Genomic DNA, 288,358 nt, shown 5'->3' with positions numbered 1-288,358 from the left:
AACCAAACAGCTGATTATTGATTACAGGAGAAAGAAGCTGGGGGCAAGAGAAAATCTGCAGATGCTGGAAATCTGAGCAACACACACAAAATACTGGAGGAACCCAGCAGGCCAGGCAACATCTATGGAAAAAAAGTACAGTTGACGTTTTGGGCCGAAACCCTTCAGAAGGACTGAAGGTCCATGATCCAATCCTCATTAAGGGATCAAAGGAGGAGAGGGTCAGCAGCTTTAAGTTCCTTATCAGATGATTTGTCCTGGGTACCAGCATTTTAACTGCTATCAGAAAGAAGGCATTACAGAGCCTCTACTTTCTTAGAAGTTTGCATAGCTTCAGCATGTCACCAAAAACTTTGACAAACTTCAACAATTGCACAGTGGAGGGTACTCTAGCTGGTTGTATTAAGGCCTGGTATGGAAACATCAATGCCCAGGATTAGAAAAGTCTACAGAAGGTGGTTGATACAGCTCAGTCCATCACAGGCCAAGTCCTCTGCATTAAAGAACATATTTAGACCATAAGACAAAGGAACAAAGTCAGCCATTCGACCCATCGAGTCTGCTCCGCTATTTCATCATGAGCTGATCCAATCTCTCCTTTAGTCCCATTCCTCTGCTTTCTCACCATAACCTTTGATGCCCTGACTACTCAGATACCTATCAATCTCTGCCTTAAATACACCCAATGACTTGACCTCCACTGCCACCCATGGCAACAAATTCCACAGATTCACCACCCTCTGGCTAAATTTTTTTTTTTCACATCTCTGTTCTGAATGGGCATCCTGCAATCCTCAAGTCATGTCCTCTCATACTAGACTCCCCCACCATGGGAAACAACTTTGCCACATCCACTCTATCTATGCCTTTTAACATTTAAAATGTTTCTATGAGGTCCCCCCTCATTCTTCTAAACTCCAAGGAGTACAGTCCAAGAGCAGTCAAACGTTCCTGATATGTTAACCCTCTTATTCCCAGAAGCATTCTAGTGTATCTTCTCTGAACCCTCTCCAATGTCAGCACATCCTTTCTTAAATAAGGAGCCCAAAACTGCACACAGTATTCCAAGTGAGGTATTACCAGTGCCTTACAGAGCCTCAACATCACATCCCTGCTCCTATACTCTATTCCTTTAGATATGAATGCCAACATTGCATTCGCCTTCTTCACCACCGACTCAACCTGGAGGTTAACCTTAAGGGTATCCTGCATGAGGACTCCCAAGTCCCGTTGCATCTCAGCTTTGAATTCTCTCCCCATTTAAATAATAGTCTGCCCGTTTATTTCTTCTACCAATGTGCATGATGGTACACTTTTCGATATTGTAATTCATTTGCCACTTCTTTGCCCATTCCCCCAATCTATCCAAGTCTCTCTGCAGACTCTCTGTTTCCTCAGCACTACCGGCCCCCCCACCTATCTTTGTATCATCAGCAAACTTAGCCACAAAGACATCTATTCCACAATCCAAATTATTGATATACAATGTAAAAAGAAGCAGCCCCAACACAGACCCCTGTGGAACACCACTGATAACCGGCAGCCAACCAGAATGGGATCCCTTTATTCCCATTCTCTGTTTCCTGCCAATTAACCAACTCTCTATCCATGTATGTAACTTGCCCGTAATTCCATGGGCTCTTATCTTGTTTAGCAGTCTCATGTGCGGCACCTTGTCAAAGGCCTTCTGAAAATCCAAATACACATCATCACTGCATCGCCCTTGTCTAGCCTACTTGTAATTTCCTCAAAAAATTGCACTAGGTTTGTCAGGCAGGATTTTCCTTTAAGGAAACCATGCTGAGTTCTGCCTGTCTTGTCATATGCTTCCAGGTATTCCGTAACCTCATCCTTGACAATTGAATCCAACAACTTCCCAACCACCGAAGTCAAGCTAATAGGTCTATAATTTCCTTTTTGCTTCCTTGCCCCCTTCTTAAATACCAGAGTGACATTTGCAATCTTCCAGTCCTCCAGAACCAGGCCAGAATCTATTGACTTTTGAAAGATCATTGCTAATGCCTCCGCAATCTCCACCGCTACTTCCTTCAGAACACAAGAGTGTCCAGATTTATCTACCCTTAGACTATTCAGCTTCTTGAGTACTTTCTCTGTCGTAACTGTGACTGCGCATATTTCTCTTCCCCGACACACTTGAATGTCCTGTATATTGTTGATGTCTTCCTCAGTGAAGACTGATGCAAAATACTCGTTCAGTTCCTCCGCCATCTCCTTATCCCTCATTACAATTTCTCCAGCATCATTTTCTATTGGTCCTGTATCTACTCTCACCTGTCTTTTATTCTTTATATACTTGAAAAAGCTTTTAGTATCCTCTTTGATATTATTTGCTAGCTTCCTTTCATAGTTCATCTTTTCCCTCTTAATGACCTTCTTTGTTTCCTTTTGTAAGCTTTTCAAAACTTCCCAATCTTCTGTCTTCCCACTAATTTTTGCTTCCTTGTATGCCCTTTGCTTTGTTTTTACTTTGGCTTTGACTTCTCTTGTTAGCCAAAGTTACATCCTTTTTCCATTTGAAAATTTCTCCTTCTTTGGAAAATATCTGTCTTGCACCTTCCTCACTTCTCACATAAACTCCAGCCACTGCTGCTTTGCTGTCCTTCCCGCTAGTGTTCCTTTCCAGTCAACTTTGGCCAGTTCCTCTCTCATGCCACTGTAATTTCCTTTACTCCACTGAAATACTGACACATCGGATTTCGGCTTCTCTTTCTCAAATTTCACAGTGAACTCAATGATGTTGTGATCACTGCCTCCTAAGGGTTCCTTCACTTCCATCTCTCTAATCACCTCTGGTTCATTACACAATACCCAATCCAGTACAGCCGATCCCCTAGTGGGCTCAACAACAAGCTGATCTAAAAAGCCATCTCGTAGACATTCTACAAATTCTCTCTCTTGAGATCCAGTGCCGACCTGATTTTTCCAATCCACTCGCATGTTAAAATCCCCTACAATGATCGTAACACTGCCCTACTGGCAAGCCTTTTCTATTTCCTGTTGTAATTTGTAGTCCACATCACTGCAGCTGTTTGGAGGGCTGTAGATAACTGCCATCAGGGTCCTTTTACCCCTGCGATTTCTTAGCTCAACTCATAAAGATTCTGTACCTTCCAATCCTATGTCAACTCTTTCTAATGATTTAATATCATTTCTTAACATTACAGACACACCACCCCCTCTACCTACCTGCTTAACCTTCTGATACATCGTGTATCCTTGGACGTTCAGCTCCCAGAGACATGCATCCTTTAGCCACGTGTCAGTGATGGCCACAATATCATACCTGCCAATCTGTAGCTGTACAACAAGATCATCCACCTTATTCCTTATGCTGCGTGCATTTAAGTGTAACACCTTAAGTCCAGTATTTGATACTTTTTGCATTGATTGCGCTGCAACTCATCCCAATGGCTGCAAATTTGCCACATCACTTGCCTGTCCTTTCTGACATCTTTACTGCTCACTACCTTAGATCTATTTCTGTTTTCCCTCTCCTCTGCTCCATCATTCCGGTTCCCATCCCCCTGCCAAATTAGATTAAACCCTCCCTAACAGCTCTATTAAACCTTCCTGCCAGGATATTGGTCCCTCAGGATTCAAGTGTAACCTGTCCTTTTTGTACAGGTCACACCTGCCCCAAAAGAGGTCCCAATGATCCAGAAACTTGAATCCCTGCCCCCTGCTCCAATCCCTCAGTCATGCATTTATCCTCCACCTCATTCCATTCCTACTCACTGTCGCGTGGCACAGGCAGTAATCCCGAGATCACTACTTTTGCAGTACTTCTTCTCAACTGCCTTCCTAACTGTCTATATTCTCCTTTCCGGACCTCTTCCCTTTTCCTACCTATGTCATTGGTACCTCTATGTACCCTGACCTCTGGCTCCTCACCGTCCCACTTCAGGATATCTTGGACGCGATCAGAAACATCCCGGACCCTGGCACCAGGGAGGCAAACTATCATCCGGGTCTCCTGATCGTCCTATAAGATAATTCTATAAGATTTATAGGATTTAATCCTATAAATCTCCATTTGTATGGAGGCTGCCACATGAAAGCAGCATCCATCATCAACCCCTCCATCGAGGCCGTGCCCACTTCTCACTACTACCATCAGGAAGGAGATACAGAAGCCTTAGATCCCACACCACCAGGTACAGAAACAGTTACTACCCAACAATCATCAGGTTCCTGAACCAGTGTTGTGAACCATCATCACAGCTCTGAACTGATTCTACAACCTACGGACTCACTTTCTCATGTTCTGAGTATTTTATGTATTAACACAATTTGTCTTGCACATTGGTTGTTTCACAGTCTTTGTTTATGTATGAATCTAATAAATTCTATAATATTTATTTATTTGTATACGCCTGCAAGAAAATGAATGGTAATATATACGTACTCTGATAATAAAATTTTATTTTGACTTTGAAAGTAACACTGCTGGACTTGAATAAACTTGACTGTCAATGTCATCAAAACAAAGGAACTGATCATTGACCAGGAAGTGGAGTACATATTTTATCAATGGTGCTGAGGTGGAGATGGTTGAAAGCTTCAAGTTCTTAGGTGTAAATACCACAAACGGATTGTCCTGATCCAGCCATGTAGTTCCTATGGCCAGGAAAGCACACCAGAACCTCTATTTGCTCAGACTCCTAATGATACTGGGCATATCCCGGAGGACCTCACCAAATTTTCATAGAGGGACTGTTAAAAACATCCTATCTAGGTGTTTCACAGGTTGGTATGGAAATGGCTCTGCCCAAGACCACAAAAAAATTGCAAGAAGTTGTGATTACAGATCAGTTCATCAAGGAAACCAGCTTTCCCCCCATGGACTCTGTCTACCCTTCTTGTTGTCTCAGGAAAGCAGCCAACAAAATCAAGGAACCTTCCTGCCTCTGTCATTCTCCCTTCCATCAGGCGGAAGATACAAAAGCTTAAGACCATATAACATCAATCTCAAGAGCAGGTTTGTTCTGGTATTATTGGACTCTTGAATAGATCTTTTACAGTGCCTATAAAAAGTATTCACCCCCCCCCCCCCGAAGTTTCCATGTTTTCTTATTTTATTTGGCGTATTGCTCATTTGGTTCCACTGCTTAAAAAGGGTTCTAAGAGTAAACCTAGCAATTATAGGCCTGTCAGTTTGATGGCAGTGGTGGGTAAATTAATGGAAAGTATTCTCAGAGACGGTATATATAATTATCTGGATAGATAGGGTCTGATTAGGCACAGTCAACATGGATTTGTGCGTGGAAGGTCATGATTGACAAAACTTATTGAATTTTTGAAGAGGTTACGAGGAAAGTTGATGAGGGTAAAGCAGTGGATATTGTCTATATGGACTTCAGTAAGGCCTTTGACAAGGTTCCTCATGGAAAGTTGGTTAGGAAGGTTCAATCATTAGGTATTAATATTGAAGTAGTAAAATGGATTCAACAGTGGCTGGATGGGGAGATGCCAGAGAGTAGTGGTGGATAACCGCTTGTCAGGTTGGAGGCCGGTGACTAGTGGTGTGCCTCAGGGATCTGTACTGGGTCCAATATTGTTTGTCATATACATTAATGATCTGGATGATGGGGTGGTAAATTGGATTAGTAAGTATGCAGATGATATTAAGGTAGGTGGCATTGTGGATAATGAAGTAGGTGTTCAAAGCTTGCAGAGAGATAGATTTAGGCCAGTTAGAAGAGTGGGCTGAATGATGGCAGATGGAGTTTAATGCTGATAAGTGTGAGGTGCTATATTTTGGTAGGAATAATCCAAATAGGATATACATGGTAAATGGTAGGGCAATGAAGAATGCAGTAGAACAGAGTGATCTAGGAATAATGGTACATAGTTCCCGGAAGGTGGAATCTCATGTGGACAGGGTGGTGAAGAAAGCTTTTGGTATGCTGGCCTTTATAAATCAGAGCATTGAGTATAGGAGTTGGGATGTAATGTTAAAATTGTACAAGGCATTGGTAAGGCCAAATTTGTAGTATTGTGTACAGTTCTGGTCACCAAATTATAGGAAAAATGGCAACAAAATAAAGAGAGTACAGAGAAGATTTACTAGAATGTTACCTGGGTTTCAGAACCTAAGTTGCAGGGAAAGGTTGAACAAGTTAGATCTTTATTCTTTGGAGCATAGGTTGAGGGGGGACTTGCTAGAGGTATTTAAAATTATGAGGGGGATAGATAGAGTTGACGTGGATAGGCTTTTTCCATTGAGAGTAGGGGAGATTCAAACAAGAGGACATGAGTTGAGAGTTAGGGGGCAAAAGTTTAAGGGTAACATGAGGGGGAATTTCTTTACTCGGAGAGTTGTAGCTGTGTGGAATGAGCTTCCAGTAGAAGTGGTAGAGGCAGGTTCGGTATTGTCATTTAAAGTAAATTGGATAGGTATATGGACAGGAAAGGAATGGAAGGTTATGGGCTGAGTGCGGGTCAGTGGGACTAGGTGAGAGTAAGCATTCGGCATGGACTGGAGGGGCCAAGATGGTCTGTTTCCATGCTGTAATTGTTATTTGGTTATATTGTTATAACATTGACCAACAGTGGATTTAATTTGGCTTTTTTTTACACTGATCAACAGAAAAAGACTCTTTTGTGTCAATTTGAAAGCAGATCTCCACAAAGTGATCTAAATTAATTACACATATAAAACACAAAATAATTCACCCCCTTCTAGTTAGTATTTAGTAGATGCACCTTTTGCAACAATTACAGCCTTGAGTTTGTGTGGCTAGGTCTCTATCAGTTGCACACTGCAACTTTCCCCATTCTTCTTCACAAAACTGCTCAAGCTCGTTCAGATTGCATGAGGATCAGGAGTGAACAGCTGTTTTCAAGTCCAGTCACAAATTCACAATTGGATTGAAGTCAGAACTCTGACTTGTCCACTCCAGGACACTAACTTTTTGTTTTTAAGCCATTTGTGTGTAGCTTTGGCTTTATGCTTGCTGTTATTGTCGTGGTGGAAAACAAATCTTCTCCCAGATTGAAGTTCTCTTGCAGACTGTACTAGGTTTTCCTCCAGGAATTCCCTGCATTCTTTGCATTCATTTTACCCTCTACCTACACAAGTCTTCCATGGCCTGCTGCAGTGAAGCATCCCCACAGCATGATGCAGGCACCACCATGCTTCATGGTAGGGATGGTGTGATTTTCATGATGTGCATAACTTTTAATCTGATTGCCAAAAAGCTTAATTTTAGTTTCATCAGACCATAGAAGCTTCTTCCACCTGACTGCAGAGTCACCCAAATGCCTTCTGGCAAACTCTAAGCAAAATTTTATGTGACTTTTTTTTCAACAGTTGCTTCTCTTTCCCACTCTCCCATAAAGCTGCAACTGGTGTAGTACCCGGGCAACAATTGTTGTATGCACAGTCTCTCTCATCTCAGCCATTGAAGCTTGCAACTCCTCCATTGTTGTCATAGATCTCCTAATAGCCTTCCTCACTGGTCCCCTTCTTGCACTGTCGGTCAGTTATTGAGAACAGCTTGTTCTAGGCAGATTTACAGCTGTGCCATATTCTTTCCATTCCTTGATGATTGACTTAACTGCACTAACATTTTCCTGTATTCATCTCCTGACTTGTGCTTTTCAATAATCTTTTTGTTCTTTTATCTTCATGGTGTAGTTTTTGCCAGGGTACTGACTCATCAGCAGTTGGATCTTCCAGATAACTGGTGTATTTTTACTACAACTAATTGAAACACCTTGGCTGCACACAGGTTTCCAAAAACAGATCTCCATTTAATTAATTATGTGACTTCTAAAATCTTTTGGCTGCACCAGTGATGATTTGGTGTGACGTATTAAAGGGGGTGGGGGGCGTAAGTACTAATGCAATCAATTATTTTGTTTTTTATAATTGCAATTATTTTAGATCACTTTGTAGAGATGTTTTCACTTTGACACAAAAGAGTCGTTTTCTGTTAAACACTTTCAAAAAAGCCAAATTAATTCCACTGTGATTCAATGTTGTAAAACAATAAAACTTGAAAGCTTCTAGGGGATGGGTGGGGTATTTTTTATAGGCACTGTATATGTTATAGAGTACCTGATCTCTCAACCTACCTCAGTGTGGCCCATACACTTTGTCAGCAGTTCTGTGCCTTCCCGTATGTTGTTATGTTTCATTTTTGCACTTCTTGATGTACTTGAGTCTCAAATATCTGTATGGTTTGCAAACAAAAGCCTTTCACAGTATTTTGGTTCATGTGACAATAAGCGTTGTTACGTTGCCAAATGGTTTATTATTGTCACACATACTGAAACATAGTGAAAATGCCAGTCTGAAGGCATTGGACCAAGCTTAGCCAGAGAGCAAAGAGAAAATTATCTGTCCAGACAGTAGTAAATCTATGGAATAGATAAGTGCCGTCACTGTCTGGACTGGAGAGGGGGAGCTGATTGCATGAGCAATTTAAGTGTGAGCTTGGGAATAATTTATAGAAGGACACGAACAAAATTGTACAACATGTTATTTCTTAGACAGCTTGACAAGCCTGTTTTTTTGCCAACAACCCTTTACAATCCTCTGTATTCCAGAGAGGCAAATACAGATTCTGTGCACTTGGAAATGGTCAATAATTCATCTTCAGTCCACCAGTTTTCATTGTTTGTAACATATCCATAGTTGAATATCTGCTTGAAGTAGAATAACACTGCTCAATTAAATAGAAATGAAGATTATATATTTTCTATTCTTATATCATATAGTTAATAAAACATTATATATACATATATACTCAATGGACACTTTATTAGGTACACCTTTACACCTGCTCATTAATACAAATATCTAATCAGACAATCATGTGGCAGCAACTCAATGTATAACAGCATGCAGACATGGTGAAGAGGTTCAGTTGTTCTTCAGACTAAACATCAGAATAGGGAAGAAATGCGATCTAAGTGACTTAGACCATGGAATGATTGCTGATGCTAGACAGGGTGGTTTGAGTACCTCAGAAACTGCTGATCTCCTGTGGTTTTCATGCATACTAGTTTTGAGAGTCAACAGAGAATGGTGCAAGAAGCCAGAAAGAAAATCCAGTGAGTAGAAGTCTGTGGAGAAAAAGAACGCTTTGAAAATGAGAGAGGTCGGAGGAGACTAGCCAGACTGATTCAAGCTGACAAGAAGGCAATAGTAACTCAAGTAACCATGTGTTAGAACAGTGGTTTGCTGAAGTGCATCTCTGAATGCACAGCATGTTGAACCTTGAAATGGATGGGCTAGAGCAGTGGAAGACCACAAACGCACACTTTGTAGACAGTACAGTATATAAAATTACAGACTAGATATATGCGCACAGTCTTCATATAATACTGAGGGGAAAATATCCCAAGTTTTGAAGGCAGCTATTCAACATTTGTATTCCAATGGAACTCCCATTTTATTTCCTGCACATTTTCCTCAAGTAGAGCTTTATTAAGACCTTGAAGGAAAAATGGAAAGGATTGGCTAGTGAATTGACAATAGACTTCATGGAAATGGCAGAAACTGGATGAGTGTAATTATGATTCTTTCTGTTCACATTAGAACCAATAGAGAGAAAGAAAACTGTTTACAGGGAATTGTGCAGAGTTTAGTTGATGCTGCAAACATTGATTGGCACCATTCTGGTTGTAGCTTCTGGTACCAGGAAGATGCTGACTGGTATCTGGTGGGAGTGGGAGAGGGTGTGGGAGAGGGAGCGGGAGAGGGTGAGGGAGAGTGTGTGGGAGAGGGAGCAGGATTAACATAGATCCATCAGACATGGAAAAAGTGATGATGATGATGATGATGTTTATCTATTTGGACAGCAGATGGGGCTACTGCCTTACATGTGCATGTTGAATGTTCACTTACAACAGTAGTTTGAATGTATAAACTATCGTGCAAATATACCCTGACGCTGAAACACTGGAAGGAAATTTCTTTGCTTAGTGCACATACAAATCTGTAAAGTAATTAAAGTAGGGAACAAATGTCCTAGCATTTTTACTCTTGTATTTGGGTAGCATCTTTAACACAGTAAAATTGGAATTAGTATTTATTTATTATTGCCACATGTCAGGAAGAAATCTATACTGTTCATACAGATCAAGTTATTCTACGGTAGAGTCATGGAGCACTACAGCATAGAAACAGGCCTTTCCGCCCACCTCAAAACTCAAAGTTCAAGTAAGTTCATTATCAAAGTGTATATATGCCACCGTATACTACCCAGAGATTTGTTTTCTTGCAGGCATTCACAGTAGAACAATGAAATACAATGGTGTCACAAATCCCCTGACAAGTTGGAAGGACCAGCAGAAATGGAACACACCTGGAGTCTGGTTTACTGTAAATTAAGACTATATTTATTACTTCTATGAATTCATATCATTAAAACCGGATAATACAGTACAGGTTATAAACTATATATGTATATGTATATATCCATAAATGTGTGTGTGTGTGGATACAACGATAATAGTCCTGGAGGTAGATATCAGTCTTACGGTGTCAGGTAAGTTTAAGCAGTTTAGTTCACATTGTGTTGTGTTGAGTTGAACTGATGGAGAGAGATTGAGTTAATTGAGTTGATGTTTACGTTGGCAGCTTTAGTTGTTCTTGCTTCCAAAGTCATTAGAGTCACTTTGTGTGAACCCTACACAGACACAGACGGACAGAGCCCCTTCTAGGGAACGGTCTACTAACCCATAGCACGGGTTCACCACCAGCAGACCTCCACAGGCAAGCTCTTACCAACACTGGTAATCACGGGTCGAAATTAATCGGTCCGTGGCCTCCACCCTCGTGGTGGTCTTAAACTCCACCAGTGGTTTCTTGGGTAGCTTTTGCACTTCTCCCGTGTCATGTCTCCTCTGCCATTATCAGACCAACAGCCTCAACTTTTTATATTCCATCTGGAATTCCAACCGTGGGTTAGCTCAACCGCTCTGAGCTGTTACCATGGCGACTTCCCAGATCGTGTCTCAGCTGGCGCCGTACTCTCTCTCTCAAGGTTACAATTAAAAGTGTTATCAAAACCGTCAGAGTCCTCTCTCTCTTTTAATTGCCTCCTTGTTCATTAGACTGCTGAATTTTCTAGCAGTTTCTCACCTGCATGACAATGGAATCAATGAAAAGCTACACATAAAGACTAACAAAAAAAATACAAAAGAAGCCAAAATGTGCATATAGGGGAAAAAACAAATAAAAAATAAAGAGAGAGCACTGAGAACAAGAGTTGCAGAGTCCTTGAAGTGAGTATGTAGGTTATGGAATCAATTCAATGTAGAGCTGAGTGAAGTTATCCATGCTGGTTCAGGAGCTCGATGGTTGAAGAGTACTAACTGTTCCTGAACCTGGTGGTGTGAGACCTAAGGCTCTAGTAGCTCGTTCACAATGGCAGTACTGAGAAGAGAACATGGCTTGGATGGTGGATGCTGCTTTCTTCTGGCAGCTTTCATTAGGTTCAATGATGGGATGATGGGGGAGTGCCTTTTCAGTGATTGACTGGGCTGTATCCACCACTTTTTTTGTAGGATTTTCTGTTCTTGGGCAAAGGTTTTTCCATGATGCAGCCAGTCAGGATACTCTCCACTGTGCGTCCATAGAAGTCTGTCAAACTTTTAGACAACATGCCAAATCTTCGCAACATTCTAAGAAAGTAATGACATTTATGTGTTGGTCCTAGAACAGATCCTGAGAAATGATAACATCAAGGAACTTAAAGTTAATGAGCTGTCTACCTCCAATCCACTAATGAGGACTGACTCATGGACCTCTGGTTTCGTCCACCAGTAGTCAATAATCAGTTCTTTAGTTTTGTTGTCCTGGTACCATTCAACCAGATCTTCAATCTTCCTCCATTTTCAGATTTTTCACTACAGTTGATTCAGACAAACAACCACGGTGTCATCAGCAAATGTAAATGTGTCACTGGAGCTGTAGTTAGTCTCACAGTCATAAGTGTAAAGTGAGTAGAGCATGGGCTAAGCACACAGCCTTATGTGCACCAGTGCTGATAGTGATCGTGAAGATTTTGTTAATCCATACTGACTGGGCCCTGAAGTGAGGAAATTGAAGATCCAGTTGCACAGGGAGGTATTGAGGCCTAGGTCTTGGAGCTTGTTGACCAGATTTGATAGGATGATAGTTTGAATGCTGATTTGTAGTCAATGAAGAGCATCCTAACATATGCATCTTTGTGTTCCAGAACAATGTGAAGAGCCTAATCCCACTGACCTGCACCTGGACCATAGCCCTCAATACTCTGCCCATTCATGTGTTTATCCAAGATTCTTACAATCAAACCCACATGCTCAGGAAAATCAATGGTGCCTAACAGCGACTCCTTTGCTTGCATCTTCACAAACAGCTCTATTTCTATCTCTAATATCTCTAATTTTCCTTTTCAGGGTTCATTTGAAGACTTTGACCTGGAGTTACATGCTGACTGCGGATCTTTGCGGGAATGGAACCCGCTCTCGGGGTTTCACGACCGGCCATTATTCGGCACGCCAAAGAGCTTCACTCACCCTCAGTGGTCCAAGATTTCGTGGCTCTGGATATGGAGGGATTGGAGGTCAGTGACCAGGCAGGAGTGGGAGTCGAAAGATCCAAGGCTGTGTGCCTGGAGACCCAAGATCTTTGGGCACAGAGCTTAGAAAAAGCGACGCAACGGACTTTTAACATAGTAAACCAATGAGTTGTTTGTTATGTGTTTCTGCTTGCTGTGAAATGGAGTCATCTCTTCCTCCCTTATTGGGGAAAGAGAGAGCTTGTGGTCTGTTGAATTACCAGGTGAACAAGTAGTCCTTGGAGTACTGCAAGTCTGTGTCTTTGCTGTTGCTTTGCTGTGGGTGCCGATGCTTTTTTTATGCTGGTGGGGGGGATTTCGTTGCTAGCTGCCGCTTACGCATGGGAGGGAGGGGAGATGGGGGGGACTTTGGGGTTCTAACATTTAACTGTCATTCATTCTTTGGGGGCACTTCTCTGTTTTTTGCAGAAGGCTGTGAAGAAAAAGCATTTCAGGATGTACATTGTATACATTTCTCTGACATTAAATGTACTTTTGAAACCTGCTCCACTTCCACTGGCAGCTCATTCCACACTCACACCACTTCTGAGTGAAGATCCCCCTCAGGTTCCTTTTAAATATTAGACCTTTCACCCTTAATCTGTAACTTTTAGGTCCAGTTTCACCCAACCTCAGTGGAAAAAAAAACTGCTTACATTTATCCCAAACATACCTCAATCTAATTTGTATAGCTCTATCAATAAAGTCCTAACCAACTTAACTTTCCCTATAACTCAGATCCACAAATCCCAGCAATAGCCTTGCAAATTTTCTTTGCACTCATATTGATCATCCTTCCTGGTGACCAGGTAACCAGAATTACATGCGATATTCCAAATTAGGCCTTACCAATGTCTTGTACAGCTTCAACATAACAGCAGAACTTCTGTACTCAGTACTCTGATTTGTGAAGGCCAGTGTGCTAAAAGCTCTTGTTACAACCCCATCTACCTGTGATCCCCCTTTCAGGGAATTATGGATCTGTATTCATGGAGGTAGTACAAGGTAAAACAATAATAATGTACATTATAGTGTAAAAGCTACAGGAAAAGTAGAATTCAGGTAAACAATGAAGTGCAAGATCATAATGAGATAGATCGTGAAGTCAAGAATCCATCTTACCATACTAAAGAACAATTTAATAGCTTTATAATAGCTGGGTAGAAGCTGTCCTTGAGTCTGGAAGTATATGCTTTCAGGCTTTTGTATCTTCAGCTCAAAGGCAGGGTTGAAGAGAGAAATGCTCTCTCTGGCTCTCCACTTGGCCTTGGATCATCTGGACAATGGAAATACAAATACTTTATTGTCACCAAACAATTGGTACTAGAGCATACAATCATCACAGTGATATTTGCTTCTGCGCTTCACGCTCCCTGAAGTACAAAAGAAAATGGTGGGCAGAGGGATCCTAAAGCCCCTCCGCTTCAATCTGACCAGCAGCCCAGCTCTTTTCCCCCGCTTCCTCGGTAATTTGTGCATCTTTCCAGATTTCCATCGATGCAGTGTGTTGTTGGCAGCTCTTTGAGGTTGGTAGATGCGTCCCACGGGGATCGATCAGCGGGTCGCGTTGTCATGGACTCCAGGTCAGGCTGAGTGCCACTTCCAACTGTCGGGGGCCTGGGCTGTCGATCGGGTCAGGCTCTGAAGCCGACACTTTTCATCCCGGAGGGCCGGGCTGCCGGCTGAAACAAGTCCGTGAACTGTGTCACGGTTGCGGAGGCCTCCGCTCCAGCCGAGCCCCGGGCTCAATTTCCGAGGTCGGCGGCGGAGGCCTCACTTCCGGCAGATGCGGATAGCCACCAACGAGGCTCTACGGTGGTCACTCCAGGGAAGCGTCTGGGGTATCTTGAGGTCTCCGACATCACTTCTGTGTGCTCGTTTGCTTCAGAGAGGTGCTGGTCGAAATGGGCCATGTCTCCAGGCGCTCCAACACGGTAGCAGGCCACGGGTCTCCAGGAACGTGGTGGATCTCGGACCAGGCCTCGACGATCGGGTCCAGGTATGGCCTGGAGTTGAAGCAATTCTGGCGCATCGATGATCTCCAGCTGGGTCAGTAACTTCGCCAGGGTGTTGTTGATCTTGCTAGAAGTAGCAAATTGGAGGTTTAGAAATATCTACATCAGTCTGCCGTTTATTAACTATAGCTCAGCGTTCAACACAATTATACCCCCAGTTCTAATCAATAGGATCCAAAACCTGGGCCCTTGCATCTCCCTCTGCAGCTGGATCATGGACTTCCTTACCGGGACACCACGGAAATAACATCTCATCCTCACTGCCAATTAACACTGGCTCACCTCAAGGATGTATGCTTAGCCCATTGCTTTACTCTCTCCACACCCACAATTGTGAGGCTATGCACAGGTCAAATGACATCTATAAATTTGTTGATGACACAACTATTGTTGGCAGAATTTCAAATGGTGACAAGGAGGCACACAGGAGTGAGATAGATCAGCTGGTTGAGTAATGTTGCAGCAAGATCTTGCACCCAACGTCAGTAAGACCAAGGAATTAATTATATACTTCAGAAAGGGGAGGTCAGGGAAACTAACACCAGTCCTCATCAAGGGATCAGAAGTGGAAAGGGTGAGCAGTTTCAAGTTCCTGGAGGTCAACACCTCTGAGGATCTATCTTGTGGTCAACATATCGATGTATTAACAAAGAAGGCATGTCAGTAGTTTTAGTTCGTTAAGAGATTGAGGACATTTGGTATGTCACCAAAGACACTCAAAAGTTTCTAGATGTACTGTGAAGGACATTCCAACGGGCTGCATCACCATCTGGTATGAAGCAGCCACTGCATAGGAGAAGAAAAAGCTGTAGAGGTTGGTTAGTTAGGTTGTCGTGGGCACTGGTCTCCCCATCATCCAGGATACCTTCAGAAAGAAATGTCTCAAAAAGGTGACACCCATAATTAAAGACCCCATCACCCAAGACATGCCCTCTCCTTTTTGTTACTACCAAGGAGGATTCAAAGGTTCAAAGATTCATTTATTGTTGAAGTATACAACTCTGAGATTCTTATTCTCCAGAGGTACAGAAGCCTGAAGTCACATACTTGTCATTTCAGGAACAGCTTCTTCCCCCCTGCCTTTCAGATTTCTGAATGCTCAACAAGCACTTGAACACTACCTCAGTATTTTTTCTATCTTTTTGCATTGCTTATTTTTAAAAATACTTTTTATTGAAATTTATAGTTTTTATCTATTGCTGCTGCAAAACAAGAAATTTCACTAACAAAGTCCAAGTCTGCTAAATCTTTTCCTATAATTCAGGCCTTCGAGTCCTGACATATTATCAGAAGGAGCCACAAGAGACTGCAGGTGTTGGAATCCATACAACATGCAAAGAGTTGGATAAACACAGCACGTTATGCAGCACCCTGGAGAGAAATGAACAATCAATGTTTCAGGCTGAGACCCTTCATCAGGATTGAAAAGGAAGTGGGCGGATGCCAGAATAAAAGAATAGGGATAGAGGGAGGAGCAGGAGATGACAGTGATAGGTGAGAGCAAGAGGCAGGAAGGTGGTGGGGGGGATGCAGAATAGAAGGGGTAATAATGTCAGAAACTGTTGAGATGATAGGTGGAAGAGGCAAAGGGCCTGCAGAAGAAGGAAACTGATAGGAGAGAACAGCTGACCATGGAATAAACAGAAGGAGGTGGGGAACTAGAGAGAAGTGATGGGCAGGCTCTGAGGTCAGGGGAAGGGAAGGGGTGAAAAGTTAACCAGAAGTTTCTTCCGTCGGAGGAACATCTCTCTGGAATTTTCTACACAAGTGCTCTGTCATTGCACCATGGTAACGTAGTGGTTACTGAGATGCTATTACAGCTTGAGGAGTTGGAGTTTAAAGTTCAAGTCCGAAGTCTGCTGTAAGAAAGTTTGCACATTCTTTCCATGAAGCATGTGGGTTTCCTCCGGGTGCTCCAGTTTCCTCCCACAGTCCAAAGATGTACCGGCTGGCAGGCTAATCGGTCATAGTAAATTGCCCTGTGATTAGGCTAGGTAGGTTGATTTATCAAAGGGCCTGTTTCACGCTATATCTCTAAATAAACTGAGATTTCTGTGCTCAAGGAAGGGATAGGTGTTGGGAAATGAATGTTATAAACAACTGGCTATGATGAAGAAATAAGGTTAAGATACAATATCTTATTCCTTATTCCCTTCAGCAGTGTCTGTTAATTCTATGCATTTATGAGTCAGATTGCCAGGATGGGTAACATCAAAAGGATAGATTTATGAAGGAAAAGATTGAATTATATTTTCTGTTGGATCCCCTGGAAAGTCACCATTGTTTATTGCAGGCAGTGCAACTGTTCAGGCAGTCCTAGCTTACGACAGGGCTCCTTTCCCGAGAACTGTTCATGATGCAGACTGTTTGCAAGGCGGGTCTGAACAAGTGCGTGGGCAAGGGCCACAGAAGCAACAACAGTGATGAGAGAGCAAGCAGGTGTGGGAAGTGTGGCTACCAGCTGGGCTCACTAACCCAGTGAGTGAGTGAGTCTTCTCAGAACTTTTGGCTCTGATCTTCTCCCCAGCATCTGTGGCTCGGAACGGGGTGGGGGGGGGGGTTGCTTGTCGTGGAGAGAGAAGCCATGGGGGAAACGCCCCATCCCACCCAAGAAAACATGCCTGCAGCCCTGCAGCAGCCAGCAAATCCATCCCCATTGTTCTGCCTCTCCAAAAGTTTTGCTTGTACATACTGAGTGCCCACGTGTCAGGTGTTTGTATCCTGACACAGACCTGCATCCCTTTCTGCTGGCTGGTTTTCTGTGAATATGTGCAATGTTTTAGCTATAATGCATTAATTGATAATTAGTTTATTTATCAAGGTAGAGTGGAAAAATGTTCCGAAGAGACCTTGTAATATAGAAAGACATAGCAAAACAGGCTGTAGATGCTTTCAAAGCACTGATTTGAACAGGTTTTCCCAGCCACAATCTTGCTCTAACCTGTAATATAAAGGTGTTTCCTTATCCATCAATCACAATATAACTAATTTGTGTTATGTAAGAGCCTAACTGTTTAAAAAACAATCAATATATAGAGAATGAATCAGTAGAGAACAAATTCTCTTCCTCCAGCTCACACAATTATAAACTCATAAAAACAGTATCCTCAAGTTTGCAATTGCTAAATTCCCCAACCAGCCTGAAACATCCAATCAAGGGTGAATGAGCAGAGCTTGCTTTGCATTACTTCCGCTGTCAGTGATGGAAATGTTAATTATACCACAGATGGTAATTATTTCCCTTCTCAATTACATTTAAAGTTCTACATGAGCAGAATCGAATCATTTTCCAAGTAAAGTTTCTATTCACCCATGTAATTTCAAAATATCATCTGCTATTATTTAAGCATCTGCTTGGCTAATGCATTATCGGAAGAGCTAATTGTGTATCCTCAGCAATCTTGTGATGAACTCTCATAGCAGGTTCAAGAGGATTAATTTTCAATTTATATTCAATAATGGGAGTTCTAGCCTCCTTCCTTCACTCAAGCCTTACTTAAGTGCAGAGCGGATCATAGTGAGATGTGGGCTAAGGGTGGACATTTTGCATGACAACTTTTAAGAATATTCTCAAGGGAAAGGCTCTATTGTGTCTTTTTAAAGAAAGTGAATGCTGCTAGCAATGATAAAATTTATTACCGGATGAAGGGTCCAGATAAAGGGCCTAGATCCAAAATGCTGTCTTTTCATTTCTCTGCACAGATGCTGCCTGACCTGTTGAATTCCTGCAGCATTTTGTGATTATTCCGTTGGATTTCCAGCATCTGCAGAATCTCTCACATTTATCGCCCATCCCACCTTACCACAAAGAGTAGGTTATCTGCCAAATGTGTAATTAGTTCTGGTTTCACCAAGAGGCCAGACTACGGTTAGATCGCCAATTCCCTTCAATGAAGTAAAGGCAGAAAAGGCTGAAGGAACTCAGCAATTCAGAGTTAGTGATTCAGGTCCTAGATCCTTCCTCCAGCTGATTTATCTACCTACTGAGTATTTTTTAAAAATTTCCAACATCTAGCATCTGCATTTTTGTTCTTTGCTTGAATTCCTTTCCATGAAGGATGATGGTGAATCAGACAGGTTTTATGGCAGGCAGCTCAAAAGGCTCACACAGACAGGATGTAGGGAGAACATTTCCATTAATAGGAGAGTCTAGGATCTGAGGGCATAACCTCAGAATAAAATAATTCCCCTTTCAAACCAGGATATTTCAGGCTAAGATTAGACTCCATTGCGACGAAGGATGAGGAAGCCAAATTATTGGATTAATTAAGGCAGAGGTCGATAGATTCTTGATTGGTAAGGGGCGTTAAGGGTTACAGGGAGAAGGCAAAAGAATGAAGATGAGGTTAAAAAACAAAATCAACATGAATGAATGACTAGGTAATTCTGCTCCTATATCTCATGTTTCATGTTCACAGTTACCAATGGTAGCTTTATTCTTGATTTAATTATTAAAATAAATAAAATCATTCTGGTGCACATCTCTGGACATATGAGCACAGTAGCAAAAGTTCAGTTACTACATTTCAATAGGTCAATAGTTACACTTAAAGTCAGAGAGATGTATACAATATACATCCTGAAATCCTTTCTCTGCATAGGCATCCACATAAATAGCATGACCCAAAGAATGAATGAGTTAAAACTTTAGAACCTCAAAGCCCACCCCTCAAAATTCCCTTCCCACACACAAGTGACCATATAACAATTACAGCATAGAAACAGGCCATCTCGGCCCTTCTAGTCCGTGCCAAACACTTACTCTCACCTAGTCCCACTGACCTGCACTCAACCCATAACCCTCCATTCCTTTCCTGTCCATATACCTATCCAATTTATTTTTTAATGACAAAATTGAACCTGCCTTTGCCACTTCTACTGGAAGCTCATTCCACACAGCTACCACTCTCTGAGTAAAAAAGCTCCCCCTCGTGTTACCCCTAAACTTTTGCTCCTTAACTCTCAACTCATGTCCTCTCGTTTGAATCTCCCCTACTCTCAAACAATTATCCACCACTACTCTCTGGCATCTCCCATCCAGCCAGATAACATCCACTGCTTTACCCTCGTCAACTTTCCTAGTAATGTCTTCAAAAAATTCAATAAGATTTGTCAAACATGACCTTCCATGCACAAATCCATGTTGACTGCTCCTAATCAGACCCTGTCTATCCAGATAATTATATATACCATCTCTAAGAATACTTTCCATTAATTTACCCACCACTGACGGCAAACTGACAGGCCTATAATTGCTAATTTTCCTCTTAAAACCCTTTTTGAACAATGGAACCAGTTGAGCAATACGCCAATCCTTCAGCACCATCCCTGTTTCTAATGACATTTGAAATATTTCTGTCAGAGCCCCTGCTATTTCTACACTAAATTCCCTCAATGTCCTAGGGAATATCCTGTCAGGATCTGGAGACTTAACCCACTTTTATATTCTTTAAAAGCTCTAGTACTTCCTCTTCTTCAATCATCTTAGTTTCCATAACTACCCTTCTTGTTTCCCTTACCTTACACAATTCAATATCCTTCTCCTTAGTGAATACTGATGAAAAGAAATTGTTCAAAATCTCCCCCATCTCTTTTGGCTCCACACATAGCTGTCCACTCTGATTCTCTAAGGGACCAATTTTATGCCTCACTATCCCTTTGCTATTAATATAACTGTAGAAACCCTTTGGATTTATTTTCATCTTACTTGCCAAAACAGCCTCATATCTTCTTTTAGCTTTTCTAATTTCTTTCTTAAGATTCTTTTTACATTCTTTATATTCCTCGAGCTCCTCATTTACTCCATGCTGCCTATATTTATTGTAGAGCTCTCTCTTTTTCCGAACCAAGTTTCCAATATCCCTTGAAAACCATGGCTCTCTCAAACTTTTAACCTTTCCTTTCAACCTAACAGGAATATAAAGATTCTGTACCCTCAAAATCTCACCTTTAAATGACCTCCATTTCTCTATTACATCCTTTCCATAAAACATATTGTCCCAGTCCACTCCTTCTAAATCCTTTCTTATCTCCTCAAAGTTAGCCTTTCTCCAATTGAAAATCTCAACCCTGGGTCCAGTCCTATCCTTCTCCATAATTATATTGAAACTAATGGTATTGTGATCACTGGACCTGAAGTGCTCCCCAACACATACCTCCATCACCTGACCTACCTCATTCCCTAACAGGAGATCCAACACTGCCCCTTCTCTAGTTGCTGCAAAAAACTATCCTGCATACATTTTACAAACTCAGAACCATCCAGCCTTTTTACAAAATGGGCTTCCCAGTCTACGTGTGGAAAATTAAAATCTCCCTCAATCACAACTTTGTGCTTACTACAAATATCTGCTATCTCCTTACAAATTTTCTCCTCCAATTCTCGCTCCCCATTAGGTGGTCTATAATACACCCCTATAAGTGTTACTACACCTTTCCCATTCCTCAATTCCACCCAAATAGTCTCCCTAGATGAGCCCTCTAATGTATCCTGCCAAAGCACCGATGTAATATTTTCTCGGACAAGCAATGTAACACCTCCCCCCTCTTGCCCCTCTAATTCTATCACACCTGAAACAACAAAATCCAGGAATATTTAGTTGTCAATCACACCCTTCCTGCAACCATGTTTGACTAATAGCTACAACATCATATGTCCAGATATCAATCCATGCTCTAAGCTCATCCACCTTTCTTACAATGCTCCTAGCATTAAAATAGATGCATTTAAGAAATTCTCCACCTCTTCCTCTCTGTTTATCCCTAACGGTGCGAACAACTTTATTATACTTTTCTTCCTTCTCCCCTACATCTTTGGTCTGAGTGCTTCCCTTCTCTATCACCTGCCTATCCTCCCTCACACACTGTCTACCAGCTTTCTCTAATTGTGAACTAACCTCCTCTCCCCTAGTCTCTTCAAATTGATTCCCACCCCCCAACCATTCTAGTTTAAAATCTCCCCAGTAGCCTTAGCAAATCTCCCCGCCAGGATATTGGTCCCCTTAGGATTCAAGTGTAACCAGTCCTTTTTGTACAGGTCACACCTGCCCCAAAAGAGGTCCCAATGATCCAGAAACTTGAATCCCTGCCCCCTGCTCCAATCCCTCAGTCATGCATTTATCCTCCACCTCATTCCATTCCTACTCTCACTGTCGCGTGGCACAGGCAGTAATCCCGAGATTACTACCTTTGCGGTCCTTCTTCTCAACTGCCCTCCTAACTCACTATATTCTCCTTTCAGGACCTCTTCCCTTTTCCTACCTATGTCATTGGTACCTCTATGTACCATGACCTCTGGCTCCTCACCCTCCCACTTCAGGATATCTTGGACGTGATCAGAAACATCCCGGACCCTGGCACCAGGGAGGCAAACTACCATCCGGGTCTCCTGACAGCATCCACAGAATCACCTTTCTGACTCCCTAACTATCGAGTCCCCTATTACTACTGCCTTCTTCTTCCTTTCCCTACCCTTCTGAGCTACAGGGCTGGACTCTGTGCCGGAAGCAAGGCCACTGTTGCTTCCCCCAGGTAGGCTGTTCCCCCCAACAGTACTCAAACAGGAGTACTTATTGTCAAGGGGTACAGCCACTGGGGTACTCCCCAGTACTTGACTCTTCCCCTTCCCCCTCCTAACCGTGACCTACCTGTCTGTCTCCCGTGGCCCCTGTGTGACGACCTTCCTGTAACTCCTCTCTATCAACTCCTCGCTCTCTCTGACCAGACGAAGGTCATTGAGCTGCATCTCCAGTTCCCTAACACGGTCCCTTATGAGCTCCAGCTCGGCACACCTGGTGCAGTTGTGGACATCCGGGAGGCTAGGAGACTCCAGGACCTCCCACATCCGACACCGAGAACAACAAGCTGCCCTCACACTCACACTTCCCCCCCTTCCTCAAATCACAGGAAAAACTGAAACCTAAACCTATCTTCCCTCGCCCGTTTCTGCCCAAGCCCGTTGAGCCAAAGCCCTTAAGAGTACACTCTGTTCCCGGCTCACTCCGCTGCCCGCTGTATAAGGCTGTGCCCTTTTTAAATCTTCCCCACTTCACTGCACGACGTCACATGCCTGCGCAGTCCCGCCTCTCTTAACTCCGATGAGAATTTGAAAAAATCAAAATGGCTCGCGCTGCACTCCCATTCTAATCCTCCGACTTCCTTCTCCAAATGAAACCCGATTCAGGATTTCTGCCCTTTTTAAATCTTCCCTGCTTCACTGCCCGAAGTCACACGCCTGAGCAGTCCTTCCTCTCTTAATTCCAATGAGAAAAAGAAAAAAATCAAAAAGGCTCCCGCTGCACTCACACTCTGTTCTGCTGACTTCCTTCTCCAAAGTAGTAGCAAGGCAATGACTCCCCTCACCCCCAAAAAAGCATCAGCACCCTCCACCGAGCACTCAAGCGTGCAGCAAAACCTTAATAAGGACACAGACTTGCAGCATCCCAAAAAGCACTCATCCACCCAGTAAGTCAAAATACCACAAGCCCTCTCTCTTTCTAATAAGGGAAAAAGAGGTGTGCCAGTTTCACAGTGAGAGGGGAGACATAACAAACAACTCGCTGATATACGAAGTTAAAAGTCTGCTGCATCGCTTCTTCAAAGCTCTGTGCCCAGAGAGTCAGCGCCAAAGAGGCACAGCGGTCTGGACGCACAACCCCCAGCAGCTAACCCGCTGCTCCGTGTTCTCCCGTGACACTTCAGTCAGGGGTACCGGCCGAGAATCAGCACGCCTCCAGAGCCTCAAAATCCCAGAACCCTGAAGGCGTGCTCATCTTCCAGGCTGCAAAAAAGCGGCCAGTCGTGAGGCCCTGAGAGGGGATCCCATTCCTGCAAAGAACTGAAGTCAGTGTAACTCCAGGTCAGGGTCTTCAAAAGAACCTCCGCACACCCTGAAAAGTTAAAAAGAAGAGGTATCAAAGATAGAAATAGAGCTGTTTCTGAAGATTTAGTGGTGTCCTGACTTCACCCCACCTCATGACCATTTCTCAGAAGAAGGACTGATTGATAGTATAGCCTCATCAACATGCTTCTCCAGTTAACTTTGAATTTTTCTCAGGCACCAAAGTTCCAATGAGATAAGAAGCCTTTCAGAGTCTGTCCATTGGTTTGGTGATTGAATAATCTGCTTGATCTATATTGAACTAGATGGTATCAGAGAGATCTCCAGTTCAATTTCTGCTTCAATTCTACAGATTTTAGTTGAGGCATTGGTTGGGGATATTACAAATTACTTTTAATTATGAAGGGCTGGTGTCACAGTTTGCTGGCAGGACTGAACGCAGATGCAAAAGAACAGTAGACTCTGTCATGGTGATTGCCAACACACATCAAATGATTCTCCACAGCACTGAACAAGAGTTTGGTTTAAATAACCATAGAATGTGAGAAACCCCTTCTACTCACAATTAACTTGACAAGATTAAACAGAAGGCACAAAGGATTAATGACTCTAGTTAAGACAACAATGAGTAAATACAGGTGTTTGAGAAACCTGGTAGCCCAATGCTCCATGACAGGCCATGGAGGGCTGCAGGACCTATCATAGCCTGATGAAGGAGAAAGAGGAGTAATTAAGATAGGTAAATATCCCTCTTCAAATTATTGACCACTTCATCTGTTTCTGCAAGGAGTATGATCAAAATGTGGCTGATGTTTGAATTAGTAGAGTTTCTTTCAGTATGTTTTAGTGAGAATTGTAAAATGGAAATGATTGAAACATTGCCCCGGTCTCTGAACAAGTATGAGCCTCTCAAGGGGCACAGAAATTATTATCAATACAATCTTTATAAATACTTAAGTGCTGTATTCTTAAATGCCTTCTTACCCTTTTTAAATCTTTTGTTTTAAAGGCACATATTTATTATCTATAGTTTCCTTGCCTCTTACTTCTTATGTAAGGCAATATCATTTACCCTAAACTCTCCTTACATTACATTATGTTTAGCTATTGGGAGAGTTCTTAAGCATTGGCCTTAAAGTATAATTCATATGGATAGGATACCATTATTTTAACTAGTGCTTCCATTATGAGCGTAAATGCAATAAAAATCATTGAGGCATTTCACCTGAAATTGTGATTGAGTGAATATATATCTATCTATCATGGATTTAAGTAGATCAGTGGAGAAAAAAATGGTGCAAGAAAATCTACCTGTTCCCTTCTTTCTAACTGGGACAATGGAATAATGTTGGAGTTAATTTTATTCACATCCCAAGGGAAGCCATTAGATTGGGTGGAGCTCTGAAAGTACAACAGCTCTGGGTTCAATGAAGAGTAAAGTTTGACTCTTATGTAAGAAACAAACATTGCACCTGATGCCATCAATTTCCTATGAGACAGTTTGAGCTGAAATTAGATGCAAATGCAATTGCATGGTTGTTAACTTAATGGACCAGAATCTATATTCCTGGAATATTGATCAAGTGATGTGAGTTTGAGGAAATTTATGCTTAATTACCTAAGAGATCAAAGTCAAAGTCAAAGTTTGAGTACATTGTCATATGCAAAAATGCAATGAAAAACTTACTTGCTGAATCACAGGCACAAAGCATCACATAAACAACAGACAAACACAAATTAATACAAGTTGCACACTTTGTACTCAAGAAAACACAATTAGAACAAAAAAAAAGGTACATTTTAGTGCAAATGTAGTACCCTTGAAAAGAGGAGACAAATGAAAACAAATGCTGTAATGTTCATGCATTGGTCACTTTATGGTGAATCACAATAAATTACAGTAGATCCAGTTAACAGTAGAACAATAAGCAATGAGATTTGCATTAAATCCAGTTCAATCCTTTTCCTGTTTTTACTGTTATTCATTTAGCATTCAGGCCTTTTTTCAGTTTAACTATCATTTCTATTATTCCATGGGAACAAATCACTTTAATTCTAAATTGTGAAAAATATAATACAAACAATTCCAATAAACTACCATCTTCCGTTATCAGCAATACAATTACACCGTGTGCTTATGGCACAGTCTCCATGCAGCTTTAACGCTTCAAGCATACAGGTCATGTGGGTGAAAATAGTACTTTTTTCATGGTTTCAAATAAACATATAACTCAAAGAATTATACAAGACTTTGAAAAATACCTAACAGTGTTTTTCAGGGAACATGAATGTGCCAATTATTTTCTGTATTTCCTTCCCTACCTAAAAAGGTTGTCATGTTCATGTATCGGTTAATGTATGGTAAATAAATGCAACGTGTACTGTGCCACCTCAGGCATTCTGGCAGACATCAGCAATCAATCGCGTGCTGAAGTTTGAATGCAAGCTTTTACAAGTCAATGGTAGATTCAATGCTCAATACTACAAAAGAATACCTTGCGCACAGATTCTCTGAATTTTCAACTAAACAGATTTGCATGTTTTCAAAGTAATATCCCTTTTTTCTCTACATGAAATAAAATTCACACTAAATAATATATTTTAACTCTTTAAAAATAATATTTGAACAATTACAGTACCTATAACCAAATTGAACAGATTTCAACCTTGCCACACAAAGTAGTCATACTTTGCTGAACTGTAGTGATGAGGGTTTCAAACAAAACCTTGGCCCGAAGCGTCGACAGTGCTTCTCCCTATAGATGCTGCCTGGCCTGCTGTGTTCCACCAGCATTTTGTGTGTGTTGTTGTTTGAATTTCCAGCATCTGCAGATTTCCTCGTGTTTGATGAGGGTTTAGCTGGTTGGTTGAAGAACCAAATGGTTGAAGGGAAGCAGCTGTTCTTGAACCTGGTGGTGTGGGACTTTAGACTTCCTTACCTCTTGTTCCATCGTAGCTGTGATGTTGGAATGGTTCATGGAATGGTTCATCAAAGTGATTGTTTTTGTGAAGGTCACAAAATCCTTTAATTGGTAATTGTTTTATGTTGTCACATGTATCATGATACATGTTTACAATATATATTAATGATTTAGACAAGGGAATTAAATGCAGCATCTCCAAGTTTGCGGATGACACAAAGCTTGGCGGCGGTGTTAGCTGTGAGGAGGATGCTAAGAGGATGCAGGGTGACTTGGATAGGTTAGGTGAGTGGGCAAATTCATGGCAGATGCAATTTAATGTGGATAAATGTGAGGTTATCCACTTTGGTTGCAAGAACAGGAAAACAGATTATTATCTGAATGGTGGCCGATTAGGGAAAGGGGAGATGCAACGAGACCTGGGTGTCATTGTACACCTGTCATCGAAGGTGGGCATGCAGGTACAGCAGGCGGTGATAAAGGCAAATGGTATGTTGGCATTCATAGAAAAGGGATTTGAGTACAGGAGCAAGGAGGTTCTACTGCAGTTGTACAAGGCCTTGGTGAGACCGTATCTAGAATATTGTGTGCAGTTTTGTTCCCCTAATCTGAGGAAAGACATTCTTGCCATAGAGAGTGTACAGAGAAGGTTCACCAGATTGATTCCTGGGATGGCAGGACTTTCATATGAAGAAAGACTGGATCAACTAGGCTTATACTCACTGGAATTTAGAAGATTAAGAGGGGGATCTTACTGAAACGTATAAAATTCTAAAGGGATTGGACAGGCTAGATGCAGGAAGATTGTTTCCAATGTTGGGGAAGTCCAGAACGAGGGGTCACAGTTTAAGGATAATGGGGAAGCCTTTTAGGACCCAGATGAGGAAAAACTTCACACAGAGAGTGGTGAATCTGTGGAATTCTCTGCCACAGGAAACAGTTGAGGACGGTTCTTTGGCTATATTTAAGAGGAAGTTAGATATGGCCCTTGTGGCTAAAGGGATCAGGTGGTACGGAGAGAAAGCAGGTACGGGGTTCTGAGTTGGATGATCAGCCATGATCATACTGAATGGCAGTGCAGGCTCGAAGGGCCGAATGGCCTACTCCTGCACCTATTTTCTATGTTTCTATGATACATGAAAATCTATTGTTTGCCTGCCATCCAGACAGAAACTTCCACACATAAGTATAACAAAGTGGTACAGAAAGGAAAATAAATGCAGAATATAGTGTTACAGTTACAAAAAAGTGCCTTTATGCAGACAGGTAAAGTGTAAGAGCCATGACGAGGTAGAGTGACAGATCAAGAGTTTATCTTTTGCATAACAGAAATTCACCTGAGAGACTTAACAGTGAGATCGAAGCTGTTTTTGGGCTTGGTGGTTTGTGCTTTCAAAGTTATGTACCTTCTGTCGAGGGCAGGATGACTGGGGTGGGGGGGGAGGGTGTCAGTGATTACACTGGCTGCTTTCCCAAGGCAGTAGGAAGTGTAGACAGGAGGGGAGGTTAGTTTGTGTGATAGACTGGGCTGCATTCACAGATCTCTGCACTACCTTTTGGTGTTGGTCAGAGCAACTGTCATTCTAAACTGTGATGCATCAGCCTTTTCCTGGTTCAGCTGATTTGTGGCTCCTGTTCCACCAGTGTGGATGACTCTTAGCTACAAGAATTTGGCAAGCTACACCGTTTAGATGCCAACTCTGGGTAGACATTAATCCTGACCTTGTTATTGATACCAACAATCCATGATTAAACAGAAGAACTCTAAGACCTACAGATGCATTCAGATTCAGAATTAGATTCAGATTTAAGTTTATTTATCACCTGTACATTGAAGCATACAGTGAAATCCATCTTTTTTGTTAACAACCGAAGGATGTTCTGGGGGCAGCCCAGAAGTGTCGCCACACTTTCAGGTGCTAACATAGCATGCCCACAGTGCTCCACAGAACAGTAAAAGTACAACAAGCAACAAGACAATAGCAACAAAACACGCCTGTTCCTCCATTTCACCCACTTTTCCACCTACGCACACTTTCCTGCAACCACAGGACAGACTGTCTTAGGCCTCCAGCCTCCAGTGGACTCATGGATTTGCAAACATTGGGCTTCAACCTCCCCAGTGGACTTGGAGCAGATGCAACGTTCCGGTTATTGGGTCTCACTTCCAGACTTCCGATTGTCCTCCAGGCTTCAATCTGCGTGGTGACATTAAAAGCATCCAGGTTCCCTGAATATTGAGGAAGTCACTTGGATTAGGGATGCAGAAGGAATTGGGGAAGTTAAAGTCTCAACACCACACAGAGAGCATTGGGAAGCCAGAGTGAAACCTAGATCCCTTGTGGTGTGAAGAGACTGCACTGCAAGACCCATTCTTTCAAGTTGTTGATTAACAGCTGGATGGTTCAAGAAGTGTCCTGCAAGATGTGTGGTGCATTTCCCAGGAGTGAATTGCTCTCTGACCACTCTGGACATGCAAGATTAATGTATTTCTCATGCATTACTCCCCTGATGTGCCTTGTTTGTTTTCAAACACAATATACTGAAAATTGACCAATGTGAATATTTGAACTGAATTGACTTTATTACTTACATCCTTCACGTACATGAGGAGTAAAAATCTTTGCGTTATATCTCTGTCTAAATGTGTAATCTGCAATTTATAATAAATGTACAACAGGATAGTCAATATAACATAGAAATACAGTTGCCTCAGCATGAATCAGTCAGTCTGATGGCCTGATGGAAGAAGCTGTCCCAGAGCCTGTTGGTCCTGGCTTTTATGCTGCAGTACCATTTCAAAGATAGTCACAGCTAGAATAGTTTGTGGTTGGGGTGACTCAGGTCCCCAGTGATCATTCAGGGCATTTTTACACACCTGTTTTTGTAAACGTCCTGAATAGTGGGAAGTTCACATCTACAGATGTGCTGGGCTGTCCGTACCACTCTCTGCAGAGTCCAGAGACTGAGGGAAGTACGGTTCTCATACCAAGCAGTGATGCAGCTAGTCATGATGCTCTCAATTGTGACCCTATAGAAAGTTCTTAGAATTTTGGGGCCCATACCAACCTTCAGACTTGGTCCGAAGTTGCAGACAAGGTATAAGCCCAAGGATGCCAGGAACTCATTGAGATGGTCATGTTCTCTGGTTTCAGTAAATTGTGGGTCCTAACTTGGCTACAGTTGATGAGTTACTATAATGTTGATGAACACATTACGTAATTTGAAGGAAGTGCAGACAACTGCAGGCAAAGTATAGGAAGTACAGGCTGACTGAAAACGATGGTGGGCCCCCTTTTTATTGCTTGGATGTGCACAAAGTGGGGAAGGTTGGGGCAACAAATAGGTACTTTCCTCCTACTCCCCCACCGCAATAATCGTCCAAAGATGTAGTTCATACACAAGGTGGGCACTTATGTACAGTATATTTTATCATGTAACGTCAAGGACCTACCATTAGCAGCAGCAACATTACATGCATGTACGAGGAAATCTGTAGATGCTGGAAATTCAAACAACACACACAAAATGCTGGTGGAACACAGCAGGCCAGGCAGCATCTATAAGGAGAAGCACTGTCGACGTCTCGAGCCGAGACCCTTCGTCAGGACTAACTGAAAGGAAAGATAGTAAGAGTTTTGAAAGTAGTGGGGGAGGGGGAAATGTGAAATGATAGGAGAAGACTGGAGGGGGTGGGATGAGGCTAAGAGCTGGAAAGGTGATTGGTGAAAGTGATACAGAGCTGGAGAAGGGAAAGGATCATGGGATGGGAGGCCTCAGGAGAAAGAAAGGGGGAGAGGGGGAAGCACCAGAGGGACATAGAGAACAGGCAAACAACTAAATATGTCAGGGATGGGGTAAGAAGGGGAGGAGGGGCATTAACGGAAGTTGGCTAAGTCAATATTCATGCCATCAGGTTGGAGGCTACCCAGCCGGTACATAAGGTGTTGTTCCTCCAACCTGAGTTTGGATTCATTTTGACAGTAGAGGAGGCCATGGATAGACATATCAGAATGGGAATGGGAAGTGGAATTAAAATGTGTGGCCACTGGGAGATACTGTTTTCTCTGGCGGACTGAGCGTAGGTGTTCAGCGAAGTGTTCTCCCAGTCTGCGTCGGGTCTCCCTAATATATAAAAGGCCACACTGGGATCACCGGACGCAGTATACCACACCAGCCGACTCACAGGTAAAGTGTCACCTCACCTGGAAGGACTGTCTGGGGCCCTGAATGGTGGTGAGGGAGGAAGTGTAAGGGGAGGTGTCGCACTTGTTCCGCTTACAAGGATAAGTGCCAGGAGGGAGATCGGTGGGGTGGAATGGGGTCGACAAGTGGACAAGGGAGTTGCGTAGGGAGCGATCCCTGCGGAATGCAGAAAGAGGGGGTTGACTTCATTAACTTTTCCTCCAACTTTCACCCTGCCCTCAAATTTACCTGGTCCATTTCTGACACCTCCCTCCCCTTTCTTGATCTTTCTGTCTCCATCAAGATGGCTTATCTACTGATATCTACTATAAGCCTACAGACTCTCACAGCTACCTGGACTATTCCTCTTCCCACCCTGTCTCTTGCAAAAATACTAACCCCTTCTCACAATTCCTCCGTCTCCACCGCATCTGCTCTCAGGATGAGGCTTTTCATTCCAGGATGAAGGAGATGTCTTCCTTTTTTAAACAAAGGGGCTTCCCTTCTTCCACCATCAACTCTGCTCTCAAATGCATCTCTCCCATTTCCCGCACATCTGCCCTCACCCCATCCGCCCCCCACCCCACTCGGGATTGGGTTCCCCTTGTCATCACCTACCACCCAACCAGCCTCCAGCTCCAACTTATAATTCTCCATAACTTCCGCCATCTCCAACAGGATCCCACTACCGAACACATCTTTCCCTCCCCCCCTTTCTGCTTTCCACAGGGATCGCTCCCTACACGATTCCCTTGTCCACTCATCCCCCCATCCCCTCCCACCGATCTCCCTCCTGGCACTTATCCTTGTAAGCGGAACAAGAGCTACACCTGTCCTTACACTTCCTCCCTCACCACCATTCAGGGCCCCAGTCGGTCCTTCCAGGTGAGGCGACACTTCACCTGTGAGTCGGCTGGTGTGGTATACTGTGTCCGGTGCTCCCGGTGTGGCCTTTTATATATTGATGAGACCCGACACAGAGTGGGAGACCGTTTCACTGAACACCTACGCTCGGTCCGCCAGAAAAAGCAGGATCTCCCAAGGCCACACATTTTAATTCCACGTCCCATTCCCATTCTAATATGTCTATCCATGGCCTCCTCTACTGTCAAAATGAATCCACACCCAGGTTGGAGGAACAACACCTTATATACCGGCTGGGTAGCCTCCAACCTGATGGCATGAACATTGACTTCTCTAACTTCCGTTCATGCCCCTCCCCCCCTTCTTACCCCATCCCTGACATATTTAGTTGTTTGCCTGTTCTCCATCTTCCTCTGGTGCTCCCCACCTCTTCTTTCTCCCGAGGCCTCTTGTCCCATGATCCTTCCCCTTCTCCAGCTCTGTATCACTTTCACCAATCACCTTTCCAGCTCTTAGCTTCATCCCACCCCCTCTGGTCTTCTCCTATCATTTTGCATTTCCCCCTTCCCCCGACTACTTCCAAATCTCTTACTATCTTTCCTTTCAGTTAGTCCTGACGAAGAGTCTCAGCCCGAAACATCAACAGTGCTTCTCCTTATTGATGCTGCCTGGCCTGCTGTGTTCCACCAGCATTTTTCGTGTGTTGTTTTAATTACATGCATGTCTCCACTTTAACATATTGACATAACAATATAGCAATTCAGTTAGGGCACACAATTCTGTAGCAACACACACAAAATGCTAGAGGATCTCAGCATCTGCCTGACCATTCGTAACAATGATGCAGCAGCTCTGGTGCCCGATCTATGGAAACAAATAAAGCAGTCTATGTTTCGTGGCAGGACCCTTCATCAGGATTGTACAATTCTGCATTCTGGATAAACCTTCCGCAAGTTATTGAAGGATAAGAAAACATTGGTATGTGCCCCAAGAAAACTTATATTCCCTTAGATAAGTTCAGATCAAAAGGATGAAAGACATATGAAAAGATCTTGAAAGATATCCTAATAGTGAGTTTTCTTGCAGCCACTTTTTCATTAAGATGGGTCCTTGGCAGAATCAGAGGCAGACATAAATATATTGTTGTCAAAGAGCCACTTAATTATTCAAGGATGATGAGGACTTCTGATATCTTGCAAGTAGCAATTTCTACCCATGTTGAGTAGAGCCACAAATGTCTGTATTATATTCAGTTAATCCAACTAAAGTTTTGAAGTACTTCATCACTTTGAACCAGTCTTGCAGAAGCTTCAGTCTGACTTTGGAGATCAATAATGGGTCCCTGGAAATGCAGGCAGGCCTGCTATCTTCCAGCTGGCATATACCGTTGATTATTAAAATACATGAGATTTCCCTGCCCTGATAATTTGAAGGAACAACAGTAAGCTGGTGTCATTAAACATCCTGAAACACTTCTGACAACTTCCACTGAGCTATGCCTCATGGCTGCATTCAGTCCAACTTCTATTCTTTGCAATTTTTTTTATTTTGTTACTAGTTCCATGAAGTCTAATGCTCAAAAAATACAGTCAGTGTTTGGGAACCTGCTTTAAGGATTGTTTGAGCTTATACTGTTATGAATGTACCACAGCTCTGAGGGGCCGAAGGGTCTGGGGTAGCCCCCCCCCCCCCCCCCCCTTGTGAGAATTACAAGATCACTATTGAGTCTGTTCAGGAGACCCAGGAAATGGGAGAGAGAGACGTGCCCAATACCTCGTTCCACCGCAATGCAAAATAATGTGACATTGACCATTGTCTCCTGGAGACCACGTTTGTGGATTGGGGACTATGCTATGTGCAAGCCCTTGGGCAAAGTGGGCTGGTTGAGAGAGAGATTGCATCATCCCAACCTGATTGACATCTGAGACCCCGTGAGGAAGTATAAAAGAGGGTTTGGGGGAACACCCCCTTCAGACGCACCAGAAGAAACGCTAACGATCCCGTAGCAGCGGGAAGCCATTTGAAGGAAGTCACGTGCGTTTGATTCCATTGCTGGAATCGGTGACTGGAACCACAGAAACCAGCTTTTAGCTAACAACGGGGAAGCCCGCTCCCCTGATTCAACGGATTTGCTTCATAAAAGACCTGGGCAAGTTTCTTTTCTCACCAATCTCTCTCTCTCTCTCCAACAAGTGAAAACCCAGCGGTCCCCCCCCCCCCCAAAAGGCTGAAGCCTGCAGGAACTGAGTGACTTTTATATTTCCATCGGACAATATATTATCCCCTAGACAAACGATCGAGCTGTTTCTTATTGATGGTTATTATTAAACCCGCGCTTTTAGATTGAGTAGTGACGACGTATATTATCTGAATGTTTGTATTAATCTTATTTTTGTGCCCCTTCATAAATAAAGACTTTTAAAAATAGTACCATCAGACTTCAACGGACCTCTCTATCTTTGCTGGTAAGTGATCCAGTTACGGGATTTCGTAACAGTTGGGGTTCTCGTCTCAGGATTTGACACCAAATTGGAGGGCCAGTGAATCGGGCTTGTAGGTCCAAAACTTGGATCTGGTTACGCGAGTAGCCAGACAGGAAACCAGCAAAGATGGACGTGGGTGAATTTATAGAAAACCCGACGCTGGAGGTGGCCTCCAAATAGGTCTTGATAAAATTGGTGAAGGAGTTAAACCTCGCAGGGGTGAGGTTGTCAATGAAAAAGCGGGAGGTGCGAAGGGCCATAACTCAGTATTATATTGGGAAGAATGTGTTTACAGCTGAGGTATTGGAAAATATCCCTGAAAAGGCTCAGTTAGAGTTGGAGAAATTAAGGTGGGAACATGAAATTAAGTTAAAACAGCTGGAAGCAGCTGAGAGGGAGAAGGAAAGAGCTGAGAAGGAGAAGGAGAGGGCTGAGAAGGAGAAGGAGGCAGAGGAAACATGACTTGGAGATGGAGAAGTTAAGGCAAGAGCAACGCAGTCAGGGGTCGGACCGAGAGAAGCGGTTTGATGTCAGTCGGGCGTTGAGGTTAGTACCCCCGATCGAGGAGACGGATGTTGATAGTTATTTCTTGTTTTTTGAAAAGGTGGCAGTGAATCAGAAGTTGCCCAGAGAGCAGTGGGTGGCGTTGTTACAAAGTGTGTTAAGAGGGAAGGCCCAGCGGGCATATGCAGCGTTGCCCACGGAGGGAGAAGGGGAAGAGAAATATGACCAAGTAAAGGCGGCCATTCTCCAGGGTTACGAGCTAGTAGCTGAAGCATATAGACAAAAGTTCAGAAATTTACGAAAAGGGTGGAATCAGACGTATACCGAGTTTGCCTATGAGAACGGTGTGCTCTTGGACCGTTGGTGCACCGCGGAAAAAGTGGACGAGGATTATGGGTGTCTCAGGGAGTTACTTTTGATTGAGGAATTTAAAGGTTGTGTTTTGGAGGACATCCGGATGTATTTGAATGAGAAGTTGAATAAGTCCATTTCAGAATTTGCTAGGTTCGCGGATGAATATGCCCTAACCCACAAGACAAAGTTTTCTTTGAATAAAAGTTCCCAGAGAGACCGTGGGAACGATCAAGAAAGTCCGACGAGTGAGGCAGAGGTCCCACTGGGAGCTAGCGGTAAGGTTGAGGGGGAAAGGCAAGACGGCCAGAGGTTTCTGGGTTTGACCTGTTTTAATTGTGGAAAGGGAGGGCATACTGCATCTCGATGCTTTGCTCCGAGGAAAGAGATAGGAAAAGGGAAAGCAGCAGTCCCTTTCGGGAGTGCCGTGGTAATCAGTAAATCAGAGAGCCCTGGGTAGACAGAGTACGAGAAGGGTCTGAGACTTGTCTGACACATGGAACCGTGTCTTTGAGGAAGGGGGAACCACCAATTCCCGTACGAATCTGGAGAGACACGGGGGCTGACCTGTCGATCAGCAGTAAGGTACTAGAATTTGGTCGAAAAATGGGCATGGTAATGGTAGAGGGGATCAGCAAAAGGATAGAAATGGTGGCCTTCCATGAGGTCTTTATGGATTGTGAGCTGGTGTCTGGACCCGTTGAAATAGGGGTGCCATCAGAGTTCCCGAGAACTGACGCGGACGTCCTTCTTGGTAACGATTTAGCAGGTGGTAAGGTTTGGGCAGCCATGACGCCAACCCGCCGACTAGCGAGTGCGGTGGCCCCGCCCCTAGAGTCCCAGATCTACCCCGCATACGCGGTCACACGCAGCCTGTCGAGAAACACAGCTGAGAACGAGAGCAGTTTAAATCGGGCCAGTTTTGATTTGGCCGAGACATTTTTACCGACCCTGTACCAAAAGGGTTTAGGGGGGGTAAAACGAAGAGTAGTAAAGTGAAAGAGGGTAAGGGAGCGGAGGTAGATATGCCTTTAGCGAGGAGAAAGGTTCTAGAGGCAGAAAATAAAGATGAGGAACCAATAGAGCGGTTAAGAGGTCCAGAGGTGGACATGGATGATCTGTCAGGTTTGGCAGAACTGTTTGAGGAAGTTGAAACTTCTAAAGGTGTTCCCGATAATGAAATGAGGGCAGCCCTAGATGAAAAGGGTGCCCTTACCTCGAAGAAGTCTGCTGGTTTGGCAGATGAGGTTGTTTCAGCCCGTGGGGTTGAGTTTACTCTGGAAGGGAGTTGCCCAGAGAGTACCTGGGAGAAATGGGGGAACTTAGAATTTAAGAAGGGTACGGGTATTGAAAGCCTGGAAGAGGCCAATGTCCCATTTGAGTGTGTCCAAGATGTGGATGCACGTGGTACTGAACCTGGTAATGGAGCTCAGAAGAAGTCTGAGATATTTGATTCAGTGGAACGGGGCGGCCGTCCTTTTGGGTCAGATAGACTTGGTTCAGTGGAAAAAGGGTTAATCTTGGTAACCGTAGGAAGTGAGAGTTCCCGGGTGTTTGTGCTCGAAGGTGTGTCCAAAGTTAATGCAGAATTTAAGAATGGGGAGATGAGGATTATTATTGAAGGAAACAGAAAGTCAGTAGTTCCCAAGTCAAATGAAGAAATTTTAAACCTGGCAGATCGCTTACAGAATGAGTCGGGAGATAGCGGGGGGGGGGGCACTCTATTGTTATGCCAGGATGGGGGTGTGAAGAGGCCGATTTCGAAATGCTACTTGAACAAAGAGTTCGAATTAAAAACCAATAGCCTGAAGGGTCTTGACAAAAGGGCTAGCCACCTGGGTAAAATTAAAGAATTGGGTGGAAATGGTCTAAGTTTGGGACACGGTGTTGATAAAATAACCCCTATGAACGAGGCGGGCAGGAGTTTACCACGCCAAATTACTCAAGTTCCCCACGGAGGGACTCACCAGAAAAGAGGCGACGGTTAATGGGGATGCCATTTTAAACAGCAAAGCAGATTGTACGGGATTGGGCCAAAGCCTGTGAATAATAAAGACAGCCCCTTGGAGACCTGCCAGTTAAGTAAAACAACCGAAACAATTAGTATTCGCATAAACTTTTGTAGATGCACATAAGCTAAGATCACACCTCCTTAGTTTTGTTGCTGAAGGAAAGAAATAAAAATAGGTGGTTATTAAATTGAAGTCTGATGCTACAAGACTTTAGTATGGTACGCGATGTTAAGATATTAAGGAAAGTGACACTGTAATCGTTAGCTGTTTAGATACTGAATTGAATGTATAACTGTATTACTCTGTAAAAAAAAACTTTTGTATTGTGTTAGATTCTAAAACCCTGTAAGACTCTGTACTACTTTGTTTTCACCGCTGGTGAAAACGCTTTGAAGAAAGGGGGTGTTATGAATGTACCACAGCTCTGAGGGGCCGAAGGGGCGGGGGAGCCCCCTCCTTTGTGAGAATTGCAAGATCACTATTGAGTCCGTTCAGGAGACCCAGGAAATGGGAGAGAGAGACGTGCCCAATACCTCGTTCCACCATGATGCAAAATAACGCGACATTGACCACTGTCTCCTGAAGACCACATTTGTGGATTGGGGACTATGCTACGTGCAAGCCCTTGGGCAAAGTGGGATGGTTGAGAGAGAGATTGCATCATCCCAACCTGATTGACATCTGAGACCCCGTGAGGAAGTATAAAAGAGGGTCTGGGGGAACATCCCCTTCAGACGCACCAGAAGAAACGCTAACGATCCCGTAGCAGCGGGAAGCCATTTGAAGGAAGTTACGTGCGTTCGATTCCGCGGCTGGAATCGGTGACTGGAACCACGGAAACCAGCTTTTAGCTAACAACGGGGAAGCCCGCTCCCCTGATTCAACGGATTTGCTTCATAAAAGACCCGGGCAAGTTTCTTTTCTCACCAATCTCTCTCTCTCTCTCCAACAAGTGAAAACCCAGCGATTTTCCCCCCCCCCCCCCCAAAAAGGCTGAAGCCTGCAGGAACTGAGTGACTTTTATATTTCCATTGGACAATATATTATCCCTTAGACAAACGATCGAGTTGTTTCTTATTGATGGTTATTATTAGACCCGCGCTTTTAGATTGAGTAGTGACGACATATATTATCTGAATGTTTGAATTAATCTTATTTTTGTGCCCCTTCATAAATAAAGACTTTTAAAAATAGTACCATTAGACTTCAACGGACCTCTCTATCTTTGCTGGTAAGTGATCCAGTTACGGGATTTCGTAACAATACGTTTTGTAAAGATAGGTTTAATCATGATCTCCATCATCAAATCTCTAAAATAAACATTGCAGCATCTGAGAATGCATTCAGTTTGCTTCATTTTAATTCAAAGTATCAAAAGAATTTTACTTCTTCGAAAGTCTAAGGAAATTTGATTTGTCAGGATACACCAAAACTTGGTATGGCAACTACTCTGCCCAAAACCACATGGAACTGCAGAGGGTTCTGAATGAAACCCAGCCCATCTCACAAACCAACCTCTCCTTTATTGACACTGTCCACACTTCTTGTTGCCTCAGGAATACAGATAACATAATCAAGGTACCCTCCCACCCCAGGCGTTCTCTCTTTCCCCCCCTCCCATTTGGTAGAAGAAAGCTTGAATCTAAAGAAGGCTTCTTTCCCACTATCAGACTTCTGAATGGACCTTTTATATGTTAAAAAAAAAGATATCCTGCACTCTTGATCTCCCAATCTACTTCAAGGTGGCCCTTACACTTTTCTATTTATCTGCTCTGCACTTTCTCTGTATCTACAACACAATGGCCTGAGCTTTTTGTTTCTTTGTATTACCTCAATGTTTGGAATAATCTCTCTAGATGGTATTCTCAACCAAAGCTTTTCAGTGTAGCTTGGTCGATTATGTGACATAGTAGACCAATACCACTATCAAAATAGCCTTCAGTTTATTCTAGTATTACCCTACCTTGTTGTGTGAACACGTTGCATAATTCAACTAAATGAATAATTCAACTGGGCTGGACTTTGCAGAGAACTGCCAAAAGTTCCCAAGGTAATTGTTTACAGCTTGGGGATATACCTAAATCCCAACCTTGTGGTCAATTGTTTTGCCAGCTGTGTTCCATCAAATGATATGATGATTCCCTTGAGTAGTCTGCATGAAAAAATTTATGACAGACTAACACAGGGACAGTTTCCCTTTGTGTTAGAATGGAGTGAAACTGCTGTAAGGACCTTAATTAAGTTTAAATTATTAATATATATTTTTAAGACTTCAACATTTTTTAAAATAATATATTTGTGTTTTGAATGTTACAAGCATTTGGAAACATTTGAAGTTTTTGATCTCTGTTTATGTTATGTGAGGGTTTGGCTGTCAGATGTCTTTGTTGCATTTCTTGTCTGCTCTCCATACGTGATTCCAGTATTTTAATGATTACTGACGTTCAGAGCTTCCCAGAGATCACACCACCATTGAGGGCATTTTTAGGAGGCAGTGCTTCAAGAAGACAGCATCCAACTCCATCTGGGACATAAGAACATAAGAAATAGGAGCGGGAGTAGGCCATCTGGCCTGTCGAGCCTGCTCCTCCATTCAAAAAGATCATGACCGATCTGGCAATGGACTCATCTTCACCTACCTGCCTTTTTCTCATAACCCTTAATTCCCCTACTATGCAAAATCTATCCAACCTTGTCTTAAATATACTTACTAATGTAGCCTGCACTGCTTCATTGGGCAGAGAACTCTCTGCATTTCCTCCTCATTCCCATCCTGATTCTACTCTCCCAAACCTTGAGGCTATGTCCCCTACTTCTAGTCTCACCTACCAGTGGAAACAACTTTCCTGTCTCTATCTTATCTACCCCTAACAGAATTTTATACGTTTCTATAAGCTCTCCTCTCATTCTTCTGAATTCCAATGAATACCGTCCCAAGTGACTCAATCCCTCCTCATATTCTAACCCTATCATCTCTGGAATCAACCTCCAAAGCCTCTGCACTGCCTCCAAAGCCAGTAAATCCTTCTTCAAGTAAGGAGACCAGAACTGCACACAGTACTCCAGGTGCCTCCTTCTCATTACTACCATCAAGAAGGAGGTACAAGATCTGGAAGACTCACACTCAAAGTCTTTAGGAAAAGCTTCTTCTCCTCTGCCATCAGATTTCTAAAGACTCCATGAATCCATGAATACTACCTTGGTATTCATCTTTTGTGCTATTTATTTATCTTGCAACCGATGCTAATTTTTATGCCTTGCACTGTACTGCTGGCAGAAAACAACAGTGATATTAAAGCTGATTCTGATTCAACCTGGCTCAACTCTGGAGGTCAAAACTAGGTGGAGACTGCAAATTCTGAGCAGTTTGAAACCATTGACAGCAGTCTTCACATTTATAAAATCCGACAGTCACAAGTCACATGTACTTATAACTTACGAAATATCAGACTCATGAAAGTTATAGCTCCTTGACTGTCATTACATTGCACTCATGTCTTTTACAACATTAGCTTAGAGGAAACAAAATTACCACTGTGTGGTTTATTACAGGTTGAGGTGTCCGAGTTGGGAGTTCAATTTTGGTGCCTTCTGTAACGAGTTTGTACATTTTCCCCGTGGCCGTGTGAGTTTCCTTTGGATGCTCCAGTTTTTTCACACAGTCAAAAGACGTGTTGGTTTGTAGTTTGGTAGCTCATTGCAAATTGTCCTGTGATTAGGCTAGGGTTAAATAGGCAGGGTGCTGGGCAGTACGGCTGATTGGGCTAGAAGGGCCTATTCGATGCAGTACCTCTAAATAAATAATAAATTATCTCAAAATTTAAGATTTTACATACCTGCAGGTTAACAGTAAGTGAAAATAAGGTTCTTTTCTCTGAAGCAGACTCAGTGCTGAATGCACGCAAGACATAAAGCCATTTATCAGCGCTAGTATTAAACGCAAGATCTGTTAAGGGCTCATTATACTTTTTATTGCTTATTCCCGCTGCAAGGAGAAGCCATTACAAGATTGTCAATATATTATATATCTCTTAATCCTATCCCTGGGTGTTTGGTAAAGGAATCTGACATCATCCTTTCTGGTTGGAACAGAAGTGCAATGCAATCACCAGAAAGCCTGTAATAGGAAACCTTTTAATTTCACTTATGTGATAACTCTCTCCGGATGGCTTATGAAGGAACATGCTTAATCCCTAGTTAGTATTTTTTTCCATCATTTTGTATCAGAGTGTGTCTGATGCTTTCGACTTGAAGCAGAAATAATAATTTCGGCTGGTTGCCAAGGTAATAAGGAACGAATTGGCACTTTGATTGCAATCTAATGTGACTTTATTTGATTGTAAACAGCACCATGAAGTCATATTCGTAAAACAGTACACACTAAAATTGAAGGGTTTTTGCTTCAAGATGAGATAACTAAAAACTTATGTTACTAAGGTTTAGTTGTAACTAATCAAAACAATAAGCAAAATATTTACCCAGACCAACAAACAAAACGCTTGAGGAATTCAGCAGGTCAGGCAGCATCTATGGAGTAGAATAAACAGTCAACATTTTGGGCTGAGACCCCTATTCAGGATTCTTCAGGATTTTGTGTTGCTGTGGATTTCCAGCATGTACAGAATCTTCTGTGTTTAAGATTCAAGATTGTTCAAGATGCAAGATTCAAGATTAGTTAATTTCCAGTACACAGGTGTAAAGCAGAATCAAATAACTGTCATTCTGGATCCAATATACAATGAAAACAATAAGATAAAGAACATGATAAGAAATATATATATATACATTAGATAGCTTACACATACAGAGTGATTGTATGTCCACAAAGTGACACTAGGCATAGGAGTATCTGTACATAAGGTCCACATCCCATTCCCATTCGGATATGTCTTCCACGTTTCATTCCCATTCTGATATGTCTATCCATGGCCTCCTCTACTGTCAAAATGAAACCACACTCAGGTTGGAGGAACAACACCTCATATACTGGTTGGGTAGCCTCCAACCTGATGGCATGAACATTGACTTTTCTAACTTCCGTTAATGCCCCTCCTCCCCTTCTTAACCCATCCCTGAAATATTTAGTTGTTTTTTTCTTTCTCTCTCTCTCTCTCTCTCTCTCTCTCTCTCTCTGTCCATTACCCTGCCTGTTTTTCATCTCCCTCTGGTGCTCCCCCCCCCTTCTTTCTCCCGAGACCTCCCGTCCCATGATCCTTTCTCTTCTCCAGCTCTGTATCACTTTCACTAATCACCTTTCCAGCTCTTAGCCTCATCCCACTCCCTCCGGTCTTCTCCTATCATATTGCATTTCCCCCTCCCCCCCCCCACTACTTTCAAATCTCTTAGTATCTCCTTTTAGTTAGTCCTGATGAAGGGTCTCGGCCTGAAATGTTGACAGTGCTTCTTCTTATAGATGCTGCCTGGCCTGCTGTGTTCCACCAGCATTTTGTGTGTGTTGTCTATACATAAGGTGCCTGACAGGAAATGATAAAGTAGTGGTGGTGGGGCATATGGAGGGGTGGGTTAGTGGGTGGAAGTGATAATCAGCCTTACTGTTTGAGGAAAGTAACTGTTTTTGAGTCTGGTGGTCCTGATGTGGATGCTATGTCGCCTCTTCCCTGATGGGAATGGGACAAGCAGTCCATGAACAGGGTGGGTGAGATTCGTCATGATGTTACTGGCCCTCTTCCAGCACCATTCTGTAATATATTTCCCTTTTGGTGGATAGGCTGGTGCTGGTGATGCATTGGGCAGTTCTGACTACCCATTGCAGAGCCTTTCTGTCTGCCACAGTGCCGTTTCTGTACCATGTGGTGATGCAGCTTGTTAAGATGTTCTCTACTGCATATCTGTGGAATGATGGGAGCATGGATGTTTAAGATATTCACTGAGTCTTTGTTACCTTGTTTTGGGGAACTGGATATTGTTTGAGGAGCAGTATCGTTGCTAAAAGGGTTACACTTCAGTCTGATGTTCCCCAGATGAATTGACATTGGCCTATACTATCACTGGGATGTTAACATTGTCCTTGCTTGCCCCCCTTGAATGTGATGTGAAGGACCATAATTCTGTGAGCAGGCTAGTGTTTATTTCCACCCAGTCAACATCACATGCACTCAGTGGCCTCTTTACCAGGTGCAGAAGCTGAGCCTGTATGGTGTTCTGCTGATGTAGCCCATCCACTTGAAGGATTGATGTGTTGTGCACTCAGAGATGCTCTTCTGCACACCACTGTCATTTGTGCTTAATCTGAGGTACTGTCGCTTGCTGTCAGTTTGAACCTGTCTGGACATTCCCCACTGACCTCTCTGATTAAGAAAGTGTTTTCATCAACAGAATTGCTGCTCACTGGATTTTTTTTTTGTCTTTCCCACCACTCTCTGTAAACTCCAGAAACAGTTGTGTGTGAAAATCCCAGGAGATCAGCAATTTCTGAGATACTCAAACCACCCTGTCAGGAATCAACAATCATTCCATAGTCAAAGTCAGTTAGATCACATTTTTCCCCCCATTCTGATGTTTGATCAGAGCAAAACGGAACTTTTTGACCATGTTTGCATATTTGTATGCATTGAAATAAAGCCACATGATTGGCTGATTAGATAATCAGATTAACGAGCCTAATTAGATTCTCATGTACCTGATAAAGTGAAAATAGAATATGTATTTCCAACATTACAGCAATATCTACATTATTTTAAAGACCTCTAAACTGCTTTGTAATACCTCAGTAGATGTACCAATCGTACATTCCTTTATTTCACTTATAGGAAAACATCTCTCAATGAGGGTTACCATGAAGCACTAGCAAGCAATCATTGGTACATAGAACAGTTTCCCCATACCAGGACAAACTAAGGCTAGGAAACTGCAGCTCATTAGCCTGAGATCAATAACCAACTAATTAATATAACTATCCCAAAGGGTGGGCTTGAATGTACAGTAAGATAGCATTGCTTTTAATATGCTATTTTCTTTCTGTCTCTATCATGATGCGCTATTGATATAACAGAAGGAAAACAAGCCTGTTTTTTGAGGCAAGAGGTACTGTTAAGAATTCCACACATGGAGAGTTTCTCAATTTGACTGGATATGTCTGAAGTGAGGTTCCTGAAGGAGTAGGAGGTGGTGAGAGTGGCCAAAGCAATTCTCCCTCTCTAGTCTCCCTGGTCTAAGAGGTAAAAGAGCATCAAACTGTCTGATTTCTTCCTGCTTTTAAGGTGTGGAAGCAGAGGTGGCAACTTTGATGGGATGTACGAGGGGTGATTGATAAGTTCGTGGCCTAAGGTCGAAGGAGTCAATTTTAGAAAACCTAGCACATTTATTTTCCAACATAGTCCCCTCCTACATTTACACACGTAGTCCAGCGGCCGTGGAGCATAAGGATCTTGGACCTACAGAAAGTGTCCACAGCAGGGGTGATTGATAAGTTTGTGGCCTAAGGTAGAAGGAGATCAGTTATACAGCTCTCGTTACATGAACATGCAGGTCAGCTCTTTGAGTGATTATGCAGAAAGTTTGAAGTTAATAAATCATCTCCTTCTACCTTAGGCCACAAACTTATCATTCTCCCCTCATAATCCTTTTTGCTTCATTACATGATCTCTTCTTTGCAGCTAATATAGTTCTCTGGAAGTCTAATCAAAGTCAAGTTGATGTCAAAGCTGAGTTTATTGTCAAACGCACAAGTACGGGTACAGAGAGATGCAAAGAAGAACTTGATTACAGTAGAATCACAGACACACAGCATCAGATACACAAAGTGCCCATCCTGACTCCTTTTGTGCCAATCAAAATGTTTTTACTGTTTAACCCACACAAAATGCTGGAGGAACTCAGCAGGACAGGTAGCGTCAATGAAGAGGACTAAAAATTCAAAGTTTCGCACCCAGACCTTTCATGAGGACTTCATCATTAATTTTGATGAAAGGTCTCGGCCCAAAAATTCAACTCTTTATTCCTCTCCATGGATACTGCCAGAGCTGTTGATTTCCTTGAGCATTTTGTGTGTTTTACTCTGGATTTCTGGCATTTGTAGAATTTCTTGTGTTTGTGACTAGGGTTGTGCCAGTTGGTTCAGGAGCCAGTTGTTTGAAGGGAAGTGGTAGTTTTAGAACCTGTTGTATTTAGTTTAACTAATTATCTTTAATGTGCATTAAAAATAATCAGTTAATGTGTCAAAAGAAACCTTTTGCAACCTGATTATTTTAAGTGATTATTTTTAATATGTGTTTAAAGATAAGGCTATGAATTTAAAAAAGAAGAGTAAATCTGCAGATGCTGGAAATTGAAGCAACACACACAAAATGCTGGAGGAACTCAGCAGGCCAGGCAGCACCTGTGGAAAAGAGTACAGTTGCCACTTCAGGCTGAGACCCTTCAGCAGGACTGGAGGAAAAAAGATGAGGAGTCAGAGTTAGCAGGTGGGGGAGGGGAGGAAGAAATACAAGGTGATAGGTGAAACTGGGAGGGGCTGAGGTGCGTTAAAGAGCTAGGGAGTTGATTGGTGAAAATAATACAGAGCTGGAGAGGGGGGAAGTATGAAAATCGGGAGGAGTACCAGACGGAGGTGATGGGCAGGTAAGGAGATAAGGTGAGAAAGGGAAAGGGGGATGAAAGGGGGTGGGGGGCATTACCGGATGTCTGAAAAATCAATGTTCATGCCGTCAGGTTGGCGGTTGCCCAGATGGAATACAAGGTGTTGCTCCTCCAACCTGAGAGTAGCTTCATCACGATACTAGAGGAGGCCATGTTGGAATGGGAATGGGAAGTGGAATTAAAATGGGTGGCCACTGGGAGATCCTGCTTTTTCTGGTGGACGAAGCGAAGGTGCTCGGTGAGGTAGTCAGCCAATCTACACCAGATCTCACTGATTTACAGGAGGCAATACCAGGAGCACCGGATATAGTCGATGGTGCCAACAGACTTCACAGGTGGAGTGCCACCTCAGCTGAAAGGAATGTTTGAGAGGAATGTCTGAAAGGAATGGTGGTGAGAGAGAAGTTGTAGGGGTAGGTGAAGCACCTGTTCTGCTTACAAGGATAAGTGCCGGGGGGAGATCAGTGGGGAGAGACAAATGGACAAGGAAGCCATGTAGGGATCAATCCCTGCAGAAAGCAGAAAGTGTGGTGGTGTGGGCGACGGTAGGGGGGAAGGAAAGATGTGCTTGTTGGTTCGTTCCTGTTGGAGATGGCAGAAGTTACGGAGAATTATGTGCTGGACGCTGAGGCTATGATTTTACTTCCGAACCACTCTCAACAACACGATGGATGTAAATGTTTCTTTCCTTAATGCTCTAAATCCTGAACTTTTGGCCAAAGTTGAAAAGGAAGCAGCTCATACCTTTGCTGGAGATGAGATAAAGATTTTAGAGATCTAACTAAATTTGATCATCTAATGATACAACAGCATGACTTGAATGTGATGTTCAGAGGCCAGGGATAGTATCACACTTCAGTCTTCAGTGTTTACAACTTATACAACTTGATGCTGAATCCAATTGTAAGTTGTCTATACTTTGCATATGAACTCAACTGTGCTTTGCATGACAGTAATATTCAAGCTCAGACAAATGTGGGGCAGGAATATACAAAAGAACAGAACTGATTAATGCCATAAAAATCTGGCAGCATAACAAGCACAGCACTTTTGATGAGCAGCGTGTGGTACATCAATTAAAATCCAGTGCAATATTGCAAAAATCCACCGAGGACGATGCTGTGCCTTTATGAAATGTTTCTGAGAGGTTTTGGTTTTGATTGACAAACCTCAAGAACGATCTAGAATAATATTTAAAAGGTTGCAGGATGGAATAAGAGGACATTAGGAAATAACCAGGAGGAGCAAATTGAGCTGGTTAAGCAGCACAATCTAGCTTGTTTAACAGAAAGACTTGAAATTGCTTTTATGTCTCTTTCAATATGTCCCAAAGTGCATGAGAGTCATTGATATATTTTTGAAGTACCTTCACTGATTGGTTGATTAGCTTTATTTGTCCCATGTATATCAGCAGTGAAATAGGTCATTTGAGTCAAATTAAATCGGCAAAGATTTTGCTGGGCCTCTCTTCGAGCACCAACATAGCATGCTCAAATCTCACTAACCCTAACCCTTTTGTTTTTAGAAACAGGAGCACCCAAAGGAAATTGATGAGGTCACAGAGAGAATATACAAACTCCTTACAGAATTGAACCCTGATCTTACAGATGATTGCTGTAAGGTGTTAAACTAACCACTATGATACTGTGATGATGCCCTTGTTGTAAATTATTGTAATCTAGAAAGGATCACAAACAACATTTGGGAATGCCCAGCTGAACTATGATAATGAAATAATTTTGTCTGTGAAGTAAATCTGAGATTGAGACGGAATACCCGACATTATTTCCCTGCTCCAAGTTGATTGAGTGGAATCTATTGCATCTATCTCAGATAGTTTAACTTTTCATTTAAAACCTTATACTTCATACTGTGCAATACTGCCTCAGTACTGCAGCAGTTGAGAACTTGCTCTTAACTCTTTGGAGTGGAACTTGCACTCAAAAGGTCATCGAGTCTACAGCACAAGAACAGGCCCTTTGGCCCATCCAGTCCATGCCGACTTGGATCTTCTACCTAATCCAACCTAGCCTACATCACCCTCTCATCTGTGTACCTATCCAAACTGTTGCAGTTGTACCAATTCCACTAACAAGACAGGTACCCAAAGAAAAACTTAAGGACTTTCATTTGCTAAAAATAAAAAGCAGCTTGTCATAAATTACAGAGGGGAAAAATGATAGAGGGAAGAAAGAAAGGTAACGGAGAATTGAAATCAATTAGATTTATTATCTCTAACTTGTCAGATTCAGAATCAGGTTTAATATCACTGGCATATCTTGTGAAATTTGTTGTCATTGCAGTAGCAGGACCAAGCAATACATGGTAATAGAGAGAAGAACTGTGAATTATAGCAAATATATATATAAAATTGATAAATTAAGAAAGTAGCACAAGAATAAAAATAAAAAAGAAGTGAGTTGGTGTTCAAGTATTCAATAACCATTCAGAAATTGGATGGCAGAGGGGATAAAGCTGTTCTTGAATTGAGTGTGTGCTTTCAGGCTCCTGTACCTCTTTCCTGATGGTAGCAATGAGAACAGAGCATGTCCTGGGTGCTGGGAGTCCTTAATGATGGATGCCGCCTTTTTGAAGCATCACTCTTTGAAGGTGTCCTGGATACTATGGAGGTATGATGGAGCAGTCTTTGTTTACGGCTCTTTATAGCTTATTTTGATCCTGTGGAGTAGCACCCCCACCCCTGTACCAAATAGTGATTCAGCCAGTTAAAGTGCTCCATAGATATTTGTGAGCTTCTTTGGTGACATACCAAACCTCCTCAAACCCCTAATGAAATATAGCCACTGTTGTGCCTTCTTTGTAACTGCATTGATATGCTGCATCCAGGATAGATTCTCAACAATATTAACACCTAGAAATTTGAAATTGCTCACTCTTTCCATTTATGATCCCCCTTTGAAGTCTGGTGTGTGTTCCCTTGTCTTAGCCTTTCTGAAGTCCACAATCAGTTCTTCGGTCTTACTGACACAGACAGACAGACAGACATACTTTATTGATCCCAAGGGAAACTGGGTTTCGTCACAGTTGCACCAACCAAGAATAGTGTAGAAATATAGCAAAATAAAAACCATAAATAATTAAATAATAATAAGTAAATTATATGTCGCTCCTGTACGCCCTCTCATCACTATCTGAAATAGTTGTGACATCAGCATATTTATAGATGGAATTTGATGCTTGACTTGTGTTGTGATATTTGTTGTCTGCAGCAGTGCAAAGATATAAAATTACTATAAATTGCAAAATATCTAAATAGTGCAAAGAAAAGGAATAACAATGTGCTGTTCATAGGTTCATCAACCTTTCAGGATTCTGATGGTGGAGGGGTAGAAACTGTTCCTGACTTGTTGAGTGTGAGTCTTCAAGCTCCTGTACCTCCTCCTTGAAGGCAGTAACAAGAAGAGAGTAGGTCCCAGATGGTCAGGAATAGGATGGGTAACTTTAGCACCAGCACATCTAGAAAAAATGCTCAAGGAATGATAAATGTTTGGAATAATCTACTAAGATAAGCAATGGAAGCAAACTATTTGGATGATTCAAAGTGCAATTCAAGGGCATGATCCGAGAGTCAATTCAGTAGAAGAACGAGCTGAATCTTCTTTAATCATATCTAACATTACTGCTGTTAAATAAACTGCCACTTTAAACTGTGCTGATGAAAGGTCATGAGGCTGAAACATTAATTCTGTTTTACTCTGCACAGCGGCCTGATCTGTTGAGCGTTTCCAGCTGTTTAATTTCTGCTTTTCACCCTGGGAATGAGGAGCACTAAGGGATGATGCTCTCTGTTTGTTTTTGCTGCCAAGCAGAAACACCAAATATTAAAAGTTATGTGAAGCTACACTCAATGGCCACTTTATTAGGTACAGGGCACAAAGTGGCCACTGAGTGTATACTTATGGTCTTCTACTGCTGTAGTCCATCCTCTTCGAGTTTCAATGTATTGTGCAGTCAGAGAAGCTCTTCCACATACCACTGTTGTAACGTGTGGTTATTTGAGTTACTGTCAAACCAGTCTGGCCATTCTCCGCTGACCTCTCTCATTAACAAGGTATTTTCACCCACAGAACTGCCACTCAATGGATTTTTTTGTTTGTTTTTCGCACCATTCCCTGTAAACTCTAGAGGCTGCTGTGCGTGAAAATTCCACATGATCAGCAGTCTCTGAGCTATTCAAACTACCCTGTCTGGCACCAACAATTATTCCACTTAGATCAAGAGGCTTGACCTAAGTCAAATCTCTTAGATCACACCTCTTCGCCATTCCGGTGTTTGGTCTGAACAATGATGGAACCTCTTGACCACGTCTGCCTGCTTTTATGCATTGAGTTTCTGTCATGTGTACATATTTGCATTAACAAGCAGGTGTATAGGAGTACCTAATAAAGCGGCCACTAGTTGGACAAGTTAAACTGAAGGTGATTTTGTCTTTCTGTTCCCGGATGAGTTCTGAATCATTGCTCCAGAGATATGAGTTTGAATCCCACTTTAGCAACTGGGGAATTAAATTGAAGAAATTAAATGATTCTAGTTTTTTTAAAAAGTTGTATCAATAAAGGTTAAACAGCCATACTTTGTCAAAGTCCCATTTGGTTCATTGCTACTTCACTGTGGAAGAATCTGCTGTCCTTACTTAGTTTGGTTATTTGTGACTCCAGGCCCTATAATGGGGTAGAATTTTAACTGCTGGTCACTTCCGGTACAGTTAGAGATGGATAATAAGTGCTGACACCAGCAGTAACATCCTAGGAAGAGGTTTGAAACAGAGTAGCAGAGTACCATAGTGGTTAGCGTAACACTATTAGAGTTCAATTTTCAAACACTATTAGAGGACCAGCAGTCCGAGTTCAATTCCCATCTACTGTAAGGAGTCTTACTTCTGCCTGAAACCGCGTATCTTTCCTTTGGGTGTCCCAGATTCCTACCACATCCCAAAGCCGTATGCGTCAGTAAGTTAATTGGTCACATAAGTGTACTTGAGTGGCGTGGGATCATTGGGCTAGGAGGGCTTGCTACCACGCTAAACATGAATGCCTACATGTGATGTGACAAGCATGTGGAAGGGCCTATGTCATAACAGAGACGCACATCAAGTGCCGTCGGCAGCTCATTGGTGAAAGAGGTCCTTTGGTCTGCCCAAAACCCTGCTGGTCTGCCAGAACATCGAGGCTTCCATGGAGGATTGCTGCCGACTGACACATCCAAAGTTGCAGGAAGACGTGCTGAGGGACGCACTGAAGCTTGGTACAGTCACTGCAAATGCTCGGTGAGGAAAGACCACAGTAAAGGGCTCTTCCACTACAAGAGACAGAGGAGCTGGATTCGGAGAGGAAGACCCTCGATTAATATAGTAGTGTACCATCCAAGGAGGGGCACATGAGTGGCAACAGTCCTATTGGTTTTAAGAAATTGACAGTACCGTACAAAAGGTTTAGGCACATATATATAGTGATGCTGCCTAAGACTTTTGCACTGTTCTGTATATTGGTTAAAATAGGAATGTGGTTGAGAAACAGAAATAAGACTATTTTGCTTTGTTTTAGCTCAGTAGTATTAAGTGTTAACTGGAAAGGCATAATATGTAAAACTACGCAAAAGTCTGAGACACGCTAGCTATACATGGGTGCCTAAGAATTTTGCTAGCTATACATGGGTGTATACATAGCTATACATGCTAGCTATACATGGGTGCCTAAGAATGAAAAGGCATTGCATGGTTTATTATTGTGAATGAAGTTTATTTTAATAATTGTGGAATTTACACTGAAGAATATGTCTCAGGCACAGAAGAGTTAATTGAAAATGGTATAGAGCGAAATGGTTAATGTAGCTTAGAAAGGAACTGACATACTTGCTGTAGAGAAATTATTTAACCTGATCGGTTCTTTAATGCTTAAAGTGCACTGAGATAGACAAACACAGTTGGATTTACAACTGAGTCCTAAAGAAAACTTGGGCCACACAGTGACGCTGTTTGTAAAAGTTTCTCCTCTCAGTTCTAGGGACAGAGGTTCAATGCCGCCTTCTGGCTCAGTGTGGAGTATTATGTTCTCTCTTTAACTGCATGGGTTTCCTCTGGGTGCTCTGATGGTGGGTTCATTGGCCATTGTAAATTGTAATTAGTGTACAGGTGAATGGTACAATCAGGGTGAAGGTGATGGGAGCGTGTGCAGAATAAAATAAGATGAGCGCAGCTGGGACCGGTGTAGAGTTGGTGAGCAAAGTCACCACTTCTGTGCTTTCTGACTCCACAACTCTAATGTCATTGCAAAAATGGTCCATGCAATGAAGGCAATTATAAAGAAACACTAGGGGAATTTATGTCCACACAGAAGGAAATACTCAACCTGTGACTCATGAGACCAAATTATGAGTGCGTGTGATTTGTGTGGGTGGATATTTTGATTAAAGCACTGGCAAATGGTTTGGTGGATAACTTCACTGACCTCAATGCTAAACAATTCCACAACCTATGGACTCACATTCAAGGGTTCCACAACTCATGTTCTCACTACTATTTATTTTCATTTTCTAATTGTACAGTTAGTCTTCTTATGCACAGTTTGCCCATCTTCTTTTGTGTGTAGATTTTAATTGATTTTATTGTGTTTCTTTGTATCTACTGAGACTATCCACAAGCAAATGAGACTCAGGTTAGTATATGGTGACGTATACATATTTTGATAATAAATTTACTTTGAACTTTGGCTTTGGGTTGTTGCTGCTCAGTGCAATGAATAATCAATCAGTATTTCCTCAAACAGATCAAGTGTATGTTTGAGAATACCTTTCATGACAGCATCCATGTATAATAGTGTAAGGTCCATTGTTTTTGCTGTACTCATACTAGGTTTTAGAATCATATAGTCATACATATAACCAGAACAGGACAGGCCCTTTGACACTACTAGTCCATGCTGACTAGGTTGCCAGTGTGGACTCATCTCATTCGCCTGCATTTGGCCCATATCTCTCTAAACTAGAGGTTCACTAACTTTTTAATGCCATGGACGCCTACCATTAACTATGGGGTCCTTGGACCCCAGGTTGGAGACGACTGCTCTAAACCATTCACACTTGAGAAATATGTGGTCAGGATGCTGGAGCAAGGATCCAATCGCAGACACAGTACTGTGCACACAGTGATATTAATTCAGTAACAAATCCCAAGGTGCAAACAAAGTTGGTGTCAAAGTTCAGGCAGAGATCAAAACATCCAGAGAAATCCAAAAACCAGAACTGGGAAACAGGCAGAGTCAATATTCAGACTGACAGAATACAGACACAAATGCTGGAAAGGCTCAGGAAAATTCACTGACACAATCTGGCAACAAACAGATGAAAACACAGGACTGAAATACACTGAGCAATAAACAGAGAAGCAGATGATAAGTGGAGCCCAAGTGGGGTTGTTCCTTCTTCCAGTCAATAAAAGCCGATATCTCGCCTTCACGTCTCAGAGTGAGTTATTGATGGTGCATCAGGGGTCCGACAGGTGGCAGCAATACAGGTAATAATGAGAAGCAGATGAGAGACGGAGTACTCAGTGATACAGGGGCCGGAGTAGAGCAGGAGCAGGGACAGGAGCACATGGCAATACAAAACCACAGACTGACAGCTAGGGGGAAACAAACAAAAAGACAGAGTTCAACAGGAGGTACTAACATATGCATTCAGACACAATGGCCTCTTGGGGGCCAAGCAAAAGTATTTTTAGTGTTACGTATTCAGGCAACAATAAATATATGAGTTCGGCAAGGGTTTCTTATAACAAACAACACGTTTATTAAACATAGAAAACAAACCCCCCAAAAGTAAACAAACACTAACGCAACCAGAAACAGCTGCAGTGCGGCAGCCCAAACAGTTCTTAAAGCGATATTTCAAAAACAGTTCTTAAAGTGAATTTACAAAAACAGTTATTTAAAGTGTTATTGCCAAAAGTTCGATATGCTCACAGTCCATTTAAAAGGAGAGACTTTATAAGACGATTTAAATTCTCTTTCACGTCACTTGGCTTCGATCCCCGATGTCGAACTTCCCATGAAGAATTCACGAAACAGAACGGCTTAAAGGCACTGACCTTTCCTTCTTCACTACCTTCAATCCTTCCTGGTTAAACCCAGGGATTAACACGAAGATAGTCAACAAAATCCTTCCAAATAAGGATCAAACAAAGGTCGCCCCCCGTTTCACCGTAGAAAGCAATTCTCCTCGATCTTTAACTTCTGAACTTCGATCTTCACTCTCCACTAATTTTGAACTAGCAGAATCATAAAGAACCTGCTGGCAATGACCTCTTAAACTTTAGGCATTAAATAAAACTTCATCTTTCAACTAAACTGCGTCATCACTTAAAACACACAGAACTATTAAGTCAACTTGGCAAATCCAGCCACAAACTGCCCCTCCTCACAGGGTGGGGTCTACCTTTTATAACCTGTAAAAAAAAACCTGTCACATGATCTCTACTGGTGGGAAAATGACGTCATTCCACCATCACAAGACCATCACCTCAAGTCCAGTATAACTTCAACCCCAGTCACGTGACAAGGGCACCACTGTCATGTGTCATGAGTACGTAACATTAGAAACATAGTTGTGCTGAACATGTCCCTACCTTAGAAATTACGAGGCTTACCTATAGCGCTCTATTTTTCTAAGCTCCATGTACCTATCTACAAGTCTCTTAAAAGATCCTATCGTATCCATCTCCACCATTGTTGCCAGCAGTCCATTCCACACACTCACACTCTCTGAGTAAAAAACTTACCCCTGACATCTCCTCTGTACCTACTCCCCAGCACCTTAAAACTGTGTCCTCTTGTGGCAACCATTTCAGCCCTGGGAAAAAGCCTCTGATTATCCACATGATCACTGCCTCTCATCATCTTATCCACCTCTCATCCTCTATCGCTCCAAGGAGAAAAGGCTGAGTTCACTCAACCTATTCTAATTAGGCATGCACCCCAATCCAGGCAACATCCTTGTAAATCTCCTGTGCACCCTTTCTATGGCTTCCACATCCTTCCTGTAGTGAGGCAACCAGAACTGAGCACAGTACTCCAAGTGGGGTCTGACCAGAGTCCTATATAGCTGCAACATTACCTCTCAGCTCCTAAATTCAATTCCACGATTGATGAAGACCAATACACCGTATGCCTTCTTAACCACAGAGTCAACCTGCGCAGCTGCTTTGAGCATCCTATGGACTTGGACCCCAAGATCCCTCTGATCCTCCATACTACCAAGAGTCTTACGATTAATACTATATTCTGCCATCATATTTGAACTACCAAAATGAACCACTTCACACTTACCTGGGTTGAACTCAATCTGCCACTTCTCAGCTCAGTTCTGCATTCCTATTTTTAATATTATTTATTTATTAAATTTTAGAAATTACAAAGAATAAATGTGGTAATAAAATAGTAAGAAAAATAATATTGACTCTCCCTCCTCCCCTTAACCCTCCCCCCCTTAACCCTTATCTAAAGAAAAAAAAGGAAAGAAGAGAAGGATTGCCTGGATATCGGAGGATCCCCACATGCTCCATGGAGTTCAAAATAATTTTGATATTTATTTTTACTTTCCCCAATTATTATAATTTTATCTTCAAAGGACCTATGTATTTAATCCTATTTTTTGTAAGTATGGGAACCAAATTTTCAAAAATATATCATATTCATTTCTTAGATTATACGTAATGTTTTCAAGTGGAATACAACTATGTATTTCATTATTCCAACGATCCATAGTTAAATATAAATCAGATTTCCAAGTAACTGTGATAACTTTTTTGGCTACTGCCAATGCAGTTTTTATGAATTTTTTCTGATACTTATTCAATTTAAGTTTCGTTATTGTCCCTTCAATATCTCCTAATAAAAATAATAATGGACTATGTGGAGTTGTACTCCAATAATTTGTTCCAATAAAAGTCTTAAATTTATCCAAAATGGCTGAATTTTAAACCAAGACCAAGCAGAATGTAAAATAGTACCAATTTCCTGATTACATTGAAAACATTGGTCAGACATATTTGAATTTAATCTATTTATTTTCTGTGGTGTTATATATAATTGATGTAAAAAAATTATATTGTATTAATCTAAGTCGAACATTTATTGTATTTCTCATACTATCAGAACATAACCTTGACCAGTTTTTTCCATCAATTTTAACATTCAAATCAGATTCCCATTTTTGTTTTGATTTATGAATCAAGTTCTGCATCCTATCAGAGTCCCACTGTAACCTCTGACTGCCCTCCATACTATCCACGACACCTCCAACCTTTGTGTCATCAGTAAACTTACTAACCCTTCCTTCCACTTCCTCATCCAGGTCATTTATAAAAATCATTGAAGAGTAAAGGTCCCAGAACATATCCCTAAGGCATTCCACTGGTGACCGACCTCCATGCAGAATATGACCCGTCTACAACCACTCTTTGCCTTCTGTGGGCAAACCAGTTCTGGATCCACAAAGCAATGTCCCCTTGGATCCCATGCCTTATTACTTTCTCAGTAAGCCTTGCTGGTATCTTATCAAATGCCTTGCTGAAATCCATACACACTGCATCTATTGCTCTTCCTTCATCAATGTAAAGACAATCCATCCATGGCGTCCACTTTTTCTGCAGCCGCGATACTATCTTTGATCAACAGTGCTATGCTCCCACCTCTTTTGCCTCCCTCCCTGTCTAAAACTCAGCCCTTGAAGTAACCATTCCTGTCCCTGAGCCATTCAAGTCTCTGTAATGGCCACCATATCATATCTCCAAGTATTGATCCATGCTCTAAACTCAACTGCTATGTTCACAACACTCCCTCTCTATCACCTGCCTATTCTCCCTCACATACTGTCTACAAGCTTTCTCTGTTTGTGTGCCAACCTCCTCCCTGCCTTATAAATATCTTTTTTATGATCACAGAACAATGCTGGATGTTGAGAACTTCAGGTACTGTAGGTAAACCCCATCAGCAAGCTACTCGTTAGTGGCGGAGCTGGAGGAGCTGACTTCATGTGGACTGTGTTACTGGCTGCTATGGGAAGGTATCATAGTTGGTGTGTGAAGGCAGTGGGCAGTCTAACTGCGAATGATGTTCCTCTTGTGATCACAAGACCTTGTTGGACATTGATAATGTCAAACACTGAAAGACCTTTTCCCTTGTTTATTGGTGAGCCAGAGGGGTGTGGCCCCAGATGAAGCAAGGACAAGGCATGCTGCTGTAAGACACATGTGGTTGTTGCTGTTAAATAAAAGTTCTATTTCTTCCTGAATATGGTTCTTTGTTAGAATCCCACAGTGTACATTAATATAAAGAACACAACAGTGACAAGCCAGATTGTGTGCGTACACCCGTATGTTCATCTGTGGACTGCTGAGAAGTGCTTAACACCCATTACACCCATGCACCATCAGTTTACAGAACATGTCTCTCAGATATTTGGGCGATTTATTTTTGGGTTACTGCATGCTTAATTGCCATCATATATGTGCTTTGTGTTGTGTATGGCTGTTAGTATTTTGTACCTTGGCCCTGGAAGAATGCTGTTTCATTTGGCTGTATTCATGGGTATTCATGTATGGTTGGATGATAATTAAACTTGAACTTGAACTTGAACAAATTTACTTGCTGGTGTGAGACTGTACTGGGGCATTGAAAGCAACAGTGAATTCTCAGCATTGAGGTCTGTACATTTTGAGGGGTGACTCCTGAACTATGGAAATTCAAAGTTGTTGCTCTCCACACCTGTGGCACATCGGGTGGCAAGCTTCCTGATTCTTTAGTATTTGTGTTTTATGAAGCGAAGTTGCTAGCTCGATGCTCAACCTAGCACGGATGGAGAGCATACAAGAAGACACCTGGATTCGAATCCAGGACTGCTCACCTCAAAGTCCGGTGTTGATGCCACTACACCACTGGCCAGCTAATGGAAGTTCAAAGTTCAGTAGAACAGAGTGATCTAGGAATAATGGTGCATAGTTCCCTGAAGGTGGAATCTCATGTGGGCAGGGTGGTGAAGAAAGCTTTTGGTATGCTGGCCTTTATAAATCAGAGCATTGAGTATAGGAGTTGGGATGTAATGTTAAAATTGCATAAGGCATCGGTGAGGCCAAATTTGGAGTATTGTGTACAGTTCTGGTCACCGAATTATAGGAAAGATGTCAACAAAATAGAGAAAGTACAGAGGAGATTTACTAGAATGTTACCTGGGTTTCAGCACCTAAGTTACAAAGAAAGGTTGAACAAGTTAGGTCTTTATTCTTTGGAGTGTAGAAGGTTGAGGGGGGACTTGATAGAGGTATTTAAAATTATGAGGGAGATAGATAGAATTGATGTGGATAGGCCTTTTCCATTGAGAACAGGGGAGATTCAAACAAGAGGACATGAGTTGAGAGTTAAGGGGCGAAAGTTTAGGGGTAACACGAGGGGGAATTTCTTTACTCAGAGAGTGGTAGCTGTGTGGAATGAGCTTCCGGTAGAAGTGGTAGAAGCAGGTTAGATTTTGTCATTAGAAAAAAAATTGGATAGGTATATGGACAGGAAAGGAATGGAGGGTTATGGGCTGAGTGCAGGTAGGTGAGAGAAGCGTTTGGCACGGACTAGAAGGGCCGAGATGGCCTGTTTCCATGCTGTAATTGTTATATAGTTATTTGTTATATGTTATATGGTTGTATGGTAAATTTATCATCAAAGTATATCTACAATATGTTACCATATACTACTTTGAGGTTCATTTTCTTACTGGCGTTTACAGGAGTTAAATGAAATACAACAGAATTTATGAAAACTATACAAAAGTAAAGTCTGGCAATAACGATGTGCAAAATCAGACAAATTGTGTAAATAATAAAAAAAAACAAGAACTTAAGTCCATAACACAATAAGTCATAGGAGCTGAATTAGGCCAATTGGCCCATCGAGCCTGCTCTGCCATTTCATCATGGCTGATCTATTTTCCCTCTCAGCCCCAATCTTCTGCCTTCTCCCTGACTAATCAAGAACCTATCAACCTCTGCCTTATATATACTCAACGGCTGGGCGTCCACACTGACTATGGTAACAAATTCCACAGATTGAACACTCTCTGGTTAAAGAAATTGCTCCTCATTTCCATTCTAAAAGGGTAGACCTCTTTTCTGAGGCAGTGTCCTCTGATCTTAGACTCCTCCACCACAGGAAGCATCCTCCTCACATGCATTTTATCAAGGCTTTTCAACATTCAATAGGTTTAAATGAGGTCACCCGCATCCTTCTGAATTTCAGTGAGCCATCAAATACTCTTCAAATGGCAAGGCCTCCAATCCCAGAATCATTTTTGTAAACCTCCTTTGAACCCTCTCCAATGTCAGCACGTCTTTTCTTAGACAAATGGCTCACAATACTCCAAGTGAGGCCCCACCAGTGCATTATAAAGCCTCAAAATTACATCCTTCCTTTATATTCTAGTCCTCTCAAAATGAATGCTAACGTCCCATTGCCTTCCTCACCACTGACTCAACCCGCAAATGAACCTTTAAGAAATCCTAAAGGGAATTTTCTCTCCATTTAGAAAATAGTCTACTGTTTTATTTCTTCCATTCGAGTGCATGGCTATAGACTTCCTGACACTGTATTCCATCTGCCACTTCTTTGCCTATTCTCCTAAATTATCTAAGTCCTTCTGTAGTCTGTCTATTTCCTCAAAGCTACCTGACCTTCCACCTATCTTTGTATTGTGCTCAAACTTGGCCACAAAACTAACAATTCTGTCCTCCACAAAAGGAGAAAATCTGCAGATACTGGAAATCCAAGTAATACACAGAAAATGCTGGAACTCAGCGGGCCAGGCAGCATCTAGACATTGACATACACCCTATCCTTGTTATATGCGGGGGATGCATTCCTCAACGTCAACGCATAATGTGAATAATTATTTAAATGGAGAAAACAGTGATGCGTTCCCGAGGGCTTCTGAAGTATGTTTTATCTGTAATTTATTCACATCTTCATAGCAATATGACACAAAAGCAGTACCACAAGGCACAATCCTATTACATTTCATCAATGCTGCAAGCAACAGACAATTTTGAAAATCCCGGGGGTTTACCAACGGTGAGGGAATGGTGGAAGTCAGAACACTTAGCACAAACGGTGATGGACATGGACCCAAAACAAAATGTAATAAATCATAGAAAGTTAACATACTAGGGTGTACAGTACTCACCAACAGTGGCAGGTGTGTTCGCTCTGGGAGATGAGTGGTTGTTGTGGTGTCGGGCAGCTTTACGTGGATAAGGTGCATGGATGGTTGTGGTCGTCAGGATATCAAGCACAGCAAGGGACAAAGGAAGACTCACAGAACTCTTATAACTGCTGATGTCTCGAAGGGTCTCGGCCTGAAACATCAACAGTGCTTCTCCTTATAGATTACGCCTGGCCTGCTGTGTTCCACCAGCATTTTGTGTGTGTTGTGGTGAGGGTTGTTTGCTTAGCAACATTTTGTTTTTCAGCATAAATTTGCTTGTAAGGAAGAAGGGTTGATGGCAGAGAACAACTGAAATGCTGACTCCGTTTTAAATTTGGGTCCATGTCCATCACCGTTTGTGCTAAGTGTTCTGACTTCCACCATTCCCTCACCGTTGGTAAACCCCCGGGATTTTCAAAATTGTCTGTTGCTTGCAGCATCTGAGAGACAGTTCACTGTTAAAAAAAAACGCCTTGAATGTGGATCACACCTAGGTCCAGTGGTTGAATTAGCAATGTGTTAGGCACCAGGAAACGCACTGTTATGTTAGGATGAATGCTGTCCAAATGTTTAGGATGGGCTGGTGCATTGTCAAGCAACAAAAGAACTTTAAAGGCAAGATTCTGTTCCTGGAAGTAGTGTCCCAGAGCTATGTTACCTTCAGCTGATGCTGCGTTGTTCATAATTTCCAACCTTTTTTCAAGTGTTAAAGTGGTTCTCTGCCGCTCGACTGATGGTCCAGGACATGACATCAGATGCTTAGAAGAAATAGTTAAATATTTCAAGCACAAAATCACTGCACCATAGGTAAAAACAAAAAAAGTTTAAGAGTGCATGATTGCATATCCACACCTTGCCAAAACCAATGTGAGACTGGCGGGAATGAGACTGTGAGGCGCGCGCACTTGACTTGTATTGGCGGGAAAGCAGTGCTCCTCACATAACTGTGAGTTTTGGACGTATATAGGGAGACATCGGTAGAAATAGGTTCCTCGCATAACTGTGTATCTGCATAGTCTGAAGACGCATATAATGAGGACTGGGTGTATAACGTAAAAAGAAATGGTCCCAACACAGAACCCTGTGGAACACCACTAATAACTGGTAGCAACCAAAAAAGGTTCCCCTTATTCCTCTTTTATTCTTTGGCTCTTGCCAATCAGCCACTGCTTTATCCATGCTAGTATTTTTCCTGTAATATCATGGGCTTTTAACTTGTTAAGAAGATTCATGTATAACACCTTGCCAAAGGTCTTCTGAAAATCCAAGTACACAACATGCACCAATTCTCCTTTGTCTGTACTACATTATTTCTTGAAAGAATTTCAACAGATTTGTCAGGCAAAATTTTCCCTTGAGGAAAATATGCTGACTGTCCTATTTTTATCATGTGCTTCTGAGTATCCTAAACCACGTACTTAACAATTAACTCCAATATCTTCCCAACCACTGAGGTCAAACTAACTGGCATATAATTTCCTTTCTTCTGCCTTCTTCCCTTCTTGAAAAGTGGAGTGACATTTGCAATTTTCCATTCCTTCGGAACCATGTCAGAATCAACTGATTCTCGAAAGATCATTACTAATGCCTCCACAATCTCTTCAGCCACTTCCTCGGGTATACATCATCCGGTTCAAGTGTCTTATCTACCTTCAGACCTTTCAGTTACACATGAACCTTCTCCCTAGTAATGGTATATTCACACACTTCTGCCCCCTGACACTCTCGAACTTCTGGCATACTGCTAGTGTTCCGGCATAGTCAGTGAAGAGTGATGCAAAATACTTTCTCAGTTAATCTGCCATTTCTTTCTCCCCAAGTACAACCTCTCCAGCATCACTTTCTAGCAATCCAATATCCACTTTTGCCTCTTTTTTACACTTTATGTATCTGAAGTAAGTTTTGGGATCCTCTTTAGTATTATTGGCTAGCTTACCTTTATGTTCTATCTCTTCCTCCTTAATTACCTTTTTAGTTGCCTTCTGATGTTTTTTAAATGCTTCCTAATCCTCTAATTTAACACTATTTTTTGCTGCATTATATACCCTCTCTTTGGCTTTTATGTTGGCTTTGACTTCTCTTGTTAGCTACGGTTGTATCATCTTGCCTTTAGAATACTTCTTCATCTTTGGTATGTACAGTATATTTCCTATGTCTTCCAAATTGCTTCCAGAAATTCCAGCCTTCATCTCTGTCATCATCTCTGCCAGTGTTCTTTTCCAATCATTTTTTGGCCAACCCTTTTCTCAGGCCTCTGTAATTCTCTTTACTCCACTGTAATACTGATGCCTCTCACTTTAGCTTCACCTTCTCTAATTTCAGGGTGAGTTCTATCATATTAGGATCACTTGGAAGTGTCCAAGTTTTGTCATGATATTTTGTTGTCAAAGGGGACAATTGTTCAGCAGTTAGTCGGGGATCTTTAACTAATAGCAGTTGGGTTAGGGCCCAATTATCTCATCTGCTTTGGTGAATATGTAAATGGTGGGTCCAGTATATGCTTACACAGGGTCCTTCTGCATACTACGATTTAATGATTGGGCAACCACATCTTGGATATGTTGACCACAAAGCTGGTCGGCAAAAAAATATCCATTTGCCAATCATTTAGGAATGCTGGTACAAATGTTTGTAAGTAAAATTATAGATGTCTATTCCATCAATCACCTTTTATGTGTAAATAACTGAGAGCATCTAGCAGCACGAGGCCACTCCGTAGGTTAACAATGACTCATGTTTGCTGGAAGTTAACATGATCAGGAATTCTGATCTCTCCTTGCTCTAGATATGATAACTGAATAGTCTTCCTGATGATTGCATGGACAAGTCTGTACTACTTGTAAATCATATAAACCAAACAGGTAAAGTCCCAGGCCACTGGAACCTCAGGACAAGTATATTATAACAATAATAGCCCAGAGACAGAAGGTATTGTGGTCATGTTCAGGACTTGTGTAATCTGTTCATAAACAATGTTCTGTTTGTGGCTTCAAACTTTATGACAGTCATGAAGCTGAGTTAAAGGAGTTATCCTCAACTGGATAGGTGTAGTAAAAAACTTGCTTGCTGCAAAATCACAAACACAACACTCACAAGAATAAACATAAAGTAAACCTAGCTGATACAAAATAAAGAGAATAGTTAGAACAAAAAATGCCCATTTTGGTGTAAAGTGGTCAAAGTGTTACTAAGCTGAGGTAATAATTAGGATTGTGCAGGTTCATTCAATGATTAAAAGGAAGTACAGTAGCTGTTCTTGAACCTGGTGATAAGGGACTTCATGTTGACAGTGTTGTTAAGAAGGCTTATGGTGTGTTGGCCTTCATCAACTATGGAATTGAGTTCAAGAGCCGTGAGGTAATATTACAGCTATAAAAGACCTTAGTTAGACCCCATTTAGAGTACTGTGTTCAGTTCTGGTCACCTCATTACAGGAAGGATGTGGATACTATAGAGAGAGTGCAAAGGAGATTTATTAGGATGTTGCCTGGATTAGAGAGCATGCCTTATGAGAATAGGTTGGGTGAACTTGACGTTTTCTCCTTTGAGCGAAGGAGGATGAGAGGTGACCTGATATAGCTATATAAGATGATGGATCATGTGGATAGCCAGGGGCTTTTTCCCAGGGATGAAATGGCTAACATGAGGGGGTATAGTTTTAAGGTGCTTGGAAGTAGGTACAAGGGGGATGTCAGAGGTAAGTTTTTCATACAGAGAATGGTTGGTGCGTGGAATGCACTACAAGTGAAAGTGATGGAGGTGGATTTAATAGGGTCTTTTAAGAGACTCTCAGATAGGTACATGGAGCTTAGAAAAATCGAGGGTTATGCAGTAGGGAAATTCTAGGGAGCTTCTGGAGTAGGTTACATGGTCAGCTCCACATTGTGGGCCGAAGAGCCTGTGTTTTCTATATTCAGTATCTCATGCCCAATGGTAATGGCATGAAGATGGCATGGCAAAGGTAATAATGATAGTGATGATTAATGCCACCTTACTGAGGCAACACCTTATGTAGATATGTTTAGAATATCTGTAGAAGTTTCTTAGCGTTTTCATGACATGCTGAACCTCCTTAACTGTCTAAGAATGTCACTGGTCTACCTTCCTTTGTTCTCAATGAAGAGTTAGAGAAACTAACACTTAACAGATTCAGGTTAATTTATTTATTGAAACATGCAATGAAATGCACTGTTTGCATTAACAGCCAACACAACCTAAGGGTTTGCTGAGGGCAGCCTTCAAGTGTCGCCATACATTCTGGTGCCAACATAGCATGCCCACCGTGCTTGGCAGAACAACATAGAACACAACAAAAAAACAAAACAATAGTAAACAAACTCTTTCCTCCCTCTCACCAATCCCCCACCACATGTGAATACACACGCACGCGCGCGCGCACACGCACACGCACACCATTGGCCCTGTCTGGACTCCAGCCTCGAGTGTACATGCAGATTGACTCAGGGCTTTGGCCCTTCGCCCTTGACTTACAGACCTCCGAATGACCTTTGGGCTTCGATCTTTGGTGTTGACCCCAGGACTCACCGATGGCAGCGAATGAGGACCCTGGATGAGGATAGCAGCGGACTAAATTAGACCTGCTTGTAATTAAGGTCAACAACTCTGTTAATGTAACTGTTAATGGTGTATTCTGAAACAGAGTACCCAGTTAAGTTAAATAGCAATCTGTGGTGACCCACTTCCTAGTGCACTCGAACCGGCTCACAAATAGCCAGCACGCAGGCATAAAGGCCAGTCCCAAAAGGGCACCAAGTCTGCTTCACCAACAAAGGGAAAAGCCCACGTGGGACTGTGAATACATGCCCCCTACAGCATCCATGCCCGGGGAGGGCGGGATCAGGGAGGCTTTAAAGCGAGGCCGCGAAGTTTGAATAAAATCTTTTTTAACTGCAGTTTACTGCAGTGTCGTTATTTCAGCACTGCATGTAGCACACCGCTACAATTGGTGACCCCGACGGCCCAAACGATATTTGGGCCAAAGATGACTGACGCTGCATCTGCTCATGCAGTTTCATTGAAACTGCCAAGCTTCTGGACGCTGCGACCTCACCTATGGTTCCAGCAAGCAGAAGCCCAATTCCACGTTCTGCAGATAACCTCGGAGGACACATGTTATTACTACGTGGTGAGCTCCCTCGACCAGGTCACAGCGGCCCAGGTTGAGGAGTTCATACAGTCTCCCCCAGCGGACGGCAAATACACAGAATTCAAAGCCCTGCTCATAAGGACTTTCGGACTCTCACGGTGTGAGCGGGCTGCCCGCTTACTGCAACTGGATGGTTTGGGAGACAGACCTCCATCGGCTTTAATGAATGAGATGTTGTCTCTGGCCGGAGGACACAAGCCCTGCCTCATGTTTGAGCAGGCATTCCTGGAGCAGCTGCCCGAGGACATGTGCCTGCTGCTGTCCGACGCGGATTTCAGCGACCCCCGGAAGGTGGCGGCGCGGGCAGACGTGCTGTGGAAAGCCAAGAAGGTGAGTGGGGCATCGGTCGCACAGCTCCCAGCAGCAAACCAGACCAGGCCCGGCCACAGAGCCTGCTAACCCTAGAGGCAGGGGTGAGGAGACCAATGAACAATGGTACTTCTACCACCAGCGGTGGGGCACAGAAGCCCGCCGCTGTTGCCCGCCCTGCAAGTTCCCGGGAAACGCCAGGGCCAGCCGCCACTGATGGCTACGGCGGCTGGCCATCGGGATAGCCTCCTGTATGTGTGGGACAAGAGGTCGGGACGCCGATTTTTGGTCGACACCGGTGCCGAGATCAGCGTCTTACCTCCAACGAGTTACAACTCCCACAACAGGGCATCCGGTCCCACCCCGAGGGCAGTGAACGGCAGCACAGTAAGGACCTACGGCACCCGTACGGTGCAGCTACAGTTCGGCTCCAGCTGGTTCACGTGGGACTTCACACTGGCTGCCGTAGCCCAACCGCTTCTGGGAGCGGATTTTTTGCGGTCTCACAGCCTAATGGTCGACCTGCCCAGGAAGAGACTGGTCCACGCCGAGACCTTTCAGACGTTCTCCCTGGGTGAAGCTCAGTTGCCAGCCCCACACCTCGACTACGTCACACTGTCCGACAACAACTTCACCAGAGTCCTGGTGGATTTCCCATTGGTTCTGGTACCGCAGTTCATGGCAGCCATGCCCAGACACAGAGTACAGCACCACATCCCGACACAAGGACCACCCCTCCACGCTCGTGCTCGAAGGCTTCCCCCAGACAAGCTCCGACTGGCGAAGAAGGAGTTCAAGAGGATGGAGGAATTGGGGATCAAATGGCAGTCTGACAGCCCATGGGCCTCCCCCCTGCACACGGTGCCCAAAGCGACAGGGGGCTGGAGACCATGCAGCGACTACCACAGGCTGAACGAGGCTACAATACCGGACCGCTACCCTGTGCTGCACACTCAGGACTTTGCAGCAAACCTGCACAGTGCACAGATCTTCTCCAAGGTAGACCTCGTCCAAGGATACCATCAAATCCCGATGCATCTGGACGACGTCCCCAAAACGGCACACATCACCCCGTTCGGCCTTTTCGAGTTCCTCCACATGCCGTTCGGCCTGAAGAATGCCGCACAGACGTTCCAGCGGCTGATGGACGCGGTGGGACACAACCTGGACTTCACTTTCATCTATTTGGACGACATCCTCATAGCCCACAGCAGTCACCAGGAGCATCTGTCCCACCTCTGTCAACTCTACTCCCGAATGAGTGAGTACGGTCTAACAATCAACTCGGCCAAATGCCAGTTCGGGCTCGACACCATCGACTTCCTGGGCCACAGGATTACTACAGACGGGGCAACCCCTCTGCCCGCTAAGGTAGATGCGGTCGGCCATTTCCCCCGACCCACCACAATCAAAGGCCTTCAGGAATTCGTGGATATGGTAAATTTCTACCACCACTTCCTCCCTTCAGCCGCCCGAATCATTCGCCCCCCTGTTCGCCCTGCTGTCGGGTCCGGACAAGGACATTACCTGGGACGAGGAGTCCGCCGCCGCTTTCATTAAAACGAAAGAAGCCTTGGCAAACGCTGCGATGCTAGTGCACCCCAGGATAGACGTCCCTACCACCCTCACAGTGGACGCATCTAACACGGCAGTCAGTGGGGTACTGGAGCAACTCATCAAGGGTCGCTGGCAACCCTTGGCATTTTTCAGCAAACACCTGCGACCACCTGAGCTCAAATGCAGTGCTTTCGACCGAGAACTGTTGGCGCTATACCTGGCAATCCGGCATTTCAGGTACTTCTTAGAAGGTAGGCCCTTCACCGCGTTCACTGACCACAAGCCGCTTACCTTTACGTTCACGAAGGTGTCCAATCCCTGGTCGTCCCGCCAGCAGCGCCATCTATCCTACATCTCTGAATACTCGATGGATGTCCGGCACGTCTTGGGTAAGGACAATGTCATGGCGGACGCGCTCTCTTGCCCTAACATTCATGCCCTTTCCCCAAGGGGTAGACTTTGAGGCGCTGGCAGAGGCGCAGCAGGCAGACGAGGAGATCCCTAGTTACAGAACTGCAGTCTCCGGTTTGCAGCTCCAGGACCTCCCCGTAGGCCCAGGTGAGAAGACCTTACTCTGTGCCGTCGCCACCGGCCAGCCCCGTCCCGTCGTCCCAGCACCCTGGCGGCGGTGCATTTTCGACTCCATTCATAACTTAGTGCACCCCTCCATCAGGACAACTGTCCGGATGGTCTCCAACAGGTTCGTTTGGCACGGACTCCGCAAGCAAGTCAGTGAATGGGCCAAAACGTGCATGCACTGCCAGAGGGCCAAGGTGCAGCGGCACACCAAAGCTCTGCCGCAGCAGTTCCACTCCACCCACTGGAGTTTCGACCACATTCATGTGGATATCGTTGGCCCCCTGCCAGTGTCACGTGGAGCACGGCACCTCCTGACTATCGTGGACCAGTTCACAAGATGGCCAGAGGCGGTCCTGCTCACCGACAACACCTCCGAATCTTGCGCCCGGGCACTGATTGCCACCTGGGTGTCCCGCTTTGGTGTACCGGCCCACATTACCTCCCACAGAGGCGCCTGGTTCACCTCCAGCCTGTGGTCAGCTATGGCCAGCCTTTTGGCGACTCAGCTGCACCACACCACTGCCTACCACCCACAATCAAACGGACTGGTGGAGCGTTTCCACCCTCACCTGAAGTCGGCTCTAATGGCCCGCCTGCGAGGAGCTAACTGGGCGGACGAGCTTCCCTGGGTCCTACTTGGCATCTGTACGGCGCCCATAGATGATCTGCAAACCTTGTTGGCCGGGTTGCTGTTCGGCGCGCCCCTGATCACCCCCGGGGAGTTCATACCAGCCACAAGGGGGCAAGAGGAAGAACCCACAGCAGCCCTGGGCAGACTACGCGAGAGGCTCGGCAACCTGGCCCCCATACCCACTTCACAGCATGGGCAGAACCCGACCTGCGTACCCAAAGACCTGCAGAACTGTAAGTGTGTGTTTGTACGAAGGGGCGGGCATCGGCCACCGCTACAGCGGCCATACGAGGGGCCGTTTATGGTGCTCCAGAACAACGGGTCCACTTTCGTGCTGGACATTGGGGGGAAGGAGGAGGTTTTCACGGTGGACCGACTCAAACCGGCCCATGTGGACGTGGCGCAACCAGTCGAGTTTCCGGCACCGCGGCGCAGAGGCAGACCTCCCAAACAGGGTCTGGCCCAGACTGTGCACATTGGGGGGTGTATTGCCGGTTCTGGGGAGGGGTTATGTGGTGACCCACTTCCTAGCGCACTCGAACCGGCTCACAAACAGCCAGTGCGCCGGCATAAAGGCCAGTCCCAAAAAAGGCGCCAAGTCTGCTTTACCAACAAGGGGAAAAGCCCATGCGGGACTGTGAATACGTGCCCCCTACAGCATCCGTGCGGGGGACAGGACTGAGAGTACGTGCCCCCTACAGCATCCGTGCGGGGGACAGGACTGAGAGTACGTGCCCCCTACAGCATCCGCGCCTGGGGAGGGCAGGATCAGGGAGGCTTTAAAGCGAGGCCGCAAAGTTCGAATAAAATCTTTTTTAACTGCAGTTTACCAACTCCGTGTCGTTATTTCAGCACTGCGTGTAGCACACCACTACAAATCTGGGATTTAACCAGCATGGATAACTTCATTCAACTCATAACCTATGGATTCACTTTCAAGGACTCCACAGCTCATGTTTGCTGTGTTATTTATTTACTTGTTTGTTTATTTATTATTATATTTGCACAGATGATCTTCCTTTACACTTGGTTCTTTATAAGTCTTCTGTGTGTAATTTTCCATTCTCTGTGCTACTGTGAATGCCTGCAAGAAAATGAATCTCAGGGTAGTATACGGTAACATATACTTACTTTGAACTGTGATTTTGTGTTAAGAGGGAACTGAGGTTTGACCCTCCTTCTGTAACGCCCACAGCTGGAATTTACAGACTTACAGCTTGCAAATCCTAACTCGAGAGAGGGCAAATATAAATTCATTGGGGTTTGACATTTCATCCAAGTGACAGAAGCAGGCACAAAGCCTTTAGATGATTCATCTCACCATGGATGCAAGAGCAGGAATATGAAGGAGATAAACCAAATGATTGACGTTAACAAGCAATTGAGCAAAATGCAAATCTTCACTTGACTTTCAGTAATTGATTTGCAATAATTGGATTCCTGCAGAGTACATTTCAAATACAATAGGAAGTGATCTGAGTAAAATTATAAACTGCTCTATTCCCATGTGTCTCTTCATGCTTAATTATCTTAAATGCAATCTATTGAATTCAGGATGGGAAATGCAATTAATAAGATTTGGCATTTGATTGTATTGGCTGAATTAAAATTTAATCTACAATACTTTTTGTAACTAAACCCTTGTGTTCAGTGGAAAAAAAAAGTTATTGATTGGATCCAAAGATTTGTCCATTTAAATTCACTGACTTGATAACGTGATGCAGAACTATGAAGATAAAATTAGGGAAAATTAAATGAACATTTAGCAAAGAGGCACATCTGCCTTCAAAGCTTAGTTAAATGTGACATTACATCTCAGATGTTTGCTAGTAGTCTCAAAATAAACACACAAGTATTAACAGAATTATGTTCCATGTTTTGTTGGTGTGGATGCTCTTAAGTTGTAAAAGGTGAAATAGCTGGGAAAGCTCTGCAGGTCAGGCGGCATCTGTGAGAAGAGAGACACTTAACATTTCAGGTCCAAGACCCTTCATCAGAATTGAAAAATAGATAATCATGTTAGTTTTGGTGGCAGAGAAGATGGAGAAGCCTGTAGGGATTCAGGAGTTATAGAATTCTGTGAATATGCCTAACCACAGCATCCAACGTCAAGGACACTCGCCACCCAGGACATGGTTACCACCATCAGAAAGTAGGTACAGGAGTCTGAATGATTCAGGAACTGCCTCTTCACCTCTGCATCCAGTTTCTGAACAGTCCATGAACCCACAAAGACTACCTTGTTATGTCTTTTACGCTATTTATTTATTTATTTATTGTAGCTTAGTGTGTTTTTTCATGTGTACTGTACTACTGCCACAAAACAACATGTCATACTGTAAGTCAGTGATAATGAACCTGACTCTAATTCAGATTCTGACATTAATTCAAACAAGAGCTGGTCTTCAGTTTTTAATGTAAATTGCAAGCAGTAATCAGTTTGAATTTAAAAGGATAGATTTGTAAATAAGCAGCCCTCTCTACAGAGTACAGGGTCGCTGACGCATAGTGGGAGTCTGGCTTCTGAAGAGATATTGTTTCCAGCATGATGTGACAGTAGGGATATGTTAATTCACCATTATTAAACCAGTTTATTTTGCACCATTGTGACTCAGTTCAAGGAAACTTGAGGACCAGATTAATATTGTTACTTAGTGCAAGAAACATGGTCATGGGTTGGGATATTCGTGTACTCAGAGAGTTAGCCCTCATAACAGGAAATGTGTGTGTCCTGGATCTCTGTCCTCAGAAACTTTTAGTCCATCCTGATGGATTATTTTGTCCCAGCAAGCTGTTTGAATATGCAGAGGTGTTTCCCATTGTAGATATGCAACCCACGGTCAGACTCAAAATATTGTCGTCATCAATACCAATTTAGCCTTTGAGACCAATCTCAAATAATGATGAGCCAGAATGCAGGAAGGAGGTAGTGAGCCTAGTGGAATGGTGTCCTGACAACAACCTTTCCCTCTATGTCAGTGAAATCAAACTCCAGAAGGGGGCAATGCACCTGCTCCTGTTGGTGGTGATGTTAAAAAATTGGCAGTCGACAGTTTCAAGTCACTAGGAGAAAGCAGCACCAATAGCCAGCTCTGGTCCAACCATATAGGTGCCACAGCCAAGAAAATGCACCAGTGCTTCCTTGGGAAGCTAAAGAAATTTGGCAAGTCCTTGTTCAATCTCACCAATTTTTATAGATGCATTATAGAAAATGTCCTATTTGGATGCAGAACTGCTTGGCAGGGCAAGACTGCAAGAAACTGCACAGAGTCCTGGACACAGCTCAACACATCGTGGAAACCAACCTCCCCTCTATGGGCAATCTTTGCATTCTCAAGGCCTTAGTAAAACAGCCAAAGTAATAAAGGACCCCTCCCAACCTGGATTGTTCCTCTTCTTCCCCTCCCAACAGACAGAAGGCTCAAGGAGTCCTCCTACCCCATTGTTATAAGACCATTGAAACAACCTCTTGTATAATAAGTTGGATGCTTAAACTCACAATCTCACAATGGATCTCATTATGACCTTGCAGCTTATTGTCTCCCTGCACTGCACTTTCACCATAACTATAACCCTTATCAGCTTACTGTTAATGTTTTCCCTTGTACTGTCTCAATGTACTGACATGATGAAATGATCTGTATGGCATGCAAAGCAAAGTTCTTCACTGTAGCTTGGTACACGTAACCGTGATAACCTAATGTACCAGCTCGTTATGTAGAAATCATCTGCATTTTTAAGGGTATAAAAACTTGACAAGCTTTGACTTTGGGAGACTCTACTGAGAGGGTCTCCATGAGAATGCTTGATTGTCATGATCAATAAGGACCATTAATATCAACCAGCTTCAGTGTCTCACCAGTGACTCAGTTCATACTCGTAACAGGGTGATGTGTGGAACATGACAAACTACCCTGATAGGGTGAACGAAAAGAGGAGTTAGACTCCTCTGTCTATGTAATATGTTGTTAATGGTTAGCTTGGTCTTTCCCTTCTAAGTGTTTTCTCAGGTATCGATTGAATTTACTGGCATCCTTAAATTAAAGTACTGGTGGACACTTATGCTATAAGCTTCTTTCTATAATGCTAATTACATTGTAAATACATGCTAATATTTATGTATTTATGCACATTTATACCATATCTGTATTTTAACTAACTTTATTTTTATATAATTATTTACTATTGTTGAATGTAACACACACCATATCAAATTCTATTGTGGGATAAAACTGATCATTGATTCTTGATCAGTAGAGACAATTGATTGGTCAGATGGGGCAAAGAGATATGAGGGTCTAATATGTTTTTTCACTCAGCTCCTGTAACGACCAGTCAATGTTAAAAAAATGCCGAACAAGTTTGCCATCCCAGTGCTGGGAGAAAACTGGAATCTTACCAATATCAGGACAATTGAAGGAAAGCTCCTTGAGGGCCTTCCCTCTCAAGTTCCTACGTGATTATTTTCACTGTGATGTTAACTGTTTCTTTTACTGTGAGACAATGGTGTTAAAGAGATGTGCTGAAACAGGCCCTTTAGCCCAAATTTACACTGACTATTAATCACTCATTTATACCAGTCTTGTTGTTTTAAATTCTCTCCACATTCATATCAACTGGTCCAAGTTTCTACCACTCAGTTACTCACTCATGGCATTACAGTCGTAATTCACAAGACTGGAACAGGGTCTTCAGAACACCAAGTGTGTAAAGACCAGCAAGAATCCATTTCTAACTTTAACCATCACTAATTCCAATGTATTCCCCTCACATTCCCACCAACTCCATCCATTTTCTACCACTCACCTACACGCAAGGGGTAATTTAAGAAAATCAGTTAGTCTACCAAACTGCATGCCTTTGGAGTATGAATTTAAAACATTACTCTTACATAGGCACATGGATGATAGAAAAATGGAGGGCTATATGGGAAGAAGATTAGATTGATCTTGGAGTAGGGTCTGTATTGTGTTGTACTGTTCTAACTACAATAAGAGAGTACTTTTTTTGCCAAAACTTATCTGAGAAGGAAATACTTGTGATGACAAGAATACAGCAAAGGTTCACCAGATTAGTTCCTGGAATCTTATTTAGTCATGCTTCATGAAAAGTAAGTATCAAGTGGCTTTGGAGGCGGTGCAGAGGAGGTTCACCAGGTTGATTCCAGAGATGAGGAGGTTAGACAATGAGGAGAGATTGAGTTGCATGGGACTGTACCTGCTGGAATTCAGAAGAATGAGAGGAAATCTTATAGAAACATACAAAATTATGAAAGGGATAGTTATGGTAGAGGCAGGAAAGTTGTTTCCACTGGTAGATGAGGCTGGAACTAGGGGACAGCCTCAAGACTGGGGGAGTAGATTTAGGATGGAGATGAGGAGGAACAGCTTTTCTCAGAGAATGATGAATCTGTGAAATTCTCTGCCCAATTAAGTAGTGGAGGCTACTTTAGTGAATACACTTAAGACAAGGTTGGGTAGATTTTTACATAGTAGGGGAATTGGAGGGTTATGGGGAAAGGGCGGGTAGATGGAGATGAGTCCATAGCCAGATCAGCCATGATCTTATTCAATGGCGGAGAAGGCTCGATGAGCCAGATGGCCTACACCTGCTCCTATTTCTTATGTTCTTATGTAACCCCACACATCTCGAGTCCTCCTCCCACCACACACCACACACCACCCAACCTCTACCAACATCTGCATCTGCTTCCTGACAACCAGCGTTGATAATTACTTCGGCTCTAAAAATTCTTGACTATGCAACCTTTATAAACCCTTAGAGTCATTCAGTAATTGAGTACAGGAAAGGAAAGAGATCTCCTTTCTGGCCACAGATAACAGAATTGTGGCTCAACTGTTTATAATAGATTTATGCAGTTATATAAAAAAACTCAGTTCCCTTTCACATGCTATATTTCACAGGCGCCTGATAGAACAATATCCCAGTTAATCAGGAGTTGCTACTCTGTTCACTTGGGCCAGCCCATTGACTGTCTGGTCACTCCCAAAGGCAGTCCTTTTGAGGACATAGTCACTGCCTTGGTGCTATCTGGCCCTTGGCCTGGTCACCCTAATGCACCATCTTGGACATTCCTACAGGGCATCTCTTCCTCAACGGACATTCCACTGGGATTTGGTGGGATGGGGTGCATTATTTGGAATTGGCTTCAAGTTCATCTCGGTGGTATTTGTCTCTGGGCCAGTTGGTGGTAGGTAGGAGGGAAATTCCTTTGGACAGTAGGTCAACATCCTTTGATGCCTTGCTTATTCAATTGTCTGTCTAAAATGTCCCTTAAACACTGTGCTTGTATCTGATTCCTGCACTATCTCAAGTAGCGCATTCCAGATATCAATCACTCTCAGTACCTAAACTTTCCCCTTAGAACCAGATTGAAACTCTTTCATCTCCTTTTCGACCTTTATCCTTGTGTTTTTCCAAACTTTAGAATGGGGAAGAAAAGATTTTATCTACCCATTCTATGCTGAGGACTTCTTCAAGTGGTTGTACTTCTAGATGGTGGTATCTATCACTGAGGACCTTCACCATCTGGGCCATTACTTCCATCAGGGAGGAAGGACGGGAGCCTGAGGACCCACTCTCAAAATTTTAAGAACAGTTTTATCCTCTCTGGCATCAGATTTCTGAACAGTTCATGAACCCATGAACACTATCTCGTTATTTGTCTTCTACACAATTTATTTGTTTTATAACTTTGAGTAATACTTATATCTTGTGCTGTTTTGTTGCTGCACATTTCATGCTTTTCTCTTTAGACTGAAGGAGGATGGGAAGAAACTTGATGGAGTTGTACAGGATGATAAGAGGCATAAATCGGGTCGTTAGCCAGAGGCCTTTTCCCAGGGTAGAAATGACCAGGGTACCAGGGTATAATTTTAAGGTGAATAGAGGATAATACAAGGGAGATTTCAGAGGTAAATATTTTACACAGAAAGTGGTGAGTGTATGGAATGCCCTGCCAGGGTAAAGGCATTAGGGACATTTAAGAAACTCATAGATAGGCCCAAGGATGATGGAAGAATGGAGAGCTATGTAGAAGGGAAGGGTTAGATTTATCTTAGATAGGTTAAGAGATTGGAGGAACATGAGCTGAAGGGCCTGTACTGTGCGGTAGTTTTCTGTGTTCTATGCCAGTGGTAATAAGTGTAATTCTGATAATTTAATATGCATCTCTCAGCTCACTCCAGCATCTATATTCTCTTTGATTCAGAAGACCTTGAAGTCTCAGAGCTTATGTTGAAATCCACTAATGCTTGTACAAAAGACATGTCATACTGGAGAGGCTCACTAACTTTAAATTACTTGGTGTTATCATCCCAGAGGATCGATCCTTGGTCCAGCACAAAAGTGCCATTACAAAAGAGGCATGGTAGCGTCTCTACTTTCTTAGGAGTTTGTGCAGACTTAGCACATCATCTAAAACTTTGACAAACTTCTATAGACACACAGTGAACAGTATCCCGACTGGTTGCGTTACAACCTCATATGGGAACACCAATGTCTATGAACAGAAAAGCCTAGAAAAAATAATGGATACCACCCACTCCATCAAAGAACATCTCTCCTCACCGTTGAGCGCATCCACGGGGAGCGCTGATATAAGAAAGCAGCATCCACCACCAGAGACCTTGCCACCCAGGCCATGCTCTCTTCTAGCTTCTGCCATCGGAAAGGAGGTGCAGGAACCTTAGGTATCTCACGGCCTGGTTTAGGAACAGTTCCTACCCTCCAACCATCGAGCTCCTGAACCACCTTGGATAACTTCACCAGCTTCAACACTGAACTAATTCTACAACCTTGGACTCACTTTCAAGGAATAGGCATCTCATGTTCTCAATATCTATTTATTCATTTGCTTTTTCAGATTGTCTTCATTTGCACATTGGCGCACATTGTTTCTTCATCTTTGTGTGTAGTATTTTGTGATTCTATTGCTTTTCTTTGTATCTATTGTGAATGCCTACAAGAAAATCAATCTCAGGATTGTATATGGTGATATTTACGTACTCTGATAATAAATTTACTTTGAACAACATCAATGCTAGCCTGCTGAGGGTTGTTATAAGGCGGCTTTAAAATCTGCAGATGGCAAAGATATTTTCATGTAGCACATAAAACTTGCCTGAAGGGGGGCATGTTTCAAGGTGTTTACACTGCACTTGGAATTTGCTTTATCCAAACACACATGTTCATGTGTAAACCTTCATTGTGGACTCTGAGAAGTGAACAACTAAGTTAACACACTCAAAGTAAATTTAGAAAATGTCAGGGATTTCTTGTTGATAAAACATCAAAGTGCTTGCACTCGAGGTAATTAAGTAAAAGTACCTCAAGTAATCTAAATAAACTAAAATTTAATCATCCCTGATATTTACTTTTGGCTTTCCTTTAGCTTGCCCTTTGCTTTAATTAATGTATGAAATGTCTCTGTCCTTCCATTTCCCTGTCTCTGTTTATGATCTCCCTTTCCTTTTATCTATAACTTTCCTCACTCCTACTCTTTCCATCTCCATTTCTCTCTCTTCCACTCCTTCACCCTCCTTTGCCGTCTCCCTTCCATTCCCTCACTCTCCTTCTCCCCCTCCTTCCTCCTCTCCCACTCCATCCCTTTTTCCTTTCTCTCCCCTTCTCTCTCTAAAGCATCCACCTAACAACTTAGAAAAGAATTCAGATGCTCAAAGGAGCTGACCATGTTAACAAAAAAGCCTGAACTGTAAATGTACAACGTGAAATTTCGCCTGTGTCTAGTCAGACTTTAAGATGCACAGATACCCAACAATCTGTCACTTGTATGTTAAAGGTTAACCCTGTCTTAATGTCTGCTCAGCTACAAAGCTAAAACTCAAATCATGAAATACTTATGGTCATTTCAAATCCAACTTAAGCCAAGAATCTACATTTAATGACCACTTTACCTCCAATACCTAATGAATTAGCCACTGAGGATACGTTCGTGGTCTCCTTTACTTCAAGGCTTGATGTGTTGTGCATTCAGGGATGCTCTTCGTCACACTACTTTTATAATGTGTGATTATTTGAGTTATTGTTGCCTTCCTGTCATCCTGAACTAATCTGGCCATTCTCCACTGACCTCTCTCATTAGGAAAACATTTTTATCCACAGAATTACCACTCACTGGATTTTTTTTTTGTTATTTGCACCATTCTCTGTAAACTCCAGAGAACTTTGCATGAAAATCCCAGGAGATCAGCAGTTTCTGAGATCCTGAAATTGCATTGACTGGCACCCACAATCATTCCAATGTCAAAGTCACTTAGATCATATTTCTTCTCCATTCTGTTACTTGAGCTGAACAACAACTGAACCTTTTGACCATGTCTCCATGCATTGAATTGCTGCCACATGATTGGCTGATTAGATATTTTGATTAATGAGCAGGTGTACAGGTATACCTAATAAAATGGCCTCTGAGTGTAAATGCCAAACAGCAGCACAATGCATAAAGAGGACAGAATATACATTAGCATGAACATCAATGATACATGAGTCCAAAATGAACCTCTCTCTATTTCAAGATTGAGAAAGTGAAAAAATTACAGTCCAGGGTAGTTAAGATTTGTCGGTCAATTCAAAAATCTAATGGCAGTGGAGTGGAATCTGTTGTTGGAACTTGAGGGGAAATAGCAGGTATAAAAAGTTGGAGGGGAGAGATGGAACAAAAGCTGGCTGGGGATAGGTGGATCCAGGTGAAAGGGGCGAAGATACGTAGATGAGAGGGAATGCATCAGAAGCTTGGTGGTGACAGGTGGAATTGACTGAAGATGATGGAAAGTGATATGACAGGACAATAGAGCATGGCATATAGTGAGAAAGGGAAGCCAGTGGGAGGAATTTGTGGGTGAAGTGCAGATGGAGAGGGAGAGGGTGGGGGAGGGAAAAGACTGAAGTTGGTGTGAGAGCATCAGTTGGATCTGGAGGAAAGAAGAAAATGAATAATGGGAAAATTGGAAGTTTGAGAACCGGTTACCAAGAGTTTGAGAATTCAATTTTCATGTGGCCGGGTTGCAGACTAACCAAGTGGAATATAAGGTTCATCACCCTTTTACACTGGCTATTTCCCCACTTTCTTTCCAGTTCAGATGATGGGTCTCAACCCGAAACATCAACTGTCCGTAGGTGATGACTGAGCTGCTGAACTCCTCCAACACTTTGTGTGTCATTGCCTGAAAGTGAACCTAGTACAAACAAGAACATGAAAAGGTTCAGTAAAAATGTGATAGAAATTCAGCCTTGGGTGCTTGGGATGAATTTACCTGTACATTGTGGTAGATGTGCTGTGCTCTACTTGTAACTTTGCTTGAAAATAGAATACTGTAAATCCACGTTCAGAGCGAGGACCTGAGGGTGGACATCTACCTGCAGTTCTTCTGTCCTCATTGACTGAGACCTGTGAGCTTCTTCTCAGAGCTTTTTATTCATCGAGTGAGAAATGGTCCAAACCACTCAGACTTCTCATTGGGTAACCCACACACCTACAGAATCAATATTGTGTCCACTGCATTGTTGCCAAGGCAAGAATGGTATTGCCACAATGGTTAAGGTACTGGACTAGTATTCTGGACTCATAATCTAGAGACCAAATAAGGGAGGTGAGGTGGGCAGGTAGGAACAAAAACAAGAGGGGCTCCAGTGGAAGGAATATGAGGGTATGGGCAGATGCAAACAGATCGTTCAACAGAATGGAAACAAGTCCTTTCACTCGTGAGATCCAGTTCCGTGATTAATGCAAATCTTACACCAATTCCATTCTATTTAAACTCCTAGATTCTATCAGTGCCTGCTCAAAATGATTTAACTTGCTGAGTATTACTAGGTGACTGCATGATACCGTACATGTTAGTGTAATGCTTAACAGCTCCAGCAGTTGTGGTTCCATTTTTGCCACTGTCGCTAAGAAGTATGTACATGCTCCCTGTGACGCGTGAGTTTCCTTCAGGTGCTGCGACTTCCTTCCATATTTCAAAGACGTACAGGTTAATCATTTCAAAGACATATGAGCCCCTAGCCCAATCTTGGACACTGTTGGTCATTGACATAAAATGATGCATTTCACTAACACTAATAATGATGTACAAGTTACAAATAAAGCTAATCTTTATAAAGTTAACAAGTAAAAATGACACCTCCTAAGGAATAAATTCCAATGTATAATGGTTGATTTTTACAAACATTCTGTGTCCAGAGTTAATGGATATCATTATGAATTAATGTTGTATGATTTACTGCAACATAATAATGATAAAGTTGGCCAGTAGAATTTTATGGAAACTGCAGTATTTTACAATGATTAAAAATATATGCAGACCCCTGTCAGTTCAGATTGGCAACAATGTCTCCTCTACAACCTTTGTCAGCTCAGCTGACCTACAAGGCTGTGCTTAACCTGCTTTATACGTGTGATTGTGTAGCCAAATACAGCCACAACGCCGTATTTAAGTTTGCTGATGACACCACTGTCGTTGTCTAAATCAAAGGTGCTGACAAATCAGCATTTAGGAGAGAGATCAAAAGCCTCTACTTTAGATCTGGTGCCACAACAACAACCTCTTACTCAATGTCAGCAAGACCAAGGAGCTGGTTATTGACTTGAGGAGGAAGAACCTAGAGGTCCGTGAGCCAGTCCTCCTTGGGGGAAACAGAGGTGGAGCGGGACAGCAACTTTAAATTCCTCAGTGTTATCATTTCAGAGGACATGTTCTGAGCCCAACACACAAGTGCAATTATGAAGAAAGCAGGGCAGTACCTCTACTCCCTAAGAAGTTTGCAAGGATTTGGCATGATTTCCAAAGCTTTGAGAAATTTCTGTAGACGTGTGATGTAAAATATATTGACTGGCTATATCACAACTCGATATGAAAACACCAAAGCCCTTGACCAGAGAATCTCACAGAAAGTAGTGGATGTGGCCAAGTCCAGCATGCATAAAACCCTCCCCACCACTGAGCATATCTACATGGAGCATTGTCACAGAAAAGCAGCATCCATTGTCAGGGATCCCCATCACCCAGGTCATGCTCTCTTCTTGCTGCTGCCATCAGGAAGAAGGTACAAGAACCTGAGGACTCACACCACTAGGGTTCAGGTAGTTACTACACTTCAGCCATCAGGTTCATGACCCTAGAGATAACCTTACTCACCCTCATCACTGAACTGTTCTTACTACCTATAGACTTACTTTCAAGGACTTATGTTCTCAATATTTATTTATTATTATTTATTTTTTCTTCTTTTGTATTTGTACAGTTTGTTGTCTTTTGCACACTTGCTGTCTGTCTGTTGGGTGTGGACTTCCATTGATTTGCTGATTATGCACGCAAGAAAATTAATCTTAGGGCTGTAAATGGTGACATATATAATTAATTGATAATAAATTTACTTTTGAACTGTGAACTTTATTATTTTAAATATAACTAAAAGTTTCCAATTTCTGATCTTGTTTTAGCCAGTTTGCAAACTGTGTAATGTATCCTTAAGGAATTATGACAATGTAATCAAGCTCAAAGTTTAAAATTCAAAGTAGATTTATTTTCTCCTGGGCATTCAGAGAAAATACAAAAAAACACAATTGAATCAATTAAAGATGACATTGGACAGACAACCAATGCACAAAAGACAACAAACTGCAAATATAAAAAGAAAGGGAAGAACAGAAATAATAATAATAATAAGTAACACGTTACAATGGATATGCTGAAAGAGGTCATAAAAAATAACCACAACTGCAAAAGTACTGCAATGAAAATTTACTTGTGTAAAAATTTACTTGCCTTCATCTGTACTGATTAATGCAGATCCACAATTTTCTTAAAGATCCTGAAAAAGTACCTGAATTTTTGACAGAAGGTGAAACATCTTTTACCTAAAGGGGAAATCACAAAAGATCCATCTAAATACAAACTCATGAAAGAAACCATATTTTACTAAAAATACAAGCCTGATCCAGTTTTAGTGTCAGAATCCCATAAAATATATTACCGATCCATTATTACAGATAGGACAATCCATAATAACTGTCCAAATATAATAATATTGAGAACCTGAGCTGAAGAGTCTTTTAAAGTGGGGCTATAAGTTGTGGGAACATTTCGGTGTTGGGGTGAGTGGTGAAGTTATTCCCTTTGGTTCTGGAGCCTGATGGTTGAGGGGTAATAACTGTTCCTGAACGTGGTAGAGTGGGTCCTGAGACTCACACACCTTTTTCCTGATGGCAGCAGTGAGAAGAGAGCATAAACTGGATGATGGGGGTCCTTGATGATGTATGCTGTTTTTCTGCGATAACACTCCTTGCAGATGTGCTTAACAGTGGAAAGAGCTTTACCTGTGATGGACAGGACTGTATATATTACTTTTTGGCCAATTATTAATTACTAATTTAATTGAGTGAAAAGCATCAGGTAATCAATGATTATCTGATCAATCAGTGAAATAACTGTCTTTCCAACAAGATATCCAAAGTGAATTTTCCTTTACAGAATTGATGACAATCCTTACAAGACCAGTGATTGTTTAAAGATCAACTCTGCAGTTCAGTGTCTTTGTTATCACATTTCCGGGCTTTGAAAAATATGCTTATTACAGAAATTCTCACCAATGCCATGGGATTAGAACTTGCTGGATAATGACAGAATGTATCAAGAGAAATGACGCATGTTGGTCACATTTTCTCAGGAGCAGCTAAGAGAATGCACACTATACAATGCTTTCACTGTTACATCAGGCCAACAGTTCTGTTAGAGTTTCTGTAAATGCCTATCCAACTTAATCCACTTGTATAGGATTTCAGAGGATGAACAGAATCCTTTGGGTTACTGTAATGAATAAACCTCGTTCCCTCTGAGGACTTTGCACCGCTGCAGCTGGTTTTGAAACTATGGCAAAAATAAGGCACTTAACTAAAGAGAACAAAGTAAATTTATTTTGGTTCCCTGACAAGGAAATTTGAACAAAAATATCTAAGCTGATATACTAGTGCAGCGTGGAGGGAGTGTAACATTGGATCAGGAGTACATTTAGGTGATATATTAAGCCAAGGCTTTAGGTTGATCTTTTAGAGGCTATATTCAGAGAAGGGGACGGAGGTTGCCCTTGGTGGGATAGTCGATAATTACTCCTTGCCATCAGCAAGGGAAATCAATTACCTTATTATTATCATATACCTGCATATGGATGCATGCTGTGACCCTTCATTGTGATATCAGTATATGTTAAAAGCATCTTATTGGCTGTGAGGAAACAGGAAGCTGGAGATGATAGAAATCTGGAGTGACAAATAAATTGCTGGAGGAACTCAGCAGGTCATGCAGCATCAATGGAGGGAAATAAACAGTCGACTTCTGGGGCCAAGAACCTTCATCAGGGTTAGGAATCGACTTGAGATGTTTCTGGTTTATTCTCTTCCACAGATGCTCCCTGACCTGCCGAGTTCCTCCAGCAACTTGTGTGTGTAGCTTCCGATCTCCAGCATCTGCAAAATGTATTCAGGCTTATTCCCTACAGCCGTCAGATTATTTCATTGGATTTGTTCAACAGACAGAAATCTGCAATTGATGGTTTTGAGGCTAACACCAACTACACATTTAAGAGAGGGTTTAGGCTACATTTATATGATTGGGCTGAAATTAAATATTTTACTTTTGGGCAGGTAGTAGAGATTGGTAATCAGTGATATGACAGAGATCTCAAAAATCGCAATTCCATTGCAATTCACATCTTACCCATGAGACTGGTGAATAGTCTCTTCATCAGAACTCCTGGCTGATTGGTTCCAAACACACAAAGTGTGTGCAAATTTCTTTCCCTTTTTATTTAATTTTTAAAATCAATCTTATTCACAATAATATATACAAAAGGAATAAACACAGTGCACAACTATTTACAATTCTTAGTGCCATTTGGTTCATACATTGGTTAGTGTTAACACATTTATTTATATAATGCTTTCACCACTTGGGTGAACACCCTGGGGTGATACACCCTTCCATTCTTTGAGGGGTTTTCCTACCGGACTCCATTCCTCATATTAGACTGTGCCCCTTCCACACTAAGCTTTGGACCAAGCTTCAGTGCGACCCTCTGCCTGTACTGCAGCCTGGAATGGGCCAGTATTCTGCAATCCCTTATGGATATCTCGCCAAGCAGGAAAGCCAACAAGTTTCAGATAGTGTCTTGCTCTGAGCTGATGATCTTCCAACAGAACGTGATGTCTGTCTTAGAGAGTGTCTCTGAGAACAGCAGCATTCCCTGTAAGGGACTAAGCCTTCTGCTGGCTGACAAGGCTATTCTTTTCCTCGTTGGTCACAGACTATCTGCATTTCACAATTACTTGAGAATTCTCATCACTTCCTGTACAATTCTGATCTGAGACATTTTCTGTGTGCATTTATGTAAATACATTATTCATGCACAATTAGGTGCGTGTACGTTACAGTTACCTGTTTGCATTGAAGGAGTTTCCATGTGTTCAGAAGGCTTTGTGTGTCTCAGAGTTATTATTGTGGCCTCAACACTAATTCATAACAAACCATCAAAAAAGTAAAAAAAAAAGAGGAAGGTCCCCAGTCTCTTTCTGCAGAAGCCCTCCCCTTTTACACTGGGGATCTGGTGTGGAAAGTGTTACAGAATTGGATAACAGATTCTTGAGTCAATTTATGGACTCCCCAGCGGCCTATCACTTCTGTGGCTGGGAGGAATTTGGGTATCGTGCATATATGGAGTGTAAGAGACTGTATGCTCTGATGGGGCTCCTCAAGTTTTGGCTGCATGTCCACCCCACACTCCTTCACTTCAGTAAACCCAGTGCAGGGAGGTGAGTTTTGGTTGATGCAGGGGTGGGAGGGGAGGAATAAGAACATGGAAAATAGTATATAGATCATTGAACGCAGAACATAGAACATTAAGCACAGAATGTAAAGTACAACACAGTATTTCTTTGGCCCACAAAGTTGTGCTGACTGCTTAAGCTACTCCAAGAAGAATCAGACCCTTCTTCCCTATCCCACATATTGTCCTCCATTTTTCTTTCATTCATGTGCCAATCTAACAGACTCTTAAGCGTCCCTAATATATCTGCTTCTCTCCACCCCGGCGGTGTTCCATGCACTTATCACTCTCTGTGTAAAAAAATCTACCTCTGACATCCCGCCCCCTTGCTCTTTTCTCCAATCACCTTAAAATACAGTATGTTCTCTTTTATTAGCCATTGGCCTCCTGTACACTCTATCTCTGCCTCTTATTATCTTATACACCTCTATCAAGTCACCATTCATCCTCCCACACTCCAAAGAGAAAAGCTCTAGCTTGCTCAACCTTTCCTAATAAGATGTATTCTCTAATTTAGGCAGCATTTTGATAAATCTGATTTGGACCCTCCCTCAGGTTTCCGATAATGAGGGGACCAGGCTGAACAATATTCCAAGTGTGGTCTCACTGGAGTTTTATAGATCTGCAGCATTTCCTCACAACTCTTGAACTCAAATCTCCCAATCTTTACTGAGAGGTACTTGGCAATCACCTTGAAGTGAACAAGAGATCTGGAATTATGAATGGTTGAATGTTGCCTATTATGGCATGGTCCTGGCTGCTATATCAGCAGCTCTTTTATCATCCATTCCTCCTCGCCCCTCCTCCACTCCTTCCCCACTCCTAATTTAGTCCTCATCTCCTCACCTTCTCCTCCTCCTCCTCATCTCCTCTCCTGCTTTCCTCCTCTTTCTCATCATCTCATCATCTCCACTCCTTCTCTTCTTCAAACAACCAATTCTCTCTCCTCTTCCTCCTTTCCTCCTCATCCTCCTCATCTCCTCTTCTCTTCCTGATCTTTTTCTCTACTGCTCCTCCATGCCTCCTTCTCTCCTATCCTCCTCTTCCATTTCTTTTCCTCTGCTCCCTCCTCCTCCTCATCATCATTACTTCTTCCTCTCGATCCCCATCTCTTCTTACTGTCCTCCTCCTCCTCACTTCCTCCATACTCCTGAAGACAATTAGAATCATCTTTGTCATCAGTTTCAGTCATCCTGCCATGTTTTTGATCTGTGATTTAGAATTTCCTTCTTTTTCTCCTCCATAAATGTTACATAGTGTTTTGCTATTTACAAAGGGGTAACCTGCATTGAAGGTTGGTTAGTAACTGTTTACCAGGTTGATTCCAGGGATGAAGAGACTGGCTTATTTAGCAACTTGTTCTCCATAGGGTGGATGCTAAATGAATGTTTCCCTCATGGGAAAATCTAGAATTCAGGGGACGTCTTTTAAGAAGAGTTGCCTATTTGGGATGAACTTCTTCACTCAGTACTCTGTGAACCTTTGTCTTAGACTGACATTGGGATTGAATTATTGAATCTGTTCAAGGCTGAAACAGACTTTTAACTATTACAGAGCAGAGAGTGATGAGGAGCAGATGGGAAAGAGGAGATGAGACCAAGGTCAGATGAGCCAAAGTCATTCAGGATGGAAACAGACCAACAAGCCCATATTATCAAAATCAGCTATACTCATCCCACTTTACTCTGACCATATTCCCTTCAACTCCCACCGATTCTATCACTGATCTACAATGTCAGGGCAATTTACAGCAACTAGTTAACCTACCAACCTACAAATTATTGGATATATAATTGGTTGATAGGTTCTGGGTTAGTAAGGGTGTCAAAGGTTACAGTGCAAAGGCAAGAGAATGGGGTTGAGAGGGATAATAAATCAGCCATGAAGGAATGGTGGAGCAGACTCAATGGGCCCAATGGCCTAATTCTACTCTTAGGTCTTATGGTTTAATTGTTCCTGGGTTTTGAAGCACCCAGATGAAACTCACACATTTATAGGAAGAATGTTACTGTACCTGTGTTCAGGATTGAACCCAAGTTGCTGGGGCTGAGTGGCAGTGGCTTCACTAGTTACACCACTGTGTTATCCCTGTGATTGTATTAAATGTCAAGTAGGTTACGGAGTTTCAACAGTCTACTTGTTCTCCCATCTCTGATACATTATGAGTCAGTGGGATCTCCATTTGTAACTCAATGGCCAGTGAATCAAAATTGATCTAATTATCCCACTTGGAAATAAACTTCAGAATTTGGGAAGGAGAAAGCATTGGGCAAGTTATTCAGAGAGGCTGTGTGATGGGAAGCAGAGATCATGGGTATTGGAAATATATGATGATTTTAAACAGCATTTCCTCCCGATCTGAGTGCTAAAAGGTTTAATGAAAGCAGATGTAAGCAGGACTGCCCTGAGACACAGAACAAAAACGTAAGTGAGCTGGTTTTACTCTACCTGAAAGATTATGACATGCCACCTTGCAACTTTAGCACAACACATAAATCACAAAATGCAGAGTGGATTCACTAGACATGTTGCTGGACTGAAGGGTTTAAGGAGAGACAGGATGGGAACAGAGGAGGCTGAAAGTGACCTGGTAAAATTATAAGAATTTAGATAGGATCAGTAATAAAAAATAATTTTTCCCTGGTGGAGTGAAATAAAGATAATAGGACAGAGTTTAAGGTGTCAAAATGGTTGTTGTGATGCATCTAATGTGGTACAGTAGTGGTAGCTTGTTGCTCTCCACCGCTAGCTAGCAGTTTTGTGAAAAGGAGAGCTGAAGGTGTAATCCTCTCCCTGCCAGTATGTAGCCTCTCCAACAGTAAGCCTCAAGTAGCTCTTCCTCACTGCTGACACACAGAAACTTACCTTAACTCCTTTCAGTCTCAGGCTGAACTACAGAGGACAGGAAGTGTTCTGGCCCCTGCACATGGCGTGTGTGTGGACGTGCCCTGATGCTCATGAACCAATCCACAACTAAGGCAGCCGCAGAAGAGATGAAGGCTATGGGACTAAACCCAGACAGCAGATCTGGAGTGGAGCCCCTAATGCGGCTGGACGTCATTGAACATCCTTTCAGCAGCTCTTGCAGCCAAGCTGGTGCCAAACGTATTGGTTCGTAACTTTTTCTTTGGACTACACTGGTGAGCCTGAGAAGGGGATCTCGATGACTGAGCATCTCAGGATCCCCATACCTTCCACCCAGTACTTGTGATGATGATTGTCCTCACCCATTGTCCTTCGAGAAAGATGGATGTCAACAAAGGAGGTTTCGAGAGGAGGAGGTTGGGTGGAGATGTTTTCTCACACGGAAGATGTTTGGAGTCTGGAATGAGTTTCTTGAAAAGATGCTGGAGGCAGATATTGGAAACCGGCTAACCCTAACCACCCCACTAAACACCACTTGAACCTAAGCATCACCCCCGATTGTCAGCCCCCTGCACTTCCATCCAACACACATTCTCACACAAACATAATTCTAAACAAGGCCCCTATCCCAAATGCCCTGACCATGCCCTACCCTACCTACTCCACCTTGCACACTCAGACAAATGACAGTACCTTGGACCCTCTCGCACTCTTACTAAGATAGGTAATAAACAAATAAGTATTTATCCCAAAAAGCAAGCTGGGTTGGTTTAGGTAATGAAGGTGTGGGCCAAATCAAAGTGGCAGCATCCAGTGACACAAAATCTCCAGTAATGAGATCAATAAACATGAGGGATAATTTTCCAACTGCCTGCAGACTCACACCCCCTGAGCTTGCGCAGCCATTCAGTCTCTTGTATCTCCTGACTTGCTGTATAGCTGAGCTTAATCCCAACCAGATTCTGTCGTGTCACAACCTTGCTACTTCTCTTCTTGGATAGCGTTAGAAACAGAAGGCATTACAGAATAAGAAGTCACCTATCTGAGATGAACATGAGGAGGGATATTTTTTCTCAGGTTTATGAATGAATGGAGGTTGCATCACTGAATATGGGTTATGAGGAACAGGTAGGAAAGTAGTGGAAGTTATGATTAGATCAGCTGTTATCTAATGGAGGGTGGCAGGGTGGAGATATGTCTCTACCAAGGGAGATGTAAAGTGTTTCTTCTCTCCGGTAGCCTGCAGGTCACCCTTGGGCAAGGTGAGGCATCTGCTTAGCCCCCTGATTAGGGCCATGTGAAGCCATGGGAGCAGGTGGTGAATGGTCATATGAGCAGCTGGTGCATATCATAGGTCCTGGTTATGCGACCTCTGATGACAGACAATTTCTGAAGAGATTTGATAATGGCTGGGGTCAACCATCTTGTCAAGACACTGTCCTGAAGAAAGCAATGGCAAACCAATGCTGTAGAGATATTTGCCAAGACCAATCACGTTCACGGACAGACCATGACTGCACATGTCATACGATACACACATAATGATGATGATGATGATGATTATCTAATGGAATGGTAAAGTGGGATTAAGGGATTACCATCTGCTCCTGTTTCTAATATTCTCATGCTTTATCATTCAACTGATCTTGGAGACCACTCTCATACATACACTGTACAACTGACTCTGAAATAGGTTACAAGCCAGTTCAAGTGCACAGTTAGGGAAGGGCAATAAATGCTGGCTCCCAATGCTATTCACCATTCCAGATGTCCAGCATGGTCTAGATAGCCTGAATGGCCTGTAGTGTTCAATGGCTCTATATAGTAAATTATTCCAATAACTTCTTGATACAATTAAACCTTGATGATCTGACCTTCTTGGGATTTTGTTAGTTCCACACTGGCAAATTGTCCAAAGTATTGGATATTGCTATTATTAACACACCAGCACAATTTTAGTTCACTTTTTCCCCACATGTTGCAAAGCAGTGTAATTAACTTTCCAGTGATCCAGGTGAATCTAAAGTGGGAACAGAACATGCATATTTAAAGGGAGCAAAGTCCAAGGTGTGTTTCAAGGAAATGCAGGAAACACAACCCTGGTGTGTTAAAAGTAAGTGCAGGAAATAGGGTCTGTGCATGTACAAAGGAAAGTTATGTTTTAAGGAAGGGTAGGAAAGAGGGCTCTGCTCATCTTAAAGGGAAATAGAACCAGGTTATGCTGGGTCAACAGAATTTCCAAAAATTGTGGATGATCATAAACTTAATCAAGAGAAATAAAACACACGACAGCATTGTGAATTAATCAATATGGATCACCTATTTAGTTAGTGACTCAGATAGAGGATCCTTTATGCTATTGCCCAGATTCTAGATTCTCTCACACCCTGTCAAACTCCCTCAGAACTGTATATGGTTCAATAAGATCACCTCACATTCTCTTAAACTCCTTTGACTCAAACTGCTCAAATCTTCCTCAAGTGTCTAACCCTTCATCCCAGGAAGCAATCCAGAGAACCGTCTCTGAACAGCTGACAATACAGATAGAGGAAGATCAAAAGTGCATACAGTACTCTAGCTGTGTTCTCACTGAAGTCTCATACAGTTGTAGCAAAGCTTCCAAATGTTATACTCTGTGCTGCTTGCAAGAATGTCCAATATTTCATTTGCTTTCATAATTACTTTCTGTACCTGCCTGTTAACTTCCCTCTTTCCTCATAAGTATCATAGCATTCCTGAGTCTCTCTCCATTTAAATAATATCCTGCTTTACTCTTCTTTCAGACAAAGTGAACAAACTCACTTCCACTTCCCCCCACTCCATAACACTCCAGCTGCAAATTTTTGGCACGTTTCACTCAACTGTGGATTATTTATGACTTTACTGGAGGGTGTCTGTAGTGACTGGTTTAAAATGATTGCTGTTTGGATTTCTGTGAAGTGTCAAACCACAATGACCACATCCAGGTTTTGGAGGATTCCAGCAGGTGTTGGAGGCTTGTTCCTTGTGGTAAGTTGGGAAGCCCGCTGAGAGTCCATTCCGAAGATCACCCACAAAGGGTCTCCCTGAGTCAGCGGGAGGACTTTACTGACAAACATCATTTCACCATTGCCAACATGAGCACTATACAATCATTCAGATGAGTATTGATGGAAAATCATGTGACATGGAACATACAACACAAGAAGAGGTCCTTTGGCCCTCAACTTTTTTTACTGAACATGATGCCGAATTAAACTAATGCTCTTCTACCTGCTTGTGATCCACGTCCCTCCATTCCCTGCATATCCCTGGAACTACCTAACTGCCCCTGAAACACCACCCAGGCAGCCCAGTCCAGGCACCCTCCAGTCTCACTGGGCTTTACCAGAGATCGGATTTAAAAGTAAGTCAAACGCACGGAACTGAATTAAAAACTCTGTGTTGCTGAACAAGCATTATTGTCACTCCTGCACTGCCCACTCTTTAGTCAGTAATCTCCTAAAATAGAGCTCCTCAATGGGTTACGATGGGTTCCATTGCTGAGAGCAGATAGCAGGTCGGAAATATGGCCACAGAACGAGTTCCTACCCAGAAGAAGATGCTTGCAACCCCTAAGCAGCCACTGAATTCATCTCCTTGTCTCTCGACTGCTTGAGTGTATGTACATAAAGTTCAAAGTTCAAAGTAAATTTATTACCAAAATAGATCTATGTACAAATTACTCAAGGGAAATGGAACTTTTGACAGCATTTTGAATTGAGCAACAAGAGTCACCTGTCTATCTGGTGATTCAGATAGATGTTCCTTTATGCTATGCCCCAATTCTAGATTGGCTTGCATTCTTTCAAGCTCCCTCAGATTTGTGTATGATTGTGATCACCTCACATTCTCTTAAGCTGCTTTGGCTCAAACTGCTCAAAAATTCCTCAGGTATCTATTCCAGGAATCAACCTAATGAATCTTCTCTGAACTGCAGACAATACAAATAGAAGAACAAAACAGCATACAGTACTCTCGCTGTGTTCTCACTGAAGTCTCATACAATTTGTAGCAAATCTTTCAACTTCTAATACTCTATTCTGCTTGCAAAAATGACCAACATTCCAAATGCTGGAGGGAATCACCAGGTCAGGCAGCATCTATGAAAAAGAGTAAACAGTAGATGTTTTGGACCGAGACTCTTCATCAGTCCTAATGAAGGGTCTTGGCCAGAAATGTCAACTGTTAACTCTTTTCCATAGATGCTGCCTGGCTTGGCAAGTTTCTCCAGTAGTTTGTGTGTGCTGCTTTGGATTTCTAGCATCTGAAGATTTTCTTGTGCTTGTCCAACATTCCGTTAGCTTTCATAATTATTTATTATACCCGCCTGTTAAGTTCTGTGTTTCCTTATGAGCACAATAGCGCTTCAGAGTCTCTCTCCCTTTAAACAATATCATTCTTTATTCTTCCTTCCAATAAAATGAATAAACTCGCATTTCCCCCCAGCTCACTCCAGCTGCCAATTTTTGGTTCTTGCTTCACCCAGTTGTGGATTATTTATGACTTTACTGGAAGGACTCTGTAGTGACTGGTTTAAATTGATTGCTGTTTGGATTTCTGTGAAGTGCCAAACCACAATGACCACATCCAGGTTTTGGTGGATTCCAGCAGGTGCTGGAGGCTTGTTCCTTGTGGTAAGTCGGAAGCCCACTGAGAGGAATTCATTCTGCTGATCACTCATGAAAGATTTCCCTGAGTTAGCAGGACTTTACTGACGACCTTCCTTGAACCAGTGCCAACATGGACACTATATAATCATTCAGATGAGTATTGATGGAAGGGCATACAGCATAAAATATTACAGTCTTTTGTCCTATAATTTCTGCACCGAACATGATGGTGAATTAAACTAAATCTCTTCTGCTTATTTGCAATCCATGTCTCTTCATTCCCTGCATATTCCTGGCTCAATCCAACCACTTCTGAAACACCACGATTTATCTGCATCAATTACAACTGCATACAGTTCTGGTCACCCCACTACAGGCAGGAGGATGAGGCTTTGGAGAGGGTGCAGAAGAGGTTTACCAGGAAGCCGCCTGGTTTGGAGAGCATGTGCTGTCATGACAGGGTGGACAAACTTGTTTTCTCTGAAGCGGCGAAGGATGAAGGGAGATCTGATGGAGGTTTATAAGATTATGAGACGCATAAATAGAGTAGATAGGGAGCATCTGTTTCCCAGGGTTGAAATGTCTAATACCAGAGGGCATGCATTGAAGGTGAGAGGGTCTAGGTTTGAGGGGGATTTGAGGGGTAAGGTTTTTACTCAGCGAGTCATGGATGCCTGGAATGCACAGCCTGGTATGGTGGTAGAGGCAAATACATTAGAGGCTTTTAAGAAACGTTTGGATAGGCATATGGATATACAGAAGATGGAGCAATATGAACATTGTGTAGGTGGGAGGGATTAGAGTTTGCATGTTTTTGATTTGCTTTTTAGTGGGTTAGGCACAACATTGTGGGCCAAATGGCCTGTCCCTGGGCTGTACTGTTCTATGTTCTGTGTACCACTGCCCTGGCAGCCTGTTCCAGGAACCCACCCCACCAACCCTGCTCTCACTAGGCTTAACCAGAGATCAGATTGAAAGGTAAATCAAACACATGGAACTGAATTACACACTCTGTGTTTTTGAACAAGCAGTATTGTCACTCCTGCCCTGCCCACTCTTTAGTCAATCATTTCCTAAAATAGAGGTCCTCTTTGGGTTGCAATGGGTTCCATTACTGTGAGCAGTTAGCGGGTCGGAAATGTGGCTACAGAATGAGTTCCTACCCAGCAGAAGATGCTTACAGTGACTATTTTTGTTTCCTTGTCTCATGAGCACTCGATTGTATGTGCATAAAGTTCAAAGTTTGAAGTAAATTTATTTTCAAAGTATATCTATGTACAACTTACTCAGGAGAAATAGCTTTCCTGTGAATTAAGCAACAAAGGTTTTAATTTGGTGACTCAGATAGAGGATCCTTTATGCTATGGCCCAGATTCTAGAATCTCTCACACCCTGTCAAACTCCCTCAGAACTGTATGTGGTTCAATAAGATCACCTCGCATTCTCTTAAACTCCTTTGACTCAAACTGCTCAAATCTTCCTTAAGTGTCTAACCCTTCATCCCAGGAAGCAATCCAGAGAACCGTCTCTGAACAGCTGACAATACATAGAGGAAGATCAAAAGTGCATACAGTACTCTAGCTGTGTTCTCACTGAAGTCTCATACAATTGTAGCAAAGCTTCCAAATGTTATACTCTGTGCTGCTTGCAAGAATGTCCAATATTTCATTTGCTTTCATAATTATTTGTTGTACCTGCCTGTTAATTTCCGTTTCCTGATGAGTATCATAGAGTCCCGAGTCTCTCTGTATCTAAACAATATCCTGCTTTACTCTTCCTTCAGACAAAGTGAACAAACTCTCTTCCGCTTCCCCCCCCCCCCACCCCATAACACTCCAGCTGCAACCTTTTGGCACATGTTTCACTCAACTGTGGATTATTTATGACTTTACTGGAGGGAGTCTGTAGTGACTGGTTTAAAATGATTGCTGTTTGGATTTCTGTGAAGTGCCAAACCACAACGACCACATCCAGGTTTTGGAGGATTCCAGCAGGTGTTGGAGGCTTGTTCCTTGTGGTAAGTTGGGAAGCCCGCTGAGAGTCCATTCCGAAGATCACCCACAAAGGGTCTCCCTGAGTCAGCGGGAGGACTTTACTGACAAACGTCATTTCACCATTGCCAACATGAGCACTATACAATCATTCAGATGAGTATTGATGGAAAGGCAGAGAACATGGAACATGCAGCACAAGAACAGGCCCTTTGGCCAGCAGTTTTTGTGTTGAGCATGATGCTGAATTAAACTAAAGCTTTTCTCTCTGCTTGTGATCCATGTCCCTCAATTCCCTGCATATCCCTGGAACTATCTAAGCCCCTGAAACACCAGCCAGGCAACCTGTTCCAGGCACCCACCATTCTTACTGGGCTTTACCAGAGATCAGATTAAAAAGTAAGTCAAACACTAGGAACTGAATTACAAACTCTGTGTTGCTGAACAAGTAGTGTCATCACTCCTGTCCAGCCAAATCTTTAATCAATGAGCTCCTAAAATAGAGCAGTTAGCAGGTGGGAAATGCGGCCACACTCAAGTTCTTACCCAAAAGAAGATGCTTACAGACCCATAGCACCCATTACATTTGTCCTCTTGTCTCCTAAATGCTCAGTTTTATGTACATAAAGTTCAAATTCAAAGTAAATTTATTACTGAAGTACATCTAGATCACTGTATACAACTCTGAGATTCATTTTCTTGCAGGCGTACTCAATAAATCCAATAACCATAACAGAATTAATGAAAGACCGCACCAACCTGGGCATTCAACCAGAGGGCAAGATGACAACAAGCTCTGCAAATACAAATAGAAAGAAATATTGAGAACATGAGATGAAAAAGGCCTTGAAAGTAAGTCCATAGGTTGTGGGAACATTTCATGGGGAAATTGAAGTTATCCCTTTTGATTCCTGGTGGTTGAGGTAGTAACTGTTCCTGAATCTGGAGCGTAAGCCCTGAGGCTCCTGTATCTTCCTCTTGATGGCAGCAGCGAGAGAGTGGGTGTCACCTGGATGGTAGAGTCTGTGATGATGCTTATCTTGGGCAGGATGTGTACTCTCCCAAACAGCTTTCTCTCAAGAATTGTTGAAACTTCAGTCTCTACAAGACTTTGCGGTTCAGCTCTCCCACTATCCCTGCTTCGTTGAAATGCTCTGCATTTGCAGCACAGATGGAGACCAACTGATCTTCCACTCTGAAATTACTTCCCAAAATCTCTCCTTGCACTTTGCAATATATCTGTTGTTTGGGCCCATTTCTTTTATTCGGCAAGCTTTATTAACTTACAGGTTGTGGACCTCACTGGCACTTACTGCCCACCCCGAGTTACCCCATTTAACTGAGAAGGATGCTAACCACACGGAGCATTCATTCTGGGTGTATTGCAGATTGGTATGTGATACACCAACAAAAACTCACTCTGAGACGTGAAGGCGAGATATCGGCTTTTATTGACTGGAAGAAGGATTAAGCAGTGAGTGACCACCATACTACATCCTGGAGACTGAGAGGCCAGGCTCAGGCCTCAATCACCTTTATACCGGGGTCTGTGGGAGGAGCCACAGGAGCAGTCAGCAGGGGGGGTGTCCAGACAGGTATATGTAGTTCACCACGGTACGGCAATTGCTCTTTCCAAGACCACAGGAAAATGCAGAGAATTGTGGGTGCAGGTCAGCAGATTTTGAAAACTAGCCTCCGCTCCTCTTGCTGCCTCAATAGAGGAGGTAACACAAAATTCCCTTGCAATGCCTGAATGTATTGATGCGATGGAATGATCTGTATGAATAGTAGGCAAAACAAAGTTTCTCACTGCAGCTCAGTACAAGTGACAATAATAATAAGCTATTTTAACCAACATAAAGTAAGAATGGCAACTTCCTTCCTTTTCGACATTATGAATTAGTTTTTATAGCAACCCAATGGTTTTATTATCTCTATCACTAATACTAATTTACCCATAAAACTCTGAATTTATTTAATTTCTGCAATGTAAGTTTCGCAGCTGCCATGGTGTCAAACTCAAGTCTTGGGTCAATGGTTCAATTCTCTGGCAAATAGACCAGTAACCTAACCTCCTTCTCTTTTCTTCTTTAAGATAGAGCATAGTTGTGAGCACGCCCAGTATTTGGGGTGTGGTACTAAGGAAAGCAACATTATTCTACATCAGGGACAGTGAGTTTGTCTCCTCCGTTGCTGTTTACAGTCTTCACCTTTTTGAAGGCATTTCTTAATAAAATCCTTTTTAAACCTATTTGATCCATTGTTTGTATTGATTGAACACCTCTTAATCTTGAAAGTACTTCGCAGCAAAGTGGAAAATACTGAGCAAGATTATTTTAAAAGATTATAACACAGTAGGAGGACATCAGGCCCATTGTGTCTGGCAGTTGATAACCTATCCAAATACACCCATTCTTCCAATACAGGATGCTTAACACAGCAGGTCATGGTCCTTGATGTATCCAGCAAGTACCATTTAACTATGAGAGGGTTCCTGCTTCTACCACATTTTCAGGGAATTGGTTCCTGATTACCTGCTGGACTGAATATAGGACAGTACAGTATTTCTCCAACTTCTGTTAATTACCCTCTCCCCCCTTTTCTCAATTTCTATTCCCCATTCTGGTTATCCTCTCACCCACTTCTCTTCCTCATCTGTCCATCAAATCCCTCTCTTCCTCCTTCCCTTTATTTCAAGGTCCACTGTCCTTACCTATCAGATTCATTCTTCTTCAGCCCTTTATCAGCTTCACCTATCACCTCTTAGCTTCTTATTTGAAACCCCTTCGCCCTTTCCTCCCACTTAGTCTCTCCTATCACCTGCCACCTTGTACTCCACCGCTTGCTTCACCTTATTCTGGCTTCTTCTCCCTTTCTTTCGAGTCCTGATGAAGGATCTCGGCCTGAAACGTTGACTGTTTATTTCCCTCCATAAATGCTGTCTAACCTGCTGAATTCCTCCAGCATTTTGTGTGTGTTACTTAAGTTTTCTAGCATCTGCAGAATTTCTTGTGTTTATAGAATAGCACAGCACAAGAACGGGCCCTTCAGCCCACAATGTTTGTGCTAACTATGGTAGAAATTTAAACAAATCCCATCTACCTGCACTTGATCTATACTCTCCCGTCCTGTTCATGTGCCTTTCCAGGTGCCGCTTAAATGTTCTGTCAAGAATTTTTCCACCTTTCCAATTTAATTCTTCTACCAACTTTTCTAGTGCCTTTGAACAGAGGAGGTCAAGAGTCAATGGCATTGATGGGCCTAGCATTTAGTTTTGGAAGCCTCATCTATGAAATAAAGATATTTTCTGTTTACGCTATCAAGGTCCTTCATAGTTTTATACATTTTGTATCCAATGTTCCAAGGAGAGCAGTTCCACTCTGTTCAATCTTATCACATAATTAAACTTGTCCCGTTTAGCTAACATCCCTGCCAAAAAGGTATTGGAGGTTGTCTAAACTCCAGAATGGGAAGGATTTGAGAAAATGTCTATCAATTCTTCCCCCCTCCCCACCTTTACCTTGATCCACTCATCACCTGCCAGCTCTTACTCCACCATTTCCCTCTACCCTTTTCTAATGATTATCCCCCCTGTTTCTTCCCAGTCCAGTTGACAGGTCTCAAACCAAAACATTTACTGTTCATTTCTCTTCACGTATGCCTACTGACCTGCTGAATTCTACATGCATTTTTTTGTGTTCTTCCAGATTCCAGCACCTGCAATCTGTTCTATCTCCTCAAAGAAAAATGCAATTGATGCTCAGAATACGTTTCTAACTCAAGAAAATATTTATATTAGGGTCCACATTTGTGATGGTGAAAATTTAAAAAAAAAGCTTTATGTGCTGGAAAACTAAAACATTAAGAGAAAATGTTGGAAATACTCAGCAGGTCATTCTGCATCTGCAGGAAGAGAACAGAAGAATGGTCTGGGAGTGTAGTGGTTACTATAACACTGATACAGTGCCAGTGAACTGGGTTCAATTCTGCTGCAGTCTGTCAGGAGTTTGTACGCGTTCCCTGTGACTGTGTGGATTTGCTCCAAGTGCTCCTGTTTCCTCCCACATACCAAAGACATACAGTGTTAGTAGTCATACAATAGATTCAATAGGTACATTTAATGTCAGAGAAATGTATACAATATACACCCTGAAATTCTTTTTCTTTGCAACCATCCACAAAAACTGAGGAGTGCCCCAAAGAATGACTGATAGTTGAATGTTTGAATCCCAAAGCCCCCCCCAACTCCACCCCCCACGCACAAGCAGCAGCAAAGCATGACCCCACCGCCACCAGCAAAAAAGCATCGGCACCCCCACCAAGCACTCAAGTGTGCAGCAAAGCATCAATAAAGACACAAACTTGCAGGAACCCCAAAGACTACTCCTTCACCCGGTAATTCGACATACCACAGGCTCTCTCTCTCTCTCTCTCGCTCTCTAATAAGGGAAACGTGGTGTCCCCGTTTCACAGTGAGCAGGGAGACATAACAAAACAACTCACTGATTTATGGATTTACAATGCTGCGTCTCTTTTTCCGAGCCCTGAGCCCAAAAAACTTAGGTCTCTGGACATAGAGCCAGCAGCCAGCTCACTGATTGCGATCTTCTGTGTACTCCCACGATACATCGGTTGGTGGCGGCAACACCGGCCTTGGATCTGCCCGCCTCCAGAGCCAAAAAAATTTGGCACCCTGGATGCACGCTAGTCTTCCAGGCCGCATCCTTGGGGTATTGAAAAGCAGATGGTCGTGAGGTCCTGAGAGCAGTTCCACTTCTGCAAAAAACCAAAGGCGGCGTGTAACTCCAGGTCAGGGTCTTCAAGAGAACCTTGAAAGGGAAAAAAGAGATGCAATTAGGTGGCACAGGATGATTGAGCCAGAGGGCCTGTTGCCATGCTGTATCTCTAAAAATAAATACATTTTCAGGTTTGAGATCTGTCATCAGAACTGAAAAGCAGACAAAAGAAGCTTGTTAAGGTGCAGTAAGATTGGAGAGGAAGAATGTGTCTGGGAAACAAGGGTGATGAGAGGGAGAAGCTGTAAACAAGGTATCTGGTCAATGATTGAACAGGAGCTGTTACAGGGTGAGGATATAGACAAAAAAATGTGGGACTTATGAAAGGTAGAGATGAAAGACATGCCCAGTATGTCAGGCTGATTGTGATCACCATTCTCAGAAAGAGATAATGAAGGGAATACAGTCTGTCGGGGTCATCTACATTGTGGGTAGAGTTAGGGAACTGAAATGGTAAGAGGATTGTGATGGGAGTTGTATACAGACCTCCAAATGGTAATAAGGATGTGGCCTACAAATTACAACAGGAGATAGAAAATGCATGCCAAAAGGGCAATGTTATAATAGTCATGGAGGACTTCAATATGCAGGTAGTTTGAAAAAACCAGGTTGCTTCTGGATTACAGGAGAGGAATCTCTAGAGTGCCTATGAGAGGGCTTTTTAGAGCAGCTCATGGTTGAGCCCACCAGAGATTGGCGTGCAATAAACCAGAATTGATTAGAGATCGTAAGGTAAAAGAACCCTTAGGGGCAAGTGATCATAATATGAACAAATTCACCCTGAAGTTTGACAAGCAGAAACTAAAGTGCATCAATATTCCAGTGGAATAAAGGGAATTTCAGAGGCATGAGAGAGGAGCTGACTAGAATTAATTGAAAAAGAATACTGGTAGGGATGATGGCAAAGCAGCAACAGCTGGAATTTCTGGAAGTAATTTGTAAGACACAGGATAGATACAACTCAAAGAAGATGAAGTATTCTAAAGGAAAGATGACACAACCATGACTAACAAGTGAAGTTAAATTCAATATAAGAAGCCAAAGAGGACATTAAATAGAGCAAAAATTAGTGGGAAGTTAGAGGATTGGAGAGCATTTAAAAATCAACAGAAGGCAACTATAAATGGAATTAAGAAGGTAAAGTTGGAATATGAAAGTAAGCTAGCCAATAATATTAAAGAGGATACCAAAAGATTCTTCCAATACATAAAGTGTAAAAGAAAAGAGACTGGATATTGGACTCCAAGAGCAAACACGAGGAAATCTGCAGATGCTGGAAATTCAAACAACAAAACACACAAAATGCTGGTAGAACACAGCAGGCCTGGCAGCATCTATAGCGCTTCTCCCTATAGATGCTGCCTGGCCTGCTGTATTCCACCAGCATTTTGTGTGTGTTGTTGTTTGGATATTGGACTGTTGGAAAATGATGCTAGAAAGGTAGTAATGGGGGACAATGAAAGAGTGGATGAATGCAATTAGTATTTTGCATCAGTCTTCACTGTGGAAAATGCTAGCAGTATGGTGGAAGTTCCAGGTATCACGGGCATTAAGTGAGTGAAGTTACCATAACTGGACAGCAGGTTCTTGGGAAACAGAAAGGTTGGAAGGTAAGTAAGTCACCTGGACCAGATGGTTTACACACTAGAGTTCTGAAAGAGGTGGCTGAAGGGATCGTGGAGGCATTAGCAATGATCTTTCAATTATCATTAGATTCTGGAATGGTTCCAGAAGACTGGAAAATTACAAATTATCAAGAAGGGAGAGAGCCAGAAGAAAAGAAACTATAGGCCAGTTAATATGACCTTCGTGGTTGGGAAGATGTAGTTGAGAATTAAGTATGAGGTCTCATGGTATTTGGAAACACATGATAAAATAGGCTGTAGTCAGCATGGCTTTCTGAAGGAAGAATCTTGCCTGACAAATCTGTTGAAATCTTTTGAAATAACAAGCAGGGTAGACAAAGGAGAATTGCTTGATGTGTACTTGGATTTTCGGAAGGTTTTTGATAAAGTGCCACCCATGAGGCTGCTTAACAAGTTATGAGCTCATGGCAGAAGGCAAAATATTGGAATAAAGGGAGTCTTTTCTGGCTGGCTACTGGTGACTAGCAGTGTTCCATGGGGGCTGTGTTCAGATTGGTTCTTTTTGCGTTATGTAACATGTCAATGATTTGGATGATGGAATTGATGGCTTTGGTGCAAAGTTTGCAGACAATATGAAGGTAGGTGGGGGGGGGAAGATTTTCTTGGGGAAGTAGAGAGGTTACAGAAGACTTGGACAGATTAGGAGGACGGGCAAAGGAATGGCAGATGGAATAGAGTGTCGGGAAGGGTTTAGTCATGCACTTGGTAGAAGTGAAAGGGTTGACTATTTTCTAAATGGAGAAGAAGTGCAAGAAACTGAGATGCAAAGGGACTTGGGAATCCTTGTACAGGATTTCCAAAAGGTTAATTTGTAGGTTGAGTCTGCAGTGAGGAAGGCAAATGCAGTCATTTCAAGAGGACTTCAAAATAAAAGCAAGGATGTAATGATGAAACTTTATAAAGTACTGGTGAGGCCTCACTTGGAGTGTTGTGAACAGGCTTGGGCCCTTTATCTTAGAAAGGATGTGCTGAAACTGGAGAGGGTTCAATGAAAGTTCACAAAAGTGATTCCAGGTTTAAATGACTTGGCATCTGAAGAGCGCTTCATGGCTCTGGGCATGTATGCACCGGAATTCAGAACAATGAAGGGGTGACCTCATTGAAACCTATTGAATGGTGAAAGGCCTTGATAGAATGGATGTGGAGAGGATGTTTCCTGTGATGGGAGAGTCTAAGACCAGAGGCCAGAGCCTTGGAACAGAAGGCTGTCCATTTAGAATGGAGATGAGGAGGAACGCCTTGAGCCAGAGAGTGGTGAATCTGTGGAATTCTCTGCCACAGGTAGCTAAGGAGGCCAAGTCTTTATATATATTTAAGGCAGAGATTGACAGATTCTTGATTGGTCAGGGCATGAAGGGATATGAGAAGATGGCACAAGATTGGGGCTGAGAGGAAAATTGGATCAGCCATGATGAAATGGTGGAGCAAACACAATGGGCCAAATGGCCTCATTCAGCTCCTATATGTATGGTGTTATGGCCTTATTTGATACTCCTGCTGCAGCCTCCTCTACATTGCTGTGGCCCAAAGTAGATTTGGGGACTACTTCGTCCAGGACCTTTGCTACCTCTGCTGCAACAGCTGTGATTTCCTGATGGCCACCCATTTTAATTCTACTTTCCATTCCCATTCAGAATGTTGGTACATGGCCTCCTCTACTGCCATGATGAGGCCGTTCTCAGGCTGGAAGAGCAAGACCTCATATTACATGCTTCTAAACTGCCAGTATCAATTTCTCTAACAGGGTAATTTTTCCCCCTATCCCCCTTCTCTCTTTCTCATTCCCCATTCTGGCTCCCCTCTTCCCCCTTCCTTTCTCCTCAACTGTCCATCACCTCCTTCTGGTGCCCCTCCTCCTTGTTTCTCCCCTGATCTTCTCTGCTGTCCTATCAGGTCCTTTTGTCTTCAGTCCTTTACCTTTTCCACCTATCACCTCTCGTTTCAACGCCACCCCCTGCCCCCACATTGCCCCTCACTTGGCTTCATCAATCACCTAGCAGCTTGTGCTCTTTCCCCTGCCCCCACCCACCTTCTTAATCTGGCTTCTTCCCACTTCTTTTCCAAACCTAATGAAGGGACTTGGCTTGAAAAGTCAACTGTTTGTCCCCGTCCATAGATGCTGCCTGACCTGCTAAGTTCCCCCAGCATTGTGTGTGTTTGTTCTAGTCTGGATTTCCAGCATCTTCAGAATCTCTTCTGTTTACCTGTTTACAAAACAGGGAAAGCAAGTGAAGCTCATATCACTGCTGGATGACTGATTTAGGTAGAGAAACAAAGTTACTGTTTCTGAAGTTATTTATTGCTAAATCCAACAGGAAGACCATTACTTTAAGTGTGAATCTCAGAGCCTTTGAAGTAAAATATGTAAATGGATCTAAGGTGATGTTGGATGGGGACAAAAGGGAGAGGGAACATGCTGACAGGATTAATTGCCTGAATCTAAATTCCACAGCTGTTGTGATGGGATTTGAGCTCGCTTCAGGACTGTTAGTGCTTGTTCTGGATTACTCGTCTGATAGTGGCAGCTTTGCAATAACACTGCGCTGCCTGCAGCGGGGTTAAAGCCAGAGCCGCCGGACTCAGAGGGAAGCGAGCTGCACACTGAGCTACAGATGACACAAAGACCCACGAAGGGCATTCTAGCCTGTGCCCTGGACAGCTGCAAACACAGCTGCTGATTTCTACAGAGGTTTTCTTGCCTCAACATCATTTATTTATTTTTATATATTTCTTATTATAACTTATACCATTATTTTAATGTATAGTACTATACTGCCGCTACAAAAGAACAGAACTTGAACTTGGTGGCGTCATCATCGATTTCTCTAACTTCCAGTTATTTCCCCTCTCCCCTCTTTTTCCATTCCCCATTCTGGCTCCCCTCCTCACCTGCCCATCTGCTGCTGCCCTCCTTCCCTTTCTGCCATGGTCCACTCCCCTCTCCAAACAGATTCCTTCTTCACTTTTTCCACCCGTCATCTCCCAGCTTCTCATCAAGTCCTCTCCCACACCCACCCACCTTCCCTCACCTGGCTTCACCTCGCACCTGCCAGATTGTACTCCTTCCCCCATCAACCCCCCCCCCCCAACACCCCTCTGCCCACCACCTTCTTATTCTGGTTTCTTCGCCTTTCCTTACCAGACCAGCCCAAAATGTCAACTCTTTATTCCTCTCCATAGATGCTGCCTGAACTTGCTGAGTTCCTCCTGCTTTTGGAGTGTGTTAAAACATATTTCAGAACATATATCAGTGATAATAAACCTGATTCTGATTCTGATTCTGATTCTAATTCAGGTTCGGATTCAGATTCTGATGGTGAAGCAGTGAAGTACTAGTAGAACAAGAGGTTAAAATGCCAACCAGCAGAACACTCGGGAGAATTTAGGAAATGCCGAGTGAATCCCGTGAGGATTTCTGAATGGACTAGTCAAACTTATCCCTCTTTTACGTCTCTTTAACGAGCCTGATGAAGTTCCAGGGATGTTTGTGACAGACTGAAGAGCATGTCTGTTCAATGTTTTGCTGTCAACAGAAAGTGATCTCCTGTGCAGGGTGTCAAGACTGCTGGGAATGAAGTACGTCTGGGGGAAAGTTTATCGACGGAGTGTTGAGCAGAATCTCGAACAGGTGCAAGAGCCTAATAAAAGCCTAGTCCTCAGGCAGCTGTCAAATTACTCTTAATTGGAGGCAGCTGCAGACTGAATGGGCCAGGGAGATGGACAGGGAAATCGACCCAGGCTGCATGGGATGGGCTGGGAGTTTGCATGCTTGGAAAGGTCCTGCAGGCACGTTGAACTCACTGACAGTCAATAGAAAGATTTATGTTATTTTTATCAATAAAGTCAGGCGAATCTGTGGATCCCTCTGTTGATTGCTATGCAAGTTTTTCAGGCAAAACTAAACACACTACAAGTTGTAGAGCGATCACTCAAGTCAAGTATGATGTTCTTCTGCAGTGGTTTCCAACCTGGGGTCCATGGACCCCTCGGATAATGGCAAGGCTCCATGGCATAAAATAAGGTTGGGAACTCCTGCTCTAAGGGGTTATTCCCTTAATGGAGTATGCCTTTGCGTGACTTTGTTTAACACAGGAGGCTGATGCATGGGTAACCTCCGCATGGTCCTTGACAGATTGGGGTCAGGGTCCAGTAGCATGAATGGAAGATGACTGGTGCAGCCTTCCTCCACAGTCACTGTCATTGTGATGTGCCGTCATCATCTGCCGGCTCCACTGTTGAGGTCTTGGTTGGATCACTGTGTGGAGAACCTACCCCTTAACTTTACCACCATGGGTGATCCTACAAAGAGCTAAACTCCAGACGGCATCACTCTCAGGATCTTAGGAACTCATTAGCCTCTCCATCACACAAGGTGATGATCCTAGGAAAAGATGCAATGTCCAAACTTAGACATGTGGCACCTATCTGAGTTTCCATGGTGTTACTCTATCTTCGTCCCTCACTTCCCATTCTTGCTTTTATTGCCTTTTTTTTAACACACTCTGTTTCTTTGCTTGGAGGCTGTCCACGTAATCTCTGAGGTTTTTCCCGCAAGCCTCCGTAATTCATTATGCAAGAGGGCTCAGTGTTGGTGAGTATATGCAAAATTAGGATATAGATAGCTTGGGAATATGGGCAAAGAAATGGCAGATTTAGTTTAATTTGGCTCAGAGTGAGGAGTTGCACTTTAGGAAATCAAATGTGGAGGGTCAGTATGCAGTTATTTTCATGACCCTTAACATAATTGGTGTACAGAGGGATCTTGGGATCCATAGCTCTCTGAAAGTGGCTGATAGGGCAGTAAGCAAGGCATATAGTATGCTGAGCTGCATTAGTCAAGGTAATACGTCAGGAAGTTATGTTGCAGCTTTATAAAACTCTGATTATGTTGCATCTGGAGTATATGATTCAGTTCTGATCAACCCTTTACAGGAAGGATGTGGAGCTTTCGAGTCTGTGCGGACAAGATTTACCAGGATGCTTCCTGGATTAAAGGTCATGTGATATAAAGAATGGATGGATAAACTTTGGTTATTTCCTCTGGGATGCTGGAGGCTGAGAGGAGACCTGACAGAAGTTTATCAAGTTATGAGAGGCTTAGATATATTCAGCCATTATCTTTCTCCCAGGTCAAAACATGTAATATAAGAGAGCATATGTTTAAGGTGAGGGGGGTTTAGTTCAAAGCAGATGTGCGGGACAGGTTTTTTTTACACAGCGAGTGGTGGATTTCTGGAATGTGCTGCCATGGGTGGTAGTGGAGACAAATCTGATGAAGACACTTACAAGGCTCATAGATAGGCACGTATGCCTAGAGAAAGGAGGAAATGGACATTCTACAGGCATGAAGGGATTTGTTTAGTTCAGTAAGAAATGACTTGTTTAATAAGCGCAACACAACATCGTTGGCCCTAGGGTCTGTCCATGTGCTATACTGTTCTGTGTTCTAAGAAAAGAACTGATAGATTATCAGATGTTGATGCAAGTCAGTTATGCAGAGTTATTGCAGGAAATTGTCAACATTCTATCTTTGTTCTTCCTCCATGGGAGAGGGAACGAGAGGTCGAATGGCCTTCTGTTTTTGGTTCATAAGTTTCTATCTTCACTCTACCCACAGTGTTAGTCATGCCAAAATTACTCACACTTTTACTGGCTGGGTCAGAGGCTGCAATAATGCTTCTGGACTCTGGTAGCTGGGTGTTTGTGTTCTGTTCTAAATACTAGCTGTTCTATTAACGAAGAAGTGCTGTATTGTTGGAGAAAGCAGCAAACTGCCCCTAGCTGGCTTTCTGAAACGGGCAAAGAAAATTCACAACATTATTTAATAGAATGGAGGAGGGGGGGTTTATTTGGGGAGTACCCATTCCATAACCTCATATTTTCCTTTTTCTTGGTGATGTAGGAAGCTATTCAACCCAAGAGAATGTGCCAGCACTCAGCGCTATCTAATCATCGACAGTAGCCCAATAAGCTCCTCTCTCACATTCACATGTCTTCTTCCCCAGATTCTATCACTCACCTACTCACTTGGGCCAATCAAAGGTGGACAATGAATGTGGCCAACGGAGCCAGCACGTATTTGGGAACTGAAGCAATGGAGGCAACATGTGTGATCACAGGGAGAGCATGCAAACTCCAAGCTGACAGCTCAGAACCAGAATCAAAGGCTCTCTGGAATAGATGCTGCATCACAATGGGAGCTTTCCAAACACCTTCTATGTATAAGGTACATATTGACTGCCTTCTTTCCAACTCTCCAGAGTTAACTATACATCAAAGTTAGTTCGTTGACTGGGAAGAACTTCAGAAACACAGTAAAAGATTCAAAAGAGCCTCGGGAGTCTACAGAAGCTGAAATTTGGAGCAAAAAATAACAATCTGCTGAAGGACCTCAGCGGGTCTTGCAGCAACACACAGAAAATGCTGGAGGAACTCCGCAGGCCAGGCAACATTTTTGGAAAAGAGTACAGTCGACCTTTCAGGCTGAGACCCTTCAGCAGGGTCCAAAACTTCTTGCGTGTGTTGCTTGGATTTCCAGCATCTGCAAATTTTCTCTTGTTTGTGATTGGGTCATGCAGCATCTGAAGGCCCAATATTTTGGGTCTTGAACTAGTCTTGGTGCTGGGTTTCAGCCTGAAACATCATTGATGATTCCTTCACCGTGACCCTACCACTACAATGATGCTGGAGTCCCTCCAGCAGGTTCTTATGAAAGAGACGGTAATTGTTTAGAGAAAGAATTTGAGAGACTACAAGGGAATGGGCCCAGTGCACCTTCGCAGGTCTGGCATACAGTGGGTTGAAAGCTTTCAAGAGAGTCATGGTAGCAAGTAAATTGGCAGGTTCATGTCACCTGGAGATATGTTCACATGGTGATTAAATTAATGGAACAGTATTAAGAGGGCTGAACTAATGACTTAGAGAAATTAGTTCAAATCCCACCATAGTAGCTGGAGAATTAAAATTTAGTTAATTAAATTGACGGGTCACAGCAGGAGCCTCCAAAAAACAGCTGAAGGAGCCTTTCTGGTTGCTATTGCACTGAATAACCCAATACCACTATAACTTCAATAGATGAATTAAATAGGTCTCAAAACTATAAATAAGTTGGCATAGGTGATTTTGCAACTGGCACATTACTACATCTACAAGAAGTGCTGCCACATGAAAGCCGCATCCATCATCAAGGACCCCCACCACCCAGGCCACACTCCCTTCTTCTTTTCAGGAGGTAACAGCAGGAAGTACAGAAGCCTTAGATCCCACACCATCAGATTCAGGAACAAATATTATCCTAAAATGATTAGGCTTCTGAAACAACGTGGTTAGCTGCACTCACTTCAACTTCTGAGAATACTCCACAACCAATAGACTCACTTTTAAGGGCTCTACTACTTAAGTTCTCAGTATTACTTACTATTTTAAAAATAGTAAACAATACAAAATGTTAATATTTTTATCTTAAAATATTATTTATATATCATTTTTAATTTATTATTTGCACCATTTGTCCTCATTTCCAAATGGATGCTTGATGTTCTTCATAAATCATAGGGTTTTTCATAAATTGTTGTATTTCTTTATTTTCCTGTAAATGCTTGCACAAAATGGATCACAAGGTAGTATATGGTGATATACATGTACTGAATTTACTTTGAACTCGGAATCATAAAATCCCAACTGTTGCACTAATTTCATTAAATTTGAAGGTCAGCCATTATGGGAGGATTTGAGCTCATTTCTCCCAAGTATTAATTCAGTCTCAATAATATGTAGTTGACAACCTTACTGGTGTTTGGCGTCACGTTCAAGGTCATTCTCTCTTCTCCCCACTCCCATTTCTGATACAAAAGAGTAAAAGCATCCACAATCAGGTTAGCTTATAACCAGCTGTTATAAGACTAGTGAATGGTCCCTTAGTATGATAAAATGGGCTCAGTCTTGCATCTGCCTGCACTGCACTTTCTCTGTAACTCTAACACTACATTCTGCATTCTGTTACTGCTTTCCTTTGTATGACCTCAAGTGCACTGATATGATCTGTATGGATGACATGTAAATTTCATTACTTGGCAGTAATAAATTATTTTAATAAGTTATAGTTCTAAATAGGGATAGCATTCGACTTGAGGAAACCATAAATGGTCTTGTCAACTTGTCAAGAATGCTTGTGCCCAATGACAGAAGTATATCCATCACATCCTATCAGCCAATAGGCTGAACGTGAGAGGAGCATGTGACTCACAGCAAATAATTTATTTCAAAGCAAACAGGGTCAACTTACTCAGTAAATAGCAAAGGAAATGGTAACCACACAACTTCCCTTGTAAGTCGTAACAGCTTAGTGGTGAAGAAGAGTGATGCCAAACCCTTGTATTGAGTATAGAATTAGGGATGTTATGTTGCTGTTGTGTAAGATGTTGGCGAGGCTGCATTTGAAATATTGTGTTTGGTTTTGGTCACCCTGCTTCAGAAAAGATGCCATTAAGCTGGAAAGAGCGCAGAGGAGGTTTCAGAAGTCGTTGTTGGGACCTGAGGGATTGAGTTATGGAGGGAAGTTGAGCAGTTTGGGACTTTTTCACTGGACAGGAGGGGACTGAGGGGTGATCTTATAGAATTAGAATCAGAATCCTGTTTATTATCACTGACTTGTATGGTGAAATCTGTTGTTTTACTGTGGCAGTAGAGTGCAAGATATGAAAATCACTATATGTTTTTGATTGAGATACAGCACAAGTCAGCCCTTCCAGCTCTTTGAACCACGCTGCTCAGCAACCCCAGATTTAACCCTAGCCTAATTATGAGACAATTTACAATAACCAATTCACTTACCAAATGGTACATCATTAGACTGTGGGAGGAAGCTAGAGCACCCAGAGGAATCCCACACGGTCATGGGGAGAACATACAAACTCCTTCCCAGAAGTTTGCAATAAGTGTATAAAAATATATAAATAGTGCAAAGAAAAAGCAAAATAGTGAGGTAGTGTTCATTGGTTCATGGACAATTCAGAAATCTGATGGTGGAGGGGAAGAAGCTGTTTGTAAAACATTGAGGGTTTTTTTCAGCCTCACATCACTCCTCCATGATAGTAGTAATGAGAAGAAAACTTTTCCTGGATGGCAAATATCCACAGTTATTGAGATACTTCTGAAGATGTTCTCAATGGTGGAGAGGTTTGCAGCAATGATGGAGCTGGCTGTGTCTACAACTCTCCATTTCCTCTTTCAGTCTTATGCATTGGATCCTCTATACCAGGCAGGTGATGCAACCAGTTTGAATACTCTCCATGGTACATCTGTTGGAGCCTTTGGTGATCACTAAATCCTCTTTACCTTCTATTGAAATATAGCTGCTGTTGTTTCTTCTTTGTGATTGCACCCATACCCAGGATAGACCTTCTGAGATTTTGATGTCCAGAAACTTGAAGCTGCTCACCCCTTTCACTTCTGCCCTCGATGAGGTCTGGTGTGTGTTCTGCTGACATCCCCTTCCTATAGCCCGCTGTCAGTTCCATGGTCTTACTGACAAAGAGTGTAAGGTTGTTGTGATACCACTCAACCATCTGGTTTCTCTCACTCCCATACACTTTCTTGTCACCAGCTGAGATTCTGTCTACAACAATTGTGTCATCAGTGAATTTATAGATGTATTTGATCTGTTCTGAGCCACATAGTAATGAGAGTAAAGAAAGTAGATCAATGGGCTAAGCACACTTGAGGTATGTAGGTGACAATTGTCAGCGAGGAGAGGTTATTTCCAATCCACACTGGCTATGGTCTCCTGATGAGGAGGTCAAGAGGTGTATAAACTCATGAGGGGCATAGCCATAGCTGGATTGAATGCACAGCCTTTTTTCCAGGGAAAGGGAATCAAGAGGGTATAGGTTAAATGTGAGAGGAGAGAAGTTTGTTTGCAATCTGAAAGTTAACCTTTTCACACAGTGGGTCATCTGTATATAGAATGAGCTGTCAGGGGAAGAGGTTGAGGCAGGTACATTAACAACATTTAAAAAGCACTTGGACAGTTACATGGATAAGAAAGGTTTAAAGCAGGGGTTCCCAGACTGGGGTCCACAGACCCCTCAGTTAATGGTAGGGATCTATAGCATCCCTGGTTTAGAGGGATGTGGGATACATGTGGGCAAATGGCATTAGTTTAGGAGGGCATCTTGGCTGGCATGGACCAGTTGGTCTGAAGGGCCCACTTCTGTGCTGTATGGCTCTATGACTTTAATTTCTCTAGAAGTAAGCAGTGAGTGGAAGCTATTAACATATAAATTACATGCTCTGAATCAGTCTCAGTCACCTATAACTCTGTGCGTTCTAAGCTTGAACGATAAACAAAGTTAGCCAGTCATCTCTGCTCTGACCGACTGTGGTATCATCATTATATAAGGCCTGAAAAAAACTTACTGACAACAAAGCAAAATGAAAGAACTCACACTTGAACTGCACTTATGTGACTCCAGGATGTCTCATGGACCTATCTATTCAAGGAACCACTTTTACAGTTATTCTTTGAATGTAAGAAATGCAAGAGCTAATTTGCATATAGCAATCTCCCATGATTGTAAACGCCAGATCATTTGTTTTAATTCTCAAAATTTGAGGCTCTTCTTCAAAATGTACCTCAGGTAATGTAAATTTAATCCTGATGGAGTTCCTAATTAAAGCTGGTTCTGCCACCCTTTGAGTAGGTGGGTGTGATATTTATGTGCTTTTGTAATATTTTCTCTTGATATGAATTCAGTCCTTTCACCTATAGCTCAGTGGTGGCATTACTTTAAGTTAAGTGCAAAATGCAGTCTTAAATCTCCATGAACTAGTTTTTTAACTCCCACTTACTCTATAGGAAGTCACACTTGAAGAGATCAGTAAATCAGTGGATGAATTTTGTGACAGAGAGTAGTCAATTTTGTTAATTTCTTAACAACTCACATCCTCCCCCATGTGAGAATAGGCTGTCATTGTGATAAGCGTGTTTGAGGTAGGTGAATGTAATTGCTGATAATTAAAAAAATACCATCAATTCTGCAACCGTGCGGGATCAAGTTGCTAAAAACACCCTGGTGTTGTGTGGTTTCAGCTGCGGCTCAATTGGTGTCATCAGACATGTGAAACTCTCCCTGACCATTGTTTGCATGTCAGGAGTATGATGGAGTGCTGTCCTTTTGTCACTCAGGAAACTCAACAGCACCCAGAACAAAGCAAAACGATGCTGAACCATAATTGTAAATATTAAAAATGCCAAATTACCTCTCTACAATTTTGAGTCTGGTGAAAGAATGGGATGCAACAGAGCAAAAGAGAGAGAGAAAGAGAGGATGTGGGGGTAGAGAGAGAGAAAGACAGAGAGAGGGAGAGTGGGAAAGAGTGAAATAAGGAGAGGGGAGTGGGAGAGGGACTGAGTGACAGGGAAAGAAGGAGTGTAGAAAAAGAGTAAGAGACAGGAGAGAGAGTGGTAGTGGGAGTGAGAGAGAAGGAAAAGTAGAGAGAGAAAGAGAAAGGGTGAGACAGGAGAGAGGGAGTGGGAGGGAGATAGAGAGGGTGGGAGAATGAAAGACAGGAGTAGAGGGAGGTAGAGATCAAAGCGGATTAAGAGAAAGGGCTAGTGGGAGTGAGAAAAGGGAAAGAAAGAGAGGGAATGGAGAAACTGAGAGACTGAGGAAGTACGAGAGAGTGAGAAAAAAGATACATAGACACATATGTAGACAGACAGGCACGAGTATGCATATACACATAGAGGGACAGACAGGCATACACTGCACCACACACACACACACACACACACACACACACACACACACACTCACACACACCCCCGGTCCAAATTTCAAGCATGCAGAATGTAGAACTCTAAATGATCAGCCTAACATGTATAGTCAACATCTGAATTTTTCACTGTGTTCCAGTTGGTATGGTTCCTCCCTCTATGCCAGAAAAGTTACCCCTATCAGTAGATTATAGTACTCTAACAACTGGCATCAAACAACTGAAACATTTCTGCTTTCAGCCATCTGTGACTGCAATCTTTCCTTCAAGAGTAAATATCCATTTTAACATTGCTGCCGAGGCTGTTATTAATCAAGAGTGCAATCTCTCCAACTTAATTACATTTTTCTATGATGCATGCAAGCTTTCAGCTACAGCCCCAGAAATATATGTATGTTTAAAAGGCTGCTCAGACTGAACTGCATATTTCTGATCTTCTGTCATCAGATAAAACTGACATTGTTTAATAAGTTCCTAAATGTCTGTCTTAGAAGAGTGCACATGATATTTATTTATTTGTGTTGGCCCTTGTCTCATAATTACCTTAATACTTCACATTTCTCACTATTCATTTCTAGATTATAGTTTTTCTTCCATGAACACAAGGGTACATAAGCTATCCTATGCTTCACCAAGCACCCTGGCTCTTGTTTCACCACCACTCTTCTCTTTATTCTGTCTCCTCTCTCCACCCTCTGTCTCGATAAAGCGTTTCAACATGCAACAGCAGCAGTTTCTCTCCCATTACAGATGCAGCTTGACCTGCTGAGATCTTCCAGCAGATGGTTTGTTGCTGCAGATTCCAGCATCTGCTGCTCGTGTCTCCATTGTACTGATTTAATATAAAGACTCTTCAGGCAAGCTTACTCTAACGTAAGTACCATGGACTCAATCTCACTGTTCCCTCTCTGTGGTTACATCAGAGTAAGCTTGCCTCTCTTTGATCATACTTTTATCAGATTATTAACGATCCCCTCCTTCCTGCTGCTGTCCCCCTTCTTGGCTCCGTCTACTTTGTTTTCTTGTCTGCTTCCATCTGTCATCCACCTGTCACCATCTCCCAACTCCACCCCTCCTCTTCCCCTACCTGGCTTGAGTTGCCAATCGTTCTTCACCCTGAGTTACAGGTACAGACTAGGACTTTATTCTTCAGGGTGTAGGTGACTGACAGGTCATCTTATGGAGGTATATAAAATCCTGAGGGATATAGTTAGGATGAATGTACTCAGTCTTTTTTTGCAGGTTGGGGAATCAAGAACTAGAGGGCCCAGGTTTAAGGTGAGAGGGGAATAGGAACTTGAGGGGCAACATTTTTACATAAAAGGGTGGTATAAATGTGGAATTAGCTGCCAAAGGAAGTGGTTGAGGTAGGCACAATGACAGCTTTTAAAGACTCTTGGACAGGTACATGGATAGGAAAGGTTCAAAGTAAATTTATTATCAACATAAATATATGTCACCATATACAACCTGAGATTCATTTTCTTGTGGGCATACTCAGTATATCTTTAATAGAATAATAACCATAATAGAATCAATGAAAGACCAACTTGGGCATTCAACTACTGTGCAAGGGAAAACAAACTGTGCAAATATAAAAAGAAAGAATTATTATTATTATTATTATTATTATAAATAAGAAAGGAATAAAGAAAGAGTTGACATTTCGAGCTGAGACCCCTCAGCAGAATTGGAAAGAAAGGGGGAAGAAGCAAGAATGAGTCAGAAAAGGGGTTTCAGTCATGGTAACTTGAAGTTATTGGATCATTGTAAAAATATCCAAATGATTTATGTAGAAGATTTAAAGAGATTAAAGATTAGCTTTTATTTGTTATATATACATCGAACCATACAGTGAAAGGTGTTGATTGTGTAAATGACCAAAGATAGGCTGGAGGGAGCCCGCAGGTGTCACAACGCTTCCAGCACCAATATAACATGCCCACTGCTTACTAACCTTTCAGAATGGGGGGGGAAACTGAATCACTGTGGAAAACATGGTCACAGAGAGAACATATAAACTCCTTACAGATAGTGCAGGGACAGAACATGGATCGCTGGTGTTGTAAGGCATTACATTAGTAATTATGCTACCATGTCTGCCTGCCTGGCCTGAGCTTGACACTGCTTTCACCACTGAGTTTGTTTCTTCACTGTCCTAAGAACTAATTCAGCCTGGTGCAATCAGGGATGGACAATAGTGGTCAACGTTGTCGGAGATATTTACATCCCATAAATAAATAACCATATCAGATGCACTCGTGCCAAATTTCAGCAATTAAACATTTTATCAGCCTGAATTATAGTCAAATTCTATTGATACATGGTTCAAAATTGAAACCCTTAGCTTTCTGTCAAGATTACTTGGTCCACCAGCATTGTGTGTGCACCACTTGTTCATGTTTCTATATGCTATATCAGGAGGCCATTCAGCCCATCATCTGGCTTGAAGAGCGTTCCCTTTTGATTTTCTCTTGTCGTCTGTTCTCCACACATTCCCATCAATTCTACCGCCCATCAACGCAGGGGGGTGGGCTGGTGGTGGTGCCAACAGTGGCCAATCAACCTATCAACCTGCATATCTTTGAGATGTGGGTGGAAGCCAGAGCACCCAAGGGAAACCCATGTGGTTACAGGGAGAACATGCACCAGCAGCACTGGAGATCAGGTAACACAGTACCTCAGTCACCAGCACTGCAGGGCCACTCCTTTCTGCACTAACTCTTTCTCACAAAATACCATAATATTTATCAGTCTCAGCCTCTAGTGGACTCAATGACTGAACCTACATATATAGGAACCTTCAAAATATCTCATAAGAACTTTACCTTGCTTTAAAAGGTTCATTAAATTAATTTCTACTCTCCCAATATTTCTTCACCTGGCTCAGTGTCTTGTGTTGGTTTTCCTATATAACTGTTTTGCATGTAATGCTTTGTGAAGTCCTCTATATAAATGCAAATTGCTATTGTTAGTGTTGCAAACGTCTGAGAGATACTTACGCATTGGCATTACCATTCACGGCTAAATCGCAAGATCTGATTGACCATCTATGAAAACGCTCTCCATAGTTTCCATCTGGTGTTAGTAAGGTCAGGCACGACCCTGAACAGTGCAGAAACCAACTCTGACCACAAGGTAAGCTCAGGAGTGTGGACATCTCTTTTGTTCCGAATGTTGTTCAAGAGGACTAGAATACAAAAGCAAGGATGTAATGCTAAGGCTTTATAAAGCATTGGTCAGACCACACTTGGAGTATTGTGAATAGCTTGAGGCTCCTTACATAACAAAGGATGTGCTGGCATTGGAGACGGTTCAGAGGAGATTCACAAGAATAGTCCCAGGAATGAAAGGGTTAACATATGAGGAGTGTTTGATTGCTCAGAGCTTATACTCGCTGGAATTCAGAGGAATGAGGTGAGGAGGGGGGGATCTGATTGAAACCTATCAATTATTGAAAGGCTTACATAGAGTGAATGGAGAGAGAATGTTTCCTATAGTAAGGGAGTCTAGGACCGGAGGACACAGACTTAGAATACAAGGACATCCCTTTAGAACAGAGATGAAGAGGAATTTCTTTAGCCAAAAATGGTGAATCTGTGGAATTCATTGCTAGAGATGTCTGTGGCGGCCCAGTCTTTAGGTATATTTCAAGCGGTAGATCGGTCGTTGATTAGTCAGGGTTTCAAAGGTTACAGGGTGAATGCAAGTGAATGGGGTTGAGTGGAATAATAAATCGGCCATTATGGAATGGCAGAGTAGGTTCAAGGGGCCAAATGGCCTATTTCTGCTCCTATGTCTTAACACAATGATGAGTGAATTGCTAGTGAATTGATAGTTTAAACATCAAATGGTTGTTACCTAGTTTTACTTTTTTGCTTTATGAAGATATAATATACAAAATTTCCTGAAGAGGGTTTTTCCAAAGAGCCTTTACCTAGAAAGCATTAAAACAAAGACATGCAAAGCTAAAAAACACTCAGCAGGTGAAAAGAGAAATAGAGTTAACTTTTGAGAACAAAAACTTTTCCTCAGATATAGGGATGAAAGAAAATAAATTAGTTTTCAGTTATAGGATGGATAGGTCAAAGAGAATTGCTCTGATTGGATGAATTTAAGGTTGCTGTGGAGATCAGTCTTAGGGATCATCTAGTTGATGAGTTAATTGAGGAGTTAATGATAAAGAAATGATCAAAAGCTATGAAATGAGGGCAATTAGAGAGTGAGAATACAAATAAAGGAATGTAAATGTTGAAAATTCAGAACAGTGGGATATGACCAGCATGAAGCTAATGGAGAGAGAGCAAGTGAAAGAAAATCACAGAATATCTTACAGTGGAAAATAGTGGAGAAAGTCAGCAAGTCAGGCGGCATCAATGGAGGGAAATAAACATTTTGGATCATGTCCCTTCATCAGAACTACATTAGCCCTAAATATTGACTATATCTCTCCATAAATGCTGTCTGCTTTGTTGAATTTCTCCAGAATTTTGAGTATTTTGCTTCAGATTTCCAATATCTGCAGAATGTCCTGTATCTCCATATAGAAGACATGGTCAGTTGTGATATAAGCAGAGAAAATGAGTTATTTAAAGTTGTAGAACTGGATATTGAATTCTGAAGATTGCAATTTACCCTAATAGAACCCATGGACTCACTTTCAAGGACTTTACAACTTCCATTATCAGAACTATTTATTTGTTTGTTTGTTTGATTATTATTTGCACAGATTGTCTTCTGTTGCACATTGATTATTTGTCAGTCTTTGTTTATGTGTAGTTTTTCATTGATTCTATTGTATTCATTCAATCTCCTTTTGCTTATCCAGTGTAGAGGATACAATTTAAGCAGTAAATGTGGAGTATTAGGTTGGACTAAAAATCTACGTTAGTATGAAACTTGATTAGCCTCGAGGCTGTAAGTCTCTGTAAGTCCACTGGGGAAGACAAAGGTCCACCGTCTGCAAATCCATGAGCTTGCTGGAGGCCGAAGGCCATCTCTCCTGGGCTTAGAAGATGGTGTATGTGCGTGTGTGTAGGAAGAAACGAGGTTTGTTTTGTTGTTGTTCCTTTGTTGCTTGGTATGTTCTATTTTGTTCTGTGCTGTTCTACTGAACATGGTGGGCATGGTATGTTGGCGACACTAGCTGGTCGTTAGCACAAATGATGCGCTTCGCTGTATGTTTCAAAGTGCATGTGATAAATAAACCTGAATGTGGAATGAGTGCGAGTGAATTGCTGCCTCATTTGGGAGGGCTGTTCTTCCCACACCCCCCCACCCAAAAGCGGGAAGCAAAGAGGGAAAAGGCAGGTGTTGTGCCTCCTGTGGTTACGTGCCTTGGTGCTACAGAGTGGAGAGTGGTTGGCAGGGTTCTTAGTGAAAGGAATACCCCAAGTTCAGAGGGAGTTGGTAAAGTGAATGAGGGGGGAGATAAGGGGGCCAAAGTCACATTGGTAGTTGATAATGAATAGATCCATTCATTATCAGCCAAAGGGAGAGGTCCAAATTGGAATACTGGAACTCCAAAAAGGGTTTACATTCTGGGGTGAAGATTTGAGTGCAAAAATCTGTGCATGGCAATGGAGACACTGGAAGAGCTCAGAGTCATATTGAGCTCGAATTCATGAAGGTGAGGATGATGTGGGGGAGGGGTGCGATGGAGCTAAAACCCTTGCTGAAGACCGAACATTTGAGATCAGAGACCGGAAAAGACAGGGTGTGGTACTATGGGGAGCGAGGTGAAGATTCAGCACTACCAAAGAAGGTATAAGGCGCTCCTTCCCTTTACTAGCCTGCAGGTCACCCTTGGGCAAGGTGTAGCACCTACTTAGCCCCCCCGATCAGGCTCATGTGAAGCCATAGGAGCAGGTTGTGGATGGTCGTATGAACAGCTGGTGCATATCACACATCCTGGTTATGTGACCACTGGCGCCAGGTAGACAATCTCTGAAGAGTATTGATATGGCTGTGGTCGCCCATCTTGTTAGACACTGCCCAGAAGAATGCAATGGCAACCCACTTCTGTAGAAAAATTTAGCAAGAACAGTTATGGAAAGACCATAATTGTTTACATCAAGTGACACAGCACTTAATGAATGACCGAACTGTGGGAAGGGATGAGTTCATGAGGATGTAGATGGGCAAAATGACCAGGAGAGAAAATGGACTGAGTCTAATAACGGCCTGGTTCGAAGCTGTCCTTCAGCTTGGTGATACATGCTTTCAAGCTTTTGTATCTTCTGCCTGATGGGACAGGGGAGAAGAGAGACTGTTGGGGGTGGGTAGGATCATTATACTGGCTGCTTTTCTGAGGCAACAAGAAGTTTAGACAGAGTCCACAGAGGAGAGGCTGCTTAGGTGGGATGTGTGCTGTCACTTAACAATCTAGTAAGCACTGAAAAACAAATTAATAAGGCTAGCTTCATTTTAAAATGAAGTTTAAAATCAGATGTGTTGCTACCACTGAAATATTCACAATGGCAATATTTTGACAGTGAGATTAAGTAGCCCTGCTGTTTTCTTTGTAAGCCACTGAGATGTGTTGTGACCACCCATACATTAGCTGGGTAACCTTGAGTTAAGTCACATCCTATAGAATGGATGGAAGTGTCCGTCCACAAAATTAATATGGCTGAAAAGGATGCTTGCATTGGTGCAGAATTTGTAAGCAAACAGTATAATCTTCTACAGAACAAGAAAATTCAGGAAGCTGCACAGATGTAAGAAATTGGATCAGAAATAGTCCTGAAGGCTCTTAAATCTGCTCCACCATTCAACACGATCGTGTGAAAAATCATCAAGTATACTGCAGATGCTGAAAATCAGAAATAAAATAAGGTAATAAATAAATAAGCTAACAATTAGACAGATAGGGAGACAGATGGCAGTTGGCCAGAAAGAAAAACGTACATCAAAATATACAGCGAAATGTGTCACTTGTGTCAAATCAAATCAATGAGGATTGTGGGAGGAGCAGCCCACAAGAGTCACCAACATATCATGCCAAATGCTTAGTAATCCTAACTCTATGTCTTTGGAAGCAAAGGGAGCACCCTGTGCAAACCCATGTGGTCATGGGAAGAACATATAAACTCCTTACAGACAGCAGTACGAAATCAAACCCTTGTGCTGTAAAGCAATTACGCTAAATTACGTGGCGTTATGTACTAGCCAGGCCACCTAAACCTTTGCAAAGATTGAGTGAGAAGGGTAATATTGATCAATGTGGGCAGAAACGTAATATTGTGTTACTGGCTAGTGGGAGAAACAGTAAATGTTGTGGGTTGCCTTCACAACAGGATGAGACATGGACTAGAAGTAAGGTCATTACTCACAAATTATTTGTGAAATCAACTTGCCTGAAGGTATGTTGCTTCACATTTTTCTGCCAGACGGAATGTATTCAAAAGTACTGGTGCAATTATACACCAGTGGAGGAACTAACCAAAACATTCCAAGTGCTAGCCTTTTATGGATAAAGCAAGCTCTTGGCCAAAAGTGTAGCAAATCAGGTTTTCTATTATAACCAGGTTTGACTTAACCCACAGGCTTCATCATGTTCTAAAGAATGGTGTTGCTTTATTTCAAAGGCCATGATGTGAAGTTGGTTCAGGTGACACAGACAGTTTAGGAATCAGATGTGCGCCTGCAGCTTTACATCTACTGACGTCCAAATGCAGGAATTTGGGAATTGGCATAGGTCCTTTGATCCTGTGAGCTTGTTTTAGCATGGCTGATTCCTATACCCAAAACAGAAATCAAAACCTATATGTGCTAGAAATCAGAATAAGAAACAGAAAATGTTACAAATACACAGCAGATCAGGCAACATCTGTAAAAATTGAAACAGAGATAATACCAGACTGAAGACCAGCCTGGCCATTTTGTTTCTATATATAACTTCCTACACTCAGTGACCACTTTATTAGTGCCTCCTGTACCAGGTGGCTACAGAGTGCATGTTCATGGTCTTCTGCTGTTGTAGTACATCCATTTCAAAGTTCAACATGCTGTCAATTTAGATATGCTCTTCGACACAACATTGTTGTAATGTGTGGTTATTTGAGTTACTGTCGCCTTCCTATCAGCTTGAAACAGCCCGGCCTATCTCCTTTCACCTCTCTAATTCACAAGGCATTTTCGCCCACAGAACTACCTCTCGCTGGGTGTCTTTTTGTTTTTCGCACCATTCTCTGTAAACACTAGAGACTGTTGTGTGTGAAAACCCCAAGAGGTCAGCAGTTTCTGCGACATTCCTGCCTGGCACCAACAATCTTTTCATGGTCAAAGTCACTTAGATCACATCTCTTCCACATTCTGATGCTTGGTCTGAACAACAACAGAACCACTTGACAATGTCTGCACATTTTTATGTGCTGAGTTGCTGCCACATGATTGACTGATTGGATATTTGCATTAACAAACAGCTGTACAGGTGTACTTAATAAAGTGGCCACTGAGTGAATCTCAAGGTATTTGGTTAATGAAAATACATTACTCACAAATTAAAAACTAATAGTTGCCCTAATTTTTTTTCTCCCTCTCAATCTAGCACCAGTGCCATTATTTATTTACACATATACAGTAGAATAATGTATAACTTATGTGAATTTATGTTTCTGTTCATCATCTTGTAGCATACTGTGCTGTTGCTGCAAGAGGCTAATTTTTATGGCATTTCCTGTATACCCTATCTATAACACTAATAAACTTGAACTTAAACAAACAGAGGAGAGTTCCAAATTCCTTCCAATCTCAGTGTTTAGAAGTGTTTCTTGAACTACATTTGTGAAAGGTTGGGCGGACAGTATGGGAATGAAGGAGCCTGTACCAAATGTAGAGTTGAGATTTGAGAGGACGCATGCGACTGACCTGGAAGGATGGGTTAGTTTCTGGCTGGTGTAGAGGCAAGTATTTCACCTCCTATGGTTGCAGAGGAGAGGTTAAGCAATGGTTGGGGAGATTTGACCAAAAGAACGGAGTGACAGATGGAATCATCCTTGTGGAAGGCGAAAAGGGGGAATGGAGAAGATGTGACTGGAGGTGGGATCCAGTTCCAGTTGGGGCAAATAATGAATGGTGATGTGCTGAAAGTGAAGACTAATGCAATGGAAGGTGAGGACAAAGGCAACTCTATATCTGTGCTATATGAGTAAGAGGATTAAGAGCAGAAGTCTGGAAAATAGAGAGGGCTTCATCTACCATAGTGGAGGACAAGCCACAATGAGCCAGCAGAAAGCTTTATCCTGAGAACAGGTGGAATGGAGAATGGAGAAACTGAGTGAAAGGGATGGCATTTTTACAAGAGTAGGTGGGAGGAAGTGTAGTTAAGGCTGCTCTAGGAGCCAGTGGCTTTAGAGTATATGGTGGGTAGGTCACAGTGTGTGCTGGCAATCATGGAACCCTAGTGTGGAGGAAAGACAGATGCCAAAGTAGAAATGACAAACAGAGTTTATACATAGGAATTCCAACAGAATATCAGAGGCTCGTCTGAGTGACACCATGAGGTGAACATTATCCAAACTAGGACCCTGAGGTTATCGCCATGGGACGTCCACTAAAATAGAACAGGTGAACCAGAATCCCAAAGCCTATCAAAATGAACTTAACAAGGTCAAACAATTAAGGGTACCAGTTAAACAACAATTTACCACTTAAGCTGCTCTGGAAAACTCAGAGCCCAACGCTCCCCTGCACCCTGCACAGACCTGGAGAGCTCATTACAGGATAGTTGTCTTCTGAAATAAAGGCAGCGAGAACCAGAGCTCCATTAATTATAACCTGCATTTCTAATAGCCATTGATCAGAAGGCATTCTTGTTCTTGTGTTGCTTTGGCCTGTTGAGTAGCCCAGTGGAGTAGTCATTGGCATAATGCTTTACCATGCCTGCAAGTAGTGACTGGGATTCAATTTCTGCTGCTGTCTGTAAAGAGTTTGCATGTTCTCCCATAACTGTGTGGGTTTCCTCCCACATTCCAAAAAGTTGTGGGCATGCGATGTTAGTGCTTGGAGTACAGCAGCACTTGCAGGCTGCCCTCTACATACCCCTGGACTGTACTGTTCATTGATGCAAACAACGTATTTCATGGTATATTTTCACTGTGGGTGCGCTCTCCCAGGTCAGGGTTTTCGGACCCTTCTTCAGTGAATTGAAACAAGGTTTCTTGGTCAAAATAGTCCAGAATACCCAGGAAGAGATCAGACTCCGAGTCTGGAGAGTCAATGCTGTCAGCATCCAGTCCTGAGACTGTGTTGGTCGTTGATGCAAACGATGCATCTCACTGTATGTTTTGGGTGTTTTGATGTACATGCAACAATTAAAGCTAATGTTTATAATCTCTTCATTTCATCAGCTACCTAGCCAGTAATTGTGTACATTTGCTGCTGAGACATTCGCAGATGATTTGCAGTAGAGTGGACTGAGGTCCACAACTGACCAGGAATAGTGCCACATTGCTTATCCCTTTGTGGCTGCTCTATTTGTCCATCAGTGTGCTGGTTATTCAACCTTTGTTGCCTACCATTGATTTGTAAATAACTTCTTCCCTTTAACTCTCATGAAATATTTTGCTCACTGAAAGCTGAGATTTTGTGTTCCTTGAGTTGTTCTGGTCTTTCCCAACCTAGCAAATGACAATGCCTGTGGGTTGTATGCAAAAATTTCATCTTGCATTTCACATTCGGTCAAATAGATTTGCAAACTCGGCTAGATCAGATGGATACATCACAAACCAATTAATCCACACTGAGCATCAACCACTGATCCAGTTTCAAATTCAGTTTTGTTCACTCCGTATTCCCAGGAAACTTTTTCACTCACCTATACACCAAGTTAATTAACTGTTGGTTCATTTTTAATGAACCACTAGTTCATTAACTAGTGTCTATTTAATCTAATTATTGCGTACCAGTTAATTGGCTCCTAGCCAATTGATGCAAACAACGTATTTCATGGTAGCCAATTAACATGACCAATTAATCAACAAGTCCATTCATCTCTGAGATTGAGGAGGAAACTGGAGCATCCAAATGAAATCCATGAAGTCACAGAGGGAACGTGCAAACTCCTCACAACTAGCACTGGAGATCAGGATTGAGCTCAGGTCATTATGGCAGCAAGCTGTCGTGTACAAATTCATTGAAGTTTGAAGCCTAGATTTATCTTGTTTGAAGGCAGAGATCTTAGGAATTGATTAATGAACTCTTGAGAGTTATTGATTTACTGCTTGCAGTAGAGGAGACTGACAGGTTTAACTGAAGTGCGGAATGACAACCTTCTAATTGCCTCATGCTGCAAGACAACAGCATACATCCTGAGCCAGTAAACCATTGATGAGAAAACCCAGTAAAACTCTGCAGAGAAACAGTAGATCTGAGGTCAGACAACAGTAAAAAGGAACAAGGTGACATCTGGGACAGTTGTCTCCACAACTCCAGGAAATAAAGTATTACATCAAATCAAGTCAAGCCGAATTTATTGTCTTACGTGCAAGAATGGTGAGGTACAGATACAATAGAAAACTTGCTGTAAAGTCACTGACAATGTTCTGAACAAAAAATTATACCTAAATTGTATGTACACTCGTGGACATGTTATTAGGTACAAAACCGTACACCTGCTCATTAATACAAATTTCCAATCAGCCAATCATGTGGCAGCAACTCAATGATAAATACATGCAAGCATGGTCAAGAGGTTCTGTTGTTGTTCATACTAAACATAGAAATTGGGAAGAAATGTGATCCAAGTGACTTTGACCATAGGATGTTTGTTGGTGCCAGATTGGGTGGTTTGAGTATCTCAGAAACTGCAGATCTCCTGGGATTTTCGCACATAATAGTCTCCAGAATTTACAGAGAATGGAGCAAGAAATAGAAAAAATCCTGTGAGTGGCAATTTTGGGGAGTTGAAAATGCCATGTTAACAAGAGAGGTCAGAAGAGAATGGCCAGACTTGTTCAAACTGAGAGGAAGGTGACAGCAACTTATAACCAACAGTGGTGCACATAAGTTACAGCAACAGAAGACCACACTCAATGGCCACTTCACTAGATATAGGAGGCACCTAATTAAGTGGCCACGCATACATACATGCCTGAAAAATTAACATGTGCTCAGTTTTTAAAATTAATACCAAAAATCTCCTGGGAAAGTGGTAAATTTTTGCAAATTCTTCTTACTGCCTTTCTCATTACATCCTCTGCACAATGAAACATTTCATGAGATTTTACAATCTGCCATTCCATCTGATTAAGATGTGATATCTCACTGTGCTCATTTTCAATGCTGTTAATTGTCACACATTTTCATGTTACATTTGTAACTGAGCAAATAAATATGTTGTAATTTGTATTCTGGATGTAAAGGGAATTTTCATTAGCTGCACTTTATAAGAAATGCAGTGAACCTTTAGGTTTGTGTACTTTCCAAGGCGTTGTTAAACCTGTCATTATTCCAGTCCCGGGAGGCATTAAACCCTGCTTGTCTGGTCACAGGAATGCCAGATTGGCTATCAAGAGACTCGAAGAGCGATGGTGTTGTTGAAGGAAGTGCATTCCTAGGCACGCCACACTGGCTACCTGTGAATAGCCAAAGAAATCGTTCAGCACTAACTTAAAGTAGAAAGTATTTTCTTTTACAGAAGGGAATGGATCATGTGTTTGTATAGTCTGCTCTGTGACCTTATTCTGAAACTTTAACAGCAAAGCCTTTTTAAAGTGTTTTTTTATAATGTTGAAACAAACCTGAGTTCTTAGCACTTTTTTTCATCATGAACTTAGACACAAAGATATTCACTATTGCCTGCTTGCTGTTGAGTTGGATTCACCACTCTTTACATAATAACGAACTTCTCCATGCAGCAAAATATGGGCAACATTTGGGTCGTGATCCGAATCATGCCAAACATCTCAAGCAAAAGAAAACTTGATACCATCTCCCTCGCTGTCCAACAGCTTTGTCATCACTAAGCTTCCAGTCCTCCACCCCATCAATCTTTTAGCTCACAAGGGAGCAGAAATCTTACCAGATGGAAATTCTGATGGCAAGGTATCCCGTGGTGAATGATCCCAATTCCTGATATTCCAAAGTCTATCTACCATCTACAAGATTCAACTCAGGAGTGTAAGGGAATGCCTTTAGAATCACCAGGATTGTTCTCTCTGGAGGGTTAGAGGCTGAGGGAGATCTGATAGCCATTTTTAAAAATCAAAATAAACTTTATCCATAATAAAAAAATATAAGAATAAACCATGCATTGCCTTTTCATTCTTTCAACTCATAGTCAATTCTTTCCATTACATTCCTACATATCAATAGCACTGCTGCCACTCATGGGGCACTCTGGGGTGGTGCACTACTACTATAGAGGAGGGGCTCCCTCACCCAACTTGGCCCCTCCCTCTCCAATAGCAGAAGAACCCTATTCTGTGGTGCTTCCCCACCAAGCCAAACATATGGAACACTTTAGGAATTTGCATGTTACCTTTGAACGGAGGTCTATGTATCATTCCAATTTTAGTGTATATGCAGCTGAAGTGATAGAAGATTATAAGATTATGAAATGCGTAGATGGGGTGGACAGTCAGAACCTTGTTCCCAAGGTAGAGACATTATATTTAAGGTGGAAGGGGACAAGTTTAAAGTCTTGCAGGGCAGGGTTTTTTACATGGACGGTGGAAGGTGCTTGGAACACGTAGTGGTGGAAGCTCTAAATTAGTGGCAATTAAGAAGTGTTTAGATAGGTGCATAAATATGCATGGATGGAGACTTGGTGATGTTAAATTATAAGTGAATTCACTGTCTTTGACAGAGGATATTCATTACCTGGCTATTTATATAGACTCACACAGCATAAAAACAGGTCATGCAGCTCAACTGGTCCATGACATCCAAGATGCCCATCCAGGCAAGTCTCATCTGTCAGCTTTTGACCCATGACCTTTTTTTTCAAATGCCTGTCCAAGTGTTTTTTAGAAGTTGTTATTGTACCTGTCTTAACTATATCCTCTGTCAGCATGTTCCATATACTTCCAAAGTTCAACGGTCAAAATGAATTCATTATTAAAGTACTTGCATATACTAACTTGAGATTTATTTTCTTGCAGGTGTTTGCAGGAAATAGGGAAGTACAATAGCATTTTACAAAACAAATCTATGCATGAACAGACAAAGGCTGACAACCAACCTATATGCAAAAGGAGGTGAACTGTGCAGATAAAAATAATACTGAGAGTCCTTGAAAGTGAATTTGCAGGTCACAGAATCAGTTCAAAGTAGTTATTCGTAAAGTTATCCATATTGGTTCAGGCGCTTGATAGTTGTAGGGCAATAACTGTTCCTGAAGCTGGTGTTGTGGGACCTCAAGCTCCTGTACCACCTGCCTGACGGTATTAGTGAGAAGAGAGCATGGCCTGGATAGTGGTGCTGTTTGATGATAGCTGCTACCTTCTTGTGGCAGTGCTTCATGTAAATGCACACAATGTTAGGGAGGGCTTTACCTATGACGGACTGGGATGTATCCACCACTTTCTGTAGCCTTTTCTGATCCTGTGAATTAGTGTTTCCATACCAGGCCATGATGTAACCAGTTAGGATGCTCTTCACTGTACATCTATAGAAGTTTGGCAAAGTTTTTGTGACTTGCTGAATCTTCTGAGGAAGTAGAGGCACTGCTGTGCCTTCTTTATAATGGTGCTTAGGTGTAGGTCCCAAGAGAGATCCTCTGAAATGATAGTGCTAAGGAATTTAAAGCTTCTGACCTTTCCACCCCCGTTCTCCTTATGAGGACTGGCTCACGGACTTCTGGCTTCTGTAGCTTTGACTTTGCAGATTTTGAGTGAGAAGTTTTTGATGTTGGGCCACTAAACCAGCCTCCCTCCTGTATGCGGCCTTGTCACCAACTTTCATTATGCCAACAACAGTGGTGTTGTCAGCAAACTTAAATACACACCGCCCTCTGTGTAAAATAAGTTTGTCTCTCAAGTTCCTATTAAATCTTTGTTATGTATAGATTTTCATAAGTTCTATTGTATTTTTTTATTTTCCAGTAAACAACTGCAAGTAAATGTATCTCAGTTGTAGAGTATGTACTTTGATGATACATTTACTTTGACTTACCCTTCTCACCTTAAACTTGCGTCTTCTGGTTCTAGATTCCCAAATCCAGGGCAAAAGACATTGTCCCTGTTTTATAGAGTGAAATTTACTGGCAACTAATAAGGTTGTATTTGAATGATGCAGAAGTTAGTTTCTAAGACTAAGACTAAGGGTAAGTTGTTGACTTCTGGGATTCATTAAGTGTCTTCTTGCAAGGGAGGGAAGGTTCTTTTGTTTATTCTTCAGATGTGGGTATTGAAGGCATGTTTGGCATTTATTGCCTAGGCTCAAGCTGAGTGGCTGGCAAGGCCTTTTCAATCAGAGAGGAGATTACTGTGGGTTTGGGGTCAGATACAGGCCAGGCAGGATAAATATGTCAGATGTCCCTTTACAAAGGAAGTCAGCATAGCAGATGTTCATCCTTTTGAACAAGTCAGGTACTTTCGTTTATAATCCCAGCTGATTTAATTGATGACGTGAATTGCTCAGTTGCTGTGGTGGGATTTGAACAAGCAACAATAGTCTGTGCTCTTGGATAAACAGGCCGGTTACATCATCACAAACCCTGAATGCTTTGACACCTGCTGATGTGCAGAGAATCTTTCATCAGGAGCACTTCATACGGCTGGCGCACAGCTCCAGTAATCCAGTTTCAATCCTGTCCACGGGAGCAGAGTTTGTACAGAGCTTGTGACTATATTGGTTTCCTCCAGGTGCTCTGGTCTCCTTCCAAAATCCCAAGAACATGCAAGTTCAGATTCAGACTCAGAGTTATTTAACATGCGTACATTGAAACACGTCAATCGAGTTAACAACCACACATTCAAGGCTGTGCTGGGGGTCAGCTACAAGTATCGCCACACATTTCAGCACCAACGTGACATCCACCTTTGGCTTTGCCCTCTAGACTTCGCCAACCTCAAGTTACCGACACCAGGGCTCTGTGATCATGGGTTTGATGGGTTGCTAGGTTAATTGGCAGCTGTAAATTGTGTAGTTGTGTAGTGTAATCAGGAGGAGAGTTGATGGGAATGTGAGAGAGAAAAGATAGAATAGAAATAAGTGGATGGGTGAGGTTGATGGGCATGTTCAGAGAGACATATAGACCTGAGTAACGCAATGACCTCATTATAAGGAAATATAAAAACCAATCCTAAATTATGCTTATGTAGTAACACATTAGACCAGGGGTCAGCAACCTTTACCACTGAAAGAGCCACTTGGACCCGTTTCCCACAGAAAAGAAAACACTGGGAGCCGCAAAACCCGTTTGACATTTAAAATGAAATAACACTGCATACAACGTTTTTTTTGCCTTTATGCTATGTATAAACAAACTATAATGTGTTGCATTTATGAAATTGATGAACTCCTGCAGAGAAAACGAAATTACATTTCTGCATGCAACAAAAACATTTTGAACTCCGAAAAAAAGACGTTGGGTTGAAAGTTACTTTTAAGTAAAATACTCAATGTCTATTTGAGTCCTTCTTGTATTTATGAAAAACGCCGAACTTAAATTTTCCGCCAGCAGCAAACCAAAAATAACATCAGCCAGCTGTCAGCCTGAAAAATAAAAGGACTATTTCACTGAACAATGAAAAAATATGAATATACATAAAATAATAGGCAATTAAAATATTTATCATACTTGGTTAATGGGATTTCTGCTCCTGGACCTCAGCGCACAGCGTCTGCACATCAGGGCTGTATGACGTCACCTTCATCTTTACACAGGATCGCAAGCTGTCATCTGTGAGGCGTGCGCGATGTTTGTTTTTAATAAAGTTCATGTTGGAGAACACCTGCTCACTTACATATGTGGATCCAAAGATCGACAGGACTCAAAGCGCATACTTTTTCATGTTTACATAAATGTCGGGCATAGCATTCCATGTTTCGAACACAAGTTTGTCCGGTTTTGGAAGGTTTTCAATATCACTCCATTTGTGTTTCTGAGCAAGAACGGCCTTCTGACGGGCAACATCTTCAAGGTCTGCTGTCAAGCGTCTAAACTTGGACACCCATATGTCTTTGTCGGCTATGTCGGCCAGTTCCATCTCAAGATCAGGTTGACTCACACCTGCCAATGCAGTCGTATTCAGTAGGGAAGGATCGATGCTTAAGGGAGTGACCGGGAAGGATAATGTGTTTTTTTCCTCTCTGAACTCACAGAAGCGTTTCCCAAACGATGTTTGCATTGCGATGATTGCAGAATGTAAATACTCCGAAATTATCATGTCGTGACCTTGTTTGAACTCTCTCAAATTGGGGAAGTGAGACAAAGTGCCTTTCTGTAAATCTCTGGCAAGCACTGTCAACTTGCGCTCGAATGCCAAAACATCCTCCAACATGTGCAGGGCTGTACGTCCTTTCCCCTGAAGAGCTGTGTTCAGCGTGTTCAGGTGCGCTGTCATGTCTACCATGAAGTGTAGCTTTTCCAGCCACTCTGGCTGTTCCAGCTCAGGAAAGGTGAGCCCTTTGCTGCCCAGGAAAGTTTTCACTTCTTCCAGACACGCGACAAAGCGTTTCAGCACCTTCCGTCTGGACAGCCAGCGATAAAAACACGTTGTAGCGGTGTCAGTAAACTGCAGTCAAAGATAGCTTTATTCGAACTAAACAGCCTTGCTTTTAAGCCTCCCTCAACCCAGCCCCCATGGACGCAGATGCTGCAAAAGACGCGTACTCACAAACCCCCGTAGGCTATCTCCCTTAGCCGGAATGCTGGCTAATTGTGAGCCGTTTCGGATGTGCCAGGAAATGTGTCGCCACACTTAGATTGTACAAGATCACCATAATCTTCAAATTTAGAATTACATTTCAAAAGCTAACAAACTAACATAAAATACATTTTAATTAAATACTGACCAATTATTTCCCAAAGCCACAGGGAGCCGCAGCACAGAGGTGAAAGAGCCACAAATGGCTCGGGAGCCGCAGGTTGCCGACCCCCGCATTAGACAATCCATAAGTAATTACTTGGGCCAGATCTTACTGAGACAAGGCAATTTGCTTACTTTACATGTCCGATTATTTCTCTCACATTCCAACATGTTGCCCCACAAATCTCTGTAAGTTTGGGCTGGTGATGGTGTCATCAGATCTTGGTGAGGAATGGAATCAATAAATGAATGACTAAGAAAAGAACAGACGCTGAATGGAGAAGGAAATAGGGTGAACCTGAATCAGATAGATATATCAAATAAAGTGCATTGTTATTAGAAAAAAAAGCAAAGAGAAACCATTAGATATGTTACATCTTAAAATGTCTAGGAATAATTTTACTATAGGCGAGATTTAAATCTCAAAGTTTTAACTATTCCATCTTTGGGTTTGGGGTGTTCTCAGGCATTAAAGGTGTCCTTTCACAATCTGCACAGAATTATAGGACATTTTGAGACTGGAGTCTGTTAAGTCCATTACACTTATGCCAACCCAGATCTTGGTTCCCCATGTACAGGAAAGATGCAGCTTAACACCTAAATGCCCTGACTGATAAAGATGAGCATTCAAAACACCTTGTTTAGCACCCTTTCTAGTCATTCCCAGGGAATCAGGGTCCATGTATTGCAACACACACAAAATGCTGGTGGCCATGGATAGACATATCAGAATGGGAATGAGACATGGAATTAAAATGTGTGGCCACTGGGAGATCCTGCTTTCTCTGGCGGACATTGTGTAGGTGTTCAGTGAAACGGTCTTCCAGTCTGCATCGGTCTCACCAATATATAAAAGGCCACACCAGGAGCACCAGACGCAGTATACCACACCAGCCAACTCACAGGTGAAGTGTCGCCTCACCTGGAAGGACCGTCTGGGGCCCTGAATGGTGGTGAGGGAGGAAGTGTGGCAGGTGTAGCATTTGTTTCACTTACAAGGATAAATGCCAGGAGAGAGATCAGTGGGAAGGGATGGGGGGTGGGGGACAAATGGACAAGGGAGTTGCGTAGGGAGCTATCCCTCTGGAAAGCAGAAAGGGGGCAGAGGGAAAGATGTGCTTGGTAGTGGGATCCTGTTAAAGGTGGTGGAAGTTACAGAGAATTAGACATTGGACCCGGAGGGTGGTGGGGTGGTAGGTGAGGACGAGGGAAACCCTATCCCAGGTGGGGTGGCGGGCGGATGGGGTGAGAGCAGATGTGCATGAAATGGGAGAGATGCGTTTGAGAGCAGAGTTGGTGGAAGAAGGGAAGCCCCTTTGTTTAAAAAAGGAAGATATCTCCTTCATCCTGGAATGAAAAGCCTCATCCTGAGAGCAGATGCAGCGGAGATGGGGAAATTGTGAGAAGGAGATGGCATTTTTGCAAGAGACAGGGTAGGAAGAGGAATAGTCCAGGTAGCTGTGAGAGTCAGGAGGTTTATAGTAGATATTTTAATTCCATGTCCCATTCCTATTCTGATATGTCTATCCATGGCCTCCTCTACTGTCAAGATGAAGCCACACCCAGGTTGGAGGAACAACATCTTATATACCGTCTGAGTAGCCTCCAACCTGATGGCATGAATGTTGATTTCTCTAACTTCCATTAATGCCCCTCCTCCACTTCTTACCCCATCCCTGATTTATTTATTTCCCCCCTCCCTTTTTGTTCTCTCTGCCACTCTCTCAATCACTCCTTTCCTGTTCTACATCTCCCTCTGGTGTTCTCCTCCCCCTTTCTTTCTCCCTAGGCCTCCCGTCCCATGATCCTTTCCCTTCTCCAGCTCTGTATCACTTTTGCCAATCACCTATCCAGCTCTTAGCTTCGCCCTACCCCCTCCTGTCTTCTCCTATCATTTCAGATTTCCCCCTCCCCCACTATTTTCAAATCTCTTACTATCTTTTCTTTCAGTTAGTCCTGACGAAGGGTCTCAGCCCGAAATGTCGATAGTGCTTCTTCCTACAGATGCTGCCTGGCCTGCTGCATTCCACCAGTATTTTGTGTGTGTTGCTTGAACTTCCAGCATCTGCAGATTTCCTCGTGTTTGAGGGTACATGTATTTCTAGGTCCTCTGATCTGAAACATTCCCCAGAGTCCTGCCATTCACTGTAAGTCGTTACTTCCCAAAATGCAAGATCTCACACTTACCTGGATTGAACTCCCATTTCCCATTCCTTAGTTCACTTACCAAGCTGATTTTCAATAAACCTCTTCACTATCTGTGATAGATGTTGTTCTATAAACCATCATCCTTCCAAAAAACTACTTTCTCTCACCTTAAACTCATGGCCCCTTGTTTATTCTACCCTACCTGGGAAAAAAATTCTGACTCTCTACCTTGTCTATGTCTTGAAACTCACAGAAAAGCTGAGGATGATTTTTTGTTTTATGAGAGGCTAACGACAACTTAGTTGGAATTTCAGGCAATCTCACAATTCTAATCATCACTTTCTGACTTTTTTACACACCCAATGGCAGGCTCTGTGAACAAATCATTAATATGCCATAAAATTGTGCCTCATTTGAAGAAGCACTTGACAGCTTTCGTTGAGATGAGGCACAGGAAGGAAATATTTTCTGACTCCTATAACTGGGAACATAGTTGGAATGTAGGAATGGATCTAAGACTGCTCTTGTTTTACTAAAGAATATTTACACATATACAGTTTAGGGATAATTTCTTTTGTATGCTAGCCTTGCTTGAGCACAACTTGAGCTTACAAAACCCACTGTTGTACAGGAGGAAAACAGGAAGAAATCTGCAGATGCTGGGAATTCAAGCAACACACACAAAATGCTGCCTGACCTGCTATGTTCCACCAGCATTTTGTGTGTGTTGTACAGGAGGGTTTAGATATATATTTAATATCTAACTATATTTAATAACTATGTATTTATATAGTTAGTACACAATGAAGACTTTGAACAATATAAAGTTTTCTGATTCATTCTTTTCGAATCAGCTTTACTTAAGTCTGTCATATGTTGAATTGCGCCAAAGTTGATCAAAGCTAGGAACGCCAATGTAGAATACCTGGTTCATAGATTAAAGGATTTAGGACCAGGAATAAAACCATAAGGCCATAGATATAGGAGCAGAATTCGACTGCCATCTGTGACAATGAATTGCACAGATTTACCACCCTCTGGCTAACAAAATCCCTCCGCAACTGTTCTAAAGGGATGTCCTACTATTCTTAGGCTGTGTCTGCTGGTCTTAGATTCCTCCCTACAGAAAACATTCACTCCACATCCAATCTACCTAGGCCTTTCAATATTCGATAAGTTTCCCCCTAATTTTTCTAAACTCCAGCGAATACAGGCTTACAGCCATCAAACATTACTCATACATTAACCCTTTCATTTCAGGGATCATTGTTGCGAACCTCCTCTGGACTCTGTCCAATGCCAGCATATTCTTTCCTAGATAAGGGGCCAGGCACTGCTTACAATATTTCAGTTTCAGTCTAACCAAAGCCTCAGAAAGTGGATAGAACACTACGTGGCAACTACACTCGGTGGCCACTTTGTTAGATACATCTGAACACCTATTCGTGAGAGAGGTAGATAGATATATGGATACTTTATTGATTCCAAAGGAAATTACAGTGTCACAGTAGCATTATTAGTGCACAGATATAAATGTTGGAAGAGAAGTAGAAAGAATAAAAAATAAGTTTCCTCAAACAGTCTAACAGGAAGTTTCACCACTTTCCCAGAAATTGGTTGACTCATTATAGGGCCTACTGGCCGAGGATAAGAATGACCTCATATAGCGCTCTTTGGAGCAGTGCAGTGGTCTTAGTCTATTACTAAAAGTGCTCTTCTTTTCAGCCAAGGTGGCATGCAGAGGATGAGAAGCATTGTCCAGAAATGCCAAGATTTTCTGTAGGGGCCTTTGTTCTACCAGAACCAGCCTTTCTAATCAGTTTATTGAGCCTGTTGTACTGGTGACAACAGACTGGTAGAACATGTGAAGGAGAGGCCTGCATGTTCCATAGGACCTCAGTCTCCATAGGAAGTAGAAGCAACTCTAGCCCTTCTTGTACACAGCCTTTCTGTTGGCACTCCACTCAAGTCTGTCATCCAGGTGCACCCCCAGATACTTGTCTGTCCTCACCATCAATAGTAACAGGGAGTAATGTAGGCTTAGTCTTCCTAAAGTCCATCACCATCTCCTTTGTCTCACTAATGTTGAGCAGCAGATGATTCAGCTTGCACCATTTGACAAAGTCCTCCAGTAGGGCCCTGTATTCATCCTCCCATCCTCCATTTATACACCCAACTATTGCTGAGTCATCAGAGAATTTCTGCAGAAAACATGACCAGGAGTCACAGCTGAGCCAGGACCAGCCTCTAATCAGATATCTAATCAGCCAATCATGTGGCAGCAACTCAATGCATAAAATCATGCAGAGATGGTCAAGAGGTTAAACTGTTGTTCAGACCAAACATCAGAATGGGGAAGAAATGTATTCTAAGTAACTTTTACCATAGAATAGTTGTTGGTGCCTTACAGGTAGTTTGATGAGCTCAGAAACTGCTGATCTCCTGGGATCTTCATTCAAAACAGAATCTAAAATTTACAGAGAATAGTGTGAGAAATTGAAAACAACCAGTGAGTGGCAGTTCTGTGTGCAAGAATGCCTTGTTAATAAGAGGTTAGAGGAGAACAGTCAGATTCATTTAAGCTGACTAGAAGGGAATAGTAACTCACGTAAACACATGATACAACAATGGTCTGCGGAAGAGCATCTCTGAGTGTACAACACATTCAGGTGGATGGGCTACAGCAACAGATGACCACACTGGGTTCCACATCTGTACCTAATAGAATAGCCACTGAATGTACTGTGTCTCCTTTAGTAATAATGAGGGTGAGCATTTTGGAGCCCAGATATCATTCCTTTTGTCAACTCCAGATTTGGATGAAACATTGGGCACAGGATGTTTGTTGAGACAAAGAAGGGTTATCAATCAGAACACAAGTTTGCATGCCATGATGGAATTACATTGATAATAAATGTAATTAGACCAGTCTCTGCATGCAGACTACCCTTTCAACTTGGACCAAATCAACACCTAAGACTCGCCCACAAATAATTGGCAGGCAAACCACAGGATATATATTACCCAACCCTGCATCAATGCATACCTGAAACAAAAAGAGATTTCCGCTTTTACTTTGGCTCTGCGTTTTACACGCCAGTTCAGAAACTGGACGGAGAGCAGGACTAAGCATGGGAAAGAGGGATAGGGTAAAGCTTGAGTTAAAACTTTGATTTCATTCTCTCTGGAGGGGAGTTGTTGGGAATGTCTGGAGATAGAATGATAAGTTTAGACTGGGAATCCAGGAATTATTGCGTCTGGAGTGAAGAAGGACAGATTTGATAACAGTGTAGTGGACAAGACTAGTTTAGATTGGGTAAATTAATGAATGGTTCAAGGTGCAGAGGACGTAAATATAACATATCAAGCATGTAACAAATCAAATATAACAAAATTGAGTCCACTGTGGAAGTCGAAGGTTGAATATCCATGGATGGATGCATCAACTGTAGACTGGAGGCTGAAGGAGCCAGCCTGTCCTGCTGTAAAGTACTGTGTATGTGCACGGATGGGTAGGTGTGTGGGAGGGAGGATTAGGGCTTGTTTTGCTCTTCTTTCTTTGCCACTTGTTCTACTCTGTTTTGTTGTGCTCTGCGTTATTCTGCTGAGCGTTGTGGGCACGCTATGTTGGCATAGGAATGTGTGGCAACAACTGTGGGCTGTTCCGTGGGTGTGTTAGTTGTTAGCACAAATGATGCATTTCACTGTATGCTTCCATGCACGTGCAATAAGTAAATCTGAATCTGAATGTCAAAAATGTGAGGTAAACCTTATCACTCAGAGAACAGCTATATTTGGGAATTCACTGTCCATATTGGAAATTGAACCTCTCAGTGCTTTTGAAGGGAATTGGACCAGTATGAAAGAAAATATTCTATAGGATTGAAGAGTAAGTGTTGGGAAATGAGACTGACAGTATTGATCTGCTCCAAGTGAGTATAGACTCAGTGAGCTGAATGCCCACCTCTACCATGACTATTTTTACAATTAAAGTTCATTAAAATATTTTCAGTTGAGCTGGAATTAAAATGCATAAAATATAGATCTATAAAAGGCAGCTTTTGTCGTACTAGGTTACATTAGTTTCTATGGTGAATATGCTTCTGCACTGCTGTTGCAGTGTCTGACCCAATGACAGTAAATTGACAGTGAGACATCAGGCTTGTGAATCTTCTGGAAAGGAAGTTGGACGTTATAGCACTCCCTCCAAACTAACGTTCGTGACCTTATCAGTGGTGGTGGTGGTGGTGGTGGTAGCAGTGTTGGTTACACAGTTAAAACAGCTTTGATCAATGTATCGTATCACTTACAGCAGATATTCTCAAAGTATTTACCATAGTGACCATAGGATCACAAGACATAGGCGCAGAACTAAGCCATTCAGCCTGTTGAGTTTGTTCCACCATTCAATCATGACTGATTTATTATCACTCTCAACCTCATACTTTTGCCTTCTTCCCATAACCTTTGACATATTTACTAATCAAAGCCTGTCACCCTCCACTTTAAATATACCTAATGACTTGGCCTCCATATGCATGTGGTAATAAATACCATGGATTCACTATCATCTAGCAAAAGAACTTCCTCCTCATCTCTGTTTTAATGGGATGTTCCTCTATTCTGACGAAGTGCCTTCTTGTTCTAGACTCCCCCACTATAGGAAACATCCTTTCAACACCCACTGTACTTAAGCTTTTCAAAATTTGATAGGTTTCAACGACAAACCCCCTCATTCTTCTAAACCAGAGAATAAATGCCCAGAGCCTTCAAATGCTTGTCATACATTAACCCTTTCATTTCTGGAATCATTCTTGTAAACCTTCTCTGGATCCTTTTCAATACCTGCACATCTTTTCTTTGATAAGGACCAATGCCTTCTAAATCCTCAGCATTACATCCTTGTGTTTATATTATAATCCTTTCAAAATGAATGCTAACACTGCATGTGCTTCCTGACCACCAACTCAACCTGCAAGTTAACCTTTACAAAATCCTGAATGAGGATTCTCAAGTCCCTTTGCACATCTGATTTCTGAATTTTCTTAACACTTAGGTAATAGTCTACACCTTTATTCCTTCTATCAAAGTGCATGACTATACACCTCCCTACACTATATTCCATCTGCCACTGGTTTGCCCATATTTCTAATCTGAACAAGTCCTATTGCAGAGTTCCTGCTTCCTTAATACTTCCTGCCCCCCACCAATCTTTGTATCATCTGTAAATGTGGCAACAAAGACATCAATTCTATCTTCCAAGTGACCATACCTGCAGGTCTCCCAATGTGTACAGTGCACACACTGTTTTAAATAATGTTTTAAGTCTGTCCTCTCCCTGTACTATAACACACCTATCAATTGAACATAGAACAGTATAGCACTTCACCCAGGATGCTGTACCAATCTATATAAACATACTGCTTGATCAATTTAACCCTTCTCTCTTACACAACCTGCACACTCCATTTTTCTGTAATATGTGTGCCTCTCTAAGAGTCTCTTAGATGTCCCTGGTGAATGAGCTGCTCCCAACACCCCCAGCAATGTACTCCTGACACATACCTCTGCATTCTCCCCAAAACCATCTTCCACTCACTTTAAATTGATGTCCTCTGATATTGGCCATTACTGTTGTGGGTAAAAAAACATTGGTTGTCCACTCTGTCTGTGCTGCTTATCATCTTATACACCTCTATCAAGTCACTTCCCATCCTCCTTCTCTGCAAAGGAGAAAGCCCTAGCTTGCTCAACCTATCCTCAGAAGATATGCTCTCCATTCCAGGAAGCATCCTGCTAAATCTCCACTGCACCCTCTCTCAAGCTCCCGCATCCTTCCTATAATGAGGCAAACATTATATGAACACAACACTCCAAGTGAGGTCTAAACAGTGTTTTATAGAGCTGCAACATTACCTCACAGCTCAAACTCAATCTCCTGAATAATGAAGGGCAGCACACCAAAAGCCGTCTTAACCACTCTGTCAACTTGCTTGGCAGTTTTGCTGGATCTATGGACTAGGATCCCAGGATCTCTCTATTCCTCCACACTGCTAAAAATACTGCCATTGATCATGTACTCTATCTTCAATTTCAACCTTCGAAAGTGGATTTATGAATGGAACTCTGTAGGCTGCTTCTCTGCCCGGCTGTGCATCCAGTCTATATGCTGTTGAAAGCTACAACAACCTTCCACACTCTCCACAACACATTCAGCCTTGTGTTATCGGCAAACATCTCCACATCCTCATCCAAAACATTTATAAAAATAACAAAGGGTGGGGCACAAAAATAGATCCCTGCAGAACACCAGTAGTCATGGACCTCCAGGCAGAATACACTTCACCTGAGAAAAGAAGTGGGCCACAGCCCTTGAGCCTGATTCACCATTCAATAGAACTTAAGTTTAGAACATAGAACATAGAACATAGAACATAGAACAGTACAGCACATTACAGGCCCTTTGGCCCACAATGTTGTGCTGACCCTCAAACCCTGCATCCCATATAACCCCCCCACCTTAAATTCCTCCATAAACCTGTCTAGTAGTCTCTTAAACTTCACTAGTGTATCTGCCTCCACCACTGACTCAGGCAGTGCATTCCACGCATCAACCACTCTCTGAATTAAAAACCTTCCTCTAATATCCCCCTTGAACTTCCCTCCCCTTACCTTAAAGCCATGTCCTCTTGTAATGAGCAGTGGTGCCCTGGGGAAGAGGCGCTGGGTGTCCACTCTGTCTATTCCTCTTAATATCTTGTACACCTCTATCATGTCTCCTCTCATCCTCCTTCTCTCCAAAGAGTAAAGCCCTAGTTCTCTTAATCTCTGATCATAATCCATACTCTCCGAACCAGGCAGCATCCTGGTAAATCTCCTCTGTACCCTTTCCAATGCTTCCACATCATTCCTGTACTGAGGCGACCAGAAATGGACGCAGTACTCCAAGTGTGGCCTAACTAGAGTTTTATAGAGCTGCATCATTACATCATGTCTGTTAAACTCTATCCCTCGACTTATGAAAGCTAACACCCCATAAGCTTTCTTAACTACCCTATCTACCTGTGAGGCAACTTTCAGGGATCTGTGGACATGTACCCCAAGATCCCTCTGCTCCTCCACACTACCAAGTATCCTGCCATTTACTTTGTACTCTGCCTTGGAGTTTGTCCTTCCAAAGTGTACCACCTCACACTTCTCCGGGTTGAACTCCATCTGCCACTTCTCAGCCCACTTCTGCATCCTATCAATGTCTCTCTGCAATCTTCGACAATCCTCTACACTATCTACAACACCACCAACCTTTGTGTCGTCTGCAAACTTGCCAACCCACCCTTCTACCCCCACATCCAGGTCGTTAATAGAAATCACAGAAAGTAGAGGTCCCAAAATAGATCCTTGTGGGACACCACTAGCCACAACCCTCCAATCTGAATGTACTCCCTCCACCATGACCCTCTGCCTTCTGCAGGCAAGCCAATTCTGAATCCACCTGGCCAAACTTCCCTGGATCCCATGCATTCTGACTTACTGAATATGCCTACTGTGTGGAACCTTGTCAAATGCCTTACTAAAATCCATATAGATCACATCCACTGCACTACCCTCAACTATATGCCTGGTCACCTCTTCAAAGAACTCTATAAGGTTTGTTAGGCACGATCTGTCCTTCACAAAGCCATGCTGACTGTCCCTGATCAGATCATGATTCTCTAAATGCGCATAGATCCTATCACTAAGAATCTTTTCCAACAGCTTTCCCACCACAGACGCAAGGCTCACTGGTCTATAATTACCTGGACTATCGCTACTACCTTTTTTTGAATAAGGGGACAGCATTCGCCTTCCTCCAATCCTCTGGTACCATTCCTTTTTTTTGTAATTTATTTTGTATTGAAGTTCATCATCAAACAAACATTTCCATAAGATGTGTTTCAGACATTGTACATATACATCATATAATCATATATATCACAAATCTCCACGAAGTATTTATCTGAGGTACACACTTATAGAAAAGAGTGGAAAGAAAAAACAAGCAAAAGGAAAGAACTATGTACAAGTAGGGAGTGATCTTTTTTTTTACAACAGATTCATTGATTTGTGAGAATAAAATCAGGCCTATGAGGCATTATGTAGTTAAACTACTTTTCCTAGTATGAATCAAATAGCCCATTTAATAGCCCATTGACATTAAAATAAATGAATTTTACCTTGTCCTTAGCCATCTGTATTTATCTGTCAATGTACCATTGAAATTAGAATAAAACTTAATTGATCTACTCCCTGAACAAATAAGAACCAAGAAATGCAAATAACAACAAAGGTGGCAATGAACGTGTGATTCCAAGGCTGAGGTCTCTAGTAGATGACCCTGCGTTGAGCTAGAGGAGATGTCTAGCTGTGGGGGATAACCCCTCCTCCTTGTGAGTTGAGGGCCCCCAGTGCAGTATTCATAAAAGCCAGTGAACAAATCCATTGCACAGAAAAGATTTCCCTGTGTACTCCTAAAAAAAAATATATATATATATACACATACATACACACACACATATATATATTCTCATTTTGGTGGGGTAAAAGGAGTAAGTGAGAGAATAAAGAATAACAACTAAGTAATATAAAATCCACATTATAATAAGTATTTCTCGAGATAGGTATATCACCGTGTACTTTTGCTTCCGTTTAGCTTCTCAACATTTTTAAAGTTAGCCAAACCCTATGGCTCTTCTGAAGGGGGTGAGGACTGTCTTTGGGAAACTCCCGGTCTCTTCCTGATATATTTCTCTCGGCCTCCTCCCCGTCTCCTGCCTTCTCGATTCTCGCACTATTTCCCAAGCTGAGCGAGACAATTCCTCAGCCAGGCTTTCTTTCATTTTGGACATGCTGACGGACAACCCTCTGGCCTTCATGTCTGTAGTCGCCTCTTCCACTGTCTGGTACAACTGCGTCCCATTGTCATAAAACACTTGAAGTTTAGCAGGGTATGGAGTTTGAAATTTAATCTTGTTTTACTTTAATACTCGCTTTACTTCAGAGTATTCTTTGCGTTTCTGCAGGACTGTGGAGGGGGGTAATCTTGGTTGAAATATATTAATTTATCATCGTAAAACACTCTCTTCTTACCCCAGGCCCTTTGTAGAATCTGCATCTTGGTGCTGTACCACAGGAATTTAATTATTATTGAGCTTGGCTTTCTATCCTGGTTAGGTTTTGGAATGAACGTGCGGTGGGCTCTCTTGACTTCCAGCTTCATAACCGAGGGAAGATCCAACGCGTCCCGCAGTAACTTTCCGACAAACTCCATCATAGATGGGCCCTCCGCTCCTTCGGGAACGTTGTAGATTCTGATATTTTTCCGCCATGATCTTCCCACCAGGTCAAGCAGTTTACCTTCTTGGTGATGTATTATTTTTATTGTCTTGCTCAGTATCCGTTCCACGTTTTAAACGCGATCTTCCACCTTCTCAATGCGAGTCTCTGCCACCGCTATTTTTTGATTAACGCTGACGAGCTCTGACTTAATATCACGGAGATGCTGCTTTATATTTTTCTGGACCTCCATTATTTCTTTCAGGATTTCAAAGATATTTGCCGCTTCGTCTGAACGAGGCCTGGCATCCGCCTCGCTAACACGCGGTCGGGTCGGAGAGCTGCTCGCTGCACTCCTCTCGGCCGCAGGCTACGCAGTGTCACTTTTTTTATTTCCATTTCTTCTCCCCATTCTTGCCCCACTTTTCAGTTCAAATATTTTTCGAAAAATATTATACTTGATGGGTTAATGGGGCTTCATACGCGTTTTTCTGGAGGAGCTTGTGACTTAAGCTGCCATTCTCGATGATGACGTCACCAGAACCCTCTGGTACCATTCCTGTGGACAACAAGGACATAAAATTCCTAGCCAGAGGTTCAAGAATCTCTTCCCTTGCTTTGTGGAGCAAGGCAAGGGTCAGCCATGATTACCTAAAGGTTACCTAAGGTTACCTAAATGTAACCTCAGCTCTGAATTCCTGTCTATCTACAGTAACTTTTAACCCTTTTGCTTAGAAAGAATCCATTTAAATAGAACAAAGAACATATAAATACAGGCAGAAGAGTGGATTCTATGGCTTAAAATGCTGTATATGAGCTAAACATGATAGAAATGAAACTAAATCCCTTCTGCCTGAAGATGATCCATATTCCTCCATTTCCTGCATATTCATGTGTCTATCTAAATGCCTCTTGAATGCTCATTTCATGTCTGCATCCAGCCCAGTCTAGGCACCAACTACTCTCTGCTTAAGTAAAAAAATACCTTTAAACTTCTGTTGTCTTTCCCCCTTCCTTTCCAATCCTGAAGAAGGGTCTCTGTCTGAAATGTCAACTGTTTATACATTTCTGTTAAGGCCGCCTGACCTGTTTTGTTCCTCCAGCATTTTGTGTGTGCTTCAAACTTTACTCCTCACATATTAAGTCCATGTCTTCTATTATTTCAAATTATTCAAAGATTGCTTCCAACACCCTTGAACAAAAAAAGTTCTAAAGTCTCATAAGACCATAAGACATAGAAGCAGAATTAGGCCATTTGGCCCATCGAGTCTGCTCCGCCATTCAATCATGGCTGATCCCTTTCTCCCTCCCTCAACCTCATTCCCCTGCCTTCTCCATGTAACCTTTGATGCTGTGTGCAATCAAGAACCTAGCAATCTCTGCCTTAGATATATTCAATGACCTGGTCTCCACAGCTGTCTGTGGTAACAAATTCCACAAATTCACCAGCCTCTGGCTAAAGAAATTTCTCCGGATCTCTTTTTTAAATGGATGCCCCTCTATCCTGAGGCTGTACCCTCCTGTCCTAGACTCCCCCACCCCCAAGAAAATATTATTGCCTCATCTCTTTTTATAAAGGTGTGACACCTTATGCTTACACAGTCACCTCAGTTCTATATCCTCTCACAAGATGTCTTCTTAATTTGCCATCTTTCTGTTTTCCAAGCTTCAGTGAGTACAAGGCTAGTCTGTCCAAACATTTTTTTATAAGAACACGTCCCTTCCAGGAATTAATCTAGTAAACCTCCTCTGAGATTTTTTACAACATGTTAACATCCTTCCTTGAATAAGAAGATCAACACTCTACAGAGAACTCCAGATGCAGCCTCGGCATTGCTGAGGATGACCTGAGTGTAACCTTCCTACTTTTGTATTCAATTCCCCTTGCAATAAATGAGAACAGACTGTCGGCTTTCCTGATTACATGCTGCATCTGCACACTAATATTTTGAAAATCCTGTCCTAGAACACCCAGATCACTTTGCATCTTAGAGCAATGCAATCACTCATCATTTATATCATGGAGTGTTGTACTTGATCATGATGCGACCGGTCAGGACATGTTCAACAGTGTATCTGTAGAAGTACTGTAAATTGTTTGGTTTCAAGCCAAACCCTTGTAACCTCTTAAGAAAGTAAGGGCAAACCTTCCTTGGAATTGCATTAAGGTCGAGAATGGTGGATAAAGAGGTTTGAAATGAGGAACTTTGGATCCTCTTTACATGGCGTCTACCAAACAACATTGGTGTTTCATTTCAACCAATGTCTCAAATTAGAACTCTATTCAAATTCATAAGCAACATTGTATTTTTTAAGCCCTGTGACAGAACTCCTTCAGTTATTTACTATACAGACACAGGGGTTCCCAACCTTTTTACACCATGGACCCCTACCATTAACTGAGGGGACTGAGGATCCCAGATTGAGATACAACTGGTTTACATAAGGTTAAATCAAAACACAGTGTATAATAGTTTTAACATTGAACATGTAGGGAGAATCACAGAGAGAATTATGAGCAGGCCTATTGGCCCACTGACTCTGTGCTAACCATTTTCTCCAATCCTACTATCATCTATTTTAGTTTTGCCACAGTTCCATCAACTACCCTCATAATTCTCTCATTCACCTTACACTCTAGGGGCAATTTGCAATGCCGAATTGATCTATCCTCCTACATAATTTGGGGGTGAGGGATGAAATTGAAGCTTCCTGAAGAAGCTCAACTGGTCAGAGGTGAAGCAGGCACACAGATTGGACTAGAGTTCAGGACTGGATCCTGTTCACTGGAGCTCTTCTAGATGTAACATTGATTCACCAAAAGTAACACCTCTAATTTTCATGGGAAAATAACAAGTTAAAATTTTCCTTCATTATACTCCATTTGTCAGATCTTTGCACACTTAACCTACTAATCTCCCTTTGTACCCATCTCATTTCCTCTTCAGAACCTATTTTCCTACCAATTATTGTGTCATTAGCAAATTTTACAACTATACCATTAGGTCTTTATTCCCCTTGTCATTTATATAAATGTGATAAGCTTGGGCCCCAACACCGATCCCTGTGATATACCATTCACTTTATCTTCCAAACCAGATAAGCCTATCCCCCTTTTCCTGTGGGCCAGCCATACTTCCGTCTGTTCCAATATGACACTTCATACATTATTTTCCCAAATTCTCTTTGGTGTTACACACACAGAATGCTGGAGGGACTCACTAGGTCAGGCAGCATCTTTGACGTTTTGGGCTGAGACCCTTCTTCAGGATTGAAAAGGAAGGGGGGAAGATACCAGATTAAAAAGTGGGGTTGTTGAGGGGAAGGAGCAGAGCGAGAAGGTGATAGGTGAAGCAAGGTGGTTTGGAAAGATGAAGGGCTGGAGAACCAGCATCTTAGGGATGCTCTTATAGAAGTGCAGAAAATCATGAGGGGCATGGATATGGTGAATGCTTTCACAACACACACAGAATGTTGGAGGAATTCGGCAGGGAAGGAAGCATTTATGGAAGGAATGAGCAGTTGACCTATCAGGATGAGGCCTTTCACCAGGACTGAAAAGGAGTCTTGTGAGGGCATGTCCCAAATGAGCCATCAATCTGGATGGTGGGGATCTTTGATGAAAAATGTTGACTCCTTGAGGCTGTGCCTCATGTAGATACTACTGATGCTGGGATTGATGTGCCTGTGATGTATTGGCCAGGCCCACTGCTCTGCAACTTCTTGCATTCCTGCGCATTTGAATTACTGTACCAGACCACGATGGAACCAGTCAGGACACCTTCAATAGTCTGTTTCTTAGAATGATAGATGACAATGCTTTACAGTACCAGCGACCCTGTCTGTAATTAGTTTGTACGTTCTCCTTGTGACTGCGTAGGTTTCCTCTGAGTGTTCCAGTTTCCTTCCACAGTCCAAGGACTGTGGTTAGTGGCTGTTGTAAATTGTCCCATGATTAGATTAGGGTTAAGCTGGGGTTTGCTGGCTGGCACAGCTCGAAGTGCCAGCAGAGCTGACTCTGTGTTGTATCTCAATAAATGAAAATTAAAAAAAAAGGCATGGCAAACCTCCTCAATCTTCTAAGAAAGCAAAGATGGTGGTTGACCTTCCTGATGATTGCATCTATGTTCTGGACCCAGAACTTTGGGGAAAGTGGAATGAAATACGGAGTTTTTAATCCTCTTCACACAGTGCCAATTAAGTTACATTACGTTCCGTTTCAACTAACGTCTCGAATGTAAAACTATGTTCAGATCCGTAAATAAGAGGCTGGTGGAGGCAGAGACCCACAACATTTATAAAATGTCTAGATGACTTGAATCTTTGAGGTATTAAGAGACTTAGAGATATAGCATGGTCAAAAGACCTTCTGGTCCAACAAGCCCACAACAAGCCCGCAGTATGCATTCCTGATGAAGGGTCTCAGCCTGAAACATTGGCTACTCTTTTCTCACGGATGCTGCCTGGCCTGCTGAGTTCTTCCAGCATTGTTTACATATTCTTTGATCCACAGCATCTGCAGTTGTATTTTTGTGTTTTTGCACCCACGTGAGCTACTAACCTACTAACCGTGTGCCTTTGGATGTGGGATGACAGCAGAGCAGCTGGAGGAAACCCATGTGGTTATGGAGAGAACATACAAACTCCTTACAGCTGAGGAGTTGAACCACGGTTACCTGTGCTGTAATATTCTTACGCTAACCACTACACTGTGTGCTGCCATGATTATATTGAGTGGTGGGCAAGGCTTGAGGGGCCTGGTGACATACCATGCCCTGTGCTATATGAGAAGAGTGATGGACTAAAAGTACTATAATCTTCTTAACAAAAATGTAAAACACTGTAGGAGACCATAAATGTATTCTTGAGATATGAGCATTTTTGGCACCAATTGCCCACTTCTAGTTCCCTGAGAGTTTCTGAGCAGCATTTTTTTTAACCTTAAAATGCAGTTACATGTCAGCAGCGTGGACAAGTGACGAAAGGCATCCAGAATGTAGGCTTCTACTCTGTGCTTGAAGACCCCATGGATGCTGGGCTGACCTTGGTCAGTGGGTCGAAAGTTCAAAATAAAATTTATTATGAGAATGCATACACATCACCACATACAACCCTGAGACACTTTTCCTGCGGTTACTTAGCAAATCTACAGGACAGTAACTGTAAACAGGATCAATGAACAATAAACTGTGCAACTGCAAATATAAATAAATAGCAATAAATAACGAGAGCGTGAACTAACCAGATAAAGATTCCTTAAAGTAAAACCATCAGTTGTGGGAACACTAGAAATAGAAAGAGTGTAGTTTTGTTCAGTGTGTAGTAACTGTTCTTGAACCTGGTTGTGTGAGTCCTGAGGCAGCTGTAACTTCTACCTGATGGTAACAGCAATAAAAGAGCATGGCCTGGGTGATGAGGATCTTTGATGATGGATGCTGCTTTTCTACGGCAACCTTTCATATAGATATGCTCAATGGTTGGGAGGGTTTTACCCGTGATGTATTGGGCCAAATCCATTACCTTTTGTAGGATTTTCTGCTCAAAGGCATTGGTGATTCCATACCAGGCCATGATGCAGCCTGTCAGCACACTTTCCACCACACATCTATAGAAGTTTGCTAAGGTTTTTGATGACATGCCGAATCTCTGCAGATTCCGGAGGAAGTAGAAGTGCTGCTGTGCATTTGTTGCAAATATATTTATTTGACGGGTTCAGGACAGGCCCTATGGGATAGCGACACCCAGGAATGTAAAGTTATTCTTCCTCTTCACCTCTGATCTTCCGATGAGCAATTGCTCATGGACCTCTGGTTTCCTTTCTGATATCTATAATTGGTTCCTTGGTCTTACTGACATTGAGTGAGAGGTTGTTGTTATTACACTACTCAGCTAAATTTCCAATCTCCCTCCTGTATCCCAGGATTGAATGGCCGTGCAACCAGGAGGCACAAGGGCTGGTGAGTCGGTGAACCTGGAGTTCGGGATCCTGTCATTTGCTACTCTGGAGGTTGATACAGAAGATCAAAATCTGAAGGTCAATCAAAAGGAAGGATGTCAAAGCCTGGTGGCTGAAGCCTGGAGATTGGTGGCTTGGTGGCCTGTCCTACGATTGGATGACTATGTATGCGGGTGGATGGTTGGTAATAAGGAAAGAGACTTGTTTCTTTGTTGTTGTTTTGTTGCTTGTTGTGTTCTGCAGTGACTGGTAGGCATGTGATGTTGCTGCTGGAATTGTGGAGTGACCCTTTTGGGGTACTTCAACACGTCCTTGGGTTGTGCTGTTTATTAATGCAAATGATGCATTTCACAGTACATTTCAATGTACTGTGATAACTAAATGAATCTGAATCTGAAGTCAAATATACTGGCATGGGATTGAAGTTACATGTAGGTCTGAGTGATCCTTGAGATCTATTCAGGTCCTCATTAAGCATTAAGAATTTCAATTGATGCTACTATTGCTTGGATTTTCTGTTCATCACTAGTTGCTCCAGAACTGAGAACCCAGAACAGCACAAGTGAATGGAAACAGGTGCAGGGTCCACAAGCATGCCACACTGCTCAATATGATCATGGTTGTTCTAATCCAGATCTCAACTTCTCTTCTGTACCAGTTTCCAACAACTCTCAATTCATGATCTTTCAAAAAATTTGTCTACATTCACTTTGAATACTTTTAATCATTTGGCCTCCACAGCTCTCTGAAGTGGCGGATGGCAGAGATACTCTATCCATCTACAGACCTGCACTTTATCTGAAAGCTACATCCAATCATTTGAGACTCTCCCAGTACCAGAAACATCCTGATAGTTACTCTATTATGCTGCCTTACAATCTTATACACTCAGTGGCTACTTTATTAGGTATAACTGTAGCAGCAATGCAATGCATAAAAGCATGCAGATATGGTCAAGATGTTCAGTTGTTGTTCAGACCAAACATTAGAATCTGACTAAACAACAGTCTCTGGAGCAGGAGTTCCCAGGCTTTTTATGCCATGGATGCCTACCATTAGCCAAAGGGCCCGTGGACATTGGTTGGAAACCCCTGCTCTAGAGGTTACAGAGAATGGTGCAAAGAAACACACAAAAAAAAAATCCATGAGCAGCAGTTCTGTGGGTGATAATGCCTTGTTAATGAGAGAGGTCAGGGAAGAATGCCAGACCGGTTCAAGCTGACAGAAAGGTAACTGAAATAACCACCTTACAACTGTGCTGTTCAGAAAAGCGTTTCTGAATGCACAATGTGTTGAACCTTGAATTGGATGAGCTACAGCAGCAGAAGACCATGAACATACATCCAGTGGCTATTTTATTAGGAGGTATCTAATAAGGTGGCCACTGAGTATATTTGAACAAGGTCTCCCTCATTCTTATCCAAAGAATACAGACAAGCAGTTAAGATTCAATCCCACTGTGGCCTGGAGTCACATTTTGACTGGACAGAGTAAAGGTGGAGGTTGGCCTTCCATGAAGAACATCTGAATCATAATGGTTTCGTATTTACCTTTATTAATATCTCTGTTCCTTTTTCATCATTGAGTCTAAGTGTTGGAAATCCCTGCCCAACAGCACAGTAGGTACACCCTGACCAGAAGACCTGCAATGATACAAGAAGAGTCCTCACCACTACCACCTGCTAAAGCGGAGAGAAAAAAAGACTGTAGATGGGGACTACTTTGTCAAACACCTTATCTGCATTTGCCACAACAGGTGGGATTTCCCAGTGGCCACCCATTTACTTCCCATTCCCATTCCAACATGTCTGTCCACAAAGAGGACACTCTCAAGTTGGAGGAGCAACGCCTCATATTCCATCTGGGTAGCCTCCAACTTGACAGCATGAACGTTAATTTTTCTAACTTGGTAATTTCACTCTTTCCTCCTTCTTTCTTTTTCCATTCCCTATTCTGGTGCCCCTCTTACCCCTTCTCTTCTCCTCACCTCCCTCTGGTGCGTCTCCTCCTTCCCTTTCTTCCATAGACTGTTCTCTTCTCCTATCAGATTCCACTTCTTCAGCTTTTCAACTCTTCCACCTTTCACATTCCAGCTTCTCATTTTATCACCCTCCCTCCACCCCCATCTACATGCCTTTCCCCTAACCTGGTCTGACTTGCTACCTTCCAGCTTGTACTCCTTACCCTCCCTCCACCTTCTTATTCTAGCTTCTTTCCCCATCCTTTCCAGTCCTGATGAGGAATCTCAGCCCAAAATGTTGGCTGTTTATCCCCCTCTATCGATGCTACCTTACCTGCTGAGTTACTCAACTATTTTCTGTTTACACAAGATTTCCGGCATCTGCAGCATCTCTTGTGTTTATGATGAGCAGGTTCTGTAATTTGGAGGAACACACAAGCTATTGGACGAACTCAATGCATCAGGCAGCAACCATGGAGGGAAATGGGCAACTTACGCTTCAGGTCTAGCATAGAGGGGAAATAGCGACTATAGAAAGATGGAGGGAAAGGGTGGATCAAGGACCATTAGTCTAGGTAACAGGTTCTTCCCCAAGTTGCAAGACTTCTGAACACCTTGCTACTAATCAGCACACCATTGTTATGACAGTACCAGCAGTATTATACTGTTGTCTATTTAATTATATGTAGTATATGTACTTTATGTCAATTTGTACGTCTGCAGTTTTTTTATCTGTTAAACTAATTTTCACACAATAATGTTATGTGCTGTATGTGAAACATGTGCCTTAGTCCAGAGGAACATTCATTTGTTTAGCAGTGTACATGCATATGTTTGAATGTCAATAAACTTGAACTGGAACATGAAGAGCTAGCAAGTGATGGATGAATCCGGGTGAGGTGAGTCAGAGGCAGATGGAGGAGGGAGAGCGGAAATAGCATCCATATTGGGGAGGTTATATCAATTGGTGATTTTTCTCCACAGATGCTGCCTGACCTGCCGAGTTCCTCCAGCATTCTTATGTGTTGCTCCACCTATTAAAAGGCAATTAGGGTTGAGTAATGAACACTAGCCTTGTCAGTGAAGGAAACAAGTTAAAAAGTAGAGCCACTCACTCAAAATGCTGGAGGAGCTCCTCGGGTCAGGCTGAAAGGAATAAAGAGTTAAAATTTCGGGTCCAGACCCTTCATCAGGATTAGAAAGGAAGTGGGAAGATGCCAGAACAAGGATCTGGGAGAAGGGGAAGAAAAACAGGCGAGAAGGTGATAGGTGAAGCCAGCTGGGCAGGGGAGAAGTAAATTAAGTAAGAAACTCAGAAGCGATAGGTGGAAAAGGCAAAGGGCTGGGAAGAAAGAATCTCTTAGAAGAGGTGAGTGGATCATGGGAGAAAGGGAAGGAGACGGGGCAAAAGATAGGCCTCATACCAGACATAACTTTACCTCTTCAGCACCCTCAGCTTTCCACAGGGATCGCTCCTTCCATGATTCCCTTGTCCATTCATCCCTCCCCAGTAATCTCCCTCCTGGCATGTATCCCTGCAAGTGACAGAAATGCTACATCTGCCCACTCACCTCCTCCCTCACGTCCATTCAGGGCCCCAAACAGTCCTTCTAGGTGAGGCAACACTTCACCTGTGAATCTGTTGGGGTCACCTACTGTATCTGGTGCTGCCAATGTGACCTCCTCTACATTGATGAGACCCAATGTTAACTGTGGGACCGTTTTGTTGAGCACCTCTGTTTCATCCATGAAAAGCAAAATTTCCATGTGGCCAACAATTTAAATTCCTGTTCTGATATGTCAGTCCATGGCCCCCTCTTTTGCTACGATGAAGCCACCCTCAAGTTGAAGGAGCAATGCCTCTTGTTCCATTTATATAGTCATCAATCTGATGGCACGAACATCAAGTTCTGTGACTTATGGTAATTTATTTTTGCCATACCCCTTGCCTTTTCTTCTATTCCCCACTCTGACCTCTTACCTCTTCTCCTCACCTGCCTATCACCTCCTCCTGGTGCCCCTCCTTGTTCCCTTTCTCTCAGGGTCTACTCATCTCTCCTATTGGATTCTTTCTTAGAACCATAGAAAACTACAGCACAGAAAGCAGGCCATTTGGCCCTTCTAGTCTCTACTGAAACTTTATTTCACTAGTTCCATTGACCTGCACCCAGTCCATAACCCTCCAGACCTCTCCCATCCATGTATCTATCAAGAGTGAGCTGGCATTTACCACGTCAGATGGCAGCTCGTTCCACACTTCCACCAATCTGAGTGAAGAAGTTCCCCCTAAACCTTTCCCCTTTCACCCTAGAGCCATGTCTTCACATAATTATCTCTCCTAATCTAAGTGGAGGGAGCCTACTTGTAGTTACTCAGTCTATACCCCTCATAAATTTATAAACCTCTATCAAATCCCCCCTCATTCTTCTATGCTCCAAGGAATAAAGTCCTAAACTGTTCAATCTTTCCCTGTAACTCAACTCCTGAAGACCCTGCAACATCCTAGTAAATTTTCTCTGCACTCTTTCAATCTTACTGATCTCCTTCCTATAGTTAGGTGACCAGAACTGCACACAACACTCCAAATTTGGCCTCACCAATGTCTTATACAACCTCACCATAACATCCCAACTGCTAGACTCAATACTTTGATTTATGAATGCCAGGATGCCAAAACTTTCCAACCCTGTCTACCTGTGATGCCACTTTCAGGGAATTCTTCCCCAGCCCTTTGCCTTTTCCACCTATCACCTCCTAGCTTTTGAGTTAATTGTCCTTCCCCACCCAGCTGGCTTAACCTAACACCTTCTAGCATGTCTTCCTTCCCCTCCTCCATTCTCTTACACTTGCACCTTCCCCCTTCCTTTGCTGAAGAAGGTTCTCGGCCTGAAGTGCCGACTTTTTATTCATTTCCAATGATGCTGCCTGACCTGCTGAGTTCCTCTAGCATTTTGTGTGTGTTACTCTGGATTTACAGTATATGCAGAATCTCTTGTATATATATTAAAAAATATAAATTTTATATATTTTTTAATCAAGTAGAATTAAATTCCCTAGGTGCCATTTTAGGATTCCATCACATGACCCTGAATCATTCGTCCAAGTCCTTGGATTCTAATCAAGTAACTCAAGTATATCCGCCACCCAAATCAGAAACACTTCCCCCTTTTATTTCTGGGTTTCAAAAACTTTTTTCCCCTTATAAGATTTAAGGATTCTGTATGCGGACATGGTTAAGTATTTCTGTCTCTGTTTAATACACTAATGCACATTCTTTCTGGCACATCCTGATTGCCTGCAGCTGCTTTCCACTTGCTCACTTATCTGAGCTCGTTAGGGCTGGTCAGGGCAAAAGAAGTAACTTGAGGGTTTCCAGTGATGTCATCGTCGAGAATGGCAGCTTAAGTCACCAGCTCCTCCGGAAAAACACATATTAAGCCCTGTTAACCCATCAAATAAAATATTTTTCGAAAAATATTTGAACTGAAAAGAGGGGCAAGAATGAGGAAAAAGAATGGAAATAAAAAAAGCGACAGTGCGGAGCCTGCGTCCGAGAGGAGTGCAGCGAGCGGCTCTCTGACCCGACCGCGTGCGAGCGAGGCGGCTGCTGGGCCTCGTTCAGACGAAGCAGCGAATATGTTCGAAATCCTGAAAGAAATAATGGAGGTCCAGAAAGATATAAAGCAGCAGCTCCGTGATATTAAGGCAGAGCTCGCCAGCATTAATCAAAAAATAGCAGTGGCAGAGACTCGCATTGAGAAGGTGGAAGATCGCGTTTAAAACGTGGAACGGATACTGAGCAAGACAATAAAAATAATACATCACCAAGAAGGTAAACTGCTTGACCTGGTGGGAAGATCACAGCGGAAAAATATCAGAATCTACAACATTCCCGAAGGAGCGGAGGGCCGGTCTATGACGGAGTTTGTCGGAAAGTTACTGTGAGACGCGCTGCATCTTCCCCCGGCTATGAAGCTGGAAATCGAGAGAACGCACCGCGCGCTAGTCCCAAAACCTACCCAGGATAAAAAGCCACGATCAATTATAATTAAATTCCTTTGATACAGCACCAAGGCAGAGATTCTACGAAGGGCCTGGGGTAAGAAGAGAGTGTTTTTAGATGATAAAGTAATATATTTCAACCAAGGTTACCCCCCCCACCCCCGCATTCCTCCAGAAATGCAAAGAATACTCCGAAGTAAAGCGAGTACTAAAGCAAAATAAGATTAGATTTCAAACTCCTTACCCTGCTAAACTTCGAGTGTTTTATGACAATGGGATGCAGTTGTACCAGACAGTGGAAGAGGTGACTATAGACATGAAGGCCAGAGGGTTGTCCGTCATCATGACCAAAATGAAAGAAAGCCTGGCTGAGGAATTGTCTCGCTCAGCTTGGGAAATAGTGCGAGAATCGAGAAGGCAGGAGAAGGGGAGGAAGCTGAGAGAAACATATCAGGAAGAGACCAGGAGTTTCCCAAAGACTGTCCTCACCCCTTTCAGAAGAGCCATAAGGTTTGGCTAACTTTAAAAATGCTGAGAAGCTAAACAGAAGCAAAAGTACACAGTGATATTCCTATCTCGAAAAATACTTACTATAATGTGGATTTTATATTACTTAGTTGTAATTCTTTATTTGCTCACTCCTTTTTCCCAACCAAAATGAGAATATATATATATATATATATATATATATATATATATGTGTGTATGTACGTATATATATGTGTGCATATATGTGTATGTGTGTGTTTGTATGTATGTATATATGTGTGTATTTGTATATGCATATATATATATATTTGTGTGTGTGCATGTATGTATGTGTGTGTGTGTGTGTGTGTGTGTGTGTGTATAGGAGGAGTACACAGGGAAATCTTTTCTGTGTAATGGATTTGTTCACTGACTTTTATGGGGGCCCTCAACTCACAAGTAGGAGGGGTTATCCCCCACAGTTAGACATCTCCTCTAGCTCAACGCAGGGTCATCTACTAGAGACCTCAGCCTTGGAATCACACGTTCGTTGCCATCTTTATTGTTATTTGCGTTTCTTGGTTCTTATTTGTTCAGGGAGTAGATCGATTAAGTTTTATTCTAATTTCAATGATACATTGACAGATAAATACAGATGGCTAAGGACAAGGTAAAATTCATTTCTTTTAATGTAAATGGGCTATTAAATCCAATCAAACATAAGAGAATTTTATCCAAAATGAAAAAAGAACAAGCCCAGGTAGTATATTTACAGGAAACTCATTTAAGTGATAATGAGCATAAAAAACTAAAGTGAATGGGCTTCACTAATCTGTTTTTCTCCTCATATAAATCAGGACATAGGAGAGGAGTTGCTATTCTTATCTCAAGTAAGCTAAATTTTGAAAAAATATTTGAAATGGGAGATAAAGAAGGCAGATATATCCTGGTAAGGGGGAATATAGACAGCAATGCAGTTACTCTATTGAATATATACACAGCCCCAGAAAGTGATATTGGTTTCTTTCAGAAAATTACTGATATTATGGTAATGGAAACAGAAGGTCTCCTGATATGTGGGGGAGACTTAAATTTACAATTACAGCCAAACTTAGACTCTTCCAATAGAAAAACCTATGAAACAAAATTTTTACATAAGAAAGTTAATACACTTTTTGAGGATTTTGGTTTAATTGATATATGGAGGGACCTTTTCCCTGACAGAAGGGATTACACTCATTATTCTGCTCCACATTCTGCATACACAAGAATAGACTATTTCATAACATTTGGAAAAGACAAAGACAAAATAAACACCTGTGGAATTGGGACAATAGATGTAAGTGACCATGCACCTATATATTTATCTGCTGATTTTGACCTACAACCAAAGAATACTATTTGGAAACTAAATTCAAGTCTACTCAATGATCCGTACTTTAAGGAACAAATTTTTAAAAAAATTGGTCTCTACTTAGAATTTAATGATAATGGAGAGGTTTCACCTCCCATTTTATGGGATACTCTGAAGGCGATCTTAAGAGGGAAAATTATAGCGATATCTTCATATAAGAAAAAAATAAGGAATAAAACATTAGAGAAATTACAAAATAGACTGAAGGAACTAGAGAAAAAACACAAATTGAATTTGGCACAGGATACATTAGGGGAAATTAAAAGAATTAGGAATGTTATAAATAATTTGGCTACGCAAGAAATCAGGAAAAACTTAATGTTTCTGAAACAGAGACATTATGAAAGTGGATCAAAATCTATGAAAATATGGCGTGGAAACTGAAAAAAAAGATAGAAGAAAATACAATTCATAGAATTAGGGACCCAAGAATGAAAATGATAAAAAATAAGCTAAGTGAAATTCAAGAAGCTTTTGAAGTGTTTTACAAAACGCTATATTCCAAAGTTCTAGGGGAAGCATAACCTAAATTGACACCTTCTTGAATTCTCTAGAGTTTCCCACTTTAAGCGAAGAACAAAATAGAAGGATAACTGCTGTCATAACTGAAGTTGAATTAAAAACTGCAATTAGTAGGCTTAAATTAAGCAAGTCACCAGGATCAGATGGGTATACGGCAGACTGGTACAAAGAATTTAAAAATGAGTTAATTCCTGTTTTACTCCCCACACTGAACTGGGCTCTAAAATAGGCACAAATGTCAACCAGTTGGAAGGAAGCGATAATCTCAGCTATACCGAAAGAAGGCAAGGATAAAATGGAATGCGGGTCATTTAGACCAATATCTGTTCTTAATGTAGATTATAGGTTATTTACCTCCATCATGACCAAACGATTACAGGAGTTTCTACCCATACTGATACGTAATGATCAGACAGGTTTTATATGACAATGCCAGACTCAAGACAATGTATGAAGAACACTTCACATTATGGATCATATACAAAAAAATAAAATCGAAGCAATAGTGATAAGCATGGACGCTGAAAAAGCGTTTGATTCGGTTAATTGGAATTTTCCTTACAGAGTTTTACATGGATTTGGTTTCCAAGACACAATTATTAAAACTATACAAACACTATATGACAATCCTACTGCTAGGATTAAAATCAATGGATATTCATCAAATAGTCTTACCCTAGAAAGGGGCACGAGACAGGGTTGTGCATGGTCACCACTACTCTTCGCGCTATATCTGGAACCATTAGCTCAATACATCAGACAAAATGAAGATATCAGGGGAATTACTATTAAAGGGACAGAGCATAAATTGGCTTGTTATGCAGATGACATTTTGATCTATCTAGGGCAACCCACATACTCTTTACCTAATTTGATGCAATCCTTTGAACAATATGGTCAATTATCTGGATACAAGATCAACATAAATAAAATCCAATTACTTTCATATTACTATAGCCCACCAAGAGAAATTGAAAGTCGATACCCCTGGGCATGGCACACAGGTAGTCTTTCAAATATTTGGGCATCATTATGCCAAAAGATCTGGCAAAATGATCAGAATGTAATTATCAGCCTCTATATAAAAAAAATTAAGGAAGATGTGGCAAGATGGAGCCTGATTCCTTTTTTCAGTCTCAATTCAAGGATTGAGTCTATTAAAATAAATATACTGCCCAGACTGTTATATCTCTTTCTGACCCTACTAATAGAGATTAATCAAAATCAATTCAATGAATGGAACAAGATGCCATCAAGGTATATTTGGCAGGGTAAAAGGCCTAGAGTTCCTCTCAGAATTTGAAATTAGCAAAGGAAAAGGGGGGATGGGGCCTACTTTCTCTTAGAGATTATTATTTTGCAGCACAGTTGAGAGCAGTGATATGTTGGTGCAACCCATCATATGACGCTCAATGGAAAAACACTGAGAAGCGGGTACTTCCCATCCCCATCCAAGCAATTTTGGCCGATATCAACCTGCAAAGGTACATAAATACTGTTGATAACCCATGGGTGAAATTGACTCTTAAAATATGGAAAACCTCTATAAAATAATATAATCTAGAGGGAGATATTGCAATTCTTAAATGGTGTGCATATGACTCTGATTTTACACCAAATAAATTGGATGCCAGATTTAAGGACTGGACAGCTAAAGGAATAACAGTTCTTTGCAACATAATGAAAGAAGGAACACTGTTCAGTTTTGAAATGCTTAAAGAGAAACACTTATTAGAAAAACAAGATTTTTATCGGTATTTACAGATGTGACAATATGTTAATAAGACGCTTAAAAATGTAACCAAGGCAAATACATGCTTGATAGAGCTCTTTAGAGAAGCATATAATTCAGATAATGGTAGTAGAATCATTTCAAGCATGTATAAGGGGTTGTTAAATCTTAAAACACATTCGACTTCATACATTAAAACAAAATGGGAGAAGGAAGGAGGGATAATTCTATCTGAGGAAGAATGGACAACAACATGGAGATAACAATGGAAGTGTACCAATTCACAGAAATGGAGGGAGTTTGGTTGGAAAAACTTGATAAGATATTTTATTACACCCTCTCAGAAATCCCATTATGATAGTAACCTCCCTGTTTGCTGGAGAAATTGTGGAAATCAAAATGCAAATCATTATCATATTTTTTGGGATTGCCCTGTTATCAACAACTGTTGGAGGGGGATGCACAATGCCCTACAAGACATCTTTAAATGTGAAATACCCTTGGAGAGTAAGATCATATATTTTGAATATATACCTCAAGAATGATTGAAAAGAGATAAATATTTAATGAATATACTGTTGGTGGCTGGTAAAAAGACTCTTACTAGGAAATGGTTATCACAGGAGAGCCCAACTAATACATGGATGGAAATTACAATGGACATTTACAAAATGGAGAAGATAACAGCATATGTTAATCATAAGCTGGAACAATTTGATTCATACTAGGAAAAATGGTTTAACTACATAATGGCTCATAGGCCTGATTTTATTCTCTCAAATCAATGAATCTGTTGTAAAAAAAGATCACTCCCTACTTGTACATAGTTCTTTCCCTTTGCTTGGTTTTCTTTCCACTCTTTTCTATAAGTGTATACCTCAGATAAATACTTTGTGGAGATTTGTGATATATATGATTATATGATGTATATGTACAATGTCTGAAATACATCTTATGGAAATGTTTGTTTGGTGAACTTCAATAAAAAATAAATTACAAGAAAAAGAAGTAACTTGAATCACACAGAGTGACAGCGATTTGTTGAAATTGAGGACTATATAGAAAAAAACGGCTTAAAGAAGAGCTGGATCAACTGATCAATTCACGAGTCCTACAGGAGTGCAAGGGATTTTCACAGGTCCTAGTGCCAGTCCCAAAACAAGTGACACTTTTCACAGTAGAAAGGTTTTATTTGAAATCTCACATTTCTCTAAATTTTATCTCATTCTTGCTATAGTTACTGTTCTTAAATTTCAGTACCTTTATTAGTCATCAGAAGCAAGTTTATTTTCACTGTCGTTTAAGGTGTGAAATCTGTTGTTTAGTGGCAGTAGTACGATGCAAACACATGAAATTATTATAAAGTTATTTCATCACTGTTAGCAAATTAATGTTATTGCACTGTACTGCTGCCACAAAACAATTATATAAAATGATGCTCTAAACTTAATTCTGAGTCTAATTGCAAAATAAATAAATAATGCAAAAAAGAAAGGAATAACAAGGTAGTATCCATATGTTCATAGACTCTTCAGAGATACGATGGTGGATGGGGAGTAGCTGATTCTGAGTCATTGAGTGTGGGTCTTCAGGCTCCCGTACTTCCTCCATGATGATAGAAATGAGAAGAAGGGATGTCCTGGATGGTGAAGGTGCTCAATGATGGATGCTCCCTTCTTGAGGGCATCGCCTAACTTGGTTGAGAAGTTATTAATCTGTGAGTATGTTTGATACCTGGATCTGTGCAGCAGAACTCCGTAATGGGTAGATTACTGCATATGGAGGTCAGGTCTGATCGTGCTGATCTCTGGAATGAGTGGAAATCAAGGCAGTAAGGTGTTGAATTACAGTCAGTGTTAAACCCAGTCAGTCACAGATAAGACTAAATAGGAGCTAAAGGAACAGAAATATAAGCAGAAGGCCATATGATCTATAAGATCTGCTCCATCAGATCTTGACTTCAGCTGGAAGGCCTTTCTGTCTCGAACAGCACCTCGATGTGGAAGTGTAACTGTCAACGGCTCTTAAATCAGGGTGCCATCTTGCAGGTAGTAGGAAGAGTGCCTCTGTTGTGATTGTTATTTCATCCTGCCCTTGACATTTCCACCTTCCCACATGGTCCTGATAACGACCACCTCACAGACCAGCAGCTGACTTTAGCCTGAATGCATTCACTGATTCTGCCCCATCATCCTTCCAAAGAGTGACACCCCTCTGAGAGAAGGTCCATTTCATATTTTTCTTTGGATTCTTTGAATTCTCTGGATTTCCTGCATCTGCAGAACTGCTTTTTCTTGTTCCAGGTTCCCCCGCAGGGGAAACATTTTCTAAGCATTTAAGTGACCCTGTCTATCAGGCATGCAAGTACAATAACATCACTGTCAAACACCTGGAAGGCTAACAGGTCTAAAAGTAGAATGAGCAATGATGTTTTTTCTGCCTGAGGATAAGCAACTGTCATCTTCGCTACCCCTCCTGCTATGACCAGGCTCACAAGCTGGTAAACGGATGAGATCTGAAGTCACTTGACCGCAGGCACCTTATTGAGGTCAGTCTCTTTAAATTTTGTTCACAAAATGCTTACTGTCTGAGTGAATCTGCTATTCCTTCTGAGGGGCATGAAATGTTCTGAGGAGTCTCCTTTGAGGGGAGTCAACGTAATTAAACCCTAATCCAAATAACTGACTGCAGTCAAATATGGCACGGAGGGATCCCACTTTTCCCGAACTGAAACACCTGCTGAATAAAGTCATAAATGAACGGTGTGCCCAGCTCCAAAACAACGTTCCGTCTGTTTTCCTTCAAGGGGATATAAATCTGATCAGGTTCAGGAACCTGGAGTGAAAGTGCACTGGGGTGAATTACTATTAATATTGCATTTATCTCTTCCACTGTTGACTGTCCTTGGGAAATACGATGAGCTTAAACCCATCAATTGAATCAGGTTTATTATCACAGACAAGTCATGATTTTTGTTGTTCTATGGCAGCAGTACAGTGCAAGACAAATAAATGCCATAAGTTACAAATAAAAATGAATAAATAAAAACTGCAAAAGAGGAAGAGTGAAGTCATGTACATGGAGCAATCAGAAATGTGTTGTCAGAGGAGATGCAGACTATCCTAAAACAGTAAGTGTGCATCTGCAGGCTCCTGATGGTAGTAATGAGAAGGAGGAATGACTTGGGTGGTGAGGGGCTTTAATCATGGATGTTGCCTTGATGCATTTTCGTGATGTTCTTGATGCTGAGGAGGTTAGTGCCCAGGATGAGCTTGCAACACCTGGCATGTTTTTCCGATCCTGTTTAGTGGCCCCTCCATACCAGACGGTGATGCAACCAGTTAGAATGCTCTCCAAAGTACAACTGTAGAAATCTGCTGGGGTCTTTGGTAGCATCTTAAACTCCTAATGAAGTTCTGTATAGCCGCTGACGTGCCTTCTTGATGAACATCAATCTGATCTTCTAATTGCTTATGGATTTTAGCAATCATGCCAAGATAATGTTACTTGTTTCTTTTCAGGATCTGGGTGCTTTGTTAAAGTTGGCACTAATTGCTCATCCCTAATTGAGAAGGTGGTGATTGAATGCCTTCTTGAACTGCTGTTGTTCTTTGGGTGAGGCGGTTCCCGCAGTCCTTTTGTTTAATGTCATTTCCTGTATACAAGTGTAAGGAGAATTAAATAATTGTAACTCTGGATCTGATGCAGCACAAAAAAAACATAAAGGATAAAGAACACAATAATAATAATAAAAACACACACAATAAATATAGATATATTACATAACTTATACACACAGATTGATTGTATGTCCATAAAGTGCCACTAGGCTGTAAGGAGACTGTTGGGGAATAATAAGTAGAGGGTGGAGGTGTTGATCAGCTTCACTGCTTGGGGAAAGTAACTGTTTTTGAGTTTGGTGGTCCTGGCATGGATGCTACATAGACTTTTACCTGATGGGAGTGGGGCAAATAGTCCACGAGCAGGGTGGGTGGGATACTTCATGACCTTACTGACCCTTTTCCTGCATCTTTCTGTAGTATATGTCCTAAATGGTGGGTAGGCTGGAGCCAGTGACGCATTGGGCAGCTTTGATAACCCATGGTAGAGCCTTCTCATCTGCAGCAATGCACCTTCCCTACCAAACGGTGATGCAGCTTGTTAGGATGGTCTCTACTACGCATCTGTTGAATGACGTGATTATGGATGTGCAAAGTTCAGCTTTCTTCAGCCTTCTCTGAAAATCGATGTGCTGGTGAGCTTTTCTGACTGCGCAGGATGTGTTCCGGGACCATGAAATGTTATGTGTGATGTGCACTCCCAGGAGTTTGCAGCTTCCACTGTTGTGCCATCGATGGAAGCACGGGGGTGGGGGGAGGGTGTGAGTGGTGCGAGTTCTCCTGTGTTTTGTGTGCCTCTCTGGATTTCCTGCATCTGCAGAATTGCTTGTGTGTAAGATGGCCTGTGGCTTGGAAGGGTATCTGCAGATGATAGTTTTATCTCGTGTCCTTGTCCTCTTTTCCTCTGGATGCTTCAGTTTCCTCCCGCATTCCAAAGATGCATGGATTGGTAAGTTAATTGCCTGCTGGAAATCAACTATAATACATGGGTGAGCTTTAGAATCTGAGAGGAGTTGATGGAATGTGGAAAATAGATGTAGAGTGCAATGCATCTTAGGTTCGATTCTTCTGCTGCTTCTAAGGAATTTGTACATTCTGCTGCGTGGGTTCTTCCAGGTGCTCTGCTTTCCTCCCACATTCCAAAGATTACAGGTTAGTGGGTTAACTGGGTGATATGGGCTCATTGGGGCCAGAAGGGCCTGTTACCATGCTGTATCTCTACATAAAATAAAATAAATGGCTGTTTGGTGGTTAATGTGGAGTCAGTGGAACAAAAGGCCCGTTTCTGTACTGCATGATTCTCTTTTCTTGTCTCATTGCTTTCTTAGCATTTCAAATGCAAACCAGATACTTTTGAAACGAGTTGAGGATTTCTACTTCTGTACTGATTCTAATCCTATAGGCAGTGAATTTCAAGCCCCAATTTTTTGGATGAGAAATGTTTTCCTTATTTCCCCCTCGGAGTTCATTAATGCAACAGGTCTGGTGGCATTTGTGGAGGGAAACGGACGGTCAACATTTCAGGTCGAAAACCTTCATCTGGACTGAAAGATAGAGAGAAGATAGCCAGTATAAAGATCTGGGGGGAATGCGGGTGGTAGCAAGAGCTGGCAGGTGATAGGTTCATCATTGATGTCCTTCAATGAAAGAAATCTGCCATCCTATTTGTGACTCCAAATGCACCAGCATAATTGGTTCTTAATTGTCTTGAAACTTTTCTCTCCTAATATTGACCAAACTGCTAAGAAAGTAGATCCTATCATGATTTCATACACCAACTAAATTGTCTCTCTGCTCCCCCTATTCCCAAGTAAACATTCCCAGCCTTGCCAACCATTCCTCATAACTAAACCTGACAACATCATCCTGTATACTCTCTCTAGCGATATCACATCCTTCCTTCCTGTAATGCAGTGACTATCAGGGCCTCCCAATAATGTTGTTACTAAACATTCTCTTTAAACTGGAGAAAACATGCCTCCTGTGGGAATCTGAGGAAGGCTTACAACCTACCTCTGTTTACCTTTCACAGAGATGTCCTTTGTTTTGTGTGCCAGTATTTTTCCCTAATGCTGGCTTTATGATGGGAAAAATAATGTAGACTGGGTATGTTACTTACTTGCCTTACTGTTGGAAGAGCTGTTTCAAATGGAATAGTTGAACATAGATTCATTAAAGAAAACTAAATTTTAAAATAAAGATGTGATACCATTTCTCCTGTTTCTACTACACACCTTTTGATCTGAAAATAATTTGCATTGGTCCGAAGTGCAAATAATGTTTGCTGGCAGTTCAGAAGAGATCTTGTCCAGAGAACAGGGTCAAACATCCTGAGAAGAAGGGTCAGGTACCATTGTGAGTTGCCTCCTCATTTTAACACCAGCCATGTCTTATGTTTGCAGCATGACCTCCTTTGAATACGGTCACTGCCTTTTAGTAGCAAGCCTCATTACATTCCTCTGGACCATCTGGCCAACAGGAACATATCTGTCAGACTGACGTTCATCAACTACTGCTCAATGTCCAACACAATCACCCCATTCAAATTAATCATCAGGCTCTAAGACCAAGGCTTCAGTACCTCCCTCGACAACAGGATACTTATCTCCCTCATCAGCCAAGGGTTGGTAAAAACATTTCCTCTTTGCTGACCATCAACACAGGTGCATCTCAAGGCTGTGTGCTTAGCCCTTTGTTCTACTCCCTGTACACACGAAATGTGGCTAAGCAGAGCTCCAATGGCAAATACAAATTCACTGAATAATAGGTGGCAATGAGTCAGTTTATAGAGCGACATAGAACAGCACTGGAACGGGCTCTTCGGCCAACAACACCTGTGCTGAACGTGACGCCAAATGAAATTAAATCTCTTCAGTCTGTACAGATCCATATCCCTCCACTTACTGCACGTTCATGTGTTCATGCCTCTATTGTATCTGTTTGCAATACCACCCCGGTAACATATTCCAAGCAGCTACCTCTCTCTGTGTAATAAAAAAACCTGTCCTGCACATCTCTGTCAAGCTTTCTCCCTCCCATTTGTCTTCTAGTATTTGACATTTCTATCCTGAGGGAAAGATTCTGACTGTCTACCCTAACTATGCCTCTCATAATTTTATAAACTATTAGATCTCTCTCGGCTTCTGATGCTCCAGAGAAAACAACCCAAGTTTGTTCAACCTCTCCTCATAATTTATACTCTCTAATCCAAGCACCATCTGGGACATGCTTTCTTCTCATTACTATCACCAGGGAGGAGGTGCAAGAGCCTGAAGGCCCACACTCAAATATTCACAAACAGCTTCTTCCCTTCTGCCATTTGATTTTTTAACGGTCTTTGAATGCTACCTAATTAAATTTTTGCTCTATTTATTTATTTTGCAATTTATAATAATTTTATGTTTTTGCACTGTAGTGCTACAGCAAAACAAGAAATTTCACATTATATAAGACAGTGATAATAAACCGGATTTTGATTATTCTGATTTGCGAAACCATTTTTGCACCCCTTCTAAAGTTCCTCATCCTGACTAGAACAGAATGTTTCTTCTGAATTCCCTCTCAGATTTGCTGGTGAACATCTTATAATTTGACAAGTCGGTCATTATGGGACACCAAGCTGGGAAGTTTATCTGGCACAGGAATTTAAATGTATGAAAGAGAGATTTAGGTAGTCTCTCTGTCTGTAGTTTCTGTGTGTGGGGGTGGGGGTGGGGGTGGGGGGGGGGGTTGTAATTTCTGAGAATTCATTAAGAAAATCACTCCTCTTCCAAGATAATTTCAATGTGGAGGAATATCTAACCGATCGGCAAACTTTAAACTACGCTGTCACTCAAAGGGCGGTCTAGGCAGTTTTTTTTAAAGTAAAGGGGAAATCAGTCGGGCGCAGGGATCTCACGGCATTCCCTTCTGTGGGAAAAGTGCAGAGTACACGAGTTGGTGGCGAGCAGCTGGATTCTGGAACCGGGGTGAAAAAGAAAAGAAGGAAGGGGGGGACAGAGAGGGAGAGGAAAAAAAGTGAGGTGGTGCACTGAGGAATTGGCAGGGCGCTGGGAACAGTGGAGTTGTCTGTGATCTGGAACACCCTTCCCCAACATGCTGGAGCTGCGCATAGTTGCGTTGCAGCGCTGCCGGGGAATCTGAGACCTGAAAGTTTTGCTTCTTGGTTTTATCTGTTTCTTTTCGCTTCCAGAGAGGATTGACGCCGCGCGGGATGCCAGGGGTCACGGGCTGGCTGCTCCCCACAGTGCTGGGCTGGTTCTTTTCGCTGCCCTACCTCGGGGTCCGAGCCCAGACCGGTGGGCCGAACGAGCGCTGGCGGCAGATGATTCAATGGGAGGACAACGGGCGGGTCTACAGCCTCCTCAACACCGGCTCCGAGTACGTGCCGGCCGGGCATTCGGCGTCCCGGAGAAACCCGAGGGTCTGGCTGGGAGGCTCCACGAGGCACCCCAGCGGGTCGCCCCGAGCCAGGGGCACGGGGCGGCGCCAGGCTCCCTCGCCGTCCGTCAGAGCCGGCTCGGAGACGGTGAGGGGGCAGACCAGGCACCCTTTCGGCTTCGGCCAGGTCCCGGACAACTGGAGGCAGGGCGCCTTCGGCGACCCCACCCACACCCACCGGTACATGCAGCCCGCCGCAAGGCAAGCCCCCCGGTCAAGGCCACGCCAGCCGCCTTACTCTGAGCCCACCTTCGCCCAAGCACCTTACCCCCGGTTCCCAGTGGCGCAGCCCCCTTATCCCAACTCTTACGACCCCAGCTATGAGTATGGGCCGTCCAGGGGCTTTGATAACCCCGACGAGCACCCTCCCTATCGCAGAGTGCCTTTGGATAGTGGTGCAGGGTACCCCTACCAGCCTAGGAGCCGGTATGGCGACTATGGAGAGAACATCTACCCCTACAGATACCAAGGGCAGAACCCAGTGCAGGAGAGATACAGCGTGCCCCAGTCACCGTATGCCCACGATGGTCTGGACAGGCGATACATGCACAGCCTGTACGACGAGAGCAGGGGACAGGCGGTCACGGGAGGAGAAGATTCTTCGTCGCTCTTGCCATCCACAGTGTCCAGGAGTTCTGCCGTGCAGCCGGGTCCGTCCCCCGATGCCGGTCACTTAGGGCCGAGGGTGGCGAACCCCGACCTCCCACGCTCTGGTTTCTACCCGCAAGTCGGCCGCATCGTCCCGGTGGACCAGTACCCCCCTGACCGCTCCGGCGATCCAAATGTGGAGCAGTATCCGTTCCAGAGAGCGCTTCCCAATGGTGAGATGGACCATGGCCGCCTGGTGCCTGGGCCAAGGTTGGCCTTCGGAAGTGTCTACCGACAAGACCGTGCTGGCAGAGGTATAGTTTCAAAAGTTACGTGAAACAGGGTTTTGTTTATGCCTAACATAACGTGAAATTGTTATGTGTACTTCAAGGGGAATTAAAATTCTTGGAATAGTTATGTTCCTGGTTGGCGTGGCTGCAGATGTTGTAAGATAATCAGGTTTATAAAACACTGATTTTTCAAAAGCATGTTTATTAGTTAAGAATTTTGCTTTAGTCTTTTTCTGTCTGGATAGTCCCTAATGGCATGTCCAGCACTTACAATAGACAGTAGGTGCAGGAGTAGGCCATTCGGCCCTTTTAGCCAGCACCGCCATTCACTGTGATCATGGCTGATCGTACATAATCAGTACCCCGTTCCTGCCCTCTCCCCATATCCCTTGACCCCGCTATCTAGGAGAGCTCTATCTAACTCTCTCTTGAATGCATCCAGAGACTTGGCCTCCACTGCCTTCTGGGGCAGAGTATTCCACATATCCACCACTCTCTGGGTGAAAAAGTTTTTCCGCATCTCAGTTCTAAATGGCCTACCCTTTATTCTTAAACCGTGGCCTCTAGTTCTGGACTCGCCCATCAGCGGGAACATGCTTCTTGCCTCCAATGTGTCCAATCCCTTAATAATCTTATGTTTCAATCAGATCCCCTCTCATCATTCTAAATTCCAGTGTATACAAGCCCAGTTGCTCCAATCTCTCCCGCTATTCCTGGAATTAACCTTGTGAACCTATGCTGCACTCCCTCAATAGCAAGAATGTCCTTCCTCAAATTTGGAGACCAAAACTGTACACAATACTCCAGGTGGGGTCTCACCAGGGCACTGTACAGCTGCAGAAGGACTTCTTTACTCCTATACTCAATTCCTCTTGTTATAAAAGCCAGCTTGCCATTAGCTTTCTTCACTGTTTGCTGTACCTGCATACTTGCTTTCATTGACTGATGTACAAGAACACCTAGATCTCGTTGTACTTCCCCTTTTCCTAACTTGACTCCATTTAGATAGTAATCTGCCTTCCTGTTCTTGGCACCAAAGTGGATAACCACATTTTTCCACATTAAACTGCATCTGCCATTCATTTGCCCACTCACCCAACCTGTCCCCTGCATTCTCATAACATCCTCCTCATATTTCACACTGCCACCCAGCTTTGTGTCATCAGCAAATTTGCTAATGTTACTTTTAATCCCTTCATCTAAATCATTAATGTATATTGTAAACAGCTGCGGTCCCAGCACCGAACCTTGCAGTACCCCACTGGTCACAGCCTGCCATTCCGAAAGGGACCCGTTAATCACTACTCTTTGCTTGCTGTCAGCCAGCCAATTTTCAATCCATGTCAGTACTCTGCTCCTAATACCATGTGCCCTAATTTTGCCCACTAATCTCCTATGTGGAACTTTATCAAAAGCTTTCTGGAAGTCCAGGTACACTACATCCACTGGTTCTCCCTTGTCCATTTTCATAGTTACATCCTCAAAAAACTCCAGAAGATTAGTCAAGCATGATTTTCCCTTCATAAATCCATGCTGACTCGGACTGATCCTTCTACTGCTATCCAAATGTGTCGTAATTTCCTCTTTTATAATTGACTCCAGCATCTTTCCCACCACTGACGTCACACTAACCTGTCTATAATTCCCTGTTTTCTCTCTCCCTCCTTTCTTGAAAAGTGGGACAACATTAGCCACCCTCCAATCAGCAGGAACTGTTCCTGAATATATAGAACATTGGAAAATGATCACCAATGCGTCCACGATTTCTAGAGCCACCTCTTTCAGTACCCTGGGATGCAGACCATCAGGTCCTGGGAACTTATCAGCCTTCAGACTCAACAGTCTATCCAACACCGTTTCTTGCCTAATATAAATTTCCTTCAGTTCATCCTTTACCCTAGTTCCTTTGGCCCCTAGTACATCTGGGAGATTGTTTGTGTCTTCCCTAGTGAAGACAGATCTAAAGTACCTGTTCAACTCATCTGCCATTTCCTTGTTCCCCATAATAAATTCACCCGTTTCTGTCTTCAGTGGTCCAATTTTGGTCTTAACTATTTTTTTGCTATTCACATACCTAAAGAAACTTTTACTATCCTCCTCTATGTTCTTGGCTAGTTTACCTTCGTACCTAATTTTTTCTTGGCGTATTGCCTTTTTTGTTATCTTCTGTTGCTCTTTAAAAGCTTCCCAGTCCTCCGGTATCCTGCTCAACTTTGCTATGTTATACTTCTCTTTTATTTTTATACTGCCCTTTACTTCCCTCGTCAGCCACGGCCGCCCCTTACTCCCCTTAGGATCTTTCTTCCTCTTTGGAATGAACCGATCCTGCACCTTCTGCATTATTCCCAGAAATACCTGCCATTTTTGTTTCATTGTCTTCCCTGTTAGGGTATTGTTCCATTAAACTTTGGCCAGCTCCTCCCTCATAGCTCCATAGTTCCCTTTGTTCAACTGTAATACTGACACATTTGATTTTCCCTTCTCCTTCTCAAATTGTAGGTTAAAACATATCATATTATGGTCACTACTTCCTAATGGTTCCTTTACCTCGAGGTCCCTGATCAAATCCGGTTCATTACACAACACTAAATCTAGAATTGCCTTCTCCCTGGTAGGCTCCAGTACAAGCTGTTCTAAGAATCCATCTCGGAGGCACTCCACAAACTCCCTTTCTTGGGGTCCAGTACCATTCTGATTCTCCCAGTCTACCTGCTTGTTGAAATCCCCCAAGACAACTGTATCGTTACCTTTGCGACATGCCAATTTTAATCCTTCATTCAACTTACACCCTACATCCAGACTGCTGTTTGGGGGCCTGTAGATAACTCCCATTAGGGTCTTCCTACCCTTAGAATTTCTCAGTTCTATCCATACTGACTCTACATCCCTAGATTCTATGACCCCCCTCGCAAGGGACTGAATATTGGAACATTGGAAAATGTTCACCAACAGAGCCACCCCACCCCCTCTGCCAGTCAGTCTGTCCTTTCGATAAGATGTATATCCTTGAATGTTCATTTCCCAGGCCCTGTCCGCTTGAAACCATCTCTCAGTTATTCCCCCAACGTCGTACTTGCCAATTTCCAACTGAGCCTCAAGTTCATCTACTTTATTCCTTATACTTCGTGCATTCATATATAATACTTTTAATTCTGTACTCCCTTCTCCTTTCATATGAATTCCTATTTCACTTGGCCATACTGTATGATCTCTTTACTCCATTGATTCTGTTGTCCTTTTTAACTTTTCTTATTTTCACTTTCCCTTTAACTCCATCCTTATATTTCTAGTTCATCTCCTCCCCCCCCCACTACTTAGTTTAAACACATCCGTGTTGCAGTGGCAAACCTGTCTGCCAGAATGCTGGTCCCCCGCCTATTAAGGTGCAACCTGTCCCTTTTGTACAATTCATCCCTACCCCAAAACAGATCTCAGTGGTCCAAGAATATAAATCCTTGTTTCCTGCACCAGCTCCTCAGCCACACATTCAGATCCATTATCTCCCTGTTCCTGCCCTCTCCAGCACGAGGAACTGGAAGCAAACCAGAGATAACCATCCTGGAAGTCCTGCTTTTCAGCCTTCTTTCGAGTTCTCTGAAGTCCCGCTGCAGAATGTCCTTCCTCTTCTTCCCGATGTCATTTGTGCCGACATGCACTACCACTTCCGACTGTTCACCTTCACCCTTGAGGATTCCCTGCATTCGGTCCGTGATGTCCTGGATCCTAGCACCAGGGAGGCAACACAACATCCTTAAATCTCACCTGTTGCCGGAGAAACCCCTTTCTGTACCTCTTTCGATGGAGTTCCCTACTACCACGGCTCTTCCTGATGTTTGACTCCTGGGCTCTGCTTCTGCACCAATTTTCAGCTCACAGACCTGTCCGCCTCTCAGACTGGTAGTATCTTCTGTCCTGACAGCTTCCAAGAAGGTGAACCTGTTTATGAGAGGTACATCCCCTGGGGTCTCCTGTACTTCAAGCATCCTTTTCCTTCCTCATCGTTGCCCCCTTTTTCTCTTCCGGTATCCTCGGTGTAACAACCTCACTGTAGGTCCTGTCCCGAAAATCCTCGTTTTCACAGATAAACCCGAGGTCTTCCAGTTCTTTCTTCAGTGCTGCAACATGCTCCTTCAGAAGCTGAATCTGGACACACTTTCCACAGCTGTAGCAGCCTGGGGCACCATCAGTGTTCCTGACCTCCCACATCATGTACGTAGCACACTGAATCAGCTTAGCGGTCATGTCTTCACCCTCTGCAATTGTGCCTGGCATAGTCTCCTCACCGAAGACTCTCGAGCCAAAGACTAGCACTTCACACCAGGCACTTCCCTCGACCAGGCCGCTTCCCGACAGCAATAATCATCCTGAAGTTGAAGGCATAGCTTTACAGACAAGCTCTGTATATAGCAAATGCTTTGTCTGTGGAAAGCAATATGTAGCTCATCCACCTGGTTTATTGCTGCTCAAGAAATGCAATATAAGAAAATGGGTTATTTAATTTAATAGATGATTTTTCATATCAATAACAGATCTATCAATGTTGGAATGTTTATGTACTCAAGGAAGTTAGCTTCACAGCATCGATGGTGGGAAGCTGAGATCTATGTCTCTGAAACTCTTAGACCTTTTTGTGCAAAAAGAGTATCTGAGGAAATATGCATGTGAAGTTACCTAAGTGGCAGAGAAAAAGGTATAAATGTAGAGAGCAGTTCAGGCTTATTGGGAATGGCTAAAGAACATAAAGAAACGTGGTGAACTGGAATCCATTTCTCTGGCTTTGGGGTCTGAGGAATGATTCACATCTACATCGTTGGTATGTCTTTTTAGTTTATAGGAATTGTACCCGTGCTTTGGAAATGGTTTGTGTTTTAGAAATGCTTTATGTTTAAGAAATAGTTTGTAGAAATAGAGATCCTGAGTTTTAAATGTTTTAAGAACGCTGTTTGGATTTATGCATGTATTTCTGAAAATAAATGAATTGTGTTTTAAACTACATTATAGCTGAAAGTACAGTACTTTATCCCTGGTAGGGAGAAGACACCTACTGCTTGAATAGTGGATATTGGCAGCTAATCTCTTCATGAAGAATAATTAGGGAAGTGAACTACTCTTTGAAGATTGGGTAGTTTCAGTACAACCTCCCTTTAGTGATTCTCATATCTGATAAGACTTAAGATCTTTGAGTTCCGGTTATAGTGTTTTGAATGATGCTATGAAAATTCAGGCTGTAATGCAACCTGTCAGTATACTCTTCACTGTGCATCTAAAGGAGTTTGTCAAAGTTTCAGATGATGTCCCAAAGATGGGGCCGATCATCTGAAATGATCACACAGGAATTTAAAGTTGACCTTTTCTACCTCTGATCCCCTGATGAGAACTGGCTCATGGACCTCCATTTTCCATCTCTGTAGTCAATCAGACCTTTAGTTTTATTGTTGTTAAAGGAAAGGTTGTTGTTGAGGCACCTTTCAACTAGATTTTTAATCTCCCTCCTCATTTCCTGCAGACCTGTAAATTATTCTAGATATCTCCATTTGGAAATATTAATTCTGTTCCTATCACCCCTGCTGACAGGACAGTGAGTTGCTGATCATTGCTGCTCTTGCTTGGGGGAAAAATAAGTTTCTTTTCTATAATGAGGCCAAAATGTTATCTATCATTCATTAATGGAAACAGCTCACTTCTATCTAATCCAACATGTGCATTACCACTCTAGTTCATCTCCAAATCTGTTTTATTTCAAACCCTATAGCTTCTGTGGTCTAATCTGGTGGCTAAAATCCCTCCTTAGAACAATTTTTGCATCCTTGTTGGGATCTTTGTAGCTTTCTGAAGTGAGCTGACCTGAGATGGACACAATACTCCATATCTGGCCTAACATGTTTTAATACAAGTTCAACACAGCTTCTGAGGATCCCAGGTACTCCCATTTAATTGACTGCCTCCTGTTGTTTCTTCCGTCAAGCTTTGAGGGCGACACTCTCCGCCATGAGAAGGTACCTGGTGTCCCTATCACAATCCCTTCCACGCCTCCGAGACACCTTTTTCTCCATTTGCAATGGACCTGTCTGTTATTTCATCCTCCATCGGATCCATGCGTGCAATCGTTGTTTCTTTGACTTTATCACGTCCTGTAAGGATCGCAAGATCTTCCATCTGCAGACCCCAGAGCATGGACTTCGTATTGTGGCCCCGGGCCCAGCTGTCGATCTCGGGTACCCCAGCAACCCTGGGCATATTCAAAACCTGGACTCCAGCACCATCATCATGTGTTCCAATGGCCATGGATTGGCTTTGGCTGTCGATCTGGGCTGCCCCAGCAACCCTGGGCATATTCAAAATCCAGACTCCAGTCTTGAACTCCAGGCCGGGTCTTCACATGCTGAGATTGTGACTCCCGTCTCCCCTTCCGCCGCCACCACTCTGCAGTCCTCTCTCCCTCAGATCCCATTGTCAGCTCCTGGGCCCTCAGAGGCTCCATCTTCCTCTCACCTCAACCCTTCCCTCTCCACTGACACTACCAGCTTCCCTCCCCCCTCTGATCCCATCTCTCATGAGATCTTTACCATTCCCTTCGATCTTCAACTCTCTGAGGCAGAGCGCTCTGTCCTCAGTAAGAGCCTCAGCTTTGTCCCCCTTTGCCCACACCTCAGTGAGTTCCGCTTACGCCATGACGCTGAACTCTTCTTCCTCCAGCTCCGTCTCCGAGCTTACTTTGGCAAGGACTCTCCTGCCCCCACCGATGACCCCTTCTCCCATCTTCAACCCTCCTCCTCTTCATAGACACCCGGCTCTGGTCTTCTGCCTGCTCTGGATCTCTTTATTGCTAATTGCCGACGGGACATCAACCATCTCGACTTCACTACACCCTGTTACAACTCCAACCTCACTCCTTCCGAACACTCTACTCTCCGGTCCCTCTGCACCAATCCCAACCTCACTATAAAACCCGCTGATAAAGTGGGGAGCTGTTGTTGTCTGGCGTACTGACCTCTACTTGGCCGAGGCACAGTGACAACTCCCCTTATTTACCCCTTGATCATGACCCCACTAAGGAGCACCATGCCATTGTCTCCTATACCATCACCAACCTTATCAGCTCTGGGGATCTCCCATCCACTGCCACCAACCTCATAGTTCCCACACCCCGCACTTCCCATTTCTACCTCCTACCCAAGATCCACAAACCTGCCTGTCCAGGTAGACCTATTGTCTCAACTTGCTCCTGCCCCACTGAACTCATTTCTGCATACCTTGACACTGTCTTATCCCCCCTTGTTCAATCTCTTCCCACCTATGTTCATGACACTTCTCACGCTTTGAATTTTTTCAATGGTTTTAAGTTCCCCGGCCTCCACTGCCTTATTTTCACCATGGACGTCCAGTCCTTATATACCTCCATCCCCCACCTGGATGGTCTCAAAGCTCTTCGCTGGTTTTTGGATTCCAGACCTAACCAATTCTCCTCTACCACCACTCTCCTCCGTCTAGCGGAATTAGTTCTTACTCTCAATAATTTCTCCTTTGGCTCCTCCCACTTCCTCCAAACCAAGGGTGTAGCCACGGGCACCTGCATGGGTCCCAGTTATGCTTTTTGTTGGCTTTGTGGAACAGTCCATGTTCCAACTCTATACAGGTATCCGTCCCCCTCTTTTCCTTTGCTACATCGGTGCTGCCTCCTGCATGCATGCTGAGCTCGTTGACTTCATTAACTTTTCCTCCAACTTTCACCCTACCCTCAAATTTACCTGGTCCATTTCTGACACCTCCCTCTCCTTTCTTGATCTTTCTGTTTCCATCTCTGGAGATGGCTGTCTACTGATATCTACTATAAGCTCTCACAGCTACCTGGACTATTCCTCTTCCCACCCTGTCTCTTGCAAAAAGGCTATCCCCTTCTCACAATTCCTCCGTCTCCGCCACATCTGCTCTCAGGATGATTCATTCCAGGATGAAGGAGATGTCTTCCTTTTTGAAACAAAGGGGCTTCCCTTCTTCCACCATCAACTCTGCTCTCAAACGCATCTCTCCCATTTCCCGCACATCTGCCCTCACCCCATCCGCCCGCCACCCCACTTGGGATAGGGTTCCCCTTGTCCTCACCTACCACTCCACCAGCCTCCAGATCCAATGTATAATTCTCCGTAACTTCCGCCACCTCCAACGGGATCTCACTACCAAGCACATCTTTCCCTCCCCCCCCCCTTCTGCTTTCCACAGGGATCGTTCCCTACGTGACTTCCTTGTCCACTCGGCCCCCCCATCCCTTCCCACCGATCTCCCTCTTGGCACTTATCCTTGTAAGTGAAACAAGTGCTACACCTGCCATTACACTTCCTTGCTCACCACCTTTCAGGGCCCCAGACAGTCCTTCCAGATAAGGTGACACTTCACTTGTGAGTCGGCTGGTGTGGTATATTGCGTCCAGTGCTCCCGGTGTGGCCTTTTATATATTGGTGAGATCCAATGCAGACTGGGAGATCGTTTCGCTGAACATCTATGCTCGGTCCGCCAGAGAAAGCAGGATCTCCCAGTGCCACACATTTTAATTCCACATCCCATTCACATTCTGATATGTCTATCCATGCCCTCCTTTACTGTCAAGATGAATCCACAGTCAGGTTGGAGGAACATCACCTTATATACCAACTGGGTAGCCTCCAACCTGATGGCATGAACATTGACTTCTCCAACTTCTGTTAATGCCCCTCCTCCCCTTCTTACCATATTTAGTTTTGTTTTTTTTTCTTTCTCTGCCCATCACCATACCTGTTCTCCATCTCCTTCTGGTGCTCCCCTCTCCCCCTTTTTTTCTCCCGAGGCCTCCCATCCCATGATCCTTTCCCTTCTCCAGCTGTGTATCACTTTCGCCAATCACCTTTCTAGCTCTTAGCTTCATCCCACCCCCTCCGGTCTTCTATCATTTCGCATTTCCCTCTTCCCCCACTACTTTAAAATCTCTTAGTATCTCTCTTTTCAGTTAGTCCTGATGAAGGGTCTCGGCCCGAAACGTTGACAGTGCTTCTCCTTATAGATGCTGCTTGGCCTGCTGTGTTCCACCAGCATTTTGTGTGTGTTGTTCTACACAACTTCCCTGCTTTTCTACTCTACGTCCCTATTGTAAACTGACCATTGTGAACACGTCCTGAAACTTTTAACCTGTCATTCAGTTCCTGCTGTCTAATTTATTCTTTAATATTGCAATTAGTATGCACAAACTTTGGCAGGCAAAAATAACGTAACTGCGAGGATGTTAAACCACTGTCAACGCTGATGTATTATTTATAGAATTCATATTATAAAAGCAGCACATCCAGCCCAACATGCCAGGGCTTCTGCTTTACGTAAACCTTCTGTCATCATACTTGACCTCTCAATCCAAGGTAGCTTTTGGAGCATGCCAGCACCTCTACTTCCTCAGAAAGCTAAAGAGATAGGGCACATCCCCTATGCACCCTTATTTTTTTTTTAACAAACCTTTTTTTTAGCACCTTAGAAGTCATCACAGTTTGGTAATTGCTCTGCCCGTGACTGCAAGAAACCGCAATGAGTTGTGGACACAGCTAGGCACTTCGTGGAAGCCAATCTCCCATCCATGGACTCTGTCTGTATTTCTTTCTGCCTCAGTAAAGCAGCTGACATAATCAAATACCCCATCCACCCTGGACATCCTCTCTTCTCTCCCCTCTTATTGAACCGAAGATACAAAAGCATTAAAGCAATTCCCAGTAGGCTTAGGGACAGCTTCTATCCTATTGTTAGAAGACTATTGAACAGTCGTTACTCCAATAAGCTGGACTCTTGATGTCACAATCTACTGTGCTATGGCCTTGAACTTGTAGTGCACCTGCACTACATTTCCTCTAACTTCTACATTCTGTTTTTGTTTTCCTTTGTACTCCCTCGATGTACTGATGCGATGAACCATCTGTGTGCAAACCATGGTATGAAAAACTACTCTGCATATGACAATAATAAACCAATTTAATGATTGCACTTAAAGGATCATTGGTATTTTCTTCCTCAGTTGTAGAAGATAAACCATTGAAAATATTCTTGAGGCCAAGACCAATCAGTGATGATGTTATTGAATAGCGTAGTAGACTTGAGAAGCCCTGTGGTTAACACCTCTTATGGTCTTCAGATGCCACTATTCATTTCCCCTTCATCCAGCTTCTGTTTAAATGCATCTTTGATTTGTATCTCAATCTCTCTACTGGGAGTGTGTTCCATATGCTTTTTTAGAAGAAAATTTCTCTCATTTCTTTTCCATAGTTATACTAATCACATTATTTAAAATCAAAGGTCATAAAATGTTGGAAGCTTTCAGCAGGCCAGCAGTATCAGTGGAAAGAGAAAAAGAGTTGATGATCCTTTGTTGGAACTGACTGAACTTTGTAATAGTTCTTCAAGAGTAGTCATACGACACAGAAGCATAATGTCTATGCCAACTATTACATACCTATCTATACAAATCCTATTTACTAGCAGTCCATTGTATATTGATTCAAGCACTGATGATTAGCTTTCATCCTGAAAAATTAACTCTTTCTAATGATGTTCCCTGACACACTGAGTTTTCACAGGACTTGTTATTGCTTGTTTGAGATTTCCTGCATTGGCAGTTACCTTTTGCTCTTCACACACAGCTGCACTGTGCACAGCTAAACTGTCTGTCAAATGTGGCTGGAAAAGTTTTAGATCAGGGTTTCCCAACCTTTTTAATGTCATGGACACCTAGCTGTTGGGAATGGTTTAAACTAATGTGGCAACAAGTATGAGAGAGCTGAGGAGGAACCAGCAGGTTTACAAGCAGATGATGGATGTAGCATGAATGTAAGGAAGGGCTAGCCAATGACTGGGTACAATGCAGACAGAGCAAAGAGTTAAATTTTACCACAGAGGCAAAATTCAAAAGAGTGAAGAATGCAGAACTGAAGGCACTGTTTCTAAATACGTGTAGCTTTCGGAATAAGGTGAATGAACTCGTGGCACACTTAGAGATTGGTCAGTATGACATTGTGGGCATCACTGAGTTGTGGTTGAAAGAAGGCCATAGTTGGGAGCTTAATATCAAAGGATATACTTTGTAGTGAAAGGGCAGGCAGGAAAGCAAAGGTGGTGGTGTGGCTGTGTTGGGAAGATATGGAATTGAGTTTTTAGAAAGAGGTGACATGGTCAGAGAATGTTGTATCTTTGTTAAGAAATTGCAAGGGTGGTAAAAACATTATGGGAATTATATATATGCATCCAAATAGTAGCCAGGATGTGGGGTTAAGATTGCAAAAGGGAGCTGGAAATGGCAATGGAACAATTGTAATGGGGGAACTTCAGTAAGCAAGGGGATTGGGAAAATCAGGTTGGTTCAGATCGTAGGAGAGGGAGTTTGATTAATGCCTATGAGATGGCTTTTTTGAGCAGCTTGTGCTTGAGCCTGCTTGGAGAAAGGCTATCTTAGACTGGGTGTTGTATAATAACCCAGATCTTATTAGGGAGCTTAACATAAATAAGCCCTAAGGAGGCAATGATCATAATATGATTGAATTCATACTGCAAATTGAGAGGGAGAAGCATAAGTCACGTGTATCAGTATCACAATGGAATAAAGGGAATTACAGAGGCATGAGGGAGGAGCTTGCCCAGGTGGATTGGGGGAGGATACTGGTAGGGATGATGGCAGAGCAGAGATCGCTGAAGTTTCTGGGAGTAGTTCACTAGGATAGATATGTCCCACAGAAGAAATTTTTCTCAAATGGCAGGAGTAGGCAATCGTGGCTGATTAGGGAAGTTATGGACTGCATAAAAGCCAAGAAAAGGGCATATAATGTAGCAAAAGCAAGTGGGAAGTTGGATGATTGGGAAGCTTTTAAAATCCAACAAAAGGCAACTAAAAAAAACTATAAGAAGGGAAAATATGAATTATTAGGGCAGACTAGCCAATAATATAAAGCAAGATATACAGAGTAGTATATAGTTTCCAGTTATATAAAGAGTAAAAAGGTGAGAGTTGATATTGGACTGCTGGAAAATGATTCTGGTGAGGTAGTAATGGGGGACAAAAAATGACAGATGAACTTAATGGGTACTTCGCATCAGTCTTCACTGTGGAAGACACTAGCAGTGTGTCAGAGGTCTGTGAGTGTCAGAGAGCAGGAGGGAAAACCATTGATATCACAAAAGAAAAAGTGCTAGGCAAACTCAAAGAGTCTTAAGGTGGATAAGTCACTGGACCAGATGGATAAAACCCAGAGTCCTGAAAGAGGTTGCTGAAGAAATAATGGATGCTTTGGTCATGATCTTTCAATAATCTCTTGATCCCAACTGGAAGATTGCAAATGTCACTCCAATCTTTAAGAAGGGAGCAAGGTAAAAGAAAGGAAATTATAGGCCAGTTAGTCTAACCTCAGTGGTTGGGAAAGTGTTGGAGTTTACTATTAAGGTTGATGTTTTAGGGTACTTCGAGACTAATGATAAAATAAAAGTCAAAGTCAGCATGGTTTCTGTTAAGTGAAGCCTTGCCTCACAAATCTGTTCAAGTTCTTCAAGGAAGTAACAAGGAGGTTGGACAAAGGAGAGGCAGTGGATGTCATTTACTTGGATTTTCAGTAGGCATCTGATAAGGTGCTACACATGAGGCTGCTTAACTAGATAGTATCCTATGGCACTATGGGAAAGTTACTGGCATGGATGGTGGAATGGCTGAGAGGCAGGCAGTGAGTGGGAATAAAGGGGGACTTTTTTGGTTGGCTGCCGGTGACTAGTGTTGTTTCTCAGGTCAGTATTGGGACTGTTGCTTTTCACTTTGTCAGTGATTTAGATAATGGAATTGATGGTTTTGTGGCAAAATTTGCAGATGATACAAAGTTAGGTATAGGGGTAGGTACTGCTGAGGAAGGAATACAATTGCAGCAAGATTTAGACGAATTGCAAGAATGGGCAAAAATGTGGGAGATGGAATACAGTGTTGGGAAATGTATGGTAATGGATTTTGGTAAAAGGAACAATAGTGTGGACTTTTATCTAAATGGGGAGAAGGTTCAAACATCAGAGGTTCAGAGGGACTTGGGAGTTCTTCTGCAAGGCTCCCAGGTTAATTTATAGGTTGAGTTTGTGGTAAAGAAGGCAAATGCAATGTTGGCATTTATTTCAAGAGGAATAGAATATAAAAGCAAGGCGATGATGCTGAGCCTTTATAAGGCACTAGGCAGGCTGCATTTGGAGTATTGTCAACAATTTAGTGCTCCATGTGTCAGAAAGAATGTGTTGTCATCGGAGAGGGTCCAGAGGAGGTTCATGAAGATAATTCTGGGAAAGAAAGGGTTAATATATGAGGAGTGTCTGGCAGTTTTGGGCCTGTACTCACTGGAATTTAGAAGAACGTGGGGGTGGGGGGGGATCTTATTGAAACCTACCAAATGTTGAAAGGACTAGATAGGGTGGATGTTGAGAGCATGTTTCCTATGGTGGGGGTATCCAGAACTAGGGGGCACAGCCTCAAAATTGAGGGGCGACCATTTAAAACAGAGGTGAGGAGAAATTTTTTGAGGCAGAGATTAGTAAATCTGTGGATTGCTCTGCCACAGACTGTGGTGGAAGCCAAGTCCGTGTATATATTTAAGGCGGAAGTTGATTGTTTCCTGATTGGACAGGGCATCAAAGAATATGGCAAGAAGGCAGTTGTATAGGGTTGAGTGGGATCTGTGATCAGTTATGATGGAATGGTGGAACAGACTCGATGGGCTGAAAAACCTAATTCTGCTCCTATGTCTTATGGTCAACCATTAACCGAGGGGTCTGTGGACCCCAGTTGGGAACCCCTGGGAATGGGTCAAATGCAGGCAAGTAAGACTAGCTCAAGTAGACAACTTGGTTCAAGTGGAGGAGCTGAGCTGAAGGACCTGTTTCTGGGCTGCATAACTCTATGTCTGTAACTTGTGGCTTCGGATTCACCATGATACAGCCTAACCACACTCCTTGTAGCCAAGTACATTCCCTCACTGCCTACCAAGTGAACAGAAACAACCCATACTGATTTATTCCTCCTTTGGAATGTACCTTTTTCTTTTTTTTAAAAAAGTAAAGCCTGCAATATTTTTAACAGCTGTTTCATTTACTTCAATTAGGGCTTGCCTTAAAATACAACATGCCTTACTCTAATCGATAAATTATTGCAGCTGTAAAGAAAAAAAATCAACATTTCCCAGAGGCAATGGCAGAACAGCTGCTTTTTTGGAAGCAAAGTGTGGAGGAAATTAAATCTCAGCACGTCAAGCCGCATCTGTGGAAAATGAAAATTCCTCAAATGCTGCCTGACCTGCTGAGTATTTCCAGCACTTTTTAATTTCAGATTTCCAGCATCTGTAAAGTTTGACTTGCCAACCAGGATGCCCATTAAAGCTAAACCCATTTTTTTGCTACTTTTAGAGTACTGTAAAAGTACATCTGTTTCACTAATGACAGGAAATCCAACTTAGTCTGTTTATAGACACGAGTTTCTGCAGATGTTGTAAATCTTGAGCAATGCACACAAAATGCAGGAGGATCTCAGCAAGTGAGGGGGCATCCTGAGATAGGGTCACGTCCTGGAACGTCGACTGTTTCTACTTCCCTCCACGATGCAACCTGACCTGCTGAGTTCCTCTGGCATTTGTGTGTGTGGGTCTGTTTCATAAGTGCCCACCAGATCACCACATGGTGTTATCTTTTAAAAAGTCTATCAGTCTATTCAGTTGAATGGTAAGTAAGGATGGAGAACAAATAGAGAAAGACCAGTCTTTTTTGCAAATACACACAGTCATTTTCTGTATTCCTCCTCCCTGACAGAAGTAATCAGAAGAAGGCTTGTCCCTGGATGGCTAGGGTCTTTAATGATGGATCCTGCCTTTTTGATGTACTGCCACCTGAAGAAGTCCTTTATGGTGTGGAGGCTAGTGCCCATGATGGATTTGGCTAAGTTTACAACCCTTGACTGTAGTGATTGACTATATACCGTACTATTATGCTGCTATTTCCTAGGGCAAGTATCTAAAGTACTTCCTTAATTGCAATATCCACACAATGTGGAGGCTAAGCTGCTGAAAATATTCAAGGCTGGAATGGTCATATTTGGTTTCTGAGGCTTTTGGGGATTTAGCAGAAAAGTGTAGCCTGGGAAAGGCTGGAAGATTTGATTATCTATAATCCACTTGGATTGAGGATCTGGCTCAAGGGATAAACGGTCTGTTCTCTTGCTACTGTTTTTATTTTACCTAATGAACTTGCGAGACCTGGTGTAGCTAAATGTTAACTGATGCAAAATGACTTTTATCCCACTCTGAAATCATAGAGTCAAACAGTCTCTGAGCAGGGAAACACACTGTTCAGCCCACTTATCAAAAAGTGCAGTTTTGACAAATTATTTTTTCCCTGGACATGGAGATTCATAAAACTGCCAATTTTCTGATTTCCCTCACTATAAGTAATTAACCTTCAATGGGCCTCAAAGTCTATTGACCTACATAAACAGATGTATGTAGCTTTGAAGGTATTGGCCAGGTTATTTGGATTTGTATCGATTTGGAGTTTAGCCAACAGCAAATGGCCTGCTCTTTCTTGTATTGCTTACATTTTTATGTAATCTGCACCTCAGATCAAATCAAACTTCAGTCATTTGAGTACATCTCTGACACTGTTTCTCTGGAACTGCGTTGTTTCACAGCCATCTGCATTGGAGGGTCAAGAACGTTACAAGAGATGCAGTCACAATCTCCAAAAAGCCTTGTAATGATAGAGGAGTGGTAATTCTGGACTAGGCTTGAATTGATTAATGAAAGATGCTCCACAGTTGTGGCAGGGCGAGAATGCCATCACCTCTTTTAAAGTCAAATTAAGTGACATAGGGCTTCACTTCCAGATGAGTTCAAAGTCTTCTATGCTCACTTAGACTGTCAAAACATGGAGGAACCATCACAAGCTTCCACGTCCCTGATGAATCTGTGATCTTAGTCTGAGACTGATGTGTGAGCATTCTTCAGGAGGATGAACCCCTGAATAGCATCTGACCCAAACAGGGTACCTAGCCAGGTACTAAAGACCTGTGCTGATCAACTGGCTGGAGTGCTCACTAGGATTTTTAAACGCTTGTTTCAACAATCTGAGTTACCCACCTGCTTCAAGCAAGCTTCAGTTATAACAGTACCTTAGAAGAATGTAGTATCCTGCCTCAATGACTATTGTTCAGTAGCACTTACATCCACAGTGATGACGTGTTTTGAGAGGTTGGCGATGAAACATAAGAACTCTTGCCTGACAAGTGACTTGGATCTGCTTCAGTTTGCCTACTGGTGCAAAGGGCCACCAGCATTGCCATTTCATTGGCTCTTGACTCAACTCTGGGCAACAAAAATGTGCACATCAGGAGGCTTTTTATCGAGTATAGCTTGGCATTCAATGCTGTCATCCCCTCAAAACTAATCAATAAGCTTCAAGGTATGGCGTCAGTACCTGCTTGTGCAATTGGATCCTCAATTTCGATACTTGCAGAGCCCAGTGAGTTCTGACTGGCAACAAGATCTCCACCACAATCCTTATCAGCATGGGTGTGCCACAAGGCTGCATGCTTAGACCCTTGCACTGCTCGCTTTGCAATCGTGACTGTGGCTAAGTGCTGCTCTGATGCCCTATACAAGTTTGTTGATGTCACCGCTGTCATTGGCAAAATCAAAGCGGGTGATGAATCGGCATATAGGAAGGAGATTGAAAATCTGGCTGAGTGGAGTGTCAGCAAAACTAAGGAGCTGATTATTGGCTTCAGGATGAGGAAACCAGAGGTCAGTGAGCAAGTCCTCAAGTCAGCAATGTAAATTCCTCTGTGTTATTGTTTCTGAGGACCTGTCTTGGACCCAGCACATAAGTGCAATGCCTCTACTTCCTCAGAAGTCTGTGAAGAATTGGCGAGACATCCAAGTCTTGGACAAACTTAGATGTGTAGTGGAGAGTAATTATATGGTTCGGAAACACCAATGCACTTTAAAAAAAAAGAAAATACTACAAAAGATAGTGGATACAGCCCAGTCCATTGCAAGTAAAGCCGTCCCCATCATTGAGCACTTCTACACGGAGCATTGTCGGAACGCAGCATCTATTATCAAGGGCCCCCACCATTATGGCCATGATCTGTTCTTGCTGCTGCCACCTAGAAGAAGATACATGAGCCTTAGGTCCCACACCACCAGGTTCAGGATCAGTTAGTATCCCTCAGCCATCAGGGTCTTGAACTAAAACGTCTCTGAAATTCACTTGCCCAATTACTAAATTGTTCTCACAACCAATTAACTTATTTTCAAGGACTCTTCACGTCATATTTATTTATTATAATATTTTTAAATACTTGCACAGTTTGTTCTCTTTTGCACACTGGCTGTTATCCGGCTGGTGCGGTCTTTCATGGATTCTGTAATGTTATTGTATTTATTGTGTATGCCTGCAAGAAAATTACTCTGGTACACTGTGACGTGTATGTATTTCGATAATAACTTTACTTTGAACTTAACTACATGGCCACAACTTCTGCCCATTCTACAGATTATTTATCCTTCCTGCATGTATGTTTTTACCCTTCTTGCAAAGTGTTACAGTGGCATGCAAGTTTGGGCACCCCAATCAAAATTTCTGTTACTGTGAATAGTTAAGTGAGTAGAAGATGAACTGATCTCCAAAAGACAAAGTTAAAGATGAAACGTTCTTTTCAACATTTTAACCAAGATTAGTGTGTTATTTTTGTTTTGTGCAATTTTTGAGTGGGGAAAAAAAAGGAAAGAAGCACCATGCAAAAGTTCGGGCACCCAAGGGATTTGAGCTCTCAGATAACTTTTACTCAGGTCTCAGGCCTTAATTAGTTTGTTAGGGCTATGGGCTGTTCACATTCATCATTAGGAAAGGCCAGGTGATGCAAATTTCAAAGTTTTATAAATACCCTGATTCCTCAAACCTTGTCCCAACAATCAGCAGCCATGGGCTCCTCTAAGCAGCTGCCTAGCACTCTGAAAATAAAAATAAATGATGTCCCCAAAGCCAGAGAAGGCTATAAGAAGATAGCAAAGCATTTTCAGGTAGCCATTTCCTCAGTTCATATTGTAATTAAGAAATGGCAGTTAACACGAATGGTGGAGGTCAAGTTGAGGTCTGGAAGACCAAGAAAACTTTCTGAGAAAACTGCTCATAGGATTGTTAGAAAGGCAAATCAAAACACCCATTTGACTTCAAAAGACCTTCAGGAAGATTTAGCGGACTCTGGAGTGGTGGTGCATTGTTCTACTATGCAGCGACACCTGCACAAGTATGACCTCCATGGAAGAGTCATCAGAAGAAAACCTTTCCTGTGTCCTCACCAGAAAGCTCAGTGTCAGAAGTTTGCAAAGGAACATCTAAACAAGCCTAAAAACACAAAATGCTGGCAGAACTCAGCAGGCCAGACAGCATCTAAGGGAGGAGGTAGTGACAACGTTTTGGGCCGAAACCCTTCATCAGGAGTGAAGTAACATGGGATGGTCGAGGGGGGATAAGAAGTGGGGGGAGGGATAAAGTAGAGTGCTGGGAAGTGATAGGCTGAAGGGAAATGGGCTAGGGGGAAGGTGGAGAATTATGAGAAATAAAAGAGAAAGAAAGGTAGGGCTGGGGGGAGATTATAGTGAGGGGGGAAAAAAAGAGAAAGAGAACCAGACTAAAATAATAGATAGGGATCGGGATGGGGGGGGGGGGGGCAGGGGTATCAACGGAGGTCTGTGAGTTGGATGTTCATGCCGGCAGGTAGGAGGCTACCTAGGCGGGAGATAAGGTATTGCTCCATCAACCTGTGTGTGGCCTCATCTTGACAGTAGAGGAGGCCATGGACAGACATGTCAGGAGGACTTCATCAGGAGTTACTTCACTCCTGATGAAGGGTTTTGGCCCGAAACGTTGTCACTACCTCCTCCCATAGATGCTGTCTGGCCTGCAGAGTTCTGCCAGCATTTTGTGTTTTTATTTATTTCTAGCATCTGCAGATTCACTCGTGTTGCATCTAAACAAGCCTAATGCATTTTGGAAACAAGTCATGTGGACTGATGAAGTTAAAATAGAACTTTTTGGCTGCAATGAGCAGTGGTATGTTTGGAGGAAAAAAAGGTGCAGAATTTCATGAAAAGAACACCTCTCCAACTGTAAAGCACGGGAGTGGATCGATCATGCTTTGGGCTTGTGTTGCAGCTAGTGGCATGGGGACCATTTCACTGGTAGATGGAAGAATGAATTCAATTAAATACCAGCAAATTCTGGAAGCAAACGTCACACCATCTTGTAAAAAAGCTGAAGATGAAAAGAGGATGGCTTCTACAACAGGATAATGATCCTAAACTCACCTCAAAATCCACAATGAACTACTTCAAGAGGTGCAAGCTGAAGGTTTTGCCATGGCCCTCACAGTCCCCCGACTGAAACATCATCGAAAATCTGTGGATACACCTCAAAAGAGCAGTGCATGCAAGACAGCCCAAGAATCTCACAGAACTAGAAGCCTTTTGCAAGGAAAAATGGGTGAAAATCCCCCAAACAAGAATTGAAAGACTCTTAGCTGGCTACAGAAAGCGTTACAAGCTGTGATACTTGTCAAAGGGGGTGTTACTAAGTACTGGCTATGCAGGGTGCCTGAACTTTTGCTTTGGGCCCTTTCCTCTTTTTTGTTATTTTGAAACTAAAAGATCGAAATAAAAGAGTAATCTTGTTTAAAACATTAAAGAAATGTGCCATCTTTAACTTTATACCTTTTTGAAATCAGGTCATCTTTTACTTGCTTAGTTATTCATAGTAACAGAAATTTTGACCGGGGTGCCCAAACTTTTGCATGCCACTATATAAGAAGTGGCAGCACCCCTGCTTTTTAAGACGCTTGTGCAGATTTGTCATGCCATCTACAAACCCCATTTCCAGAAAAGTTGGGATATTTTCCAAAATGCAATAAAAACAAAGATCTGTGATATGTTAATTCACGTGAACCTTTATTTAACTGACAAAAGTACAAAGAAAAGATTTTCAATAGTTTTACTGACCAACTTAATTGTATTTTGTAAATATACACAAATTTAGAATTTGATGGCTGCAACACACTCAACAAAAGTTGGGACAGAGGCATGTTTACCATTGTGTTACATCATCTTTCCCTTTAATAACACTTTTTAATCATTTTGGAACTGAGGATACTAATTGTAGTAGATTTGCAATTGGAAATTTTGTCCATTCTTGCTTGATATAAGACTTCAGCTGCTCAGCAGTCCGTGATCTCCGTTGTCTGATTCTCCTCTTCATGATGCGCCATACATTTTCAATAGGAGATAGATCTGGACTGGCAGCAGGCCAGTCAAGCACCCGCACTCTGTGTCTTCAAAGCCAAGCTGTTGTAGCCCATGCAGAATGTGGTCTGGCATTGTCCCGCTGAAATAAAAGCATGGACGTCCCGGGAAGAGATGTTGCCTTGATGGCAACATATGTCTCTCTAAAATCCTAATATACGCCTCAGAGTCAATGGTACCTTCACATACATACAACTCACCCATGCTGTGGGCACTGATGCACCCCCATACCATCATAGATGTTGGCTTTTGCACCTTTCGCTGATAACAATCAGGATGGTCATTTTCATCTTTGGCACGGTGAACTTGACGCCCTTTTTCTCTGAAAACTAGCTGAAATGTGGACTCATCTGACCACAGCACATGGTTCCACAGTCTTTCAGTCCATCTGAGATGAGCTCGGGCCCAGGGAACTTGCCGGTGTTTCTGCATAGAGTTGATGTATGGCTTCCTCCTTGCGTAATGCAGTTTCAGGTTGCATTTCTGGATGCAGTGACGGACTGTGTTAAGTGACAGTGGTTTTCTGAAGTACTCCCGAGCCCAGGTGGCTATAACTGTCACAGTAGCATGATGGTTTCTTAGGCAGTGCCGCCTGAGGGCTCAAAGATCACGCGCATTCAACAGTGGTTTCTGACCTTGCCCTTTACGCACTGAGATGTCTCTGAACCTTTTCACAATATAATGTACTGTAGATGTTGAAAGACCTAAGTTCTCTGCAATCTTGCGTTAGGAAATGTTCCTTTTGAACTGACTAACAATTCTCTCACGAATTTTGGCACAAAGGGGTGAGCCACGACCCATCCTTGCTTGCAAAGACTGAGCCTTTGATGGACGCTACTTTTATACCAGGTCATGATACCTCACCTGCTACCAATTACACTGCTTAATGTGGAGTCTTCCAAACCGGTGTTACTTGAATATTCTGTACACTTTTCAATCTTATTTTAACTCTGTCCCAACTTTTGTTGAGTGTGTTGCATCCATCAAATTCTAAATTTGTGTATATTTACAAAATACAATTAAGTTGGTCAGTAAAACTATTGAAAATCTTTTCTTTGTACTTCTGTCAGTTAAGTAAAGGTTCACGTGAGTTAACATATCACAGATTTTTTTTATTGCATTTTGGAAAATATCCCAACTTTTCTAGAAATGGAGTTTGTAAAACTCTGGCAAACTTCTAAAGATGCACAGTGACTCATATTCTGACTGGATGCCTCCAGGAATGGTATGGAAACACCAGTGCCCAAGAATGGAAAAACCTACAAAAAGTAGTGGATACAGCTCAGTACAACAGAGGAAATGCCCTCCCACCATTGAATACATCTACATGAAGCACTGCCACAAGAAAGCATCTGCCATCAAGGACTCCCACCATCCAGGAGTCCAGGACAAGGACTCTCTTCTCACTACAGTCATCAGAAAGAAGGGACCAGAGCCTTGGGTCCCATACCACTAGGTTCAGGAACAGTTATTACTCCTCAATCAATAGCCTGCCAAACCAGCGTGAGACCTCAACTCTGAACCTATAGACTCACTTTCAAAGACTCTGCAGCTCATGTTTTCCGTACTCTACCCTCCCCCTCTTTGAATTTACTGTGAATGCCTGCAAGAAGTTGAATCTCAGGGTAGTATATGGTGACATATAGATTGATAATAAACTTAATTTGAAATTTTATATCATCAGCGAGCTCTCAAGATCCAAGTTGAAGGTGTTTACATAGAACAACGTTAACACTTTCAGTGAGAAGATTATTGTTAACGGCTTCTGACTTTGAATGCTTAAGTATGTATACCTAGATGCTTCGTGATGTAGAGCTCATCCAGCATTTTGTGTGTGTGTGTTGCTCAACAATTTCAACATCTGCAGAATCTCTTGTGTCAAGTATATTACTGCAGCTAATCTGGTTAAACCAGCCTTGGAGTATTGTGTTCAATTGTGGTTGTCTCATTGGAATTGCAATTGGGTTATTATTGTCACATGTACCAAGGTACAGTGAAAAGCTTGTCTTGTGCATTGAGGTAGAACAATGTAAAACAATAACAATGCAGAATAAAGTGTAAAAGCTTCAAGGAAAGTTTAGCTTGATTGTAGGAAAGTTGTGAGAGTTTTAGACAGGGTGAAGCGGAGGTTTACCAGGATCCTGCTTGGAATAGTGAATGAGTGTTACGAGGAAAGGCTGAGTGAGTGAGGATTTTTCTCTTTGGAGCAAAGGAGGATGAGACACAACTTGATAGAGGTGTATAAGATTGTGAGGCATAGATAGAATGGACAGCCACTGCCAGAGATAGTATAGATGCTGATAGTATAGGGACATTTAAAAGACTCTCAGATGGGCACAAGCATGGAGGGTTGTGTAGGAGGGAGAGGTTAGATTGATAATGGAGAAGGTTTATTTAGGTCTGTACAATATCATGGGCTGAGAAGATTAAATTGTGTGGTACTGTTCAATAAAGCAGCACTGTAAAAGTAGGAATTCACAAACAAATTATCACCAAGAAATGAGGTGTGATTGAATACCATCAACTGAACTGCAGATTTGCATGCTTGCCTCTTGAGTGTCTTGTGGATCCAAGCCTGACTATATGTTGAGTTCAAGTTGAGTAGGTACTAAATAGAAGAACATTCAAGTGTTTGGGCTAATTATTCAAAAGATAGCTCAATTTATTTAGGAGGGGGATCGGATTACATGTTAAGTTTGGGTCAGGTGTCATTTGTGGCCTGGGGCTACACAAGGTATTCTGCAGATGCAGGGGTCTTGATCAACGCAAGAAACAAGCTCTGGAGAGCATGCCCAGGAGTTTTACTAGGATGCTGTCTAGATTAGAGGGCATGGTTTAATCAGGAAAGGTTGTGTGAGCTAGGGCTTTTCTCTTTGGGTTGAAGAAAATTTGATAGAAGTGTATAAGAGTATATGAGGCATGGATTGAGTGAACAGTCAGTGCCTTTTCCCAGAGCGAGAATAACAAATATAGGGGAGCATTATTTTCAGGTGATTGGTGGAATACATTTGGGAGGGATCAGGTAGTTCTTTCTTAACACACACAGAGAGTGGTAAGTCTATGGAGCACGTTACCATGGGTGGTGGTAGAAGCAGATACATTAGGGCCATTTAAGAGACTCTTGGATAAGCTCATGGATGAAAGACAAATGGAGGGCCATGTAGGAGGGAAGGGTTACATTGATTGTGGAGTTGGTTAAAAGGTTGTCACAATATCCTGAATCAAAGGGCTTGTACCATGGGATATCACTAAGGCTTTGACAAACTTCTGTAGATGCACAGTGTAGAATATCCTAACTGATTACATCATAGCTGGCATAGAAACACCAATGCCCAAGAACAGAAAAGTCTACAGAAAGTGGTGGATACAGCAAGTTCTAGCATTGTGCACATTTATATAGAGCACTACCACAAGAAAGCGGCATCCATCATCGAGGACCCCCACTTTCCAGGCTGTGCTCTTTTCTTACTACTTCTGTTGGGCAGTGGCTTTGGGTCTCACTCCACCAGGTTCAGGATCCCTTCCATCCATACCACAATCTCTTTGTCTGTCCTACCATCAGACAGGAAGTACCTTAGCATTAGTCCAAGGACTGTTAGGATGGGAAACAGCTTCTTCCCCCAGGTCGTGAGACTACTGAACTCGCTGCCACCACCCAGGTCTCATCACGTATAGTGATAGGGGATTCAATTGTGAGGGGAATAGATAGGTGTTTCTGAGGCCGCAAAAGAGACTCCAGGATGGTATGTTGCCTCCCTGGTGCAAGGGTCAAGGATGTCTCTGAGCGGCTGCAGGACATTCTGGAATGGGAGGGTGAACAGCCAGTAGTTGTGGTGCACATAGGTACCAACAAAATAGGTAAAAAACGGGATGAGGTCCTACAAGGTGAATTTAGGGAGTTAGGAGATAAACTAAAAAGTAGGACCACAAAGGTAATAATCTCTGGCCATGTGCTAGTCAGAGTAGAAATAGGAGGATATTTCAGATGAATACGTGGCTTGAAAAATGGTGCAAGGGGGAGGGATTCAGATTTCTGGGGCATTGGAACCAGTTCTGGGGGAGGTGGGACAGGTATAAATAGGACGGTCTGCACCTGGGCTGGACTGGAACCAATGTCCTAGGGGGAGCGTTTATTACTGCTGTTCAGGAGGCTTTAAACTAATGTGGCAGGGGGATGGGAACAAATGCAGAGAGACAGAGGGGTGTAAAATGAGGGTAGAAGCAAAAAATAGTAAGGTGAAAAGTAAAAGTGGCAGGCAGGCAAATCCAGGGCAAAAAGCAAAAAGAGCCACTTTTTAACATAATTGTATAAGGGCTAAGAGTGTTGTAAAAACAAGCCTGAAGGCTTTGTGTGTCAATGCGAGGATCATTCGTAACAAGGTGGATGAATTGAATGTGCAGTTAGTTATTAATGAATATGATATAGTTGGGATCACAGAGACATGGCTCCAGGGTGACCAAAGATAGGAGCTCAACATCCAGGGATATTCAATATTCAGGAGGGATAGACAGGAAAGAAAAGGAGGTGGGGGAGCATTGCTGGTCAGGAGATTAACGCAACAGAAAGGAAGGACATTAGCCTGGAGGACGTGGAATCGATATGGGTAGAACTGCATAACACTAAGGGGCAGAAAACGCTGGTGGGAGTTGTGTACAGGCCACCTAACAGTAGTAGTGAGGTTGGGGATGGCATTAAACAGTAAATTAGAAATGCGTGCAAAAAAGGAACAGTAGTTATAATGGGTGACTTCAATCTATATGTAGATTGGGTGAACCAGATTGGTAAGGCTGCTGAGGAAGAGGATTTCTTGGAATGTATGCCAGATGGTTTTCTGAATCAACATGTTGAGGAACCAACTAGAGAGCAGGTCATTCTAGATTGGGTATTGAGCAATGAGGAAGGGTTAGTTAGCAATCTTGTCATGCGAGGCCCCTTGGGTAAGAGTGACCATAATATGGTGGAATTCTTCATTAAGATGGAGAGTGACATAGTTAATTCAGAAACAAAGGTTCTGATCTTAAAGAAGGGCAACTTTGAAGGTATGAGATGTGAATTAGCTAAGATAGACTGGCAAATGATACTTAAAGGGTTGACGGTGGATATGCAATGGCAAGCATTTAAAGATCGCATGGATGAACTACAACAATTGTTCATCCCAGTTTGGCAAAAGAATAAACCAGGGAAGGTAGTGCACCCGTGGCTGACAAGGGAAATTAGGGATAGTATCAAGTCCAAAGAAGAAACATATAAATTAGCAAAAAAAAGCAGCACACCTGAGGACTGGGAGAAATTTAGAGACCAGCAGAGGAAGACAAAGGGCTTAATTAGGAAAGGGAAAAAAGATTATGAGAGAACGCTGGCAGGGAACATTGAAACTGACTGTAAAAGCTTTTATAGAGACGTGAAAAGAAAAAGATTGGTCAAGACAAATGTAGGTCCTTTACAGTCAGAAACAGGTGAATTTATCATAGGGAACAAAGACATGGCAGACTAATTGAATAACTACTTTGGTTCTGTCTTCACTAAGGAGGACATAAATAATCTTCTGGAAATAGTAAGGGACCGACGGTCTAGTGAGATGGAGGAACTGAGGGAAATACATGTTTGTAGGGAAGTGGTGCTAGGTAAATTGAAGGGATTAAAGGCAGATAAATCCCCAGGGCCAGATGGTCTGCATCCCAGAGTGCTTAAGGAAGTAGCCCAAGAAATAGTGGATGCATTAGTGATAATTTTTCAAAACTCCTTGGATTCTGGATTAGTTCCTGAGGATTGGAGTGTGGCTAATGTAACCCCACTTCTTAAAAAAGGAGGGAGAGAGAAACCGGGGAATTATAGACTGGTTAGTCTGACATTGGTGGTGGGGAAAATGCTAGAGTCAGTTATCAAAGATGTGATAACAGCACATTTGGAAAGAGGTGAAATCATCGGACAAAGTCAGCATGGATTTGTGAAAGGAAAATCATGTCTGACGAATCTTATAGAATTTTTTGAAGATGTAACTAGTAGAGAGGATAGGGGAGAGCCAGTGGATGTGGTATATTTAGATTTTCAAAAGACTTTTGATAAGGTCCCACACAGGAGATTAGTGTGCAAACTTAAAGCACAGGGTATTGGGGGTATGGTATTGATGTGGAAAGAGAATTGGTTGGCAGACAGGAAGCAAAGAGTGGGAGTAAATGGGACCTTTTCAGAATGGCAGGCTGTGACTAGTGGGGTACCGCAAGGCTCAGTGTTGGGACCCCAGTTGTTTACAATATATATTAGTGATTTAGACAAGGGAATTAAATGCACCATCTCCAAGTTTGCGGATGGCACGAAGCTGGGCGGCTGTGTTAGCTGTGAGGAGGATGCTAAGAGGATGCAGGGTGACTTGGATAAGTTAGGTGAGTGGTTAAATTCATGGCAGATGCAATTTAATGTGGATAAATGTGAGGTTATCCACTTCAGTTGCAAGAACAGGAAAACAGATTATTATCTGAACGGTGTCCGATTAGGAAAAGGGGAGGTGCAATGAGACCTGGGTGTCATTGTACACCAGTCATTGAAGTTGGGCATGCAGGTACAGCAGGTGGTGAAAAAGGGAAATGGTATGTTGGCATTCATAGCAAAAGGATTTGAGTAGAGGAGCAAGGGGGTTCTACTGCAGTTGTACAAGGCCTTGGTGAGACCGCACCTAGAGTATTGTGTGCAGTTTTGGTCCCCTAATCTGAGGAAAGACATTCTTGCCATAGAGGGAGTACAGAGAAGGTTCACCAGATTGATTCCTGGGATGGCAGGACTTTCATATGAAGAAAGACTGGATCGACTAGTCTTATACTCACTGGAATTTAGAAGATTGAGGGGGGATCTTATTGAAACGTATAAAATTCTAAAGAGATTGGACAGGCTAGATGCAGGAAGGTTGTTTCCAATGTTGGGGAAGTCCAGAATGAGGGGTCACAGTTTAAGGATAAACTTTTAGGACCGAGATGAGGAAAAACTTCTTCACACAGAGAGTGGTGAATCTGTGGAATTCTCTGCCACAGGAAACAGTTGAGGACGGTTCATTGGCTATATTTAAGAGGAAGTTAGATATGGCCCTTGTGGCTAAAGGGATCGGGATATGGAGAGAAAGCAGGTACGGGGTTTTGAGTTGGATGATCAACCATGATCATACTGAATGGTGGTGCAGGCTTGAAGGGCCAAATGACCTACTCCTGCACCTATTTTCTATGTTTCTATGTATGAAGCACCAGTAGAGTTTTCCTATTTACTTTTTAATGTGTTGTAAATGCACCTTGTGCTAAAATGTCAGTCTGCTAGATTTATAAAAAATATTTGTTAGTTTGTGTTTGAGAGTTATATTTACTGTGTGCAACTTGGTCTGGAGGAACATTGTTTTGTTTGGCAGTATCCATGTGTACGAAAGAACGGCAAATAACTTGAACTTGTCTTGACTTGATGAGGTCTGCTATGTATCTTAGGAGGCACAAACTAGTTGACCCTGTTTGCTGTGGTGATATTGTGATCCAGAGACACTTTGAAAGTCAAGAATGAAGCATAAGCTTGTGGGGCATGGTCAAATGTTACAAGAACAAAGAATGAACAAAAATAAAGGTCGTAGTCATCTTATGCTAAAAACTAGCTCAGACTAGAGAGCTGAGAAGACATTCCAAGCATAAGGACTAACCTATGAAATGATCAGGTTTAATAGTATGATACAGACTGCAGAGAACCCTCTAGAAAAGTACAGAATCAGTGAGTGTCATAGTCATATACTTCCATTGAGTAATTATGCACATACAGATCATTATAAAAAGATTATAGACAAGCATAGGAAAAATAAATTATAGGAAAATTACAAGTAACGTAACAATTCTGTATTCTTGGGCAACGTGGCCTGGTTACATACTCTGACTCTCAGTGACTGTACACAAAGGTATAAGTAAAATTTGTGAAGGGCAGGTCAGAGCTACAGGGAACACCCAGCAGATGAATAAGACAATTTATATCACAGATGAATAACTTAAAAGAAGAAAGACAAGTTGTGATACAAACAATGAAAACAAATCAAATGAGATTGCAACCTCAAGCAGTTGATATGGAATTTGATAATGTGCCCAGACAGGTGCTGTTCCTTAGGCTCACAATGAGTATCCTGGAATAGTGCAGGAGTTTGTAGACTTCTGTGGTCCAAATCTAAGGTGGTGGTGATTTAGCATTTGGAGGGAGATTGAGATTGAGAATTCGGTTGAATGGTGCCACAATAAACACTCACTCATTGTCAGCAAAACCAAACAGCTGTTTATTAATTATAGGAGGAGGGCACCAGGGGTCCATGAGCCAGTCCTCATTAGGGGATCAGGGGTGGGCAGAGTCAGCAACGTCAAATTCTTATCATTTCAGGGGATCTGTCCTGGATCCAGTATGTAACTGCCATTACAAAGAAAGCATGGCAGCACTTCTACTTTCTTAGAAGTTTGTCCAGATTCAACATGTAGTCTAAAACTTTGACAAACTTCTATAGATGTATAGTGGAGAGTATGCTGACTGGTTGCATCATGGCCTGGTATTGGAACACTAATGCCCTTGACCAAGGAAGGGAAAAGGTTTTTTTAAAAAAACGTATTGGATTCAGTCCAGTCCATCACAGGTAAATCCCTCCCTAACATTGAGCTCATCTACAAGAAGCATTGTCACAGGAAAACGGCATCCATCATCAAGGACCCTCACCATCCAGGGTCTCTTCTCACTGCTGCCATCAGTAAGGAAGTACAGGAGTCTTGGGTCCAACACCACAGGTTCAGGAGCAGTTAGTACCCTTCAAACATCAGACTCTTCACTCATCCCAACACTGAACTTATTCCATAACCTTTGGACTCTACTACTGATGTTCTCTATTGCTTATTTATTATTATTATTATTATTTTCTTTTTAGTATTTGCACAATCTGTTGTCTTTTGCACTGTTGTTTGTCCATCTGTCGTGTGCGTTTTTCATTGATTGTATTGTTTCTTTCTATTTTCTGTGAATGCCTGCATGAAAATTAATTTCAGCATAGTACAGTGGATTTTGGTTAATTGGACACATTGGGACCAGTATATTTTGGCCCAACTAAGTGGCTGTCCCAATTATCTTGAATTTGCATGGACATAGATTAAAAAGGTATAAAAAGGCAAACTCTCATTTGACTGAGTAATGCATAATATATTTGCATGAAATACAGAAATTAGAACACTACCTAGCAACCAACACTAAATGCTGGAGGAACTCGGCAGGCCAGGCAGTGTCTATGGAAAAGAGAACAGTCAACATTTTGGGCTAAGACTCTTCTGCAGGATTGGAGAAGAAAAATGAATTAGAGTTAGGTGGATGGGGAAGGAAGAAACACAAGGTGACAGGTGAAACTGGGAGGGGTGAAATAAAGAGCTGAGAAGTTGATTAGTGAAAGAGATACAGGGCTGGAGAAGGGGCAATCTAGTAGGAGAGGGCAGAAGGCCATGGAAGAAAGAAAAGGGGAAGGACGGAGGTGATGGGTAGGTAAGGAGATGAGGTGAGAGAGGGAAAATGGGATGGGGCCTCAGCCCGAAAGGTCGACCCTTGTCTCCTTGCCTGCCTATCACCTCCCTCTGGTGCTCCTTCCCCTTTTTTTTCTTCTGTAGTGTTCTGTCCCATTCTATTAAATTTCCCTTTCTCCAGCCCTGTATTTCTTTCAACAACTTCCCAGCTCTTTACTTCACCCTTACCCCCCCATCTCAGTGTCACCTATTACCTTGTGTTTCTTCCTCCCCTCCCCCACCTTCTAACTCTGACTCCAACTTTTTTCTTCAGTTCTGCTGAAGAGTCTTGGGCCGAAATATCAACTGTACTCTTTTACATAGATATTGCCTAGCCTACTGAGTTCCTCCAGCATTTTGTTTGTGTTGCTTGGATTTCAAGCATCTGCTGATTTTCTCTTGTTTGTGATTAGAACACTACCCAAGCTACTACAGTACCATAAAACTATTAGTTCCAAAAAGTTATAAGTGGAGGAATTATTCCAGTGCATACTGCTGTGTTCTTTTGATTGACTAAATGAACAAAATCAGCACAGATATCTAGTCCAAGTAATGGACTGCCTTCATACAATGTGTCTGATTGCATCCTGAAAATCCTCCTTTTCATTGTAACATTCAATATGATTGTTGATACCTTCAAATTCATAGTTCCTAGCTTGAAGTAGTGAAATCATTTCATTTTCACTCCTGGCTGTGTCTCACATCTCTAAGCTTGAATGCTTGAAACCGCTATGAGGAAAATAGCTTGAAATTGTCTTACTGTTTATTTCTCACTAACTATCAGTGCCAAAGATCACTGGTATTTGAACACAAACACACGCAAATGACGTTCTTTAAAAACTGTTTCCTGTAAGAACAGTGTAGTGTCTTAACAGCCATACAAGTGCGGGTGACAGACACTAGTTAAAAACTGTTCATTAGCGGTCTCCTGTCCCAGTTATGTGCATACCATCTGAAATGAATAAAGGGAATTATGACTATTTTCTTGAACAGCTTTTATTCTTTGAGTTATACCAAAATAAGCGACTGCCCTGATTAACCCGTGGTCCAATTAACCAAAATCCACTGTTATGGTGACACATATATGATTTGATAATTAATTTACTTTGATCTTTGACAGAAGGTCTGATTGGGATGAAAGTGGCGGTTCAATTGCTGGTGCTGAATTGTGTGGCAACACTTGCGAACTGCTCCAGTCCCCTGATGGGTGTGTTGATTTTCACTGTATGTTTTGATGTTTTGAGGTACAAACGATAAATGAACTGGAAACTAGAACCAATGTCCTCCCTATCAGCTGGCCAGAGATAACTGGAGATATTGAAGGGAAAGGATTAATTTTGATTAAATTTAACAGATTCCCAAAAATCATGGTTATGTTGCAACTACCGAGATTCCTGTTCAAATGTTTGTCTCAGAGTCAGAATCTTGCTTATTATTACTGACATACAAAGTGAAATTTGTTGTTCTGCAGCAGTGGTTTGGTGCAGAAATAAAATATTACTGTAAGTTACAATAAGAAATATCTAAGAAATAGTGCCAAAAAAGGGTAGGATAGTGATAGGTAGTGTTCAATGTCAGGGGCCATTTAGAAATATGATGGTAGAGGGCAAGAAGCTATTCTTAAATAATTGAGTGTCGTTTGAAGATGTCCTCTGAGGCTGGGAGGCTAGTGCCTACGCTGGAGCTGGCTGACTCTACAGTCCTCGATAGCTTTCTGTTATTAATGCTATATTTGACAATACTTGAATGTAATTTTTTTCCATTGAAATAGTTTGTTCCTTCTCTCTAGAATCTGAACAATGCAAAATTTAAAGTGTGGGAATGCCTGAGAAGGAGGTGGTAGTTTTTTTTCTTAACAACATAGAATAGTACAGCACAGGAACTTTGGCCTATGATGTCTAGCCGAACATTATGCCAGATAAAACTATATCTCTTCTCTCTGCATGTGATCCATATTCTTTCATTCCCTGCAGGTTCACGGTTCTGTCTAAAAGCTTCTTAAACTTCACTATCATGCATTTCCATGACTACCCCCAAAGCCTGTTAGAGGCATCTAACATTCTGTGTTTTTTAAAAAAACAGAAACTTGCCCCATTCAACTCCCTTAAACTTTTCTCCCGCTGATCTTAAATATTTGATATTTCTATCCTTGGGGTTAAAAAACTTCTGTCTGGTTCAAGAGGATGATTGCGGGATTGAAGAGAGCCTATGAGGAGAGTTAGGCGGCTTTGGACCTGTACTCACTGGAATTTAGATGAATGTGGGGGGGGGGGGGAATCTCATTGAAACCTACTGAATGTTGGAAGGACCAGATAAGGTGAATGAGAAAAGAATGTTTCCTAGGTGGAGGTGTCCAGAACTAGAGGGCACAGCCTCAAAATCGAGGGGTGACCCTTTAAAACAGAGTTAAGGAAGAATTCTTTTAGCCAGAGAGTAGTGAATCTGTGGAATGCTCTGCCACAGACAGCTGTAGAAGCCAAGCCATGGGTGTAGTTATAGCAAAAATTGATAGTTTCCTGATGGGTCAGGACATCAAAAGTCATGGCCAGAAGACAGACGTATGGGATTGAATGGGATTGGCGATCAGCCATGATAGAATAGCGGAGCATACTTGATGGTCTGAATGGCCTAATTCTGCACCTATGTCTTGTGGCCTCCCTTTCCATGCCTTTCATATTTCCATTTTATAAACATCTATAAGTCTCTGCTCAGCTTCTAACACTGCAGAGAAAACAATCCAGATTTGTCTAACCTGTCCTTGTAAGTCAGACACATCCTGATAAACCTCTTCTGTGGCCTTTCCCACCTTCCAGGTCCTTCCTGTAATGGCAGCTGGTACTGCACACAATACTCCAAATGCAGCCTAACCAACTTTGCAGTAACCATACCTGCAATTTACTTTAATATCTTCCACATTGCACATTATTGTTAAGGCTTCAGGTTTTAGATGCCCAGTATTTCATCAGGACCTCTCCTTTCCCCTCACCAATGCGGCACTCAGTACTTTAATAAATGTCGATCTGCTGACCATGCAACACCTACAAAATGCTGGGGGAGCTCAGTAGGCCAGGTAGCATCTATGGAAAAGAATATTGTCGACATTTTGGGCTGAAATTCTTTGGCAGGACTGGAGGGAAGAAAAGCTAAGGAGTGATTTTAAAAAGTGGGCGGGGGGAGAGAACACCAGGTGATAGGTGAAACCTGAAGGGGGAGAGATGAAGGAAAGAGCTGGGAAGTTGATTGGTGAAAGAGACAGAAGGCCATGGCAGAAAGAAAAGGCGGGAGTAGCACCAGTGGGAGGTGATGGGCAGTCAAGGAGTTAAGGTGAGAGGGGGAAATGGGGATGGGAAATGGTGAAGTGGGGGATGGGGGGGCACGACCAGAAGTTTGAGAAATCGATGTTCATGCCATTAGGTTGGGGCCTACCCTAATGGAATAGATATGAGGTGTTGTTCCTCCAACCTAAGTGTGACCTCATCATGACCATGGAGGAGGCCATGGATAGACAGAGTGGAATTAAAATGGGTGGCCACTGGGAGATCTCACTTTTTCTGGCAGATGGAGTGTAGGTGCTCAGCCAAGTGGTCTGCCAATCTGTGTCGGGTCTCACCGATATACAGGAGACCACACTGGGAGCACTGGACACAGTATATAACCCCAGTAGACTCTCAGGTGAAATGTTGCTGCACCTGGAAGGACTGCTTAGGGCCCTGAATGGTAGTGAGGGAGGTGGTGTAGGGGCAAGTCTAGCACTTATTCTGCTTGTAAGATAAGTGCCAGGAACGAGATCAGTGGGGATCAATGGACAAGGGAGTCGCGTAGGGAGTGATCCTAGCGGAAAGCAGAAATTAGAGGGGAAGGAAAGATGTGCTTGGTGGTGGGATCCCGTTGGAGATGGTGGAAGTTTTAGAGAATTATGTGCTGGATGCGGAGGCTGCTGGGGTGGTAGCAGTTTGTTTTCAGCTGTCTCCTGCTGTGTGCAGTGGCCAAGCGCCATCAATGTTCAGGCAGTAAAATGTTGAACATCTTGCCCTTCCAACATTCTTTCAGATCTTCATAGATTTTCTCAGTGTCTCCAGAGCTGCTTTGGTTTTACTTTTGGGTTTGTTGTCTTGTAGATTATTCCCTTGTCCTTGGTTGTATTCATTCACAGGATGTGTGCGTTGTTGCCAATATGCTCTCCTTAAATTCCCCATTGGTGCCTCTTTTATTACAGAGGCAGTGTAGTGATCCAAAGTGAAATCTTATAATTGCTTAAAAGGTATTTCAGGATGTATATTGTATACATTTCTCTGACTTCAAATGTACCTCTGAAACCGTGTTTGGGAATAACCATTGTCTGCATGTTTTGTTTGTGCACAGTAGATTGCCTCTTTGCCTTCTGTTTCTTTCACCAGTCAACTTCCCAGCTCTTTGATTCATCCCTCCCCCTTCAGGTTTCACCTATTACTTTGTTTCCCTCTCCCTCCCCCCTCCCCCATCTTTTAATTCTACTCCTCAGCTTTTTTTCTTGAGTCCTGCCAAACTGTTTCAGCCTGAAAGGTTGACTGTACTCTTTCCCTAGATGCTGCCTGGCCTACTGAGTTCCTCCAGCATTTTGTGTGTGTGGCTCGGATAACCGGCATTTGCAGATTTTCTCTTGTTTGTGATTTGCTGACTGCAGTGGTTTGGCAGCTTTCACAGAGTGGAAAATCTCAGTTCCCATTCCCAGTTGAATGTCATCAGTCGAAAGACAGGGGATTGGATTCCCTTAGCTTCAGGCAGAAGCTGAAAAGTAGGTTAGACCTGGGTAATGTGTATGTACTGTGACAAGGACAAAAAGAAGAGTAATACACACACAAAATGCTGGAGGAACTCAGCAAGGCAGGCTGCATCTACAGAAAGAAGCAGTTGCTGTTTTGGGGTGAGACTCTTCATTAGCACTGGAAAGAAAGGGGGCAGAAGCTGGGAAGCCAGATTAAGAAGATGAGAGGAGGAGGAAGAGTACAACCTAGAAAGTGACAGGTGAGGCCAGGTGACGGGGAAAGTCAGTGGGTGGGAGAAGTGGGATGAAGTGAGAGGCTAGGAGGTGATAGCTGGAAATGGAAACGGGCAGAAAAAGAAAAAATCTGATTGGAGAAAAGAATGGTCCATAGGTGAAAGGGAAATGAAAAAATTATGTCTCTGGGCAATCAGCTGATTATATCAATCTTTACATTTATAGGTATTACTGATCTGGCTTTTGGAGTTTATAGAAAAACGATAGTAGCTCTGATAAATCTTTAATATATTTTGCCCTAATGATCCTGTGGAATATCCAGGCCAAATTTAATCAAATATTAATTATTTCCTTCAGTTTTTTTCAGCTGTCCCCTGCTGTGTGCAGCTGCCAAGTGCCGTCAATGTTCAGATAGTAAAGTGTTGAACATCTTGTTCTTCCAACATGCTTTCAGGTCTTCATAGATTTTCTCAGTGCCTCCAGAGCTGCTCTGATTTTATTTTTGGTTCGTTGCCTGATAGATTATTCTCTTGTCCTTGTTTGTATTTACTCACAGGACGTGTGTGTTGCTGCCAGTATGTCCTCCTTAAATTTCCCATTGGTGCCTCTGTGGCCTATTATAGAGGCAGTGTAGTAATCCGAAGTGAAATCTTATAATTGCTCATCAGTGCTTGGTGAAAACCGTTGTCTGCGTGCTTTGTTTGCCCACAGTAGACTGTCCAGAAAAGAGAACATTGCCTGGAAGAGGTTTCTTTTTATTAGCAGTCAGTGCAGTCTGGAAGCATCCCCTTCTAACTGAGTCCATGCTGAGTCCATTAAGCAAGCATTCCTATTTGCCCCTCGTTCTTGTTTCAAAGTTCAAAGTCAAAGTAAAATTTATTGTCAGAGTATATACATATCGCCACATACAACCCAGAGATTATTTTTCTAGCAGGCAGACTCAGCAAATCTATAGAAAAGTAACTGTAAATAGGATCAATGAAAGAGCAAGAGCATAGAAGACAACAAATAACTAAATAAACAGCAATAAATAACGAGAGCATGAACTAACAAGATAGAGTCCTTAAAGTGAGATCATTGATTGTGGGAACATCTCAATAGAGGAATTTCTCTCTTTTTTTCAAGAGCCTGATGGTTGAGGGGTAGTAACTGTTCTTAAACCTGGTGGTGTGAGTCCTGATGGCAGCAGGAGTGAAAAAGCATAGCTTGGGTGGTGAGGATTTTTGATAGATGCTGCTTTCCTATGAAAGTGTTGCATGTGGATGTACTTAATGGTTGGGAGGGCTTTACCCATTATGTACTAGGCTGAATCCACGTCTTTTTTTTTAGGGTTTTCTGCTTAATGTCATTGTTGTTCCCATCAGCTCCCCTCAGATTCTGCCTCACTGGCACACAATGGGCACCTTACAATGGTAAGACCCAAAATGCTACTAATTCCTCAACAGATGCTTTTTAAAGGGAAATGGCAGTAATCCCTGTGGATACCTGTCCTTCAGTCTTTTTTTTTGTAATTTATTTTTTTATTGAAGTTTATCATCAAACAAACATTTCCATAAGATGTATTTCAGATACTGTACGTATATATCATATAATCATATTTGTCACAAATCTCCACATAATAATTATCTGTTAAGACCCAATATGCCACTAAATCCTCAACAGATGCTTCTCAACCCACTGATTTTCTCTAGAATTGACCTTCTAACTAACTTGCTTATGATGACCCTGTATTTAAGTTATTGGCCAAGGGAAATGGCATTGTTCCCTGAGGATACCTGTCCTTTAGTCATAATGAAATAGCCAGCATTCCTGAGAGACTTCTCTTACTTAGAAAATCTGCATCCAAAGCAAGACAAATGAAGTTTGTGTCAGGATAGGGAGTAGACCATTTGGGACATAACTGAAAAAGTTCCACCCTTTCAGTTGATCTTGAAACACTCTCCTCCTCCTCCTCCCTCCCCCCCCCCCCCCCCCAGGTGCCTGTCATTAATTCTTTGCCTCAGTCAGTCTGACCTCTCAGTCTTTGGGCTCCTAAAATGTAATGCAAGCTTGTGGGACAGTGTCTTTTGACTTGGTGCTTTGCAAACTTTAGGACTCAGATGAAAATTTATCCATTTCAGATAGTCATCCTTTCTAGGGTAACATTAGCATTTATAGTTATTTTAGTATTTCAGATTAAAGCAGTCTCTCTAGTGTCCACTTCCCCCAGACACAACTTTTGTTACTCACCGGTCATTACCACCCCTTCTCAGGCAGCATTACTTGAGTCATTCAGTGCTTCCTCATCCCTACCATGTCACTCACCTTCCCTTTGTCCTCTCTGCCTCTCCCTCCTTCCTCTGAATCTTAAACTTGCTTTAACTGTAACTTCTCCATGCCCCATCGAAGGGTCATGGACCAAAAATAAACAGAAATCTCTGGATGATGTACAACCTGCTGAGTATTTCAAGCATTTTCGTTTTTTATTTCAGATTTCCAGCATTGACAGTATTTTGCTTTCAAGTGATCGACGACTAGTAAATGGACCCCTCAGCCCGCAATGATGCAAAATAAATTATTTCTCTCCTGTCTGTGCATGATTCCTATCCCTCCATTCTGTTTAACATCCTCTCTTGAATGCCAGTATCCTATCTGCTTCCACCATTACCCCTAACGATCTGTTCCAGGCACCCCACCATTCTTTGTGTGTGGGTGGGGGGGGAATTAAAATAAACTCGACTTCCACATCTCTAAATTTTACCTCACACCTTAAATATATGACCGCTGTTACTGACATTTCTACCTTGTGGAAAGGACTTTAACTGTTTACCCTTTCTATACCCATATTGTATTTTGTAAATGTCTAGCAAGTCTCCCCTCAGTGTTCAGTGTGCAAAGTAAACAACCCAAATTTGTTCAACCTCTTCTTATAGTTCATACCCTTTAATCTGGGCATTGGTAGCTTGGCCACCAGGCAGATCCTCACAAACCTCTTCTACACCCTTTCCAAAGCCTCTAAATCCTTTCTGTAGTGGAGCAACCAGAAATGCATACAATATTCCAATGAGGCCTAACTGTAGCTGCAACATGACTTCCTGACTCTTAATGAAAGTTGAGAAGAATGTCTCAAGTGCTGAAGGTCACAGCCTCTCAATGGACCGGGGAAAAATGTCATTGAATGTATGGTAAGACTCAGAGGAAGGAGAATATCAAGGGTTACTGAAGTAAAAGACCAGAAGCCTATTCGACAAGAGAATGAGCTCAAGAAGAGGATCATTCAAGATTCCCTTCAGTGGCAGAATGAATTACATTTTCCTTCAGATAGTAAACATTGGAGATGGGGAGAAACAGGTCAACAAATAACATTTATGGGGCTTCCACCTCTGCAGATTCCAAGAACTCAGTTTGGAGAACAGAAAGTTACCATGTTGCTTGTTTGGAAATAGAAAATTTAAGTCCCTTTTGTTGTGAGTACCAGAGGGTTATGAAGTTTGTTCAATGAAAAGGAAGATGTGGCTCCATAAATCTTTTCATATTATTTTCTATTGGTGTACTCCAGTTAAGCTTATTCAAATATTAATCTGTTCAGAGTTTTCAGCAGATGCCTCCTGTGTGCAGCTGGCAGGAGCTATTGTGTATTGGAGGGGAGAATGATGAACTTTCTGCTCTCCCCATGTTTTAAAATGTGCTCCCCCCAAGCCAAGCAATGCCTTTGGATCTGCTTTTGTTTTCTTTGTGGCTTGTTGCCAGAAGATTATCCTTCCCTCTTGTCTTTATTCACTTGTAGGATCTGGGTGTTGTTGGCTTGGTCAGCAGTTTTATATTTCCCCTTGTTCCCCTTCAAGGGTCTTGGTGGACTATTAAAGAGTAAAGCACAATGTTGTGGGGCTGGTATCTTGCTGCGGAAAGATAACATTAGGTGATTAACAAGTCAGCTAGGGTATTTGGAGTGGAGGAGGATGAGAGGTAACTTGATAGAGGTGTGCAAGATAAAGAGGCATAGATTGAGTGGACAGTCAGAGACTTTTTCTCTCCACCGAAGACAATCTTAAACTGTTGGAGGAAAGTATGGGGGGGGGGGGTGGAATCTCAGAGGTAAATTTTATTACACAGATGGTAGATGAGTGGAATGCCCTGCCATGAATAGTGGTAGAGGCAGATACATTAGGGATATCAAAGAAACTCTTAGATAGGCACATAGTTGAAGAAAAGATGTGAGCTTTGTAGGAGGGATGGTTTAATTGTAGAGTATGTTAAAAGGTCAGTATAACATAGGCTGAAGGGCTTGTACTGTTATATTTTCGGCAAGGCCGAAGAAACCTTGCAGCAATTTGGTTCTTCCATTGTCATTTCTGACAGATTTTTATTCCAGGTATGTGATTTTTAACAGATTTCAAATACTCCTTCTGTTGTGTTAGAATTTGAGCTGGTGTCTCAAGGATTATTAGTCTATACGGTATTACTTCCCCTGTAACATCAAGACAACTTTCTGACTTCCACTCCTTGCTCTCCATTTCAAATTGAACATAATTAATAGAAATGTCATTAAAATGTTTTGATCTTGTTCCTCAAATGTTTGTGCGTGCTTTCCCTTTGTGGCACTCCCTTCCTGGTGAAGTGAAGCATTGTAGAGTCTCCCACCCTGATGTGTTACTCCCGTGATGTTAGAGTGCTAGCAAGATATACCTCCTTCATTTTTCCCTCCCCATCTCCCAGAACATAGAGCAATGCAGGACAAGAATAGAACATTCAACTTGTAATATACTTAATATTTCAGTAATATTGTAAATATACTGTTTGAAGCATTCTTTTTTTGTTTACGTACTTCATTATGGGTTGTATGTAAGTAGTACTTGAATGGCATACATTATTAAGGCACCACATCATGTTTGCCTCAGTAAATGAAAAGTAAGAAGATCTGTATACTGGCTTCCCTGTTTTTCTTTTGATTAGTTTCTGGAGATACACAACATTACAGTGGTGACAAGGAATTTTTAAAACAAACACAAGGCGATGGTGTTGAAGCACAGCACATTTTTTTCTTCACAAGGCGGAGAGAGTGAGAGAGGGAGACGTTCCAGTTTTGAAAAAAAGCGCAGCACATGCTTCTTTGCAATGGGATTTTGAAAGATGGTAGAGTTTAAAAATAAAAGACCGTAAATGGGCAAAATATATGGGTTCACAAACAGCGAGTTTAATAATAATAATTTATTATTTATTTAAGGTTCATTTATTATCAAAGCATGTATCCGTATGTAATTCTGAAGTTTGTATTCTCCAGATAGGCTCAAAATAAAGAACATGAAGGACATTCAGAGAAAAACATCAAACCCCACCATACAAAAAAGAATGGCATTCAGATCACTAACCCCCCCCCCACCATCCTTCTCTCCCCTCTGCAGAAATATCGACCTCCCCCAAAAAACCCCTCCCCCCCACAAAAAAACTAACAGAAAACAACAGAACATCAACCCCCAAACACTCTTCCCGCACACAAGAAAATGGAAAAGGTACGGGCGGTTTTTTAAAAGAAATGCTCAGAGTATAAAAGCCATGTGTCTAAAGAAGTCTACAGTCCATAAGCTCAATAGTCCAATCCATAATATAATATAAGAAGTATAATACCAACCTATGATATCACCGACATTCATCAAAAGAGGGGGATACCACGTGAGATGGAGTGGCCTACCCACCTGCCACAGTGAGCCCCACAATGTTAGGCACCTCACAGTCTCCTCCAGCAGCGATTGAAAGGCAGACATTCAGCGCTGAAACTCTCGCTCACCTTCTGCATCACCTTGCTATCTCAGTCTTCCTCGATGATTTAATCGGTGATTAATGGACGCTTTAAATGGCGACATGGAGTCAAAAATCAGCTCGCTCCCCGTCTCGAAGTTTCTTTGCATTGAGGCTATCCGAGAACACACTCGCTTCCTGGAATATTCTCCAAGACAGCAAAGTGCTGGATTGCTCAAACCATCTCCAAGGTGTAAATCACAGGCTCTTACAGTCCCAGAAACAAAGTTCAGGTGGAAAAACAGTCATATGAGAAGTAAAATAGATATTTTCATGAGCTATCTCAAAGATGTCAACCGAGGAAGTATTGTATGCTGGTGCCATCTTGACCAGAAGATGACTGGATGATGAGTTAAAAAAAAGCAGAAATGGCTGGCTACGTTGAAAGGATAGAATAATTTATTTGCACAGCAGATAAATAGTTGATGTATACTGTATGAGCAGTATTTTAAAGTAAATGGAGTAGTTGATGGGAATGTGTGCTAGTTTTGTGAGTGTAATTGGTGAATGAACATACAGTTTTCTGAGGAATGTAGCTGCTCCTAGCAAACCAGCTGAAAGGAGCTTTGCTGATATTATGAAAGTAGCACAGGAGCATTTAGAACTAAACTATTGTTGACTGCAGAATGCTTTAGGTTTCACAAACTATATCAAAAGGAAGGGGAGTCCATTTCAGCATATCTGACTGAATTGAAGAGATTGAGCATTATTATTGTGATGATGCACTGAGAAATTGTTCAGTTTGTGGAATCTTACAAGAAAGGATTCAAAAATGGCTCCTAACTGAAGCACGACCTGCATTTAAAAGAGCAGTTGAAATTGCTGTATCAGTGGAAGCAGCAGACAGAATTGCAATTGGATTGCAGTCATGAATGAAAGTGAGTGTGAGCGAAACTGTAATGTCAAACCAGAAACCTGCCTGGCCGAACAAATTGTATTACTGTTGTGGCAGGGGCTCATAAACACCAGACCAATGCAGATTTAAAGGTTAAGCTGGTAGAAAATGCAACAAGGTAAGACATATAAAGAGCATGTCTGGCAGACAAAAATAAATGGACTGTACACGGAAGAGAAAAAGATAAAATGCCAAATTGCAGTTTCTAAAAAGGCACTTATCTATATGATGCTGATGACAAATATGATGATGAGAGTGACATGAATTGGGTAGTGTTGAAATTTATAACATGAAAACTAACAAGTAATGCAAGCTGGCTTACATCAGAAGTGAATGGCAAATTAATTAAAATGGAATTGGACATTGGCTCAACTGTTTCAGTCATTTTCACAAAATGAATTTGAATAGCATTTCAAAGATAATTAAATGAAGCCTGTAGCTATCCAACTAAAAACGTATAGTGGAGGAAAAAGTAACTCCTGTAAGAATGGCATTCGTAACAGTGAAATACAGCAAGCCATATCGGGCTTGTATGTGGTAAAAACTGGAGGGCCAGCATTGTGGGGATGTAATTGGCTGAGACAGCTAGAGTTTGATTGGAGATCCATCCATTATTTGCATGCTACATCCCCTGCAATTGTCAACCGAAAGCGAATTAAGAAAGGTACTGGATGATGCCACAGCATTGTTCAAAGATGGGATTGGAAAACTCTTAACATATACAAGTATAAAATAATGAGAATACTACAACCAAGTTCTGCAAAGTCCACCCAGTTCCTTATATATTCTGTGATAAAGTAGCCAGTGAACTTGATCGCATGGAGGCTAAAGGAATTATTTGCAAGTTTGAGAAGAACCCAGGGGCAACGCCAGTAGCCAAGAAGGAAGGATTTGTCAGGATCTGTGGTGATTTTAAAGTCACCATCAACCCAGTATTGAAAGTAGATCATTATCTTCTGTCCTGGATAGAGGATATCTTTGAAAACCCTTCTGGAGGGAACCTCTTCAGCAAAGTGTAGGTAGACTTAGCTGAGAGTTGCCTACTGATGGAGATGGAAGAAGAGTCCAAAGTGTTTCTCACCATAAGCACTCAGAAGGGGCTTATTCCTATAATAGGCTTGTTTTTGGTGGAGCGTCCGCACCTGCACGTGAGCAGATTTCTGTGGCCGAGGTGCTGCAAGGCTGCCCAGGCACTCAGTGTTACTGGACGACAATATTATTACCAGTCAGGATGATAAAGAATATCTCCAAAATCTTAAAGTTTTAAGAAGATTAGAAGATTATTGATTCAGAGCATGACACAATGAATGTGAATTCCTTAAACCAGCCATCACTTACTGTGGTCACATCATCGACACACAAGGATAAAAGCAGTGGTGGATGCCCCAATGCCAAAAGGTATGCCGCAGTTGCAGTCTGTATTATGATTTGTCAATTGCTATACAGGCAGACCCTGAGTTATGAACGTCCAACTTACGGACAACTCGTACTTACGAATGGAGGGAGGAGAACGCGTTCTGCCATTTTAAGTTGTTGCCATTAACACTGCTGAGTGTGTAACTTTGTATTTGGCTTAAATATTTCTTAGCAAGATTCACCCTGCCCCCCCCCCCCCCCCCTCCAGTCAGCACCACCCCCACTTGTCCCATTTAACTTGTCTCAGTGCGGGGGATTTTAGGACCCGGGGGAGCAGAGGACCTGTCACCTGAGGCTGCGGCTGTATTTTTTTTTATTAAGTGCGATCGTGAACAATAGCCAGATCAGAAATGCTGATCAAGTCAACTAGTTCCTAAAGAGAACTCTGATAGGTCAGTCAGATGGTTCACTGTTGCTCAGTGAAAGAACATAAAATCTGCAGTTTTCTGTTCCGTTGATGGAAAACGATCGTGTTTGAAAATAAAGTGGAAATAATAAAGCAATTGGAAAGAGATGAAATGCCATCGGTCATTGAAAAAGCTTTAGAATGTTGGAACAACTTTAAAGGATATAGATAAAGGATAAAGTGAGAATAATGGAGCATGTGAAAGGCCCTGCCCTGATGAAAACTACAATTATTACTAAGCAACACAGTGGTTTAATTATTGAAATACATACATTTCTTAAGTGTTTTATATGCATAGAAAGGTAAAATATTTACTGTATACGAAGACAAAGGTGTGACTAACTGACACTAAATAATATCGGATGTACCTGTTCTGACTTGCATACAAATCCAACTTAAAGACAGACTCAGGAACGGAACTCGTTCGTAACCCGGGGACTGCCTGTTAATAGGTTCCTGCCAAATCTAGCTACTGTGCTCTACCCCTTGAACTTATTACTACAGATCAGGAAGAAATGGCAATGGACAAAGCAGCCTGAAGTGGCTTTCAATGGTAAAATCGTGTTAAATGAAAAGCCCATCTGGGTTCTTATATCATCCACGACAAATTAGCCATTGAGCTAGATTATATGAAGGCTTTAAAGTTTCAAAGGCAAAGAAGATGGTGATAGCAGACACTGTACTCATACATTATGATCCACCTTGTGCAGTGAAACTTGCGTGTGATGCCTCACCTTATGATATAGATGCAATTGTGATACATGTAAAGAGTGCTAGAGGTCAACATCCCATACCCTTTGCATCACGTTCCCTTACCACTTCAGAGAACAATTCTGCATAGATTAACAGAGGGCCCTTGAATCTGGTTTGGGGTTTTTAAACTTTTCAACCAGTACCTGTCTGGGAGAGAGTTTACCCCTCATTACTGATCATCAACCACTAGTGTCTATTTTTGATTCACAGAAAGGTGTTCCACTAATAGAAGCTGCACAGGTGCAGAGGTGGGCTCTATTTCTTGGAAAACACAACTACAAGATACAATTCAAAAGGTTGACTAATCATGGAGATGCTGATGGATTGTCCCATTGACTCCTGGGAACAGAAATACCTAAAAATTTACAAAAGAGGATATTCTTTTTGATGTATTCTCCCTAATGAACATCAAAAGTCTCCCTTATTATGGCTGGGATAATCCAAAGGGAACCAAGAAATAATCCCATACTGTCTCAGGTCTACATGGCAATCCCAAATGGCAGAAAGTGCAACAGAAATTCCAATTCCCCTATTTTTACCAGCACCAGATGAACTTGCCTTGTATGTGGATTGAAAGTTGTTGCACCATCCAAGCTGAGAACTAAGGTGTTGGAGGAAATGCATACCAGTTGTCTAGGCATGGTCAAAATGAAAGCAATGGCTTGAAGCTTTGTTTAGCAAACACGTGGAAATCTGCAGATGCTGGCAATTCAAGCAACACACACAAAATGCCGGTGGAACGCAGCAGGCCAGATAGCACTGTCTCAGCCGGAACGTGCAGGACAAACAACGGAGACTTATTGAGGGCTTCTCGAACAAGGAAGTTCAGTGTTTCAGTCCTGGACAAGCAGACCTATCGAGAGACTACATAAGTGATCAAAAGAGTGTACTTGGAGAGATTAAGGGCAGAGCTGGACGACTCTCTGATACTGTGAAGGTAGTGTCTGATGCCATATTGATCAGTTGAGAAGAAATGTGTCGAGAGCTGTCAACCACTTACTGCAGTCCCAACATCAACTCTTACAACCACAATAGAGGAGGCCCCAGAACCTGAGATTGTTTCACACCCACAAGTTTCAACTGCCAAGCAAAGTGAAACCCATTGTCAAGAAAGACGTTGTCCCAGAGGTGGAAGAAATCCTCCACAGCCGTTAAATCTTTAGGACAGAAATGGACAATTTAAAATTTACTATGCTGTGGATATAGTAGTTGCATTATATAGTGTAAATATATTGTTCGATTAAGTATTCTTTGTTTTCATAATTCATTTTGGGTTATATGTAAAAATATGAGAATGGCATACATCATTTTGCCACGTCACAAGTGAGCGCCTCATTGAAAGAAAAATAAGTAGATGCGTATCCCTAGCTCACATATTTTTCTTTATGTTTGTTTTTGCAGTTATAAAACAAAATACAATTCACCATGTTGTACTGATTTAAAAACTCCCTATTTGGGTTGGAGGCCCTGATCTTGTGCTGTGCTGGTCTCTATTCTATCCTTGGATCATTTGAAAGCAAAATACTGGGGATGCTGGAAATCTGAAATGAAAACTGAAAATGCTTGAAATATGCAGCAGGTTGAACATATACTTCAATTCTTGGCATATTCATATGCCTGTCTTTGAGCCTCTTCAACACCACTATAATATCTGCCTCCACCTCCACTCCTGACAGTGCATTGCAGGAACCCAGCAGTCTGTGTGCGGAAAAATAAACTGGCTCCACACATTACTTCTTCTAATCTCTCCCCATGATACACGCTCTCTAATCCAAGCAGCATCCTGGTAAACCTCCTTAGCACCTTTTACAAAGTCTCCATATCCTTATAAAGGGGCATTCAGAATTGAATGCAGTACTCCAGATGGGGTCTAGCCAGAATCTTATAAAACTTAAACATGACTTCTTGACTCTTGAGCTCAGCCTACCCTGATAATTGCATGTTCGTTTCATTTTGTTTGCCAACGCTCACGTGAAGCATCTTAATCATCTTGACATTTTCTGTTGTGCTAAGGGCCAAATGGAAATAGTTTTTGCTGCAAGTACTTACAAGGTATCGCTAATGAGTTGGTATTCTCAGGACCATGAGTGTCTGTGAAAGTCAACATATAGGAACACTAAGGAGTAAGGGAAGGCTAATCTCTACTCAAAGGTTTCAAAGGTAATGTCAGAGAAATCTATACAATGTACATTGTGAAATTCTTTTTCTGTGCAACCACCCACAAAAACAGGGGAGTGCCCCAAAGAATGACTGATAGTTAAACGTTAGAACCCCAAGGCCCCTCCGACATGTAAGCAGCAGTAAAGCAACAATCCCCCATCCCCCACGGGCAAAAAAAGCATTGGCCCCCACCGAGCACTCAAGCATGCAGCAAAACATAATAAACACACAGACTTGCAGTACCCCAGAGACAACGTGTTCATATACCACAGGCGTGCGCCCCCTCTCCGCTCTCCGGCTCTTCTCCCCCCCCCCCCCCCCCCATAAGGGAGAAAGAGATGTCTCTGTTTCACAGCGAGAGGAGAGACAAAACAACTCACTGGTTTATGATGTTAAAAGTCCATTGCATCTCTTTTTCTGAGCTCTGTGCCCAAAGAACTAAGGTCTCTGGGCACCCTGCCAGCTTGTTGCTTTCAATCTTCTGTGTACTCCCATGACACACTGATCTCCTGCATAGGCACAGCCCTCGAGTCCACCCACCTCCAGAGCCACTAAATCCCGAAACGCCAAATTTGAGCTCATCTTCTAGGCTGTGTCCTTGGTATATCGAATAACAGCCTGTCGTGAGACCTCGGGTTTCATTACTGCAAAGGACTGAAGTCAGTGTGTAACTCTAGATCTGGGTCTTCAAAAGAACCCTGAGAGGGGAAAATAGAGATATTAAAGATAGAAGTAGAGCTGTTTCTGAAAATGCAAGCAAAGTCATTGCTGTTAGGCACCATTGTCTCCTAAGCTCCTCCAAGAACAATTGGAGAAATATTTTTTCCTTAAATAAGTAGGGACATGGCAAGATTGCATCTGGTATATTATGCACGACTAGTTGCCCTAACAAAGCAAAGATATACTTGTGATAGAGGGCTGCAAACAAAGGTTCATCACATTGATTCTTGGGATGTGAGAATTGCCTTTGAGAGATTAAACACAAATTAACTCTGCACCTTCTAGAGTCTAAGTCAGGCACCCTCTGTGAGATGATGATGGGGTATGTAGAAAAATACCTCGAATTAAGAGTAACACATTCAAAATGTTGGAGAAACTCAGCAGATCAGGCAGTATCTATGGAAGTGAATAAACAGTTGATGTTCTGTGCTGAGAACCTTCAGGACTCAAAATAATAGGTAGTTCATTGTCTTCACCTAGAAGGAAGTGATCCTTTGGAATTTTCTCTCAGGAGGGATAAGAAGGCTCAGCCACAGAGAATATTTAAGGAAGAAATAGATTTTTAGATATTAAGGGTTATAGGAAAATAATCATGAGGTAAAGTTTCAGCCACGATCTTACTGAATGGCTTCTATTATTCACTCCATCCATCAAAGCATTCCAACAAGTTCCAACAAATAATTGGAACGATAATGAGACCTGCTTAATGATTTCTAGATTCTTATTTACAGTTAAAGATTAAAAAACTAAGGGCATTAATTTGCCATACATATTTTACAGATGGTGAATTCATAGTGTAACTTTATGATGGTGTAACTTTATGATCCTTTAGAGGGATCAGAACTGGAGAGAATGAGCAGCTTCAAGTTCCTTGGCGTCAAGATCTCTGAGGGTGGAGAGATATGGCATGTCAATAAATACACAAAAAAACTTCCATAGTTGTACTGTGGAGAACGTTCTGACAGGCTGCATCACTGTCTGGTATGGGGGGTTTACTGCATAGGATCGAAAGAAACTGCAGAAAGTTATAAATCTAGTCAGCTTCATCTTGGGTACCAGCCTACAAAGTACCAAGGACATCTTCAGGGAGTGGTGTCTCAGGAGGGCAGCGTCCATTATTAAGTACCTCCAGCACCCAGGGCATGCCCTTTTCTCACTTGTACCATCAGGAGGTACAGAAGCCTGAAGGCACACACTCAGCGATTCAGGAACAGCTTCTTCCCCTCTGTCATCTGATTCCTAAGTGGACATTGAATCTTTGGACACTACCTCGCTTTTTTTTTTAAGTATGCAGTATTTCTGTTTCTGCATGTTTTTAAAAACTCTTTTCAATATACACTTGATTTACTTGTTTATTATTTTTTTCCATTTTATTATTATTTTTCTCTGCTAGATTATGTGTTGCATTGAACTGCTGCTGCTAAGTTAACAAATTTCACATCACATGCCGGTGATAATAAACCTGATTCTGTGTTTGGGGCTGACTGGTTTCCGCTATTTTGTTTACCCGAGTAAGCAACTTGAAATGGAAAGCCTCAACAGGATAGGTCATTTTTATTATTTTATTTCTTTTAACATTTTTGTTTAGATACCGCTGTCTAGGGTGACATTTAATATCTGTCCCTGATTGTTCCTTGAGGTGAGTGCCTCTGCCGGGTTATTTCAGTTAAAAGTCAACCACATTTGATGTGTTTGTTGATTCACCAATAGTCCAGACTGGGTAAGGCTTTCCTTGCTGAAGGACATTTGTGAAATAAATTGTTTCATTTTGATGACCAGGAAGTTTTAACAACTTTTAGTTCCAGATTTATTTGTTTGCTTGAATTTAATTCTACAGTTGCCATTGTGGATATTCATACTTCTCTTCTGTACTACTTTGCCCTGTAGATTGAACATTTTGACTTTTAATTGAGTTTGATCTGAAGAAGTGAAGGAGGCTAAAAAAAAGATGAAAGGTCATTAACCTGAAACATTGATTCTGTTTCTCTTTCCAGACGCTGCCTGATCTGCTACATATCCCTCACATTCTCTCTTTTTATTTCAGAATTGCAGTATCCGCAGATTTCATTTTTCAATTAATTGTTTTCTGCTGCCTCGTCACTGATCTTCTCTTGTTGCCCACCCCAATCTTTCTCATTGCCATTGATGCTAAAGATTATATTTTTTCCTGAAAGGAACTCTTTCTACTTAAACTATCCTTTCCAGGTTGACCTCATTTATGTTGAACTGAGAAGTAATTGCAAAATAAACCACTCTCTGGCTCATTGGTGATGTAGGCTAAGCTCCTGATGTGGTGACATTTTCATGTGATATCTTCCTTTAGAAATTTATGTTGGTTGAGTTCAACTAAGCTATATTTCAGAAGCAGTATGTGATACTTGTGTGCTGTATTATTGGGAGTTTAACATATGGAGCTATTCTGCTGTTTCACAGTATTCATCAATTGTAGTGTTTGTGTACAATGTCATAACTTGGAAGCAAACTTCATTGCTGCCTGGTTTATAGTACTTTACTCTTTTCGCATTTGGGCTTTTTAGCCTCTCATTGTTTTTCTTATATCAACAGTCAAATACAATTAAATGATTTAAAATAGCTGCAGGTTATCCTTGTTGTGAAAGGTTCTTTTAAGAGATTCGACTGTGACAACCTCCTTCTAATGCAAGGACTCCCAACCTTTTTTATGTCATGGGCCCCTACTGTTAACCGAGGGATCTGTGGACCCCAGGTTGGGAACCCTTGCTCTAATGGTTCGGTGACCAGTAGTGACTCTATGGAGTCCTCTGACAGTGTACAACAATGAAGTTAGGTCTTAAATGTGTTAATACTTCACCTGTTTGTGTTTGCACTAGTTAGACTTGTGAGGTCGCCAATTCTCCAGATGCCTTTAATTCCCCAAAAATTGATCTCCAGATCATTACCATAAGCAACCCTCGAACCTTCAAGGAGTTAAAACAACTGAATTGAAAGAAGCTTTCTTGAACAATGTTGCTCTTTGTTGTAAAATTATTACGAAGTGTGTGCCTGGAGGTCAAGAGGGAAAAAGACTGTCATGGGCTGTCATCCAAAAGGTTAACTTTGAACTTTGAATGGATGACACTTCAAAGTTCAAAGTAAATTAATTATCAAAGTATTTATACTTTGGACTGACACTTTACTGCCCTATTTTCTTGTTTATTATTTATTGTAATGCCTGCACTGTTTTGTGTACTTTATGCAGTCCTGGGTAGGTCTGTAGTCTAGTGCAGTTTTTTTTCTGTGTTTTTAACATAGTTCAGTTTAGTTTTTGTACTGTGTCATATAACACCATGGTCCTGAAAAAACGTTGTCTCATTTTTACTATGTACTGTACCAGCAGTTATGGTCGAAATGACAATAAAAAGTGACTTGACTTATATATCACCATTTACTATACTGAGATTCATTTTCTTGCAGGCATTCACAGTAGAACAAAGAAATATAATAGTATCAGTGAAAAACTACACACTAACTGATAAGCAACCAGTGTGCGAAAGAAGACAAATGGTACAAATACAAAAATAATAATAATAAATAAATAAACAAATAAATAAATAGAAACTACTGAGTACAAAGTACTTTAAGCTGAGTCCATAGATTGTGGATAGATAATGTGTGAAGTAAGATGTGGCAGCTGTCCATTGGCAGAAGTTAGTATTGCATTGTACTGTTCAATATTGGCAGCAGGTGGTGTTATTGGTGTTTCCAGTGCTTTATCCTACAAATTTAGGCACTTCATGAGAAGATTGTCCACCTCAATGTCAATGCTTATCCCTGGTTTTCCCCGGTAGAAGTCTCAGTATTGACGGGCCTCGACAACCAGTGTTCTGCCAACACCAGTACTCTACTGGGCTCCTTATGATGAACAGCAGAGGCAGTAAAGTCTTCAAAGGCTCCCCTGCCTTGGCCAGGGAAATCCGCCTGACTCAATCATCGAGGCTCACTGTAAACCTCAGTCAAGTTACATTGGGGACATTGGCTGCTGTCGGGGTGGGGGAAGAAGATTACTGTATTGACATTGGATGGTAAGAGAAATCACACCTATGGTTCAGCAGCTTTCCACCCTGTGCCCCTCCAGTGGTGGATCTGCTTGTCACCTGACCATGTGTTAACCCTAGGAGCTCTTAAAGGAGCCTCTCACAACAGGGATGAATGTGACAGTTAATTATTTATTGAAGTTAGTTTGATGATTTATATTGGTAGTTAAAAGCAGAGTTTATAGTATTGAAGACCCTTGCAGAAGCAATCTTCTTAAGAATCAGTAACAGCAGATAATCTCAACCTTGCAATCGAACCAACTCCTTTGTGAGAGCTGGAGAGCAGCCAGAAGCAAGTGTAAAGCCACTCATAGGATTTTGGCACCCACTCACAACTGGTAGCTCATGACTGACTTGGAGAAACAACTATTAAAGTTCCCACAGCACATCATCAAGACCGCCTGATCTCAGATGCAGCAAAATACAACATCTTGTTGGAGCTGATAGTGCCACAGGAAGACCATCTGGAGGAGGCCCATGAGAGGAAGCTTGCCAGATACGGAGAACTGTTAGAGGCAGGAGTGGAAGGCAAAGTGCATGCCCATTGAAGTGGGTTGCTGGGGCTTCACTGGACAGTCATTTCACACAGCCCTCAGCACTTGGGGTATTGCTGGTACAAGGAGGCAGAGAGCCATTGACAAAATCACTAAGGCAGCAGGGAAAACCTCAAGATGGCTCTGGATGAGGAGAGCAAGTCCATGGGGATCTGCAGCACATGGTCTACCTGAACCCAAGCTGTGGCTTGATTAAACATGGCTGGGTCACCTGGGTGAGAGTGTCTGATGTTGAAAGATCTGAAACACCCCATGACCCCAGGTCACATCAGTGGTGATGTGCTCAGACTATCGTGAGATGCATTTTTTAGAAGCACTCTAAATGTTGAACAGTGGTGTTTTTAATTATCTAAGAATACTAAGAATGTCTCAGAATATTTGGGAAGTTCACAAATCCTCAGTTCACTCTGGTTATAGCTTGTTTTGACAGTATCATTGGTAAGATTACTGCATGGGACACAAAACAATACAGGTCCTTTGGCCCAACTTACTCCATGACAATCCTTGTAACCCACCATTTGTCTTTCATCCATATGCCTATATAAATGTCCCTAATAAATCTGCTTCTACATCACACTCAGCTGTGCATTTCAGGTATTTACCACTTTCATATAAAACCCCCCCCCAAAGAACAAGTTACCTCTGTCACTTCCCCTATTGCATGCTTTGGGTAGGGTGGTTGGGAGTAAATCTTCACCGCGTAATAGACTACCATCAATATCAAACTTTCACACATCTCCCTTTTTCTGATTTAAGTGGGAATAAAATTTAAAATTACACAACCATCAGCACTCAGCTTGCTTGGCACCATTAGTGTGCCATTAACAATGGCACATTCTCCTCAAGAACATTACATACTGAAGAAGGTCTGTCACTGTAAAGTAATACTGGGCAGTTGGCTAAAAGCTGGGTCAAAGGGGCAGGTTTTAAAGTGGTAGAGATGAGGAAACTTAGGAAGGGAATTTCCTGAGGTTAGGGCCAACCCTTGCACTTGTCAGCAAATCACATTTGAAAGTCAAGCGGTCAGGATTGAGTTGTGCAACTGTCTTGGTGAGTTCTCAAGTTAATCAAGTTAGTGCAGATTCCTGAGCTCAGGAGTGAGATCATGGAATGCTTTAAAAGTAATGAGAATTTTAAAATTTAGAATTGCTTTATCATACTTTAAACCCCCCCCCCCCCCAAAAAAAAAAATTGGATTGATATATGGACAGGAAAGGAATGTAGGGTTGTGGGCTGAGTGCAGGTCAGTGGGACTAGGTGAGAGTGAGCGTTCGGCAAAGACTAGAAGGGCTGAGATAGCCTGTTTCTGTGCTGTCATTGTTATATGGTTATATATACTGTGTTGTTTAGAAAGCAATGGGTGACTGGATGGAACATGGTGTTGGTTAGACCATAGGCAGTAGAGTTTTGATTACATACTTAAAATTAATTAACTGGTTAAATGTTGAAAATAAATTACTAAGAATAGGTTTAGTTGTATTAGACGTACAGTTGGTGTGGTGATGAAATTTTTAGAACCGCCAGAGCTGTAGGTCAGATTTAGAGCTTGAATCCCATCTTGAATATAATTGGATCTTGAGTGAAGTTTATTGTCATTGGCATATAATATATAGCTGGAAAGCTCTCCATGGTATATCTGTACACATTTGTGCTGCTGTAACAAAACAAGCAAGTTTGTGCATTGTAAACTCCCAAAATCACGTTGACTGGGTAACCTGTGTCTCTCACTTTGGTTGAGGGATAAGATATTTTCCAGAGACGAGTTCCTCTGCTTTGTTTTAAAGTAGCACCATGAGATCTCCATGCACCAATTGAACTTCATGTTGCTGTCTTCGTTCACAGCCTCACAGCTCCTGATGAGGAACAAGCCATTATGAATCATGCTGTTTTAATGGTAACAAGCACATTGTTTTCACAGTGGAGAGTAACATTCTGGCCTATTTCTCAGCTGGAAACAGATATTTGTGCAAGCAAAATTAAACTGCATATTGCCTGAAGGAGTCTGGAAAGTGTCACTACATTCCTGTGGGCCTTTTACACATTTGTTACAGGCTAGAGAAGGGATTTTTTACTTTAATGTGCATGTGTGTTTAGTTTCTACGCTGTCATTGACCCATCTAGTAACTCTGATAAAGCAGTTAACTCAATCGACACTCATTAGCACACAGTTAGTAACCTTTCTGTGAATGGCATTTTTGCTGTATTAGGAACATTTTAATCTGCAAAATAGGAAATGGCTTGTGTCCCTTCCAATGTAATCGACACATCATTTGTCCTGAGGTTAGCCCTAACCCAATGATCTAACCTTGCAAAGAAAATTCTGTAAAACTTTCTGTCTGTACCTTGAATATAATTGGAGGGTATATCAAGATATCTATTTAATCTTACAAATTCTGTTGTTTGCCTGTGGCTGGTTACTCACTGCAGATGGCATTTACATGGCTCCTTAAGTATGGAATTGTTTTGGTCCCAGTGTGTTTATTCATTTGTCTGTACTTAACTGCAGAACTTTCAGTTACATTTGCAGTCAGATATTTGTCCAGCTGTTTATATTAAAAAAAAGTTAATCAGCTCGGCATTACATTTTTGTGAAGGCCCGGTCTATACTTAAACGTCTAATCTTGTATTTTACAATATAAGCAAATAGATAACAAGCTCATTGTTGAAATTGACTGCCCTTTTAAGAATGATGGTATTGATTTTTGGATCTGGATGCAGGATATATATAATCTGGATTTATGAATTGCTGAAAGGAACTCAGTGGGTCAAGCAGCATCTGAGGGAGGAAAGGTATTACTGATGTTTCAGGTTGAAACTCTGCATCAGGCCCCAAAATTTCATCAATTCCCTTCTTCCCTCCTGCTTGGCCTGCTGTCAGTTTATAAGGCATCAGTCAGATGACATTTGGAGTATTGTGAGCAGTTCTGAGCCTTGTATCTAAGAAAGGATGAGCTGATCTTGGTGTAGCAGTGACTTGACAAACAAGCCAAAACTGCTGAGAGACTGAGTGAGGGTTTCAACATAACTCAGTAGGTTTCAAAAGGTGTGTTTCATGTCAGAGAAATGTATACGATATTCTTTTCCTTTGCAAACACCTATGAAAACAGAGGTGTGCCCCAAAGAACGAATGACAGGTAAATGTTAGAATCCCACCGCTCCCCCCCCCCAACTCCCCCTCCCACATACAAATAGCAGCAAGGCAACGACCCCCCCACACCCACACCAGCAAAAGTGATTAAAATGAGTGATATTAGCAAAACTAGTGGAGTTACTGAAATAAGCATAATAAGTAAAATAAGCACAATGAGAGTAATCAGCGATGTAATCTAACTTAGTGGTCAACAAAAAGTGTCCAAAACCTGTTCAGTCTCTATCTCTAACTAAAATTAATGAGGACAAGGCATGAATACTCATTTGCTTCTATCAAGTGACAAATTATCGTAACCCGTAATAAACACGCAACACAAAATACAGTATAGATAGTCGGCACAGTAATGTAGTGGTTAGTACAATGCTTTATAGTACAGGTGACCTGGGTTCAATTCCCACTCTCGCTGACTGTGAGGAGTTTGTAAGTCCTTCCAGTGACAGCATGAGTTTCCTCTGGGTTCTCTGGTTTCCACCCGCAGTTGAAAGACGTACCAGTTGATAGGTTACTTGGTCATTGTAAATTGTCCCGTGGTTAGGATTAAATCAGGGATTGCGGGGGGGCACAGCTCGAAGGCCCTACTCCACACTGTACCTCAATGAAATTAAATGAAGTGTTCAATGGCAGAGCAGGCTTGAGGGGCCCTGTCACCTGTGACCTTGACTTCCTGTGTACGGAACTTGACTGTGTAGTTCTTGAGCACCCAGTGGATGTGGTGAAATACAAATCTCTGCGTCCCCACAACTTCCTTCTACACAGAAGTACCAATGAAATTGATAACTTGATATATTATTGTCACATGTTCCTAGGCAAAGGGGCATAATTTTAAGCTGATTGGAGGAAAGTCTAGGGGGATGTCAGATGTAAGGTTTCTACACAGAGAGTAGTGGGTGCGTGGAGTGGCCTGCCAGGGTGGTGCTAGAGGCAGATACATCAGAGACATTTACGAAACTCTTAAATGATAGAAGAATGGAGGGAATGGTTAGATTGATCTTAGCGTGGGTCAAAGGGCCTGTATTCATCTGTAGTGTTCCATGTCCTATGCACTGAGGTGTATTGCAAAAACTTAGTTCTGCAGACGCATCAGTACATTGAGGTAGTGCAAAAGAAAAGTAACAACAAATGTGGAATAGAGTATTACAGTTACAGAAGTGCAGAAAAAGTTTTGCACAGCTGCAACACAACATTCTGACTCTTAAATGAAAGTTGGGAAGAATCTTTACTGTGCTGTAGGTCGCAGCCATACAACAGGTTAGGAAAGTCTCAGAAAGTCATGAGGTCAAACTAGACCTTAAGTAGTTATGATTAATAAACTTAATAGCCCTGGTTATCTCCTACTAGAAAGAAAAATGTTGTAAAGACCTAACCCAACCACGATAACACTATTACAGTGCCAGTGACCTGGTTTCAATTCCACCGCTGCCTGTAAGGAGTCTGTTCATTCTGCTCGTGACCGTGTGGGTCTCCTCCACTGTGTAAAATTTTTGTTAGGCCACACTTGGAATATTGTGTTCATTTCTTGTTGGCTCTTTACAGGAAGGATGTGGAGGCTTTGGTGCAATAAAGGTGCATCAAGATGCTGCCTAGATTAGAGCTTATGAGCTATGTGGAGACTTTGGATAAACTTGGTTGTTTTATCTGGAGTTTCAGAAGTTGAGAGGAGACTGGATAGAAGTTAATAAGATTATGAGAGGCACAGACAGTGTAGACACTAAATCTTTCTCCCAGAGTAAAGGTAATAGGAGATAAGCATTCAAGATGAGAGCAGGAAACTTTAAAGGAGATATGCAAGGCAAGTTTTTTACACAGAGTGGTAGGTGCCTGGACCGGTCTATCGGTGGTTTTGGTGGAAGTAGATATAATGATGCTGTTTAGAAAGCTGTTAATTAGACCCTATAATATACAGGGAATGAAGAGATGTGGGTTATTTGCACACAAGAAGAGAATTAGTTTAGCATTGACATTGTAGGTCAAAGGGGACTGATCCTGCACTGTACTCTTCTATATTCAATGTTTTCAGGGACCTATTGACTTGGATCCCAAAAGCCCATTGTGCATCAATGTTCCAAAGGGTCCTTCTATTCACTGTGTACTTTCCTCTTGTATTGATCTCCTAAAATGCACCAAATCACACCTATCTGGATTAAACTACATCTTCCATTTTTTAATCCGCATCTCTAGCTGATCTATATCCTGCAATGTCGTTTTATTAGCTACACACACAAAATGCTGGTGGAACGCAGCAGGCTAGGCAGCATCTATACGAAGTAGCACTGTTGACGTTTCGGGCCGAGACCCTTTGTCAGGACTAACTGAAAGAAAAGATAGTAAGAGTTTGTTGGCTGTTCTCTCTGTCCACAGCTTCACTAATTTTCATGACATCTGCAAACCTCTTAATTAGACCACCTGTACATATTCATCCAAGTTATGAATATTTATTACAAACAACAGAGGTTCCTGCGCTGATCCTTGAGGAATGCCAAAGGTCACAGACCTTTGGGCAGAAGAAAAACAGCCTTTTACCACTATTCTCAGTCTTCCACCACTAAACCAGTTTTGGATTTAATTTACCAACTCACTGTGTATCACATGTGAAATCCCTGGTGCTGTCTTTGTGGAGTTTACATGTTCCCCCTGTGGACTTTCAGGTGCTTTTGTTTCCATCAAAATCCCTGGTTTTTAGGTTAATTAGTTGCTGTAAGTCAAGTCAAAGTCAAGTGCATTATTGTATGCAAAAGCACATGTACAATGAAAAACTCACTTGTTGCAGCCTCACAAGCACATAACATCATTTAAGAAATGTTCACAGGAAGACAAATGAAACATAAATACATAAATAGAATAACAACTAAGTCTATTGTCAAGCAAAATGATTCTTCAAGGAATGGTAGGATCTCAGGGAAAACTGATGGGAATGTTGAGGGGATAAAATAAATGATTGATGGTCAGCACAGGCCTGGTGGGCTGAAAAGCCTATTTTAGACCAATAAACATTAATGTATAGGAACAGAATTAGGTTATTTTCCCCATTGAGTCTGCTCCACCATCTCATCATGGCTGATCCATTTTTCCTCTCAGCCCCAAATCAGACTATACAGAATTAGTCCATTTGGCCCATCGAGTCTACTCCACCATTTCATCATGGCTGAATCGTCTTGTGTTTTACATTGTCAGTTACTGTTTGCCGCAGACTGGTAGTCTGCCAATATGTAGTCACAGCTCCTATTTGAAAATGGTGGCGTAGAATATATAAATATTTCTTTCATAACTGATAAACTAGTCTCTGACAGAAGAGTTTGAAGGGTTAACACCTCATTAGTTGGGAGTTCCTTGGAAGGATTAATAGCTGTTGAGTTGAGGGAGACCCTTTGAAATGTTGGCAACTCACTTAAGATCATAAGACGATAAGATACTGGAACAGAAGCAGGCAGTTTGGCACATTGAGTCTGCTCTGCTATTCAATCATGGCTGCTTATTTTCAGCTCCTTTTGCTTGCCTTCATCCCTTCATTAGCTGAAAACCTGTCAATGTCTGTTTTAAAAATACCATAAGATATAGGAGCAGAATTAGCCTTGGGAAGTGTTAACAGTTGAAAGTAACTATGAAGGGATAGCAGTTCATCAGCTGAGAGTAGCTGAAGAGATAACAGTTCATTAGTTGAGAGTCACGCACACACACTATGCTGGAGTGGCTCAGCAAGTCAGGCAGCATCTATGGAGAGAAATAAAAAGTTGACATTTCATGCCAATGCTCTGCATCAAGACTGAAAAGGAAGGAGGTAGAAGCCATAATAAGAAGGTGGGGGAGGAAGGGTAGGGGGAATACATGCTGGCAGGGGAGTGTTAAAGGGGGGGTGGGGTTCATATCAACTGTTCTTCTCCATAGGTGCTGCCTGACTGGCTGAGTTCAAGTTGCTCAAGATTTCCATCTGTAGAATGTCTTGTATTTATCGTTAATTGTGAATTCCTTGGAGAAGTTAACAGTTCATTAGATTTGAGTCCATGTGAAAGGTCAGGACAGCAGTATTCTGGTGAGTGTTTGGCTGAGCCACCATTAGAGAGTGAGGAGTTGAGAAATGATCCTGGAACTGAATCAGAATCAGGTTTATTATTACTGACATGTTGTGAAATGTTTAGTTTTGCAGTAGCTGTACAGTGCAATTCATAAAAAACACTATAAATTACAATAAGAAATCTTTATTAAAAATAAATGCAAAAAGAAAACAAAAACTGTGAGGCAGTGTTAATGAGCTGGTTCATTGTCCTTTCAGAAATCTGAGGAGCAGAGGAGAAGAAGCTGTTCCTAGCACATTGAGTGTGCGTTTTCAGGCTCCTATACCTCCTTCCTGATGGGAGTAATGAGAAAAGAGCATGTCTTGGGTGTAGGAGGTCCTTAATGATGGACGTTGCCTTTTAGAGGCATTCACCTTTTGAAGATGTTCTTAATGCTGGGGAGGCTTGTGACCATGATGGAGCTGGCTGAGTTTGTAAACTTCAGCAGCTTTTTCAGATCCTGTGTAGTGGCCCCTCCATACTGGATGGTGATACAACCAGATTGAATGCTCTCCAAGATACATCTGTAGAAATTTGCTAGAGTGTTTGGTGGCGTACCAGATCTCTTCAAACTCCTTGCTCAAGAAATGAAGATGGAAGGCTGATCTTGGAAACAGGGAAATGCCAATCACTCACCGTGGATGTAGCTTAAACTCATGCCTCCAGTTCATTTAAACTGAGTGGAAGAACATTTAAGGGAGATGTCTGAAATAGGTTTTGTTTTCCCCCATAGAATGGTGGGTGCTTGTAAAGAACTGCCAGGGGTCATTGTAGTGGCTGATACAATGGAGGCATTTGAAAGACTCTTAGATAGGCACATGGATGTAATAAAAATGGAAGGAAGAGTTAGATTGATTGTAGAGTAGGTTTATATTGATCAGCCCAGTATAGTGACCCGAAGGGCCTATACTGTGCCATTGTTCTCTGATACCTCAGTAATATATCTGTTTGTCTTGTACAACAAAACTTGTATTTATATTACTGAGCAAAATCTTTCCAAGCTATCTCATAGAAATACTGTATAAAATAAGAAAACATTAGCAATATGCTTTGGGAAGAGATTTTAGGGTGAATGACTAAAGGCTTGGAAATTCTAAGCAGGCTTAAAGAGGGAATTTAACATTGTCTGTTGGAGAGGTCAAGGAAGGGAGTTCTGGAATTCAGGCTGCTAATGGTAGGGGGATTAACAAGGTCAGTAGATAAATGTATGAACACCACCACACTGTATTGCCCACCAAGTCGTATGCTATCCTGATGGGGTTTCCTTCATTGTCACTAGGTCTAATATCCAGGGGCCCCCATTTTCAACTGTACCTTCCTAACGCAGAAAGGGCGGCAGTAGTCAGGTGGATAGCTTCACCACAATGGGGGTGATTTGGGATGAACAATTAGTAAGAATGCCCATATGCTGAAAGTTGGCCTGAATTGGAGTAGTGGAGATAGAGGGGAAGAACTAGAGGACAAAAAAGAGGAGCATCTTAAAACATCATGTTGACCTCCACTGTTGCATTTTTCCATCGCCAATAACCCCGGGCCAAATTTCACCTAAGAAAAGTATATTTTTCTAATAGTTAGTAGTTTATAAATTTTTGACTCTTGTGTTTAGATCAGGTTTACATTGTGTAATCAAGAAAATATTTGCAGCTGTCGCTGTGATGATAAAAATGACAGATTACATCCTTTTCTTGCTCTCTTCCTCTTAGTGTAAATACCTTGTGAGAGAGATAAATATTTAGGTCGTTAATATATTTAAACAGAATTCATTCAGGAGCCTTCAATGTTCATTCCAATGTCTGTGTGACATGTGTTCATTAGCTAAGAGTACATACAAATGGTTCCAATTTCTTTCGTCATCTCATTCTCGTCTGAAGAATGCAGGCGAAGGACTGCTGGGTGTATATTCGTTAAAAGTACAATAAGGCTTATACTGTAGTCATCATCTCTTCATTCATAGGGTGTGGACATACTTGGCATTGTTGATATCTAATATCCCTAGTTATGTAAAAAGTTACAGCTCAGAAACAGACCTAGTTCGTTCAACTATCAAATGCTCATTTTACAATAATCCTACCCTGACCTATTTTATTCTTCCAAAATTCCCAGCAACTCTCTCCTCAGATTCTATCACTTACTTGCACACCAAGGAAAGTTTACAGTGGCTTATTAATTTACCAGTCTTTATGTATCTGGGATGTGGAGGACCCAGAGGAAACCCATGAGGTTGCTGGGAGAATGTGCAAATTCAGTACACGCAGCTCCTGAGGTTATGGGTCTCAGCTGCTGTGGGCTAATAGAGATGTCTATGACCAGAAGAGACATTTAAGAGTCAACCACATTGCTGAGTTTAGAGTCAGATAGGGGCTAGCTGTGATAAAGATTTGCTTCTCCGAAGGCTCATGATGATTAAAGCATTTTTTCACAACAATTTGTTTTATGGTCAGGCATTCCCAACCTGGGGACCAAGGACCCTTTTGTAAATGGTAAGAATGGGAAATAGGACGACTCTAAGGTCGGCAAGAACTGTGCTGTCCCATGCCACTAGAAAGGCAAAGCACGAGTACGCTCACCGAGGCTGTTTGCTGAGCCCGCTGCTGTCACACTGCTGACTCATGACAGCAACAATGATGAATCAGCATACAGAGGGGAGGTAGTGAGGCTTGTCAGATGGTGTGAGTACATATAAGTCATCATATACAAGCCTGAGATTCAATGTAGACAAAGAGGATTGTGGACTTCAGGAAGGCACAGGTTGACCACTCTCCACTGTACATCAATGGTTGTGTTGTGGAGAGAGTGAAGAGCACAAAGTTCCTTGGTATGCACATAATGGATGATCTAACCTGGACCAAAAACATCACCTCAGTAGACAAGAAGGCACAGCAGCATCTACACTTTCTGAGGAGATTGAGATGTGCTAGGCCACTCACCTCCATTATAAAAGCTTTCTATAGGAACACCACTGAGAGTGTCCTGGCTGGCTGCATCATTTTGTGGTATGGAGGCTGCAAAGCATTGGACTGCAAGTGAAAAGAGGACAGTGAAAACCCACGGGAAGATCAGCAAGATCTCCCTTCCCCCATATTTGTGACATTTACCAAGAGCATTGCAGATGAAGGGCCTAAGCACTGTTGAGGATCCCTGCCACCCATCACACAATCTCTTTGACCCTCTACCATCAGAAGGAATTACAGAAGCATCAGGATTAGGACTGCCAGACTGTGTAACAGCTTCTTCCCTCGGGCTGTGACACTAATGAATACCCTATCGTCACCAAGGTCTCTCATCACTAGGACAGCAGACTGTTTACTGTTCTGTGCTGTGCTTTACTGCATGCATTTTGAATGATAAGAACTTCCTTTTTAGAGGATTAGCCTTTCAGGTCTATTCTGCCATCTACTGGGATCTTGTCTGATGTGACTTCATATAGAACAAAGGGAGGTATATGGTTAGATTTTGAAATTTGGCACCCTCCAATGCAAAATCATTAATTGGATATCTACCAGTGTGTTCAGGTACCAGTCCTGCATTGCTCAACCATTGTGCCTCGGGGAGAAAGGTACACGTTTTGTTACTGATGCCCTGACTTTGATTTTTATGGCTGTCTTCTCCATTCAGAGTATCACAAGATTGACAAACACCTCCCAAATTGCCCTCTTGTTTTCAGCCATTTTCCAGCCCTTTCAGAAGGCAGCCAAGAGCCAATCATTTTGCAGTCGACCGAGGAGGTCGTATATAAGCAGGACCAATCAGTGTGGCAGATTTCTTCAAAGAATGGAAGATGAATTCTTAGGCCGTATCTGGAATATTGCATGCAATTCTTGTTTCCCAATTAAAGGAAGAATATGGAGGCTTTGTAGAGGGTGCTGAACAGTTATACCAGAATGCTGCCATTTTAAGGAAAGGTGGGATGTTTTCTCTGAACCTATTGATGTTAATAAGATTATAAACATCTACAACTTTATAGGGTAGGATCTTTTTCCCAGGTAGAAATTTCTAATACCAGAGGGCATCCATTTAAAGTGAGAAGGGGTGAGTTCAAAGTTGATGTACAGGGCAATTTTTTTTTACTGAGTGAAGGTTGCCTGGAATGTGCTGCTTGGGGTGGCATTGAAGGCAGATATAGTAGAGGCATATAAGAGGCTCTTAGATGGGCACATGACAATGCAGAGAATGGAAGGATATGGGCATTGTGTAGATAGAAGGGATTAAAGTTCAAAGTACATTTATTATCAAAGTATGTATAATTCATAGAACCTTGAGATTCGTCTTGTTACAGGCAGCTACAAAACAAAGAAAACCAAGAGAACCCATATAAAAAAGATGTGACAAACACCCAAGGTGCAAAGAGAAAGAAAAATCATGTAAACAATAGAAGTAAGAAAATAGCATTCAGAACTGAAGTTTAAGGAAGTGAGTCCACAGACGTGAAGCCAGGCATCACTGTAGCCGATCAGGAGCAGGCGACAGCCTCAAATTAGTTAGGACTTTAATTAATAATTTAGTAATTTCTGCACAACATCATGGGTTGACGGGCCTGTTCCTTTGTTGTACTGTTCAATGTTCAGTTGTGACGGTCCAGCTGTTTCATGCTCACTGTTGCTGGCACTAGTTCTTCTTTCATTGCTTAATTGCGCGCTTTTAACTTCCCCAGGGACCTTCTATTGGAGGGTCAAACTAAAACTTCAACTGCCTTTCTGCCCATATCGCACAGTTAATGAGCGTCATTTACATCAGGTTGACCTTAATTCAGTAGTTGGAATGAAGTGTTTGAGTTCAGTGATACCCATGAGATACCACACCACGAAGGGGAAATAGTTTTACAAAGGCAAGTGCAGGTGGCCCTCTGAAGGTGATTGGCATGTGTAGGTAATGGAAGGTTAATTGGGTGGTTGAAGAATTGCTTACCTTGCAGAACCTAGAAATAGACCGTGCAGATATACATGCAATTATAGACCACCGTATCAAAGATCACATTTCAAATTTTACAGGAGGAGGATAAATTTTGGCATGTATCAGGGACCCCTACAAATTTTAACTGGGGGATCCTCTGCAAATTTTGGCCCATGTTTAGTGGGCTCATCGCTCTTGTACAGGTCCAATCAATGCGGCTGCAAGTAAACTGTGACACATTCTCAAGGATGCCCTTATTTTGTCCTATATCCATCTCTTTGATTGATATGAAAACAGTTGAAATAAGTAGAAGAGCAGGAAAGGTTCATAAACACAAGAGATTCTGCAGATGCTGGAAATGTTGAGAAGCACATAAAAACTGCTGGAGGAATTCATTCCATTTCATTTAAGTCATTCTCATTCAGATGGGAGATGGAAAGTTGTTTTCTTGATGTCTAGTGAGTGATTAATGGGGCTAACTGCTCACAGAGGTGTCTTCTCTCTCTACTGTTCTCATTCAGGTCTGCCAGACCTAGTGCCGGACCCACACTACGTCCAAGCTGCCACCTATGTGCAGAGGTCCCACCTGTATTCCTTGCGGTGCGCGGCAGAGGAGAAGTGCTTGGCAAGGTATGGATCCCCTGTTCCTGATATAGACTTTGCTTTGTAGGTTTAGTAGCCCGCTCATGATGGATTGGCAAGAAGGTTTTCCCTGCCCTGACAGTGTGATGATGTACTATATGATCTGACTCTGTAGCATTTCTCTGGAGGGACATTAGGTTTTGGAGTTCATATTCAGATTCAGAATATTATCACATGTACATCTAAACATTCAGTGAAATGCATCCTTTGTGTTAACAACGAGCACGCCCAAGGACGTGCAGGGAGCAGCCCGCAAGGGTTGGCGCACATTCTACCCTAACATAGTATGCCCACAATGCTTGACGGAGCAATGTACTCAGCAAAACAAGCCCCTTTCCCATCACTGCACCTAGTCAGTTACTCACTCAGGCAGGCCTCCAAACCCAAGGATTTTGTCTGGAAAACAAAAACCTGCCTTGCTGTGCGGTCTACCATATGTGGAGAAAATAAGTTATATTTTCTCTTTAACATCTGCCTTAATGATGATGAATATAAAATATTAAGTTTGCAAAACAAAATCATGCATATGGCAAAATGAGTGATTCAAATATGGGCTCTAGGACTCCCTTGTGTGACAGTATTCTAACCATAACGCTGTTACAACACCAGAGACTTGGATTCAGTTCTGTATTTAAAGAATTTATACCCTCTCCCTGTGACCGCATAAGTAATCTGGTTTCTTCCTGCATTCCAAATATGTATGGGTTAGTAGGTTAATTGGTTTCACGGGAGTAATTGGCCAGCATGGACTTGGGTTGGAAGGGCTTGTTACTATGCTGCATCTCCAAATAGAAAAAAAATTAAAGTTTTTCCCAATGTCATAAAATATAACATGCACATTGCTTCTTTAAAATTTTGTCTCCTTATCCCCCACATAGTTTCTGAGTGTTTACAGATTTGATACAGTATTCAATTTACACCTACACAGTTGTGTAAGTGAATTCTCTCTCCCTGGGCTCAGATCAGTTTTCTTTTATCTCTTTAGTTCTGCCTACAATGCTGACACCACAGACTATGACATCAGGGTCCTGCTGAGGTTTCCTCAGAGAGTGAAGAACCAAGGAACTGCGGATTTCCTTCCGAATAGACCGCGGCACACTTGGGAGTGGCACAGCTGTCACCAGTAAGTTCATCAGCAAAATGTTGCACGGGTGTTGGGTATTGTGCTTGTTAATTGAGACATCAGAGACACAGAACCTGTGATATCAAACTCATTATTCATCACAACAAATAAGCATTCTCCTGGGGATCCTTTTACTTCACATTTTTATAACCCACAAGAACAAAGATAAAAATATGTGATTCAAGACAATATCGATAGATACAATGACATTGTTAACTTCAATGAGTAAGTCTTAAGTGGGAAAGGTTGAGTAAGCTAGGGATTTTAACTTTGGAGTGAAAGGGGATGAAAAGCAACTTGATAGAGGTGTATGAGATTATAAGAGACATAGATTGAGTGTTTTTTACCCAGGGTGACAGTGGGTCAGAGGGCATCCTTTAGGGTGAATGGAGGAATGTTTAGGGGATGTCTCAGAGGTAGTTTTTTTTATGCAGTGATTGTTGGGGTGGTGGTAGAGGCTGATATGTTAAGAAACGTTTAAGAGACTCTTAGATTGGCACATAGATGAATAGAGGGTTTATGGGCCACATATGACATGGGGTTAGATTGATCATGAAGTAGGTTCATATACATCGGTACAACATTGTGGGCTGAAGGGCCTGCACTGTGCTGTACTGTTCTATATTCTATGAGTCTGACAGTGCTTTAGGTGAGTTACACACCTACAATGGGAGACACCTCTGAAGGTTCAAACACCATTGCCGGGACAAAGTAATTCACAAGGATGGACTAAAAGTTTCTGAGGACAGAGATCTCAGACCCCCAAAATTAATGCTAAGAGGGCCTACTCTAAGTACACAAGTATCCCAAATAATGATTGATCAAATACGTCTATGACCATATTTGATGCGCGAGGTGACAATATCTGTCTGGTTGGTCTCTCAAGCTTCCTTGGACTTGGTCACAATAATTGAAACAAAAGCATAGTGTTGCCTGGATTGATATAGGCCTATTGACTGCTATTGTCTTACATTTGTTGAAGCAGTTGAGGCCATCTCATGGTCATATCACTTTGCCCACCACATCTCTTATGCAGCCAGTCCCCTGCCATGGGTCAGTAAATAAATCACAAGACATAGGAGCAGAATAAGGCCTTTTGTCCCATCTAGTCTGCTCCACTATTTCATCAATGCTGATCCATTTCCCTCAACCCCATTCTCCTGTTTTCTCCTCATAGCCTTTCATGCCCTGACTAATCAAGAAACTATCAACTGCCTCCTTAAATACACCCAATGATCTGGCCTCAAATTCCAAAGATTTACCACCCTCTGGCTAAAGAAATTCCTCCTCATTTCCAATGTAAATGGATATCCCTCTAGTCTGAGTTTTTGCCCACTGGTTGTAAATTCCCCCACTATCGTAAACATCCTCTCCACATCTACTGCATTTAGACCTTTCAACATTTGATAGGTTTCAATGAGATTCCCCGTCATTCTTCTAAATTCCAGTGAGTACAGCCCCAGTGCCATCAACACATCTCACGCAAAGAACACAACACAGGCCCTGGAGCCATTCTCACTGCTCCAACTATGCGCTATCGGATGAAGAATAAGCTTCCCAGATACAGTCGGCCCTCCTTATCCGCGAATTCAACCAACCATGAATCAAGAAAACCCGGAAGTGCTCTTCCAGCACTTGTTGTTCGAGCATGTACAGACTTTTTTTTCTTGTCATTATTCCCAAAACAAGGCAATATAACTATTTTACATAGCATTTACATTGTGTTAGGTATTATAAGTAATCTAGAGATGATTTAAAGTATACGAGAGGATGTGCCTGGGTTATCGTGGATCAGGATAAAAAAAAATCGTAAGTTCTCTTACTAAGTAAGTCGGAACAGGTACATCTGGTATTATTTAGCGTCAGTTAGTCAAACGTTTGTCTTTGTATATAGTATATATTTTACCTTTCTATGCATATAAAACACTTAAGAACGTATGTTTCAGCGCCGGGCTCAGGAACGCAAGTTCGTGAGTTCGATCCAGTGACAGGTTGCTATGGAGTGCGCTGTCCACCGTGCCGGGTTGATGTGGACGATCAAAAACGCAAAACTCCAAAACCCAATAATTAAACCACTGCGTTGCTTAGTAATAATTGTAGCTTTTGAATTGCTTTATTATTTTCACTTTATTTTCAGTTGTTATCGTGATTATTTTTGTGAACAGAAACACTGCGCATTCAGATCTCTGCTGCTGGTCCTAATGTCCACCACATTGAGACAGGTTGAATAAGGGACTTGAGCATCTGTGAAATTTGGTATCCGCGGGGGGTCCCGGACCCAATCCCTCGCGGATTAGGAGGGCTGACTGTACTTGCTTGGTCCGAGCTTGTTCTTGTTGGAGGCTGATGAACCAAAGCATTCTCCCTCTAACACTGGTCTACTCACAACTGGCTGCTCCCCTTGTTCCTTGATAATGAATTGTGATTTGATTGGGCTGCCAGAAAATGAAGAAAGCCTACGAGTGCTCCTTTTTAGAACACTCTCAGCGACCCATGAGTCACCTCCTCTCTCACTCCTGATTTGATTGGGCTGTGAGAAAATGGCGAAAGCCCACAAGTGCCCCTTATTAAATCTCTCTCGCTCCGGATTTAATTGTGGATGCTGGAAAAACCTAATGCTCTGCAATATTTGTTTGCAAAACTATCCTTTTTACTTCAGACTGATTACTGCTTGCAATTTACATTAAGCATTTGAAGATCAGTACTTGTTTGAATCAATTCCTGCTATATTTACAAAACTACATAATTCCTGAATCCCTAACATTGTGGATTCAGAAGGCCCTTTAAAAACAGAGGAGAAAAGAATTCTTGCATTTGCAAGCACATGTTATCACCTGAGGCAAAGCATTTCAATTAAGGTGAAATTATGCCACACCCCAGTAATTATTTGCTTAAAGGAAACTGGTCTGAAAATATTATTTTCCTGTTAGCATCTTATTTAAACTGTAAGTGAAAAGGTGAAGTTAATGAGTGTGAAGTAAAATAAGTAATGACAATTGATGGGTTTGTAGTTAATAACAATTGTTAATATTCATTGAGGATTCTTTTCAAATTATGTTTGTTTTAGATTCAGCATGCATTTTTCTTCATAAAGTGCTTTTAACTGCTTAAAAAACAGCAGTTATAACATTTATCCTCATGATTTATAGCTATAAGTGTGTACTTGAAATTGCAGCTAGCACGTTTACAATCAATGAAATTTTGAAATAATGCAAGCATTTCTGGTTGGGTAATTTTTTGCTTCTGCTCTGAATTCCTTCTAGATCTGTTCAGGTTTTTCCTAGGATTTGGGAATAATAATTTATAAACACATACTGTATACTAGTCATGGTACAATGAACAAAATGTGGTTTAACACTTGGACTTGGAAGCTTTTGACTTTATCTGATGGTGACTTAAACCATATTTACGTTTGCTGACGACACCACTGTCATTGCCTGGATCGAAGGTGGTGATGAATTAGCATGTAGGAGGGAGATTGAAAATCTGAGTCAGACCACAACAGCAACCACTCACTCAATGGCAGCAAGACCAAGGAGCTGATTATTGATTTCAGAAGGAGGAGACTGGAAGTCCATGTGCCAGTCCTCATCAGGCGATCAGAGGTGGTGAGGGTCAGCAACTTTAAATTCCTCGGCATTATCGTTTTATAGGATCTGCCCTGGACCCTGCACATTAGTTCAAAGTTTAAAAAGTAAATTTATTACCAAAGTAAACACATGTCACCATATACAACCGTGAGATGTTTTCTTGCAGGCATGCTCAGCAAATCCAAGAATCATCACAGAATCAATGAAAGACTGCATCTAACAGCGAGGACAAACAACCAATGTTCAAAAGCCAACAAGCTGTTCAAATAAAAAAGAGAAATAATAATAATAATAATAATAAAAAAGAAAGAAAGAAAGATTATTGAGAACATGAAATGAAGAGACCTTAAAATGAGACTATAGGTTATGTGAATAGCTCACTGATGGGGCAAGTGAAGTTTGAATTTACTCCCACTGGATAAAGTGCCTGATGGTTGAGGGGTAGTAAACTGTTCATGCACCTGGGGGTATGAGTCCTGAGACTCCTGTACCACCTTCCTGATGGCAGCAGTGAGAAGAGAGCAAGATTTGGGTGTTGGGAATCCCTGATGATGGATGCTGCTTTCCTGTGACAGCACCCTTGTAGATGTGCTCAATGGTGGGGAGGACTTTACCTGTGATGTACTGGGCTGTATCCCCTGCTTTTTGTAGGACTTGTTCAAGGGCATTGGTGTTTCCATGATGCTACCGGTCAATATATTCTCTATCACACATTTATGTTATTTTGTCAGTGCTTTAGATGTCATGCAGAATCTTCACAAAACTTCTAAGGAAGCAGAAGCATGAAATCCCGCAACCCCCCGTCACCCTGTGATTTCAGTCTCTGAGGTCAAAGTGAGAACATCCTTCCAGAGGATAAACCTATGGAAAGCATCTGGTCCAGCAAAGTACTAAAGACCTGTGCTGACCAACTGCCTGGAGTTTTCACCGATACCTCTAACCTCTCGCTTTGGCAGGTGCCTTGGAAGAACATGGTAACCTGCCTCAATGACTATCATCCCATAGCATTTACATTCACTGTGACGAAGTGCTTTGAGAGGTTGTGATGAAACACATCAACTCCTGCCTGAGAAGCGACTTGGATTTGCTCCAGTTTACCAACTGGCACACTAGGACCACAGCAGATGCCACTTCATTGGCTCTTCATTCAACTCTGGACAACAATACTGCATACATCAGGGTGCTCTTTATTGACTACAGCTTGGCTTTCAATACTATCATCCCCTCAAAACGAATAAATAAGCTTCAAGACCTTTGCCTCAATACCTCCTTGTGCAATTGGTTCCTCAGTTTCCTGACTTGCAGACCCCAGTTAGTTTGGATTGGCAACAACATCTCCTCTACAATCTTCATCAGCACAGGTGCACCACAAGGCTGTGTGCTTACCCCCCTGCTCTATTTGCTTTGTACTTATGACTGTGAGGCTAAGCATTGCTCCAATGCCATATTTAAGTTTGCTGATGACACCACTATCATTGGCTGAATTGAAGTTGGTGACAAATCAGCATAGAGGAGGGGGATTGAAACTCTCACTGTGTGGTGCCACAACAGCAACCTCGCACTCAGTGTCAGCAAGACCAAAGAGTTCTTTATTGACTTCAGGAGGAGGAAGTGCACGGTCCATGAGTTAGGCCTCATTGGGGGTTCAGAGTTGGAGAAAGTCAGCAACTTTAAATTCCTCGGTGTTATCATGTCCTGGGCCCAGCATGTAAAGCAGCGCTTCCACTTCCCAAGAAGTTTGCGAAGATTCGGCATGACATCTAATAGTTTGACTAACTTCTATAGAAGTGTAGTGGAGGGTATATTGACTAGTCACATCATAACCTGGTATAGAAACACCAGTGCCTTGAACGGAAAATCCTGCAAAAAGTAGTGGATTTGGCCCAGTCCATCACAGTTAAAACCCTCCCCTCTGTGTATTTGCACAGTTTGCTGTCTTTTGCACATTGGTTGTTATCTGTCTTGTGGCTGTGATCTTACACTGATTCTGTTAAGTTTCTTGGATTTACTGAGTATGCCTACAATTAAACAAATCTGAAGATTGTGTGTGGTGACATATATGTACTTTTGATAAAAACAACCGGGAGTCAGTAAACCACAAAACACTCTCAGTGTTTTAGGAGCAGCTTCTTCCCGTCAACAAACAGATTGAATTAGAGTAGGATCAATGCAAGTAGGTGTTTAATGGTCAGAGTGAACCTGGTGGCCAAGGATCCTGTTCCCACGCTGTATAACTTTGTGACAGGATTAATATTAATGTTGAGTCCCTCTGTATTTATGGGATGAAGCATTTCTAACTAAATGCAGTAGAGTTCACATGAGCTGCACAGTTGAAGTACAGATTTTCCAGTTTCATCAATTTAGTATATTTTCACAGGGAAAAAAAACAAAATGGTTTTCCTTTGGAACAATTGAAATTGCTCAGCTCGGAACTATCTTGCTTTTAAAGCCAAGTGAAATGTTATTACTTTGTTACAAGATTGACTATAACATTAGTTGGCATCAATACGTTTAATCCTTTAATGCTGTCAGTTTAAGCATTTACTATACAAATCGCTCAGTGAGAGTGCTTTGATATTCCATAAAGCAATCCTAATTTCCACATGCAATTTTCAGTCATTTTTCAACAAAGAAACTCGTGTGCTATCTCCTGTATCACAGTTGGGAATTGGGTGTTGGGCCAGTCAGAATCAGGTTTATTATCACATATGTTGTGAAATTTGTTGTTTTGCAGCAGCAGTACATTGCAATGCTCTAAACAATACTATACGTTGCAGTGTTATATGTGTGTATATATAAATATAATAAATCTGTAGTTCAAAAAGAAAGCAAAGTAGTGAAGTAGCATTTATGAGTTCACTCTGCTGACCCACGACTGTGCTGCAACACACAGCTCGAACCATATCATCAAGTTGGCCGATGACACGACCGTGGTGGGTCTCATCAGCAAGAACGATGAGTCAGCTCACAGAGGGGAGGTGCAGTGGCTAACGGACTGGTGCAGAGCCAACAATCTGTCTCTTAATGTGAACAAAACAAAAGATATGGTTGTTGACTTCAGGAGGGTACGGAGCGACCACTCCCCACTGAACATCAACGGCTCCTTGGTAGAGATCGTAAAGAGCACCAAATTTCTTGGTGTTCACCTGGCGGAGAATCTCACCTGGGCCCTCAACACCAGCTCCATAGCAAAGAAACCCCAGCAGCATCTCTACTTCTGCGAAGGCTGAGGACAGTCCATCTCCCATCCCCCCCATCCTCATCACATTCTACAGGGGTTGTATTGAGAGCATCCTGAGCAGCTGCATCACTGCCTGATTCGGGAATTGCACCATCTCGGATCGCAAGACCCTGCAGCGGATAGTGAGGTCAGCTGAGAAGCTCATTGGGGTCTCACTTCCTGCCATCACGGACATTTACACTACACACTACATCCACAAAGGAAACAGCATTATGAAGGACCCCGTGCACCCCTCATACAATCTCTTCTCCCTCCTGCCATCTGGGAAAAGGCTCTGAAGCATTCGGGCTCTCATGACCAGACTATGTAACAGTTTCTTCCCCTAAGCCATCAGACTCCTCAATACCCAAAGCCTGGACTGACACCTTGCCCTACTGTCCTGTTTATTATTTATTGTAATGCCTGCACTGTTTTCGTGCACTTTATGCAGTCCAGTGTAGATCTGTAGTCTAGTGTAGCTTTCTCTGGTTTTTTTTATTACGCAGTTAAGTCTAGTTTTTTGTACTGAGTCGTGTAACACCACGGCCCTGAAAAATGTTGTCTCATTTTTACTATGCACTGTACCAGCAGTTATGGTTGAAATGACAATAAAAGTTGACTTGACTTGATGGACCATTCAGAAATCTGATGGCGGAGATGAAGGAGCTGTTCCTAAAGCATCAAACGTGAATCTTCAGGCTCCTGGACCTCGTCCCTGATTGTAGTAATGAGAAGAGAGCATGTCCTGGGTGGTTGTCACTTCAGATCAATTGGTTAGGTTGCAGGGGAAAGAACTTAAGAGTGAAATGAACTGAGGAAACATTTTGTCATTTAGAGCGCGGTTGTAATCTGGAGTGCACTGTTTAGGAAGGTGGTGGAGATGGCTGCTCTCATGATGTTTAAGAAGCATCTTGAATCGCCAAGGTATGATAGGCTATGAACTGGTTGGTGGGCAGCAGGGCCTGTTTCTATGTTGTCTATGAGAATATGAGTTGTTATACAGTCTGTTTGTCCTTCTGTTTTGTCAGAGGAGCAAAGTATGGTTGGTTGGGAAAGAAAGCCCATGCGGTCATGGGGAGAATATACAAACTCCTAACAGATAGTGCTGGAATTGTACTCCAACTGCGATGCCCCAAGCTGTAATAGTGTCACGCTAACTGCAACGCTACTGTGGTTTGGAGAGAACTTCATGGATCTTTATCACCCATGGCCTAAAAGGGTGGTTGAGGGTGAAATCCTCAAAGTATTCAAGAACAGCATGGATGAAACGGCAAGTGTAACCTACAAGCCTGTGGACTGGGCAGTAGGTTTGTTCTTGGGAGCATGAATCAGCAATGTAACCAGTCTTACTTTCACAAATGAGATATCTGCAGATGCTGGAAATCCGAACAACACACACAAAATGTTGGAGAAATTCAGCATGCCAGACAGCTTCAATGGAAAAGAGTACAGTCAATGTTTTGGGCAGCAGGAATAGAGAAAAAAAAGATGGGAATTCCTCATCCCTTTTTCCCTCGCTCAACTTATCCCCTTGCTTGCCCGTCGCCACCTTATCACCTTACCTGCCCATTGCCAACATTTCACCCAGCATGTTGTCACGGACAGCATTGTACTCTCAGCTCTTGCAATTCTTTCAAGGTCGTCTTAAGCATAGCCAACATTGTAATGCAGGAAGGGCAGAAGTCAGTCAAGTGCTCATAAACAACAATGCAGCATGGATCAAATAATCTACTTCTCTAACATTTGACTGAAGACTAAATATCAGAGAGCGGCATCATCTTTGAAGTAGTACCAATTGTTTTTCACACTCACCTGTTAGAGAAGAAGGGGCATTGATTTAATATTGTATCCAGAACTGACATCTCTCTCGCTGTATCAATATGGATAAAAGATCGTACAGTTTGTGCCAATCCATTTTAACTCTTTGCCCACAGTAACATACAAAAAGAGATAGAGAAGCCCCAGCAGCTAAATTGCTAGCCATTGCGCAGGAGAGAATGAAGACGGCGAAGCAACATAATCTACAATTGATTTGGATGATGGAATTGATGGATTTATTGCAAAGTTTGCAGACAATATGAAGATAGGTAGTTTTGAGGATGTAGAAAGGCTACAGAAGGACTTGGATTAAGAGAATGGGCAAAGGAGTGGCAGACAGAATACAGTGTTGGAAAGTGTATCGTCATGCACTTCAGTAAATGGAATGAAAGGGTTGACTATTTTCTAAATGGAGAGAAAATATAAAAATTGGAGGTGCAAAGTGACTTGGGAATCTTTGTGCAGGATTCCCAAAAGGTTAATTTCCAAGTTGAGTCTGGTGAGGAAGAGAAATGAGATGCTTGCATAACTTTCAAAAGGACCGAAGTAGAAAACCAAAGGTGTAATGTTGAAACTTTTTAAAACAATGGTGAGGCTTCATGTGGAGTAATGTGAGCAGTTTTGGGCACCTTATCTTAGAAAGGATGTGCTGAAAATGGAGAGGGTTCAAAGGAGGTTCATGAAAATGATTCAAGGATTGAATGGTTTGTCACATGAAGAGAATTTGATGGCTCTGGGCCTGTATTTACTAGAATTCAGAACAATAAGGGGTGACTTCATTGAAACCTATCAGGCTTTGATAGAGTGGATATGGAGAGGATGTTTCCTGTGTTGGAGGAGTCTAAAACTAGATGACACAGCCTCAAAATAATGGGTGTCCTTTTAAAATGGAGATGAAAAGGAATTTATTTAGTCAGAGGGTGGTCAATTTGTTGAAATTGTTGCCACAGGCACCTGTGGAGGCCAAGTCTTTTAGGCAGAGCTTGATATATTCTCGACTGGTCAGGGCTTGAAGGGATAAGGGGAAAAGGTGGGAGATTGGAGCTGACAGGAAAAATGGATTGGCCATGGTGAAATGGCGGAGCAGACCTGATGGGCTAAATGGCCTAATTCTGCTCTTATATATGATAGTTTTAATTATAATCCGTATCTAACGCTGAAATGGGAAGCCAGAGGTTGTACTGACTACAGAACTAGTGAGTGGTTTCATATCCTTCTGGGATACTGGAGTAGCAGTCTATGTTTCTATACTGGGGCAGAGTCATTCTCAGAACCCTCTGATTCACAGGGGAGGGGTACTACTACCAAATAAGTCACAAGCAACTCTCCATTGAGCCACCCATTGTAAGCACTAAATGGTAGCAAATTCCAGTGAGTTGTCAGTAACATTCAATCTCCCAAGAAAAACTGAGCCGCAACCCTGAATCACAATAATGCAGCTTTTCCTCTTGGCTGAGGAGTTTGCAGATCATCCATAATTATGCAAAGCCAAGACGGCAAGCTATGTAAAATATTTGTCACAAAAAAGTCAAAAGTTCACCACCACAAAGGCTGAACTGTATCAATGTGGATAAAAGATTTTGCAGTTTCTGCCAATCATTCTAACTCTTTGCCCAAAGTCATGATAACTAATAAAGGGACAAAGATGCCTCTGTAACTGAATTGTTAGCCATTGTGTAGGAGAGAATGAAACTGGGTCAGCAATATAACCTCTCTAATGCAGAAATGGGAAGCCAGACGTTGTACTGACTGCCGGAATTAGTGAGTGGTTTCAGATCTTTGTAGTGTCCTTGATGCAGCATTTATCCACTTGAAAAGAGACTGGTGTATTTATTTTGGATTGATACACGTGCTTATGAGCCATTCTGCTAACTTAGGGCCTCACCATGCAGGGCAGGCAGGGAATAGGAAGAACAATGCTGGTGGACAGCAGGGAGAGCAACATGCAAGGAGATTTTAGAGTGAGAAAGAGATTGACCCACATTTCCGGTGCAGCATTTTGATCTGTAATGTTGACAGTTCCTTCCCCCTCCTCCATAGATGCTGTTCGGCCCACTACGTTCCTCCAGAATCACTTATTCCGTATCATAACGTCTGCAGACTCTTGTGGCTTCACTGAAAATATTTTGGTTTGATCAGACCCAATTTTACATCAAAGGAGCATCTCTGCTGCCTGAACATTACCAATGCTTCCATTTAACATGAATGCAGTGGAGAATTAGGTGAGGGGGAAAAAGACAATATACTTCACATTTTACTCCCAGTCGGTCACATTCAACACACTCTACAACAGCGACAAAGTCTTGTTCATTGTCTCTCCACCCTTCCATTAACCTTGAATTCTGAGGCAGTTTTCATTGTGTACAGCTTTATCTTCATAGATGGAGAATGAATTTCTGAGCTATTATTCGTAATCTTTCCTCTGACTATTTAGCATACTAAGCGCATTTAAAATCACTTGTCCAATTTGAATGAATGGGAACTCAGAACTTGTACCTTCGGGCATTTAAAATTAAAAGGGAGTGGAGGGATAATGAAGACTGAACATATTAGGTGGTTCAGTTCTAAAGGATGTGCAGGAACAGAGGGACATATGAGACTTCGGATGTCTCGCTGTAAACTGATTTTTCCCTAAGTGAAATGTGTCGGTTTTCTGTAGCTACCCATATTGCTCTGCATACAGTTCATAGAATTCATTAATTTCATCAAATATTCACCAATACATCCAGTTGGTAATGAATAATAAAGCAATTTCTTATTATTACTGCCATGAAAAATAATTTGAAAATTTATGGGATCAATGCATTGTTCTTCCTATTCCCTGCCTGCCCTGCATGGTGAGGCCTTAAGTTAGCAGAATGGCTCATAAGCACGTGTATCAATCCAAAATAAATACACCAGTCTCTTTTCAAGTGGATAAATGCTGCATCAAGGACACTACAAAGATCTATAAGGCTGGATTTCTGTAAACTGGGTCTTCTGCAGCCTGAGGAATCCCTGTACTCCCAACTGCAAGCTCATTGGTTGATGGAAGATCCAACCCAGAACAATGAACAGTGGACCTTCTGAAGGCAGCTCACTCCACAAATGCTACAGGCTTCCAATTTACTATTGTGCAGATCCTCAAGATGCTGGCAAAGTTTGGTCTTGTTTGCTGATGCCCCTGCATCAGGCCCATATAATCTTCTCATTTGGACTATGAGCATTACTGATTGACCTAAGCCATTAACTCTGTTCCTCTTTCCACAGAAGCTGCCTGTCTGCTTGATTATTTCCAGCATCTCTGTTTGATAACTTTTAGTGGATGCGATGTAGCTCCTGGTCAATTTCGTTTGTTTACTTTTTATTTTTTTGTCACTTGGATTAGGGAAAAAATACCAAGTGTTTCTTTCTTTAGATTGGACTTGGAATAACCTCATGCTTCCCCAGACTGAGTTTAATCTGAAATGCTTTATCCTCACAAACTTATCTTGTATCTATCCCCATGTGAGGGTGGTGAATCTGTGGAATACATTGCCACAGGTGTCTGTAATGGTCAAGCCGTTGGGCATACTTTAAACAAAGGTCAATAGGTTCTTGATTAATAAGGGCATCAAATGCCACAGAGAAAAGGCAGGAAAATGAGATTGAGAGGGAAAATACATCAGCCATGATTGAACAGTGGAGTGGACTTGATGATCCAAACAGCCTAATTCTGCTGCTCTGTCTGTGGTCTTATAGAAAACACTCAGTGACTGAGGATGCATTGTCTGTGGTGTAATGTCATCCCAAATAGCTGCCCCCTTCTCCTAAATTGGCCCCTCTTTGTTTTACATCCTCTACACTAGTGAAATGACCTCTACCTTTCTAATTTATATATTTCAGTGAGATCATTCCTCATCTTATAAAGTACAGTATGTGTAGGACAGTCTTGTCACTCCAGGACACCTTCATGCCCGCTCTATATAATTTAAGTCTACGTCAAGTAAATTTATTATCAAAGTACATATATGTTACCATATACTACAGGTACCTTGAGATTAATTTTCTTGCAGACATTCCCAGGAAAATAAAGATATAGAATAGAAGCTATGAAAACCTATATGTAAAAAAAAAGTCTGACAAACAACCAGTGTGCAATATAATAAAAAACTATTGAGAACATGAGACGTAGAGTCCTTGAAAGTGAGTCTGTAGGTCATGAATCAGTTCAGATAAGTGGCAACCTGCCCTAGTCAAGTGGAAAAATTGAACAAGGAGGCTATACTTTTAGAGGTGATCATATTGAAAGAAATAAGCTGAGTAGGCTGTCAGGTTTAAAAAAAAACTAGGGAGCACAGACTCAGAATAAAGAGTTGGCCTTTGGAGACAGGTAAAGATTAATTTCTTCACTGAGAAATTCTTCGCAGAGGCTGCAGATCCAGTGGGGTTGCTCAGTTACCAATTAGTAATAGAACTAAGACAGATAGGAGAGACTGCAGATTGTGGAATATAGAGCATAACAGCAACTGAGGAACTGGTTATGTCAGGCCACATCTATAGAAAGAAATAGATGGTCAGTGTTTTGAGTTGTGAACCATCATTGGGATTGGAGTAATAGAACTGAGGTGAAAAGAACGAAAGCATACGATCAGCTTCCTACTAAATGGTGGAGTCGAATTGAGGGGCCATTTACCTTCTCCCCTCCTTCAATGATTATCCTAGCTGTTCTTGTACAACACATACAGTGGCATGCAAAAGTTTGGGCACCCCTGGTCAAAATTTCTGTTACTGTGAATTGTTAAGTGAGTAGAAGATGAACTGATCTCCAAAAGTCATAAAGATGAAACATTCTTTTCAACATTTTAAGCAAGATTAGTGTATTATTTTTGTTTTGCACAATTTTCGAATGGAAAAAAAGGAAAGGAGCATCATGCAAAAGTTTGGGCACCCCAAGAGATTTGAGCTCTCAGATAACTTTTACCAAGGTCTCAGACGTTAATTAGCTTGTTAGGGCTATAGCTTGTTCACAGTCATCATTAGAAAAGGACAGGTGATGCAAATTTCAAAGCTTTATAAATACTCTGAATCCTCAAACCTTATCCTAACAATCAGTAGCCATGGGCTCCTCTAAGCAGCTGCCTAGCATTCTGAAAATTAAAATAAATGATGCTCACAAAGCAGGAGAAGGCTAGAAGAAGATAGCAAAGCGTTTTGAGGTAGCTGTTTCCTCAGTTTGTAATGTAATTAAGAAATGACAGTTAACATGAACGGTGGAGGTCAAGTTGATGTCTGGAAGACCAAGAAAACTTTCCGAGAGAACTGCCTGTAGGATTGCTAGAAAGGCAAATTAAAACCCCTGTTTGACTGCAAAAGACCTTCAGGAAGATTAGCAGACTCTGGAGTGGTTGTGCACTGTTCTACTGTATAGCGACACCTGCACAAATATGACCTTCACGAAAGAGTCATCAGAAGAAAATCTTTCCTGCGTCCTCACCAGAAAATTCAGCGTCAGAGGAACATCTAAACAAGCCTGATGCATTTTGGAAACAGGTCCTGTGGACTGATGAAGAACTTTTTGGCTGCAGTGAGCAATGGTATGTTTGGAGAAAAAAAGGTGCAGAATTCATGGAAAAAACACCTCTCCAACTGTTAAGCACAAGGGTGGATTGATCATGCTTTGGGCTTGTGTTGAAGCCAGTGGCACAGGGAACATTTAACTGGTAAAGGGAAGAATGAATTCATTTAAATACCAGCAAATTCTGGAAGCAAACTTCACACTGTCTGTAAAAATAAAAAGATGAAGATGAAAAGAGGATGGCTTCTACAACAGGATAATGATCCTAAACACACCTCAAAATCCACATTGAACGACCTCAAGAGGCGCAAGCTGAAGGTTTTGTCATGGTGCTTCACAGTCCCCTGACCTAAACATCATCGAAATTCTGTGGATACACCTCAAAAGAGCAGTGCATGTAAGACGACCCAAGAATCTCACAGAACCAGAAGACTTTTGCAGGGAAGAATGGGCAGAAATCCCCCAAACAAGAATTGAAAGACTCTTAGCTGGCTACAGAATGCGCTTACGAGCTGTGATACTTCCCAAAGGGGTTGTTAGTAAGTACTGACCATGCAGGGTGCCCAAACTTTTGCTTCAGGCCCTTTTCCTTTTTTGTTATTTTGAAACTAAAAGATGGAATTAAAAAAAAAGTAATCTTGCTTAAAATATTAAAGAAATGGTGTCATCTTTAACTTTACACCTTTTGGAAATCAGGTCATCTTTTATTTGCTTAGTTATTCACAGTAGCGGAGATTTTGACCAGAGGTGCCCAATCTTTTGCATGCCGCTGTATAGTGCAAAGACTCACAAGGTATAGAATTCAACTCATCAATTGGCTTTGTTAGCTGAATATGCTTCCCCTTTTCTGACTGGCAGTAGGAAATTCTCCTCTCAGACAAATCCAACTTACTGAATGTCCCCAGCAGCTCCTTATGAGATCATTAGAAGGCGGATAATGTTGGCACCAGGTCGTTGTTTCTCTTGCCAGCTGTATTGAGGAAAACATTTTGTGCATGTTCTCCATGCGTCATAGTGTTAGTGGAGGGGAAGAGAAGTTACTTTCAAGCTGTCATCACTTTTTGTGCCAAGTGGTCTTGCTTTCCAAGTCAAACATTCCTATCAGTATGGTCCTTATGTTTGTTATAACCCGGCACACAACTGGACTGGATGATAACGGTTCTACTCTTTTGATCAAACTTAAAGATATTGCCCTCAGGATGTATTATCTAGCTTGTTGTGGTATGCATTGTGCAAGCAGAGAGCTTTATACAATAGCCTATATCTCACCTTTCGTTTCTCTGTCAGAGAATGGTGCATATTTTTATTCCATTGCCATAGGCATTTTCCAAGTATTGCACTTCGTTCCTCAGAAAATTAAGTATGTACTAAATAATCTGTGATTGGAAATTTTTCAACACCACCAATGCTGACTTCATTTCTAAAGTACTTGCTATCTTTACAATCATGAACAGCAGCACTTGTGCTGGAGGAGCTCAGTAGGTCAGGCAGCATCTACGGAGGGAAATGGGCAGAGAACACTTTGGGGAGAGAACCTTTATCAGGACTGAAAGATAAGAGGGGAAGGGGCTTGATAGAAAGGTAGAGGGAAGAGGTGGAGCAAGAGCTAGCCAGTGATAGGTGGACATAGTTGAGGAGGAGGAGGGAAAAGTGGGAATAACAGATGGGGGTGGATTGTTGGAAGCAGCAAAGTTCAGTAGGTGATGGAATCTGATAGGAAAGGAAGGTAGCTCCCTTTGCTTCTCTTTATGGTGGCCATCTTCCCTCTTTCTTTTAGTACAGATAAAGGGTCTTGACCCAAAACATTGATAATCCATTTCCCTCCATAGATGCTGCCTGGCTGCAGAGTTTCTCCAGTGCCTTGTGTGTAGTCCCAGATTCCAGCATCTTCAGTTGTTTGTCTCCAATTGGCTTTAAAACCCTTTTGAGTTGCGTTGATAAAATGTGAGACTCACATTAGGAATTTAATTCTTTCTTTTTCACTACACCAAAGGTCAGATTACTAACAAATTTATTGCTTCCTGTGTAATGGCTCACCTCTAGAAATGTTGTCAGTCACACTCATTAACATTGACCTTCCATTTTGCCAATGAGTTGGAGGCTTCTCTTCCGAAAGGATTTACTCAGCCAATTGCAATATCTATCTCACATCAGCTACAGCCAACACTTCAAATAGAAGCAGAATTATTTTGCCAAATTACTTTGAATAGAAGAAAGTTTAATCATGTAAATTATATCCATAAGTTTAGACCCAGCATGAAAACTGGCTTCTTCACTGGCAGGTATTGAGGAGAAAGTCTTCCATTTAGTATTTCTGGATGCAGCTGGCAAAAGACATAAGAAAACAAAAGACCAGTCAGCTCCTCAAGCCTGACCTGCCATTCAATATGATCATGGCTGATATGCCTTCATTTCCTCATTTCATATTCCCATTGCCCTCAATTCCGCAATCTTTGAAAAATGTATCTAGCACCCCTTTAAGTAGCCCCAATGAACCCATTTCTCCAAGTCGTGGAGTCATAGAAAAGTCCAGCAATAAAATAGGCTCTTTGGCCCATCTAGTCTGTGCTGATCCATTTAAACTGCCTACTCCCATTGACCTTCATACCCCTAACCATCCATGCACCTATCCAAACTTCACATAAACGATGAAATTGAGCATGCATGCACCACTTTTGTTGGCAGCTTGTTCCACACTCATACACCTCTAAGCGAAGAAGTTGCCTCTCATGTTTCTCGTAAACTTTTCACCTTTCACCCTTAACTCATGATTGCTGGTTGTAGTCCTACTTAACCTTTGGGGTAGAGAATTCTAGAGATTCGCCATGCTCAACGAGAAGTTCTGGCATGTCATGTTGTTAAATAACTCTCTAAACTTGGAGCAACGTTCTTACACTCAAGATTCTCCCGCTAGTGGAGGTATCTCAGCATTTATCCTGTCATGTCATGTCCTCTCAGATTTTTCTATGCTCCAATAAGATTGCCTTCATTTTCAAAGCTCTTCAAAGATTCTTCTAAATTCAAAAGAATATGGATGCAATGTCTTGAAATTGTGTGAACCTACCAAGACATTTTCTTGTGGTAGAAATAAAGGAATGTGATGGGGCCATGTTTTCATTCCAGGGTTTAGTGTTCAGTACTGTGCAAAAGTCTTAGAGAGATCTATACTGTATAGGAGAGGGAGAGAGAGAGAGAGAGAGAGAGAGAAAGAAAGAGAGAGAGAGAGAGAGAGAGAGAGAGAGAGGGAAATCCCGAGGATTTCGCACAGGACTATATTTGTCAATGTAGAGCAGTGAGCGAGTTTGTAAAGCTAGCAGGAGTGAAAGATGTTGGGAGAGTTGAGGGACAGGTGACATAGGAGGAGTGCCAGGGCGGTGGGGGAGGGTGGTATGGGTACTGACAGACACAGCCCTGAGACACCAGGCAAAGTCATTTGATTCAAAATAATTGGTTTATTAATCATTACAGAATGTCTCTCTTTTACTTCCCACTCCCTCCCCTCACCCTTCCCCTTTTCCCAACCATGAGTTTTCTCTCCCTGATCCCTCAGAATTGGGTTTATCATCACTCATGTATCTCATGAAATTAGATTTTTTTGTGGCAGCGCTACAGTGTAATACATAAAGTTACTACAGTATCATGCAAAAATCTTAGACAACCTAGCTATAGGTATGTGCCTAAGACTTTTGCACAGTACTCTAGTATCTTGGAATTAGCTTCACATCCCAGAAATTAGTCTACAGTAGACTTGTTCTTGAAGCCACTTCCTGCTATTGACTGTGATAGGATAGTGTTAATGTTCCCTCCAAGCATCTATGTATCTTTGTTCTAGTGCGTCCATCTGTGCACAGTTTATGTGCTAGTGAAGCACTTTGGAACATTAAGATATTCCTGCTGATTGTTTTATTGATACTGTAAAACTGTGTCATGCAAGAAATTGTGTGAACCTACCAAGAGATTTTATTGCGGTAGAAATAAAGGAATCTAAGCATTTTAATGATGCTATTTATGGTTCTGACCGTTCATTAAATAAATTTGTACAACAATGTTTAAAATTAAATAACTAGCTTCTTGTAAAAACCCGCCTGGTTCACTAATAACTATCAGAGAAGGAAATCTGTCATCTGTACCTAATGTGACCACAGATCCATCGTAATGTTGTTAACTCATAACTGCCTTCTGATGGTGTGAGGTTAGCAGTGAATGCATGGCCTGCCAGTGTCCCAACAGAATGGCGCCTGCATCAAAAAGAGAAAATTAGTTTGTCCTGTATGATATGTTTGATATTTAAATTAATCATTGAGCTGCAGATTTGTAATGATTTAAAGATTTTAATGAGGATGGCTTTATTTGGCACATATACATTGGAGCATACGCAGAAGTGCATTGTTCAAAGTTCAAAGTAAATTTATTATCAAAGTACAGTATATATTACCATATACGACTCTGAGATTCATTTTCTTGTTGTATTCATAGTAAGTACAAGCACCACAATAAAATCGATGAAAGACTGCACCCGGCAGGCCAGGCAAGCAATGAAACTGCAAAAAAAGAAAGAAAAATAAAGAAATAATAATCAGGACTGAGTAGTTAGCACAAAAATTATTAAAAATACATGAAAGGCCAACAACTTCAAGGTGATAAATGTAGAAAGTGCTGAGAAAAACCAGAAAAAATCCAACACATTACAGGATCCTATAGTAGTTTGCACAATCTGATTACTTACGCAGACACAATCAAGTGGTAAACATTTAGAGTCAGACTACCACAAATCATGACTGAGCAGATATTACAGATAAGACAATCCATTATAACCATCCGGATATAGTAATAACAGGATAAACAAGCAAGAACAACTTATTTAATAGATACAGCCATTCCAAACACACACAACTTACAGAAATCAATTTGAAAAACACCAGAAATATGCTGAATTGAGGAAATTGAAAGATTTTGGAACGCGAGCAAGGCATATATTGTTCCGATTGTAATATCTACAACTGGTGTCATCCAAAAGTCACTACGCAGTAACACTAATACGCAATATCTTTGTAAATCTTCAGAAAGTCACAATTCTAAACACCACTTAGAATATTCTGAAAGTTCCTAGCAATTGACAAATAAGCATGCTTGCCTATGCCTGTACCTCAGATTTTACCAGCTTGGGCTGGGGAAAAATTAATAATAATGATCATAAATGAGCAATCAATATCAACAACTTGAGGTGAAGATTCCTTGAAAGTGAGTCCATAGGTTATGTGAACAGTTCAATGAAGGGGTGAATGAAGTTATAACCCCCCCCCCCCGTATTAAGAGCTTAATAGTTTGTGGGGGGGGGGGGTTAATAGCTGTTCCTGAACCTGGTCCTGCTGGCAGCAGCAAGAAGAAAGCACAGCCTGGATAGAGGGGTTCCTTGATAATGTATGCTGCTTTCTTGTGACAGCACTCCATGTAAGCATGTTTAATGGTGGGAAGGCTTTACCTGTGATGGGCGAGACTGTATCCATTACTTTTTGTAAGCCTTTCTATTCAAAACCATTGGTGTTTCCATATCAAGCTGTAATGTAGCCAGTCAATATATTCTCCACCACACATCTGTAGAAGTTTGTCAGAGTTTTAGATGACATGCCGAGCTTCATAAACATCTAAGGAAGTTTGTGTCAATAACTGTCACAGCCCAAGGATACAGAGATCCAGCACAGCTGCAGACCCTTTAGTTCTGAGTCCATGTTGACCATCAATAACCCATTGCACCTACCTTAACCCATTTTATCTTCCTCACATTACCATCAACTCCCCCCAGGTTCTATCACTCACTTCCACACTAGGGATAAGTTCTCTTTCAGCCCATAGGGCGCTGACTGCAGCCTGCCAGAGTTCTCCATCTTGGACCGCAGGTTAATTGGTTTTGTGGCTTCCACTTTAACCACACAGCATCATATGTCTTCTAGGTGAATATCCTTCCTCTCCCAGGGATGAGGTCTTTGGAGCTTCTGTAGCTGTCGGTTTTTACAGGATCAGGTTGCTCGGCCCCCACCCACCCTTTTGCAGCCGTGCTTGGGACCATCCCTGGTGGAGTTGGGGGCAAATGAATCATCTAATCTACACGCCGTTAGTGTCAGCTGGTGTTCAAATCTCTGGTCCTGAATTTTTGACCTTGTGATATTTCTTTTATTCATTAAGGTAATAGATTATTTCGCACATTGGCACTAGAAGGTAGTCTCGGAAGCCAAGTGCAGCAAAGTTGCTCTGACTACATGGTGCAGTTCCAACATTGGAACAGCAGGGCATTTTGGCAACACTGCAGTAGCTAAGCAAATGTGTACTGGGCTAAGGACAGTCCATTCCCAACGAGTACTGGCTAAGTCTTTTTTAAATTCACATCATACACATTCATAAGTAACACCTTAATGGCCTTATTTCAGAGGCCAAGTAATAAATACAAGGTTTTGTATCTGGAATAATGAAAAATTGCTAAATTGGTTTATAATTGTCACATGTACCAAGGTACAATGAAAAGCTTTATTTTGCATGCTATCTACAAATCATTTCATTACTTCTGTGCGTTGAGATAGTACAAGGGAAAAGAATAAAAGAATGTGGAATGAAGTGTTGCAGAGAAAGTGTAGACCTGGCAAACAATAAGGTGCAAGGTCGTAATGTGGTAGATTATGAGATTAAAAGTCCATATTAACATACTTGGGAACTAGTCAATAGTCTTAAAACAGCAGGATAGAAGTTGGTGGCACATGCTTTCATGTGTATGTTCTGCCCGATAGGAGATCCGAGAAGGGAGAATGTCTGTTTTACTAAGGCAGCAAGAAGTACAGACAGAGTCCATGGAAGTGAGGCTAGTTTCTGTGATGTGCTGAGCTGTGTCTACAGCTTTTTGCAGGTTCTAGTGACCTCAGGCAGATAATTTGGCATACCAGGCCTCCACAGACGCTGCTTGACCTGCTGTGTTTTTCTAGCTGATTGTTACATTGGATAAGGTAGCAAATTTACATCTGTAAAGTACATTAGTGAACCAGATGGACTTAGGTGACAGTCTAATGTTTTCATAATCTCCATAACTCAGTCTAGAATTTTAAAATGTTCATGTTAGTTAATGAATTTGAGTTTGTGTCTCAGATCATTAATGGAGTTAGGACAAAGCAACTTGACTCTCAATTAGATTTGACCAAACTGCAACTAACTAATGAACTGAGCAATAAAGTAATGAGGGACATGGATAGGGTCAATGCACACATTCTTTTTTCCCCAGAATCAAGAATCAAGAACTTAAGGGCATAGGTTTAAGTTGAGAGATGAACTTTTTTATATGGTTTACATATATGGTATGAAGTACCAGAAGAAGCGGTTGAAGCAACTGCAATAACAAATTTATAAGGTACTTGGATAGATAAACAGGTAGGAAAAATTTAGTAGGATCTGGGTCAAATGCGGGCAAAAGGAGTTAGTTTAGATGGATATCCTGATTGGAATGTATGAATTGCCCCAAATTTATTGCCCATTCCTAATGGCCTTTCAGAAGGAGTTGGGAACCAACTTCATTGTAGTCCTTTTGGGGAAATGTGCTCCCACAATTTCGGCAGGATTTAGATCTAAGGAATGGAAGCATATTTCAGACTTTTGATATTGTAGGTCTTGGAGTGGAACTGGCAGGGCGGGGGTGTATACCATGTCTTTGTGGACCTTGACCTTCTTGGTGGTGGAGACTGCAGTGCTGTCAGGGTAGACCTAAGGAATGGTAATGTGTTTCCAACCTGAGATGAAGTGGTACTTGGAGGGAAACTTGCACGTAGTACCGTTTTGCCATCCTTAATGCTCTCCACCTTCCTCATAGTAGAGGGTTGCTGGTTTCAGAGGTGCTGGTCGTAATCCAAGCAATACACATCTTGAATGAAAAGATCTCCGTTAATTTGTGCATTCTCTTCTTTCCCAGGCATTATCACAGCATGGACGAGTTCAGCCATTATGACCTACTGGATGCTGCTACTGGCAGAAAGGTGGCTGAGGGTCACAAGGCCAGTTTTTGCCTGGAGGACACCACGTGCGACTTCGGTCACTTGAAGCGTTACGCCTGCACATCGCACACTCAGGTAGGAAATGCATTTCAAGCTTAAATTTATTGCCAGAGACACCCATACCCAGGGTGCAAATCCCAGGAACATTTGCTTTTGGCAGCTGTAGCACAATACATTACAACCATAAACGTATTAGAAAATATAAATTATCCAAAATAAATGCGACGTTTCTGTAGGTTGAGACAGATAAAAAGAGATATAGTCCGAAGTGGCACTGCAGTTTTTCAGGTTGGTTGAAAATCCTGATGGCAGTGGGGAAGAAGTTGGTTAGCCTTGAGGAGTGGGTCTTCAGGACTCTTGTATCTCCTCTGCCTGATGACAGCCTCAAGACAAGGGTGTGGCTCAAATGGTGGAGATCCCTGATAATCGATGTCTGTCCTGAGATGGTAGTGGGAAGGGCTGTACACATGGTGTGACTCCACCACTCTTGGTAGCCTCTTGTGTTTCCTGTGCACTGGAATTTCCATGCCATGCAGTGATGCATTCTACTGTATATCTTCAGAGGTTTATCAGAGAATGACATGCCAAATCTCCTTTAACTTCTAAGGTAGTAGAGATGCTGGTGTGCCTTCTTCATAGGTTCAGACAAATTACCCAAGTTCAAGTTTATTGTTGTCATAGGCATACATACACCAGGTATAAATGCCATGAAAGTTAGCTTTCTGCAGCAGCAGCTCAGTACATTACAAGGCTAGGACAAACATAAATGAACACAAACTAAATTAGCAAATCACCATGTCCATTCATCCACAATGGTGATTAAGCATAAGTACTCTCCTCTGCTGTGTGCTGATGGTCACATCCCATGCTCTTTCATTAATACTCAGTTTTGCCATTATAAGCAATGTAGATATTTAACCCTGAGTGTCAAAATTATGTAAAATAGTAGAACTTTAATTGAGTGGAATTTTGGTGATAGGGTATAATGTGGTCTTGCTACAGCCAAGTACACTTAGCACAACTGATTGGGGATGGGTTTGCAGGTAAGCCACCTCTATGGCTACAGAAGTGGTTACTCTTGAACCGTAAGTGGATTCAAAGAGCAGTACAGCAGGGATACAGGCCCTTCAAACCAACTAGTCCATGCCGATCTCTGTGCCCATCCAGTATTTCCTGCAATCTGCCCTACCCCTCCATGTACCTATCTAATTGCTTCCTACATTATTCTATTCTACCTGCTTCACCCACATCATCTGGTAGATCAACATCTGTATACCCATCACCTTTCATGTGAAAAAGTTGCTCCTCAGGTCCCTTTTAATTCTTTCCCCTCTCACCCCAAATCTATTCTTCCTAGGTTTGGTCTCTCTTATCCTGGTGAAAAGACTGCTGCTGTCTGCTTTATCTCTGCCTCTCTTTATTTTAAACATTCCTTTAAGGTCGCTCTTCATTTTCCTACATTCCAAGGAAAGAAGACCTAGCCTGGCTGACCTCTCCCTATAACTCAGACTCTAGTCCATGGTGTAATGTCAGAAGACAGGCTGGAAGTTCTGCACGGCAATGTGACTAATGTTTGAAAGGACAGAGAAACTGAGACCAGAGGCAGTGAGGTCTGGCGCCAATCAGCCCTGATCATATCGAATGGCTGGGCAGGTTTGAGGGACTGAGAGGCCTACTCCAACTCCTGATTGCTTTTGTGTTTTGTAATAATGGCCAGATAACCTACTTTATTGGTGTCGATCGAGGGATCAATATTGTCTAGGACATGAAGAGAACTTTGTTGCCCTTTCTCACAATATTGCCCTTATAATTTTTACAAGGTACATGAGGTGTTACTTAGAAGGCAATGCAGTAATCGCTTGGAGACATATTATAGCTCTACGAGATGTGGTAAAACCTCAGCTGGAAAATTGTGCCCAGTTCTGGATGTCCTGCTACAGGGAAGATGCTATTAAGCTGGAAGGAGTGCAGGAAATTTCTATGTGGATGTTACTAGGCTGAGGGCTTGGAGTGTAGCAGGTAAAGGTGACCCTATAATGATTTATAAAAGCATGAAGTACATCGATAAGATGAATGTCACAGTTGTTTTTTTTTACAGAGTGGGAGCTCTAAAACTGTAGATATACACAAAATCCTAGATGAAAGGGATTTGGGAATACTTGTGCAGAAAACCCTAAAGGTTAACTTGCAGGTTGATCCAGTGGTGAGGAAGGCAAATGCAATGTTGGCATTCATTTGAAGAGATCTTGAATACAAGAGCAGAGAATGTGATGCTGAGGCTATATAAGACACTGGTGAGGCTTCACCTTGAGTATTGTAAACAGTTTTGGGCTCTTCATCTAGGAGGAGATTTGCTGACATTCAGGAGAATCCAGAAGCAGTTCATTTGGGAATGAAAGAGTTATCATATGAGGAATGTTTGATGGCTCTGGGTCTGTACTCACTGGAATTTAGAAAGATGAGGGGCGATCTCATTGAAGCCTTTTGAATGTTGAAGGCCCTGGATGGAGTGAATGTGGAGGGGATGTTTCATGTGGTGGGGGAGTCTAGGACAAGAAGGCACAACCTCAGGATTGAGAGGCATCCATTTAAAACAGAGATGTGGAGACATTTCTTTACCATGTGCAGCTGCTGAGGCCAGGTCATTGGGTGTAATTAAGGTAGAGCCTGACAGGTTCTTGATTGGACACAGAATCCAAAGTTACGGGGAGAAGGCCTGAAAATGGAGTTGAGGAGAGGAAAAAGAATCACCCATGATTGAATGGCATAGCAGACTCAGTGGGCCAAATGGCCTGATTCTGCTCCTATGTCTTATGGTCTAAACATCCAGCAGCATCTATGGAAGTGAATACAGAGATAGCATTTCTGGCCAAGGTCCTTCATCAGTCCCTAATGAAGGGTCTCTTCCCATAATGTTGAGACTGTTTAATGCCCTCAAAGATGCTGTCTGATTTGCTGATTTCCTTCAGCATGTTGTGTATGCTGCTAAAGATTTCCAGTATCTGAAGAATCTCTTGTATTTAAAATGACAGGGTGCAGATTTAAGGTGAGAGGGGAAAATATTTACAAAGACCTGAGGGGCAAGTTTATCACACACATGGTGGTGGATATATGGAATGAACTCCCAGAGGAAGTGGAAGTAGCATGTGACCGTACTGTATAATTCTGGGACTCTGCACTGAAGGGTGAACCAAGATTGTCGTGCTCACCCCTCTGAAGAACTTTAATTAGCTAGGGGTCTTTCCACTTTGGAGGCAGATCTGCTGCTACAAAACTCCAAGCAACTCAGTAATGTTTCTGCTGCCTGAATGCATGACAAAATAAGACACATGGGATAGAAAGGAAAGGAAACAGGTCATAGGAAGATGGTTGGAGGAGTGTGTCTATTGGATTGTACTTACTTAGTCCTGACATGGGCTTAGTGGGCTGAATGGCCTTTTTGCTTGTTGTGACCTTACTGTGATTCTTTGGAAAAAGAGCGAATGGTGTTTGAGTATTCCTTTAAGGAAAATGTATTACTTGGAAATAAGAGCAAGGTTACAAATGGAAGTTATTACTTTTTTTTATTCTGAAGCATTCTGATTTACCAGCAGGGTCAGTACATAAGAATTATGTTACTTAAATCTGTTATTGATTAATTTAGCATGCATCCTATCAGACAGATTATTAATTGGAGGTTGTTTTACGTAGAAATGCTGAATGCTCAGGTTAACGTGTGGTTCTATTTTCAGCTAGATGGCGTTGCCCTGTATTAATTCAACTCAAATAAAACTAGGTTGATATAATGTATTTATAGCTGGTTAAGAGAGTTGACTCTGAAAATGCCAGAGTACTGTCATGTCATGTCGTGCCGTGTGTCTCAAAGTCAAGATGTGAAGATCGTGAAAATAGTATTTATCTCAGGAGAAGCTAATATACTGGTACAGATTCGCTGAGTCCAGCTAATACAATGTCAGGCATACATTTGGTGAGGCTTACACTCAGTGGCCACTTTATTAAGAACAGGGGTTGTACCCGGTGAGATCTTCTGCTGCTGTAGCCCATCCACTTGAAGCTTTGACGTTTTGTGCATTCAGAATAGCTCCTCTGCACACCACTGTTGTAACACATGGTTATTTGAGTTACTGTTACTTTCCAGTTAGCTTGAACCAGTCTGTCTATTCTCCTCTGACCTCTCTCATTTACAAGACATTTTTGCTAACAGAACTGTCACTCACTGGATGTTTTCTGTTTCTCACACCATTCTCCATAAACTCCAGGGACCATTGTGTATAAAAATCCTGGGAGATCAGCTGTTTCTGAAATACTTAAACCAACAATCTGTCTGGCACCAACAAACGTTCCATGGTCAAAGTCACTTAGAGATGACCTTTCTCATGCAATCTAATGCTTGGTCTGAACATCTTGACCATGTCTGCATGCTTTTGTACATTGAGCTACTACCATATGATTGGATAGTGAATATGCATACGTCAAGATGCTCGTCATTGGCTACAGGTCAGCATTCAATTCCATCATCCCCTTAAAACTAATCAAAAAGCTCCAAGACTCAATAACTCCTTGTGTAACTGGATCCTCGATTCTTCACTTGCAGACCTCAATCAGTTCAGATTAGCAACAACATGCTTTCCATAATTTCCATCAGCATCGGTGCACCACAGGTTGTGTGTTTAGCTCCCTGCTCTACTCGTTTACACTTATGACAGTGTGGTGAAGCACAGCTGAGTTGCCATTTCCACAATGCGCTGGAAGAGCTCAGCAGGTCAGGCAGCATCTATGGATGGGAAAAAAACAGTCAGTGTTTCGGGCTGAGACGCTTCATCAGGGTCTCAGCCTGAAACATTAACTGTTTACTCTTTTCCATTGATGCTGCCTGACCTCCACCAGCACATTGTGTGCATTGCTCGAGATTTCCTGCACCTACAGTACCTCTTGAGTCTTGGGTCTAACGCCATATTTAATTTGGGGATGACACCACTGTCATTCGCTGAATCAAAGGTGGTGATGAATAAGCACATAGGAGGGAGACTGAAAATCTGGTTGAGTGGTGCCACACCAACATCCTCTCACTCAATGTCAGCAAGACCAGGGAGCTGATTATTGACTACGGGAGGAGGGAATCAGAGGTCTATAAGCCAGTTGTCGTCATGGGAATCACAGGTGAAGAGGGACAACAACTTTAAAGTCCTCGGTGTTTTTGAGGGCCTGTTCTGAGTTCAGCACATAAAGGCCTTTACATTATGAAGAAAACATGACAACTCCTCTATCTTGTTAAATTTGTAAAGTATCGGCATGAGATCTAAAACTTAGATAAACCAATAGATATGTGGTGGAGAGTATATTGAATGGTTGCATCGTGGTTTGGTACAGAGGCACCAAAGCCCTCGAACAGAAAAGCCAACGAAAAGTAGTGGCCACAGCCCGGACCATCATAGGTAAAGCCCTCCCCACCATTAAACAGATTACAGAAAAGCAGCACCCATCATCAGGGACCCTCACCACCCAGGACATGCTCTGTCTCGCTGTTGCCATCGGGGAGGAGATACAGAGCCTCAGGACCCACACCACAGAATCAAGAACAGTTATTACTCCTCAACCTAAGGACTCACTTACTCACTTTCAAGGACTCTTTATCACAAGCTGCTGCTGTTATTGTTTATTTATTTGTTTTTTTATTCCTCTTGTATTTGCAGAGTTTGTTGTCTTTTGCACGTTGGTGTTTGTCCATTTTCTGTGCAGTTTTTCTTTGATTCTGCTTTATTTCCTTGTATTTACTGTGAATGCCCACAAGAAAATGAATTTCAGTTTTATATGGTGGCATACATGTACTTCAATAAATTAAACTTTGACCTTGTATTTGCATTAATGAGCAGGTGTACAGATGTACCTAATAAAGTGCCCAGTGGGTGTATATTGCAGGTATTGTTAACAGTATGTAGCCTGTGTAACAATGGTACAATAATGGCATTTGCTAAAATCCTTTGCTACAGTATTTATAACTTCTGCAGTAACTGTCTTTTACAGAAATCTATTTTGGTTGTTACAGGCTTTGTGTGGAAATGAATTTTTGTAGGTCCTGTAATACTGCCCGATCTTCCTGTTGCAGTTTGCAAGCAGGTGACACCCTCTGTCTCTTTGGTAGTTTACTCTTATTGTTTTTTAATCTTTTAATTAGGTGACTACATGCTAACTTTCTCATTAGATCTTTATTCCATACTTACAGAGGACTTGATCATAGTGAACTGAGATAGAACAGTATTGCTTAGCCGCAGTGCGCAAGTTAGTCAGTCCTGGACTTGCGTGACTGTATGCAGCGTTGAACACAAAAGTGTCAGCACGGCTGCACTAAATGTAACTAATATACTGAACTCAGCATGTCAAATGTGCCTCCGATCCAGTGCTTTATTGTCATGGCAGCTATAATTCATTGTTTCCAATATGGTCTTTTTTATTTCAGTGTGGTCACTAAATTTCATTAAAGGTATGGGAATTACGTGTTTAGAAACATAGAAGCATAGAAAATCTACAGCACAATACAGGCCCTTCGGCCCACAAAGCTGTGCAGAACATGTCCTTACCTTAGAAATTATCTAGGGTAACCCATAGCCCTCTATTTTTCTGAGCTCCATGTACTTGTCCAGGAGTCTCTGAAAAGACCGTATTGTATCCACCTCCCACCACCATCGCTGGCAGTCCATTCCACACACTCACCACTCTCTGCGTAAAAAAGAACTTACCCCTGACATCTCCTCTGTACCTACTTCCAAGCACTTTAAAACTATGCCCTCTCGTGTCAGCCATTTCAGCCCTGGGAGAAAGCCTCTGACTATCCACATGATCAATACCTCTCATTATCTTACACACCTCTGTCAGGTCACCTCTCACCCTCCGATGCTACAAGGAAAAAAGGCTGAGTTCACTCAACCTATTCTCATAAGACATGCTCCCCAATCCAGGAAACATCTTTGTAAATCTGCTCTTGCGCCCTTTCTGTGGTTTCCACATCCTTCCTATAGTGAGGCAAACGGAACTGAGCACAGTACTCCAAATGGGGTCCTGCAACATTACCTCTTGGCTCCAAAACTCAATCCTACGATTGATGAAGGCCAATGCACCATATGCCTTCTTAACCACAGAGTCAACCTGTGCAGCAGCTTTGAGTGTCCTATGGACTTGGACCCCAAGATCCCTCTGATCCTCCACACTGCCAAGAGTCTTACCATTAATACTATATTCTGTCATCATATTTGACCTACCAAAATGAACCACCTCACAGTTATCTGGATTGATGCAGGAAATTTTACATTTATTTACCTTTTAGCCTTTTAATTTATTTTCATTTTATAAAGTCATTTTTTAAAATGTCTCTGATTACCTGTGATAGTTACAAACAGTAGAACAGTCCCTGGATGGAACGGTACATTGAAAGATCATTAGGGCAGTCCAAGCATAGGATTAGGATATGTTTCCTGTTTAAATGCCCTCACCTCCCCACCCCACCGTGGGCTGAGTTCTGCCAGCGCTGAGGTCCTACAGGAAGCGAACGCAAAGAGCGGGCTCAGTCGAGCCAGAAGTGGCCCAACTCCTCAAATCAAAGGGGCGTCACAGTAGCATAGCAGTTCAGGTAATGTGATTACATCGAGAGTGACCCAGTTTCAGTTCTGTCACTGTTTGTAAGCGGTTTGTGCGTTCTCCCCATGCCCATTGGATTTCATTTGGATATTCTGGTTTCCTCCCACGTTCCAAAGACATGCTGGTTAGTAGGTTAATTTGTCACATGGATGTAATTAGGAGCACAGGTTCATTGGGACCAAAGGGCATCATACCTTGCTGTAGCTTGAAAAAAACAAACAAACAATAATATGTCTCCCCAGCCATTCCAGGCATGCAAACAGCTGGCCGTACCTTCTAGTTCCAAGGGCATGGTTTTGACTGTGACCTCCAGGACTGTGTGTGTTTGTGTGAAGTTTGCCTGTTTCTCCTGTGATTGTGTGCACTTGCCCCAAGTGAACCGGTTTCTATCCACATCACAAAGATGTGCTGGTTAGTGAATTCACTGCTGTAAATTGCCACTTTATATAGTCTGCACACTTCTTGTTTCATGAAATTGTGAGTTCTTGCAAATGTTGGTAGGTACTGGAGTAACATATATATGGTCTGAAGAGAAGAAGGGAAAGCAGGACTTTTGGCAGAGAAGTTGTGCAGTCCTATTTCTCCTCCATTGAAAGATGCAACTTTTGCAATATATGCAGTGTATACCTACAGGTTGGGTTCTATGACCAAAGTAACACCGTTGCTCTTATTAATTTTCCATTTGTGCCCACATGATGTTCTGATGTGGTTGATGACACATCAGTGTATCTTGAGAATGCCCAAGCAAAGCGATGCAACACCTGGGTTGTGAATCAGGGATTAGTTTGTTAAAGCCCTTATTGGTATGTTCTATTGGCATCACCCTTCCAAACTTCTTGAATGCTCCCAGATTGGAGATCCTGACAAGTACGCAATGAGGCACATTGCTGAGATCTTCCTTTGATTCTTGTTGGTGTATATCAATTCCATAAGACATAGGAACAGAATTAGGCCATTTGGCCCTTTGATTCTACCCCACCAATACATTCTGGTTGTTTTTTTTTCAACTCCATTCTCGGCCTTCTACCCGTGGCATGAAACATTGTGCATTTGGCAGTGAATATCCCCAGTGCTGATGTTATGTTGGAAAGGAAGCAATTAGTGAAGCAGCATACACAAAATGCTGGAAGAACTCAGCCGATCAGGCAACAGCCATGGCAGTGAACAAGCAGTTGATGTTTCGGGCCGTGACCTTTCTTCAGAACTGGAAGGGAAGGGGGAAGATGCCAGAGTATAAAGATGAGGGGAGGGGAAGAAGGATAGCTAGAAGTGATAGGTGAAGCCAGGTTGGTAGGAGAGATAAAGGGCTGGAGATGAAAGAATCTGATAGGAGTGGAGAGTGGACCATTGGGGAAAGGGAAGCAGGGCACTAGAGGGAGGTGATAGGCAGATGAGGGAGGTAAGAGGCCAGAGTGGGGACCAGAAGAAGAGAGGACGGAGAGGCAAGTGTTTTTTACAGGAAGGAGAGATCAGTATTCATGCCATCAAGTTGGAGGCTACCCTGATGGAATATAAGGTGTTACTGCTCCACCATAAAGGTTGGATTCATCATGGCTGAAGAGGAGGCCGTGGACCACCACGTTAGAACAGGAATGGAAATTGGAAGTAATATGTTGGGCTACCAGGAAGTTTTGCTTTTGGCAGATGCGGCGACAAAGCAATCCCCCAATTTATGACAGGTTTCACCATTGTAGAGGAGGCTGCATCAGGAGCACCAGATACAATAGACAATCCCAGCTGATTCACAGGTGAAGTGTTGCCTCACCTGGAAGGACTGTTTGGGGCTGCTGAATTGAAGTGAGGGAGGAGGTGAATGGGCCAAGTCTAAGATACGGCTCTGAAGTAAACAAAGCTTTGTAATTAAACCTTTTCTTCAGATATACATTTGCTGCACAATGTGTATATTGTGATGTTGCATACCACATTGTATAGGCATTCACATTCGGAGCATTCCCTTGGCAAGAGAGTTGTTTAGCCAGAAGGCACAAATTACTATAATTGAGGAAAGCTAAGAACTGTTGTTGCAGATTACACTGGTTTACACAGCCTAAATAGGTGATAGAAACGTGTTCAGTGATAATTTCCAAAATGGAATTGAATAGTGAATGAAAAAAATTGAATTGTGGAGCTGTGGCAAAAGAGGAATAGGCAGATATAACTGGATATTCTTTCAAAGATGGGATAAAGATTTGCCTTCTCCTTATGATTCTGTGATGTACATTTTGATATAACAACAACTTTGGCCTATTTGCTGTCATTATATCATGAAATTGATAGCACATTTGGGATTTTTTATGAGTAATCAAACTTATACTAGCTTTTGTACGAATGTTAGAGATGCTCACAAAACGTTGAACTATTTGACAGCCATTTTGGCTTGGAGTGTGGCTTAGTCAGCTGCCTAAGCATTTTGTGAGGTTTATTTTGCAGGATCTCTGCATTGTTTATTTGCATGAAAACTTGCTGCTAGAAGTTTAGTTCAAGGTTCAGTTGGCAGATGCTCATAAGATAACTGCTGAGAAATGCAGACATATCAGGAACTCACCGTTAACATTATGGATGCTAATACCTAGCAGTTCTAGAGAATGGGAAATGATGTTCTCTTAGCTGGGGCTATTCAGTGTTCGTGGGAGCTTCCCTCGATGTCGCATACTAACTTTATTGTCTCCATTCTTAGACATTGTTGCAGAATGCTAACAAACAACATATTCACCTTCTTTGCCCATCTAGGGACTGAGTCCTGGTTGCTACGACACCTACAATGCAGATATTGACTGTCAATGGATTGACATTACAGATGTCCAACCTGGGAAATATATCCTAAAGGTATAGAGCTAACAAATTGTTGCTTTATTCAATATTATCTTGTGAAAATATATATTCCAATACTGTACTTGTCTTTTATGCTACAGCTTCAAGTAAATCCCAACTATCTTATACAAGAATCGGATTTCACTAACAATGTTATCAGGTGCAACATTCACTACACAGGGCAATATGTTGCTACTACAAATTGTAAAATAACACAGTAAGTATTTAAAATCCTTTGTAAAAAGAGAAAATGTACTTATTTGTGTATTTATTCATTCAATCATTGAGATACAGGCATGGAATAGGCGTTCAAGCTGCACCGCTCAATAATCCCCTGATTTAATCTGAGTGTAATCATGAGGCAGTTTACAATGACCAGTTAACCTACCAGCCAGTACATCTTTGGACAGTGGGAGGAAACCAGAGCGTCCAGAGGAAACCCACACAGTCACAGGGAGAATGTGCATACTTCTTACAGGCAGCAGTGGGAATTGCATTGAATTGGTCTCAAGACTGTCAGGATTTCCCCTCCCATCTTCAGTCCTGCTCCCTCAGCCACTGCATATCCACCAGCACAGGAAATTCACTTCCATCTTTCTATGCATGGCCACTCTATCCTGGCCTCCTCTGCAAATTAATGATGCAGTCCATTTTGGAAAGCCCCTTTCTCTTGCCTCCTTTTATACTTTTCCTTTCTCTGTTACACAATTGATAGCAGAGACATTGTGTCTGATGACTTTGTAGTTTCGTCTTCCACTCTATCACAGAGTTGTTCAGTCTGGAAAGAAGCCATTTGGCCCATCATGTTCATGCTGACCACCCTATTTCATCTATACCAGTCCCTTTTATCTGCATTTCGTCCATAGCCTTCCATGCCTTTGCTACTTTATTTGTCTGTGTTCCTGTATTTAATTTTCCCACTGTATCTTGCTGATACGGGGGACCTTCATGAATCCTTGCATCCAGCATAATATTTATATTATGGGATTTTGGGATTTGAAACTGCATGTAGTGACCATGGACTGATTTGTGTTCCTGTTCACTAGGTTATGAAAAGGACCATGTGCCTTTTATTGAAGGTGGTCAATACTGAATTAACAGCGGAGGTTAATAAACATTCTCATACAGCATCATAGGACAAGTTACCCACAAGGGTGGTTAGGTCATGTGGTGTGCTGGCCTTCGTTAGTCAGATTGAGTTCAAGAGCTGCAAGCTAATGTTACAGTTCTATAAGTTTCTAGTTTGATCGCACTAAGTGTTTATTTCTGGTCTCATTGTAGAAAAGATGTAGAAGCTTTAAACTGGACGTTGAGGAGAATTACCAGGATGTTGCTTGGATTAGAGAATATGTCTTATGAGGAAAAGTTGAATGAGCTAGGGCTTTTCTCTATGGAGTGTTGGAGGATAAGAGAAAACTTGATAGGAATTGTGTAAGATCATGAGGGGCACTGATAAAGTGGACAGCCTGCAACTTTATCCAGGGTAGCAAAGGGCAATACCAGAGGACATCCGTTTAAGGTGAGTGGAAGAACATTTATGGGAAATATCAGAGGTAGAATTTTTATACAGAGTCGTTCACTGGAATGCATTGCTGAAGGCTGATGCAATAGGGACATCTAAAGACCCTTAGACAAGAAGGTGGATGTCAGAAAAATGGAGGGTTATGGGCTGTGTAGGAGGGACTGGTTAGCTGGATTGTGGAATAGGCTTATATTGGTCTGCACAATAATGTGGGCTGAAGATTGTGTACTGTTCTATGTCTATCATTTACAATCCCATTTATCTGTACTGTACTCCATTCATCACTGTACCTTTCTGCACTGTTTGCACACAAAGGCACTTCATTAGAGCAACCTTTTTGAGCAGCAGCTCTGTAGTTAGAAAGGTGTGCTTTACACAGACTGTCTTAGGGCCAGATATGCGCAGGCTTTCCCTACCGAGGGCCAGAGGGCGTCCACTGTGGCCAAAGTGTTATGTGAGAAGTATTTCATTTCTTATAACCTCCCCAGGCGGATACATAATGATCAGGGACGGGATTTCGAGAGCAGGCTCGTCAGTGAGTTACTGGGCATGTTTGGAGTCGAGGACAACTCCCTATCATTCACAGGGTGATCCTTAGTCCGAGAGGTTTAATCGGACCTTGCTAGACATGCTCGGGGCCTTGGAGATCAGCAAGAAGAGCAGGTGGGGTCAACATATTGGAATTCTGGTCCACAGTTACAACTGTACCCGAAATGAAGCTACCAGGTACTTGCCATATTATCTGATGTTTGGATGTGAGGCAAGGTAACCAGTTGAGCTTTGTTTTGGGACTGACGAGGGCAACTTACCACCAAAGACTTATCTGAAGTATGTGTCTGATATGAGAAGAGAGCTGAAAATCGTGAGCTCCAATGTTGCACATTAGACTTCTTTAAAATGGGCCTTTTTCTGTTTGTTTACTAACTCTCTAGACAAATTAAGAATTAAAAGGCTAAATCGTGTAGTTGCATACGGTGTAGTGTTTGTTATTTCTTGGCACTGATTTATAATGGGGATACATCACGCAGCATCCACCCAAATGAGGTTTCACCAGTTTGGCCAGGCCGGAGGCTGTCTCCCCGTAGTCCAGCACAACCCGCCGAACCTGGGGGGGGTTACAGTTATTTGTGGTTGTGTGAGGTTTCTGGCTTGGCAGCAAAGAATGAATGGCCATGTGATTCTCACTTAGGATGCTGTGCATTTTGGAAGAATAGTAGGTGTGCATCTAGGCAACAGAAGTCTTGGGTCAAAGATTAAAGATGAGGATTCAGAATGGAAATTTCCTTGGATTTGGCCTTTCATGCACCACGCCTCACTCAGACAGGTTAATTAAGCACCATTTGTGCTCAGACTTCAGACTGTCAAGTTTCTGACTTCACTCTTCGCAGGCTAACTTTATTGACCTATCAAGAAGTCTCAATTCTGCCCTGGACAATCATTTTTCAATACTTTCCTATGACAATAGAGGTCATTTGGCCCCTTTAGACTGTGCTAGCTCTCAGAGCATTTCCATTGCCTCCTTTCCCCCCCTACTTGTTTTCATGTTGTCTATTCTATCTCACAGGTCAATCCTGACACCTACACATTATTGACAGGAGGTAATTATCTTAACAGTCCATCTTTGGGATGTAGGATGAAAATGGAGCAGCTGGGCCAATCTGATTTCTGAGGCAGCTCTATCCACAGATTCGTCTTGCAGTCTGCATTGCAACATTCAGTCAGATAAGAATCATATGGATTTATTGACTGCAGGTGGTTCTGCTATAACACAAGATTAGTTTAGGTGTTAATAACTTAATTAATCGGCAGAACACTGGGGACCGAAGGACCTGTTTCTGTGCTGGACTGTTCTGTGTTCAGTATCCTAATGTGTGTTTCCTGTAATGCAAATTGGATATAGCCTAATTAATGAATTAGAGAATACTGTTTGGACTGCACAGACTGAGTTGGTTGTAATGTGATTTTGATCAGGAACCTGCCATCAGACACATGCTACCAATTTCACCATGGGGGCAGTCAACTTCAGTGAATTATTTTGAAAACTAACAGGCAGTCACTTCAATTGATACTTGTGCAGCCATCCTCCATTAAAATGGTAATCAGCTTGTTATTTCAACATGTACTGAGATGCAATGAAAAGTTTTGATAGTACTGCATCCATATCGATAATTCCATATATAAGTACATTGAAGTGGTACAAAAGGAAAAACACGAATGGAATACAGAAATAATGTTACAGAGAAAGTGCAATGCAGATAGGCAGTGAAGTGAAAGGGCCGTGGCAAAGTTAATTGAGAGACCAAGAGTTCATCTTTATTGTAAAGGAGGTCTATATAACAGTGAGACAGAGACTGTTCTTGGGCCTGGTGGTACGTGTTCTCAAGCTGTTGTATCTTCTGCTCAACTGAAGAGGGAAGAAGAAAGAATGATCAGGTTAGGATTATGTTCATCCTTTCCTGAGGCAGTGGGAAGTGAGTTGGAGGCTGATTTTCCTGAAAGACCCGGCAGTGTTTTCTGCATTGCAATTTTTTTTTTTAGCAATCTTGGCCAGAACAGTTGCCATACCAAGCTGTGATGCATGTAGCTTTTAATACTTTTTAGCTTGCATAACAAAATAAACTTTTAAAAATATCTTTAATTTTGAAAATCCTCTGGAAGAAAAGAACTGTTGTTACAAGTTTGAGATGCACACTCTTAAACCCCTTCACCAAAGTTAAAGTTGAGTTAATTGTCACCTCCACAAGTCCTTGCACAGGTACAAAGATAAAACTTAACTTGTAGCATCATCTAAGCAGCACTCTCAAGAAAAACATAAACATAAATTGTACAACCCAATTAGAATTTAAAAAAAAACAAAGTCCAAGTTTTAGTGTAAAGTGGTCAAGTGTTTCCATACTGAGGTAATGATTAGGGTTGTGAAGGTTCCTTTAAGAGTTTAATGGTTGAAGGGAAGTAACTGTTCCTGAATCTGGTGGTGTGGGACTTAAGACTTTTCTACCTCCTCCCTGAGAGAAGAGTTGCTAAGGGCGCCATGGTAACGACGCTATTATATCTCGGGCACTGGAGTTCAGAGTTCAATCATGGCACACTCTGTACGTCCTCCTCATGGAATGCACATGTTTTCTCCGGGACCTCCGGTTTTCTACCACAGCACAAAGACGTACTGGGTAGGTTATTTGATGTTACGTACCCCGTAACTGGGTGTCTTACCAGCAAAGTTAGAAGTGTCTGTTGGAGTCTGGTGGTACTATTTTCAACAGTGTTTATTAGTAAAAATATACAAAACAATATTAATGTAAATATACAGATAATATACGTTAGCAATACTAAACCTAAAAGTGTGGGTATTATAGTAATCAATAATAAACAAGCTCTATCGTTGTCTAGGGGATAATGAGTTGTCACATGGAAAAATAAAGTTCAGTTCAGTTCATGCAGGCTGAGGTAGTGGTTGGTCGATATGTTGTAATTGTTGGAGAGAGAGTGAGAGCGCGCAAACAGTAACAGCTATTGACTTGCCAACCTTCCTTTACGATCTTGATCCGTCGATGTGTTGTTGCTGTGGCCATTCAAGTATGACCCCTCCGTCCTTTAGCTAGACCGTTCTTCTGTGGTGAACTCGTCACCCAGGCATGGGTGGACACACACACAAGCCCCCACCGGCCTTGCTATAAACACTGTGAGTTAAAATTTACCGATCCTTCATTCGGTCTCCGATGCCCCACACTTTCTCGTGGGTGTCTGATGCTCACTAGTGTGTCTCCTGGTGTGTCTGAAGGGTGTCACCCCAGACCTCACTTTTATCCCCACTCACGGGGTCTCAAGTGTCAATCAGTTTTGAATGCCTTAGCTCCTTAGCTCATCAAACCAGCCCACTCCAGCTGTCCACTGAGGAATTTCAATGAATAGAATAGTACCAAGTAAACAATCCTTCTCCAAAAGACAATAACAGTAAATCAATGGCTCCTCCCCTCTCTTATCAATAGCAGATGTTCCAACTTGTTTACCTCTTATCTGTGTCTCTCTCTCATGAGCTGTTATCAGTAACAGCTGTCCTGTCATTTCTTTTGTCTCTCTTACTTCCTTGTTAGCAGCATCGAAATAGTAAACAGTTTGCGATTCTCCGGGGGGGGGGGGGGGGGGGGGGGACATGGGCAACTCTGCACCCTTCTGCCCATCAGATTTGTTCATCCTTCGTAACACTGGTCATTGTAAATTGTCCTGTGATTAAGTTAACGTTAAGTCAATGCTGTGTGTGGGAGGGTGGGGTTGATGGTTGCTGGGTGGTTGAGCTTGAAGGGTGGAAGACCTATTCTATGCAATATCTCTAAATAAATAAAATTTAAAAATTAAAGATGGCATGACCCATGTGGTGGGATTCTTTGATGACAGATGTGCCTTCTTGAGACAATGTCTTACCTAAATATTTTCAATGGTGGGGAGGGATGTGCCATAGTGTATTGGCCCAAGTCTACCACTCTCCATAGCTTCCTATGTTCCTGCACATTCGAATTACCGTGCCAGCTCATGATATAACCAGTTAAAGTATTTTCAACTACTCCATAAACAGCATTATGCTCAGAGTGCAAGCATGATTTTCTATTATGCAAGGTTTCTTAGGAATGCAGCTATTGCATTGCAGCAAGACTATCTGGTAATGTATAAACTTTGGTTATTTATTTAAAGCTCTGTTTGGGTATGGTTATTCTTGAGGCAGTGGTCAGTGAACCTTCTTGTTGAGACTTTCCCTGCTTTTGTTTTATGCAGGTCTTGATCTGCCTGTTTTGAATTTCAAAACACGACATACACCGAGCGAACATCTGGTGTGGGTGGAACTTTATCGTACAGCAGCTGTGGTTTGGTAGTTGTCACTGCGAATCAGTCACAACCAAAGAATCCAGCAGCAACACAAAAAGAGCTGTGGACCACGAGCCAGCCGCCACCAAGTATAAATCTCTGCATGGACTAGTCAGCAAGGGTGTGTGGGCATCTGGAAAAGGTGCTGTTAATTAGCATCTCTGTTGCCATCTAAACGTGCCTATTAGAAAAAAAAGTATTCAGCTCTTTTGCACTTTTAAGTATATAAGAAATCGGTGCAAGCATTTGCCATAAGCCTTCCTCACCATTCAATAACTGTGGCTGAACTTCAACACCAATACTTTCCTGCATAATCTCCCCACTAATCTGTATTCAAAAATCTTCCCACTTCAGTTTTGACTGTAGTGTATAGGCCCCTTGTGGTGAAAACTTCAAATGTTTATAACCTTACAACTCTCAGTTAAGATTGTCCAGTGTTCCAGCATTCTATTTGGAGAAGTCTTCTCAGAAAATGTAGAGAATATTGGCCAATCTAATACCTCTGTCTTAAGATCTAGTTCCTCATGGGATGACTCATTTAGAAACAGGCTGTTTGGCCCATTGAACCTGTGCTAACCATCAATAATTCAGTTACGTTTATCCTATATTCATCCCTCTTTATTCTCCACATATCCTTATCAACACCACCCCCCACCCAAATTCTACCACTCACCTACACACTAAGGACAATTTGCAGTGGCCAAAGAACCTAATATCCTGAATGCCTTTGGAAACGGAAGAGTCTCTGCCGGTCACAGGGAGAATGTGCAAACTCCACACAGATAACACCAGAGTTCAGGACTGAACGTCAGTCTCTGTTGCTGTGAGACAACCCCACCGTGTCAACCTAATCCCTGATGCTTTGTTAATTAGTGAGGTTTACTAATCCTCAGCTTCTTGTCATTGCCAGAGCAGGCTTAAGGAACTGAATAAGCCACTCCTGCTTCTCTGCCCAGTGACTTTGCGCCTATAATGGGGTTACACAGGCAGAGAGCATTAACCTGCCCTTTTCCTGACCTGCTCTCTATTCACACCACATTCTGTTCAAGTTTCAAACTCCCATTTTTATTATCCTACCCTCTGTTTTGTAAAGTTCCATTGGTGGAAAAGATTGACTGCCAGTAATCCAAATTAACGTGCCCAGGATTGCTGGTACAACGCAGGAAGGGCAGAGAGCCCTGAAGAGTCAGAGTATGTGTGGCCTCTTCAACAAAACCAGTATTCCAGATGATTGGATAAAATCCCAAAGAGATGGTGTCTGGGGGAGCAGAATGGGAGCTCTATACATGATGCACCATATGAATCTCTCAGTTAATGCTAAACTTGCTTCAGATTTCTAAGCCTCCTTAACAATTATATTTTTAATTTTATTTATTTAGAGATACAAGATGGTAATAGGCCTTTGCAGCCCTGAGCCCACACCACTGAAGGACACCTATGTGCCCAATTAACCTACTAACCTATATGTCTTTGGAATGTGGGAGGTAACCAGAGCATCTGAGGAAACCCACTGGTCATGGGGAGAATGTGCAGATTCCTTAGAGACAGTAGTGGGAATAGAACCAGGGTCGCTGGTGTTGCAAACCGTTAACCATGCTGCCTTGACACCATTGTGTTTCTGTATATGTTCTTCCCATCAACCCCCCCCCCCCCAAACATCCTCTCATGACACAATTCATTTGTCCAATGGATCCTGAAATTTGGGAACTCAGCTTCACTGGAACTTAAGTGTCCTCCTTACACTGTGTCCTTAATTTTCCTTCCTGTATGATGCACAGTCCGCACTCATATTGCACCCTTAAGATGCAATATATAAGATAGGATATTACCCGGGAAGGCGAGGAAAGCTGCCTGAAAGTTTGGTCAAAGATGTGCTTTCTAAGGGAGCCCACAAATTCTTTGCAGAGGTATGGGAAGGGAACATAGAGCTCAGAGTTCTTTGCGGAACATCACCCTTATATGTCCTGTGTTGGGGGTGAGTAGATGACGAAATGTAATTCAGCAAGCAATCGGGCTTGAGCAGCATCTGAGGTAAACGAGTCACAATATTTAGGGATGAAAGCCTGCATCAGAAACTTGATCATTCCTCTCACCACCCCCATACTCCTGTTGCTCAACCTGCTGAGCTCCTCCAGCAGATTGTTAGTTGTGCCACATTCCAGCATTTGCAGTCTCTTGTGTCACCAAAATGAAATTTGAAAGAACAGTCCTGAACAGTGCTATTTTATCAAGTTTAGTAAGCTCTGTATCAGGCACACTACGTACAACAAATTTATACTTACAGGCAAGTGATCAGACGGTCTGCCATTCAAAACCTCCTCACCTACGCCCATCTATCACATTGCAGTTCAAAGGTTATCTGCCAATCAACACCTCCTCACCTCGGTTCATCTATCGTATCACAGTTCTTGCCCATCCTTCTGTCTTCACCTCGTGTTATTGGTTATCTCCCCTTCACACTTCAGTCCAGAGAAAGGGTTCGGGTCCAATGTCCATTTCTCTCAACAGATGTTGCCTGACCCTCTGGAGTTCCTTCAGTAGCTGCTGTGGATTCCAGCATCTGCAGTCTCTTGTATCTCTATCTCATATTTCTGTACAGATTTAAAAACTAAGTCACAAGGTATTCTTGATGTTTAATTCAAAATATTAATTATGTAGAAAAGCTTTGAAACATATTACCATGATCAATCTGGATGTAGTGAACAGGGGAATGGGTTTGGTGGAGCTGCGTGGTAGGAACTAGCATAGACTCAATGGGCCAAATAGCCTCCTGTGTCAGAACAACACTATGAAGAAATTTTATGCATCAGTGAAAAATATATTCTCCCATGTAGATTATTATGGATATTTGCTGTGATCGGGGTGTCTAAATCTAGAGAGCATAGATTTCAGGTGAGAGGGAGAAGGCTAATAAGGAATATGAGGGGTAAATTCTCCTCATAAAAAGTGCTTGGTGTTTGGAGTGAGCTGCAGGAGAAAGCAGTGGACGCAGCAAGTCCACATCATTAAGAGACGAGACACAGGAAAATGCAGATGCTGGAATCTGGAGCCAAAGACAGAGTGTATTTTGGGTTGGTGCCCCACATCAGGACCTCAGCAAATGCTGCTCAACATTTAAAAGGCAGCTTGAAGAGCAACACATAGAGGGATATGGAATTTATGAAGGCAAATTGGATTAGTATAGCTAAGTGTGTTGGTCAGCATTGACACTGTGGAAAATGCTCCTTTTCTGTGCTATATACCTCTGTGAGTTGAAATTATGAAGTTAAAAGTAAGCTTGATCATTCTGAGAGGAGCATAAAAATGAAATACTTTTCAAATATATTTGTTCCGGTTCTCTAGTGACCAGTAGGTCACCAGGACTGTTTCACATTGTTTTCTTGTGCCGCTGAATTAATAGTAAAGTACATTTTGTACAGGTCACTGCAGAGAGCTTTCTTAATATCTCCACAGAGACCAGTCTTGCAAGACAGCTGACCTAATCTTTATTTTAAGACAAAGCTGATTTTATAGTAACCTGCTAAGTAACTTGTTGCAAAGTCACAAAGCTAACTAATTCCTGAGGTTAGCCTGGAACTGACTGGTGATTATGGGAATGTTAATGACTTTATATTTTCCTAGAATATTACACAATTCTAAACTCTGGATTAAACACTGTGTTACCTGTCAAGGGCAATTATGTTTTCCACCAATTTTACAGAAAGAAAATGTTGTTCTAGCTGGAACCTTTCAAGGCTTTGGGAAAATATTGTTCACTTTATTCTTAGAGATTAAGAATTCAAAGATACTTTTGCAATCAAATAAACTAAATCCTCTAATATGTTAAACACCTTTGAATTAAGAGCATAAAGGCAACTCCATAATCATTCACTCCCACCACCTCCAAGGCACTGAGGATGTAGTGTGTGTTATATACAGAATGCTTCAGTTCATTTGTTCGCTTCAGTTGTTAGCAGGATTTGTATTTTCACATCGAGTGTTGGTCTTTTGTTTTTTTAAATCTTTTTTTCTTCTATTTGGGCTCATTCGGGATTCTTGCTTTCTGGCTACCTGTGAGCAAGCAAATCTGAAGGTTGTAAAATTTATACATTCTTTGACAATAAATGAATCGTCAGTCTTGAACTTGCTCGGGCTAGTTCAACAGCACCTTCCAAACATGGATCCTCTGCCAGCAGGAGGAAGGTGGAAAGGGTGGGGGCGGTGAGCTTGCCACTTTCTGCAGGCTACCCGGTCACACACCACAGATTGCGTCATGGCTGCTGAACCCACACCCTGAAACTCCTTGAAGGAACTTCATCAGAAGGATCCCAGCAGTTCAAGATGGTGGCTCACCATTGTCTTCTCAAGCAATCTGTGACGATCAATAAATTTAATTGCCAACGAAAGCCCATATCTCAAAAAATTAATAAATTAGGAGACAACAGCTTACATTTATTTAATTCATAGAAAAGATAATTTACAGTACAGAAAAATGCTTTTCAGCCCATTATGCCAGTATTATTTGAAGACAGCATCTCATCCTCATCCCCACCAATGGGTCTGTAGCCCTACAGATTCAGGGATACATCTAAATCCATTTTGAATATGCTGAGTGTTTCCCTACTAACCTCTCAGGCCTAGAGTTCCAGAGTCTAGGTGAAAAGAATTTCCCTAATATTCCTACTTGTTCTTCATTTATTTAGCTTAAATCCTATAACCTACTGTGACCTATAGGCAAACAGCTTTTGACGATGAAGCATTTAAAATATTCTGCAGTAAATCTGTGCACAGCAAGCTCCCACGGAACACTCGCCTGCTGATTTGTTTTAAATACTGGCTGGGAGAAGCTAATTCTTTCTCATCGATGCTGTATGATTCTTACTGTTCAGCAGAGAGAGCAGATATTTTAATCCCATCTCCAAGACATGAGAATTTCCCAGAAAGGGTCTCTTCACAATGTATTTGGTAGGCTGAAAGAGAGAGTGGCCTATTATTCCCACTCTTTGAACAATGCATCTTCTCGACATAAAAAACCCACAATTCCCTTCAAAGTACAAAGTTAAAAGTAGATTTGTTTTCAAATTCTGTATATGTTATCATTTACTACTTTGAGATTTATTTTCTTGCAGGCATTTAAGGAAAAAATAAATATAATGGAATTTTAAGAAAACCTATACGTAAATAGACAAAGACTGACAAACAACCAATGTGCTAAAAAACTGTGCAAATAAAAATAATACTGAGAGCATCAGTTGGAAAGAGGCCTTGAAAGTGAGTATGCAGGTCATCAAATCAGTTCAGAGTATTGGTGAATAAAGTTATCCATGCCGGTTCAGGGACTTAATGATTGTAGGGTAATAACTACTTCAGAACCTGTTGGTATCGGACCACAGGCTTTGGTACCTCCTGCCTGATGGTAGTAGTGAGAAGAGGGCATGGCCTCTTTGATGGGGGTCTTTGATGACAGATGCTGCTTTCTTGTGGCAGTGCTCCATGTAAGTGTACTCAGTAGTAGGGGAAGGCTTTGCTTTTGATGGACTCCGATGTATCCACCACATTCCCTTTCCATCAGCAGATGCTACTCAACCTGCTGAGTTCCTCCAGCGTATTGTTTCCATAGATTTTTAAACAATGGTGTTGGTAATGTGATAAGCCTATTGCATGCATCAAAGCCCGTGGGTTTATATCAGTTTTCAAAGAACTGGGGTAGCAGGAAGATGGTGGTTTCAAGGTTTGAGCAACTGTTTTGTGATTCCATTTAATCATACAGCGTAAGCAAAGCAAAAAAGAATCTCTTCTGCAAAGTTCTCTGCCTGCTTTGATTGGTCAGTACAATGAATTCTTCACCTTTCAAAATATGTACACTCAGTGGCCATTTTATTAGGTATCTCCTGTACCTGATAAAGTGGCTACTGAATAATGCTTGTGGTCGTCTGCTGCCATAGCACTTCCACTTCAAGGGTCAGCGTGTTGTGCGTTTTTCTGTACACCACTGTTTTAATGCACGATTATTTGAGTTACTGTTGCCTTCCTGTCTGTTTGAAATTGTTTGGCCATTCTTCTCTGACTTCTCTCATTAACAAGGCATTTTCACCCACAGCACTACACTACTGCTCACTGGATGTTTTTTGTTTCTTGCACCATTCTGTGTAAGCTCTAGAGACAGTTACGTGCAAAATCCCAGGAGATCAGTGAGCCCTGAGATACTCAAACCATCCTATTTCACACCAATAATCATTCCACGGTCAAAGTCACTTAGATCACATTTCTTCCAAATTCTAATGTTTGGCCTGAACGACAACTGAACTACTTGGCCATATCTGCATGGAGTTGCTGTCACATGATTGGCTGATCAGATATTTGCATTAACAAGCAGGTGTACCCAATAAAGTAGCCACTGAGTGTATATCTGTGTAAATAGCACATCTGTAGTAAACAAATCTATTTTACTACTGACAAAGGAAAATAATGATTCACTGTGTACTAAAGTTAGCTGAAAGAAATAATGCTTGTGGGGAACAGTTAAAAGAAGTTTTATTCCCAGAATAAAGCATATGGCAATCAGCTGGGCATTTTGTGCATATTAGTGGTTTGTGCTTTTATTCCAAATACTCAGGACCCGTAAACTGGAAGACCTGATAACAAATGTAACCCTACTGTATCATTTGTCTTTATCTCAACACACGTGATCATGTGAGATTATATAACTTTGCACTCAAAGTTTCTGCCTTGGTAACCATGTCTATGCATTACTTAAAATAGCAGAAATATTTTACAAGAAATTGTTAATTTTACTGAACTTTTGTAGGCTGGATGTATAATTGCAATATTAAAAAATAAAGGAAATTCAATGCAAGTTTCGATTTGAAACCAGCTGAAATGGCCTCCGTTTTTATTTCTTGCCTTCTTTCATCTTAGTTTCCATAATAGGAGAATGTGGCAGGGGTTCCCAAAGTTTTTATGGCCATTAAAAAAGGGGTCTGTGGGCCCTAGGTTGGGAACCCCTGATGTAGAAGAATGGAGGCGGGGCTAGGTGGGGAGTGTTCAATATTACAAGAGGCATAGATAAGAAGGACACCAACAGTTTTTTTTCCAGTGTCACGGAGACCATAAATACGGGGCACAGTTTACGGTAACAGGGGAACGCTTTAAAAGAGACCTAAGGGCAACTTCACACATAGGGTAATGAGCTTCCAAAGGAAGTGGTTGAGGCAGGTAAAATTGCATCATTCAAGAACCATTTATATAGAAGCATGAAGGAGTGGAGCTTGGAAGGATATGGGTCAAGTGCAGGAAGGTGGAACTGGATGAGTGGGCACCAAAATTGGCGTGGGCTATTTGGGCCAAAGGGCTAACCAACTGGTGTGGTAGAATGGGGTGCTAATCCTTGCAAGGGAATGTTAAATAGTGCAAGATAACTTGGAAATATTTTTCAGCATATAAGAATTTGCTTTATTGGATTCTCAACCTTGAAGATTTTACTGCGGCTGTCTCACCCCAGGACAAAAATGCGTAAAGGTTGGCTATATTACAATAGCTGAGAAGTTTACTTACTGGATCAGTGGCTGTAGTTCTGAACACATTTTTTCAAATCTTGCCAAAGCAGATGGAACTTAATTTCATGTATCTTTATCAATATGTAATTTTAGTTTCTGCAGAAGTCAATGGATAGTTGTGAAGGCCAGTCCTGTTCACTGTTACTATTCTGGAAAACGAAAGCTGCCAGACTATATGTGACTCCAGACTCATGAACTTGGCTGATCCTGCTCTGACCAAATTTAGGGAATGTTGTAGACAAAACTAGCTGGCATTATCAGTGACCTCCATGAACAGTAAATGAAAAAAAGGTACAGGAGGGAGAACATTTTGTGCTCTGGGTCATTTTGTGAATGGCATTTTGGTGGGTGGGTTATAACAGTCAAAACCCAGAGAGCTGGACTAGAGTCCTAATCTCACTGCAGAATCTTGAGAATTTTTGTTGATTAAATAACGTGCTAAGATGGTAGCGCGATATTGATATGCAGCAGCCTCTCCGGACTCTGGATTGGGGATTATCAAACGGTATGTGGTTTTTCTTGTGTGGTCTGTTTTGTCGTGTGCTCTTTTTGTGATATCATTCCGGAGAACGTTGTCTCATTTTTTAACTGCATTGCATTTGTGGTTTCTAAATGACAATAAACTGAATCTGAATCTGAACATGAAACAGAGACACCTCTTTCTCCCTTATTAGGGAGAGAGAGAGAGAGAGAGAGCCTGTGGTATGTTGAATACCAGGTCAACAAGTAGTCTTTGGGGCACTGCAAGTCTGTGTCTTTGCTGTTGCTCTTCTCACACAAGTGCTTAGTGGTGGGTGCTGATTTTTTTTTGCCAGTGGGGGTAGGGGGTATTGTTGCTTGCTGCCGCTTACGCGTGGGAAGGAAGGGAGCTTGAGAGGACTTCGGGGTTCTAACATTTAACTGTCATTCATTCTTTGAGGCACTTCACTGTTTTCCTGGATGATTGCAAAGAAAAAGCATTTCAGGATGTATATTGTATACATTTCTTTGACATTAAATGTACCTTTAAAACTTTTGAATCTCTTTTAAAGAAATAAATCAGAATCAGGTTTATTATCACCGGCATATGAAGTGAAATTTGTTAACTTAGCAGCAGCAGTTCAATGCAATACATAATCTAGCAGAGAAAAAATATTAATAAAACAATAATAAATAAGCAAGTACATCAATTATGTATATTGAATAGATTTTAAAAAGTGCAAAAACGGAAATACTGTATATTAAAAACAAGGTAATGTCCAAAGATTCACTGTCCCATTTCGGAATCGGATGGCAGAGAGGAAGAAACTGTTCCTGAATCACTAAGTGTGTGCCTTCAGGCTTCTGTATCTGATGGTAAAAGTGAGAAAAGGGCATGCCCTGGGTGCTGGAGGTCCTTAATAATGGACGCTGCCTTTCTGAGACACCGCTCGCTCCCTAAGGATGTCCTGGGTACTTTGTAGGCTAGTGCCCAAGATGGAGCTGACTGGATTTACAACCTTCTGCAGCTTCTTTTGATCCTGTGCAGTAGCCCTTCCATGCTAGACAGTGATGCAGCCTGTCAGACTGCTCTTCACAGTACAGCTATAGAAGTTTTTGAGTGTATTTATTGGCATTCCCAATCTCTTCAAACTCCTAATAAAATATAGCCACGATCTTGCCTTCTTTATAACTACATCAATATGTTGAGACCAGATTAGTTCCTCAGAGATCTTGAAACCCAGGAAAATGAAGCTGTTCACTCTCTCCACTTCTGGACCCTCTATGAGGATTGGTATGTGTTCATTCATCTTACCCTTCCTAGTCCACAATCAGCTCTTTTGTCTTACTGACGTCGAGTGCCAGGTTGTTGCTGTGGTACCATTCCACTAGCTGCCATATTTTACGTAGTAGGGGAATTGAGGGTTATGGGGAAAAAGCAGGTAGTGGAGCTGAGTTTATGGACAGATCAGCCATGATCTTATTGAATGGCGGGGCAGGCTCAATGGGCTAGATGGCCTACTCCTGCTCCTATTTCTTATGTTCCTATCTCACCCCTGTACGCCCTCTCGTCACCACCTGAGATTCTACCAACAATGGTTGTATCATCAGTAGAGTTAGACTAATAAATGAGAAAGTAAATGAGACTACTAGTTAATCAAAAATATATTATTAGTAAGAGGAGGGAGGTTTACACCATCTTTCTAGTAGAAAGAGTGCAGAAAAGTTGTAACAGAATGTTGTCTGGACTTTGGGGGCCTGAGGTTGTGTAAACTGGAAGGGGTACTAAAAACAAAGGGCTATAGGTTTAAGATCAGAGGTGCTGATATAAAAGGGACAGTAGGCACTGCTTCTTCATGTAAAGGGATGCGCATATTTGGAATTAACTCAAACAGTGGTTGTAATGGGCACAGTAACAACATTTAAAAAACATCTAGATGAGGACATGGATGAAAGAGGTTTTATGAGCTATAGGACAAATGCTGGCAGTTCGCTGGGCAAGATAGGGAGACAGCTTCGCCGAGTACCTATGCTCCGACCGCTGGAAGAAGCGGATCTCCCAGTGGCCAACCATTTTAATTCCACTTCCCATTCCCATTCCGACATGTCAATCCATGGCCTCCACTACTGTTGTGATTAGGCCACACTCAGGTTAGTGGAACAACACCTTATATTCCATCTGGGTAGCCTCCAACCTGATGGCATAAACATCAATTTCTCAAACTTCCGGTAATGGTACCCCTCTTCACTATTCCCCATTCCCTTTTCCCTCCCTCACCTGATCTCATTGCCAGCCCATCGCCTCCTTCTGGTGCTCCTCCTGCATTTTCTTTGTCCCATGGCCTTCTGTCCTCTCCTATCAGACTCCCCCTTCTCCAGACCAGTATCTCTTTTGCCAATCAACTTCCCAGCTTCTTACTTCACCCCTCCCCCTCCTGGTTTCTCTATCAACCCCTTCCCTCCCCTCTCCCCAGCTTTTAACTCTACCTCTCATCTTTATTTCTTCAGTTTTGCTGAAGGGTCTCCACTCAAAACGTCGACCCTTCCACAGATGCTGCCTGGCCTGCTGAGTTTCTCCAGCATTTCGTGTATGTTGCTTGGACTTAAAGCATCTGCAGATTTTCCCTTGTTTGGGTATAGAATAAGATCTCAAATTTCAATGGCGTAGAGGGAGTTTTGGGTTCAATGTGATCACTAGGTGAAATTCTGTGGGGATCAACCAGGAAAGAAGTTCAGTGTCTCAGGATCCAAGTACAAGTTCAAGTTTAATTGCCATTCAAACATGCATGCAGACCCATGAATAAAGCCAAATGAACCAGCATCACTCTGGGGTCAAGGTGCAAAACACAGTACCAAGAGTCACACACAGTACAAGATATAAGATAGCAAGAATATATAAGATATCAGTTAAATACAGTAATACAATAAAGTCCAAAACCCTGAGTCCATGAATTCTGCAGATATCTGCAGTCAAACATAATCTTGCTTCACAGACTAAAGGAGCCTGCGTTTGAGAGTACTCTATTCCTCTCACGGGGATTGTGCATGTAAATAATGCAGCTCGTCATAATGTGTCATGCAAGCTATTTGCCATTGATGCATTCTTCTATAGTCATATTATAAGCAGATAGATCCAATAAAAATGTTCAAATCTGTGACTCTCATTCAAATAGTCTATTGCATTTCATGATTGAAATTTAGATTAAATTACCCCATGGTTAGTTAGTAAAACATCAACCTACACCAAAGTAATTAGAGCCCATTGCTTCTTAACTGAATGCCACAATGGCCTAACAAAGCAGTTAGATTACGGACAATCAGAATAATTGCCAACCTTTCCAGGAATTATGTAAAAAATTCCCAGTATAAAAGTTAACTCTTGTCCATTCATGAGAATTCAACTGATTGAAAAGCAGTTGTGAGTTGTGCAACATACTTGATATAGAAATTACACAACTGAGGTACCTAATGAATCTCATTGAAGAACCTTTAGACACAGACTGACTTGAGTTGACTCTCTACAAATGAATCTCTGTTTATTATTCCATATCTAGTACAAAATTAAACTTTATTAGTGTTTTATTGAATGCACCTTTCAACACATAGCAAGTTTTAGAGCATAGAATATAGAACACTGAACAGTACAGTACCATGAAGGTCCTTTGGCCCAAGATGTGCTGAACTTTTAACCTACTCCAAGACTAATCTAACCCTTACGTCCCATGTAGCGTCCATTTTTATTTCATTCATGTGTCTATGTAAGAGTCTTTTAAATGTTCAGAATGTTTCTGCCTCCACCACCACCCTTGGCGGTGAATTCCATGCAATTACCACTCTCTTAAAAATATATCATGACATCCCTGCCATACTTTCCTCCAATTACCCTTAAAATTATGTCCTCTCATATTAGCCTTGGGAAAAAGACATTGGCTCTCCACTCAATCTATGTATCTTATCACCTTTTACATATCCATCAAGTCATCCTGCTTTACATTAAAGGGAAAAGCCCTTGCTCGCTCAAGCTTTACTCATAAAAGGAGGTTCTAAAGTTTTTGGACTTGCTATATTCTCAATGTTCAAAGTTCAAAGTGAATTTTATTATCGAAGTACACATATGTCACCACGTACAATCTTGAGATTCATTTTCCCGCAGGTATAATCGGCAAATCTATAGAATACTAACTATAAAAGGATCAATGAAAGATCAAGTAGAGCATAGAAGTCAACAAACTGTGCAAATGCAAATTTAGATAAATAGCAATAAATAACAAGAACATGAAATATCAAGATAAAGAGTCCTTAAAGTGAGATCATTAGTTGTTGGAACATCTCAATAGCTGAGTGTAGTTATTGCCTTTTAGTTCAAGAGCCTGATGGTAACTGCTCTTGAAATTGGTGATGTGATTCCTGAGACTCTTGTACCTTCTACCTCATGATAGCAGCAAGAAAAGAGCATGGTCTGGGTGGTGAGGATCTTTGTCAATGGATGCAGCTTTCCTATGACAGTGTTTCATGTAGATGGGCTCAATGATCGGGAGGGCTTTGCTCATGATGTACTGGGCCAAATCTACTATCTTTTGTAGGATTTTATCATTCAAAAGCAATGGTATTCCCATACCAGGCTGTGACGCAGCCATTCAATATACTCTTCACTACACATCTATAGAAGTTTGTCAAGGTTTTTGATTACAAACCGAATCTCCGCAAACTCCTAAGGAAGTAGAGGTGCTGTCAAGACTTCTTTGCAATTACATTTACATGATGGGTCCAGAACAGGTCTTCTGAGATAGAAGAATACAGGAATTTACAGCTAGTGACCCTCTCCACTGCTGATCCTTCGATGAAGACTTGTTGGACCTCTGGTTTCCCTCTCCTTACATTTACAATCAGTTCAATGGACTTGCTGTCATTGAGTGAGAGGTTGTTGTTATCACACCACTCAGCCAGATTTTTAATCTCCCTCTTGACATCTTCAAGGAGTGGTGCCTCAGAAGTGTGACATCCATTATTAAGGACCCCATCACCCTCTTCTCATTGTTAGCGTCAAGAAGGAGGTAAAGAAGCCTGAAGGTACATAGTCAGCAATTCAGGAACAGCTTCTTCCCTTCTGCCATATGATTCCTAAATGAACATTAAACCCATGAACATTACCTCACTTTTAAAAAATGCTGGTGATAATAAACACAACTCTGATTCTGATTCTTTATGCTTCTTCATCATCACCTTTGAAACAGCCCACAACAGTGGTGTCATCAGCAAACTTGAAAATTGTGTGGGAAACAGCTCTACCTGCTTTAGCAATTCCTAGACAACAGGTAGTTGTTTTAAATGGTGTTTTCAGCATTTGAAAATGTGATGCACATGCTTTTACATCTTTTTAAACCAACAGAAAATGTTGGGGAATATAGTGTACCAGTTAAGATTTATTTGGAGAGGAGAGAGGGAGAGAGAGATGGAGTATTTCAGGTCGATGATCTTGCTTGAGAATTAGGTCCAGTTCAAGTTCAAGTTTATTGTCATTCAACCATGCACAGCTAAACAAAATTACATTTCTCTAGTGCCAAGGTGCAAAACATAGTTCACACAGCACATGCAATCGATTTATGTATATAAGCCATGTTATGTATTTATATTTATTGTGTGCTTTTTATAATTGTGATCTTTATCTTTTGTGCTTTTTGTGCTGCATTGAATCTGGAGTAACTATTATTTTGTTTCCCTTTACACTTGTGTGCTGGAAATGGCATTAAACAATCTTGAATGTCTTGACAATAGTTATGATACATTAGCACAAGTCCCTGCATGGCATAGCCCGAGGATTGATGGTCATGGGATGTTGCCCTGGAGCCACATTTCGGTAAGAGTGAGCATGTAGCAGTTCCTCATCTCGTGCAGACAAAGGTAATCCAGCTTGTTTTCTGGGGAGCGAACATGGGAAAGCAGTATTGATGAGAGAGCTGGCCTGCTGTAGTTATCCTTTTAACCTGTCATGGACTCCAGCATGCTCTCTCACACCACTTAAAATAGTCATGTATGAAAACATGTTTTAAACTGTAGACCAACAGAGAACAGAAATTGGGGTTTATTAATATTTTTAACATTCATTTTATTGCATTTCTGTATACCATTTTTATTGAACTTGTCACAAACCCATTTTGGCCCAAAGTACTTTTCAGCCAGTACTTTTGAAGTATATGCCAGCTGGTGGTGTAGTGGCATCAGGACCAGACTTTGAGGCAAATGGTCCTGAGTTTGAATCCCTGGCTCCTTGCATGCTTTCCATCCGTGCTGGGTTGAACGTCGAGCTAGCAACTCGGCCTTGTAAAAAAAACTGTCAAAATGCCATGGAAATGGCAAAAATGCTGCCCTGTGTGTCAGAAGGTGTGAGAAAGAACAACAACAACTTTTGAAGTATGAACAATGTACGATTGACTTATTGAAAAACGCGTGATCTTTTCTCTGTGGAGTTCAACTGACTACTTTGAAGTGGCTATTTAGTCCCAGGATAACAGCCTGCAATCACATTTCCTGAAACAGGACATTGGGAGGTGCATTAACAGTAACAGACCTCATCTTTTGCCAGATGCAGTCTGAGGCTCTCTTGTGATTTCATTAGATGCAGCATGTGACCAAAATAAACTTTGAATTGCTAATCCAGTTAACCCCCACACTACTGAGAAAGAGAGCTGTGTTAAAGAGTTGGTCTAACCTACCCTCAGGTTGAAATAGACAACGGTAAGTCTCCAATAATCTTCCATCCAATCATCCAGAAATCCTAATGGAACTGGAATTGGTTTATTATTGTCAGATGTTCCTAGATACAGTGAAAAGCTTGTTTTGCATATTGTTCACACAAATTGGATCGTTATACAGTACATTGAGGAAGAACAATGTAAAGCAATATCAATGCAGAATAAAGTGTACCAGCTACAGAAAAAGTACAGTGCAAGTAATCATTAAGATGCAGGGTCACGATGAAGTAGCTTGCGAGGTCAAGAGTCCAACTTATTGTATTAGGAAGCTACTTAATAGTCTTTTAACAATAGGGTAGTAGCTGTTCTTGTGCCTGCTGGTGCATGCTTTCAAGCTTTTGTATCTTCTGCCCAGTGGAAGAGGGATGAAGAGAAAATGACCAGGGTGCTTGGGGCCCTTGATTATAATGGCTGCTACACTGAGTCAATGATAAGTATGGAGAGAGTCAACAGAGGGAAGGCTGATTTGCATGATGTGTTAATCTGTATGTATCTACAACTTCCTGCACTTTCTTGTGGTTGGGGCAGAGAAGTTGTCATACCACTGATTCAACATCTGGCTCATTGGTGTTGTTTGCAACTTCGACTAATCTGGGTCCTGGTCCCTTTAATGCCCCAACTGTTGGAAGAAGGTATCTGTATTATTCAGAACATATTGTACATCCATTATCTCATCTCTAAAGAATTCCAAATCTTTCAGTGAAAGATAACCAATTAACCTCGAACGTATTGTTAGACTGTGGCAGGAAACTGGTGCATTTGTGAAATACTCAGAGGGTCATAGAAAGAGCATGCAAATTCCACAGAGACAACACTTGAAATCAGGATCAAATCCGGGTCCTGGAGCTGCGAGGGTTAAAATTGTGCTCACTATTGAGTCACAGTCCATCCCCAAAGAGAACTTACTGCAATGTTTTAAAAGATTTCTTTAGAAATGACCGTTGCCACACTTTTCAGAAGCAAAGGGAATTAACCCATCACCATCTTCAGCTTTTATTCAAAAGAGCTGGCAGCAACTTTGGGACTTTGTGCATATTTAGTTCAACGTGGATCTATGAAGTTGCCAGTTATTGTATCATTTTCCAAAGATGCTGCTGTTTTAAGTCTTCTCTATAATCAAGGGTATTCATTACAACTGCTGTGAATTTATAACATTTATGAACTGGTCTTGCTTTAAAGTAGCATGAGAATGTAATTGACATCAAAGAGGGTTTGTAATGGCGTATCTAATTATTACCGGTGGTTAACAAACACATGCCAGAAAAATGTAGTTGTGATTGTAATTCTCAAACTTGTTTATTTCGAAGAATAAGTTATGTTAAAATAAAAATAAATTATTCACATTGATTTATGTTATTTTATCTTCTATGTGTATGTCCCAATCGTTATTAACACATCTCAATTTTACAGATAGCAAAATAAATTTGTCTTCTGTCATAATTCTTCAATGCTTGGCAGCTAGATAACATCAGAATTGCCGGATGCCAAGGATCCATTTGAAGTTAAGTCAGTAACTCTTCATTGAGATGTCCTCATTGAGGAGTCTCAATGGAAAGGGACAGCAGCTTCAAGTTCCTAGGCTTCAATATCTCAAAGGATCTATCCCGGGCCCAACATATTGATGCAATCATGGAGAAGGCATGCCAGTGCCTGTACTTCATTAGGAGTTTGAGGGGATTTGGAATGCCATAAAAGACTAGCCAATTTCTACAGATGTCCTGAGGAGAATATTCTGACTGGTTGCCTTACTGTCAATTATAGAGGCTCCAAAACCCAGGATTGCAAGATGCTACAGAGGGTTGTACACTTAGCTAGTTCCATCAAAGGCACAACCTGTGCTGCCATTGAGGACATCATCAACAGCAATGCCTCAAGATGGTTCATCCTTCATCAGAGGCCCTCACCGCTATCTGGGACATACCCTCTTCTTATTATTAACACCAGGGAGGAGGTAAAGGGGCCTGAAGAACTATCATTTTAAGAACAGCTTTTTCTCCTCTGTCTTCAGATTTCTGAACAGTTCACAAACCCATGAACACTACTTCATTATTCATTTTTTGCACGATTTATTTTGTAACATAGTAATTTTTAGTCTTGCCACAAAACAACAAATTTCTCAACGCATGAAATAAACCTGATTTAAAAAAAACTAATTCTGATTCTGTTTACCATTTCAGTTTTCTCTCTATGCTTGGTAATATTGGGGCTTTAATTCAAAATAAGGGGTCACATCTCTTCTGTCAGAGGATCTTGATGAAGGGCCGTGTTCCCTCCATAGATATAACCTGACCTGCTGAGTTCTTCTAGCATTTTGTGTTTGCTACTAAAGGAAGATACCCGTCCTTTTGTAAATTGCTATATTCAGTCATTCTTATCACACATCTACATTGCACCTTTTATAAACTCAGGAGATCCAAAGTGCATTACAGCCATTAAAACACTTACTGAAACATAGTCATTGTTGTAAAGTAGGAAATGTTATGAACAATCAATTGCCACAAAGTAAAGCAAGAATATTTATGCAATGTTGATTGAAGGATGAAGATTAGACACCAGAGAGAAGTCATTAGCTTCTATAAATAGTGCAAATAAATCTTTGACATCCTCTCAAAAAGCCAACACAGCTCAAACTTTTTTTTTGCACAACCAAACACCTGAGCAATCACATTGTCAAGTTTCCCGATGACACAACAGTGATGGAGCTCGTCTTTTACCTCGGGAGGAGGTAAAAGAGATTGAGGCCTGGTGCCAGGCATATGACTTCGTTCTCAATGTCTACAAGGCAAAGAGGATGGTTAGCAAATTCAGGAAAATCCCTATCACTCACACCCCTCTTTACACCAGCAACAGTGGAAACTGTGAGCAGTTTCAAACACCTGGGAGTGCACATCTCACACGTCCTCTTATGGCCACAGAACACATCCTTCACAGTCAAAAAAGCTCACCAATACCTGCTCTTTCTGAGCAGGCTGAAGAGAGCCGGCCCATACTCATCAACACTCACAACCTTTGATAGCTGAGAACATCATACTACGCTGCATCATTGTATGGTACAGAAACAGGAGGACTCGGCAACAGTTAGTTAAAACTGTCCCACTCATCACCAGCACCAACCTATGCACCAGCAAGGACATATACACAGAACGGTGCCGGAAAAAGTCCAGCAATATCAGGAAAGATCCCACCCACTCTACTTATGGACCGTTTATCCCATTCAAATCATGGAAGAGGCTACACGGCATCGACACCAGGAACACTGACTGGGTGCATGACATCCTGGTACGAGAG

At 42.0% G+C, this 288,358-nt stretch overlaps 1 protein-coding gene across 1 annotated transcript; it reads left to right on the top strand.

Annotated features, from left to right (window-relative positions):
* The first annotated feature begins 164,406 nt into the window (after positions 1–164,406).
* On the top strand, positions 164,407–277,170 carry loxl1 (lysyl oxidase-like 1). Its single transcript, XM_059946184.1, has 7 exons — positions 164,407–165,871; positions 230,068–230,176; positions 231,174–231,311; positions 253,421–253,577; positions 263,865–263,960; positions 264,047–264,162; positions 270,235–277,170. The coding sequence occupies exons 1-7, from the start codon at positions 164,743–164,745 to the stop codon at positions 270,239–270,241; spliced, it is 1,752 nt and encodes a 583-aa protein (XP_059802167.1). The 5' UTR covers positions 164,407–164,742; the 3' UTR covers positions 270,242–277,170.
* Positions 277,171–288,358: the final 11,188 nt, after the last annotated feature.

Source organism: Hypanus sabinus, chromosome 21 (assembly GCF_030144855.1).
Source record: "Hypanus sabinus isolate sHypSab1 chromosome 21, sHypSab1.hap1, whole genome shotgun sequence".
NCBI lineage: Eukaryota > Metazoa > Chordata > Chondrichthyes > Myliobatiformes > Dasyatidae > Hypanus > Hypanus sabinus.
The sequence above is the reverse complement of the archived record's forward strand: the minus strand, read 5'-3'. Positions and strand labels throughout refer to the sequence as shown.

Bases quoted from the DNA above. Each gene is read 5' to 3' on its own strand.
- loxl1 (XM_059946184.1), top strand. From the start codon at position 164,743: ATGCCAGGGGTCACGGGCTGGCTGCTCCCCACAGTGCTGGGCTGGTTC. The intron at 165,872-230,067 runs GTATAGTTTCAA...GTTCTCATTCAG, and splicing joins ACAAGACCGTGCTGGCAGAG to GTCTGCCAGACCTAGTGCCG. The intron at 230,177-231,173 runs GTATGGATCCCC...TTATCTCTTTAG, and splicing joins GAGGAGAAGTGCTTGGCAAG to TTCTGCCTACAATGCTGACA.